The sequence below is a fragment of the Impatiens glandulifera genome, chromosome 3 (genome assembly GCF_907164915.1).
Source record: "Impatiens glandulifera chromosome 3, dImpGla2.1, whole genome shotgun sequence".
Lineage (NCBI taxonomy): Eukaryota > Viridiplantae > Streptophyta > Magnoliopsida > Ericales > Balsaminaceae > Impatiens > Impatiens glandulifera.
The window spans coordinates 11482254-11766712 of NC_061864.1; the positions used below are offsets into that span (position 1 = coordinate 11482254).

General features: G+C 31.3%; 40 protein-coding genes, 1 long non-coding RNA gene, 2 other non-coding genes and 1 pseudogene across 54 annotated transcripts in view; 27 read left to right on the forward strand and 17 right to left on the reverse strand.

Moving 5' to 3' along the window:
* Nucleotides 1-1337: 1337 nt before the first annotated feature.
* LOC124929719 (glycine-rich cell wall structural protein 1-like) lies at nucleotides 1338-2420 on the forward strand. The gene has a single exon (XM_047470113.1). The coding sequence runs from the start codon at nucleotides 1338-1340 to the stop codon at nucleotides 2418-2420; it is 1083 nt and encodes a 360-aa protein (XP_047326069.1).
* An 11586-nt stretch (nucleotides 2421-14006) lies between these two features.
* LOC124929164 (sucrose synthase 2) lies at nucleotides 14007-17905 on the forward strand. The gene is made up of 15 exons (XM_047469455.1): nucleotides 14007-14165; nucleotides 14258-14390; nucleotides 14496-14647; nucleotides 14725-14917; nucleotides 14997-15115; nucleotides 15208-15424; nucleotides 15499-15594; nucleotides 15673-15846; nucleotides 15945-16061; nucleotides 16144-16310; nucleotides 16390-16614; nucleotides 16689-17010; nucleotides 17099-17343; nucleotides 17415-17553; nucleotides 17647-17905. The coding sequence occupies exons 1-15, from the start codon at nucleotides 14068-14070 to the stop codon at nucleotides 17683-17685; spliced, it is 2436 nt and encodes an 811-aa protein (XP_047325411.1). The 5' UTR covers nucleotides 14007-14067; the 3' UTR covers nucleotides 17686-17905.
* An 845-nt stretch (nucleotides 17906-18750) lies between these two features.
* Nucleotides 18751-20985, reverse strand: LOC124931104 (endoglucanase 1-like). Its single transcript, XM_047471493.1, has 6 exons — nucleotides 20699-20985; nucleotides 20409-20615; nucleotides 20141-20341; nucleotides 19980-20072; nucleotides 19745-19906; nucleotides 18751-19670 (listed from the first exon to the last, which is right to left on the reverse strand). Exons 1-6 carry the CDS (start codon nucleotides 20936-20938, stop codon nucleotides 19077-19079), a joined length of 1497 nt encoding a protein of 498 aa, XP_047327449.1. The 5' UTR covers nucleotides 20939-20985; the 3' UTR covers nucleotides 18751-19076.
* Nucleotides 20986-44532: 23547 nt separating this feature from the next.
* LOC124929056 (pectinesterase-like) lies at nucleotides 44533-47484 on the reverse strand. The gene is made up of 2 exons (XM_047469320.1): nucleotides 46435-47484; nucleotides 44533-45334 (listed from the first exon to the last, which is right to left on the reverse strand). Exons 1-2 carry the CDS (start codon nucleotides 47453-47455, stop codon nucleotides 44628-44630), a joined length of 1728 nt encoding a protein of 575 aa, XP_047325276.1. The 5' UTR covers nucleotides 47456-47484; the 3' UTR covers nucleotides 44533-44627.
* A 14674-nt stretch (nucleotides 47485-62158) lies between these two features.
* LOC124929057 (probable pectinesterase/pectinesterase inhibitor 7) lies at nucleotides 62159-64438 on the forward strand. Its single transcript, XM_047469321.1, has 3 exons — nucleotides 62159-63043; nucleotides 63121-63412; nucleotides 63543-64438. The coding sequence occupies exons 1-3, from the start codon at nucleotides 62348-62350 to the stop codon at nucleotides 64229-64231; spliced, it is 1677 nt and encodes a 558-aa protein (XP_047325277.1). The 5' UTR covers nucleotides 62159-62347; the 3' UTR covers nucleotides 64232-64438.
* Nucleotides 64439-73172: 8734 nt separating this feature from the next.
* On the forward strand, nucleotides 73173-74268 carry LOC124930897 (epoxide hydrolase A-like). Its single transcript, XM_047471266.1, has 2 exons — nucleotides 73173-73678; nucleotides 73764-74268. The coding sequence occupies exons 1-2, from the start codon at nucleotides 73211-73213 to the stop codon at nucleotides 74253-74255; spliced, it is 960 nt and encodes a 319-aa protein (XP_047327222.1). The 5' UTR covers nucleotides 73173-73210; the 3' UTR covers nucleotides 74256-74268.
* Nucleotides 74269-77632: 3364 nt separating this feature from the next.
* On the forward strand, nucleotides 77633-80478 carry LOC124928643 (exocyst complex component SEC15B). Its single transcript, XM_047468882.1, has one exon. It carries the CDS (start codon nucleotides 77747-77749, stop codon nucleotides 80189-80191), a length of 2445 nt encoding a protein of 814 aa, XP_047324838.1. The 5' UTR covers nucleotides 77633-77746; the 3' UTR covers nucleotides 80192-80478.
* A 2460-nt stretch (nucleotides 80479-82938) lies between these two features.
* Nucleotides 82939-83445, reverse strand: LOC124932980 (protein SENESCENCE-ASSOCIATED GENE 21, mitochondrial). The gene is made up of 2 exons (XM_047473700.1): nucleotides 83339-83445; nucleotides 82939-83255 (listed from the first exon to the last, which is right to left on the reverse strand). The coding sequence occupies exons 1-2, from the start codon at nucleotides 83404-83406 to the stop codon at nucleotides 83030-83032; spliced, it is 294 nt and encodes a 97-aa protein (XP_047329656.1). The 5' UTR covers nucleotides 83407-83445; the 3' UTR covers nucleotides 82939-83029.
* A 3445-nt stretch (nucleotides 83446-86890) lies between these two features.
* LOC124929720 (histidine kinase CKI1-like) lies at nucleotides 86891-89541 on the forward strand. Its single transcript, XM_047470114.1, has 3 exons — nucleotides 86891-87670; nucleotides 87738-88796; nucleotides 88891-89541. Exons 1-3 carry the CDS (start codon nucleotides 86891-86893, stop codon nucleotides 89539-89541), a joined length of 2490 nt encoding a protein of 829 aa, XP_047326070.1.
* Nucleotides 89542-90537: 996 nt separating this feature from the next.
* LOC124931954 (U1 small nuclear ribonucleoprotein A) lies at nucleotides 90538-91924 on the forward strand. The gene is made up of 5 exons (XM_047472543.1): nucleotides 90538-90701; nucleotides 90790-90962; nucleotides 91045-91138; nucleotides 91330-91412; nucleotides 91499-91924. The coding sequence occupies exons 1-5, from the start codon at nucleotides 90617-90619 to the stop codon at nucleotides 91790-91792; spliced, it is 729 nt and encodes a 242-aa protein (XP_047328499.1). The 5' UTR covers nucleotides 90538-90616; the 3' UTR covers nucleotides 91793-91924.
* Nucleotides 91925-91968: 44 nt separating this feature from the next.
* Nucleotides 91969-93449, reverse strand: LOC124931953 (O-methyltransferase 1, chloroplastic). Its single transcript, XM_047472542.1, has 6 exons — nucleotides 93056-93449; nucleotides 92871-92991; nucleotides 92675-92799; nucleotides 92478-92594; nucleotides 92237-92404; nucleotides 91969-92157 (listed from the first exon to the last, which is right to left on the reverse strand). The coding sequence occupies exons 1-6, from the start codon at nucleotides 93407-93409 to the stop codon at nucleotides 92086-92088; spliced, it is 957 nt and encodes a 318-aa protein (XP_047328498.1). The 5' UTR covers nucleotides 93410-93449; the 3' UTR covers nucleotides 91969-92085.
* Nucleotides 93450-94070: 621 nt separating this feature from the next.
* Nucleotides 94071-96265, forward strand: LOC124932949 (blue-light photoreceptor PHR2). Its single transcript, XM_047473666.1, has 4 exons — nucleotides 94071-95218; nucleotides 95308-95528; nucleotides 95599-95685; nucleotides 95947-96265. The coding sequence occupies exons 1-4, from the start codon at nucleotides 94226-94228 to the stop codon at nucleotides 96023-96025; spliced, it is 1380 nt and encodes a 459-aa protein (XP_047329622.1). The 5' UTR covers nucleotides 94071-94225; the 3' UTR covers nucleotides 96026-96265.
* Nucleotides 96266-96331: 66 nt separating this feature from the next.
* On the reverse strand, nucleotides 96332-99322 carry LOC124932948 (magnesium/proton exchanger). Of its 2 annotated transcripts, none has more exons than XM_047473665.1 (7): nucleotides 98865-99322; nucleotides 98568-98743; nucleotides 97882-98000; nucleotides 97630-97787; nucleotides 97234-97301; nucleotides 96943-97159; nucleotides 96332-96862 (listed from the first exon to the last, which is right to left on the reverse strand). In XM_047473665.1, exons 1-7 carry the CDS (start codon nucleotides 99256-99258, stop codon nucleotides 96435-96437), a joined length of 1560 nt encoding a protein of 519 aa, XP_047329621.1. In that variant the 5' UTR covers nucleotides 99259-99322; the 3' UTR covers nucleotides 96332-96434. The 2 variants fall into 2 exon arrangements, with proteins under 2 accessions (XP_047329621.1, XP_047329620.1); XM_047473664.1 differs by having other exon boundaries at nucleotides 97234-97355.
* A 5894-nt stretch (nucleotides 99323-105216) lies between these two features.
* Nucleotides 105217-106934, forward strand: LOC124930904 (caffeoylshikimate esterase-like). The gene is made up of 7 exons (XM_047471273.1): nucleotides 105217-105385; nucleotides 105470-105560; nucleotides 105651-105683; nucleotides 105764-106044; nucleotides 106140-106277; nucleotides 106348-106446; nucleotides 106527-106934. Exons 1-7 carry the CDS (start codon nucleotides 105362-105364, stop codon nucleotides 106824-106826), a joined length of 966 nt encoding a protein of 321 aa, XP_047327229.1. The 5' UTR covers nucleotides 105217-105361; the 3' UTR covers nucleotides 106827-106934.
* Nucleotides 106935-107241: 307 nt separating this feature from the next.
* LOC124929410 (UDP-glucuronic acid decarboxylase 2-like) lies at nucleotides 107242-110304 on the reverse strand. The gene is made up of 7 exons (XM_047469766.1): nucleotides 109514-110304; nucleotides 109264-109411; nucleotides 108777-108856; nucleotides 108165-108248; nucleotides 108002-108076; nucleotides 107825-107917; nucleotides 107242-107736 (listed from the first exon to the last, which is right to left on the reverse strand). The coding sequence occupies exons 1-7, from the start codon at nucleotides 110144-110146 to the stop codon at nucleotides 107500-107502; spliced, it is 1350 nt and encodes a 449-aa protein (XP_047325722.1). The 5' UTR covers nucleotides 110147-110304; the 3' UTR covers nucleotides 107242-107499.
* An 11565-nt stretch (nucleotides 110305-121869) lies between these two features.
* Nucleotides 121870-126366, forward strand: LOC124929465 (serine/arginine-rich-splicing factor SR34-like). 6 transcript variants are annotated; one of them, XR_007098660.1, is made up of 14 exons: nucleotides 121870-121968; nucleotides 122273-122361; nucleotides 122650-122715; nucleotides 122798-122872; nucleotides 122972-123080; nucleotides 123166-123212; nucleotides 123315-123372; nucleotides 124070-124119; nucleotides 124215-124271; nucleotides 124386-124498; nucleotides 124603-124659; nucleotides 125198-125460; nucleotides 125576-125690; nucleotides 125870-125962. XR_007098660.1 is itself a non-coding variant. In XM_047469832.1 (14 exons), the coding sequence occupies exons 2-14, from the start codon at nucleotides 122278-122280 to the stop codon at nucleotides 126092-126094; spliced, it is 903 nt and encodes a 300-aa protein (XP_047325788.1). In that variant the 5' UTR covers nucleotides 121870-121968; nucleotides 122273-122277; the 3' UTR covers nucleotides 126095-126366. The 6 variants fall into 6 exon arrangements, 1 of the variants encoding a protein (XP_047325788.1); XR_007098659.1 differs by having other exon boundaries at nucleotides 125198-125426; nucleotides 125523-125690; XR_007098661.1 differs by having other exon boundaries at nucleotides 125198-125426.
* Nucleotides 126367-127340: 974 nt separating this feature from the next.
* On the forward strand, nucleotides 127341-132659 carry LOC124932954 (NADH dehydrogenase [ubiquinone] iron-sulfur protein 5-B). Its single transcript, XM_047473671.1, has 2 exons — nucleotides 127341-127568; nucleotides 132313-132659. Exons 1-2 carry the CDS (start codon nucleotides 127419-127421, stop codon nucleotides 132409-132411), a joined length of 249 nt encoding a protein of 82 aa, XP_047329627.1. The 5' UTR covers nucleotides 127341-127418; the 3' UTR covers nucleotides 132412-132659.
* A 2225-nt stretch (nucleotides 132660-134884) lies between these two features.
* LOC124932657 (phytochrome A-associated F-box protein) lies at nucleotides 134885-136259 on the forward strand. Its single transcript, XM_047473319.1, has one exon. The coding sequence runs from the start codon at nucleotides 134986-134988 to the stop codon at nucleotides 136021-136023; it is 1038 nt and encodes a 345-aa protein (XP_047329275.1). The 5' UTR covers nucleotides 134885-134985; the 3' UTR covers nucleotides 136024-136259.
* Nucleotides 136260-137231: 972 nt separating this feature from the next.
* LOC124932734 (E3 ubiquitin-protein ligase RFI2) lies at nucleotides 137232-141144 on the reverse strand. Its single transcript, XM_047473412.1, has 6 exons — nucleotides 140750-141144; nucleotides 138894-139066; nucleotides 138727-138785; nucleotides 138595-138620; nucleotides 138120-138471; nucleotides 137232-138009 (listed from the first exon to the last, which is right to left on the reverse strand). The coding sequence occupies exons 1-6, from the start codon at nucleotides 140901-140903 to the stop codon at nucleotides 137511-137513; spliced, it is 1263 nt and encodes a 420-aa protein (XP_047329368.1). The 5' UTR covers nucleotides 140904-141144; the 3' UTR covers nucleotides 137232-137510.
* Nucleotides 141145-143514: 2370 nt separating this feature from the next.
* On the forward strand, nucleotides 143515-145818 carry LOC124932521 (protein LOW PSII ACCUMULATION 1, chloroplastic). Of its 2 annotated transcripts, XM_047473168.1 has the most exons (9): nucleotides 143518-143812; nucleotides 143872-143975; nucleotides 144100-144235; nucleotides 144345-144576; nucleotides 144650-144807; nucleotides 144960-145151; nucleotides 145238-145338; nucleotides 145428-145524; nucleotides 145595-145818. In XM_047473168.1, the coding sequence occupies exons 1-9, from the start codon at nucleotides 143549-143551 to the stop codon at nucleotides 145667-145669; spliced, it is 1359 nt and encodes a 452-aa protein (XP_047329124.1). In that variant the 5' UTR covers nucleotides 143518-143548; the 3' UTR covers nucleotides 145670-145818. The 2 variants fall into 2 exon arrangements, 1 of the variants encoding a protein (XP_047329124.1); XR_007098749.1 differs by lacking the exon at nucleotides 145595-145818 and having other exon boundaries at nucleotides 143515-143812; nucleotides 145242-145338; nucleotides 145428-145515.
* A 1487-nt stretch (nucleotides 145819-147305) lies between these two features.
* On the forward strand, nucleotides 147306-147656 carry LOC124929721 (protein RALF-like 33). The gene has a single exon (XM_047470116.1). The coding sequence runs from the start codon at nucleotides 147306-147308 to the stop codon at nucleotides 147654-147656; it is 351 nt and encodes a 116-aa protein (XP_047326072.1).
* A 261-nt stretch (nucleotides 147657-147917) lies between these two features.
* Nucleotides 147918-149544, reverse strand: LOC124931708 (heat shock factor-binding protein-like). Its single transcript, XM_047472234.1, has 5 exons — nucleotides 149434-149544; nucleotides 148822-148869; nucleotides 148650-148673; nucleotides 148528-148570; nucleotides 147918-148256 (listed from the first exon to the last, which is right to left on the reverse strand). The coding sequence occupies exons 1-5, from the start codon at nucleotides 149434-149436 to the stop codon at nucleotides 148114-148116; spliced, it is 261 nt and encodes an 86-aa protein (XP_047328190.1). The 5' UTR covers nucleotides 149437-149544; the 3' UTR covers nucleotides 147918-148113.
* A 2691-nt stretch (nucleotides 149545-152235) lies between these two features.
* On the forward strand, nucleotides 152236-154455 carry LOC124931172 (thiamine pyrophosphokinase 1). 2 transcript variants are annotated; one of them, XM_047471567.1, is made up of 6 exons: nucleotides 152236-152438; nucleotides 152541-152637; nucleotides 152734-152806; nucleotides 153666-153767; nucleotides 153842-154091; nucleotides 154178-154455. In XM_047471567.1, exons 1-6 carry the CDS (start codon nucleotides 152300-152302, stop codon nucleotides 154294-154296), a joined length of 780 nt encoding a protein of 259 aa, XP_047327523.1. In that variant the 5' UTR covers nucleotides 152236-152299; the 3' UTR covers nucleotides 154297-154455. The 2 variants fall into 2 exon arrangements, with proteins under 2 accessions (XP_047327523.1, XP_047327524.1); XM_047471568.1 differs by having other exon boundaries at nucleotides 152286-152438; nucleotides 152536-152637; nucleotides 154178-154454.
* A 59-nt stretch (nucleotides 154456-154514) lies between these two features.
* On the reverse strand, nucleotides 154515-156520 carry LOC124931171 (WD repeat-containing protein GTS1). Its single transcript, XM_047471566.1, has 8 exons — nucleotides 156316-156520; nucleotides 156036-156237; nucleotides 155864-155959; nucleotides 155710-155784; nucleotides 155528-155638; nucleotides 155361-155443; nucleotides 155138-155222; nucleotides 154515-155060 (listed from the first exon to the last, which is right to left on the reverse strand). Exons 1-8 carry the CDS (start codon nucleotides 156444-156446, stop codon nucleotides 154692-154694), a joined length of 1152 nt encoding a protein of 383 aa, XP_047327522.1. The 5' UTR covers nucleotides 156447-156520; the 3' UTR covers nucleotides 154515-154691.
* Nucleotides 156521-158232: 1712 nt separating this feature from the next.
* On the reverse strand, nucleotides 158233-158765 carry LOC124932705 (uncharacterized protein OsI_027940-like). Its single transcript, XM_047473370.1, has 2 exons — nucleotides 158555-158765; nucleotides 158233-158441 (listed from the first exon to the last, which is right to left on the reverse strand). Exons 1-2 carry the CDS (start codon nucleotides 158750-158752, stop codon nucleotides 158253-158255), a joined length of 387 nt encoding a protein of 128 aa, XP_047329326.1. The 5' UTR covers nucleotides 158753-158765; the 3' UTR covers nucleotides 158233-158252.
* A 497-nt stretch (nucleotides 158766-159262) lies between these two features.
* On the forward strand, nucleotides 159263-159333 carry TRNAG-CCC. Its single transcript has one exon. It is a non-coding gene; the product is annotated as a tRNA-Gly (tRNA).
* A 231-nt stretch (nucleotides 159334-159564) lies between these two features.
* LOC124931390 (autophagy-related protein 18a-like) lies at nucleotides 159565-162386 on the reverse strand. Its single transcript, XM_047471840.1, has 4 exons — nucleotides 161489-162386; nucleotides 161031-161238; nucleotides 160473-160599; nucleotides 159565-159893 (listed from the first exon to the last, which is right to left on the reverse strand). The coding sequence occupies exons 1-4, from the start codon at nucleotides 162344-162346 to the stop codon at nucleotides 159803-159805; spliced, it is 1284 nt and encodes a 427-aa protein (XP_047327796.1). The 5' UTR covers nucleotides 162347-162386; the 3' UTR covers nucleotides 159565-159802.
* Nucleotides 162387-177912: 15526 nt separating this feature from the next.
* Nucleotides 177913-180194, reverse strand: LOC124932528. The gene is made up of 2 exons (XR_007098750.1): nucleotides 180063-180194; nucleotides 177913-178563 (listed from the first exon to the last, which is right to left on the reverse strand). It is a non-coding gene; the product is annotated as an uncharacterized LOC124932528 (long non-coding RNA).
* On the forward strand, nucleotides 178487-181810 carry LOC124932527 (BTB/POZ domain-containing protein At1g03010-like). 2 transcript variants are annotated; one of them, XM_047473176.1, is made up of 4 exons: nucleotides 178487-178631; nucleotides 179644-179710; nucleotides 179811-181013; nucleotides 181120-181810. In XM_047473176.1, the coding sequence occupies exons 1-4, from the start codon at nucleotides 178540-178542 to the stop codon at nucleotides 181654-181656; spliced, it is 1899 nt and encodes a 632-aa protein (XP_047329132.1). In that variant the 5' UTR covers nucleotides 178487-178539; the 3' UTR covers nucleotides 181657-181810. The 2 variants fall into 2 exon arrangements, with proteins under 2 accessions (XP_047329132.1, XP_047329133.1); XM_047473177.1 differs by lacking the exon at nucleotides 178487-178631 and adding an exon at nucleotides 179470-179536.
* Nucleotides 181811-182658: 848 nt separating this feature from the next.
* On the forward strand, nucleotides 182659-183452 carry LOC124929567. The gene is made up of 2 exons (XM_047469962.1): nucleotides 182659-182805; nucleotides 183147-183452. The coding sequence occupies exons 1-2, from the start codon at nucleotides 182750-182752 to the stop codon at nucleotides 183337-183339; spliced, it is 249 nt and encodes an 82-aa protein (XP_047325918.1). The 5' UTR covers nucleotides 182659-182749; the 3' UTR covers nucleotides 183340-183452.
* A 133-nt stretch (nucleotides 183453-183585) lies between these two features.
* LOC124929565 (glutaredoxin-C11-like) lies at nucleotides 183586-186459 on the forward strand. The gene has a single exon (XM_047469959.1). The coding sequence runs from the start codon at nucleotides 185902-185904 to the stop codon at nucleotides 186205-186207; it is 306 nt and encodes a 101-aa protein (XP_047325915.1). The 5' UTR covers nucleotides 183586-185901; the 3' UTR covers nucleotides 186208-186459.
* Nucleotides 186460-188670: 2211 nt separating this feature from the next.
* LOC124929566 (glutaredoxin-C13-like) lies at nucleotides 188671-189256 on the forward strand. Its single transcript, XM_047469960.1, has one exon. The coding sequence runs from the start codon at nucleotides 188745-188747 to the stop codon at nucleotides 189039-189041; it is 297 nt and encodes a 98-aa protein (XP_047325916.1). The 5' UTR covers nucleotides 188671-188744; the 3' UTR covers nucleotides 189042-189256.
* A 1940-nt stretch (nucleotides 189257-191196) lies between these two features.
* LOC124931266 (stress response protein NST1) lies at nucleotides 191197-193138 on the forward strand. Its single transcript, XM_047471696.1, has 3 exons — nucleotides 191197-191482; nucleotides 192467-192573; nucleotides 192657-193138. The coding sequence occupies exons 1-3, from the start codon at nucleotides 191305-191307 to the stop codon at nucleotides 192966-192968; spliced, it is 597 nt and encodes a 198-aa protein (XP_047327652.1). The 5' UTR covers nucleotides 191197-191304; the 3' UTR covers nucleotides 192969-193138.
* Nucleotides 193139-194119: 981 nt separating this feature from the next.
* Nucleotides 194120-197612, reverse strand: LOC124929381 (protein TRANSPORT INHIBITOR RESPONSE 1-like). Of its 2 annotated transcripts, XR_007098653.1 has the most exons (5): nucleotides 196995-197612; nucleotides 195968-196469; nucleotides 195036-195874; nucleotides 194789-194884; nucleotides 194120-194453 (listed from the first exon to the last, which is right to left on the reverse strand). XR_007098653.1 is itself a non-coding variant. In XM_047469729.1 (4 exons), exons 1-3 carry the CDS (start codon nucleotides 197450-197452, stop codon nucleotides 195065-195067), a joined length of 1770 nt encoding a protein of 589 aa, XP_047325685.1. In that variant the 5' UTR covers nucleotides 197453-197611; the 3' UTR covers nucleotides 194120-194453; nucleotides 195036-195064. The 2 variants fall into 2 exon arrangements, 1 of the variants encoding a protein (XP_047325685.1); XM_047469729.1 differs by lacking the exon at nucleotides 194789-194884 and having other exon boundaries at nucleotides 196995-197611.
* Nucleotides 197613-201992: 4380 nt separating this feature from the next.
* Nucleotides 201993-202065, forward strand: TRNAF-GAA. The gene has a single exon. It is a non-coding gene; the product is annotated as a tRNA-Phe (tRNA).
* A 7813-nt stretch (nucleotides 202066-209878) lies between these two features.
* On the forward strand, nucleotides 209879-210570 carry LOC124932450 (glycine-rich protein 23-like). Its single transcript, XM_047473078.1, has 2 exons — nucleotides 209879-210187; nucleotides 210275-210570. The coding sequence occupies exons 1-2, from the start codon at nucleotides 210018-210020 to the stop codon at nucleotides 210375-210377; spliced, it is 273 nt and encodes a 90-aa protein (XP_047329034.1). The 5' UTR covers nucleotides 209879-210017; the 3' UTR covers nucleotides 210378-210570.
* A 2659-nt stretch (nucleotides 210571-213229) lies between these two features.
* LOC124928600 (sodium/hydrogen exchanger 2-like) lies at nucleotides 213230-218138 on the forward strand. Its single transcript, XM_047468840.1, has 14 exons — nucleotides 213230-213564; nucleotides 213652-213770; nucleotides 213913-214010; nucleotides 214342-214401; nucleotides 215251-215297; nucleotides 215366-215560; nucleotides 216017-216063; nucleotides 216479-216545; nucleotides 216618-216718; nucleotides 216792-216893; nucleotides 217090-217225; nucleotides 217311-217373; nucleotides 217481-217564; nucleotides 217664-218138. The coding sequence occupies exons 1-14, from the start codon at nucleotides 213391-213393 to the stop codon at nucleotides 218009-218011; spliced, it is 1641 nt and encodes a 546-aa protein (XP_047324796.1). The 5' UTR covers nucleotides 213230-213390; the 3' UTR covers nucleotides 218012-218138.
* Nucleotides 218139-218869: 731 nt separating this feature from the next.
* LOC124929722 (auxin response factor 4-like) lies at nucleotides 218870-221674 on the forward strand. Its single transcript, XM_047470117.1, has 14 exons — nucleotides 218870-218894; nucleotides 219002-219073; nucleotides 219149-219267; nucleotides 219342-219440; nucleotides 219530-219598; nucleotides 219678-219857; nucleotides 219934-220018; nucleotides 220106-220196; nucleotides 220285-220443; nucleotides 220527-220664; nucleotides 220748-220823; nucleotides 220920-221210; nucleotides 221276-221472; nucleotides 221590-221674. Exons 1-14 carry the CDS (start codon nucleotides 218870-218872, stop codon nucleotides 221672-221674), a joined length of 1686 nt encoding a protein of 561 aa, XP_047326073.1.
* A 2346-nt stretch (nucleotides 221675-224020) lies between these two features.
* On the forward strand, nucleotides 224021-224865 carry LOC124928602. Its single transcript, XM_047468843.1, has 2 exons — nucleotides 224021-224411; nucleotides 224495-224865. The coding sequence occupies exons 1-2, from the start codon at nucleotides 224121-224123 to the stop codon at nucleotides 224774-224776; spliced, it is 573 nt and encodes a 190-aa protein (XP_047324799.1). The 5' UTR covers nucleotides 224021-224120; the 3' UTR covers nucleotides 224777-224865.
* A 3-nt stretch (nucleotides 224866-224868) lies between these two features.
* LOC124928601 (secoisolariciresinol dehydrogenase) lies at nucleotides 224869-226992 on the reverse strand. 2 transcript variants are annotated; one of them, XM_047468842.1, is made up of 3 exons: nucleotides 226930-226992; nucleotides 226660-226737; nucleotides 224869-225673 (listed from the first exon to the last, which is right to left on the reverse strand). In XM_047468842.1, exons 2-3 carry the CDS (start codon nucleotides 226710-226712, stop codon nucleotides 224869-224871), a joined length of 858 nt encoding a protein of 285 aa, XP_047324798.1. In that variant the 5' UTR covers nucleotides 226713-226737; nucleotides 226930-226992. The 2 variants fall into 2 exon arrangements, with proteins under 2 accessions (XP_047324798.1, XP_047324797.1); XM_047468841.1 differs by lacking the exon at nucleotides 226930-226992 and having other exon boundaries at nucleotides 226660-226769.
* Nucleotides 226993-241869: 14877 nt separating this feature from the next.
* Nucleotides 241870-243162, reverse strand: LOC124929723 (annotated as a pseudogene).
* Nucleotides 243163-275896: 32734 nt separating this feature from the next.
* Nucleotides 275897-277392, reverse strand: LOC124930652 (altered inheritance of mitochondria protein 44-like). Its single transcript, XM_047470982.1, has 2 exons — nucleotides 276822-277392; nucleotides 275897-276734 (listed from the first exon to the last, which is right to left on the reverse strand). The coding sequence occupies exons 1-2, from the start codon at nucleotides 277359-277361 to the stop codon at nucleotides 276072-276074; spliced, it is 1203 nt and encodes a 400-aa protein (XP_047326938.1). The 5' UTR covers nucleotides 277362-277392; the 3' UTR covers nucleotides 275897-276071.
* Nucleotides 277393-279412: 2020 nt separating this feature from the next.
* Nucleotides 279413-280765, reverse strand: LOC124930653. Its single transcript, XM_047470984.1, has 2 exons — nucleotides 280160-280765; nucleotides 279413-280074 (listed from the first exon to the last, which is right to left on the reverse strand). Exons 1-2 carry the CDS (start codon nucleotides 280694-280696, stop codon nucleotides 279526-279528), a joined length of 1086 nt encoding a protein of 361 aa, XP_047326940.1. The 5' UTR covers nucleotides 280697-280765; the 3' UTR covers nucleotides 279413-279525.
* Nucleotides 280766-282948: 2183 nt separating this feature from the next.
* LOC124930651 (RNA-binding protein BRN1) overlaps nucleotides 282949-284459 on the forward strand; it is a 5333-nt gene continuing 3822 nt past the window's right edge. The window contains exons 1-2 of the mRNA XM_047470981.1: nucleotides 282949-283355; nucleotides 283506-283588. Of these exons, the coding sequence (XP_047326937.1) occupies nucleotides 283184-283355; nucleotides 283506-283588 (255 nt within the window). The 5' untranslated portion in view covers nucleotides 282949-283183. The remainder of the gene's footprint in view (nucleotides 283356-283505; nucleotides 283589-284459) is intronic.

Sequence of the window (284459 nt, forward strand, 5' to 3'; positions counted from 1 at the left end):
TTTGAGGTTTATTTCATCAAATTTTGCCAAAGAAAGAATGTAGCTATTAGTAATCCATTAGGCCAAGGTAACTCAAATGGAGAGAATATTGCCTAAGAGACATTTCTCATGCTAGATTCCCACTAAAATTACTCTCAAATTGATGTGATTACAATTGAATTTTCAAACAGGATAAATCGATTAAATCACAAAGTACAAATCGATCTCAATTGCTTAGATGTGCATACTATAATTATTATTTATATCTTAGTTTCAAACTTTTCTTAAAGAAAAAAAAATGTAATCTTTTGTGCAGGGCGAAACATGTATTGGTGCTGCAAATTAGTAACCTATTACTATTTGCATCTCTCCGATTACTGGTAGGTCTAAAATCTGCTCTTCAGGTTTTGAGTCATGAGATTTAGGATATATGTTTATAGATTGCGAGTTGTTAGAGCAATTTTTCAACATTCTTACTTGATTAAATTTCACTTATACCATCTTTTTATACCTTGATCTTCTTATAGATTGACTAACAGAACTTTCTTCTTAAAATAAATAGTAGTTGTGGTTTTTTTAAGCTTATTTGTTAGAAATTTATACAATTAATTTGATTGATACCCATATATAGTTAGTTTATATAAAAACACTCTGGCTCTGAAATAATTTATATTGATATTTAAGGATTTATTCATTTGGTTTAGAAATAAGACATTAACACTCATACATAAATATATATATTGAGAGTTCTGCATGCGACAAGTTTATTTGGTAAAGGCGACAAAAATGGTATAATTGGGTGTGTGAAGAAACTTCTGTAAATGCATGGAATGGAATGGAATGGAAGTATATTATACTATATTATATTATATGTATCATAATTTGTCAAATAGAATGAGGTAAATGACGTGTAGAATTAAAAGCTGGTTGGATAAATTACTTCCTTATAAGTTGAAATAATATTGTCAACAAAATGGAATAGATTAATCGCAATAAGTTGAACCATGTGCATTGCATATATATGTATTAGGAGAGGAGCAGCAGCTATACATGGTTTTGTTAACTCTGATGGAGGCATGTGTCATTAAAAGTTAGTTGAGAGTTGGAGACATGGACAGGAGCATCGAAAGTCAAGAAAGTTGAAATATTTGTTCTTAATCGATCGGCTGTCATTTTGAAAATATATTGCATGACATTAATATATCACCCACTTATTTACTGTTGTTCATTTTCCTCTTTCCTATAAATACCATACAATCCTACTCTTCTAGCATTGCAACTTACATGTGGTGTTGTATGTTTGGTTAACATACACATATTTTATGTGCTTAGATCCACCATTAATGAGAGCAAGAGGTATGGGAAAGCATGCTAAGAGTACTACTGCTTTCTTTGTACTTCTTTTAGTGGTGGTGGTGTTGAACTTAGGCTTGGCTAAGGGACGAAGGCTTGAGGAGAAGGATGGAGGCTTTGGCATTAACGGTGGTTATGGTGGTGGTGTCGGAGGGGGAGGGGGAGGGGGCATAGGATATGGTGCAGGCGGAAAAGGTGGTGGAATAGGTGGAGGTTCCGGGGGTGGTGTTGGAATAGGTGGAGGTTCTGGGGGTGGTTTTGGAGGAGGAGGCGGTGCAGGAGGTGGAATAGGTGGCGGTTCTGGGGGTGGTGTTGGAGGAGGAGGCGGTGCCGGAGGTGGAATAGGTGGAGGTTCCGGGGGAGGTGCTGGAGGTGGAATAGGTGGCGGTTCCGGGGGAGGTATTGGAGGAGGAGGCGGTTCCGGAGGTGGAATAGGTGGCGGTTCCGGGGGAGGTGTTGGAGGAGGAGGCGGTGCCGGTGCTGGAGGTGGAATAGGTGGAGGTTCCGGGGGTGGTGTTGGAGGAGGAGGCGGTGCTGGAGGTGGAGGTGGAATAGGTGGTGGTGCTGGAGGTGGAATAGGCGGCGGTTCCGGAGGTGGAATAGGTGGAGGTTCTGGGGGTGGTATTGGAGGAGGAGGCGGTTCTGGAGGTGGAATAGGTGGCGGTTCCGGGGGAGGTATTGGAGGAGGAGGCGGTGCTGGAGGTGGAATAGGTGGAGGTTCCGGGGGAGGTATTGGAGGAGGAGGCGGTGCTGGAGGTGGAATAGGCGGCGGTTCTGGGGGTGGAATAGGTGGAGGTTCTGGGGGTGGTGTTGGAGGAGGAGGCGGTGCTGGAGGTGGAATAGGCGGCGTTTCTGGGGGTGGAATAGGTGGAGGAGGCGGTGCTGGAGGTGGAATAGGAGGCGGTTCCGGGGGAGGTGTTGGAGGAGGAGGCGGTGCTGGAGGTGGAATAGGTGGCGGTTATGGGGGTGGTGCTGGAGGTGGAATAGGTGGTGGATCAGGGGGAGGTGGTTTTGGTGGAGGAAAAGGCGGTGGATATGGAGGTGGTTTTGGTGGAGGAAAAGGCGGTGGTATCGGTGGAGGGTACTAATTAAGTTATTTTGATTGTGATATCAACTACTACTTATAAGTTAAGAGTGTTACTTTATTATTATGGACATGCTATACGTATGTGCATGGCCATCCATAATAAATTTGGTGGTGGTGAGGAATAAGTTATTTGATTATCAATAATAAAGTTAAGGGTTTCATATACGTGGTGTTGTTGTATTCATGTCTCGAGTGCAAGCAAATTGTTGTATTAGTTAACCCCAATTAAATTGTTTGTTCTTATTATATCTGCCCTTAACATTAAGGCCTTGTTCTCTTTGGTTTTTTAAAAACCTATCCCAAAACAATTTTCCAATCAATTACTTTTTAACAATCACATCACTCATTTCATTAACCAAAATACTAAAATATTCTTTATTTTAAATTATTATTTTTTATTTTATTCATATATATCAATACATTTTAAGTCTTTTTACCAAAAATAATCATTACTTTCTTAAAATCATCACCAATCATTACCTTTTTTCCTCTCTAACTTTTTTTCAAAAACTCAATCCGAAGAAGGCCTAACTCGTATAACACTTCATATACAAATCGAAATTGGAGTGAGAGATTCTTCGTGGGGCCGTCACATCATAATCTCAAAACACTCTTTCTTTGAACAAGCTTTTTTATTTTATTACTTTTTTTATTTTATTTAATCTTGATCTGTTAATTCTTTCTTAAGCCAACTCTATAGTTAAAATTTATTTATTTTATTATAAATTTTATAACTCATTATTAAATATATTCTAAATTTAATTATTTATATTATATATATATATATTTAAATTATTATTTTTATAAAATTTATTATTTATATTTTAATATATCTATCTAAATTATTATTTTTATAAATTTAATTATTTATTTTTTATATATCAATTTAAATTATTATTTGATTATATATATTTTAATATTATTATTTAAATTATTATTTTTATAAATTTAATTATTTATATTATATATATATAGACATTAAATTACTTTTTTTTATAAACTTAATTATTTATATTTTAATATATATATATATATATATTAAAATTATTATTATTTACTTATTAAGGGGAGATGTAGTGAATTAAGATATATCAAACCCACTCAATCACAAAATCAAAGAGATTTATGAAAAAAAATATATATAAAAAAAATTAAGGAAAAATGGTACTAACGAGTCATTTAGCTCGTAAATTTTTGAACAAAACGATTAATTATTTGACAACTCTATTTACTTTCTTGAACGAATTTAAAAAAAACGCCATAATATTACAATTATGAATTATACGCATTGGACTATTATGATTATTGAAAATTCAACAATTTTACTCAAACCAAACCAGATAGTTCACCAAAAAATAATTGGGATTAGGGTTTAGGGTTTCATCATCACACTCTTAAAAAGAATGAATAACGACATAATATATGTGGACATAGTTGACAACATACTCTTAATGAGGATTAACCGATTCATTTCGAGATTATTTTACTTTTTCATCTAGAAAATTTATACTCAATTTTAGTGATAACCGTGTCCCAAAAACCTTGGGTCGTAATTATCACCTAATGTCATACCAAGATATGTTAACGGAATAGCACAAATTCTGAACTATAACTCATTTGTCAACCTCATTATTCAAAATAGAATTTTAAAAAAATATGTTTGACTTATTAAGTTTACCTCGAAAACTGAAATATGCACTGAATAACCAAAGAATATTCCGAAAGTGTTTAAGATTTATTTAGGTAGCCTGAACAATTTAGAATGTGTCATCAGAGAAAAACAAATGTGATATGACAAAAGAATATCTTTTTGACCTACAACTCACTCCACGGATGAGTCCTAAGTAAATATGACAATGGAAACTCGTATGCCTGATACCCGTGGGTACCCGATAATCGGGTTCGGGGTCGGGCATAAGAAGGGGGAGAAGGTACCCACGGGTCAGGTACGAGATCGGGGACGAAGGTACCAAAACTCAATACCCGACTTTATTAATATTAAAATATATATTTATTTTTTTATTAAAACTTAATATAACTTTTAAAATTCTTCATCATTACAAACATCTCATAAATACATCATTAAATAAGTCTTATCCACACTCCATTACTCCAAATATTATCTAAATCTTCATCTTCAATTTACTTTAATATCAAAATTTTCATAGTTCTTTATATTCAATCTTGTAACTTTTTTTTTAACTTTTATTTTATTTTATTTTTCACTTTAGTTTATCTTTTTCAACATCTACCAAATAAGGATATAAGTAAATAATGTTTTTTATTTATATTTTTAATATTTCGATATTACTAATTTTAAAATTATTTATGTTTTTTTTCTTCAAACTTTATAATCTCATAATTAGTTTTTTAATCGGATAATGGGGTACTCGTCGGGGATTGGGTATCCGAAGAATCGGGAATGGGGATAGAAGTGAAGATACTCGTCGGCTTCGGGTTCGGGTTGGATAGTAAAATATAAATCAAGTTCAGTGATGAATACTTAACTACCCGACGAGTAAAGTGCCCAATGGGTAGGGTACCCGTTTCCATCCCTAGTCATGAGTTTTTGGCGAAAGTTATCATTTTTTTTTTATAGAGTTTTCATCAAAAATGACGAACAAATCCTTAAATTAAGGATGATTGTATTCAATTTTATGAATTATTAATTTATTGGTACGATTAAGATGTTTTAAATTTAGTAGTTACTATTAAGATAATGAAGTGAATTTTATTATTATATAAAAATAAGAATTAAAATGTATAAGGTATAATATATATTATATAAATAATTAAATTTACAAAAACAATTTAAATAGTAATATTAAAAATATATATAATCAAATTAAAAATAATAATTTCAATATAAATAATCAAATTTATAAACATAATAATTTAAATAAATATATTAAATACAATTGATTAAATTTATAAAAATAATATAATTAAATTTAAGATATATCTAATAATGAGTTATAAGAGTTAAAATAAAAAAAAATTGAAATAAATAAATAAATTCAGACAGTAAATTAGATTAATTGAGAAACGAAGGAACAAAGTATATATATTACATTCAATTGAATTTCATACAGGTTAGGTAACTCATCCTAAGTACTTTTTCAGTTTCTTACATCTCCCCCGTCCCTAAATATAATAATTTAATAATAAAATATGCGGAATGTTTAGTTATAATTGTGCATGTTATATTAATTATCCTTAATTAAAAAAAAATAACATATTTATTCTCCTTAATTAAACAAAAAAAAATTAACAAATTATCAATAACGTCGTCTTACGTTGATTGAGGTTTTAGCCTATCTCAAAAAACGGACATTGGGGTTCCAATGGTGATTATTATTATATAAACAATCTATTTTAGAGTAATGAAAATTGAGTTTGTGACTTTCTCTTATATCATTGGTTGAACTACACTAAGCCATGGCTTATGTTAAAATATAAAACATTTATAATTAGCTAATGTTTGTCTTTTCCATATTTTTTATTTATTTATTTCCTTTATAACTTAATTTTCGACCTGTGTTTAAAGTTTTATCCCTTACTGAATTAATTTTCACATAATAAATCTGTTTAGTTTTCTGGTGCATGAAAGCAATAGAGAGAGTGGTACTAATTAAGTTAATGGGCTTATTTTATGTATTTGGGCTGATTAGTTGTCTAAAGTAAAACATGGACATAGCCCAACTACAGTATCACACTCCTAAACTTGTCCAACTTTTTATAAGGTTCGGTTCGGATTGGGGTTTTTGAAAAAATTTAGAGAGGGAAAAAAGTGATGATTGATGATTATTTTGGGTAGAAAGACTTAAAGAGTATTGATATATATATATATATATATATGAATAAAATAAAAAATAATAATTTAAAATAGAAGGTATTTTTAGTATTTTGGTTAATGAAATGTGTGATGCAATTGTTGAGGAGTGATTGATTTGAAAATTAATTTTGGATAAATTTTTTAAAAAATCTCAAGAGAACAAGGCCTAACTGTTTTTTCTAATGTTTGCCCCCAAGTTGATTATAAGGTTAAGGTATTCTATCTTGCTAAGGTATTCCATGCTCAACATATGTAAAAAAAAAGGTGGGTCACAATTCACAAAGAGTATTCCATGCTTAACATATATTTAACACACAGTTTACTGTTTTTTTTAATAAAAAAAGGTTTATTATGCTCTTGTTTGGATAAGGATTAGTGTTATAACTTAGGTTATTTGAAAATAATCATCGTGGTCAGGTGATTTTTTAGTTCAAATTTGTTGTTGTTGGGTTTTTAGTTCAAACTATGAATCTTCTTCGAAATCAAACTTGTAACAAATCAGTTTCAAATCGTCTATGACGACAAACAGATTACGAAGACTGAAATAGCACAAAGCAATAAACGACAACACAATATACGTGGTTCGGTCAAAATCGACTTACGTCCACGAGAGGGATAAGTTTTAGTAAATCAAACAAATGTCAATAGTAGAAACTTACATGCCCTGCTCTCAAATGAAAAAAGTAATTACACTAGGAATGATTGGACTACTCCACAATCAAAAGTTCCCCCAATCTTTCTCTCTGGATCAGCCAAAGAACAAGAAGAAGAAGGAAACCAGAAAACCCTAGATCCAAGGTTTTGAAAATCGTTTCGTTCATCAACCCGGTTTTTGTGCTGTACTTCGATCCGACCGGTTCAACCGGTTAAACCACTGGTTGAACCGGATTTTTTTTTATTTTTTTTTAAATAAATTTAAATATATTAATACATAAATTATATATATAAATTAGTTAGACATATAAAAATAATCAAATAAATACTAATTGAACTTAATAATTGTCAATTAAATTTATATTATACCAAATATCCAATAATTCTCTACAATCAAATTAACAAATAAAATAACCATAATTCCCTACAATCAATATAACAATCACACCAAATATGAAATATCTATAATTCCTTACAATCAAAAGATTCAAAACAACAATAACACCAATTAGTCAAAAGATTCTTACCCATATGTTCGAGTAGAATTGCATATTCCCAGGCTGCATCCGACTTAGATCTCACATTTGGAATAGTGCTTGATTGTGTTGTTGGAGTTTCAACTTCTGATTCAGGACGAATAGCTCCCGAGTTTGACATTCCTAATAAGTTAAACAATTAGTCAATTACCTATCAATAATTAAACAAACAAATTAATAAATAATTAACATATATTAAAGACTTGAAAAACAGTTATAAGATAATTAATAATTAATGAATTGAACAACCACACATCTAGATTACTAAACAATACCTAAATTAAAAAACCGTTTATACAATACCTAAATTAAAAACCAGTTTACCCACATCCAACAATCAGTCAACAATACTTAAATTAAAAACCAGTTTACCCACATCCAACAATCAATCAACAATACCTAAATTAAAACCAGTTTACCCACATCCAACAATCAGTCAACAAATTCAATACCAATAACTAAATTGAAGCAATCAACAGTCAGCAAATCCATTAAACAATAAGCAAATTAATAAACCCACACATCACATTGAAGAACCCTAATTACAATACCTAAATTAAAAAACCCTAATTGAAGAATGAATCCTAATTGCATATTCATTGTTTGCTGCTCATTCTCTTCTAAACCCTAATTAAACAATGAATCCTAATTGCATATTCATTGTTTGCTGCTCATCAATGATAAACCAACATATTATCAAAAATACTACAAGAATTCATACTTACTGAAGATCTGAAGAACAACCGAAAATTTGACAAACAAATGTAGATCTGAAGAACAGCCAAAGATCTAAAGTAGATAATCGTCTTTCTCCTTCGTCTTCAACCTTTCTCCTTCGTCTTCAACCTTTCTCCTTCGTCATTTCTTTCTTTCTCTCTGTTTCTGTTTAGTGTTTACTATGATAAGTTAAAGCAAAAGATAAGTTAAAACAAAAGCAAAAACAAAAGCAAAAAGTAATAATAAATATAGACTCACAGGCTCACAGCTAGTAAAGTACTGAGTATAGACAAAAAAAAATTAAATATTATTATAATAATATTATAATAATATTATAATAATAATTATATAAAATTTATATAATTTACCTTTCCAACCGGAAAAAACCGGTTTGTTTTTCAGGTTAAGCCGGCCGGTCGGACCGGATTTTGATCGGTTCGAAAGGTGACCGTTTTGAAGGTAAAACCCGGACCGCTCACCAAACCGTTTCGCGGTCGGACCGGTTGGACCGCCGGTCGGACCGCGTATTTTAAAACCTTGCCTAGATCTGTAATTCACTCTCTCTCAACTTTGTTCTGTTTTGAGAAAAATACCAAAAAAAAGTATTTATACTCTAACCCGTTTTCATAAAAGAAAACCTTGACCCGTTTACCCGGAATTTAAAATCCGCCCGTAATGGCAAGGAACACCTCAACAATTCTCCCCCTTCCGAGCCATGGGAGAATGTTGCTATAAACATTCATCATCGCGACGCTTCTACCAGAACCATTTCGGCTTTGGCACAACATATCTCATGCTTGCCTCTTGGCAAGCCCTTTGTCATCATATCTGACCCGTTCTCATCTGTATGCACTTTTTCTAAGTATAACTCCTTCTGCTCGAGCACTTCACGGATCCAATGGTACCTTCTTTGGATGTGTTTTGAACGTGAATGGAAACTTGGATTCTTGCTCACATGTATAGCACTTTGTGAGTCACTAAACACCACAAACCTGTCTTGTGCAATGCTTATTTCTTTCAACAATTCTTTCATCCATCTCATTTCCTTACAACATTCAGTAATGACAATATATTCAGCTTCTTTAGTAGACAAAGCAACACATTTCTGTAGATGAGACTGCCATGATACAGCTCCTCCTCTAAAGGTAAACAAATACCCTGAAGTTGATCTCATAGTGTCAATATCACCACTCATATCTGAATCAGAAAATCATTCAATATGTGGCTTTCTAGTACCATAACACAGCGTATTTGGAGGTCCTTCGAAGATATCTCATTAGCCACTTAATCGCTTCCTAGTGTATCTTAGCGGGATTTGAAAGGAAACGACTAAGTACTCCAACCGCATGAGCTATATCCGGTCTTGTACAGACCATTGCATACATCAGACTGCCTATTGCTGAAGCATGTGGAACACTGCACATTTTTTGTCTTTCCACTTCATCCTTGGGAGACATTGTCTTGTTTATTTTCAAGTGTGTAGCCAATGGACAAGCAACTGGCTTTGCCTTGTCCATACAGAATCATTTTAGAATCTTCTCAATATATCTCTCTTGAGATAACCATAGCCTTTTCTTCACCCGATCACGAATGACCTGCATTCCAAGAATTTGTCTTGCTTGACCCAAGTCTTTCATCTCAAAAAACTTAGCCAAATCCTTTTTCAACTTGGCAATCTTGAGCTTGTCTCTCCCAACAATCAGCATGTCATCAACATATAGGAGAAGTATAATAAAAATCATTAGAAGCAAACTTTTACACAAAGACACAGTGATCTGTAGACGTTTGCATGTACCCATGGATGGTCATGAACGACTCAAACTTAAGATACCACTGCCTTGGTGCTTGCTTCAAACCGTACAGACTTTTGACAAGTTTGCACACCTTGTTTTCCTCATCTTTCTTATTATAATCTTCAGGTTGCTCCATATAAACATCTTCATCCAAATCACCATGGAGAAATACAGTCTTGACATCAAGCTGTTTAACCTCAAGATCCATACAAGCAGCTAGACTTAACACCACCCGGATAAAAGTCATCTTCACTACCGGTGAGAAAATCTCATCATAATCGATTCCATGCCTCTTGCCAAAACCTTTGACAACTAGCCTAGCCTTATATCTTGTCTTGCAATCATCACCTTCTTGTTTGATCTTGTACACCCATTCATTTTGTAATACTTTTCTGTTCTTTGGTCTTTGAACCAGTTCATATGTGCCATTTTTCAGCAATGACTTCATCTCTTCATCCATGGCAGCTATTCATTCTTCCTTATGAGCATCCTCAAGAGCCTCCTTGTAAAATATAGGCTCCCCAAAATTAGTTAGAAGGACATACTCTGTAGCAGGGTACTTAGAACTTAATCTTTTCTCCTTAGTAGACCTCCTAAGTACCTCCGTTTGTTGATTCTATTGATTTCCATCTTCTTGTTGAACTTCAAAATCAACCTCAACATTATCACCAAGATCAGCTTCAATATTAGTAACATTTTCATGGCCTACAGCTTGACCCTGAGGAACATCATCATCACTATCTGAGTCTGAAGTTACATGTGGCCTTGTCTCCTCAACATCATGAGACAAGTCAAGACCAGAAAGGTCACATATGTATGCATCAAACTTTTCACCATCTTCAAAATTCTCAATAGCCTGATCTTCAAGAAATACACATCTCGGTTTCTCAAAACCTTCTTATCAACTGGGTCATAACACTTGTATCCCCACTTTTCATCACCATACCCCAAAAATATGCATTGTCTGGTTTTGCATCTAGCTTAGACCTCTCATCTTTTGTAACATGCACAAAAGCTCTACAACCAAAAACACGTAAATAGTCATAATTAACATTTTTATTTGACTAGACGATTTCTGCACACTTATTATTCAATAGCTTGGAGGGAGAACAGTTGATCACATACACTGCAGTGCTCATGGCTTCAGCCCAAAAATGCTTAGCCAACCTGACATGGGAGAGCATACTCCTCATCCGTTCCAACATTGTTCTGTTCATCCTCTCTGCCACACCATTTTGTTGTGGAGTCTTGGGCACAGTCTATTCATGTCGAATACTCTACTCTTTGCAATAATCATCAAATGAGCATATGTACTCTCCCCCGTTATCTGACCGCACCCTCATCAGTTTTCTTCTTGTCTCTCTTTCAACCAGCTTGTGAAAGACCTCAAACTTTGCTGCAACCTCATCCTTGGACTTTATAGCATAGGCCCAAACCTTCCTAGATGCATCGTCTATGAAGGTTACAAAATAGGAAGCACCGCCTATGGATTTAATCTTCATAGGACCACAAACATCTGTATGGACCAGTTCAAGGACATTCTTTTTCAGTTCAATTTTTGACTTACTAAAGGAGACTCCATTCTGCTTACCCTTCAAACAATGCTCACAATTTTCAAGATGAGCATCCTTGAGATTCAATAACTCATTCCTCTTGATCAAAACATTCAGCCCCTTTTCACTAATGTGACCTAGTCTCTTGTGCCACAACTCAGAGGATGACTCCATCAAAACAGAATATGCTGCATTATAGACAATTTTCAAATTTGTCTTATATAAGGAACAACATTTCTTACCTCGTGCAACAACCAATGAACCCTTGCTTAGCTTCCATGCTCCACCACTGAAAACATTATGGTAGCCTCCATCATCGAGCTTACCTGCTGAAATCAAATTCATTCTCAAATTAGAAACATGTCTTACATCTCTCAATGTCATGAAGCAGCCCATGTTTGTCTTGATTCTAACATCACCAAGACCAACTATATTGGACACACCACTGTTACCCATGCGAACCTCACCATAATCACCAGCTTTGTAGGACTGGAAGTAACCTTTGTGTGGAGTAATATGGAATGAGGCACCTGTGTCAACAATCCATGCTGTTTCATTTGAAGATGTGCTAAGACAAGAGTCTTGACAGTTAGAAGCATATGTCAGATCACCATCTGAAGCATAAGCAGATGTATCTGCACTCTGTTCTTTCTTTTCTATGGGCTTCACTGTACCCTTCGCTTTATCATTTTAAAATTTCCAGTACTCGTTTTTCCAGTGACCCATTTTGCCACAGTAATGGCAAGTAACATCCTTCTTTGTAGCTCTAGACTTGCTTATAGACTTTCCTCTACTCGAACCACTTCTATTATCCTTTGATCTTCCTCTATCAACCACCAACATATCAGACTTAGAGGGTTTATCCCCCTTTCGATTCTCTTCATCAAATAAAGAACTGGTGACAAATGCCATATTGACTGTACCATTTGGTGCTGAGTTGCTGAGAGTGATAATAAGTGTCTCCCAACTTGCAGGCAAAGATCCAAGGACTAAAAGTGCTTGCACCTCATCATCAAAGTTTATCTTCATACTACTCAATTGATTCAAAATATTTTGAAATTCATTCAAGTGCTCAGCAATTGATTTATTATCAATGTAATTCAGATTCACCAGCCTTCGTACTAGTGCTGCTTTATTCCCTGCTGACCTCCCAACATAGAGAGTTTCAAGTTTGCTCCACACACCATACGCCGTAGTCTCATTCTCAACATGGTGCACAACATTCACACCAACCCAGGAACGAATAAAGCTGCAGGCCTTTCTATCTGTCTTTTTCCAATCAGCCTCTTTTGTAGTCTCATGTCTAACACCCTCATTTTTAATTTTCATTCAAATAATCTGAAACTAACCGATCACTAATCATCAGTTTCCATTGCCTGTAGTTTGTACCATTCAGACTCACCATATCAGGTCTAGATTTCCCCATTATTACTGCCTTAACAACTAACAAAAACCCCAGCAAAGAAACCAGTTGATCTCTTCTATGAATTTCGCCAAATAACTAGTAGAGCACTCTACTCCAATGTTAAAACAGATAACCAATCAATACTGCTCTGATACCACTGTTGGGTTTTGCAACAGCAAAACTATGGATCCTCTTCGAAATCAAACTTGTAACAAATCAATTTCCAAATCGTCTATGACAACAAACAGATTACGAAGACTGAAATAGCACAAAGCAATAAACGACAACACAATATACGTGGTTCGGTCAAAATCGACCTACGTTCACGGGAGGGATACGTTTTACTAAATCAAACAAATGTCAATAGTAGAAACTTACATGCACTGCTCTCAAATGAAAGAAGTGATTACACTAGGAATGATTAAACTACTCCACAATCAAAAGCTCCCCCAATCTTTCTCTCTGGATCAGTCAAAGAACAAGAAGAAAAGAAAACCAGAAAACTCTAGATCTGTAATTCACTCTCTCTCAACTTTGCTCTGTTTTGAGAAAAATACCAAAAAAAAAAGTATTTATACTCTAACTCGTTTTCATAAAACAAAACTCTGACCCGTTTACCTGGAATTTAAAATCTGCCCATAATGGCAAGGAACACCTCAATCATTGTTTCATTTTGTAACACTTTTACACAAATTAGTGATTATATAGAATAAGTTAAAAGTAAAAGAAAAAATGAAAAATGAAAAGTCAATCTATTTTTGTAGAGTGATACAAAATAAAACATAAAATGATAAGAAAAAAAAAAGCTAAGACAAATTCAATTTTGATTTTATTTTGATATGATGATAACGTAATGTGTTTGTAGTCCTTTAGGAGTTTGAATAATACATGAGTCCTTGTCTGTATTATTGACTGACTGACTGACTCACTGACTATTCATCATCATCAGTGAATAATAAATACTTCCCGCCGCGCCTAAACCGTCTGTTTCTAGTTTCTACAATATTCCATTGCCACGTGTCGTCTCTATATTTCATCACCTCCTCCTTCATTTCCCGATGAATGTCCTTGTAGCCTATATTATATAATATCCTTCAATCCTCTGCTCTATTATTATACACACTGGAAACACCACTCATCAATCAAGCTTTGTCCATGGCGTCTCCCGAATTGAAAAGAATTCCTAGCATGAGGGAAAGGGTAGAGGATACCCTTTCCGATCACCGCAACGAGCTCGTCTCTCTTCTTTCCAGGTTCGTTCTTACTTAATTTCCTCTTCATTCTAGCTATCAAGCTAGCTAGCTAGCTAATTTCCCCCCCTACCCTCCTTTTGTCTTTCAATTAGATATGTCGCCCAGGGTAAGGGTTTGCTGCAACCTCACAGCCTCGTCGATGAGCTCGACAACATGGTCGCCGAAGATTCCTCCAAGAAGAAGCTCAGCGAAGGTCCCTTCGGTGAAGTTCTCAAGTCCGCTCAGGTCTCTTTCTTTCTTTCTTTCTTTCTTTCTTTCTTTCTTTCTTTCTTTCTTTCTTTCTTTCTTTGCTGCAACCCACCCATTTAATAATAATTATATATAATATAGGAAGCTATAATCTTGCCGCCTTTTGTGGCCATCGCTCTAAGGCCCAGGCCGGGTGTTTGGGAATATGTTCGTGTTAATGTCTCTGAACTAAACGTCGATCAGTTGACTGTATCTGAGTACTTACAGTTCAAGGAACAGCTTGTAAATGGACAGTAAGTTCCACCTTTTTCAAATAATAATATGCCTCTTCAAATTTGAAATGATTTCTCTCTCTTTCATGATGGACCAGTGACAGCAATCCATTTGTGCTTGAACTTGATTTTGAACCATTCAATGCAACTTTTCCACGTCCATCGAGATCTTCATCCATTGGAAATGGTGTTTTATTCCTCAACCGTCACTTGTCTTCAAAAATGTTCCGAAACAGAGATTGTTTGGCGCCATTGTTGGATTTCCTAAGAGCTCATAGATACAAAGGCCATGTAAGATTCATTATCTGTCATAATAACTAGCTAGGTTGTTGTTAAAGGTTGAAATCATAATCTGTGGAGATATATATAGGTACTGATGTTGAATGATAGGATATCTAGCATAACTAGACTTGAGTCTGCATTGGCAAAAGCAGAGGATTATCTTTCAAAGCTACCAAACGACATGCCCTTTTCTAATTTTGAACATGAGTAAGCTTTCTTTTTTTCTTTACTATATGTGAAATCCAGCTATTCTTTTCTTAATGAGATGAGATGAGATGAGATGATTTGATTGTCATCAGTATGCAAGCACTTGGATTTGAAAAGGGGTGGGGAGACAATGCTAAACGTGTTCTTGAGATGATGCATCTCCTGTCAGACATTCTTCAAGCTCCAGATCCATCCGTCTTGGAAAAGTTTCTTGGAAGAATTCCAATGGTGTTTAATGTCGTGATCCTCTCCATTCATGGCTACTTTGGGCAAGCAAATGTTTTGGGCTTGCCAGACACTGGCGGACAGGTATCAAGATTCCATATATATCATCATTCTCACCAATGAGTGTTTGTTTATTGAATCGAGATCTGATTGTGCAGATTGTTTACATATTGGACCAAGTGCGAGCTCTCGAGAGTGAAATGCTTTCGAGGATTAAGCAGCAGGGACTGGATATTACTCCCAGGATTCTAATTGTAAGTTCATAGGATCGTTTATCTTCAATTGTGCTGTCTTATTTCATACTAATTTAACTTTATTGTCTTATCTTTAAGGTGACACGATTGATTCCTGATGCGAAAGGTACCTCGTGTAACCAAAGGCTTGAAAGAGTTAGTGGAACAGAATATTCGCATATTTTACGAGTACCCTTCAGAACCGAGCATGGTATTCTCCGTAAATGGATCTCCAGATTCGATGTGTGGCCTTATCTCGAGACTTATGCAGAGGTTATAGCTAGGACAATTTCATGATCTGTGGATTTTTGTAATATTCTTTTCTTGGTTCATTGAAATTTGAAACTGCCTGCTTTCAATTGTGGTGTTAGGACGCTTCGAGTGAAATTGCTGCAGAATTACATGGTGTGCCCGATTTGATTATAGGAAATTACAGTGATGGAAATCTTGTGGCATCTCTGATGGCTCATAAGATGGGAGTCACTCAGGTGAAAAGAGTATTTATTTTGATAAAGATTCCTATCCAAATCCAGAAAGTGTTTCTGATTTTTTTTGTTTTCATTTCTGCAGTGCACGATTGCTCATGCTTTGGAGAAAACAAAGTACCCAGAATCCGACACGTATTGGAAGAAATACGAAGAAAAGTATCATTTCTCGTGTCAATTTACTGCTGACCTCTTAGCAATGAACAGTTCTGATTTTATCATCACAAGCACGTATCAAGAGATCGCCGGGTCGTAAGTGTCTTTTTTAAGTCATTAGTTAGATTTTGAGTTTTGTTTATTTAGTCTGTTTCAATCTTTTGTTGTATTACAGGAAACACACAGTTGGTCAGTACGAGAGCCACACAGCATTCACCCTTCCAGGCCTGTATCGGGTTGTTCATGGTATCGATGTTTTTGATCCCAAGTTCAACATTGTGTCGCCCGGAGCTGATATGACTGTTTACTTCCCCTATTCCCAGACTGAAAAAAGACTATCATCCTTGCATGCTTCAATTGAAAAGCTTCTGTTTGATCCAACCCAAAATGAAGAACACATGTGAGTACATGTAATCACTTCTTTTTAATTGTAAGAATTGAAAACTCAAACTTGTCTGTTTGATGCCCATGCAGTGGGAAGTTGAGCGATGAATCGAAGCCTATTATTTTCTCTATGGCGAGGCTTGATCGAGTCAAAAACATAACCGGGCTGGTGGAATGCTATGCAAAGAATGCGAGGCTAAGAGAGTTAGTTAACCTCGTTGTGGTAGCAGGTTATAACGATGTTAGCAAGTCAAGCGATAGAGAAGAGATTGAAGAGATCGAGAAAATGCACGCCCTCATCAAGGAACACAATTTGCAGGGTGAGTTCAGATGGATAGCTTCTCAGACGAACCGCACACAAAATGGTGAGCTTTATCGATACATAGCCGATAAGAAAGGTGTTTTTGTTCAGGTACATACTGATCATTGATCATGAACTTCTTACTTGTCTTCTTTCAAGTTTAAACCCCTTTAATTGTGAATCCTTTTATCTTTTAAAGCCTGCATTTTACGAAGCCTTTGGGCTTACTGTTGTGGAGGCAATGAACTGTGGACTTCCAACTTTTGCAACTTGTCATGGTGGTCCGGCAGAGATTATTGAAGACGGGGTTTCAGGATTTCACATCGATCCTTACCATCCTGAAAAAGTTTCAACACTCTTAGTGAATTTCTTCGAAAGATGCAATGAGGAACCTGCTTATTGGGAAGAAATCTCTAAAGCTGGGCTAGAAAGGATCTATGAGAGGTTTGTTTCAAATTCATTCTTCATTTACTTTCCATATATATATGTTCATATAATCAATTACAATTGTTCAGTTATACATGGAAGATTTACTCGGAAAGGTTAATGACTTTGGCTGGAGTTTATGGGTTCTGGAAACACGTCTCGAAACTGGATAGGCGCGAGACTCAGCGTTATCTGGAGATGTTTTACATTCTCAAGTATCGCGACCTGGTCAGTCATGAATACACATGATGTTTCTGGATCAAATTGCATGCAAAGTATTTTGGATCATTTTACAATAATTTTATGGTTTTAACTTTTCAGGTGAAATCAGTGCCATTGGCTGTGGATGAGGGGCATTAAAATGGAACTTGTTTTAACTTTGTTGTTGTTTTAGCTAATAACTTAAATAAAAAGTTGCTGGAGATATATCTATGCACAACTTACTACTATGCTATGCTATTCTAAGAAGAAGGAAAATACAATGTTGTTTTAAGGGTTTTTTCTTACTGTTATTTGTGTGTGCATTTGAAAATGCTGCTTTGTTTTTCACCTCCTTGAATATCAATCAACATTTTCATCTTGACAATGAAAAATATTTCAATTTGATCATCTTATGTGATATTTCAAAATATTCAACCAAAGTTTAGTTTTTAGTTGAGTCTATACTCCATAGATATATAGTCAGATCAAAATATTTACATTTATTTTACAAATATATATTTATAAGTATATTATTTTATATATAGAAAAAATAATTTAAAAAGCTAGTTTATAATTTAAAATTTATAAGTTATTATATTTAAAATAAATAATTAAAAAAAATAAAAATCAACATTTTAAAACACACAAATATGTCATGTAAAGGGAAATTTGATATGGAATAACCCTAAACTAGAGGGTTATTACCACATATGCATTCCATTTATAATTTTTTTATTTTTAACTTTTTGCCAAGTCAAAGAATCACTTTTGTCCTTTAATTAGTTCTAAATTAATTAATAGTTTATAAAACTATTTTTATTTTTACAAAGTGTGAGACATTCTCAACAAATATTTTCTAATAGACGTGAAGTTTTGATGAATAACAAAAAGTGTATGAAGGATATGTTTTATTTATATAAAATAATTATTTTTTTACTGTCATTAGTTTAGTCAAGAATTTTTTTACAAAAATATGGAATTATCATCATTAACATTTATTTATATTTGTTTCTCAAGTATAATGGACTTACTTGTAACACTATTTTTTAGATCTCATTCATTTGTATTTTTTTATTGTAAATTATTATTTTTAATTAAAAAAAATTAATAATAAGAAAAAAAAATAACAATTTTAGTTAAGAATAATATTATGGTTATAAGGGCAGAGGTTCAGGCAAACGTCAGAACAGAGAAGAATGGCAGAGAAGAATGGCAATCTGAAAAGGCTGAAATATTGTGTACCTTCACAAGATACTGAAATCACAATCAAACTAGAAAACTATGACTAGACTAGACTAGCCCAGCCCAATGGTCAAACATACATTGGGCGCCCTCTTTCACTAAACTAGCCCCTCTTCTTCTGTGTCTCGGTTCACGATTAACATAGAAAAAGGCCTACAATATAACTACTAGGGCTAGCCTACTAGCTAGCTCAATCCTGGGCAGTTGAGACCGACCGACCGATTGATTGATTCAAACCAAAGCTAAATATTTATTTATTAGTAAAGATAAAAACACTTCCATTTGCCCTTCCTTTGATTCAAAGCTAGCTAGTGAAATGAGTGCGCAAGATAAGCCAAAGATCCAACCAGCGGTGCATTGATATAGGTAGCCGGTTCCGAATGTAAGTAGTCAGACCGTTGATCAGGAAACCCATCATTTTGATCTGGCCCACCCACAATAGCCCCCACAAGAACATTAGGGTTAGCAGACTGAGTATTAAAGAAACCAAACCCGGAAGAACAGGGTATCTTCTCCGGATGGGACGACATTGATGGAATAGAAGATGCCCTGTGATGAACCCTTACTGGATACTTCGGACCATACCCGACCATGTACGACATTTTCAATGGATTAGAACCCAATATATAATCCACCTGTTTCTTTGCTATTGAACGGAGTGTTTTCGGAGTAACAACAGTTCCGCCGCAGCTCACTGTCTTATGGGAGGAGGCAAGGTAGTTCGCGTAGGTTAGTAATAGGAACGAGGTTGTAGTTACATACTGCATGTTACTCTCCTTCATCTTGAATAGTAATCCGCCTGGAGTGTATGGAGTTTGAGAACCAGGAATAATTGAACATATGAAATCATCGGATCGTCTTTTATAATCATGTAGAGATTGAACCTTTTGGGTCAAAAATGCCTGAACAAATACAATGTTATAATCTCTGAATGAACATGGGTTAATTGAATTGAATTGAACAAAAGGGTTACCACCTTAGATAGAAGGATTCTTGCTCCGACATGTTTGTTATCCCAACTAAACGTGTTGCCACCTTCGTTCGCCCCAAGAGTTTGGCCATTTGCTTCAATGTAGCTAAGGTATGATGGATCTTTCGTGGCCTCGTGTAGCCAAGCAGCGCCCCATAAAAGTTCATCCTTCAGACCCCCCACAAATTCAACACATTTTAAATCAAGAACACAGCTTTTTAAGTTTTAAAGAAACTAATACCTGAAAACCAGAGTAAGAGCAGTAAAAAGGGCAGACAAGACTCCCCAACTTGTCGCTGTAACTTCCTCTGTATTTGTCAGCAAATTTGAACACCTAAAATGAACACAGATAAGTAAATATAAAAACAATAATAACTGTTTCGGACTGTGGTTTATTATTACCTTGATGGCTCTTCTGATGAGGGTATTGGAGTAAGCAGGATCCACTCTCCGGAAAACCAGGGAAGCGGCGGCCAGAGCGGCGGCGGTCTCGGCCGCCACGTCTGTACCTGGGTTGTTTCTGTCTATCTTCAACACTGTTCTTTCAGTATCCATATCCTCTGGCCTTTCCCAGCAAGCATGGTCCTTGCTAGGATCACCAACCTAAGTAGAAACGAAAACCCATAAGAGTATTTTTTTTGTGAAAACTTTGAAAAAGAGTAATTCAAACCTGAACGTATATAGTGTCTGGTTGAGCTGTTGCTTTAAGAAGATAATCAGTACCCCAACGGATAGCTTGTCTTGAATTCTGCAATTCAGATTTCATTAACCCGCCAAACTCAATCACACTCCATGAAAGCATTGTGATTGTGAACGCCATTGGAAACCCAAATTTCACATTATCCCCTGCATCATAATAACCTCCCACCAAGTCAACCTGTAATTTCGAACAGAGATGGATCATGGATGTTTAGAACGAGAAAGTTAAGAGAATATAGAATGTGGGTAAGGTATGTTTACATTGACGGAGGAGCCATCAGAGAGAGCGGAGTCTTTTCTCCAAGTCATTCTCTGGTTAGAAGGAAGCTTCCCTGATCTCTGACCCTCGAAAAAAAGGATAGATTTGGTGAGAGCATCTTTGTAATTGTGTTGGGCGGAGCTGGTATGGGAATGGGGGTGTTTACCGGGGAAGGCATGGGAGAGGAAGAGAGACGAAGCGAGGAAGATGAAGAGAGAAAACATGAGAAGTGAAGACGCCATTTTCAGACTGCAAAACAGATAGAAAGAAACGAGGAAGGAAGGAGGCTTCCCACTATGGCATAATATTGCTGGCAAATGGTTAATAGCCCATATATATAGGATGGTAACGAGAAGGGTTTTTTTTTCATAAGTTTTATATTTTCTTATAATTATCCTCACAAAAATAGTTCAAATTAAAAATATTGAAAAATAAATGTGATTTTACTTTAATAATTCTTATTTTACCAAATATTTGAAGAAGTGGATAGAAAAAATACATTTTTTACAAACTTTATAGATCTTAATACATAGATTTTGTTCTTTTTATGACACTTTGAAAAATCTAAATACCAAAATAAAAAATTAAAATTTCAAGTCATTTAATAAATTTTTGTCCTAATTCAATCACATTTTTTTAACAACAAATATATACAAAATCAATTTAATATATTCCTTTCATAATTAAATAAAAAACACTTTCATCATATTTTTAGTTTTTAGTGTTATTATATTAGTTCCATGACTAATATTGAGTTTTATATATATTAGCAACATAGGTAATATAAAATTGAAATGTACATATCTATATATATATAATGATGCTTAATTTTTAAAGTGTTCGAATTGTCGGGTCGAGAACTGTGGTTAATTTGGATATATGTGAGAGTAAATGGATACTTTGGTTGGATTGTAGGTTGACCCGCCCATAAACTTAAAACGGTTAAAAATAAAATTAAAAATGCTATAAGTATGGTTCGAACTTGCAACATAACAAAATAAGTACAACCTTTTAACTAACTAGACTAATAACATTTTATATTTTAAAATTCAACCAAAATTTGATAAACACGTGATATTTTAACAATATAAACTCAAATTTTTAACTAACTAATCTGTATATATATAATGATGCTTAATTTTTAAAGTGTCCGGATTGCCGTGTCGAGAGCTGTGGTTAATTTGGATATATGTGAGAGTAAATGGATACTTTGGTCGGATTGTGGGTTGACCCGACCATAAACTTAAAACGGTTAAAAATAAAATTAAAAATGCTATAGGTATGGTTCGATCTTGCAACCTAACAAAACAAGTACAACATTTTAACCAACTAGGCTAATAACACTTTATATTTTAAATTTAACTCAAAATTTGATAAACGCGTGGCATTTTAACAATATAAGTTCAACTTTTTAACTAACTAATCTATATATATATAATGATGCTTAATTTTTAAAGTGTCCGGATTACCAGGTCGAGAGTTGTGGTTAATTTGGATATATGTGAGAGTAAATGGATACTTGGGTCGGATTGTGGGTTGACCCGCCCATAAACTTAAAACGGTTAAAAATAAAATTAAAAATACTATAGATATGGTTTGAACTTGCAAACTAACAAAAATAAGTACAACTTTTCAACCAATAGGCTAATAACATTTTATATTTTAAGTTCAACCCAAAATTTGATAAACGCGTGATATTTTAACAATATAAGTTCAACTTTTTAACTAACTAATATATATATATATATAATGATGCTTAATTTTTAAAGTGTCCGGATTGCCGGGTCGAGAGCTGTGGTTAATTTAGATATATGTGAGAGTAAATGGATATTTGGGTCGGATTGTGGGTTGACCCGCCCATAAAAATTTTACCGTAATATTTTTTTCACAATTTTTTATATTATTACTCGTGCAAATGCACGGGATACAAGCTAGTTCTTCTAATTTTATTTGTTTCACCTCTAAACAATCATATCTTTATTTTCACTAAGTTCATTTTTCTATATATTAGTGTTATTATGAACTTTGATTTTTATTTTAATCTGGATTTTTTCTTTAAATGTGACTGTTATGATTCTTTAACTGTTGTTGTTGCATAAACATAAATTAAGTTTTAGTTTTAAGTACAACTAATATGTGGGTTAATTTTTATTATTTTGATTTATTTATGATTTTTAATGCCCATATTTTGCTCATGTGTATCTCCTCATTAGAATATATATATTTGAAGAGGGCATCTATTTTTTTTATTATTATAAATCAAATTAATTTAAGGAATAGATAAAAAAAATATAAAAAATAAAACATAGAGAAATGTTAAATTATATTTTGTATATTTTTCATATTTAATTAAATACATAATGTGATGTGAGAATGTTAATAATAAATATATGAATCTGATTAATAAGTTTTAATTGTGGAAATCAAATAACATGAATGGTTTATATTTCACTTTGATTTTGTTAATAAGTTATCATAACAGAATTTTATGATTTTTGTAATCACCATCTTTTGCACATTATAAATTAATTAAAACACTTTTATATTTCTAAAATCAAAAGTTATTGTTTGACTTAGGTCTTTGATTTGTTAAATAATTTTGAATAACAAGTCAACTAAAAAAAATTATAATCAAACATATTTTTATATATAAATTCAATTTTCTCTTTACCTCATTATTCATAGTTTAAACTTATAATCTATTATAATTTTAGTGATTTTCTTTTTCATCACTTTTAAATATTTTTATTCATTATTTATTATTTATTTTATTTATTTTATTTATTCTCTTATTTATTTATATATATATATATATATATATATATATATATATATATATATATATATATATATATATATATATATATATAATGATGCTTAATTTTTAAAGTGTCCGGATTGCCGGGTCGAGAGTTGTGGTTAATTTGGATATATGTGAGAGTAAATGGATACTTTGGTCGGATTGTGGGTTGACCCGACCATAAACTTAAAACGGTTAAAAATAAAATTAAAAATGTTATAGGTATGGTTCGAATTTGCAACCTAACAAAACAAGTACAACATTTTAACCAACTAGGCTAATAACACTTTATATTTTAAATTCAACCCAAAATTTGATAAACGCGTGGCATTTTAACAATATAAGTTCAACTTTTTAACTAACTAATCTATCTATATATATATATATATAATGATGCTTAATTTTTAAAGTGTCCGGATTACCAGGTCGAGAGTTGTGGTTAATTTGGATATATGTGAGAGTAAATGGATATTTGGGTCGGATTGTGGGTTGACCCACCCATAAACTTAAAACGGTTAAAAATAAAATTAAAAATGCTACAGGTATGGTTTGAACTTGCAACCTAACAAAAACAAGTACAACTTTTTAACCAACTAGGCTGATAACATTTTATATTTTAAATTCAACCCAAAATTTGATAAACGCGTGACATTTTAACAATATAAGTTCAACTTTTTAACTAACTAATATATATATATATATATATATATATATATATAATGATGCTTAATTTTTAAAGTGTCCGGATTGCCGGGTCGAGAGTTGTGGTTAATTTAGATATATGTGAGAGTAATGAATATTTGGGTCGGATTGTGGGTTGACCCGCCATAAAAATTTTACCGTAATATTTTTTTCACGGTTTTATATTATTACTCGTGCAAATGCACGTGATACAAGCTAGTTTTCTAATTTTATTTGTTTCACCTCTAAACAATCGTATCTTTATTTCACTAAGTTCATTTTTCTATATATTAGTGTTATTATGAACTTTGATTTTTTTTGTTTATCTGGATTTTTTTGTTTAAATGTGACTGTTATGATTCTTTAACTGTTGTTGTTGCATAAACATAAATTAAGTATTAGTTTTAAGTACAACTAATATGTTGGTTAATTTTATTATTTTGATTTATTTATGTTTTTTAATGCCCATATTTTGCTAATGTGTATCTCCTCGTTAGAATATATATATTTGAAGAGGGCATCTATTTTTTTTATTATTATAAATCAAATTAATTTAAGGAATAGATAAAAAAATATAAAAAATAAAACATAGAGAAATGTTAAATTATATTTTGTATATTTTTAATATTTAATTAAATACATAATGTGATGTGAGAATGTTAATAATAAATATATGAATCTGATTAATAAGTTTTAATTGTGGAAATCAAATAACATGAATGGTTTATATTTCACTTTGATTTTGTTAATAAGTTTTCATAACAGAATTTTATGATTTTTGTAATCACCATCTTTTGCACATTATAAATTAATTAAAACACTTTTATATTTCTAAAATCAAAAGTTATTGTTTGACGTAGGTTTTTGATTTGTTAAATAATTTTGAATAACAAGTCATCTAAAAAAAAATTATAATCAAACATATTTTTATATATAAATTCAATTTTCTCTTTACCTCATTATTCATAGTTTAAACTTATAATCTCATTATAATTTTAGTGATTTTCTATTTAATCACTTTTAAATATTTTTATTCATTATTTATTTTATTTATTTTTAATTATTTTATTTATTCTCTTATTTATTTATCTCTTTTAACTCATTTTATTTATTCTCTCTCGTTTTTTCTATTTATTCAATTTATTTTTAATAATTTACATATTTATATAAAATTACTATAATAATAAAACATACATTTAAATACATTTTTATTTATTATTTATAATATATATATTTTGATATTAAGTAAATATGAAATATAAATAAACTGTGATTTTTTTAATTTATAATTATAGTTTTAAAAATTAAAATAATCTTAATTAATTATTTAAAATACCAATTACAATTAAGATAAATCAAACGTGACTTAAATGTTAAATGAATGATCGCAGTAGGAAGATGGTGAGAATTGAAAATGAATTGAGAAGGAAAGTATGGAAGAGTGAAAAAATATATAATAATAATGAATTAAAAAAAAATTAAACGAAATGATGATTTTAAATGAGAGAAAGGGAGAGGAGACTATGAATTTTAAAATATTATAAATATATATATATATATTATATCATATTTATATTAAATATATTTAAAATTGTAAAAAAATTATATATATATATATAAATTAATATATTCAAATTGTTTTATTTTAAAATATATTATTTTTTAATTTAAGTCATTTTTTTATATTTAAAATTATATTAACAAAAATTTATAAAAATTAATATATATTATTTTTTAATTTAAATAATTTATTAATATTTTAAATTAAATTAATATATATAACTTTATATATATATATAATATTAATTATTAAATAAAATTATAAATATAAAAAATGAATAAACTTGACAAATAAATTAAATCAAACATAATTAAACTTAACGGATTAAATAAATTTAAATTATATCTAACATACTTGCGAATAAACTTAGGTTGATAATAAGGTGAACCAAACTTACCCTTAGAAAATTATGTGAGCATGCTAGTTTTTAAAATAAAAATTAAGCTTACATGTATTAGTGTTAAATATAAATTATAAATGTATTCTCTAAAATTGTTTAAAATGTCTTCAACAAAAATGGGTCACGACTTTAGAGGATAATAATAACTTTTTTTAAATTTTACAAACTAAACAAAAATAATTTTTTAAAGTTTAATAATATAATCAGTTGGGAAAATCAGGAAGAAGATCAAACACAATGACTATTTAAAATTGAATAAGACACAAAGTTGTTAATTATACACATAATATTTTTAGATTAGCATAAAATGGGATACTTCAAAAAGGATGATAATTAAGTCAATTTTGGTGCATAAAAACTAATTTTTAGTTTATTTTTAAAAAATATAACTAATAATAATTTATGTTTATTTACACCATTGGTTTTATTTTTTTTATTTAAGGTCATTAATTCTCGATTTTTTTTTTCAAATTTAAAATGTAGTATTTCTTTTATTAAATATGTAATTGATAAAAGAGGTGTAATTTTTTTTTATTAAACATGTGTTATTAATACTGTAGTTTTACTTTTCACATTCTCTTTTCTTTTATGTGTATTATTTTTCCAACATAATCCATGAAATATTCTAAATATCTACTCCATGAAATCCATGAAATTTTATTAACTTTAATGCAGAGTTTGACTATAGTAATAATTAATTATACTGGCTAAGATGTAAAATGCATTAAGAGCTATAAATTATAATTTTTTAATATTTGATTAAAAATAAATTTATTAATTATATAAATTTCGTGTTTAGATGGTGTATAAAATTTGATATAAAAAAGATTATAATTTAAATTTGTAAAATATATAAGCAAATAATTAAGAAACCAAATTAACAAATTTAAAAATTTATCATGTAATATTCTAAATATCTACTCCATGAAATCCATGAAATTTTATTAACTTTTACAGCAAAGTTTGACTGTAGTAATAATTAATTATATTGCCTAAAATGTAAAATGTATTAAGAGCTATAAATTATAATTTTTTAATATTTGATTAAAAATAACTTTAATAATTATATAAACTAGAAAATTTTCCTTATAATACACACGGATATAATAAAAATATAATAATATTTATTCAATTTTTAAAATTATTAAAATTAAAAATATAACGCCCTCGTTCCACATTTTATTCACTTCGATAAAACAACTTATTTTCTCACATGTTTCATCACATATATTTTCCGAATGAATCTCTCATTTCGTGACTTTACACTTTCACTTTATCAATCAAATATTTGATTCATATTTTTTAATAATTAGCATCGTGACCTCACACTTTGGTCAATTAAATGTTTTATTCATATTTCTTTAACCACTTTCAAATGATACCGGTCTATTATCCCTCGATAAACCACATCTCAATCACATTTGGTTAAATGTTGTACTTATTTTTTTAGATTGCAAATTCGAAACCTACAAATAACATTTTAAAATTTATTTTTAACCGTTTTAAGTTTATGAGCGGGTCAACCCACAATTCGACCCAAATATCCATTTACTCTCATATAAATATTCAAATTAATCACAGCTCTCGACCCATCAATCCGGACACTTAAAAAATTAAGCATCATTATATATATATATAGATTTCGTGTTTAAATGGTGTATAAAATTTGATATAAAAAAAATTATAATTTAAATTTGTAAAATATATAAGCAAATAATTAAGACAACAAATTAACAAATTTAAAAATTTTTGTAAAAAATTTGAATCACATTCTATAATATATCAATTACGGCTATATTCAATAATTTAAAAAACTAAATCAAATAAAATAAATATAATTTTTCACCTTAATTAAACTAAGAAAATCAAAATAAATTAAAAAAATTATAATAATATCTATTCAATATTTAAAATTCTTAATAAATCACGAATAATGTATTAAAATAAAAATATAACGTTCTCATTCCACATTTTATTCACTTCGATAAAATAACTTATTTTCTCACATGTTATATAACATATTTTTTCCGAATTAATCTCTTATCTCTTGACTTTACACTTTTACTTTTGTCAATCAAATATTTGTTTCATATTTTTTAATAATTAGCATTGTGACCTCATATTTTGGTCAATCAAATATTTAATTCATATTTGTTTAACCACTTTCAAATGATACCGGTCTATTATCTCTCGGCAAACCACATCTCAATCACACTTGGTTAAAGATTGTACTTGTTTGGTTAGGTTGCAAGTTCGAAACATACAAATAATATTTTTAATTTTATTTTTAACCGTTTTAAGTTTATGGACTGGTCAACCCACAATCCAACCCAAATATCCATTTACTCTCACATAAATATCCAAATTAACCACAACTCTCGACCCGGCAATCCGAACACTTTAAAAATTAAGCATCATTATATATATATATATATATATATATATATATAGATTGGTTAATTAAAAAGTTGAACTTTTATTGTTAAAATGTTTTGTGTTCATCAAATTTGGTGTTGAATTTTAAATATAAAGTGTTGTTAGCTTAGTTGGTTAAAGGGTTGTATTTGTTTTATTAGGTTGCAAATCGAAACATACAAATAACATTTTTTATTTTATTTTTAACCGTTTTAAGTTTATGGGCGGGTCAACCCACAATCCGACCCAAGTATCCATTTACTCTCACATAAATATCCAAATTAACCACAACTCTCGACCTGGAAATCCGGACATTTTAAAAAATTAATCATCATTATATATATATAGATTAGTTAGTTAAAAAGTTGAACTTTTATTGTTAAAATGTCTCGCGTTCATCAAATTTGGTGTTGAATTTTAAATATAAATTGTTGTTAGCCTAGTTGGTTAAAAGGTTGTACTTGTTTGGTTATGTTGCAAGTTCGAAACATACAAATAACTTTTTTAAATTTATTTTTAACCATTTTAAGTTTATGGGTGGGTCAACCCACAATCCTTCTTAAGTATCCATTTACTCTCACATAAATATCCAAATTAACCCCAGTTCTCGATCCGGTAATCCAGACACTTTAAAAATTAATCATCATTATATATATATATATTAGTTAGTTAAAAAGTTGAACTTGTTAAAATATCTCGCGTTCATCAAATTTGGTGTTGAATTTTAAATATAAAGTGTTGTTAGCCTAGTTGGTTAAAAAGTTGTACTTGTTTGGTTAAGTTGCAAGTTTGAAACATGAAAATAACTTTTTTAATTTTATTTTTAACCGTTTTAAGTTTATGGGCGGGTCAACCCACAATCCGACCCAAGTATCAATTTACTATCACATATATATTCAAATTAACCACAACTCTCGACCCGGCAATTTGGACACTTTCAAAATTAAACATCATTATATATATATATATATAGATTAACCTAGTTGGTTAAAGAGTTATACTTGTTTTGTTAGGTTGCGAGTTCAAACCATACCTATATCATTTTTAATTTTATTTTTAACCGTTTTAAATTTATGGGCGGGTGAACCCACAATCCGACACAAGTATTCATTTACTCTCACATATATATCCAAATTAACCACAACTTTCGACCCGGTAATCAGGACACTTTCAAAATTAAGCATCATTATATATATATATAGATAACCGTTTCTCTCTCTTTTGTCATAATTACCTATTCATTATTATTAATTTATCTCTAATACCATAATTATTAAGAGGAGTGATATGGGGAATGAATTTGAGGAAGAGAATGAGGAAGAGAAGGATGTGTCACTACATCACACTTGTTGGAAAAATGATAAAATGTGAGGAGAGAGAGAAAAGAAAAATTTTGTTATTTTTTTATTAATCAAATTGTCTCACATCATTCTCTCTCTTAATCATTTCTCAATTATTAATTTATCTTTTCTAATTAATTTTTATTTTATTTTACTAATTTTTCTTTCCTAATTATATATATTATTTTTCTTCATTAATTTTATATAAATTTATATTTAATATTATATATATATATTTATAATATACATAATAATACTATCCATAATATATAATAACGTTTAAATAATTTAATAAACTTAAAATAAAATTACAAATTTCTCTTTTATATTTATTTATCTCTCATATTTATAATATATCTTTCCTAATTAATTTTTGTTTTGTAACACTAATAATTAATTTATTTTTTATTTTCTTTTTTCTCATATATATATATATATATTTCATATTTTCTTACACATAATTTTTATATTTTTTAATAAAATAAAAATTATAAATATTTTAATTTATTTAAAATTTATTATTAAGCGCTCTCCTAAAATATGTATAGTATATTTTATCATTAATTTTATATAAATATATATTTTTTTCATATTATCCTTCTATGCATATTTATTATTTATATGATTATTTTTTTTATTCATTATATATTTTATCTATTATTAATTAACAAGGATTAAATATTTATACATACATAAAATTTTAAACTAAATTCAAAAAACACAAGTGGTCTAATGGTTAAATTGTTCATATTTCATAGTAGAGATTAGAGTTCGAGTCTTAATTTATGCGAATTTATAATTGTGCATGTGGGTATGAGTGGGTGAATTGGTGGTCGATGTGGATGCCATGTATGAGTGGGTAATATGACATATGTGAGTCCTTACATTAATGCGTGTGTGAATTTGTGATTGATGGGGAAGGACATAACTAAAAGTAAGGGTAATATATGTACAAATTGCTCGAACAGAGATAATATATATAAGTAATATATGTACAAATTGCTCGAACAGAGATAATATATATAATGATGTTTAAAACTAAAAATTTATTGTGATATCTACCAAATTTTTACACATTTTATATGAATTTATCATCAAATTCTCGCGGTACAATCGTCTCTCTTTTTTCCTTAGGTCTAAGTCTTTATTCAATCAACTCTCATTTCTTCTTAGTTATAGTTAACACGAGAATAGGAGGTGGGCGTCGACAACGGAAGAGAGATCAGAGGAAAATATTCAATCTTGATTTGAAGAAAAATGGAAAGCGAATGAATACGAGGATTCGAAATTACAAGGAAGCCGAAGATTCTCTACCTTTGTGGATTTTGAAAAGTTTTTTTTTTAAATTTAAAATTAATTAATTTTTTAATTTTACACATTTTATATGAATTTCTAATCAAAATCTCACGGTTTATCAAATTCTCGCGTTACAATCGTCTCTCATTTCTACTTAGGTCTAGGTCTTTCTTAAATTGACTCACATTTCTTCTTAGATATAAGTAGCACGAAAAGAAGAGGTGGGCGACGGCGACGCGACGAAGGTGGGCGATGACAACGTAAGAGAGACATAGAGGAAAAAATTCGATCTTGATTTGAAAAAAAATAGAAAATAAAAGAAGACGATGATTTAAATTCAAGAGAAACCTGATAATTCAATGCCTCTAAAAATTTAAAATATTTAAAAAAATATATATTATCAATTTTTTTCTATAACAAAACCTAATAAGATATTTTATAATAAAATTATAAATAAAATTGTATTTTAATGAATAATATTAATATTTTAATTATATATATATACATAATACAAAAATATAATAAATAAATTATATATATATATAAATAATTCATATTTTGATATATTTTAAATAATTGATAAATATTTATTAATTTAATTTATAATATTATTATAAATTTATATATTTTTATACAAAATATTATAAAATTGAATTATTATTTTTTTAATAAAAATAATAATTAATGTTATTGTTTAACCAAAATAAAATATTTATATATATATATATATATATATATATATATATATATATATATATATATATATATATATATATATATATAGTTTTGAAACAAGTGTTTTATGATATTGACATAAAAAAGATGGTTCAATATTATTTTTAATAGATATTTTACATATATTTTAATTAATATTTTGACTTTTAATGTATAATAAATTATTTTCGAAATTTTTGAAAGGATATAATAGAAACTGAAATAATTATGTACAAAAGAGAAAAAAAATACAAACATATTTTCTTCTAATATTATTTTCGCCAATTTAAGATAGTGTGATAATTCACGTTAAAAAAAATAAAATTTAAATTAAATTAATAGAACGAAAAACCTAAAATTTTGAATAAATGACCATATTTGTATTATTTTATTTTACTTGTATTTAAAAAAAGTTTCTATAAAGAAAACTTATAATAAATTTGAAATTAGATAACTTCACAAAATATTAATAAAAATGAAAATGTGAAAGAATATATACGCAATATTAAAATTTCTCAAAATTATATATTTAATATATATAGTGTCTAACAATTATAATACTATAAATTAATGTCATACACAATTTAATGGTATAATTTATATAATAAAATTTAAATGATTATTATTTTTTTATAATACACGTGTAAAAATGTAAATAAAAAAAATGGAACTTAAATGGGTCAATTTTTATATAACAAAATTTAATTAAAGTAAAAATTTATGTTTATTCTATTTGATTAAATATTTTTAAATTATTGAATATAACAACCGTTAATATATTATATAGTGTGATTCAATTTTTTTATATAAAAATTTTGATTTTTTTTATATATTTGTCCGTTTACATCGCACGGAAATCATGCTAGTATATATAATGATGCTTAATTTTTAAAGTGTTTGGATTGTCGGGTCGAGAGTTGTGGTTCATTTGGATATATACATTTGAGAGTAAATGAATATTTGGGTCGGATTGTGAGTTGACTCACCCATAAAATTAAAACGATTAAAAATAAAAATGTTATATGTATGTTTTGAACTTGCAACCTAACAAAAAAAAAGTTCAACCTTTACCAACTAAGCTAATAAGACTTTATATTTTAAATTCAATACAAAATTTGATGAACGTGAAATATTTTACCAATATAAATTTAATTTTTTTAACTAACTAATATATATATATATATATATATATATATATATATATATATATATATATATATATATATATATATATATATATATAATGTTCCTTAATTTTTTAATTGTCTACATTACCGGGTTGAGAGTTGTGGTTATTTAGATATATGTGAGAGTAAATAGATATTTGGGTCGGATTGTGAGTTGACCCGCCCATAAACTTAAAACATTTAAAAGTAAAATTAAAAATGTTATATGTATATATATTTCAAACTTGCAACCTAACAAAATAAGTACAACACCAAATTTGATGAACGTGGGATGTTTTAACAATATAAGTTTAACTTTTTAACTAACTAATCTATATATAAAAAATTAAAAAATAAATTAAAAATGATATCACATTTTCATCTTAATTTTTTTTCGATTTTTATATCATTTTAGACGAGATACATGCTAGTTTAGAGAAATAATGGTGTATATAATAAATATAAAGAAAATAAATATATATTCTAGCCCTAAAAAGTTATTTTATAATCAATTTAAGACGTAGGTAGACTAATAATCTAAAAAAAATTTGTCACCTCCTTTAATTAAATTTTTTAGTTTGTGTCTTCATTCATATTATTTGGTAACATGTTTGAATGATTTGCGGGTTAACAAATTTTGTAACCTGATTCAGTTTATCTTAGAAGGTGGTCGTGCTGATTTAGAGCTTTTCAAATTTAAGCGATATTATATATACATAATTAATTAACCAGGTGTAATATTTCCTTATTAAACATGTGTTATTAATACTAGTTTGGCTATTACCTTTCATACTCTCTTTTCTTTTATGTGTATTATTTTTTCAACTTAATTTTATTTATTGTATAATATTCTAAATATCTACTCCATGAAATATTATTAATTTTATTGCAAAGTTTGATTGTAGTACTAATTAATTATACAGTCTAAGATGTAAAATGTATTAAGAGCTATAAGTTATATTTTATTATTTGATTAAAAATAAAAAATAAAAAGACTTTATTAATTGAATAAATTTTGTGATTAGATTGTGGTATAAAATTGATATAAAAAAATTGTAATTTAAATTTGTACTCAAAAAAATTAATTATATTTTTAAAAAATAAGATATTTTTTTAATTGATTCTCTATACCCCTAAAGATTACATTCATAGAAAAATAAATTCATTAACCAAATACAAATAAATTTATTTAATGTTATCACAAAAGTTAATTAACAATATTATTACATCAACAAATAGAGATCATGCAAAAAAAACTAAAATATTAAAAGAAAAAATTAGACGAATTATAACCTAATTAGTTAGTTATAAGTATGTATATATAAATGCGGTTTTAGTTTTCTGTATAGAGTTTTAATACTTTCTATATTTTTAAATATAGTTAGTTATATTGTTTTTTTTCGATTTAACTAACTTTTTTGTTTTATTTCAACTTGTAATAAGATCATTAAGCATTTTTTTCACTTCTTCTTAATCTTCTTGGAGGTCTATAAATTTATCATCAATATTCTCTTTCAGAGACTAACTAGGGTGATTGAAGTTGTATCCACTTCTTCTTCATTGAGACTATAAAGTTAAATGAAGAACATATATTACTGAGATGAATTGTCGGGAAAATCTATTTGTCAAAATCATATTAAATCCTGAATATGATGAAGCAAGGAATTCAAAAAAAAAATTATATAGGTTAAGAGAGTATTTGACTTGACTTATTCATTAGTTCATAAGATATACGGTCTTTATATAAAAAAAAAACAATGAAAAACATTTATTCCCACTTTAAACTGTCGTTTTATTGAAAATATATATACTTTTTAAAATAAAAATATTCTACTCCATTCAACATGCATGACATTAATTTACAAATAAGATAATATTTAATTTATTTCTCATGTAATTCTTTATAAAATTTATAATAAAAAATCTTTGAAAAATATTGTAGTTTTTCCATGCTTCATGAAACTAATTTTGATGGTTCATTATATATTAATGTTAGAAGAAAAAAAAATTATCATAATTCAATTTTATAAATACTTTATATATTTATTGAAATAATGTAAAATTTTGTTCATTATATTTTTTTATAAAATAATTAATTATAATCAGTCTACATTCACTCATAAATTATAATATTTATTTCATTACTCAAAATATTAAATATTATTTTTTTAAAAAATATAATTTTATCATTATATATTAATAGTATTTTAACCAAAAAGAACCCACAAGGCTTATGAATTATTAAAAAATATTGTTTGATCTTAATTTTAAGAAAGTAGAATTTTATTTTAATAAAAAAATGTTAATATGTAATAATATATAGTGATACAAAAAATTTATGTATATTTTAAATAAATTAAATTTTAGTATTTATTTTAACAAAATGAATAAATTAATATTAATTATATTAAAATACTATTTAAAATTTCAACTTACAAAACAATATATATATATATCAACATCTTAACATTTATATAGAAGTACCCAATTGAATGATTAGTGCATATCAATCACCCTTGTAGCTAGGTCAAGAAAAATTGATTCATCCCATCCTCATTCAATATATATATATGACCAAAGGCAAAGGATCGATCATTCCTATCCTCATTCATTATGATCAAAATTCAGATTTTATTTTCTAGCACAATCCAGAATCATGCATGCCCCTGTTTTGTTTAATTATTTTTCTAAGGTTAATTGTCGTATGTTATTGCCTAATACCAATGTTAATGAGATCTTTTAGATTAGATTATCGAGTGAGAGTGATAGCTAGAGAAAGAGATGTTTTCTTGTATATATATATACCCCCATGCCTTTATCAATTAATGTCTCAACCCAACCGCTATAAATATTTGCACAGTGAAATAGGACCATTCTAAGTGGAAAGAATATCAAATAAGACCCCAAACTCTGTAAATTCTAGATCAAAATAAGTCATAATTGTACTAACATTGGTTTTCATTCCATTTATCAAGGGAGAGACCATTAGGATGATTAATGTTTAATCTTTTTCTCAATTGTGTTAATTTATTGATCATTGTATGTAACTGTACGTACGTAATTTTAGTGGGTTTCTTTTTTGCTTGTGACAAAAATATAGATTTTGAGTTGATAATGTGTCGACCAAAACAATTGGTTTCTTTTGAAGACAGAGATTAGCTTTAAATTACCAATAAAATATAGTTTCAGTATATACAATTGATCAAATCTAACATAAATATATTTTTAAAGAAATTTATTGACTAAATATGTATCCAGATTAATGGCCCGTTGTGGTAAATGTAATGACTTATATTAGATTATGATTTAGGAAATACTTAGACTTTATGTTTGCATTTTTTCCATGCTTTTAATTTTCATAACAAGAATAATAATAGCGAGAATAGTTAAAATCTCTCAAATGGACAATTCTTCCCTATATTTTTTTTTAGTCAACATCTTTTGAAATGTGAAATCTCAAAATGTAAGTAATCTGGCCAATGTTCTTGAGGCTTTTAATGTATTTTCTAAGTCAAATGGTTAATGAATCTAAAGCATGTATATATTATAATTTTTTTGATAAAACTAATGGAAAATCATTTTTAATTTTTTTTTCTCAGGAATAATTATAAGTCTCCATCATTTGTCCTGTGCATGATTACAAATTTCTCACTTAAAAAATTAAAAAAAATCATATAAAAAATAAAATATTCATATATAACCCTAGGCCCTAGCCCTCCGATTACTTCTTTAGCATGGTAGGTCTCTCATTTATCTCTCGGCCACCAAAATCGAGGTTGTTTACATGGATACTTTGTATGTTGTGTCATCCTATTTAGACATATAAAATAAAAAACTTTTTTCTGGAATTTTTTTCATTCAATTAATATTTTCAATTACTCTTTTTCTTGCACATATTATATGGTTATATCTCTAGTTTTTACTTGGTCATTTTTTCTTGGACAACAAGTTATATATATATATATATATATATATATATATATATATATATATATATATGAGTTTTGTTAACTAACAAAATTAATTATAGTAAATTTGTTAGAATAGTTCAAGTTATAAGAATCGGTGTCTAAAAATCAAATATTCACGAGTTCGATTTATACTTACAACGTTTAAAGTTATTTATTTATTTAATAATTTGTGAAATATATTGGGTGATGGTCAAGGAATAAGACTTGACGAAATAACAACAACGTGAAGATTTGCCCATGTTTTCTATTTTACACTTCAAAGACATGTCTTCTTCCATTTGTTGCATGCACCAAGATTGGCTTGTTAATTTGACCTGAAATATTTGAGTTACAAAATATTCTAACTATTTATTTTTGAAAAGGTAAATCTATTTTAATTTAATAAAATTTATTTAAATTATTAATTAAATAATATTAAAAACACATTAACCCTCAAAACTATTAACTAAATTAAGATCATACTCATTTAAGTTTATAAGGAAGAAAAATAAATATTTAAATGGTCTGAATTTTAATTTTCATTAAAAACGTATTAGGTTGAAACTAAAAATAACGAAATAGTGTTAGCTTTTTAAAATAATAATTATTATTATTAATTGCATGTTTTAACAAAATGTAGATGGTATTATAAAAGTTGAAGGAAAAAATTGGATGAAGACGAAAACCGAATAAAATCTGACAAGAAAAGTAATTAATATGAAGTCAGAAAATGAACATGGACTAAGCCAAAGACACTCTTTTATTAATGCTGCTTCATTCATTGATTCATCAAAAAATGGTCAAAATAAACCCATTATTATTATTATTATTACTATTACAGAAATTCTAAAGATCATCATCATGCATGCATGTTGTCACGTCCCATTTTTATGGGGTGCAAACATCGAGCCACGAGGTGTTCTTCCATGATATTCCAGAATGCAAGTCTATGTAATCTGTGCTCAAGGGACTTGTGCACAGATACGAGGGACCGTGTGGGGAATGTTTCAAGGAAGAGGTTGAAGAGTATTATGCCAAGGTCGAACCGAGGACGGCCACGACTAAAGTGGGGGAGTATGTCACGGCCCATTAGAGTCACGACCCAATCCGGGGGATGTCGAGGCTCATTAAAGTCTTGGCCTGATAGTGCGCTAATCTTCTTAGCCAAGGAGAGGCCCAGTTACCTACGTGGGCCCAGCGAATCTTCTAATCAAGGAAGAGATTGGAAGATAATCTAATTAAGGAAGGGATTGGAAGATATATTCTAATCAAGGAAAGGATTATAATATATATTCTAATTAAGGAAGAGATTACAAGAGATATTCTAAATTAGGTAGGGATATTCTTGTTATGGAAGGAATATCTTAAATTAGTGTAATTAAATTGTAATTAGACGTAATTCCTAATTTAATGCGTGTAAGTCCTATAAATACCCTGAAGGTATTCCATTGTAATTATCAAGCATTCTTTCAATATATTCTTATTCTCAAGAGTTTTCTCTCTCTAAGTTCTTTCTTGCGTTTGAGTTCTTCTTGCATTGTGTTTAGAAAGGCTTTCTAAGCTAGAATCAGGGTCGATTTAGCTTAGTGCCGCACGGGTCAAATTTTAGCCCGTGACAAGTGGTATTAGAGCAAGGTTGAATTTCCGCATTCAAGCTGCAAGAAATGGATTCACGAACTACCGTCACTAAGGTTCCGACCGGCCAACATAAGGACAAGGGATCCAAGAGGGATAAGTCTGTCGAGAGAGGTGCTGCCATGGAAGCGCGGGTGACCCGGCTTGAAGAAGGCATGAGCGATCACCAAGAAGCTCTCGAAGTGTTTAGCGCGGTGGCCGAGAAGGTGACGATGTTGGACGAGGGTGCTGAAAAGTTGGAGAATGAGTTAATGGGGATCATTAACGGTTCGAATCGTAGCATTCGGGACGAAGTGCTAGGATTGGTTCGAGGGGAGGTTAATGACATCTGCCAGAAGGTGCTTGATCCAATCCGGGGAGAAGTCCATGCGATGGTCGAGACCCTCAAGAGGGAGATCTTGGGGAGGCTAGAATCGATGGAAAGGCGGATTGCGAGGAATGGAGGGGAACATAGAGGTGCGACACCTCAACGGATGGATGTTCCTAAGCCAACTCCATTCAAAGGCTCGAGGAGTGCAAGGGAAGTGGAGGACTTCCTTTGGAACATGGAGAGGTACTTTCGGGCATCAAGCATACTTGATGATCGTGACAAGTTGGAGACGGCACCTTTCTTCCTACAAGAGATGGCGTTGCTGTGGTGGAGGAGGCGAGAAGGAGATATTGAACGAGGGACCTTGAGGATGGAAACGTGGGAAGACTTCAAGACCGAGTTCAAACGCCAATTCTTCCCAGAGAATGCCGAGTACGAGGCAAGGAAAAGGTTGAGTCAACTTGTGCACAAAGGGACCATCAAGGAGTATGTGAAGGAATTCCAGGAGTTGATGCTCGAGTTACCTAGTCTAACGGAACAGGAGGCACTGTTCGCATTTGTTAACGGCCTAAAGACTTGGGCACAGTTGGAGCTGCAAAGGGCCAAGGTGCGGGACGTTTCCGAGGCAATAACGGTTGCAGAAAGACTGATAGAGCTCAAAGTGTCTGTGGACAGGCCAAAGTTCATCAGGTATGATGAGGAAGAAGGTGGGGGAGACCGCCCACAAGACCAAGAGAAAGGTGGGGGAGACCGCCCATCTAAGAAGGGGCATGCACATAAAAACTCAGGGAGGCAAGCCGATGACTCGGGTAAGCCAATAACCTGTTATATTTGTGGTGCTCATAATCACATAAAGTTTATGTGCCCGTTTAAGGGGGAAAAGGTTGCAGCAGTTAAAGGAACTGAGTCATCTGATGAGGAAGAAGAGACTCAAATAGGATCCTTAAGACTGCTCAATGCTGTGAAGACTAGTGTTGTGAAGTCGGACAAGAGGACAAGGAGGGGCTCTTTGTTTGTGGAAGTTTGGATCGGGGAAAAACGCATCAAGGCACTAGTAGACACAGGGGCTACGCACAACTTCATGCGAGAAGGAGTAGCCAATGCGTTGGGTCTGCGGATCAGCCCAACAAGAGGGACGGTGAAGTCCTTCGATGTAGCCAAGCCGGTAAATGGGGAGGCTAGGAGAGTGCACACCAGGATCGGAGGCTGGAATGGGACAGTCTCATTTACCTTGGTCCCAATGGAAGACTACGACGTAGTGTTGGGACTAGAATGGTGCGATCAGGTACGCGCTTGCATAATGCCTTATTCCGATTCTTTAATCATTTTGGATCACGGGAAGACTAGCGTGATTCCAACAAGGAGAGAATCAGAGGGAATAAGCAGGTTCTCAGCGATGCGATTCGTTCGAGGTCGCAAACGTGGTAAAGAGACATTTGCCACTTTTGCCAAGATGGATGATGGGGACGGGTCCAAGGGAAAAGAGGAAGTACCCGAGGAAGTCCAGATAGCGTGTGTCGAAGCCTTCGAGGGGCTCAAGGCCAAAGACAACGCACAACCATTAGAACCACAAGGTTTGGCCACAGGCAACGTGGGCCAAAGTCAGTCTGCCTTCACTCGCACCAAGTCTGTGGGAAAAGAAGCAGATCGTGCTCAGGCATATTCAGAGGGAGACACCAAGAATATGAAGAGAAGGGCAAATCTAAGAGGGTGTGCAGTTAAGGAAGGGGACGATGGAAAGAGGGAAGTTTCCCCCGCAACTGTTGAAGTCTATGCGGTATGTGCTCAAGGGGCTTGTGCGCAGATTCAAGAGACTGTGTTAAATCGAGAGATGTGTGGGAAACATCTTATATCGGTTAAGTCTGGCGACCATAAGTGCACCCAATGTCGTGACGTGCAAAGGGGGAGGAAGAGCGCTCAGGGGACGCCAGAAAGAAGATCACCATGCACCGGTCTAGGGTCGTGCCGAGGACGGCCACGACTTAGGTGGGGGAGTATGTCACGTCCCATTTTTATGGGGTGCAAACATCGAGCCACGAGGTGTTCTTCCATGATATTCCAGAATGCAAGTCTATGTAATCTGTGCTCAAGGGACTTGTGCACAGATACGAGGGACCGTGTGGGGAATGTTTCAAGGAAGAGGTTGAAGAGTATTATGCCAAGGTCGAACCGAGGACGGCCACGACTAAAGTGGGGGAGTATGTCACGGCCCATTAGAGTCACGACCCAATCCGGGGGATGTCGAGGCTCATTAAAGTCTTGGCCTGATAGTGCGCTAATCTTCTTAGCCAAGGAGAGGCCCAGTTACCTACGTGGGCCCAGCGAATCTTCTAATCAAGGAAGAGATTGGAAGATAATCTAATTAAGGAAGGGATTGGAAGATATATTCTAATCAAGGAAAGGATTATAATATATATTCTAATTAAGGAAGAGATTACAAGAGATATTCTAAATTAGGTAGGGATATTCTTGTTATGGAAGGAATATCTTAAATTAGTGTAATTAAATTGTAATTAGACGTAATTCCTAATTTAATGCATGTAAGTCCTATAAATACCCTGAAGGTATTCCATTGTAATTATCAAGCATTCTTTCAATATATTCTTATTCTCAAGAGTTTTCTCTCTCTAAGTTCTTTCTTGCGTTTGAGTTCTTCTTGCATTGTGTTTAGAAAGGCTTTCTAAGCTAGAATCAGGGTCGATTTAGCTTAGTGCCGCACGGGTCAAATTTTAGCCCGTGACAATGTGGTCTTCATTTGACAAACTATATATCCTTTAAATGGATAACTATCCTAAGCAGGTCACAACATTTGTAACAATTTTCAACTCATTCAAATGGAATAATTAATAAATCAAATTAAGAGAAACAAAAACCTAAAAACAGATCGATACCCATATATATATATTGTCAAAATAAAATAAGTTTAATTTAGTTTTGTGTTGATTCAAATAGAGTGCAAAAGAAGAGTCTAAACAACTTCATTAAATGAAATTTGTGTTCAAATAATGAGTATTAGATCATGATCAAATGATATTCATGGCATAGGTAGTTTAACAATTTAGTTGACGAGAGGCTAGTTTAATAATTTTATATTTAAGTGATAAATTTTATTATGTATATTTTTTTTATTTTTAAAAATGAGTGCTGAGATTGTATAGTTTCATTTAAAATTTTGTGAATATTTTTATTATTAATATAATATTTTCTCATTTACAAAAATTCACAAAATAATCCATGGATTTTTATTTAATTCCCATCTTATAACATCAACTATTTCCCAACCTCTTAAGTATTCTATTCCATGAGAGTTGCATTGTGCATGGTACTCTTAGGCCTTGTTTTCTTTGGGTTTTTAAAAAATTCATTCAAAATCAGTTTTCCAATCAATCACTTCTCAACAATCACATCACACATTTCATTAACCAAAATACTAAAATACCTTCTATTTTAAATTATTATTTTTTATTTTATTCATATATATCAATACCTTTTAAGTCTTTTTACCAAAAATAATCATCACCTCCTCAAAATCATCACCAATCATTACTTTTTTCTCTCTTTAGGTTTTTTCAAAAACCCCAATCCGAACAAGGCCTTATTTATATTATGGTTATGATAAGTTTATTGAAAAAAATAATATTTATAAATAAAAATTATTTTAATAGTTTGATTAATCTTTTGGGATATAAAAACAAAAATATTAAAATAATAATAAATAAATAAATTTAATAAAATTTTCAAATAACCCAGTATAAAAGAAGAATAAATGAGTCACGTTATCCAACCTCCCACCAAAACATACTGAATCAAAGTTATGAGGATAACATCACAAAAGACAATGGATCATAAACTAATGTTTGATTAATACTATGAACTCTCTCTCAAAATCACATGTAAAAAGAAACTTATTATTAATAAGGCTTCAAATTATATTTTTCTTTTACATATATACACTAACTTTTTTAATAAAAATCTTTATATATTTATTTTTTATTTGATTTTTATTCTTCATCAATAATATATTTACTTTATTTTAAAAAAAATTAATTAAAATTTTAAATAATTTTACAATAAAAATCCTAAATAACCCAACTTGCTCCAAACAGAGCTTGGCTAATTGTTTGTTTCAACTTTGACAGAGATTACTGTTTCGTTTTTTTTTTGTTTTGTTTGGGCTTAAGAGTAAATATAGTGTGAAATACAAAAGGAAAAAGTTAAAATTGTCTTGAATTTAAGAATAACTATAGGGTAAATCAATAAAGAGAAGCCACTAGAAAGGCACGGTCAAAAATTGTCTTTCCTAGGGTTGGTCAAAATCTCGACCTTCCAATACCCATATACGTACATGCTGAGTATTAGCAGTAGTACTTTAGCTAAAGAAAGTTATATATGATATATCGCTCCAGAAAAACCGATGTCAGACGAAACAAAAGAAGAAGAAAATGGCTCTTTGATGTGATTGGACAAGTGTCAATGGTCCGTGACCTTCTTCATCTCCTATATCCTTTAGCTTGTTTGTTTGATAAACGGATTATTGAAAAAAATTAAACTTTCAAATCATCGATCTAATCAATTTATTTATCTTTTCAAATATCAAAATTATTTTTTACATTTTTATATGAATTAATTATTAAATAAACATATAGAGATAAAAGATAATTTGATCAAAAATAAAAAAAAAAAACATTTTTTTCTTACTTTTAATCAAACAAAGATTTTCTTAGAAAAAACTCGAACAAAACTCAAAAACCACCCCTTCAAACAAGCTCTCATTAAATGAAGAGTGATACGAGAGAAATAACAAAAGGGAAAATGTGTGATATCAACCTATTTGTTAGAAAAAGAAAAAAAAATATGAAAAATGAGAGAAGAAATAAATTTTTTTTTTTTTCAGTCATTTTCTCTCTTATTCCCTTCCTCTCAATTATTTCAGATGTATAAATCTGTTTCAAATAAATATACTAGTGAGGTATATATATATATAATATCTTTTGGAACACTTTTTGCAATGACAGGCTTTTAGTAGCAAAACTCTTATACCCAAATGAGTGTATGTCCCAAATCTCAATCTCTGTTAATACATTATAGTGTTGCTTATCTATTCTAGATATCTCAAGAAAGATTAGAGGGTTGGGCTTTTAAGTTTTAGAATTTGTTAAAAGACTGATTTATGCTGGGCTAGCGCCTGATCCATTTCACTGGCCCAAACCCACCATTCCAAGTCCCAACCCAACTCTTTCTATAAATAACACCACAAACTATTTTCGGTTTTTGACATTAAACCTTTTTTTATATATATATAATTTGAAAGCTTTCTAAATCTTCGGAATTTTAATTATAGTTGATGGTTTTTAAAATATTGCAGTTCACTATTAAACCGATTAGTCTATCTAATTTCAAAATATATTCCTCCCCCAAATACTCGTTGAATCCTAGAAGTTTAGGTGAGCCATTTAATAATACAAACTAATATTTTAGTCCTCATGCATAATAATGATAACAATTTTAATTTATTCCACGCGGTTTCTCCGTATTAACAAAAAAACGTGAAAAAGAAAAAAGGAAAAATGATAGGAAATCATTTATTATTAAAATAAATGGGCACATGCATCAGGAAATAAATGAAAGTGACAAGAAATGGTTTGGCTAATGATGAATTTGTCTTAGGCCCCAGAAGCAGTCAAGTTAGGATAAAAGGAAATATTATAAGCCGGTAGCCAAACTCCTCCTTCAATAAAATTCCCGACCGTATACTGATTCGCCTCACTAACATTCGTGATCACCTTAAACCCATCCCACTTAACCCTACTTGTCGTGTTCGAACCAACACCACGGTTCTTATACTCCCTATAAACCAACGTATTCAAAGCAAAGTCCCCCGACCACTCAAGCCACCCAGCCGGTTCAATCAAATCTCCTATATTCGACAAAAGAACCGCCGTATGCGAATACAATTTCCACGGCCGACCCAAATACGACTTGAACGTCGACTGAACCGGGATCAAATCAGACCCGGCAGCGATCTTACAATTCAGTATCGAGATACCCGTGTTCTGGTTCGGATCTTCACGACCCTGGGCCGTGAATATGTTCTTCTGGTTGTCGTTGGGGCGACGGGCGTAAAGGTTGCTGTTTTGGAATACAACCGCTGCGTTTCCGAAAATGAAGTCTACGGTACCGTAGATATCGCAATCGCGATAGAACTGACGGAGAGAATGGACGTAGAGAGTGTCTTGATAAGCCACGAAACTACATTGGTAAAACGCCGAAAAATCGGACCCACTTCGTAGGGCTACAGCCTGGTGCTTACTGGGTCCCGCGTAGTTCTCGAATGTGATTCCTTTTGCTACGAACCCATTTCCCACCACAGCTAAAAAAAAGACAAAAAAAAAATAATTAACACTTTATTATTATTAAAGATTGAAAAGGAAGACGTGGTCCCCGGTGGAAATTTGTCGCATTTACTACTATAGGAAAGGAAAAAGCGGACTCCCCGATAATTGTCTTTCATTTAAAACAATTCCTTTTTAATCATTCATTTAAATTTTAAAAAAAAATTATAAAACTACAACTAATTAAAATTGCTCAAATAATCAAACAATCTCCCTGAAGCTGTTGCTTGTTGATTATTAAATTCAGAGGCAAACAATATCTAATTAATATATGATTGAGGTGGTTATATAAATTGAGGATTCTAAATATATCTAAACATGATTAAAACCATATAATATAAATTAAGAATATGAAGTCAGCCAGTTTGGTTTTAACTTTTAAGTACACACCGACAAATACAAAATATGACTCATCCCTAGTTTGATGTTAGATTTTCTAATTTCTCTATCAAAAATCTTTCTCATATCTAATTTAAATATTTAAATTACTAATTAAAACTCAAATAACATTTTATTTTTTATAAAATAAAAAAAATAAAGATGTTTGCCGCTAGTTTCATCGGGGACAAAGACATGGATTCGCGGATCAATGGTCCCACTGCCAGCCCACGTCCTTATTTGAAAATCACTTTCTTTCATGTGATCATTATTATTATTTTTTACTTGTTATTATTATTTCTAAGACATGTCAATTCATTATTATTCAAATTGAATAGAGATATATAAAAGTTGAAATATCTACCAAATAAAAAATAAATAATAAATAAAAAATATGCCTGTATTCAGTTAGATATTTAATAGTTTCAATCCTCAATTAAATGATGTGAGAAATAAGATGGATGAATGAATAATTGAAAAATAAATTATTTTGGAATTTAATATAAAAAATAAGGACTTCTGAAAACGATGAATTGTTTAATATGGGGTTATTTAAAAATGATGAAATTAAATTAATTTTGGAAGTTTTTGGCGCTATTTTTGTCTTCTACTTATGATTAAAGAAACAAATTAAGCATGCAAATCAACAAGTGTTTATAGTTAACGGTAAAATTAAGTAGAGAATAGAGAAAGTGCCTACCGACAGTCGCCGATCGAAAAGTAGTCCAACCGTCGACGACACTCCGGTTACCCTTAATAAGCGTTTTCCCAATGCCGTCGCCGACGAACATTATCATCGTCTTCTTCTTATCCACCTCAACATTTTCAAAGTACGCCCCTGCTTTTATATATATCACGAATCTAATCGTACTCGAATTCGGCGCCGCCGCCACCGCCGCACCCACCGTCGTAAAATTCCCACTACCGTCCTTCGCCACCACTAGATCCGCCTTCGTCTCATTCGCACTGGCAATCTGCAGTAATCTCCGATCTTTCTTCGTTACCCACGTCGGAAATCCATGGTCTAGTTTTCCATACTCAGGGAACGGCTCACCGCCGTTGGCCGGAGAAGATACGTTGAACTTTTTCGGGGTAATCTTCTTCAGCATTGCAAGCGAGTTGCTGACGTGTTTGGAGATCTTACGAAGTCTTCCCTGTACGTATTTGCGTAAATTGGCTTTGCTGAATGCGAATCCATCTAGACAGGTCTGTTGATTGGTCATGGCGCCGCTGAGAAGAGTCTGGAGATCTCCGTAGTGTTTGGAAGCGGTTTTTCTGGTGGATAGATCGGAGATGGCGGAACGGAGTTCGTCAATGGTGTCGTCGAGGAGTTCGAGGCAGTCTTCGAGGGCGCGACGGTCGTAAGGGGTGAGTTTGCGGCTGAACTTGCGGCGGATGCTGGAGCAGTTGTATTCGGAGGAACGGACCTCGGAGACGGTGACATTGATGGTGGCGGAGATGATTTCTGGGATGGATTTTGTGTGGAGATTGGGGATTGAGGCGAGAGTTGAAACGCAGAGGTCTGTGTAGAGTGTTTGATCGCAGGCTGAGTGATGATGATGAGCGATCTGGAGATGGGAGTGGGTGTGTGGCGGTGGGAGATTTATATTGCTACTATTGTTATTAGGGTTTAGGAATAGAAATAGAAAAACGGAAATGGAGAAGAAGAGAGTTATCAGTAGTAATGGTGCTCTGTTTCTCATGTGTTTGTAAAACAACATTTTGACAGACAGAAAGAGACATATGAAGGAGATGAAGGCGGATGATACATATATAGGAGTAGGAGGAGAAGATATTAAAACTTTTTTCATTGAAGTTGTATTTTAAAAAATGATATTATTATTTTTATAAAATTAATTATTTAAGGGTTTTTTTTAATAATTTTGTGTGTTGAGTTGTTTGCAAAATAATATATTACAATTATAAACAAATATATTTTGCGTTTAAATATAATTTTTTTTCACTAAAATAAAATGAAGTGAACAAGTTATTATGAATAAACGCTGGATTATGGTTTAAAAGTAAAATTATTTACAAAGTTTGCATATCATATTTTATTCTGTTTTGGTTCAGCGGCATCTATGCACCTAACCTACTATTATAACCTGAACTTAGATTAAGATACTGCTACATTTGATTTCTCACTCACGTGTATTGAGCAATGATACAAATTTCTATTTTTTTTATAATAATTAGACCACAATATTAATATTGTATTAAATAAATACATCATATTCAATTCACAATATTAATATCACATTAATATATATGTATAGACCTAACTTTATGTGGACTTTATAGATATTTGGGTTTATATTATATATAATGTGAGGGACTATAAAGAGATAGATTAAAACAAAAATAGATTCAAAGGTTTGAGATAGCAGTTGGAGAATATTTTTGTTTGTCGGAATTTGCACTGTTTGATCGACTTCAAATGTTGGCAGTTGTTGGTTATTTCTGAAGCTACATTCTAAACGGTAAAGATCTGTTTTTTGGCTCTTCAAAATCAGTTTGGCTCTTCAAAATAAGTTGAAATGAAATCAGAATTACATAATTGATAAGGTTGGTTAATCTTACTCTTTCTGCTATTTGTTGGTATTTGTCAAGATTGTTGTGTAATCTTTCTGTTATATCTAGAATGAACCCATGTTTGTAACATTGTTGATGATAGTGGAGTGTTAAGTAGTCTGACTAGTCCCGTAATTTTTACACTTAATTTGAAGAGAGATTTTCCAAGCTAAAACTGTTGGTTTTTTTTCCCTTAGTCCGTGAGGAAAAGCCCAGCAAATAGGCTCATTTTGGGCCCCACTTAATTCACTTATTTGGGAGCAATATAAAAGGGGAGAAAACTTATTTTGCAAAAATAAGAACAAAAGAAAGAGAGAGAAAATCAAGAAAGAAAATAGGGAAAAACTTCACAACTTATTTGAGAGCAGCCTTAGTGTTTTGATGATCGCCGGAGTTTGCACCGTTGGATCGTCCTAATTTTTGGACAGCAGCTTCACAACTTCTGGGCCAACATTCTGGACGGTGTAAATCGGATTCTGAGGTTTGGAGGTTGGGGTTTCGTTGCCGGAACAGTAGTAGTTGTTTTTGGTGATATTCTTCCTTTCTTGTTTTTTGATTGTTTCTATATCTTTGATGTGCATGTTTCCAAGGGTATTATGAACCTGTATACCTCTAGTATTGTCTAGAGAAGACTTTTTTGTATTGCTCTCTTGCTGGTGATAGTGGATTGTAAGCGGCACTAGGTGTCTTGTGGTTTTACCCATTGAGGGGTTTTCCACGCTAAAATTCTGTGTTATTTGTGTGTGTGTTTGCTTGGTGTGTTACTCATTGTTTTAGGGGCTGTGTTGATTGCATTTGTGAATACCTATTTGTTATCTTCCTCACAGGTTTAAACAGTTTGGGAAAGTGTTGTCAAACGAAAGATAAATTCCGCATTTGTTGTTTACAGTTGTGGTGCATTTTCATCAAAAATTTGTTTTGCATTATCATTTTGATTTCATTATATTTTGTTTATCTCTTATACTTAATTAATTTAGAAAACGTTTTGTTTTAAAAAATAAAATTTTCCATTAGGTACATCATATTCAATTCACATATTGATAATCCTCTAAATACTCTAATCTTCAATTGATACCTTAAATATATGATATTATGACATTTTTCTCTTTAATTTTGTATTTATTAACATGAAATAAAATGAGAAAATGATAAAAAAAATGTTAAACTTAGAATTAGAGAAGATGTATTTAGAAGAGTAGAAATTTTTTAAATATTTAATAGTATAATTTTAATATATATATATATATATTGTTTGTATGTATATGTCGTTTATTTGTTTTGGGGTTGGTTGTCAATCACTCGATCACTATATACCATTTTCGAATACGATAGATATTTAAATTTTACACTTTATATATCTCTAACTGAGTTATTGATGCGGTGCGAGTCGAAGAGGCGTTTATGCGAAAGTTGCAGCATCCAAAAATATCTCGCAAGTGTCAGATTTCGACGATTGCCTAGTGTTTTTCGGGCGGAAACGTGGTGCTGTGAAGAAGTCATGGCTTTGCCATGAGGTATGATGGTTTAAGGCCATCTGACGACGTTTAGGGGCTCAAAATCGCATTTTTATTAGTTTCGGGTGTTTTTTTGCAATTTATTAAAAGTTGTTTATTTCTTTTGCAAGCTAGGGTTTGAGTATTTAAAGAATCTTAAAACACTTTGTTATGGGGAGATTATTAATCAGAAAACGAGGTTTCCTCAATATCTATCAACTTTCGGTATTCGTAAGAATCAACGAATCTTGATAAAGGTTCATCTTAGCCACGCACGCTGCATCAGTTGGTATCAGTTTCCAGTCGACCCTGAGGTATGCCGCCCCGAAGACAGCCGCGCAACCCTACCCCTGGTGCTGATGATGGTGACCTTGTTGAGTTGCGACGTGAAAACGCTGAGTTTCGCCGTGATAACGACGATTTGAGGCGGCAGGTTGAATGGTTGACGCAACGGATGGATGCATCTATGCACATGCACCACCCTGAAGATGATGTTACGGTGACAGATGAAAACCCTCTCGGTGGTCTTCGGAATCGATCCCCTGAACGCCCCAATCATCGCTGGGAGCAGGCTTTCAGGGTGGACATCCCTAAGTTCGATGGTAGTCTACCACTGGAAGAGTTTATTGATTGGCTTTCTCAGGTTGAAGAGATTCTGGATTTCAAGGAAGTTCCTGCAGATCGTCGTGTACCCCTTGTTACGATCCGCTTACATGATCGTGCACAAGTATGGTGGCAGCAGTTGAAACAGACACGTGTTCGTCATGGTAAGGCAAAGCTCACGAATTGGGACAAATTCAAGAAGCATATTAAGGCTGCGTTTCTACCATATAATTACGAACGTAACATGTACCAGCGGTTCCAGAATCTTCGTCAGGGTTCTCGTTCCGTGGATGACTATTCCACTGAGTTTTACACCTTTGTGGCTCGTGTTGACCTGTCTGAGTCCCCTCTCCAGTTGGTTTCTCGCTATATTGGTGGTCTTCGCCTCCAGTTGCAGGATATTTTGAATATGTTTGATCCCTTGACTGTTTCTGAGGCACATCAGCGTGCTTCACAGACTGAGAAACAGCTAGCCAGGCGCAGTTCAGGTAGCTTTGGAAAACAGGTTGTCCCCACTAGTGGCATTGGTTCTTCTTCCCAGCCGGCCCATCCCACCCCAGCCCCCCCTCGCGGCACTACAGCCCCCCCGTAGGGACGTCCCGGTGGCTTGCGTTGTTTCAATTGTGGTGAAGTTGGCCATCGCCAAGCAGAGTGTCGCAACCCAAAGTCCACCAATCGTGGTCTTTTTACTGAGGTGGATGATCCTGACTCTGCTCTTCCTTCAGATTCAGCCCCAGTGTATGATGTTTATGATGATGAGGCAGCGGAGGAGTATGTTTCTGGTGATGTTGGCCCCCTTTTGGTGATTCGTCGATCATGTTTAACCCCTCGTGCTCCTGACAACGAGTGATTACGCAATAATCTGTTCCATTCCACTTGTACCATCGGTGGCAAAGTTTGCACCTTCATCATTGATGCTGGGAGTTGTGAGAATGTGATTTCTGAGGTTGCAGTTTCGAAGCTGGGTCTGTCCACTGAACCTCACCCCAAGCCTTATCGCCTGTCCTGGCTGAGTCAAGGTACGGATGTTACAGTTTCCAAGCGCGTACTTGTTAATTTTTCCATTGGTTCCCATTATCGTGATGTTGTATATTGTGATGTGGTTCCTATGGATGCTTGTCACCTTTTACTTGGTCGCCCTTGGCAGTTTGATCATTCTGTTATACATGATGGGCGTGCTAATACCTACACGTTCTTATTTCATGGTACCAAGATTGTGTTGATGCCAAATCAGCCCAAGAAGGGTGCTGCCCCCACTCATCATGCGTCCCCCCCCGCCACCTTGTTGTCTCGGGGTCCTTTTCAGACCGCCATGGTCGAATCTGGCATGGTGTTTGCTCTATTTTGTTCGCTGATTACCTATGGTGCTAGTTCTGAGGTGCATATTCCAGTGCAGCCGCTGTTACAGGAGTTTGCAGATGTTTTTCCTGAGAATCTGCCTTGTGCCTTGCCTCCTTTGCGTGATATCCAGCATCACATTGACTTGGTTCCAGGTGCTGCCCTACCCAACCGTCCTCATTACCGCATGAGTCCCAAAGAACATGAAGAGTTGTGTAGGCAGGTGGAGGACTTGCTGGCTAAGGGACACATTCGAGAGAGCCTTAGTCCCTGTGCTGTCCCGGCCCTTCTTACCCCAAAAAAGGATGGGTCTTGGCGTATGTGCATTGATAGTCGTGCTATCAACAAGATTACAGTGCGTTATTGGTTTTCTATTCCCCGGTTGGATGACTTGTTGGATCAGTTGGGTGGTGCTTCTGTGTTTAGCAAACTGGATCTCAAGAGTGGATACCATCAGATTCGTATTCGCATGGGTGATGAGTGGAAGACTGCCTTTAAGACTCGTGATGGCTTATATGAGTGGCTGGTTATGCCGTTTGGTCTGTCGAATGCTCCTAGCACCTTTATGTGTGTGATGAACCAGGCTCTTCGCCCTTTCATTGGGAAGTTTGTAGCCGTTTACTTCGACGACATCTTGATTTACAGTGACAGCGAGGTAGCACACCTCTCCCATCTTCGTGAGGTGTTATCTGTTCTCCGGCGTGACAAGTTCTATGCTGCTTCCTCGAAGTGCACATTTCTTACTGATTCTACCCAGTTCCTCGGTTATGTGGTGTCTCGGGAGGGCCTGAAAGTGGACCCGAGTAAGGTACTGGCTGTCAATCAGTGGCCCCGCCCCTCTTCGATCACTGAAGTTCGCAGTTTTCATGGCTTGGCTTCCTTCTATCGGTGTTTTATTCCTCACTTCAGCAGTGTTACAGCTCCTATCACTGATTGTATGAAGGGGGTTAAGTTCTTCTGGACGGATGATGCCGAGGCTGCCTTTGTTGAGATCAAGCACCGACTCACTTCAGCCCCTATTTTGGTTCTTCCTGATTTTTCTCAGCCATTTGAACTACATTCTGATGCTTCGAAATTGGGTATTGGGGCTGTACTTAGCCAATCTGGGCGTCCTGTTGCTTATTTTAGTGAGAAACTGTCTAGCGCTAAACTTCGTTTCAGTACCTATGATATTGAGTTCTATACTATTGTCTAGGCAGTCAAACACTGGCGTCATTATTTATTTCAGCGGGAGTTTGTCTTATATACGGATCATGATTCCCTCAAGCATCTTGGTGGTCAGGACAAGATTTCTCATCGTCATGCTTCGTGGGTCTCTTATTTACAGCAGTTTACTTTTGTGATTAAACACAAGACTGGTGTGTCTAATCGCGTGGCTGATGCTTTGAGTCGTCGTCATGGGCTGTTGACGGAGATGCGTGTCCATGTACCCGGCTTTGATTCGTTTGTGGACCTCTATCGTGATGATCCTTTCTTTTCTCAGGTCCTCATTCGCATCCAATAGGGGGATTCGAGGGACTTTGTCTTGGAGGATGGGTTCCTTTTCCGCGGTGTGCAACTGTGCATTCCAGATTGCAGCCTGCGTTTGAGGATGATTTAGGAACTCCACAAAGAAGGCCATGTTGGGCGTGATCGTACCTTCCAGCTTCTTGCAGCTTCTTATTTCTGGCCTTCGATGCGCAAAGAGGTGGGGCGTTTTGTTGCTCGCTGTCGTGTTTGTCAGTTGGCTAAGGGCGCTTCGACTAATGCCGGGTTATACTTGCCTCTGCCTATTCCCACTCAACCATGGTCTGATGTCAGTATGGATTTTGTCCTTGGGCTGCCACGTACCCAGCGTGGTTCTGATTCGATTTTTGTGGTGGTTGACCGATTCTCAAAGATGGTTCATTTCATTCCCTGCAAGAAAACCTCTGATGCTGTGGCTGTTGCACAGCTTTATTTCAGGGATGTGTATCGCCTTCATGGACTTCCTGCCTCCATAGTTTCTGATCGGGACACTCGCTTTGTGAGTCACTTTTGGAGGAGTCTTTGGCGTTTGGTTAATACTCAGCTGAATTTTAGCAGTGCCTATCACCCGCAAACTGATGGCCAAACTGAAGTTGTTAATAGGTCTTTGGGGAACCTTCTGCGCAGTTTAGTTGGGGATCATCCTAAGGCTTGGGATCTGAAGCTGCCTCAGGCCGAGTTTGCTCACAATCATGTTGTTAATCGCTCCACTGGTTTCAGTCCTTTCCATGTGATTTACGGGCTGTCTCCGCGTGCTCCTCTTGATTTGTTAGCGCTGCCCAGCAAGGTGCGTCCTCATTCCACTGCTACGGATTTTGTTGGTCAGTTGGCTCAGGTTCATCAGACCACTCATGACCGCTTGGTTGCTGCTACTGCCAAGTACAAGGAGAAGGCTGATTCGAGAAGGCGTGCTGTTGATTTTGAAGTTGGTGACTTTGTGTGGGCTATTCTGACTAAGGATCGTTTTCCAGCTCATGAATATAGCAAGCTTGCTGCTAAGAAGATTGGTCCTGTTGAGATTGTGGAGAAGATCAACCCCAATGCTTATCGTTTACGCCTTCCCAGCCATGTGCGTACCTCTGATGTGTTCAATGTGAAGCATCTTGTTCCTTTTGTGGGTGAGTCTTCTTCTGATGAGAATGATGCGGTTCCAGATTCGAGGACGAATCTTTTCTACCCTGGGGGGAATGATGCGGTGCGAGTCGAAGAGGCGTTTATGCGAAAGTTGCAGCATCCGAAAATATCTCGCAAGTGTCAGATTTCGACGATTGCCTAGTGTTTTTCGGGCGGAAACGTGGTGCTGTGAAGAAATCATGGCTTTGCCATGAGGTATGATGGTTTAAGGCCATCTGACGACGTTTAGGGGCTCAAAATCGCATTTTTATTAGTTTCGGGTGTTTTTTGCAATTTATTAAAAGTTGTTTATTTCTTTTGCAAGCTAGGGTTTGAGTATTTAAAGAATCTTAAAACACTTTGTTATGGGAGATTATTAATCAGAAAACAAGGTTTCCTCAATATCTATCAACTTTCGGTATTCGTAAAAATCAACGAATCTTGATAAAGGTTCATCTTAGCCACGCACGCTGCATCAGTTATCCATATGAGAACCCATCTTAGAATATACGCGTTATCATATTTTCGGGGACCATTCACCTCCATAATTGCATATTTTGAACATGGTTTGGTATAGTATATCTAATTAATTGATGTTGAGAAGCGTTACTATTTTATTTTTTATTTTTGTAAAATAAAGTAGATTTAGAAAGGATGAAGCTAGGTCTAGCTAGATGTAACTACATATGATGATGGGCATGTTTGATAGTGTGTTTTTTCTATTGAAAAAAATATATATTTTAACACGCATCATTATAATCTAGTAAGTAGGTAACGTACAGTAATAATAATAAATTAAACAAACGTTAAACCGAATTTGAAATTGAATGCGAGAGGTATGGAGAGTTCATCATGAGGGATGGATAATTTATAAGGCTACCATAATAAATTAAGTGTTACTCAGATAGTTGTAATTAATTGCATTTATTTATTATTACTTTATTTTTAAACATTTCGACCGACTTTTACATACACAGGAATCTAGTACACCCGTTAATAACATATATATTTACAACATTCAAGCCGACACTTTCACATTTTTTTTTATATTTCTTAATTTGAATTAGTGAATACGACAGCCATTAGATGTATCTTACTGTTTTTCATAATTAAGAAAATCGATCAAAGTATAAAAATAAATTTAACTTTAGAAATTATTATTGGAGGATCCATAAATTTAGACCTTTTGTTCTATTTGTTGTCTCTCAATGGACAAATCTAAATTTGAAAACCTATATATATATGATATCTTGAAAAAGTATTCAAATTTGTTATGATTTTTATTTTATTTTTGCATCATGGAGTCCAAAAATTACATTTTCCACTCAAAACCCTTTGTCTGCCAACTAAATTGATTATTATGATCTCGATCTAACCACTATGCCAATGTAGAAGAATCACTATCCTTATTAATTGGTATATTTACTTTGATAAAATAAATGAATAGGGGGAAATGATTCTGGAGTTAATAAAGATAGACTGTGTTTCTTTACCATTCTGTTTTTTATTTCATTTAATACCCCTCCCTCTTTAATGTCTTTGACATTGTTTTTTTTTTTGGTTATTGAAATAATTTATATAGAAAAAATAATAATAATTAGAGATAATTTTGAAGAAATAAGATATTTTTTTTTATAAAATTTTTAAAGAATGTTGATATATATAAATAAAAAAATAGTAATTTAAAATAAAAAATATCTTAATATTTTAATTAATGAATGAATTAATTTAATAAAAATTAATAAGTAAAATAATGTTTCTTTTGTTACGAGTATAACTCAAAATCAAACAAAAGGTTGTTTAATAGGTTTGGTCCTTGTTTTTGAATTTTCTTTTAATTCAATTATAATCTTAAAAAAAATCACTCTAATCAATTACTTTTAAATATTTTTATAAAAAAAATATATATATATAATCCTCAAAATTAATACTTATCAATATTTTCAAAATAAGAAGCCATAGGTAGAGAAATTGAAAAAAAAAATGTGTGTCTTAACGTGATTGGCTGAAAAAAAAATTGTGTCAAGAGAATTTTTTTTTTTTTTATTTAGATCAATCAAATTGTGCCACTCGCCTCTTTCAAATTCACTCTCAATGTTAAATTTATTTAAAAAAATCTTTTTAAACAAACACTTGATTTAATTTTTCTTTTTCCTTTCAAGGAAAGTAGTAGATGATAAGCCCATTATTGGCCTGTAATCTAAACTGTCATTCATGCTTTAATTGAACACACTAATGGGCCTGTATTTCCGTTTCTCCATTTTTGTTTGTTAATATTATAATATATATATATATTTACTTGTTTATGTGTAAAGAGAATGAATAACTCAATATCTTCATAGTAACGTTATATCAAAACTAGTAGGTAGTTCGTTTATTTATACGAGTAATGATATAAAAAAATTGAAAAAAAAATCGATTAAAATGTAATAGTATTTTTTATTTACTCTCACATGTATATCTAAATTAAACACAAATCTCGAACCAACGAATCTGAACATTTTGAAAATTAAGCATAGTTATATATATATATATATTAGTTAGTTAAAAAATTGAACTTATATTATTAAAACGTTCCGCATTCATCAAATTTGATGTTAAATTTAAAATATAAAGTCTTATTAACCTAGTTGGTTAAAGAGTTGTACTTATTTTTATTATATTGTAAATTCAAAATATACTTATAACATTTTTAATTTTATTTTTAACCGTTTTTTTTTTCAGATTAATAACTTAATTCTTGAATATTTTTTTTTATGAATATCAATATATTTATGGGCGGGTCAACCCAAATATCCATTTATTCTCACATATATATCCAAATTAACCACCGCTCGCTCTCGAAACGGCAATCCGAACACTTTAAAAATTAAACAATATTATATATATATATATATATATATATATATATATATATATATATATATATATATATAAATACAAAATTAAATTATAAGTGGTATAATAATTAAAATCTTTCAAATAAATATATACAATTTATTATAAATATCATAATTCACACTTTTTCACATAATTTAAACAATTATCTCTTTCAATAAAAATTTGACAAGTTTACCCATGCCAAGTTGCAAATATTAGCTAGCTATTTATTATTTGACTACATGTTAAAAAATAAATTCTAAAATTAACTTATCTTTTTATGATTTAAACTTTATGATTTCATGTCTTTACATTAATATTTATAAAAACTAACTGAATTTATATTTATAAAATTTAAAATAAGTCATCATCTATTCAAAAAAAAAGAAAACTCTTTTATATATATATATATATATATATATATATATTTTAATTTTAATTTATTTAAAGAAAAAACTTATTTACATAGTTCAAATGATAATAGTTTAGGAAGACTAAATAACTAGTATTTGAATTATACTAACTTATTAAATTAAAAATAAATAATTAAAGTTCGGTATAGTTTATTTATAATAATTTATGGATTATTTAAAAATTAGTATTTGAAACTGTATTAATTAGGTAAAACGTGGATATTAATAATAAAAAAAGAGTAAAACATTAATACGATGTTAAAAATTTGTCAAGTGGCAATATATATATATGATAAATTAAATGCATGTGGCTGTTGTGGGTGTCAGCTAGCGATGTGATTGTGTATAGTATAAAATAGTTTTGTGGTAATTAAAATAGGTTATATTTAATTACTATATATATCTGTAATTATTTATTAGGTTAATGCTCTGACTTAATTATTTTGGTCTTTTGGATTTATGAAGTCAATATCGTCGGTTACGTTTATAAGGAGTCTATCTAGTCTAGTCGGTGTACACAAGCTTGCTAGTATTTACATACACACGTCAATATCAAGAATTATTATCTTTGTAACGTTTAGCTACATTTATTTATTTATTTATTTATTTATTTTTTTGTGATGGTGATATTTACAAGTTAATTATATACATTTCATTTTAGTGTTTTCTTTTTGGAAATTAATTTTTTAACACCAACAACAATTGTTTATAATTAATGTCATTTCCTACATTTACATTTAGATGCAGGTTCAAGTCATATATTTCTATAATATAATATTATTGTGAATTTATATGTCTAGATATAATGATGAAGGTTGTGGACATTAAAAATAATAATAATAGAGAGGTTGTAAAAGAAAATGTACAAACCGTTCAAACCATACCCACGTGATTGAATAATTTCAAGAATAAAGAAGATGCAAGAGAAAGCCGAATATACAATTCCAACCTAAGCCTTTACTCCCTTTTGGTTTTTAAAAAATTAATAAAAAATAATTTTTTCAATTAATTATTTTTCAACAATTATATTACTCATTTCATTAACCAAAATACATTTAATTAACAAAAATACTAAAATACCATATATTTTAAATTATTATTTATTTTATTTTATTTATATATTAATACATTTTAAGTTTTTTTACTAAAAATAATCACATCTTTATCAAAATTATTACCAATCATTATTTTTTCTCACTTTAAGTTTTAAGAATACCTCAATCCGAACTAGGGATAGTTTCCCAAAGTAACATGATTTGGCGTTCAACTTTCCAAACTAACCTACTTTTTTCATTCATAAACTAACCTAGTTTACTATTTAAACTCAGTTTTTTTATTATATTTAAAATTTATTATATATATATATATATATTTCAATTATTATTTTTATAAATGTAATATATTTTATATTACTATTCGTATAAATTAAATTATTTATATTTTGATATATGATTTAAATTATTTTTCTGTTATTAATTTGATTATTTATATTTATAAATTATTATTTATATTTTAATCTAAAATTATCCATTTCGGTTCGAATACGCTGACTTTAACATAGTTGGTTTCTTCTTTAGTATATTAAAATATAAATAATTAAATTTATAAAAATAATAATTTAAATTATATATCAAAATATAAATAATTAAATTTATAAAAATAATAATTTAAAGTATATATCAAATATAAATAATTTAGTTTATACAAATAATAATTTAAATATATCAAATTTATAAAAATAATAATTTAAAAAAATATATATCTATATATATATATAATGAATTTTAAATGTAATAAAAAAAAATGAGTTTGAACAGTAAACTAAATTAGTTTGGAAATAAAGAAAAAAGTAGTTTAGTTTGAGAAGTTGAACATCAAATCAAGTTAAGAATATTTATCCCCAAACGAACAAGGCCCTAGTCTTTCACATCTTTGCGAGAACATTGTAACAGTTTCTGTAATTGTGGATTGACCGCGGAATTGCTCATTTAGGTTGTCCACCGATGAACAAGATGTCTCCCTTTCGACCTTTGTAATGTTAAGAATATTCAGTTTATTATAATTTTGAATATCTATTTTTATTCATGAAATGTACACATATCTCTTTTCTCTTAATAATACACTACACAACATAAGAATGTTAAATCATTTTTTTGTTTAATCGTATTTGTAGCCCCATACAAATCCCTACTCATGTCTCGAGATATTATACCGGCATCACCAATTGATGCTTGTTGTGTTCTAAATCGTTAAATATGATTTTGATCAGTATGTCTAAATTATGCATTAGAATGGATATGAGAGTTTATTTTGTTAGGCAATACAACTTTGGAATTTAGTAGGTCAATATGAGTTTGGATTGTAAGGATCGATATCTTCCTAGCTAGACAAATAAGTCATCACTAAAATAAGAAATACAATAGAAAACAAAAAGAACGCGCAAATGGAATGGAATGAATTCAAACATGAAATTTGGCAGCTAACTTTAAAGAAATTATAAAAGACTTTGCTTACCTCAAATATATATATATATATATAAAATATAAAAATTCATGAAGTCTCTCTGTCCCGTTCTATATATGCTTTTTGGCCAATAATAATACTACAATGCTTATCTCACCACCTTCCAATCAATTATCTTCACTTTGCAGAAAAATAGGATCAAATTAAACTATACTATAATAATAATAAAGTTTTGAGCAAGTTTTTGAAATTGAACAAATCTGGGTACATCATGGGTTAGGTTTGGACTTGTTATGAGAAAGGAATTTAGGCGTAGCCCATGTTATAATACTTAAATTTAATTAAAGTCCAGGGAGTTAGGTTTGGACTTGATATATATATATATCCTAGCTAGTCAGTCAACTACAAAGTTTCAAATATAATAAATATGTATTTCTGGCACAGTATTTGACAAACAAGTTTTGAATATCAATTGATCCGACGTCCACTTCTCTACACATCTGATTAATACCGTATTTTTGGCGATGAATTAACTATTTAATTACTTTCGAGACAGATTAAATATTATAGTAATATTTAAACGTACACAAAGCATACATTGACCAAAATATCTGAGTTTTAATATATAGTCATCTTGGGAAGGCAAAAACACACTGCACCGTATGTATAAATTTCATTAGACTATTGTGCTTCCTCCCCTTAATTTTTGTAACATATATTCACCTACTATTTAATTAATTTGTACATATTTTTTTTTTAATTTAAAAAATGCACTATAAAATAATACAAGTTATAAATTATAAATAATAAGTACAACAACAAATTAATAACACATCCTTAGAACAGGATCCTCCCCCATTATAAAATTTAAAAACATTTTTATTCATGATTTAGAGGATGACTTAATAAAATAACAAATTTGAAACACAATTACAAATACTTAGTGATTGTATTGTAGTTGTCCTTCTAAGTCTCCGTATTTTGTTTTTGTTTATTTTGTAATTTTGTAGGTTTCTCGTATTTTTTTAAATGGTTCCCGTCTAAAAATAATTAAAAAAAATTGCCATAGATTCTTTTTACTAAAAACATTGTGACAAAAGAAAATTAATTGATTAGACATTAACAAATTAATTAATTAAACTTCTAATTGTTTGTTTAATACAAGTGGTCTTTGTTTTATAAATTAAGAATGGAACTAATTAAATAATTTTTCCAAAAACAAATTAATGATGATACAAAATAATACTTAAAAACAATTTACACTACTATATATTTGGTTTTCAGTGGAAAGGCCCCATATATATTAATTCTATCAATAAAATTATAAACCTGCTAACTCTATCTATCTTCTACTTGTTGTCTCATTTAAATTTTAGAACCAATGCAAGGCGTCATATATATTATAAATGAAGAGTTAAACAATAAATTGATAATTATAATTTATTAATTAATACTTCATTAAACAATAATTAAGGTCAGTCCGTCCCACTATTAATTGCCCTTAACAAAGTCTACATCAGTCCCCCCTTACTGTAATTTAATTAAAGATATAATATCAAATTGCCCATAAAGTTATAGTCAAAGATCATTCAAGTCTTTAAACATTTACACATCCAAAAAAATAAACCAAAATTGTTGAACTTAATAGGCACGTCAGTCTGCATATATAACTATGTATAACCCAAATGACACGTACAAAAATTTAATTAAAACAAAATCATGTTTTATTTTCTTTGAAAATGACGACAAGATGCCAACATATAAAAACTTAGTTAGGTGTTACTAACATGTATAACTAAACTAGATCACTTTTGTTATTTTAACTATAAAACCCTAAACCCTAAATCTTAAAATCTAACTCGATCTTAATGTTATAAAGATATAGTGTTTAGAATGACATTAACAATAATTTGAATGGCTATTTCAATAATATTTGGTTATTCATATTTCTTATTCTGCAATTTGCATGATGACCAGGAAATTCAGGATCGACGCGCTTTTATTTAGATGGAACATGCATGTTGACTTTCAAAAACATATAATTGCGTAAAAACACGACCTTGTACTATCAAACAGACAGAAAGACAACTAGCCTCCTCCGGCCTAAATTCACCAAATAAATAAATTTATATATCTTCTTCTTCTTCTTCACCGGCGCCGCTATATATACACTTACATGTCATCTCTTTCATTTCACTCCAAACCAAATCAATTCCATAATTAATTAACAATCATGGTTTTCTCCCTCTCCCTCTCCTCATTCCTCTCTCTTCTACTAATAATTATGATCTCCTTCTTCTCCATTAATCTCTCTTCAGCTGAAGACTCAACCACCATCTGTAAATCCACTCCCGACCCTTCATTCTGCCGCACCGTCCTCCCAAACAACAACAGCTCCGCCAATGTCTATGACTACGGCCGTTTCTCCGTCAAAAAATCCATTTCCTCAGCTCGCAAGTTTCAATCTTTAATTGAAATGTACCTTCGCAACCCATCCGCCTTAACCCCCGCCGCCATCGCCGCCTTACTCGACTGTCGCCTCCTCGCCGGACTCAACATAGATTATCTCAACACCGCATTCGCCACCGTCGGTTATACTTCTAAGACCCTGCCCGTAGTTCAAGCCGATAACGTCCAGACTTTTCTAAGCGCTATTTTGACCAACGTTCAGACTTGTTTGGATGGGATTCAATCGACGGCTCAATCGTGGAGATCCAAGAATGGAGTTGTTTCGCCGCTCGCCGCCGATGCTAAGCTTTTTAGCGTCTCGCTTGCTCTTATTACTAAGGGTTGGGTTCCTAAGATTAAGAAAGGACCGTCCAAACCGAGAAAGAAACATTTGACTTTCCAAAATGGTAAACTTAATGTGAAAATGAATAGTCAACAGAAAGCCATTTTTGAGGCCGCAAGCAGAAGGAATCTCCAACAGGTATACTTTAACGACATAAAGTTTTAACCGTAGTTAAAAACAATTTACTTATTAATTATATGACAATCAATCTGCAGACGAATACTACTTCTGATATGGTTCTTGTTAACGACATCGTCGTGGTTAGTCAAGACGGCAGCGGGAACTTCACTGCCATAAACGACGCTATCGCCGCCGCTCCAAACAACACCGCCGCGAGCGACGGCTACTTCTTGATTTATGTCACCGCCGGAGTCTACCAGGAGTACGTATCCATCGCGAAGAACAAGAAATACTTGATGATGGTCGGAGATGGGATTAATCAAACGATTATCACCGGTAATCATAGCGTTGTTGATGGTTGGACCACCTTCAATTCTGCAACTTTTGGTAAGATCATATTCAATAGTGTAAAAATATTAACCTAATAAAAGAATAAAGATTACTTCTCACTTAAAACCGTTTAAGTTTACTGTTACACGAAATCCGCACTAAACTTAATATTGTAAATATATTTCAGCTGTGGTGGGACTAGGTTTCGTGGGAATGAATCTAACAATTAGAAACACCGCCGGGGCAATAAAGCATCAAGCGGTGGCACTCCGAAACGGCGCCGATCTCTCAACGTTCTACGGTTGTAGCTTCGAAGCATACCAAGACACCCTATACGTCCACTCCCTCCGACAATTCTACACTGAATGCGATGTCTACGGAACAGTAGATTTCATCTTCGGAAACGCAGCAGTTGTCTTACAAAACTGCAACATGTATCCAAGAATGCCCATGTCGGGGCAATTCAACGCGATCACAGCTCAGGGTCGAACCGATCCGAACCAGAACACGGGTATATCGATCCAAAAGTGCACGATTAAGGCTGCGGATGATTTAGCACCGAATGTCGGAACAGTTAATACGTATTTAGGACGACCGTGGAAGTTGTATTCGAGAACGGTTTATATGGACAGTTTTATGGATAGTTTGATAAAGCCGTTGGGTTGGCGAGAGTGGGATGGGGATTTTGCTTTGAACACGTCATATTATGCTGAGTATAATAATAGGGGTCCGGGATCTGACACGTCAGGAAGGGTGACGTGGACGGGATACCATATTATTAATGCGACGGACGCCGGGAACTTTACGGTGGCCAATTTTCTTTTGGGGAATGATTGGTTGCCTCAAGTTGGAGTGCCATACACTGATGGGCTGTGAATTTATTTATTTTTCTTTCTTTTTCTTTGTGTTAATTATTATGTTCTTTGATTCTTGCAATTGTTTGGTCAAAAGTATAGGTAAGTTAGCTAGAAGGATTCGGAGTTAATAATGAATGTTGTAGTACTGATCGAATCATCATGTGAAGTAAAACATGATGAAATTTGGCTTTGAGCAAACATATATAATTGTTGTTGGGATAATTCACATGTATGTGTTTTTTAGTTTTTACATTATTGTGTTTTTATGTCAATTTAATTATTACTTTTTATTTATGGGCTGTTAATATGGGCCCAGTGTAAGGTAGATAATTCTGGTAGTGGTAGGGGCCCTAGGGGGATTGTGATTTGAAATTGGGATTCTTTTTTAGAATGTATCGTTTCAAAGTGGGCCCTTGGTGCCATTTCAATTGTCTTTCATCACAATTTTAGGATGTTATGTGAAAAAATACATATAGGTTAGTATTTTATCATTTAAAAGAAAAAAAATGGGTAGCTCTCAGGTTTTAGAATATTTGAGTAAAAGTTTGGTAAATACCGGTTTAGGGTAACACAAATTTGATCATGAAAACGATTTTTATATTGAGACTTATTGACCAATAAATATTATTTCATATATATTTTATATAAGCAATCCATTTTTTTTATCAATCGAACTTATGATCACCCTTTTATATATATTTAGTATAGTTTGAACTTTGAACATTATTTTTCATGAAAGATTTAAAATTTAAAACAATTTAAGATTAAGATTGTTAATTTGTATTTATAATTGTATGTATAGATATATTAATTCAACCATTTGACTTATATTAATCAAAGTCACTCGTATTCTTTTATATAGGCAGCAACATGGACGAAATAGTAATTAGAGTTTGTCGGTGGTGGGATTCATTTGAAAAAATAAATGTTATGAATAAAATAAGTAAATTAGTGTATTTTTATTTTTTTAGAATTATGAAAACAAATAATGTATTAAAATAATTAGAAAATTATGGGCAATGTAACTTTTTTTTAATTTTTTTTATTTGGATTGGTTTGAGCCCAGCTCAGACCTAAGTCGCCACATAGAACTGGGGAACGGGTTGAATCAACACGAATCGACACGATTTAACACGATATAATATTATATTACTCGGTTCGTGGGTTGACACGATACAAATACAACACAATATAATCACGACACGATTATGAGTTAATACGATCGTATCACGGTTACGAGTCGACACAAACACAACACGAATATAGACATAACACAAACATAGACATGACACGAGCACAAATATATATACAAAAACAACATAAACACAATTAGTTATATGACTTAAACTGCTCACATATACGTTAACATTCTTTAAATTTATTATATCCTTATTCAATTAATAAATATAATATTTATAATTAAAATTAAACCTACTAAAATATAATATTAAAATAAAATATTAACTTAAACAATATAAATTAAAATAAAATATAAATATAAAATAAATAAATTATAAGAAAAAAATGTGAGTCTATATTAATAATTCTCTTAAATATTAATTTTATTAATTACTTATTAAATTTTAAAATTTTAAATTATTTGTAATTTCAATTATTATTAATACATTAAATAATAAATATATAATAATAATTTTAATTTTAATAATATAATAATATATAATTTCTAATTTCTACATCTCATTTTTTTATTAAAACTATTCTTATTTATATTAACATTATCAAATTATCACGTTTCTCTAAATTTATTTATATTTTTATTCAATTTATAAATATAATATATATAATTAAAATTAAACATACTAAAATATTAAAAATAAAATAAAACATTATATGAAAATATGAATCTCTTAATAATTCTCTCACATATTACTTTTATTAATTTACTTAATTATTTTAAAAATTTTAATTATTATTAATACTTTGAATTTCAATTATTTAAAATGTGTTAAAATTTATGCACGATGCCCAACTCCACCGCCTACTAAATTTTTTTGTTATATAATATATATTTCAAAACCTTATATTTAATTCTGTGAATTATTTTTCTAATAGATATAATCATTATGAGTTTATGATCATATGACTTTTGCTACCTACTTACCAAATTCTTCTCATTAATTTGTTTATAGATGTTGATGGTTTACCAATTAATATTCCAAGAGTGGAAAATAAAATATGCATTCATTGCAAAGCTAGTCAGTCTCTAATTACGGTACCAAATAATGTGACATGTGTGAGGATTTTATTTTAACTTTTTTTGGAAGATACGAAGTGGAGATTTGTGAATTATGTGAATTTTAATGTATATTTTTAAATATAATAATAATAATAATAATAATTTTAGTTTAAAATTAAATGAATATAAATATTAAAATGAAGTTTGACACTAAACAAAAATATTGAATCCATATTTTCATAAAAATGATTTTGGATTAATGTATAATGTAAAGAATTAATTATTTAATATTATATATGGCAAATTACAGGCCCTCAAATTATTTACATCGCTTAGTTTTAGTCCTTAAACTATTTTTAAAAATAAATCGCCTCTCAAACTTTCAGAAATGGTCACTAATGGCTCATTCTGTCAATTTTTTCGTTGAATATAACGGTGTTTTAACTAAAAATCCTCCAACAATTATGATAGTTTACTTTTGGTCTTCCAACTATTTTGATAATTGATTTTTAACCCTTAAATTATTTCTCCCCAAGACTATTAATATATTCAATCTTAACTATTTTTTTATATTTTTTTTATGATCAAATTTAAAGATAATTTGTTCTATATTAATCTATTAATATTTTTTTTTACAATTACAATATAGTTGTAAACAATTGTAAATTAATATTTTATTTTTTTGCTTTATACAATAAGATAAAAAAAAATGTGAATGTAATTAAACAATTGCAAAATCAATATCAGAAAAATAAGATTCATTAAAAAGTACTAAAAACATCAATAATCAGCTTTTACATACTGCAGTTAGAAATGAAAAAAATTATAGTTAAAAACATAAAAAAATAGTAACATTACAATTGAGAAGACAAAACATTGCATTTAAAAAAAAATATGCTCTTGTAGTTTATAATATTCATATACTAAGTCCTAAAATATTGATTTTCCCATCATCATCTGCTTTTAGCTAGTCACTGCAGTGAAAAAGAAAAAAATTGTAGTTAAAAAGACAAAAGATCTACCATATAATGTAAATACATTCAATAAATCAAACAAATTTACTTACATATTGGTTCTCTACCTTTTTAATACTCATCATTCCTCCTTGTACATCTTACAAGTTTTAACATTGTGGCCTGAGTTTCCACACTTCTTACCGTGGATGGATGACCACATACCTCCTCAACTTTTTTCTAAAGTCTTTTTTCTCGTCTGGTTCTTTTCTTCTTGCTTTCTTGGGTCTAACTGGATGAACCACACAACACACAAACGGGAGGATCCAACTGCAATCCTAATGATGAAGTTGGCCATATATCTTTACCATTGATTGGGTATAAGACGTGATGGTAAATAATGATGAATAGTTCTTTTCTGTAACACTTGTCAACACATTCATACACTTTTAGGCCATGTTGCTTTAAAGCAACTATATCATGACAGCATGGTAATATTCCTGATAGCTCCTACAATCCACAATTACATTTTTTTTTCTAACATCAACTACAGACTGATGTCCATTAGGCCCCCTAACCTAACCTGGTAGCCGTCCACACCATTATAAATTGACCTTCACTTAAAAGATTCTTTTATCATTTCTTCTATAATTTTCCTAATTAATGGTCCAATATGATGAGGATACCTAGACATGCTATCTTTTCTTCTATGCATTCTTTCCAATAAAAAATTTCTAATACCTTCCATTAAAGAAAGGATCGGTTTATCCCTCATCTCTGAAGTATATGGAAATTGAAAGACTCACATAAATTGTTTTTCAGTATATCACATTTAGTATCGGGTTTAAAGAAAGTCTTACACCAATGAGATGGATAAGGGGCATTAGTCACCCACTTGAATGCTGATTCATCATAATGTTTAAGAGATTCCATTGCCTTGTTGTGCACATCCACATTCGCACTTCCAACAATTGTCCATAACATTTGTTTTAACACCTTCCCTAGATGTTTTTTTAAAAAAAATTTCTATATAAATGTTGAACACAAAATCTATGTCCAGCATTTGGTAATACCTCGGACAGGGCTCTGCTGAGTCCCTAATTTCATTTTCAAGTGTATTAGTATATTTACATAATATGTACATAAAATAATAATATAACCTTAAACATATTAGTTTCTTACCTTTTGTTGATCTGATATGAATGTATACTGGAAAGAGTTAATTATTTGTAGATCCTTTGCTAGAAGCTCCATAAACCATTTCCATTAAACGGTTGTCTCTCGTTCCACAACTACCCAAGTTATTGGCCACCATCCATTGTTAGGATCAACCCCAATTGCAGTCAACAATTGTCCTGGATATGGACCCTTTATATGACATCCATCCAATCCTATGATGGGACGACAATATCTAAATCCCTCCTTCAATGGGCCTAAACAACAATATATGCGCATGAATCACAATTTCTAGGTCTAATCATCCAAGCCATTACTCTGATACTATGAACTTTATCTTTTGTCTCTCTTTATCTCTCTAGCAGACCATTCTCAACTTAGTGCTTCTCTACTTCTCTAGGAGACCCTTCTCTTTACAAATCTATGGAAAAGAAGAAAGACGATATTAGGTAGGTAGGTGGTCGTAGAGAAGATGTATAGTCGAGAATGATGGTTGAAAATGAAGAGTCGTTATAATGATTGAAAATGAGGGTTTTAATTAGAGATGTTATGTTGTAACGGAAAAATTGAAAGAAGGATCTTTAGTGACCCTTTCTGATAGTTTGAGGGCCATTTGTGACCTTTTAGAAAGTTTAAAGGGTAATTTGTTTTAAAAAATAATTTGAGGGCTAAAGATAAGCGATGAAAATAATTTGAGGGTCACTAAGTAATTTGTCCTATTATATATATATATATATTGTGAATTATTCATGATTAAATTAGTGACACTGTGACACTTATTTTGCTTATTTACAAATTAGGAAATGATTTTTCTTTTGCTATATCACCATTTGCTTAAAAAAGCATGCAAGGAGTCAACTACAAATTCCAATTATTCAAAAGAAAAAATAATATATATCGGACAAAACGGTTCATCTATAATAATAACAAATAATGATATTCTAAAGTGTAAAATTTTTAAATCTCCATGAACTGTCTATTCAAAGCTAGTCTATTACGGTACCAATCAAAAGAGGAAAGAAGTTATAGCAAAAGAAAAATGAAAGAATTTCATAAACATGCACCATTCAACTTGTAATAAGTTTAATTTGAAAAAATGGGTGAAATATTTTCAAAAATGAATTTCAATATTTCACATCTATTCATAATAAAATATGATGGAAAAATGTTATCAACTCACTAAATATCAATCCAAAATGAATGGATGCCCCATCATAACCTTGAAAACCATATTCATAATAAATTGTTTCTACAAACCATAAGAATTTTTTATTTTTTTTAATTTGGTAATTTCAGATTATATTTCTTAAGGATATGGTTGGTTTATACTTTTTATAATGTTTAATTAGCTAAAATTGATTTTTAAGGTTTTGGATACAAAAAATAGTATATTAAAATATTCTTGATAAATTTTATTGTATCATTCCAAATAATTTATTGTCTTGAGATGAAAACACTTAAAAAGGTTGTAAGTTGTAACACACTCTTCCAAATAATTTATTGTCTTGAATCTAAAAAAAATCATATAAAGACACCAGTCCATATAATATATGAAGTATGAACTAATTATTCCATGATGTGTTTACTTTACTCTATTGTTAAGCAATTGAGACAGATACGTAAATCATTTGTCCATTCTAAATTAATTATTTGTATGTTAGTAGTGATCACTCGATAACATCAATTATTGAAATCGTTCTTTTGTTAATTGAATGGTCATTATTAATTACTTCAAATGCATGCATATTATTCTAAAAAAGTATGTTCCTTTTTATAATTATTTGTATACATTTTTAGGAGAGAAGTAATTGATGGCCATAGTGTACTATTTGATGGATGGCTTTGTAAGGAGATATTGGATTGTGATGGCCTGTTGATCATATCTCAAATTAATTGATAGGTAATTTTATGTTGTATAAGAAAACATGATTAGTTCTTTTTTTAATTTAAAGAGTTTTTAGTTAGTAAATTTGAAACTTATTAGTTTTAAATTTTTAAGTAATTTTTTTTTTATTAATCTATCATATTGAGTTATTAATTGATAACGTCATTCACATCGACAACCATCTCTTCTTCTTGTTCACAGCTACCTCGCCATACTCAAACTATTTGGCTATGGGCAATAGAGGGTTCTTTCTTGTGCTTTTTTCAGGCTAAGACTGACTTATTCCTTATAAGCTTTCGGCCCACGGAGCGGTATATTTTTTGATATTCTCTTTAGTTGCGCAGTCGTGAAAGCTGTTCACATTTTCAAATCTCTGGGTAAACAGAAGCCAAAACCAAGATCGACATTAGCAGCACTTAGACCTTCCACGGCTGATTCTTATTAAAATGCTTGCAAAGCATAGGCTACACAAGCGCCTTTTGATATGATAGAGCGGTACACTTCTTACCAACCAAATCTCGACTCCATGATTAACTGTAATCTTTAATATTTTAAGAATCACACTTATCACTTAGTAATTTTAGTATGTTAATATTAATAATACAATAAAAATCTATATAAATTTATAACATTTTAAAAGTTTAAATTGAGTATCTCGTCTATTTCCTCTTGACTAAAAATAAAAAGAGATTGATATCTCGAGCTTTCTTCAAATTCTGAATCACATCTAACCTTTTTATCAATAAGGAGTTGCGATATCTAACTTTTCTAAAAAAATATAAATAAATAAAATCTTGTGTATAACATCATCATCTTCAATATTCATAATGTGTTATCTAAGTGCAAAAGAGGATGTTTCTCACCACTTTCTTAGAGAGTTATTTCCTTTGAATTAGAATTTTATTTGTAGTAATTAATAAATCTTAGTTGTCAATTAAGTGAATTTTTATTTTTTATTCTATACCTAACAATTTTTATTTTTTATTTTTTATTCTATACTTAACAATTGTGATTTTCACCTCGACTTAAAGTATTATTATTTGAACAGAACCTTATATTTTATTATTTTAATCATAAATTTTGTTACTTACACTATTGAGTTATTAAATTAAGTAAACTTCCATATCATATCATTGATTGTTGATTTAAAATGTGAAAACATGTTGTATTTGTTTATGAGTGACAATGAGCAAATCTCGACGCGTGTGAATTTATCATCCTAATTATGTTCTATTTTGATTTATTATTATAATTAATGTCCTATTCGATTTCTAAATTTGTTTTTGTGAATAATCATTTATATTATATTCTTAAACAAGGAAAATATGTTTTATATACTATAATATATTAAAACTTGATATTATTATAATTTTTAAATATTAAAAATAAATATATTTATCATATTATATATATTTATTAGTGCCGTACTTATATTTTTTGTTTAGATCGTTTTTCTATATAAAGAAAGTTCGTGTTTGAAAAAAGAAATGGAAGAGAGATGCAAATTTGGTTTCCATTACTCAAAAGTCATAAGAGCTTGTTTGAGTCCTACTATATCAAACTAGTTTTATTTTTTTGTTTATAAAAGTGTTATGATAAAAAAAATAAAAAATTAAAGTTACATAAGGCTTATTTGAAAACATTTTTAGACATTCTTGAATCTAAGTTTGGATCTAAATAAATTTATATGGGACTAAGTTATATTTTCAAATGTTATCTTAAGAAGTTATTAAAAAAAATGTTTCCAAACAGGCATTATAATTTATTGACTTAAATAAATTTTCCGTAATAAATAATATTTGTTATGTTATAAATATTTTTCTTACATAATGCTTGACTTTAACAGGTTTGAATATAAATAAAAAGAAAAATCAGATAGTATAATTGTTGTGATCCTATTCTGTCAATTTAGGAAAAACTTCTGAAAGTGGGAGTTAGACGACAAAACGTTGTAATACTTTTGTTTTTGTTTTTTTGTTAATAATGTAATAAATTAAATATATATTCAGAAATATAATAATATATCTCTTAGTACTATTATTGACGAGTATACCCTGGCATTTCACAAATTTGAATATTGTTAAGAAGGCGTAGTTTACAATCATCCATTTGTAATTTAGTGGTGAATATAGTCCGGCATTATAATTTATAGATAAGATATAGAGTGATTTTGAATAATTATATTATTTAATTAATTTATTATAATACTTTTTATTTAAAATTTATAAAAATAATGTATTTTTTTTAAATATAATGAAAATATTTAAGACCTGATATTAAAAATAAAGAAGAGGCCATATTTTAAGTAATAAAAACAAATAAAAATAGAAGTAGTTATTTTGATCTTGCATTAATTTGGTTTTTTACAATTTATTTAGATTATATTTTGAACGAAATATTGCAGACCAAAAGCTATGGGAATTAGGTATGGGTCTTTTTTGTCCTATTCCAAACATTTATTGTCTTTTTTTTTAAACATTTTTAAATAAGAATTTCAACTCTATGAATATGCTGGAACTCTCTTTCTGGTGTTTCCACCATGTTCTATCAAATTAACATTAAAAAATTGTTATGGAAAGAAAAGAAAAGAAAGAACAAATAATTTTATTTTACTTTTGTCAAATCAAAATAGAGTCTATTTAGGAGTTGTAATTTGTTTAGATTATTATTTTAAATATCAAATTATTTAATTTATTAGTAAAAATATTATACTAATAATCTAAATAGCCTTATAAATTACCTATCATTCATTCATGATTCACTCATTGAGAAAAAAGAGAGAAAGAGATGGATAAGATCGAGCACAGAATCGTAAGCACAAACGGCATAAACCTACACGTAGCAGAGATAGGGTCCGGACCACCGGTCCTCCTCCTGCATGGATTCCCCGAGCTCTGGTACTCGTGGCGGCACCAAATGGTATCCCTGGCATCATCAGGATACCGAGCCATCGCACCGGATCTTCGTGGCTATGGAGACTCAGACTCGCCGCCTTCAGTCGACAGTTACACCGTCCATCACATCGTAGGAGACCTCGTGGGCCTCCTAAGCGCATTGAAAGTGGACCAGCCGGTTTTCCTTGTTGGCCATGACTGGGGAGCCATAGTGGCTTGGATCTTTACCCTGTTTCGACCGGACCTGATTAAGGCCTTGGTCAACATCAGCGTCCCTTTCGTCCCTAGGGATCCTTCCATTAAACCCGTGACCGCCTTAAGGGATATATTTGGTGATCAATTTTACATTTGCACATTCCAGGTAATTAATTATTATACATATTTATTTACTTAAATTTGTATATAAAATATACTTAATCTGGGTGGGTATATATATATATATATAGGAGGCTGGAGCCACTGAAGAACTGTTTGCAAAAGTACCAACTGATAAATTCATAAAATCAATCCTCTTGTCTCGAAACCCTAAACCACCTCGCTTTACAAAAGATCGGATTCAGGCGTTACTCGATGCACCAAACCAGACCCAGATGCCATCTTGGCTGACGGAGGAAGACGTTCAATACTTCGCCGGGAAATTTGACAAGAGTGGGTTCACCGGAGGACTGAACTATTATCGGGCCATTGATAAGAGCTGGGAGCTGTTTGCGCCGTGGGGAGGAGCAAAAGTAAAGGTGCCTACGAAATTCATAGTGGGGGATTTGGATCTAACATACAACATGCCTGGCGCAAAAGAATACATTAATGGCGATGGTTTTAAGGAACATGTTCCTTATATGCAAGAGGTGATTGTACTCGAAGATGCAGGTCATTTTGTTAACCAGGAGAAGCACCAAGAGATTACTGCTCACATTCTTGATTTCATTGCCAAGTTCTAATCTTTTCGTACTACTTAATTGTTGCAAATGAATAAATGAACGTGATCAATGTAATGTCATTCACTAAGGTTGTCGGTTATGAGGAAGATCGGTTTTAATGAATAACTCGTAGAATAAGTTCTAAGTTAATTCCATTAGAAGTAGGATCATGACTATAGGGTGCTATTATAAAAAAAAAAATAATAATAATAATAATAAGTCATAGGCTAATTAATTGCACATGGAAACCGAATAAAGCAGGTCCACTAAATTCCAATTGTTTGAGGGACAACGACATATATGTATGTATATATATCATCCAAGTTTTATATTTATTCTTTACCAACCTAATTTTCAAAATATTGAATTGTAGGTGTGAAACATATTTGATTATTTCCTTAAATATTAATTTGAAATCAATTTATATTCTATGAAAATCAAATATTTATAATATAAATATTAGATATTAAATATGAAATTAAAATTGAGTAGACATAATTGGTTTTTAAAAGACACTTAGAATATTTTAAATGAAAATAAAAGCCTTGATGATAAGATAAGCTTTATACTTTTCTACTTGGATATTATTTATGTTTTTTTTTAAATAAAACTCAACCATAATTCAAACATCAATCTAAATGGATCAATAATATCACTTAAATTATTAAATAAAATATAAATAACTTACACACTATAAAATATATATATATTAATATTATATATGAATATTTTAAGTCTTTTTTTTTTATCAAAAATAAATAATAAAAATGCACATCTTATATATATATATATATTCCTAGATAGTAAGAACATGATAGACTTATTTAGAATCAAGGAGTATAGTTGTAAATAATCATGGTTCAAGCCTCTACGACAACGAAATAAACAGTTTTGTATGATTTTGAAGCTCACTACAAAATCTCTCTCTTTTTTTTTTTTTTTTTTTGTGGAGCTTTTTAATCTGGGCTAGTAATATTTTAGGTTTTTTTTTTAAAAATTACTATAATGTTCTTTTATATTTAAAATTATTTTAATATTAAACAAATGTCTCTCAATAATTGTAAACAATATTATGTCTAAATTTTCTTTTATTAATGTGTGACGTACTTTTTTATATATATATATATATATATATATTAAGTTCATGTATATTAAAATAAAATAAAAAATTATTTAAGCACGAACAGCAATAAAGCATGACAGGAAAGAAAAAAACAAACGTTACTCAACAAATTATCGATAAAAATAATTTAACTCCCTGACAGACTTTATTGGTTTCCTGAACAAATCTCATAAATCGTTATTTTAATAACATTATGAATGATACAATCCGACCACTAAGATAATTGAAAGTTCTACCGTTTCTCTCCAACCAAATATTCCACCAAATATTAATTGAGATGGTACCAAAATTAGGGTCGGTCCTTGAGTAAGCCCAGTAAACCTTCGGTTAAGTAGCCCGTCTAATAAAAATATATATAGTTACTTAAAGTTATTAGGTATATTTAAACATAAAATGATGAAGTATAATTATTTAAGATAAAAACTTATTATTTTGATTTGGTTATGGGTTCAAATTTTATTAAAAACAAATTTTTTTTATCAATTTTTTAAACTACATTTATGGTAAAAATAAAAATCCATTTTTTTTACTGGGCTCGATAACCCGAAACTCATGGCTAATTCTGACCAAAATATGTATGAATGTCATATATACTCGTAATTACCCAATAAATCTCAATAATAAAAATAAAATAAAAATTAAATACTTGTCACTTCTGACAAAAATAAATAAATAAATAAATAAAATTAAAAATAAGTGACATGCTTATTGTTATTATAAGTTAAATATTAATAAATATTTAATTAAAAACATAAATAAATGTTAAGTGTTTTATAGTATATGCAAAATAATAAATAAATTTGTTCATCCGTTTATATATTTTGAACTCAACTCATTCTAACGGTTAAATTGTTTCCCTAACTAGTTTATATCTACTTAAACATTTTAAATTATTTACTATAATTATTAACGGTCAAATCGTTTTTTAATAATTCTTCCCATCTTCAAATGTTTTATAATTATACATTTCATCATTATACTTATTATATCATAAATTATTGTAATGTTTTTCATTTAAATAAAAAGTGATATAATGATGAAAATATAATTATAAAACATTGTTTATTTTAATATATATCTTTATTAATAATAATTAATATCACATATAATAGAGTGATAGATACAGTAATTTATTTTAAATTTCACTTAAATAAATAGTATAGTTTGTATACTTTATATTAAGAATATTTTAATTATAATTATTGTATTATACAACTATTTAATAGTGCAATTAATAATTACTATTACAACATGTCAATTTGAAGAAAAAATTATATAATGAAATTACACAATATTAAAAATATTAAAAGAATTTTTACCGTATTTGTTTAAAGGGAAAATGAAAATATAACTTATGATGATGATATTTTTCCATATTTGATTTTGTTTGGAAACATTTTTTCTTTCACTTTCACACAAAAACTAAAATAAATAGTTTGACGTATTTTAATTTTTTTAAATTTTATTTTTCAATTAAAAGTTTCATTAAGTTTTCTTTATCAAATATAAATAACATACTTCTTCTTTAATTGAATTTGTGATTATAGTAAGTTTGAATTTTGTTTATACGAATCATCGATAAGTTTGTCCATAACTCATCTTCCAAACTAATGAGGCAAAGTTGATATGGCTTAATCATATTATTTATATTATTTCACATTTATTATTCTTTCCAATAGCGTAATTCACTCTTTTTTTTTGTCCGGTATGGCCTCCAAAGTGTCGAATTAGGAATGTTGAATAAATAAAAAGAGCTTAATTAATGTCGTAACGCAGGCGGTGCATTTTTGTTAGTGGTGAGTCTGGTGACTCTACTAGCCAAACAAATCTTAACTCGTTCTTTACATTTACATTGTTTCAATCTTATTTTGAACTAAAAGATTCAATTTTCGTTGTTTTCGTCTTCTAAAGCATAAACTTTTGAACGTCGTTCAATGAGCTTATTTTTTCCTTTCTTTATTTGATTTTATGTCATTTTCTTGCAATAAAAAGTTAGTGCAATTTTTATTAACAAGAAAAAGGGGGTTAAAAATGAAAGTAATAGCGCCATTAAATTATAATTGAGCACAAAATAAAGAGAAGAAGATTATGAGGACCTTTGATTCAAAGCCGGGTCATTTTGGCTGTCATGGGCCTACCACCTTCCCGGTCCGGTAAGCAACTGCTACCTAAGATGACTAAACTACCCTCCCCAATCCCAATTCAGATAAATTTTCTATAGCCATTTCAGACTATTTCCGGTGGTATTTCAGTCATAAGACCCACGTCAAAGCCCACTTTTCCCAATTCTTTCTTGTACTGGAAATTGGAAAACCCCTTTTCCCCATTATATTTCTCGCCTAAATCTACTCCGCCTGTAACGGCCCCGGTCACGCTCCCGCCACCTTCGATGTCACCAATCGCCGATTCACCCGCTTTGAACTCCGTCAAATCTCGCCGGAGAATCACTCCCGCTGCGGCGGCTGACGGCGATTCAGCTGACAAACTCGAACAGCTCCTACTTTCATCCGCTATCTGTAACGGCGAGGATCTCGGACCTTTCATCCGCAAAGCCTTCGTCTCTGGTCATCCGGAGACTCTTTTACATCATCTCCGTCACTTCGCTCGATCTAAGGAATCGGAGATCGAGGATGTCTGCAAGTCTCATTATCAAGACTTCATTATGGCCGTCGATGATCTTCGATCTCTCCTCTCAGACGTCGATTCGCTTAAGTCTTCTCTCTCTAGCTCTAACGGCCAACTGCAGCACGTTGCTGCTCCTCTTTTATCCTCTCTTGATTCATTCGTCGAGTCTCGAAATGTTTGCAATAACGTGTCTCTTGCTCTTGATTCGGTTCAGATATCAATCCAATTGGTTGAGCTTTGTTCGCGAGCGAATCGTCATCTCTCTGCGAATAACTTCTACATGGCGTTGAAGTGCGTTGATTCGATGGAGAGAGATTTCCTTGGGAAGACGCCGTCGTCGACAATCCGGAAGATGCTTGAGAAGCAGATCCCGGCGATTAGGTCGCACATTGAGCGGCGAATCAACAAGGAATTCGGTGATTGGCTAGTCGAGATCCGTGTTGTTATTCGTAATTTAGGACAAATTGCTATCGGTCAAGCTTCTGCAGCAAGACAGAGAGAGGAGGAGCTACGTGTTAAACAAAGGCAGGCTGAGGAACAAAGTCGGCTAAGTCTGAGAGACACGGTTTATGCTCTTGAAGAGGAAGACGACGATGGGATGGGAGGAATCAGGAACGAAGGTAACGATGCTTTTGGCAATGGTGCGCCTGATTCATTGGGATTCGATTTGACTCCGCTCTATAGAGCTTATCATATACACCAAACTCTGGGATTAGAAGATAGATTCAGGAAATACTATTTTGAGAATCGGAAACTTCAGTTGACATCGGACTTTCAGGTATCATCCATGACACCTTTTCTTGAATCTCACCAGACTTTTTTCGCACAAATTGCTGGTTTCTTCATAGTTGAAGACAGAATTTTGAGGACTGGAGGTAAGCTGATTACAAAGATGGATGTAGACAATCTTTGGGATACTGCTGTGAGTAAGATGTGTTCAGTTCTAGAAGATCAGTTTTCTAGAATGCAAACAGCCAACCATTTGTTATTGATAAAGGACTACGTGAGTTTGCTTGGAGTAACCCTGCGTCGGTATGGATACCCTATCGAAGCTCTCCTCGATGTATTAAGCAAGCACAGGGACAAGTATCACGAGTTATTATTATCCGACTGTCGCAAACAAATAGCTGAGGCTCTTGCAGCTGACAAATTTGAACAGATGTTGATGAAGAAAGAGTATGAGTATGGGATGAATGTGCTATCATTTCAGCTGCAGACTTCTGATATAGTGCCTGCATTTCCATTCGTTGCGCCATTTTCTTCCACAGTCCCGGATTGTTGCAGGATAGTTAGATCCTTTATTGAGGATTCTGTGAGTTTCATGTCATACGGAGGACAGCTTGATTTCTATGACGTTGTGAAGAAATATTTGGACAGACTTCTCACTGAGGTTTTGGATGGAGCCTTGCTGAAGCTGATTAGTACATCTATCCATGGAGTCGCTCAAGCAATGCAAGTGGCTGCAAATATGGCTGCTATGGAGCGAGCCTGTGATTTCTTCTTCCGACATGCTGCTCAACTTTCTGGGGTCCCCCTGAGAATGGTGGAAAGGAGTAGGAAGCAATTCTCGCTGAGTAAAGCTCGTGACGCTGCTGAAGAAATTTTGTGCAAGTTACTTAAGCAAAAGGTTGACGGTTTCATGATGCTGATCGAGAATGTTAACTGGATGGCTGATGATCCGCCACCGAACGGAAATGAGTACGTGAACGAGGTAATTATTTATTTGGAAACCCTGGTTTCGACTGCACAACAGATTCTGCCTGTTCAAGTTCTGAAGAGAGTTATGCACGACGTTCTTCGGCACATATCGGAGATGATTGTGGGTGATTTGCTTGGGGAATCAGTTAAAAGATTCAACATAAATGCGATAATGGGGGTTGATATTGATGTTCGTTTGCTGGAATCGTTTGCGGAAAACCAAGCTAATCTTTTACCAGAAGCAGACGTGAATCAGTTGAAATCTTCCCTTGTTGAGTCGAGGCAGTTGATTAATTTGCTGTTGAGCAATCATCCAGAGAATTTCTTGAATCCAGTAATTCGGGAGAGAAGCTATTACGCTTTGGATTACAGGAAAGTGGTGAGTATTTCAGAAAAGCTAAGAGATCAATCTGACCGTCTGTTTGGGACATTTGGGACAAGGGGATCAAAGACAAACACGAAGAAGAAGTCGTTGGATACACTAATAAAGAGACTCAAAGATGCCAACTGATGATCATGTTCTTCTTCCTAATTGTAAGTGAACTCCAACTTCTTCCATTTCTCTCTGTTGATTCTCATTAGAATTCCCTCCTCCTCTCCCCCACTGTGAATCATCATCATCATCTCAAGTCTATCTTAATTACATCTAGTTTGTAATTTTTGGAATTCATTAGCTGCTTTGAACAGGCCAGTTGTGATTCTGTGTGTATCATATATCTCTCTCTCAGTAATTGTTGTGTTGGATTCTTTTTTTGATTTATATAATTTCAGTTTCAAGGACATAATTGATGATCTGAATGCTTGGTTATTGTTATTGTTATTGAGCCTTGTTAGTGGTTGTGTTATTTAGAAGTTCAAGTTCATTTTATGTCTTTTATTAGAACATTGTATCCAATGATTAAAAATATGGTAACTAGACAAAGCCAATAAAATAAAAGGGTGGTTAGTACATGTCAATTTGGGTGTTCATGTCTTCCAAATTCCCCACTTTAATCATGTGTTTTCAATGAGAATGAACAAGAACTTATTGTGATAGACACTATTAATCCAAGTTTCTTGATTTTAGGGTAAATAAGATGATATCACTTGGGCTGGCTATGTTTGGCTATGATGGAATTGTATTTAGAGTATTAGAATTTATGGGTTGAATTCAGTTCCATTTAGCAACTTCATGTTGTTTACCAATTTTCGGATTGTTCGGCATTTGAGACCAAAAGGCGATTGGCGATTCTCAACATATCTACACATTCATTCATTGTTCTGGAACTTTGAGGGGTTTTGTTGGAGTTGTAATATATCATTTACTAGATAAGTTTAGAATATTTATCTCTTTTTTATTTAACTAAACAGTCCAGGCCAAGATATCCCATCTCTTTTTAAAGGCTAGTATGGAATTAACAATACCTTCATAATAAAAGAAAAGATGCCCTAAAGAATCAGAGTAGGCTTCATCGACTTAATAGTTTGATTGACATACCAATGCCTTTTGTTATTCTTGTTTTCGAAATGTCACTCAATACTGAATAGGCTACAAATGAGTCAATCTTTGTGAGTCGTTTGGTTAAAAATCGACTTGAGTTTGATTTTGATTAAGTTCGAGCCGGCTCATTTAATATTTGAGTCAAGCTCGAGCCGGTTCGTTTAATATTTGAGTAGAGCTCGAACTCATAATGAGATGATCTGAATTCTCCTCTTTCGACTCCAGAACGAAAGCGGAAAGACAGCAAGCGGTCACAGACGATTCAACGAAACTTGCTATGGTCAATCAATAGGTGAAGAATAAAGTCGTTTGATGTGGAAGCACCATCAGCTCTAAAAATTAGGTATACTCCGAACAGACCGGACTAAGCAGCTCCCGCTGCCGTTGTGTACAATTGGGATGGGAGGGATAAGAAAGAAAGATGTCAGTGACGATCTTACTACCCAAAAACGAAACGACGGAAGAGGCGTTTAACGTCTGCTAATACTTGTTAACTTTTTCAAACCTGGAAATAAATAATTTTATTTATTTATTTAATATTAAAACATAATATTTAAAATAAATATTTGAAAATTTAATTGTAATTCAAGTTTTTCGTGTCGAGTTGAACTTGTAAGTAAACAGTCGAATTCGAGTCGAGCTAATAAATATTTAATCGAGTCTGGCTTGAGCTCGGCTTATCTCGTTTGCAGCCCTAATACTATATCTTTACATATTCATCAAACTTTAGCTTAATTTAAGGTTGTATAATATTGTTGAAAGTTTTAAGTGAAATATTGACTTCATTTATAAATATCATTTTTATAAATTTTTACATCACATGATTTAAATTTAGAAGCTAAATGTATTTTATAAATTTATTGAAATTTTAGCAGATATCATCCAAATTCAGTGTTTTGGAAATAGGTAGTAAAGTAGTAGTGTGGCTGATGGTATACTATTGTTTTTTTATCAGTACTTTTGATTTAGTTAATTTTTGGCTAATAAATCTTCTTAAGTGTGATACATTACCTCGAGCGAATAAGTATTTGCTAATATATTGAATAATAACAGGAGTGAATATGATATATTCTATCATACTTACCTAATTGACTAATAAATAAACGATTTGAATCATAATACAATGTTCTCTAGATTTAAGTTTTGTATGTTATGTATTTTCATATATCATTCTAAATTCAAAGTTTTATATTTTTCATATATCAATTATTTGCTCATAGCTATTTTTGAATTGACACACTTATTCTATTGGCAGTTTTTAAATATACTTTCACTTGAAATGTGTAATGTTGTAAATTTCACTTTTACATAGATAAATAATTATTATCTCTACAACATTTCAGTCATTCAAAACTAATACTTTGTTATAATCAATTTAACATGGGTCAAAGTAAAATATAAAAGTGATCTTTATTTTTATTTAGTATGAAAGATGTTTGAATTAGATTAAACTTCTTGTAAATGAAAAACAACTCCTTTTTAGGGTACGATTAATCTCCACGAAATAATTCCCACTTGGCCACTCTCCTCTCCCGGACTGCCCTTTTGTAACAAAAATAAAATAAAATTTGTATCAACTTTTCTAAGCAATATGATTGACAAAATCAAAATTTTGTTATAGCAACTAAGTTTTGATGTTATTATAAACTTGCAATGTTTACTCAGATATATAAAACTGTCTAGTAAATAATTAATAATAAAGCATATCATCCAAATTAGCAAAATAACAACCAAAAAAAACATCATCCCTCAAAAAAAAAAAAAAAAACTCAAATAATGTAATCCCATAAAACAGAGTATTCCCTCCTAGAAAATAACAAAACTGAAACGGCGGTGCCCATGAAATAATTCCTTTCTCCTTTTATTATTTTAATTCTGTCTTGCACTGTTCTTCAAAACCATCTCCCGGAGCACGGCGGCGTCCATTTCCTCCGGGTGGTTTTCCGGTCTATAGAAACCAGTTTTCGGGTCCGGCACCCATGGAGATTTAATCAACGATTCTTCCGACCCTTTCGTCGGAATTAAGTTTATGCCGCCACTTCTGACAGACCCTGTCACCGCCGGAGCTTGCGATGAAGCCGCCGAGTATCCCCGCCTGCGCCATTTCAAACATAAAGATTCAGTTTTTTTAAGATTCAAGAATCGAAATATAAATCAAAACGTTAAACGCGTACATACCTGCTGACGGAGATGGCGTCGGCGATTAGAACAGAGAAAACCTTAGCGTTTGCGATAGAACGAGCCATTCTTGCTTATTAAGCAGCGGCAATGGTTTTTAGGTTTTGTGAAGAAGATGGGAGTGAAGGAGGCTTTTATTATATAGAGATGGAAGTTAAAACCGCCTCTTTAAAAATAAATAAATAATATATATTTTGGAAATTAAATTTATAGTAATTTTTCATTATAATTTGGAAAGAATATTTTAATGCATTTACTATGTTTAATAAAGTTTTATTTAAACTAAAATAAGACAATTTTAACTTTTAATTAAAGGTCTCCTATATATATTACACACAAAATCTTTAATGATATTTTTTTCCAAATAAAATTATCAACATCTAAAAAGTTTCCTTTTTTCAATTAATTTGAGATTTTGTTGACTATAATATTGGAAATCACTGAAAATTGGATGTTCTCAATTACTAGTCTTATACATTATATTACAATTTATGGAGTGAGTTATCAATTATTGAAATAAAAAAATTATAAAAAAAATTGGGTATTTCTCAAAAGTTTTGAAATATTATCATTTAATAATAATAATAATAATAATAATAATAATAATAAAAGGAAATGATGGGAAGGAAAATTTTAAAAATAAAAAATAAATTGTGCAAAGAGATAAGTAGAGAAATTTTGTAATGTTATAAAGGGAATGTCTATATAAAATTAGGTCCAATTATGTAATTTAGAAGTTTTTATTATTTATCAATAAAGTTGTTTTAAAAAAAATGGATTATCTCTAAGATAATATAAGGTATATATATATATATATATATTAAATGTTGTGGTGAATGCATGTGAGAGCATAATGAAATGTAAGATAATAAAATATTCTCCTTATAAAACATAATTTACTGAATCATGTTTATAATTATGACTCATAATATTCTTCTTAATTATTGAAATGAATACTATATATTATTCGATAAAAACATATGTTTGACTATGATAAAAATAAAAATAAATCAAGTTTCAAGTAAGACAGCCCATGCGTAATTCAGAGAAATTTCGTAGTCCCAAGAAGAGTCAATTTTGATCATACCAGCCCCAGCCAATCAGATCTTATTTTCTAATTTAATTCACATCAGCAAAAAAAAAGGTTCAAGTCAAAGCTTCTTTGATGTACATTTTTAAATTCGATTTTGGGAAGAATTTTGTTTATTTATTAATGTTTATTTGGGATCATATATATGTTATTACAGTTTTATTATTATTATTATTATATTCAATTTAAACGGACATAGTAATAGTTTTGTAATTACATGAACATATCTAATCAAATATTCATTGATTCCTGATATATCTCTAATATATATTCCTTTTAAGCCTTTTTTAATTATGATTTCATTTTATCACTTTTTTTGGGTCAAATTATCACTTTCAATTTGCAAACTCACTTGTACATGTTATATGATTACAATTATATCATCTCAATTTCAAACCTAATGAATGTGTGAAATATATTTTTATTAAATTTGATCCAATCACTCATATTCATTTATTGACACGTATGTTAATTTTCTCGAAGGCTATTTTTCTGTATATATATATAGTAAAGATAAATTGTTTATCCATTAAATTAATTAGTTGAAGTTTTCAAATTTACCTATAAACTCAAAATATGTTGATTGATTCATTAAGTTGATGTTAATGACACAAACTGAAATTAACTTTTTGTGAAGCTGTCAACCACTTAGTTTCTAAGTCATTTTATTTATTTATTAATTATAACTTAAATTTGTTTAATAAAAAAGTTATATATATATTTAATTAAAAATATATATGTTTGATAAAATAATTTAAATAATTCTTGTAAAAAAAATCAAAATGATGTAAAAGGAACCTGTTTAACAATGTGAAGAAAAAGTTATCAGTATTTGTGAGTTATTTATATAAATCTTGAGATCTTTCACAATATATTTTTAGTTTACAAAAGGATTGTATAAGTGATCAAAATTTTTGTGGACTTTTAATAAAATATTTTAAATTAAAATGAGATCAAAATTATAATTATTGTTAATTTACTAAATTAAAAATTAATCATTATTTTTTTAATATATATAAAAATAAACTAATAAATTAAAAATAAGTGAAAGAAAACAAATTATAAAAAGGAATTTAAATAATAAAAATACTAAATTTGTATTTTGAAAACTAATGAGAAAAAAAGTTAAATTAGAATTTAGGGTGAGTAAGTTATGTTTTACTTGCTAAGATAGATATTATATTTTTTTAAGAAAACAAAAATATAGATTTTATATTATTTTATATATATTATTATTATTTTATGTTTAAGTGTGTAATTTTATAGTATATATATTATATTATATTTGAGTATTTATTTATTTTAGTATATATATATATATATATTATTTTATGTTTAAAAATGAGAATATTATTATATACATTAATTATACATCTCTCTATCTATTTAATTATATATAAATAGAAATTTAATAAAATGTTTGATTTTTTAGTTTAACAATATTAAAATAAAAAAGTTTATATAAATATTAAATTGTTAAGAGAGAGAGAGTGTTAAATGAATAAAATAAAAATATGCATGTTTATTTATATATATATTTTTACTTATAACAAGTGATTTTTTTTTTATTTTTTTTTAATTACGAGTTGAAAGTTCTCGTCACATTTCATAGTCAATATATGACCTCCTTCAACTTATTTCTTATATATATTATTATTTTATGTCTGAAATATATATATATATATATATATATATATATATTTTTGTTATTAAATATGAGTTAAAAATGAGAATGTGAATAGAAAAAATAATTAATTATATATATATATATATATATTTAATCAGAGATTAATAAGAGATTAACAAATGTAATTCAATTTATGTTTAGTAGTATTATATATACTATACATCTTTATATGGATATATTTTGTTATATATAGAGAGAATAAATAAAAATTAAATAGGAGTTAGAATAAAATTTCTTTTAATTCAAAAATGTTAAAAAAAAGAAGTTGTGTAAACATGCTAAATTAACATATAAAAAAATGTTAAATGAATAATTTATATATATATATATATATATAAGAAAAAGAATTAAGGAAAAGGATATTTTTATTAGTTGTTAATTACAAAATTAATAAAAAGATGTATATATTTATATTTTTTTTAAATAAATAAATATATTGAAACGATAAAGATAAATAATTAAATTACTTACTTTTGTAAGTAGTTGAGCATTATAATAATGCATATAATAATATAATAGATTATTAGAAAGAAAAAAAAAAGATTATTATAGTAGTTCATAACTTCATACTTCATAGTTGATAGCAAATATTTTGAAAAACATGTTTCCTTATTCTTTGTTATCTCCTTCCTTAAATCAATCCTCCCTTCCTTAAATCAATCCTTTCTATAACCCTCTGAACTGAAGATACAGGAAATCAAGGGATTGAAGAAAAAAACTCAGAGGAGGAAGAGGAGGAAAGCATGTTCTTAGTTATTTGAAGAAGAAGAAGAAAATGGTTAAACCAGGAAGAAGAAAAATGTCTTTACGTGCATCTCTTATAAAGCAAATGGAAGCAACCCAACAAGCAGAAAGAAAGAGTAAGAACATGAGCCTCGCCTTCACTAGCGCCATCCACGACATACGTGCCTCCTTAGCCGGATTCACCGGTTTGATAGAATTGGGTCGTGAGATTGCCCCGCTAAGTTCCGAATCAGAGACCAATTTCCTTCAAATGGAGACTTGCGTTAATGATCTTCTCAAAATCCTCAACCCTATTATGAATATAAGCAAGATTGAAGCAGGAAAGATCGAGCTAGAAGAAGAAGTTTTCAACATGGCTAATTTGCTAGAAGAAGTTGTCGATTTGTATCACCCCACTGGTATGAAGAAAGGAGTCGATGTTATTTTGGATCCATGCGATGGTTCAATCTCGAGATTAGATCATCTTGTTAGAGGGGATCGAACTAAGCTAAAACAGATCTTATGGAATTTGTTGAATAATGCTGTTAAATTTACTAGTGAAGGCCATATAGTGGTTCGAGCTTGGGCTAAAAGTCCTGGAATTCAGGAACCCGACGTTCCATTCTCTCCATGCACACGAAGAAACTCCTTTTGTTGCTTTCTGGTAAACAACAAAAGCAATAACCTTGATGACGATGCCGGTTTACAGGATTCATTCAGGCGTACTCGTCGTTCTGATCCTAAATGTTTGGAGTTCTTCTTTGAAGTTGAAGACACCGGCCAAGGAATTCCAAAGGAGAAGCAGAAATTTGTTTTCGAGAATTACGTTCAGGTTTTCTTTACATTCAATGATTTGTTTATGATCTGTTGTAGAGCCATTAATTTATTATCTTTAACAGGTCAGAGAGACGGCTCTTGCCCATCAAGGGACCGGTCTAGGACTCGGCATTGTTCAATCGTTTGTAAGAATAATGGGAGGAGATATAACTATAGTCGACAAGAACATCGTCAATGAAAAAGGGACATGTTTCAGGTTCAACACTTTGATGACGGCGGTCCAAAATGAAGATTCTTGTCAGCCAAATAGCCCGAAACATGATCAAAACTCTGTTGTGGTCTTGTTCATCCAAAGCAGCCAAAGACAACTTGTGATTGAGAGGTTTATCAGAAGCTTGGGAATCAAAGTGCATTCAGTTAAACAATGGGAAAAGTTTCATCATGTCTTGAAAAAGGTCAAGCAGAAATTAATCACTCATTTCCAAAGCAATTCTTCTGGAAGATCTGAAGTCAGCTCCAGGATGGACTGCATAAGTAGCCTTAGCAGGGCTGCATCAAAAGCCTCCACCAGCACAAGGATGAAGGAAATATTGGCCATGAATTCAATGGACGGACAACATGATCTACATTCAATACCCAATTTCGTACTCTTAGTAATCGACGCAAATGGAGGGCCATTTCGTGATCTGAGCAGAGCTGTGGCAGAGTTCAGAAGAGACATTCACGAGTCTCGTTGCTGCACAAGAATCGTTTGGATCGATAAGCCAGGTCAAAGCAGCATACACTCCAAGGGACTAGATGAAGACAAACTCCCTCCAACCGATTTGATCGTGTACAAACCTCTTCATGGGTCCACACTCAATGACATTGTCTCCCTTCTACCCGAGTTCGGGGGCAGTAGTAGTGTTTTTTCGAGGAGGAGGAACAATGAACATGAACAGAATCAAGGTTTCAAGAGTGACCATAATATATCATCGGGTCCATTGAAGGGTAAGAGAGTCTTGATTGCGGAGGACAATGTATTGTTGAGAAATATCGCAATTAAACACTTGTCTCGTCTTGGGGGAACCGTGGAGGCGTGCGAGAATGGGATAGAAGTTGTTGGATTAGTTTGCACGGGGCTAAGGGATCGCAACCGGGGAAGCGTTTTTCCATACGACTACATTATCATGGATTGTGAGGTCAGTCAGGGTCGAACCAATCTAAACTTTATATTAATTTAAACATTTGATTAACCAACCAACCAATTATTGCTGTTGTTTATGAGTAATGCAGATGCCAATAATGGATGGATTTGAAGCAACTAAGAAAATAAGGGATGAAGAGGTTAATCACTATGGTGTTCACATACCAATCATGGCATTAACTGCTCATACAAAAGATGAACAAGGAGACAGGGGATTTGATTTCCATTTGACAAAACCATTGACAAGTGAACAACTCCTAACTGCCATTGATTCTCTTCAAAGTATGATACTTCAATCACTAGGTAGTTATTTCCAAGGATTGAAGATGGAGGAATCCGAGTCGATATCAGAATATTGTTGGAGAGTCAAGGCAGTTGTTAACCAGATGAAGATATATGGAGAGAATTTTGAAGATGTATGTGTCATCGAAAAGATACTAAGATCTTTGACTCCGGAATTCGATTATGTTGTGTATGTTATTGAGGAATTAAAAGATCTTGATTCTATGACCATTGAAGAATTGGAGGATTCACTTCAAGTTCATGAAATAAATATTACTATGAGACATGAGGAGCAATTAGAACAAGCTTTGAAAGATAAAGCCACTTTACAAGATGTCCAAGGTAAAAGACATCGGGGAAGTGGACAAAGAAAACCAAGATATGATCGAGAACAAGGAAGAAGTGGAAGGAGCAATAATTTTGAAAATTATGGATCATCAAGTGTTGGAAGAGAATGACCTAGATAGATAGAAGATGTGATTAAAATTATTACAAGGTTCAATTCTAAGTTAATTAGATGTAACAAGCTATAAGGTAAAACTTGTTGAAAAATGTTACAATCAATAATATTATGAGATAGATTGACTACAATTATAGTTATTTCTCATTTTATTGGTGGCTAAAAGGAGGTAAAATGTATTTTCTCTTGATCCTATTTTTTTCATACCTTCATCATTAAAAAATTTATAGTTTTTCATTTTCAAATAAATTTATTAGCTATGATCATTTACCACACGTTTGTTAAAAATTATGCAATAGAGATTCTGAAACTGCATCTGCATCGATCGATTGATATGAATCTTCGTCCATCTAGTGAATTATTGGCTCAAGTGAATGAGTGTCCTTCAATGTTTCGAACTTGCCTTCCATGTTCTTGAAGTTCCATAGTATTCTTCATATAGGTTATATATATATTTTTTTTTTATGAAAATAAGATTATATCTTAATCACAATCTTACTATGAAAACCATCAATTAATGTTGGACCACTCACATTATCACATATGGTATACACTAAGGTAGGTTTGGACTTTGGATACAAACCTAGAAAATGTGTTGACATTTAAATGTCTTATGTTAATGATCTAGGTCATTTTGTTTTAGAGATATTCAAAACAAATCTTTCAAACAATTGAATCTATTTATATTTGACGTCAAGAAAGTTTCGTAATGGTTGATGGAATATGTTCAGATTTGGTTGAACTAGAGATGAACATTTAAATTGATATGCATGAACTTAAAAATATTTGATTTGATAATAATGTAATTGGGTATATATATATATATATATGATTGAATTTGCATATATTGGTTATATTTTGGGTCAAAATCATAACTCACAAAAGTATATGTATTTGGGCCTAAACTAGGGCCCGTAAAAAGTTTCTTTCGACCGAAGCTCCAACGATGAAAATTTTCATATACGACGTCGTCTACAATCTCCCACCCAGATTGATTCCTTCTGCCTGAGCCTGTTCGGTGCTGTGAAGAAGGGTTTAGAGATTTGAGAGAAAGATAAACAGAAGCAAGAACAATGTCTGAACCGGCGGCCGGAGGCGACATTTCTCCGAATCAGACAATATACATCAACAATCTCAACGAGAAGATCAAGCTCGAAGGTACTTTGATCATCATCTCTTATCTCTTTCTCTGTTTATTCTTATACATTCTGCATCTAAATGAATATAATTGCCCAACTGTATGAAGAGTTGAAGACGTCTTTGCACGCTGTCTTCTCTCAATTCGGTAAGATACTCGAGGTTTTGGCTTTTAAGACGCTAAAACACAAAGGTCAGGCATGGCTGGTGTTTGATGAAGTATCTTCCGCAACTAACGCGATCCGCCAAATGCAGGGTTTCCCTTTCTACGACAAGCCAATGGTGCGCATCTTCCTCATTTATATTCTTGTTGTATCATCGAAATTATCTTCATTTTTATTGAATGTGATCTTTGTTGTTGCAGAGGATACAATATGCAAAGGTCAAATCGGATGTAGTAGCCAAAGCTGATGGCACCTTCGTACCTAGAGAAAAGAAAAAGAGGCATGAGGAGAAAGGTACTAATTTATCTTCTTAGTATTAATTGCTTGTATAATGTATTTGTATATTGCTTGATGAAATGAATTTATACATGGAAGGTTGTGATCTTGAATCTTTGATGATTGAGCTTCACTATTGATAATATCTTTAATATGATTCAAAAACCAACCTTCGCTAGCTTGAATTCCATTCTGACTTTGTTTTCCAGCTGGGAGGAGACGAAAGGAGCAGCATAACATGAATCAAGCTGCAATTGGCATGAATGCCTATGCCTATGGTGCAACTCCTCCAGTAAGCACACACTTTCTTTATCTTCTCCTATAGATTTAGCTTTCTTGAATAAGTCGTAATGGTCAATTTCCTGCGAATATATGTAGCTATCTCAGTTGCCACATATGGGTGGTGCAAAGTCTAATCTTCCCGACACTCCAGCTCCACCGAATAGTATTCTGTTTGTACAGAATCTCCCACATCAGACCACAGAGTTGATGCTGCGCATGCTTTTCGGACAGTATGCAGGTTTTAAAGAAGTTAGAATGATTGAAGCAAAACCAGGCATTGCCTTTGTTGAATACGAGAATGAGATGCAATCAACTGCTGCAATGCAAGTCCTTCAAGGTTTCAAAATTTCCTCAGATAATCCTATGGTCATAACCTATGCGAAGAAGTAAGTAGATGTTTTGTATTGACTTATCTTTATCAAAAGATAATTTTAGGTTTGTGGAAATATAATACTGTTGAGACTCTATTTTGTATTCTGGTGTAGTTGATTGAATCATTACTTCATACATTTTATTTGAAAATGGAGTTCTTAACAACAAACTTATCTTCTTTATACGCTTTAAGATGATATTTATAAAGAACTAGAAATCACTCTTTTCATCTGTATTCAATGAAATTCATTCTTTATTACAAACAGCCAGAAACAAATAAGAAATCCATAAAGAAACAAATGCAATACGGTTTAGAGCTCCTCAAACCCTTCTTCATCGCCATCTCCATCAATCCTCTGAAACTCTCTGCTCCAATATTCCATCTGACCAGACAAACCGAAACATTTCGTATTATTGAGATTTACATTCTTAACCGAGTACCCAAGAATCACATTCTCTAACCTGATCATCAGAGAATCGCAAGTGTTGTGCGACAAAATGTATGTAGTCGTATTCTACCCAAGCTGGCTCTTCTCTGCCAAGGCTTCTAGCGAACTCGTTAAGGTTAATCATGTCAACACTAAAACTGTTTCCCATGAAAACCTTCTCCATCCATCTGGTGGTACTCGACTGCAATAGAAGATGATTGGAAGCTAGAACCAATTTATAATCATCCTTAATATGAAAAAATAAGTCACGAAACCTCTGTTTTCGTCAACCAGACTGGCAATTCTCCTAAAAAGAGAGATCCCTTTGTCGCTAAGTGGCCAACAACAGACAAAATGTCGGCAAAGTTCACCAAATTCACGAATGGTAAACCCTAAGAATGAGGAAACGAGAATCGTTTAACAGTGAACTGATATATATTGTTTCAATAGAAATCAAAACACCGATTCTGACCTGTAATACCCACACACTTGGTTGGCTGCCATTGAATCCTTTGTTGTGCAAGGATGTGACCAAATTAGGTGATTCAAGAGGGACATGATAGAACAAGGAGCCTCTTGGAACTTTAGCTCCAACTTCTGGTAGAAGAAGATAAAAGGCATATCAAGTTTAGATGAAAATAAGCGAAACCCAATTGAAATTGATGAACCTTGAAGCTTTCGAGCTGCTTTGGAGTAAATGCTATCTGGGGAAATGTCATAAATTATTGAGGAAGATGGCCAGTTGAGCCTATAAGGCCTAGTGTCAATTCCGTCTGTTAATAGAACAATCTGAATAACATAAAGTAGAGTATATATTTCTATCAATGACTTAATCCAACGCTTGACTGTATACCTGCTTAACTCCATCGATTTTGCTCACTGTTGTAAGCAACTTATCGTCAATGAATTTTGTTGCGAGGCGATAATTGCATGATTGATGGAGATGGATCTCTTTATCTGATTCTGGAGAAACAAAGCAACCAGCGTATGGGTCCAAAAAGAGAGGATCTGGACGATGGGTTTCTTGTAGACGGAGAGAGGCGCGAAGTGCGGCGAGTCTGAAAACTGAGTCGTCGTCTCCTTCCTGATTGAGTTGAGCTCTAAAGCGATGAACTTGCCGCCTGTTATTGGATCCGGTGTAAACTGGTTGCCGCCGGCGAGAAATACAAGTCACCGCCGTTGGGGAGATTCCCTGCGCACATGCCATACTCCAAGGCTTTGAATCAAATTCAGAAATACTGATTTTTGATAATTTATATATATATATATATATATATATATATATATATATAAATATTTCTTAGTGAGTGATAACAAGAGAATGAGAATTTGGTAATGAATCACTGCTTGTTGAATATATTAAATTTTAAAAATAATTTTTATATATATATATATAAATAATTCTTAGTGAGTGATAACAGAATGAGAATTTGGTAATGAATTATGTCTTTTCGAGCTGGTTAGACAGGAAGTCCTAGTCTAGTTAAATTAGTTGAGTAGATTTGCGGATAATGTGTATTTTAAGGGAGAAATGAAACTTAGCCTTCTCAAAAAATAAAAAAATAAATTACACTATTAACAAATTATTTTCAATACCCTTCGTGACACAAAAATTCCGGGTGAAAATTATACTTAGGGATAAAAATGGTATCTTATCCTATACATTTTTAGAAGAAATTATTTGATGAATAATAAAACTTATCATATATATATATATATATATATATATATATATATATATATATATATATATATATATCACTTTTTAATAAATAAATTTTCAATTTTATTTATTTTAATGTTTTTAAAGAGGTGAAAAAAAAAAAGAATTGTTGTTCCTTACCAACCCCAAAGTTAGGTGCAGGTCTCTTCTGTAGGATGAGAAAGAGATAGAGAGTCAGAGGAAGATACAACAACCACTACGGTCTAAGCCGCTTTGCTTTGCTTTATCCTCAACCAGAAAGAAAGAAAGAGAAGAGCTTTATCATCGACGCTGTAGAGTTCAGTCTCAATTCAACCGATAATGGATCCTAAGAGCTTGATTCAAGACAACCCAGAAGCCAATTCCACCTCAGAAGACAACCAGAAAGAGGTTGTCATTTCCATCTCACCCCTTCTCGCCGCCGCATCAATCTCCCTTTCCCTATCAAGGATCCTCCCATCCAATCTCCTTCTCTCCCCACCATCCAAAATCTCGCATCTTTTCGCTCCATCTCAACCCAACAAGGTTAAAGTCATCCCTTCTCAAATCTCTTCTCTTTCTCACCTTTCCCTTTCCTCATCTCCTTCCTGCCCTCCCAAACTCTTCTTCAAGTCCACTATCTCCGCCAACCCTCTCCAGAGCCCACTTTCTCTAAACCCTCGTCGACCCACTGACCCCTCCAATGCCGCTGGCCTCCGCCGCGCATCCGTCGTCTGGTTCCGTAACGATCTCCGCGTCCACGACAATGAATGTCTCACCAGTGCCAACAACGAATCCATGTCCGTTCTACCTGTATACTGCTTCGACCCGAGAGATTACGGGAAATCGTCATCCGGGTTTGATAAAACAGGTCCCTATCGAGCTACGTTCGTGATCGAGTCGGTAGCCGATCTTAGGAAGAATCTTCGATCGAGAGGCTCCGATTTGGTTGTCAGAATCGGCAAACCGGAAACCGTTTTGGTTGAGCTAGCGAGAGAAATAGGCGCTGAAGCTATTTATACGCACAGAGAGGTTTCCAACGAGGAGATTAAGACGGAGGACAAGATTGAGGCTGCAATGAAGGAAGAAGGAGTGGAGATTAAGTATTGTTGGGGAAGCACATTGTTTCATGTGGATGATTTGCCCTTTAAGCTCGAAGAAATGCCAACCAACTATGGAGGATTCAAGGAGAAAGTGAAAGGGTTGAAGATTAGGGAAACGATTGCTGCTCTGGATCAGTTAAAGGGTTTTCCTTCTCGTGGAGATGTTGAGCCTGGAGAAGTTCCATCATTGGTTGATCTTGGTCTTAACCCAGTTTCAACCATGAGCCAGCAGGTATGAACAAGAAATGAGTAGAATTATTAACACCTTTTGTTTTTATGTGTCTTTTGTAACTCTTACCTTTTGATTGTTGTGTATAATAGAATGGAAAAGGAGCTGCCAATGGTTCTCTAAATGGAGGAGAGACAGAGGCATTGCAGAAGCTCACTAAGTTTGCTGCTGAATGCCGAGCACAACCACCAAAGGGATCGAAAAATGACAGTATATATGGTGCAAACTTTTCCTGCAAAATCTCCCCTTGGCTCACAATGGGATGCCTCTCGCCCCGTTCTATGTTCGATGAGCTAAAGAAGAACATGTCAAGGTAAACATTCAAAGTATCTTCTTCCTTCTTCTTACAAATCTAAAATACTTCTTTTAAACTATGTTGACAGGACAATCTCGGCTGCTTCAAGTGAAAACGATGACAGCGTTGGAACAAACTGGCTCATGTATGAGTTGATGTGGAGGGACTTCTTTAGGTAAGTAAGAAGTAACTTAACATTGTCATTATCAAAAAAAATGATCTCTTATAGCAAATGCGCTCCAATATGAATCATGATCTAGAAAATGGTTTGTATAGCAAATGAAACAACAAAACTTGCAGTATAAAGATTCAGAAAATATCTTATACCAAATGGAAAAAGAATCACATTGTGACAAAATACTTAATTATGTTTAAATTGGATCAACAAAACATGTAAGAGGAGGATCATCTAATGCTGATGTTTTTGTTTGGACAGATTCATAACGAAGAAGTATAGTAGTGCAAAACAAGTGAGTGGTGCACCAGTTGTGACCGCATGCACTGCAACAGCTTGAAGACTCGGAAAATGGCAAATTTCTCTCCATGGAAGAAGAGCAAGCTTGGTTGTTTTGTAGTTGGTGCAAAAACAATTAAAAGGAACATTTTATTCATTGTGAACATTTTGGTGCTCAAGAAGAGCCTTGCTGGTTTGTTAATGAATAAGCAGCTCTTAGAGCTTTTATTATTAAAAGGATTTGTTACCATCCTTTTCTTTGTAAACTAATCACATAGTTAAATATTTCCTTTCATATCCTCTTCAAACTCTTAATTTGAGAGACTTTAATTGGGAATCAGACTTATTAAGCAATGCACATAATAACTTCTCTTCAAATACCTCTTTTACAAGGGAAGGTTTCATTATCAATAAAAATTGGTTTTACATAACAAATTCCTAAACTTTGATATTTTGTATATAAGTGTATATCATATGATTCCTGAAACTTTGAGGGATGACAGCACAACGAAAACTAGCCAAAGCAACATTAGGTAGACGGAAGTTAACCAAGCCCATAATCGTGGACCTCCGAGCTCGGCTCCCAGTGTGATGCGTCGAAGTACCATAACAGATATGCATCCAACAGAAGTCAAGAAGAAAATGAGCAATGAGAAGCTGAGCCCTCCAGCATTTTCTATTCTCAATGGTTCCTTGAATACAATGAAGTTGTATAGTGTATTAATAAGCCAGGGCACTCCAATCCCCACATAAATATTCACCGAATTGCTGCAAGTAATATTAGCTATGGCTGAGTCAGCTGTTAACTGACGTTCAGCAGCAATCTTGCTAGCAACTAAGTCTGGCCAAGAGGTTCCAGCTGCTAGTGCTGTAAAAGCTATGACATACGCATTTATACCTGCAAAGAATAAATAAATAAATAAATAAATAAATCAATAACTATTTGATAAGGAAACATGTGATAGAGATAGTGGAAACCTGTGACACAGCTAATTAAATCTGTGATTAGAGTCACAATGTATGCAATTCCACTGATGAAAATCAGAGAGCCAATAAATGCAATCCATCCATGAGCTATATGATAAGGAGGAATAAAGGCAAACAAAACTCTCCATGGAATGAGAAGTAACTGCCACAGCAATTTCGCCAGCCTCACGTAAGTGTTGTTCAGTTTTCTTGATTCCGCACTTTCCAACTGTAAAAAATTATATCATTTCCAAATGGCCAATAGACAACAACCACACATATGCGAATGAAAAAAATTATTACCATGAAAGCATCTACAAATTGTTGCTTCCACATTGAGAGCACATTATATTCTGCATCTATCTTTCTACCTGAGGATTCACAATCAGAAGAAGGAATAGAAGGAATAGGCTGATATTGAGAACCTGAAAATTACAGATCCAACATGAACAATTACATCAAAACAGTATCCTAGAGCTGCAGTAAACCCAAAAAATTTCGACCATCCTGTTTATGCTTCTAATGATGACTTCATTTGTCTCTTTATATTACTGCAGCTAATGGGTTTTGATCCAAAATTTATCATCATCACATATAGACTGATCCCAGATCCCCCTTCTCCCCAAACCAAATGACTAAATGTTCCCATGCAGTCTGAAGTTAGAATAATAATATGCCTCAAGTGGTTAGAAGCCGAACCTGCTCCATTTACTGAATGGATTGAGAAGATATCTACAATACTTCTTGTGTCTCCTCCATCTTCAAGAATTTCAGAGCAATCCTGAAACGTATCATTCTCTTGCTTGCAAGAAACATCCTCTGCTGGAACCCAGTCTTCTGGCCTCTCAGATCTTTCCCTGAACAATGGTAATTAGAGGTGTTCAACCCACAATGACATTCACCAAAAAAATAATTAACATACAGAAACCAAAAGTAGAGGTATGACCATACATAGGTAGAGATATATAAGGCAAACGCTTATCTTGAGCATAAGCGTGCAGCAATAGTAAACCATATTGTACTACCGTCAAGAGTGCCTCCCATAGGGTAATAACATTTGGGGTCCATACCTGCAAAATTAATCATAACAAACATTTATTTCTTTATTATCATCATATTCATGCATAACAACATGTTAGTAAAATGTCTGCACTTCCATACAGTAGTTCACATTTTAAATGGAAATCACAAATGGATGGCATTTGTTTGGTATATATTTCTGATATGAAATAGAGATCAGGGTTCAAAGAGCCAATCGCGGGATGACACGTGCTTGGTTAATTAGAAGTGTTAGATAATTAGTATTATAATGGTCCTAATAATCATGTTATTCTTGTTTATTAGTATTTGATCAGGATTAAGTTTTAGTTCTTCTATAAATAGGGTCATAGTCCATTGACAGCATAATCCTTGGTTTACTAATATGAAAGAATCATTTATTTTAGTCTCATCTCTTAAATTCTCAGTCTTTCTCTTTTCTCAAATCAAATCAACAAACTCAATTTAGGGTTCCTAACAGTTTCTTTAAGAACTTTTTTGGAGTTCATTAATATGGGAGTCCAGTCTTAGTTTGGGGGAAAAGAACTAGAATGAAAAAAAAGGCACACATGTGGAATGGAGAGTTAAGAATTAATTACCTCCAGGATTATGTATAACCATACATAGGCCCAAAATGACCAAAATAGCTCCACCAGCCAAACTCCTAAATCAGCTATTTTTTTCAATTCACCGGCTTTAGGAACAACAACACAAACAGCATGGATAGGAAACAAGTCAAAAGCAGCAGAACCGACGAGCGTTCCAGGTCCAAGTCCTGTAAAGTAAAAATAAATTCAAAATAAGTTGAATAGAAATTTTATCATAAGGTTCTCTGTTAACTAAATTTACACAAAGTTCACAAACATCTTTGTCTAGCCATAGAAGTGTGTACAAACCTCCAGCATACAAATTCCCAATGCTCCGAATGGCATCAATTGTAGCTAATGAAATTTGTGGAAAGCTAGTTCCAAAAGCCAGGAGACTGATGTCTGCAATTGCATAATTCCACACCTTTTCATGTCTAACAACCTCAGTGTTTGTATATTGATCAATCTCCACCACTTCCCGTGTTTGCTTAACAATATTCTCCATAGACCGGAAGAATCGAGCTGTTATGGCGGTCAATCCAATAAAACAATAAGCCAGTCCAAGAAAATATAGAAAGGCCCGCATTCCATTGTCTAAAGCAGTTTCTCCCCTAAAAATCAAGTAGTTCTCACACTTGTGGGCAAGTAATTTGGGAATGCTGGGTGTGCCCCCATCAGAAAGGTTAAATATAGCAGCAGCCATAGAAGCTGCTAAAGTAGTGAAGATTAACTACACTTCAATCAGACTGATCAGAACATCAAGCATCCTGAGAACACATAGATTGAACAATTATATAAACATCAAATATTAGTGACTGCTTTCAGATGGTTTTAGAATTCACATTCCCATCCAACACCCACCCACTAAACCCTAAACGAAACAAACAGTCCTTCAAGTGTCAATTTTTAACTAAAAATCCCCAAAGTTAGCAGCTTTAGTAACAAATGAAGACAATTATTCAGCTAATTACAATGATGTTTCATTAAAAGCATTTGGATTATCTTGTGAGTGATGAATAGCGATCAATTACTTGAAATTAAAACGAAAACAAAAGCAGCATTACCTTGGGAAGGGAGAAACCAACTACTAATAGAATTCTATTGTAAAAAACAGAAATGATTGACGACTACTTACTTACAAAGGAATGGAAGGTATTGAACTGGAGAGGTTCCGCGAAGTTTCTGAGACTGTGAATACATCCAATTGGGATGGAATCGTCAATGCTAAGAGATGAGCGAGGACACCGACGAGCCCAAGCGCTGCATCTGATGATTATGATTTTCGTTAATCTTAGTAAATTAAGAGTCTTTATTTTCTTTCATTCCTCACTTATTTCAAGTAGACTTTGACTGAGTAATTGCTTATAAATAATATCAAATATAAATAACATATCTTGAACATTTAGAGAATAAGTTGAAATAAATAAGTTTAATTAAACTTATCTCTTTTATACTTATTTTTTAATACATTATATATTTTTAATAAGTAATAAGGGTGTCAAATATCCAAATTTATGAACAAAGAAATGATAGCTATTGGCCAAAACCACCTAATAATATGGTAGTGTTGGCTAAAAATAGACCTATTATAATGTAGTAGTACTGGCTACAATTAGATAGGATGGAACAAAATATTAAAGTTATGATAGGTTTAGATGAGGACCCTTTAGATGAGTATAATTAAAATTGAAATTTAATTTTAATTATAATTTCCTTATAATAAATGGGATTTAAATTATATCGGGATAATTTTTTTTTGAACAAAAACCAATATAAAAATTGGATGAAATAACCCTGATAACAAGGTTATTCAAAAAAAATAACATGGGAAATAAATTTTGCAAAATTGACTTTTTATTCTGGGCAAAAAACCAATATTCTCTTCTTCTTTTTTCCTTTCTTTTCGGCCACTCTACTTTCTCTCTTATTCTCGCTCAGCGCAGACAATGAGTCGTTCAATCAAACGCCGAACTTAGCCCCCGACGAGATGTCTGCTTCTTCTACTTTCCTTCCCGACGTCTGATATCCCCATCTACGCCGAACTATAGCCTCCGACGACTTCTACTTCCCCAACTTATTTGTTTCCTAGGGACAAAAGGTTAATTTTATAAAATTTAATTTTCCTGGATTTTTTTGTTATTTTTTAAAATAATCCTGTTATCAGGATTATTTCGTCAAATTTCTTATAATAATGACTCTATTTATATAAATAGATTGAATAAGATAACGCATAATTATCCATTCTTTGTTTAAATAAATGATGGAATATTATTTTTTATTCTAACTCTCAATTTGATATTAAAAAAATGGTTGAATTTTAATATTCTCAGCATGTAAATAAGATATACTAAAAATTACTAGATATTTTAGTTAAGCTGAATAAATTATATAGCTTAATAGATTGTTTAATTAGAAAGGAATAAATTGGGGTTGTTTAATTTAGGTTATTTTATTTTAACAAAAACTAATATAACACAACTATTGATTGTATTTTTTTCGATCGGATTAAATAATAAAGGATTGCCGATTCTTGATTTAAAATAAAGATATAATATTATTTATTTATTTTTTATGAATTGATATTATTAAAGTTGTTGAATTTAAAAAATTTCAACTCATAAATATTAGATAATAAAAATAAAATAATTCACACATTCATATATTTCAATATAGCAGGGGTAGAGAGTAGGTATGGCTAATAAAAAAAATCATTTTTTGAAGGACGACTTCTTAAATACGGTGAATATTGAATAAATTAGGGACTAGGCTGTATATATAGAGATAGAGTGGTGGCCACCGGGATAGTTAATTAGAAAAAAATAAATTAGGGTGTTATTTAATTAGTTAATTAGGGATGAATATATTATATGGTATGTAAGTGTCTACAGTCTGAGCCTAAATTAGTATTAAATTATAATTTATGTTTTTTTTAATTAATTAAAAATTAACATTATTTTACCGTCCATCATTTTTCATTCAAAACGATTTCAGTTAGAAATGAATCGGTGACATTTCGATATTTTATGTCGACTATTTATACCGAACCACTTTAGTGAGATAAATTACAATTTATTTCTTATATTAGAAAAACTATAAAATTTTAATTTTTATGTTTGAAAAAAATATAATAAAAATAATTTTAATATATATTATTTGAATTATTAAAATATTAATTTGACACAACCTATTAAAATATTAACATATTTTGATATGTATTTTGGTGTTAAATTGCGATCCAAGGTCTCTTGGACCCGATTATCACTAAAATAGAATATAAATTGTCTAGATGAAAAAATAAACAATCTCGAAAGGGGGTTGATTAATCATCATTAAGAGTGTGTTGTCACTTATGCCCATATATATGATGTGGTTATTCATTCTTTCAAGAGTGTGGCGGTTAAAATAGAGAGAATAATGTGTAATTTCTATGGGGATCTTCTAACTCATTATTTTGTCATCTAGTTAGTTAGAATAAAGTTAAATGTTTTAAAAATCGAGGAGATCTAGATATTCGAGATATTATTTCTTTTAATAAAGCTCTTCTATCAAAATGGTGTAGTAGATTTGCAATGAAGCTAAATAATCTTTGGGCATCGATAATCAGATGTAAATATGGTAATGATTGGTCTGGCTGGTTCACCAAAATGTCTAACTATCAAGCGGGGTATATCATTTGAAGGGAAATTTATCCTATGTGGAAAAAAATTCGTGAGCATTCTAGATTCATTATGGTGGATGGTTCTTCGATTAGATTTTGGGACGACATTTGGAGTAGGGTCAAAAGTCTAGCTACGACGTATCATGAGCTTGGTTCCTTTGATATATGTATGTCACAGTTAAGAACATGTTTGATCCTCGGTCTACTAGCTTCGTTAGCCGAATTGTATATAAAAGGAGATTAAACATTATGGAGACTTCGTCCCATAATTGGGTTTTACTTTTGGTAAAACGTAAATAAGTGTCATAGTCTGAACATGATATTATGCAATGAAAATATATGAATAGTTTTCATGTGGGACATTGCTACAAGTTGTTCGCTAAGATGATTCCATATAATTTTTATTGGAAAAACATTGGGAGTCAAAGATTTCATCCAAGTTTCGTTCTTTGGATGGAGTGTTATTCATGGTGAAATTCTAGCAGATGATATGTGCATGAAAAAATGTTGTATGGTTAGTCATATGTATCAAGAAGAGCTTAAATCGGCAACTCACTTATTTTTGCATTGTCGAGGGGTGACTAGTATTTAAAGTCTTTTGTGGAGTATTACTGGGATTCATTGGGTGATGCCAAGTCTTTAGGTAGTTGCTGAGAAGTTTGAATTAATGCGACTAATATGATTGACCTACATATTTGTGTTACCATCCCAATTATTCTTTGATGGACTATATGGTTGGAGAGAAATCGTCGAACTTTTAATGATCGTAGTCGTTCGATGCGTATCATTTATAATACTATTATTATGATGCTTTCTGAGATTCAGTAGGAAAATCAGTAGAGTCTGTTGGGAAGTTAATCATTCTTCTCGGGGATTTACGAGTTCGATAACTTTTTAAGTATTATTTTTTCTTATTTTTTATTTTAATGTCATGTTTTATCGCTGTGTGCTTAGACGATTTTTTCAATTTTAATATACATGGATCTTTTTTTAAAAAAAACAACCTATTAGAACATCTCATGTACCAATAGTTTTGTTTAGAAACAAATATCGGTTTAAATATTAACTTCATAAATTTTAAAAACAAAATATTGGTTTGAAATTTTAACTTTCTAAATTAAAAGTATATTACAGTTTAACATCATAAATTAAAAAAATAAAAATAAATTGTTGAACACGTTAATCGTGTGGTAAATAATAAAATAATAAGATATTTTATTTAAAAAATATATAAAATAATACTGAAGTTTCAATTTCGATCTAAAAAGAATAGAGTTGAGAATTATAAAATTATATTGATTTAAATCTATTTTAATTATAATTTTTAATCTTGAATGTGTACTAAGTTTAAAAATTAAAATTAGATATCTCAATCTCAATTCAAATTTCATGATTAAAAAACATACCATTGGGAACTTAAACTTAGTAAGTGATTTTTAAAAGTCTCGTTATTTTATTATTTTGTGACATTTAGGGTTTATTCAGAAAAAGTTATTTAAAATAACACAACATAATCAAACATTATTTTCCTATTCTCCTTCCCTATATCACTTATTAATGAACTTAAATACTAAAATATTATTTATTCTCCGCATTATCATGCATTTATTAATTTTTTAAAATAATATTGGTAATTAAAAAAAATTGAATCTGAACCTGTCTTAATTGTCAAATAAATAAATAAATAAAATAGAATTGTGCTAATTTTCTTGGGTTGAGCCTATAACAGCATAATTGTTTGGGTCAACACTACTCTATGATTTTTTTGGATCTGATTGAAATTATAAAGTATTTATTTTTGTTCAATACTTAGCTCAGATACAGCATGTATGTATCTAAACTCTTAATAAAATATCATTGTGCCAAAGACTTCAGATTATTGAAAATATATTCAAATGCAAAAATAATATTACTGTGTTTGTATTTTCTTATTATCATGTCGTGTTTATCCAGTACTTAGAAAAGTCTCATAATTTTCTACTATACATGGATCATCATATAAAAAAGTAATTATAATTTTAATATTCTATAAATATTTTAAAAAATTAAATTTATATAATTAAATTAGTCTTTCTAATGGGCCTTCTAAAAATACCATATTCTTCTATTTTTATTGTTCATAATATTTAAATTATCTTCGTTTTGTTTCTGAAAGTTACTCATAATCTTTTTATTTAATAATATATAGGCAAACCATGCTGACTCAACAAGATTGATCTGAAAAAAAAAAATACAAATCATAAAGCTAATTTAAAAATAGTTAAATAATACTTTAATTTGGTATATATAATGGGAAATTAAAATGTGGGTACGAGTAAGCGATGAGAGGATAAGATAAAGAGAGGTGGGATGAAATGTATAACAATTTTTGGGAAAAGAGCCAAATTATTATATATATATATATATATATATATATATATATATATATATATATTGTTAAACACTTTTTTGTACTCTATAAATTTTGTATTATATTACACTAATTTAATTGCAGTTGTTATTTTAATATAAAGTTGGATATGGAGTGGGTAAAAATTTTAATATTAGATTAATTAGTTATAAATCCTAAAATTAATATATAATTTTTAAAAACAAATATAAGATTATTTATAATTGTGTGTACAAATAACTCAAGAAATTCTTTATCCTTTTTACATTAAATTTATTACTTAAAGTTTCAAATTAGTTTTATTTTATTAGTTATGAATATTAAGTAAATCAAATCAATTTTTTTTTTTTTAATTATCTGAATTTTATTCAAATAATCCATTCATAGTGGTTGACCATTAACTTAATTAATTGTGTGAAGAATATTAAAAGGAGATAGAAAAAGTCTCTACGTAAAGCAATAAAATCAATATATATAGGATTAGGATTTGTATGAAGAATATTATTATTATTTGTTAAATAAATGTCCTTGAAATTCGCTATGTTTAGAGTTGTGGGGAATCTATTTTTAGAAATTATAGTCGTCTTCCATATACCGCTTCCATCTTTTATGTTAATCATTTCTCTTGGGAACAGGAACAAGAACAGGAACAGAGCTCTGGTTCTGTCTCTGGCAGACATCATCGTCCCCCCGACCTGTCCTTCTTCTCTTTAAAGAGACCTAGTAGTGAACCCACCAACCCACTGGTTTTCTTTAAACATGGAGCTGGTTCACTATCAAGAGGTTAGTTTTCTTTTTATATCTCCTCTTTATCTTAAGAAGAGTAAATCATTAATGGTGGGATTCTCTTGTAAATGTCATTATTAGGGGTTTATCTTGAACACCAGAGGCGTCAAACTCTTAACATGCAGATGGATGCCTCTTTCTTCTCCAAAAGCTCTGGTTTTCCTCTGCCATGGTCTCTCCTGCATATCTCTCTCTATTTCTCTCTGCTTCATGCTTCTGTTTTCTTCATTCCCTTGACCATGGATCCATTATTTTCTTTCAGGATATGGCGTGGAATGCAGTAATTTCATGAAAGGTAAAAACAAAAACAAAAAAACATGGCTTATATACCTTGCTAGCTAATTATTAATGCAATGGTTGGTGGGGATGATGCAGATTGTGGGACGAAACTAGCAAAACATGGTTATGGTGTAATCGGGATAGACTATGAAGGGCACGGACGATCGGCAGGGATTCGTTGCTACGTGAAGAGCTTTCAATCGATTGTGAACGATTGTTATAACTTTTTCAAGTCTGTTTGTGATGAGAAAGAAGAGTACAGAGACAAGAAGAGATTCTTGTATGGGGAATCCATGGGAGGAGCTGTAGCTTTGTTGCTTCATAAGAAGGATCCTTCTTTCTGGCATGGTGCTGTTCTTGTTGCACCCATGTGTAAGGTAAATAATATTCATTCATTCATTCATTTTTAATATGTTTATCATGCATATATTTGAATTTGATGTTTGAACTGATGATGATGATGATGATGAAGATTTCTGAGAAGGTTAAACCACCCAAAATTGTGGTTAACATATTGACAAAAGTCGAAGATTTGATTCCCAAATGGAAAATTGTTCCTACCAAGGATGTCATTGATTTTGCCTTCAAGGATCCTGTAAAGAGAGAACAGGTGATTTTGATCTTCAAAGTGCTTTATTTAGTTTAAAGTCTAATTATATGTGTCGGGTTTTTTATGTAAGGTTCGCAGCAACAAGATGATATACCAAGACAAGCCTAGGCTAAAGACTGCCCTGGAGTTGCTTAGAACTAGCATGAATCTTGAGGCCACTCTACATGAGGTTTTCTTTTGCGTTTTTTTTTTTCTATCAAGAGGAGGGATCTGAGCTGATCTGATTTGGTGTTTGTTGTTATTGTATAGATAATACTTCCATTCCTAGTCTTGCACGGAGAGGAAGACAAGGTAACTGATCCAGAAGTTAGCAGAGCCTTGTACGAAAAAGCGAAAAGTGAGGACAAGACAATGAAATTGTACCCGGGAATGTGGCACGGTCTAACTTTTGGGGAGACTGAGGACAACGTCGAGATTGTCTTCTCCGACATAGTAGCGTGGCTTGACAAGAGATCATCCCAAGATATGGGCCACGGTGCTCATCACAATAAAGCAGCAACATCAGCATCTCCTCAAAGGTGGAACATTTATCATAAGTCTGCATTGTAAAGTTTTTATCCTTAGGGATAAATCTAAAGCTTGTTTCCAACCTATTGTATAACTCATTTTTGTAAAAAATGAATTGAAATATATTATTATCTTTAAGAAACATTTTAAGATTCAGTCATGTGAACATGTTGCTGTTGAGAATTAGATGTTGCCAATAACCGGATTCAAACAACAATAACTGAAAAAAACTTCCTATTTATTATTTAACCAAAAAAAGTATTGTAATTTTGTTGTTACTACATTAATATTTAAAGGAATATAATATATGTATATATAGTAAGAAATAAATCCAAAATCAAACAAGCTAAAAGAATCAAATCCAAAAGTGCAACAAATTTTTAAAACAAATTCTGATAGATCTTCATCACCACCCAAAGCCTTATAAGTAAACAAACAACACTTGAGAAAGAGCTGCTATAAGTAATCCTGTTTTTTATAAAGAAACAAGGAACAAACGTATGTGGATGAATCTAGCTAGTAAATTACAATTACGATAGAAATTAATACATATAATAATATTATATGCTCGGATCGTCCTTGTTCAAACTTCAAAAAACTATAGAAGAAAAAAAAACATGTTTGGACCACTAAACAGCAATAGTAATTAACAATTAATACTACTGTTATGTGGTGTAATATTTGATTGTTTTGTTTGTTTGATTGATTGCTTACATCAAGCAGAAACTCCATTGTTGTTGTTGGTATTGATATCCTTGTGGTCCTGGTCCCCGAAGATTCGTTGCCTGAAATCTTGAACCATAAGAGGAAGTCCTTTTTGAAGTGCCACCTTAGGTTCCCAACCAAGCAGGTCTTTCGCCTTTGTGATGTCAGGTTTCCTCTTGTGAGGATCATCCTCTGTATTTGGCCTGAACTCAATCCTCGCATTTGAGTCTATTGTCTCTTGAACCACCTACCCAGTTAAACACCACCACCACCATATTTATCTTTGTGTCTTCTTTTTTCTTTCAAAAATAGTACATTATTAGTTCATAGAATACCTTAGCAAGTTCAAGCATGGTGAATTCCCCAGGATTTCCGAGGTTGAATGGCCCAACGTGTTCCCCTTCCATAAGACGCATTAGTCCCTCAACCTTTTAAAATAAACCATCCATTTCACAAATCTAGACATTCACAATACGTAACAAACCAATATAAACAAGTGCTGCTTAGCTTACCAAGTCTGAAACAAACTGGAAACTCCTGGTCTGCTTCCCGTCACCATAAACAGTCAATGGCTCTTTTCTTAAAGCCTGTATTTTAAATCATCAAATACAACAACTGTTACTTTCTTTTTTCTGATATAATAAGTGTGTACTGGGAAGTGAGAACAACAAATACCTGAGCGACAAAGTTGCTAACAACACGGCCATCATCAATGCACATCCTAGGACCATAGGTGTTGAAAATCCTAGCAATTCTCACCTGCAGTGCAGACCAGCATACATAACCAACACAAACATATGGAAACTCCATCATATCCATACCCAATAAAATTAAGAATCCAATTCCCAGCAAAAAAGTATCTTTTGTTTGGTTGAGATTTGGGATTATGAGTTATTAAATTTGAAGACAATACTAAAATTTTGAACCAACAAAACTAGTAAGAAGTAACAGTAGCACCTAAACTTTAAAAGAAATGTACTTTAAAAAGTGTTATTAACAATATGAATATGTTTAATTGTATGATTTTGGCATAGGATGATTATAATTGGAATCAAGTTCAGGTTGAATAGTATGATTTTTGTATGGGTGTTCCATGGTCCTGAAGATTGTTACCACAAATAATTGACTATTTTCCACTTTTGTCTTGGGCTCGTTTGATTTGAGTTATTTGAAGTGTAAAAAAAGAAAAAATACACAAGACAAGTCCGTCCATAAGCAGTCAAAAAAAACTAATCCCGTTTTGAACAGAGACAAAGAAAGAATGAGAGAGAAAAGAAAAGGACCCACCTCGACGCCAGCACCCCTGTGGTAGTCCATTGTCAATGTCTCGGCTGTGCGCTTTCCTTCATCGTAGCAACTACGGACACCTGTCAGTCAATGATCCAACACCCATATGAAATGAAGCTCGAAAATCATTTGAATATTTCTCAAATAATCGAACAAGTCCAAATTTTGTGGGGGCCTACCCACCAAATTCCAACATTTTTTTCCGTAGATTCAGTTTTTATTTGAAAAGTCTGCTGAAATTGACAGCTATGGCTGCCCCACAAATATTAAAGAATCACAAATTAAGAGACACCAATTTTGATTACCTAACGAGATATACGACACCAAACTTGATGATAACACCGTTGAATACCATATAGTTTAGTCGGTGTTAAACCGAATTCGATTAATTAAAATTCATAAAAGAATCGAACTAAACTGGAATCAATCGATGTTGTATTATCTATATATCTATCTATCAAACACCATGAGAGATAGAAGTACTGACCGATTGGATTGACGTTGCCCCAGTAGGTCTCAACCTGAGGGTGCTGCAATGGATCGCCGTAAACCTCACTGGTGCTCGTTAGCAAGAACCGCGCACCAACCCTCTTTGCCAAACCAAGCATGTTCAACGTCCCCACAACATTGGTCTTGTGTCAGCCAGAATCAGATTCAGAATCAAGGATTTACATTATACTGTGATACTATTCATAAATCAATCAATCAAATCAAAAGTAAAAATTAAAAAAGGATATAATCGTCTTGACAGGGTTGAACTTGTAATGGACCGGCGATGCAGGACAGGCAAGGTGGTAGATCTGATCCACTTCAAGGAGAAGTGGCTCAACCACATCGTGACGGATCAGCTCGAACCTAGGGTTTCCAAAATGATGCGCCACGTTTTCCTTTCGACCTGTGAAGAAGTTGTCAACAACGATCACGCTATCTCCTCTAGCAATCAACCGATCCACAAGATGACTACCAACGAAACCAGCGCCGCCAGTCACAACGATCCTCAACCCTTTCCTCTTCAATCCAAGCGGCACCTTCGCGCCAGAACTGAACGAACCGAGCTGATTCTGCTGGTAGAAGACTCGATTCGAAATCTGATTTGGATCGGACGGAAGATACGATCCAGATGACGAAAAATCGTATCGACCACCACCGACGTTCCCGACTGCGCCATACGATGATGAAGAGGAAGAAGGAGCGAAGCTGAAGAATAGGGTTGCGATGGCAATGCCGACGAGGACAAATACCAATCGCTGTTCTCGGAGCATATAACGAACCGGCCTAGTGACGGATAGCCATGGCTTAGGCGGTTTGGGCGAGTATGAGTCGGACAATGGCTGCGCCTCGTGTCCTCTAAAGATCAACTCCGAGCCCATTAGCACCAGTTCGTATGTGCGGGCTTATAATTACTATATCAGAATTGACTTTACGCCGGTAAATCGCACCCTAATTCTCTGCTCTGGTTTTCTTCTCCGTCTCTATTTCCGGCGAGAGGACTATTCAGAGAGAGAAAGAATACGAGCAATGGATCTGCGAGAACGAAGACATTATTATTATACTATATATATTTATATTAACACATTTTGCCCTATAATAAGTATTTTACAATTTTACCCTCACCGGCTCTGGTATGAAAAGTAAACGGCTGCTGCAAAGCTAAGTCCCCAACAGACTGCTCAGATCTAACGAATTTAAGGCCCTGTTTGTTTAAACAAAATAAATTCATATAATTATTTTTTTATAATCAATTAAATAAATAATATTAAATACAGGAAGGCCAATATATATAAAAAAGAAAAAAAAGTTATTTAAATGTATAAACTAAAAAAAAATTATTTAAACGTACATATTATTAAAAATTAACTCATCTAACCTCTTTAATAACCATAATTAATTGTTTTTAATAATTAAATTTTTTTCTTCTCTCAAAATTTCTTCTTTTCTTTTCTCTGTTTTTTTTTATTAATTAATTAATATATTTATTAATTTTTACTAATTTTTTTTATGATTTAATTATTATTTTTATTTTTTTATTATTTTGTTTTTTTATATTAACATAAATTATTTTAAAACTAGTTAGTCTCTTTTTAGAGACTAATACTTAAATATTGTAATGTATAAAATAGTTTAAAACATGTTTTTGATGCTCTAATATTTTTAATATCTTATTCAAATATTTTTATTAAATAATTATTTGACTAATTTTGTTAAAAGAATTTTATTTGCTGTTATTCATCCCAAAGTTGAAAAAGTAAAAATAACAGAAGACACGGATAAATACATTGATCTATAAATTAGTTAATTAAATATTATAAAAATATTAAACTAATTTTAAAAAAAAATTATGTTAATATATTAAAAACAAAATAATAGAAAAAAATAATAATATAACAAAAAATAAAATAATAAAAGGAGATAAATAACTTAATTAACTAATAAAAAAATAATAAAAAAATAATAAAAGGAGATAAATTAATTAAATAAATAATAAAAAAAATAAAGGAGAGAGAAAAAATAAATATTAAATTAATAAATATTAATTTTTTTGAAAACAATTAACAATTTTAGTAGTTATATCGTTTAACCAGACTTTTTTTTATATATAAAAGAATATAAACATTTTAATAAGGTATTGATATAAAAGGATGAGATATTTATTAATAACATTTTAATTAAAAAAATCATAATATTAAGGAATGCATAAATTCAATTGACTTTTAATTAATTCAATGAATGTGTCATCTTTCAATAACTAACCCTCCCTAGTAGTAGATAATGCCTAACATTGATGCATTAAATAATTTATGTATTATTTTACTAATTAAATTATTAAAATTTCTTCTATATTTTTTGTTATATTTTTTAAATAACTAAATAAGATTTTTTTTTTATTATTTAATAATGTAATATTATCAATTCAATATAATAAAATATAATGACCTTATTTGAAAGTAATTTTAAAAAATAAGAAATTACAGAGAAATTAGATTATTATTTAAACAACATATTAAAATGAGAAATTATAGATACGAGTTAATAAAGTAGACTTTTACATGAATTAGTTTAGTTGAGCAAAAATAAAGAAAAATAAAATTTGATTGTGACACCTAATTAAAAAAATATATTAATTTGAAGCACTAGCATATAAATTTATTAATTTAGTTTCCAAAAAAAATTAATTCTTTTAGGGATGTGTCATTAGTCAAAGACTGAAAAGTCTTATGTTTATCACTTTGTGGTTAACCATATCCATTCCCTTAAGAGGAAATAAATGTTAAATTTGAAGAAATTAAACTTTATAAATCAAAATCATATAGGATATAGTCAATTGTATAATAAGTTTGATATAAAATGATAGTGATTTAATGTGTTTAATTTATTTTATAAGCATTGTAAATCTAAATATTAAAAATAAATATTTCAAAAGTTTAAATTTATATTAATAGAGTTGTCGTTGAAACAAATTATAATAAAATAATAAAAATGTGAAACATGAATTGTTAGTGTTTGTAAGTAATTGTTAGTTTTTTTTTTAATATTTAAAATGAAATATCATATTACATATGTTTATTTATTTTTATTCAATATAAGATTAAGTATTTAAATTTTATTGTTAACTTGCTCACAAACAATTAATATCAATATTGAGAGATAACAATTATAGCTAATCTTATATAATTAAGATCTTTTAGTTAATTTTTTTCAGGAATATTAAAAAAATCATTCAAACTTACATATATTGAAATCATGATTCCCCAACTACACATTTTAACCCAAATGCACTATAAATTTTGATAATTTCACATATAAATTTAAATATATACATATTTTCCTTTTTCTTTTTAAAAAGGCATAATTTTGTATTAGTGATGCCAGAAAAATATTTTATATTCAACTTATCTTCATAATATATAATATAGTAACAATCATATATCCTCTTTCATTTCATTCTGAATTTCTGTCTAACAAAAATAAATATATATAAAAAGACTAAGTTCTAACCGAAGCACAAACACAGTGCAACATTAAACTTAATGTTAGATTTAGTCAAGTTGCAACATTAAACTTAATGTTAGATTTAGTCAAGTTTAAACGAATAGAGCATAATCTGACTTCCCTAATGTTTTTGAATATAGAAACTACATTTATTTAGAATTTGTTTATATATATAAATATATAAATAACTACATTTGATTGCATTGTTCTTATTATGTGTTTATTTTTTATGGGTCTAGACATTGTGTTCTACCGTGCACACTTCTTACAACAAGATACATTTTTATAGATTTACAAACAAAAATTACATAATAAAAATATGATGTTTTAATTGAGTTATTGTACTGCAAATCAAACATACTCTTTGTTATTAATAAAAAAAGGATAATTGATAATTTTTCACACATTTCAGGTGTTCGATTTAAAATACATCTAGCTAGTATGATTCTACTTAAAATAACTAATAAGTCATAAATACATTCAATACTAGTTTAAAATTTAACATAGATAGTTAAATATATTTTATTTTTTAATTTAAATATTTCGTACTGTACTATTTAAAATATGATAAAATATAATGTTAAGTAGATTCATTATATATATATAAATATTTATTATATTGTACAGTTTATTTATATATATAATAATAATAATAATAATAATTAAAAGTTTTAAAACAACAAAATATATATATATATATATATATAAGTGAGAGAAATATTGTATTAAATATATTTTTTATTTAAATATTAATCAATCTTAAATGAAAGTTAAACTCATAACTTCCTATTTACAAAACAAAATAAAAAATTAATATTAGTTAAACAAAAATTATTAAATTACTATTTAAAAAACTTTAGTATATAATATAAAGTATATTTTAAAATAATTCATCATATTTTAATTAGTTGATAAATAATTTTATTAAATTATAATTTTATTATTTAACAAAAAAACACATTTATATATATATTTTTTTTAAATTGTTATTAAATTTAATATTTAATACAGAAATAAAATTAAATAAAAAAAATTAAAAAACTGTAAAAAAATATATTTAACTAATTGTCTTAGTAAATGATTTATTAAGTTATATTTTAAACTTAAAGTATTAATAAAGACAAGTCAGACCATATAATTAAAGGTTTATGAAAAAATGTAAGATATCAACTATCCCAAAATTAAAGAAGCAATTTATTTGTCTAAGCAATTAAATAAATGAAAATGACACCCCAACCAACCGCATAACGCCTCCATTTGGTAGTATGATCTTAGAGCATGATTAATTATTTATTACTACATGCATCTAATAATAAAACAAAGCATCTCATTTGGTACTCTCTTATGTTCTCCCTCCAACTAACTTCCACGATCATTTCCTATAAATAATTATATATATTATCTTTATTTAAAAATTTAAAAATTAATATTTTATGTACATCATCATAATTATAATTATTTTTTAAAATTATTAAAGTAAGAAGTGATAAAAAAAAAAGTGAGTTAATTAAAAGACTTTTTAAGAAAAAAAATTAATACAAAATTTTTTTTTAATCGATTTTTAAATTAAGTTATAAAAAATAAAAATAAAAATAATTGATTTTTATTTTTATTTTTTTTAACAACTAAGTTTTATTTGAAAATGGGTGTAGCACACTTGATATATAGATTTAAAACCTCTTAAGTTATGGTTGGGGCAATTTGCCCAGCTCAAGGCTCTTTATTTTATTTTTTAACTTATTTATCAAAATACCAAAAAAAAAATTGTTAGTTGAGACTTATATCTTAAACTTAGAAATATTGTTTTATGTTACTTAAAATTTATATCTTATGTAGAATTCTAGCTCTTCCAGAGTGGTATCTCACTGATGGCTCGAACCCCCGGAAGGGGGCCTTCTTCGCCTTCCACCTAAGTTGCGCAGGAAAAGCCCAAAGCCAATCCCAGGGAACAATTATATCTTATGTTTAAAAATACAAATAATGGTATTTATAAAAAAAAATTAATCATGTCTAATAATTTTTATATTATAGCAATTATTTGTTTACATAATTTTGTGAGACATCATGTTATTAATAAATATGACTATGACGATAGTACAATGAAACATGCTAAAATGAAGTAATTTGGTTGATAATTAATTAATATTAAGAATTATAAATTAAAAAATCATTTCTAACTGTATTTGCATGTATACGAAAATTAAGAAACCATTATATCAAACAACATAATCAAAGCAACAAGTGTTGTGAATCTTTTTATATGCACACTAAATAATTAACATAACCTATTGTCTATTTTATATAAGTTAAATTATAAAAAAAATTGATATAATATTATAATAATATTTTCACAAATTATAATATATATTAACATAATTAACTAATATTTGTATTCCATTTTAAAAAACAAATACTTTATTGATTTTTAATTGCATATATTGTAATAAAATATTCACTTCAAGACTTAGTTTCAACAAAATGACAAGAAAGTATAATTGAAAATAAAGTTTGAAGTTTAAGGAGTAAGATGGTATTTTGAACCATCGATAAAAAAGAATTAAATAAAAAACAATATTCGCCACTTACAGTTTAATTTTATTTTGGGTTATTTAAAAAAAATATAAATTATGAATTGTTACACTGAAAACATAAATTATATAAGTTAAAAAAATTGAAATAATTTCATATTTTAATTGATAAATTTATTTATTTATTTATTAAAATAATATATAATATAATAATAATTATTTAAAAATAATTCAGTAACTAAATATAAAACAAGCTCTAAAGCAATTTATCAAGTTCATTAAAAGCTGACCATTTTAGTAAATCTTATTTAAAGTTTGGGTATTACGAAAAATAGTCAAAACTTTTTAAAATTTGTATAAAATATTAATAATTTTGCTGTAAGATTATATTATAAATTTAGTAAAAATATGGTTGTTTTATTTCATATATTTAAGTTACTCCAACAACATCAATTATTATGATTGTCAGTTTACAAAATAATGCCTTATTCACTATTCCTTAATTAATATATTGACCAACATAAATTTTGGAGGGTAACATTCATCCTAATTTATGGAAATTACCAAAAACAAGTGATTCATATTTATAATTTATCATAATTGTATTCATATGTGAACTTTCAAAATTCTCCTTCCCATTTATAAGTATTTACAGGTATGTCATTATTAGCCTTTATTGTTTGGTCTATATTATTCAACCTATTTTTGTTGTACTTTTTGGAATTTTTTTTACAAATTAGTTGGTTTGTTTTGTTTCTAAAAGAAAATGATTTAGTTCCATAAAAAATGTTTTTTACAGTTTTTTTTTTTAAAGTTTTTTAACTACTAAGTTTGAGTTTCATAATAAGTCCTTAAATTAAAGTGTAAGTTATGTTCTAAAAATTAAAAAGTTATATCATTTCAATATAACCTCTATGTTGAAAAACCTTAATAAAATCTCTTAGGCCACTGAAAATCAATCAACATATATAAGATTGGAATCACATCTCTTAGATCTTGAAAAATACAAGTTGAAGATAAAATGGTAGTCATAACTAAATAAAAAAAGAGAAAATTGGGATGCTCTCTTAGGCAGGGAATTTTATAAGGATCAATAATTAACCTATTGTTTCAGTAAGTTTCCTTGATATCTTCTTTAGTATGAGCTGGTTTGATTTGCGATTTTTTACTTTACTTTTAATTTTATTTTTTTAATTTTTATCTTTATTACATCATTATAACTATCAAATTACACGTTTTATAAACTAAAATATTTACTTTATTTTTAAATAAAAAAATATTTTAATAATTAAACCAATTAAAAACTCAAATAATTATTGGTTTTATGATATTTCTTTTTTAAATTCAAAAAATCCCAAGATCAAACAAGTTGGATGGGTTTCTCAGTAATTAGTTGCTTCTCCCTTGCTGACTTTCTCTATTTGTATTTTGATGATCACTGATAGGAGAAACCTTTAATTTGATCTTAATCAAATTTATGAATTATGAATTCTTTGTTAGTTGAATTTGTATTTTTTTTTTATGCATTCATCATACCTACAAACTAGTGCTTTCATGATCGATGTTTATCTTGAGATCTAATATGTTTACAGCCCATTTGGAAACAGGCCAGATATACAAATAGATAGCCTTTCTTATTCCTTTATGTTCCTTATGTTCTTTTTTCTATTATTATTTTAATCACATGTTAAGTTTCCATGGCCATTTGTTTATATCCATTCATTCCTATAAGGAATAACAAGGATCCAAAGTTTATTCATTGAAATACACATTTAAATTGTTTTTATGTCGATTTTTTTATAACTATTACTTACAATTTATTAATCGATTTAGCTTGGTAAAGTTAGAAAATTGATTTAATCTGTTAAGACAAAAATATGTAATTCAATAAAAAAAAATGCTGATATATCCGATCCCCTTACCGACAACGGAACATCACATCCTTGATAGTGGGAACCTTTACCTTAGTTGTTTTTCAAACACAATTACTAAGTCCAATGTTTTTATTTATTTAACTCTTGGTTCATGTGATGTATATGTTATTTTATAATTAATAATTCACAATTGTATAACCTAAATCCAAATTGAATGATGTAAGAAAATAACATCATACAAGGATAACAAAATCCAAAAGTCAATTCTCTTTCTATCAATAATATTAATATAGTGATGAGCTTAATGAAGCCAAACTAATGCAACTATAATTATCAAATTGTTATTTAATAACAACAAGTAGTCTAATTTTAAAAGAAAACTAAATATTAAAATGATGCAACTTTTCTTCTACAAATATAAAATCAGAACCGGACCCAATTACATTGAAGTACCTTATACGTATCCTTAAAGTCCACAACAAAGATTCTTATTAAAAAGAGATAATCAGGATTCTGGTTATTCAAGAAAATCACAAGGTAAAAAAAAGAGAAGGAAGTAACAGAATGCGATAGATACATTCGTCGATGTCAGATGACCCAAACGCATTCGTAGATGTCAGATAATCCAAATGTACTCGTTAGTGTCGGATGATCCAGATGCAATCGCTTGTGTAAGATGGCCAAAATGCACTCGTCGGTATTGGATGACCCAAATGCATTCTTCAATGTCAGATGATCCAGATGCATTAGTCAATGCCCAAATTTTCTATCTTCTCTATCTCTTTCTTCTAATGTTGTCTTAGGAAACTTAACAATTTATAGCGTTAAGCAAGTCAAAACAATATTGAAACTTGTTATGAGCAACCGACTTGGTGAACATATCATTAGGATTGTCACCAGTTCCTACATCTTTCACTTTTATCCTCTTCTCAACAACTTGTAGTGAATAACTAACCTCCAATCCTTCGATCGACCTTCAGCTACACTCTCATTAATAGCTTTAGACAATTTAGAATCTAATTATTATAAATTTAGAATTAAAAAATATCGATGTTATGGTTGATAATGAGGATATTGCCTTAACTCTGTTAGTATCTTTGCCTCCATCATATGAAACTTTGTTCAGTCTTTCATTGTTAAGAAAAATACAGTCTGGAAGATGTTAGGCATGCCCTTCATTCAAGTGATCTACACCATATGGCGGCTGGTACAATTACATATAGTCAAACTTCAGGATTGTTTACCAATAGAGATAACGGGCGAGGGAAAGAGAATAAATGCGACAAGTCATTTATTTCAAAGGGTCTTAAGCCGACTAATATCTGTAATTACTGCAAAGAAAAAAGTACAATTGTTAGGATCTAGGTAGCCGCTAGAGGACCGGGGGTTGGACCGTTTAGCGGTTCTCACTCGTAGGGTGGTGGTTAATCCGGTTAGAGATTAACACCGGGGTTTCAATACTACACAACCTGTCACAAATCCTTGAACTAGGTTCAAGCGCGGAAGAGATTTGCTTTCAGGTTGAAGCAGCACACTTGTTTTATAGACAAAGCCGATTTCGGATGATGGAGATTTGAGAATGGTGGGTCGGTTTCGGTAATCTGGAAATTCGGTATGGTTAGTATAGAGTCGGTTTAGAGCGGTGTGGTTAAGTTAGTCGGTTAGATAATGAAGCCGGCAGAAAGTAAATAACAAGACAAATTTTATGGATGTTCGGAGATAAAGCTCCTACGTCACCCCTTCCTCTCGAAACCGCGAGAAGGATATTCACTAAGGAATACAAGTACAATCCGATCGAGACTTATTTCCTGCTCGATAATACTCTTACAATTCACACCGAAATTGTAATACACACTTTGACTTTACCACTTAGGCTTTTCTTAGAATAACACAATTTTATCACTTGTCGTAAATGCTCTTAACGCTTCACTTGTCTCACTGAGTGTTCTGCATTTACTCTTCTGCAACTGCCTCCTTTTATAGGTGAAATATGCCAACGGTCATATTTCATTTCCTTGAATCTGATTGGCTGAGCAGAGGTGCAGTGATTCAGACCTGCGGTCATTTCCTCAGACCTGATGGTCAACCTTAGACCTGGTATTGTCTCAGACCTCCCGGTCTGTTCTTCCGGTTTGTAAGACAAACCTGCCGGGTTTGTCTTTTACTTGATGTAGGCACTGTCCGACAGTTGTCTGTACTTGGAAGATTTCCTTTCTGGCTTATCCCGAAGTGGAAGGATCCGGTAGTACTGTTTTTCTGCAGCCTACAGTCTTTCCTCAGACTTGCATGGATATGGAAGTATTCAGTTTGTTCCTTTGGTATCATTCTCAACAGATACCCAGATTGTCTTCTTGTACTGGTCGGCCGCTTGACTTAGCCGAGTGGCTTTTGGTATGAGTAATGTAGCCGGACTTCTTCCGGTTATTCCTCTGCCTTGTGGATGATCGGCTGTTTGATGATTCCGGTTTTAGGCTTTGGCTGATCCTTTCTTTGTGCGGTCACGTTCCAAGTATTCTTGATCGGTTTGGTAGCTTGACCGGTTAGTTTTATTTAGCCGGTTCCGGTTCGGTTCCTTGTTCCTGCATGGAAAGTTTGTTTAAGTTAGGTATGTTTGAACCGGTCTGATTTATCTAACAACAATGAAATAATGAATATCCTTTAATTAAAAATCTACAGAAATTTGATTCTAGTTTTGCAACTATTACAGAAGATAATACATTATCTGATAATGTTATTTCTCTAGTGGTACATGGACACACTCATCAAGTTGATGCATGGGTTCTTAATTCTGAAGCTTCGTATCATATTTGTCTTCGAAAAAAGTGATTCAAATCTTACGAACAAGTAAATGGTGGTAGTATTTCTATGGCTAATAGTTCTTCCTATAAGGCAGTTGGGATTAACTCAATCAAGATGATTATGACACACAATGGTAGATTATGTACATTGAATAAAATCATACATATTACACTTATTACTAAAAAAATAATATCTTTGGGTATGCTATATATTAAGAGATTTTGGTTCAATGGTGAAAATGAAATTCTAAATGCCTATAAGGGTTCTGATATTATTTTGAAAAGTGTAAAAATGACTCTTTGTATTTCTCATAGGGTTCTATTCTCTTATTTTTGTTTAGTCATATCATCCTTGTGAATCTCTGAGTATGCAACGTAAACAAAACACGAGGCAGTAGAACCCTATAATAAATATAGAGTGTCATTTTTGACACATTTCAGAATAACATCAAAATCCTTACAAACATTCAGAGCTCCATTTTCACCGTTTAACCAAAATCCTTAATATATAGAATACCCAGAGATATCAAATTCTTAATAATAAGTGAAACATGTCTGATCTCGTACAAAATCTACTATTGTTTGTCCTAATCTTGATTGAGTCAATCTCAACTACCTTACAAACATAATTATTGACCATAGGAACACTACCACCATCTACCTTTTTGTAAGATTCAAACCACTCCCTTCGAAGACAAATATGATACGAAGATTCAGAATCAAAAACCAATGCATCAACTTGATGAATGTGTCTATCTATTACTAGAGCAATATCATCATTAAATAATGTTTAATCTTTTGCAACAACTGTAGAACCAGAATCAGATTTCTGTGGATTTTTTCTTCAAAAGATATTCATTATTCCAATGTTTTATCTCTTTGCAGTAATTACAGATACCAGTTGACTTATGATCCTTTGAAATAAATGACTTGTCGCGTTTTCTTCTTTTTCTGTCGCCTGTTACCTCTGCTGGTAAGCAACCTTGAAGTTTGACTATTTGTAATTGTACCAGCCGCCATATGACACAGATCCCTTGAATCAAGGACATACCTGACATCTTCCAAACTTGCTGTATCTTTCTCAATGAAAGACTGGACAAAGTTTTCATATGATGAAGACAAAGATACTAACAAAATTAAGGCAACATACTCATCATCAACCTTAACATCGATATTTCTTAATTCTAACATAATAGAATTTAATCGATCTAGGTATTCTATAATTTGCAAATCTTTCATCATTCGCAAGGTGAACTATCGTTGTTTCAGAAGCAACTTGTTGGTGAGCGACTTGGTCATATAGAGACTCTCCAATTTCAACCATAACCCAGTGACCTTCTCCTCCTCTTAGACCTCGATGATTACATCATCTACAAGATACAACATTATTGTTGAATGTGCATTCTCCTTCAAAATGACCATCTCAACGGTTCTGAAGACACTTTCAGAGTATTGACCTGCAATAAGTTAAAACTGTTTCTCCTCGTGAACTTGTTAATTTTAATGATTCCTGATGTAATCACAATTGAAGACAAAACAAACAACCGTTTTAACCTTATTCTGATACTAATTTGTTCTAACGGAATAAAACTTAGAAAAAATAAACTATTATTGAGAAGATTGATAAAATAAACTAGAGTTATAACTTATAACATGGTTTCTGAAACTCTAAAATAGAAATCGAATTTGGGCTGAGCCATTAAGAAAGCCCAATTATTAAGTCTATTTAACAAATAAAAAACCTTAAAATATAATTAAAAACATTAAATAGTGTTAATAATTAAAATGTATTTTTAATGAATTGGCTATATTGAATTATAAAATTAGATAGGTAAAAGTATATGTGAATTTGGACACACTAACTAATAGTCGTTGGATTGAGTCATATAGATCCAACGGTGAAGCACGTTTTGTTAAGACATCACCCTCCCAGCCTCCACTCCACCGTCGCATTTTCTCTCGCCGTCTCAACTCGTTCTCTCTCTAGGATTTGAAGTCGAAGGTAACGCCTGCTTTGAATCTTATGTATTCTCTTTCTAAATTTATTTAAATTTCTGTAAGCTCGACCATACATCATCTACACGTTCTATTCACGACTTCTTTTGCACTCAGGTTCGGGTAAATTCTTTCTTTTGGCTTTGAAATTAGGGTTTCGAATGCCGGATTATTATTCTCCTTGAATTCTTTTTTTAGACGGTTAGGGTTTTGAATGCGTGCTGGATTTCATTCTCTATCTCGATTTAGATTATACTTTCCAAGTTTCATCGTTAGTCGTTTTCTTTATTCAGATTTGTTGTTCGTTTCAGGAACAATGACTCGCTCAAGCAAAACAATTTATGTCGGAAATCTTCCTGGTGATATTCGCGAGAGGGAAGTTGAAGATCTGTTTTACAAGGTTATACTTAACTTTATGTTATTAGGATGTGAAAACCTACTATTTTTTGGTGGCATAGCTATGAATTTGTCAAAGTACATGCTTTTCTTAGATGTTTAAAGCTATTGGTCTTTCCAGTGCACATGATATCCAAAATGCTAAGCTTCTAGTGTATCTGCTTACATGATCTTTATCGTATTGTATTGATACATTACATCATCATGGATCTAAATTTTGATTCTTTTGGTGTTTAAGCACAGTGATATCTGTTTGGTTATTTCTAAATTGACATCTTTAATGAACGTGCAGTATGGTCCAATTGCTCATATTGATTTGAAAATCCCACCAAGACCACCTGGTTATGCATTTGTTGAGGTATGTTTCTGTTTTTTCAAGTGAGAGTGAAGTGAATCTTAATTTTCTTACTTCTATTAGATAATATTGTAAAATTCATCAGTTTGAAGAGATGCGTGATGCTGAAGATGCTATCCGAGGTCGTGATGGCTACGACTTTGATGGATCCCGTCTGCGGGTTTGTGAAATATGCTAGTTTTTCCCCTCTTTTGCCAATTGTCGTGTCTTTGACATTTTAATAGATTGTGTGTTTAATTATTTAATGCTTTGTATTAAGGTTGAACTTGCACATGGAGGTCGTGGAAATTCATCATCAACAGATCGACATAGCTTTAGTAACAGTGGACGTTCCAGCCGAGGAATTTCAAGACGCACAGAGTTTCGTGGTTAGTTATATGTATTTTACATGCATCATGTTTCTAACTTCAGTGTTTAATTTGACACATTTGATCTAATAATCTACTTTTGCAGTTCAAGTCACTGGATTGCCTTCCTCTGCTTCATGGCAGGATTTAAAAGTATGCCTCTGTCCCAAGAGTCTTATACTAATCTGGTTTCTCAAGCACACTTGTGTAATTAAAATCTATAAAACTTCCCTAAGTCTTCTCCTTTACATATAGGATCATATGCGTAAAGCAGGGGATGTATGTTTCTCCCAAGTCTTCCGTGATGGAAGAGGTACTATTAATTGGTATTTTTGTGTTGTTCAGATTTAATACCGCTTTTCTGGTGTTCAAGGAACATTTCGTGTTTTATTGTCACTGCTATGTTGTATTCCATGAATTTATTTAATTACCTAGGTTTTTATAGTAGTTGACGATTGAATCTTTAGATCATCTATGCTCTGTGAGTAGATTTAGGTTCCCTGTTTTTCTTCCTTCTGCGTAAAGAAGGGATGTATGTTTCTCCCAAGTCTTCCGTGATGGAAATGGTACTATTAATTGGTACTTTTGTGTTGTTCAGATTTAAACGCGAAGGATACTGCTTTTCTGGTTGTTGAATGAACTTTTTGTGTTTTATTGTGATTGCTATATTGTATGTCATGAATTTATTTAATTACCTAGATTTATATAGTAGTTAAAGATTCTATCTTTAGATCATCTGTGCCCTGTTAGTAGATTTAGGTTCTCCCTATTTTTCTTCCTTCTGCTACAATATTTCTTAGTATAGTTGTAGTATCTCTGACACACTGTTTGGGCTAAGCGTAATGAAATCTTTTCTGACCCTGTAATTTCCCTTGGTGTCTGGTTCATTAATTTATATTTATTATCATGACGAATTTGTTTGAACTGGTGCAAAGTGACCGAAATTGTGGCCAAACTGGTTATCTTCAATTTATTAGTTTCACAAATTCCATATGTATAATTTTTCGCAGGCACTACAGGAGTTGCTGATTACACTAATATTGATGACATGAAATATGCTGTGAGTTATAAACTACAACTTTGGATGACCTGTTTTCTCTTATTTAATTTGGTTTGCACTTATTTGACTAATCTAGAAATTTGGTCTTCTTACAGATTAGGAAACTGGATGACACTGAGTTTAAAAATGCATTTTCTCGTTCAATTGTTCGTGTATGGCTCTAACCTTCAGTTATTTGTTGCAGCCTTACTGATACACTCTGTTTATATCTATTTTAATTTTACCCATAAAACAATTCATCAATGTTTTGTGTATGTATTTCATAGGTGAGAAAATATAGAAGTGAGAGTAGAAGCCGCTCCAGGAGCCGCAGCCGGAGTCGCTCCAACTCTAGAGGTAGGAGCAATAGTCGCAGCCGAAGTCCAAGTAAAAGCAGGAGGTATATTTATAGACATCTTTCTTCTTTCAATATATTTGTTAACTATTTGCATCTATTTCCTTTTGTTTATTGTTATATGCTGTTATTTGTTGATTGTGGTGCAGCAAGTCTCCAAAAGCTAAATCAACACGTAGGTCCCGCTCGAGATCAAGTGTGTCAAGGTTACCTTCTTTTCGACTTGTTTTCTTTGCCTCGTCTACTTTCCATTTTCAATTTTTATCTTTTGCTCTTTATGGGTTAGTAGTGGTGTTTGCCAAGTTATTGTTTAATTATCCTCCCGAGTCCTTCAACCCATGAGCTTATTTAATTCCACTTTAATAGGGTGTCAGCTTTGTTTTCTTCATACATTTATGATTACGATGTTGAATATTGCCACTTCTTATTCCACATTTGTTTGTTAATGTTCCAATAATTTTGTTTGCATTGGTATTATGCCTTTTTTTAAATTGATTTTTTGTTTGGTGGGGTGGTGGGTTGGTGTTTAGAATGATCTCGAGTTATAAGACTCAGTAGCATTGGAAGTTTATATAGTTAGTTTGCAATCTTCCTCTACACAGCCTAGTAAACTTCAATGGGAAATTATAAGGACTCTTTCTGTTTTGCATGCTTGGCCATCTTATGTCATAGCTCAAATATAGTGGATTCTGGAATTATAATTTTGTCCTTTTATATATATGTGAGTCCCTTTTTGTTTCTTAGATATGGATATATCCAGCATTCTGGGGATTGCGATGTTAGGATCTTGATGGAATATGGTTCAAAATGCCCCACAACTCTTGTGGTTGTTTTCTGGATGGGCAGCTTGTGTCTGTTAAGTGGGACTGTGAACAAAGATCATGGATTGCATGGAAGTCGTGCTAACTTAGCGTAATTGGAACTGGGAGCAAACCATTTTCAAAATCTGCTTGGCCAGCTAATAGAGCATGCGGTTTGTGATTGTATATAATATACAAAGTTCGCAGGTCTTCTAGCTAGATGGATTTATACCCTTTTTTTCTAAACCTTTCTGTTATTTCTTCTGAAGCTTTGCACTGTTTTGTCTTGTCTATCCTCGTACTGTTATCTATGATACGGAAGAGGCGTCAAGGCTCTTGGATCAAATCGTTAACTGGACTTGTGGTTGGGTATTAAATTCGGTTATTTCTGGAACTTTTGCAGATCTCCATCAAGATCAAAATCTCCTGTACCATCTGTAAGTGAAAATCTTGTACAAAAACCTTGGGAGTAACATATGAATTATTTTGTTTGGCTTCTTTATTCTTAAGCTATATTAAATTTCTGAAACTTTTTTGAGTAAGGGCTTAATAAGATCCAAATCTCCTGTCAATTGCTCCTGTATATTGGGTTTGTTTCAATTTATCTTCTGTGTAGAAACGCCTGAGTAAGAGCCCGAAAAAACTGAGGAGCAAGAGTCCAAGCTTGAGCCCCAAAAAACTGAGGAGCAAGAGTAGAAGCCCAAGCCCCCCCAAAAAACTGAGGAGCAAAAGTCTAAGTCGGAGCCCTAGCAGAAGTGCCTCCAGGTGCTGCCCCACTCCTATTTGGTTATAAAATATTTGAACTTACCACTAAATGCAAGTGTCTGTGATTGACAGGTAACTATTTTCCCATGACGGAACTTTGAATGATGTCTGATGCTGAAATGACTCAGTTTGCTCATTATATTACTATGGTTTAGAACTAGTTAATGCTTGCTCTATGTTGCTTGAGTCTAGTTGAACTATATGAATATGGACCTAAAACTAGTTGGCATTGCTTTGTTTCTTCTTAAAACAACAATCTGAGTAGTGTAGTAGATGCCTTATTTGTGAGATTGACAGATTTTTGTACTCATGAATGTTTCTTCATATTTGGTATTCCTTTTTATGACATTTTATCTGCTACAAATCTAGACAATGGGTTTGGTGGTCTGACAAAGTTTAAGTATATGACAAATTAAATGTTATTGAAAAATAAATGAATGCCTTAATGAAGACAAATATTTTACTAGTTCTTGAAGGTCATTTTATATTTTGGATCATTCTTTTAAACATTTGTAAAATGAGGTTTTGTTTTAATTGTTTACATTGTCTACCAGTCGTTGGTAGGTATCTCACTTCTTTTCAGTAGTTAGCGTATTAAAGCAGGAAATTTGGCATTTCAAAACGATATATTTATAAATAAAATATTAATTCATTAATTTAATTATTGAATTAGAAATTTTAAAATCTTTTAATTGTTATAACCTTCCATTCATATAATTTAAAATTTAATTTAATTTTAAGTGCTTATAAATAAGTAATAAATGAAACTAATTAAAAATTTATTTGAATAAAGATAATTGAAACGTTGAACGATAATTTTAACTAGGGATGGATAATAATGTAATGGGTATATTATTTTTATATTTAAAATATAAAAATAATAAATTAAATTTATTTATTTAACAAGTTAAATGTCAATAAATAATAATTAAAAAACAAATATACATACTTTAAAATTGATTTATATCAATATAAATTATTCATCAATTACAATATTAATAAATTTTGTTCAATTTATACTTTAATTTTATATTTACCGGCTGGAGTAGGGTTACATTATCACCTCTCTTAATATCTAATTAATTAAATTATTTTGGTTTTGTTTGATATTGAGTTAAGACTTTATAAATATACAATATATATTTATATATATATGTAAACTAGAAAGTAATTTATTGATTTGTTTTGTTTTGTGATAAATGAAATGATTTTTATATTATTGAAAGCGAGTTAAATTAAAATAACCCACGTCAAACAAGGCCTTAGGGCTATTTTGTTAATGTGAATGAAACCCAAAAATCTGTACTTGTTGCCATTATACGCCGCGCTGTTGAGGTTCTAAATCTTACAGAGAGAGAGAGAAGGAAGGAAGGAAGTCTTTGAGGTGGGAGAGAAAGAGAATGGCGTCGGGATGGGGGATAACAGGGAACAAAGGTAGGTGCTACGATTTCTGGATGGACTTCAGCGAGTGTATGTCTAACTGCAGGCAGCCAAAGGATTGTGTTCTTCTTAGAGAAGATTATCTCGAGTGCCTCCACCACTCCAAAGAGGTTTTTTCATCAATTCCCTCATCTGTTTCGTTTCTTTACATTAATCGATTAATCACTCTGTGTATATCAAGCATCGGTTTCATTGGATTTAACGTAATTCCAGGCCAGATATTTTTAGGGGTTTTTGAATCATTTCTCCCATTGTTCTATTTCTATTCGATCTGGGTTCAAATAAAATATTAAACATTGATGAGGAATTTCTAATTAGTAATAGAAAGTAGGGATCTTTTTCTCCTTTGCTCAATAAAATCGCAGACCTGAACTATTACGCTTTTGGGTAATTGAGATGCTATTGTTTCATTTCAAGCTCCAATGTCTCTTGTACTTTGTGGGTTTGTGAGTATTCGGAGGAGGATGCATAATTGGTTACCCTCTTATTATGTAGTCATTGTTATGTACTCAGCCCGTCTTTCTAGGTAGACTATGGAATTATTTAGAATCCAAAGGCTTTTTAAAAGACCAGAAAGTGGAGATTTGTAATAAACATGTTGTGGAAGACATATCCCTATTTGGACTTTTCCCGAACCAAACACTAGTTGACTCAGATGTGTATGGCAACACTGTTATCTCACTATAGGGGAATGAGAAGTAGTGGTGATATAGATCTTTGAGAACATATGTTATCCATTGGAGTTCACATAAAGTAGTTTGATGGACCTGTATTGAGCTTCAGCTAAGGACTTTGAGAATGTAGTTTCTTCTTGATCTTCCAAGAAATTAAGGTTGAACAAGTAGCACACAAGGCCTCGTATAATTGAGATATAAGAGTTTCCTAACCTACCTACTATAATGCTTATGAAATTTGAATTGTGAAATGCGGAAAGTAAGAGCAATACAATTGTGGTAATTTTATTCCATGGGTCGTGACCTTTAAATATGTATACACAAGTAATTATAGGATAGGGTTTTTTCCTAAAATAATGAAATAATTGTTTTAGGTTAATTATAGTTGAACCTCTTATAAATATATGATTAAAAAAATAATTATCCTCAACACTTATCTACCAAACTAATACTCGACACTCGACAGACTAATGCGTGTGTGACCAAGTAAGACTGAAGAGGAGAAGTATCCATGATATTGTTTGGTTTAAGATTTGAATTGATGTTTAGAAATGAGTTTTAAATCATTTAATGAAAGTTTGAAGATAGTAACAATATGAACCTTTTTTAATAAGATATATAGCTAAGATACAAAGTACAAACAACTTGGCCCCTGAAGATGTTTTAGTTATGGAGGTTCCTACACATCACTTTGAATTAAGGAGAAGGGCTGTGTGGGTAAGAAGGAACCTTTAGATAAATAGTTTGTGTATATTTAGTCATTTCACACTTTGCAATGAAATAAATTAAATCTTTATTACAAAATAAAACATCTTGACTAAGTACAAGGAACTAGGAGCTTATTTTTTTTTTTCACAAAAAGTTTGTTTGATGTAGAAAATAGTTAATTCACATTATTTGGTAAAAGGATTCAATATCTTAAATTATTATAAATAATAAAAAGGTGTATTTTGGTTGTTGATTTGATAGAAGTGATTGATGATGTGATATTGAACTACTTCAATAAGCCCTAGGATGGCCAAGTGGTAATGCCAAGTTAAAATACCACTAATAACTGACAAATTAGTAGAGTTGGTAAGCAATTTGTTAAGAGGTAGTTTTGTGTATGGCTTTTGGTGATGATGATGTATAGACCAACCACTAGTTCAACATTGCCAATCTTCCCCCCATTCAATATCCTGAAATTTACTCCAGGAATGATTGAACTTAGCAATACATTTGTATTCGAAGCACAACCTTCTAACCGACAAGAGAATTTCAAATAGTAAGACCTTTTAAGGGTGGAATTCTTTGTTATTTTAGTTGTTCCTTCTCCAAAAACTATAGATAATGTTCCATGAGCAATTCTAACTAACATTTTAGTCTTAGCAATTTGATAATTTTGTATAAGTTTGGGATTATCAGTCATGTAATCAGATGCTCCTTAGTTTATAACCCAATTTCTGTTTTGATCTTGGCTAGTATACAAGGGTGTAGATAGGTTACCTTGTTGAGCCACCATTCCTGTGCATGTTGAATTAGTTTCTATAGACAATTGTTCTTTGCTAAAACCTCCTTAAATTTTCTCTTCAGAGGTAGAGTTAGCATTTTCTAGTTTGAATATTGATAGAAAACCTAGTAGGTTTTTTCAAGAGGCTAGGAGAAGAATTTCCAAAATCTCCATATTTTCCTCACAATCAACACTTCTAATACCATGTGAAAAGTAAGAGAATAAACTTGTGGTAATTTTATTTCATGGCCATGCCCTTTAAATACATAATACACAAGTAATTCTAGGATATGGTTAGTTTCTAGTTTCTACAATATTGGTATAATAATTGTAGGATAATTGTCTTTTAAACAACTTATAGATAATGATTAATACGATAACTATCCTTAGCACTTATCTACCCAACTAACAAGAGGTTTCCAATCTAGCCTTGTGTTTACTTTTTTAATCATGTGGGAGTTAGAGTTTTTGATGGATCCCTCTTGTTCCTGTTTGATCCCACTCGAATTTCCCACTATTCTGAATATTCTATTTAATCTGAATTTACTTCTACATGGATCATCATAAGCAAAGAGTTTAACACCTTTAGGCTTTAGACTTAGGGATATTGGCAATAAGCCAGCATCATTATAATGTCCAAGATTCATTTCCTCAGATTTTTGTATTACCTTCTTTAGTGCCAGCAATTTCAAACCTCAAGAAATACCTTGCCTCACCTAGATCCTTTATAGTAAATCTTGTCCAAGAAGGCCTTGGCATTGTAAGCAAGAACATTTCCAGCTAGCAAGATGTCATCAACATATATGAAATACAATGAAATTATGAAGCTCAACTTTAGTGAATAATCAGCTATGATGTGAAGATAGAGTAAAATCACATTGAACGAGCTTGTTTGTAGATTCATTATTTCATTGTTTAGAAGCTTGTTTTAAGCTATATAAACTCTTTTGAAGCTTATAAACCTTGCTTCATCTTGCAAGTTATTCACAACTGGTGTAGAAACTAGTTGTTGACTGCATACGGTCACTGTTTTGGAAACACGGGAACTGACTTGGAAGCCTAAACCATCCTTTTGATGAAACCTTTTCGCAGCCAAACGAGCTTTGAGACTATCAGGTTAATAATGTCATTTTAATTTGGTCTTCTATACCCATCTGCTGCTGATAGCTTTCTTACCAAGAAGTAAATTAGTAAGTACCCAAGTTGCATTCTGCTCCAGATCCAAAACTTATGTGTTCATGGCATGAATTCATACTTCCTCTTTTCAAGCTTGTGAATAAGCCAAGTGATTCTCCAGAATATACATCTTGGCCAAGAAAGCAGTATATGTTTTTGTCTTAATATAATGAGCAAAAAGGATATGTATGAAGTGTTTACTTCAAAGTAAGAGGTGTTAGACTTCAAGTGTCACTCAAATTGAAGTTGTAGTCTTGGAACTAGGTTGTCCTAGACTTAATTCTTCTGTTTTACAACGATCAGAATTTCCATCAACATTCTTATTAGGAATTCGATAAGAACTGGAGGAATGACTAAAAGAGTAGGAACATGATGAAGGACTCTAAAGAATAGTTTAACGTGTAAGGTTGGGAATTGTCATCATCAGGAATGAATTTGGAACAACAAGCAATGGAATAAAGATTCGAGGTAGCTGTTTTGAACGGAAAGACGTGATTTATATTTACTAGTGAAAGGCTGAAAGCATGATGATTCTCAACATCAAATACCCTATAACCTTTTTGTCCTGGACTGTATACTATAAAGATACATTTGTAAGCCCCTGTATTAAAATTGGATTTGTTAGGATGTGTATTTGAAGCATAATCAGGTTCAAATAGATGTCTTGATTGTGGTGTAATGAGGTTCTCTCTTATGTAGGATCTTGAATGGACTTTTCCACTCTAAGATAGATGTGGGTAAATGGTTAATTAAGTCAGTGGACATCAAAATTGAGTATGGACAGAATTTAATTGGTAAATTGGCTTGGAACATAGAGCCTTTGTCATTTGAAACAGACAATGATGATTGCGTTCAACCACACTATTTTGTTGTGGTGAATAGACACATGATCTAAGGTGAACATTACAAAAGTCTTTGACAATTTGAACCACTGTCAGTACGAATTGTCTTGATAATTTTACCAAATTGTGTTTACATTTCGAACAAATTTCACTATGCAACAATTCGATTTCTTTGACAAAAGAAAAATGTTTCAAAACAGAATTTGAAGGATGGCCAAATCTACTGTTTCAGAGTCAGAAATAAAGATTTCCTATCCATCAGCCAATAGCTTAATAAATTGTTATTTCTCAGGCCCTTCTTAGGTAAACTTATTGTTTGCTGTTTTGGGTAGTTTTGAACTGATTGCAAATCCTATTGGAATTTTTATGACACTAACTAATTGAAGCTTGGTGTTCAGCTTCACTTTTCCAAAAAAATTCAACAATATTTACTGACCCATCTGGTAGATAAATAGTTATGGTGGGGAATGATGGTGCTCATCATATTCAAAATAGAACATAAATGAGTTATGGAGGGGTTATTCTGAGTGTTGGACAATTTTGAGGGTGAAAATTGGTTGAGGAAGGCATGAATTTTGTTGTCTGTTTGATCTGCTGGTGTTTGATGTTTCTACTTTATTATTAGTATTGAATTCATGATATAATCTGAAAAGCAAATGGATTTATTGTGCAGTTCCAACGTAGGAATCGGATTTATAAGGAGGAGCAACGTCAAATTAGAGCAGCAGAAAGGAAGGGCAATGAAGATGCTGGTGGTGGGCATGGTCATTGACAAGACGAATCATGATAATTTTTAATCAAGTTTTTCATGAATAAATGTGTGGACTTTGTTAGTTTACTTTATATTTGGGTGAAACAGACGGATGTATCTCTTTATTAATGTACGTACTCAAGGATTTCTTGGTACATGGCTGGGTAATTTCAACATCCCAAGGAGCCTGCCTGATTGATTGGCAGAATCTGCTATTGCAAGGCGGCACTGTCCTTATTTTTTCCAATAAAAATGAAAACTTGGTATCAGTTTGGTTCCAATTGCTTATGAAGTTAGGCTTTAATGTGAAGCAAACACCCATTAATGTGAAGCAACTAAATGGGTGCTTCCTGAAATGTCTATTTGTGTATTGATTATACTTGAAACAGGTCCTATCAAGATAAAGAGGTCACATGGTGGAAGGAATGACAAGAAAGAAAGAGGCTAATAGTGGTGTATGTACTGTTAATGTGAGCTCTCTCTTTCTCTCTTTGTTTGGAACATAAATAAAGTAGATGGTCCAAAAAGTCATATGGCCAAAGACAAATGAAATGGTATTATTATTATTATTATTCCCCCCACAATAATAATGTGTGGCTGTAGTGCTAACAAGTTTCCACCCTTTGGAAAGCAGGGAGGGCTGTACTGTCCAGTCCAATCAATTCAAATGTTAGGCACCGTTTCTGACTGTCCTATCAAGTATTTCAGGTTTTATACTATTTTCTTAAATACTTCTTCCTGTTTATCTACTTTTCTTTTTGTTGCAATTGTTTACTTTTAATATAAATAAAATATTGAATGATTCTTGGGTCATCTTTGGTTTCTATTTCTGCTCACCCAGACAAGTTGTTTTCAAATGGGGTCGAAATGGTCTCGTTAGAGTAGATAGCCATAAGCCCATATTATTTCTTAACATTTTAGTTTTAAATGATTGTTTGAAAGTAGCAATGTTCATGATTTTGTATTTGTAATTGTAATTAATATTGTTGTTTGTAGTTTCAATAATCTGGAGTTGCTTTGGAAGAATATAAATGCTATGGAGTGAGTGGAATGGGAAACTAATCATGGTAAGTGGGAATCTTCCTTTGAAACTCACTCTAAATTGGGGTTTCCTTCTTTCAAGAATCTTTATTTCTTTCTGTCATTTAAATAATAGTAATAATAACCATAATAATAATAATAATAATCTCACAACAGACCAGACCCACTGCATATATAGGGTTGATTACTCCACCATTATTGGAACTAGTGTACATTAGAAAATATCCCTCCTAATTTATCTTTAATTATTTCTTTATACACTTATTTAGAGTTTGTTTGATGTTGGGTTATTTGGAATTTTTGTTGTTTTTCTTTAGGAAAATCTTGTTTATTAAACATGTAAAATACGAGTATTTTAGTATTTTGATTTAAAAATAAAGGAGAAATAAGACATAGTTGATATGTGAGTTTTGATACAAGTTATTGGGTATAGAGTTTGTTTAATGTTGGGTTATTTGAGAATTTTATTGGGCTTTTTGGAAAAAATTATTATTTTTTTTTTTATAGAAGTAAGTAGGTTAGTTGAGTTTTTAGTTGATTAAATTATTAAAATATATTTTTTATATTTAATATTTTTTAAAGATAAAATAAATATATTTTGATTAATGAATTAAAATTTAACCAACTAAAATCAGCCCTTAATATTGTTTATATATTTGGTTTCTAAGACTTATTTGTCCCACTTAATATTGTTTGTTTATATATTTGGTTTCTAAGACATATTTGGTCCCACTAATCTTATTACATTAGTCCATACCTATTTTACTTATGTCAAAATTTATTTAACAAATCTCAACCATTATAAAAATCATAAATAGATTCATTTCACATTAGTTATGATTTATATTTCTCAATTAAAAAACATATTTAGTTTAGATTTTCTTTCTAATTGTATATGATAGTCAAAAAGGTCATTTGGGTTGTTTTTAATTAAGAAAATAATTAAGGTTTCATCAAATATATTATTAAATTATTTCCAATGATTTATGTGTTATAGGTTGAATGATATGAATGCAAGCATCAAACATATTTATGCATGCACGTGGAAGTTTTTTGAATGGGTTAAAATTAGTGGATGAAATAATTTTAACCATTCAAATAAATTAATAAAAATATGAAATGAGAGGTTGAGAATCAACCATGCATGGTCCTGTCTATTATTTCAGAATATAATATATTTTATTCTTAATAGTTTACTTGTATCTCAATTGTGGTAATATCTGATCAAATCTTTATTTGTAGTGAATATAATTAAAAGAAGAATATATTTTGAGAAAAGAAAAGGGCAATAATATGTTTAAAAAAAAGAAAAGAAAATAGAAAAATTCTCAACCATAAACCCCAACCAACGGGCAAGAAATGAATGGCTGGATAGAGATCTAAAAATGTCATTTTCACCGCTTCATATTCTCGACCGCCTTCTTCTCTCTCGTCGCTTCATATTCTTGATCTTATCTCTTTATTCGGCGCATCTTTATCTTTCTGATTCTCAGCTCAATCACTAGTATATCTTCAAACCCTTTTCTCGTTAGCTCTCAGATCGTTCGTTCGACAATGGAGCAAGAGGAGGAAGAGACCGCGTTTCTGAAGTTGTCTGATGACTTGGTTCTCAACATCTTCTTTAAACTTGAGGACGACCCACGTCATTTTTCCAGACTTGCTTCCGTTTGCACTAAGTTTTCATCTCTTATTCGTAATGTTTGCTGGAAAACTAAGTGTTCTCAAAACTTTCCATTACTTATCTCTGATTTGACGGCTGGATCTTCTCTCCCGCCGCCTGATGGTTGGGCTTCTCTTTATAAGCTAGGTGTATGCTGTCCTGGCCTACATCTCTCAGGAGTCCTTCTGGAAAGTTCGGATTTTGGACTGGAAAGGGAGCTAGGTCCAGATGAGAATTACCTTATTCACAACAAACCCACTGAAGAAGAAGGAGGAGAAGAAGTGGACAGGACTATGATTCCTTCCTCATCCCCTATGGAGAGCCACAATAATAACAACAACGTAGAATCTGCTATTCCAGAACCTGAACCTGACTGTTCTTGGTCATTGTATGATGATCTCTACTTTGATACACTTTACGACCCATCTGAATACCAAGAGCAGTCAGGAATGGAGGAGGATCAACCTGAAATTGATGCTACAGAGATCACGGTGGGCTGTGAAGTTCCTGCTTGTAAGAAGAGGAGGGTTTGCAGGTCTCTTATGGCTCATCTAGCATCCTCTTACTGGAATTTATGCCGGGAACAAGGCAATAAGCTGTTGGCAAGTCGGTTCAGAGGTGATTGTCTGTACATCTGCGATTGGCCTGGGTGCATTCACATGGAAGAGAAGAGGAATTACATGCTGTTTAGAGGAATCTTCAAGGATTTCAAAAGGTCAACTGTTTGGAGGACTATAAATGATGGGAAAAGGGACACTATCGATCTGAATTGTGCGTTTTGCCCGTGTAAGCAGACTTGGGATCTTCATTCGGCCTTCTGTTTGAAAAGGGTGTTTGGTTTTCACGATGATGGTGAGCCGGTTGTTCGAGCTTATGTGTGTGAGAATGGGCATGTTTCTGGAGCTTGGACTGACTGGCCTTTGTATACATGATGGATGAACCAACCAACCAGCCATACATACTAATGGATGGGTATCTCTTATTACTTCTTATCTCTTTCTCTTATCTATGGAGTTTATGAAACTGGTTTTAATCTAATATGTATTATTAGTATTCTGGAAATGAGACTACTCATGAACGATTCTGCCTTGTACTCTTCTTCTTCTTGATGATGATGACTTTCACAACTATTTTATATATTTGCAAATTATGCTTTTGATGATAATTATTTGATTTCTTTTTATAGAATTGCCTGTGAATCATATCCAAATTCAATCTTTGAGATATGCAATGTTTTCTTTGGTTTTTAGATTTGTTTCTAGGGCCATGTCCTTATATTGGATTATCTGGTTATAGGTTATATTTCCAGTTAACATTGTTAGGTACTTTGGTACAACTTATTAAAATATTGTAAAAGATATTTTGATTAATGATTTAAAGGATGAGGAATATATTTCTCATGAAATTATTTGGATAACCTAGCCTAGGGTTATGAATATTCAAGTGATTATTTTAAAATAAACTTGTGATGCAAGTAGGGTTTTGTGGAATTTTAAAATAAGCTTAATTCCTTATTTAAGAAGCTTCCCATATTTAGCAAATTTGCTAAATATGTTTAGTGGAATTTCTTTCACCTTCATTTATGAGTTTTCTTTTATTGTCTTATCGTTTAGGGTCCTTTTTATACATTTTTGTTTTTGTCTTTAATTGTCAATTGATTAGTATTTCTCTCTCTTCTCATCTTTATTGAAATTGAATTCTTTATTCTTATCTAGGGTTCTGTCTTTTCATTTTCATTCTTAAATTGGTATTTAGCTTGTTAAGAGCTTTTCTTTTTCTCATCTAAACCTAATTCTAGTTCAATGCTTACATGTGAGATGTCTGACTTCAAAATCGATCTAACATTGAATTCGACTGAGATCAATTCATGAAGAAAACAAATTGGAAATGAGGATCCAGTGAAGAAGAATCAACATAGATTGAAATTTATTTCTTCTGTGGAATAAAGAATTTGATTGAATTACAAATTGGAAGCATGTACATTTTCAAAAATAACTTGTAATTGGAAAGTGAGAATAAAAGTGCTAATGATAGGAAGATAAGGTTTAGGGTTTAAATGATAAGTAAACTATTTAAAATTAAACTCAAATACCCATATCTAACCAAAACCCATAACCTGAGAAATATAAGGAAAAGAATATGAGGAAATAATGAAGTTTATATAGATATTAGATCTTCTTCTATCTCCCAATAAAAGAGTTTAAATATGTATGTATATAGCACAAATGGGTGTTGCCAGCCTTCACCATGATCACCAAAAAAAAAAAAGAGTTTCTGTTTTCTAGGGTTGCAAATGAACAAGATTAGTCTCATCGTCACAATTTACAAACATTACATTTTCAGTTTTAAAACTTTTTTAGATAAACCCAACTTTTAATTCAAACAGGCTGGACATTTCCAATTATAAAGGTGAATCCTTTCAAGGCCAATGCCTTTGCCAAAAACCACCACCACCTCCCCCGCCTGTCCTACTCCCAGAAACAAAACCACCACCGCGATGAAAGGAGCCCCTAACAGCAGGATCCCTCTCAAATGAAATAACAGGCATTCTAGAAAAACTGTCCCTGTCCCATGGATGATGATGATGGTGGATATGATGATGGTGGAGTGATGGATTATTACTATTATTATTATTCTCAGTTTCATGACTGACCGGCGACGGAACCAAGAAGAAGCCTCTTCCATGGTTGTCAGGCTGAGCGGCGGCTGCAGCCATCACCAAGGGCATACTTCCGCCGCCCCTTTGGCTGTTGTTCAGTCTCCTCAAAGGGGGGTTATTTGGTTGCTGCTGATGATGATTAATGGAAGCATGTGAAACATACTGCCTTCTTTCATGGGCTGCGCCACGTCCATGAATGGTCGGATGAACAAACGATGAAAACAAAGAAGCCCCACTTCCTCCTACACCTGGGGCAGTCCTGGAAAATTAATCATGGCAGACACTGAATAAAATATTTTTACTTTTTGAACATAAGACAGTCATTTGTTATTTAAATTAATAAAAGGTTGGCTCATTCGTGACTCTCACCCATGGCCATAAGGGAAGGGGTGTCGGAATTCTCCCCTGGCGGTTCTTCTAACCTCGGCGGCCTGATCACTGTTACTTGTGGATGATAAAGGAATTGTAGGGGGTAGTTGATCCCAACTTTGATATTGGATATCAACAATAGGAAATAATGGGTGGTGGGGATTGAATATCTCGTTGCGTTCAGATAAACCCGACCATGAATTGTTCAGATTTGGATCCTCGCGAATCTCGTTCGTGTTTGAGGAAGCCAGAGGAGGAGGAGGGGGAGGCAGAGGTCCAAAGTAAGCAACATATGAATGAGCTACAGATGATGCTGGGTCATGTTCAGCCCGGTACCTCTGCAAATCATGGTCTGAACAAAAACCGTCCTTTAATCAAGGGTGTTCTTAGTTTAGTAGTTCAAGACTCTTTCCATTTCCATTTGAGCTTCCATAGGTGTTCTAAGAAAATATAAAGAAAAGAAGGGAGCACTTACATGCTGCTGATGGAGAATCAATGTCCCTGAAACCAAATGCAACAATTCATTAACAGCCATGAAAAAAAATTCTTTCTTAAAGTAGACTTTATTTAAAAAGTTACAAGAAAATAAAATAAAATAAATTCTTACTCGAAAGAAGAATGAACTTGAGTAAATCCACTGAATGGACACCAGTGAACTCTAAACGGCTGCCAATAGAAACATAGATTAATTTTTACAAAATACTTTCCAGTTTTGATTCAACCAGCAAATGTTCTTTAACTAAAAGAAGAAATAAAAGTATCCAGTATACTTACCATTTCAGTATAACTTAGCTCATATGGATCTTCATCAACAGTCCAGTCTTCAATGTGAAATTCAGGAAGAGATCGCGCAGGACCAGTAGCATATAACCATCTGCCTCTCTCAATTTTTCGGCAATTAGGGCATTGCATTGCACCCTTCACATTGAACGCTGACCCAATACAATCTATGAAATTGCAAAGATGATAAGTTTATGCAGGGTCTAGGGAAATATATGAAGATAGTCAACTTACCAAATAAAGTAATAGAAGAACAAAATAAACATGATGAAAAAAATACATAGAGTCTATTATTCTTCCTAGCTCTGGTTTACATTATGTTGCTAAATGTACAATTACCAACTGAGAAAACCAGCAACATAATTTTAGGAAATATGGGCCCAATCTCGGTTATCTACCTTAAATAGCGGTATAGGAAGGTCACGAACAATGTAATACATGTAATGTAATGCCTAGAAAGATCTGACCTAAAATTCCCATTAGTCGAAGAATATAATTAGTAAGGTGTTGTTAGCTTAGAAGTAGATTATGAATGTTGAAAGACAAGTCTATTTCTCATCTATAATATTCTCTTGTTTTATCCTCTCTGGCTTGGCTTTTCCTTTCTCAAATTAAATTCTTTACTATTCTCGCTAAACCCTAGATTATAATCTAGGTCTGTTATATTGGTACTAGCTTCTTGACAAACGATTATCGATATCAATCACAATCATTTGCTATTTTCAAGAAACCAGTCATGAATATCTCAATGGGACATGTTGTATCATCCTATTTACAACTATTTATTCAAGCTTTTCTACTAATTATATTGTAGATTGGACCATATCTAACAAAGAACTAAAGAGCACTTGGAAAGTGAAAATTTCTCAATGTTGTATCATACAATGTTAGTTTGTTAACAAGATTATTATGATGGTACCGATTACATTTGGTATTCAAGCTTCTGCTTTAACTTTTTGGTGATGGGGATTCCATGCAAGCCAATTGAAAAATAGGTCTTGTTTAATGTAGGTTATTTGGATTAAATCCAACATCCCCTCATCACACATTTTCCATCAAATCATTCAAATCTTAACTAAAACACGTTAATTCATCGTTTTAACATTTAAAAATAAAAAATACTTGAAGATGTTTTGGTCATTTAGAGCCTACAAAAAAATAGCAATTATAGTTTATTATAAACATGCACATTAAACTAGATAACTTACTTAAACATACATAAATTGAATCTTCCAAAACTAGTAGAGCATTGCATCTTTCAAAATCCACTCTCACCATATGACATAGAGCATACACTACTACTAAGAATTGCACATAATTAGCTTAGATTACTTCAATAGTACCATCTTATAACCATATGGTCCTATATTCAAAAAAAATTATCTTCTAGGGTTACTGATCCATGAACAAATTAAGATTACAATGATATCAGAGATTATGAAGCCTCACTAACATCAAATTGCGTACTTATTCTCTTGGTAACAAGGCAAACAGAAAACCTAAACAATCATCCTCCTACTTTAAGTAGAACCAGAAACCAATGCCCTCCTCCTCCTTCCTTATACGAGGAAAGTAAGTTATTAGGAATCATCATTCCTAATTTTGTTAAAGTATTCATTCATATCTAATGCCGAAATCAAGGTCATCCAAAACATACCCACTAAAAGAAAAGGTTCTTCTTCTTCTCTAAACCCATCAATTCCATTGGACAACACAAAAGCACCAAAGTCAACCATTAAGCATGGATCGGCATTTATAAAAAATGATCATGAATGCAAAAGAGTCAAAATGGTTAGCAATTTATGAAGGAAAGAAGAACACAGAAAGGTTGTTGGGATTGTTAGAATCACCGAGATGAAATTCGTGGCCGCACTGTAGCTTGGCTGTAGACCTGTCACCATTATCTGTGACAGCATCAAGGCAAATAGAGCAGGAAATAGAAGAGGAATTGTGGCCGCCAGGATCATCAAGAAGTTTGTTCTCAACGGAGGAGGAGCCTAGCATGGTTTGATCTTGTTGGAATGAAAAGTGTAGAAATTGAAAGAAAGAGATGAAGTTGGGGAAAATATCCTAGAAGCAACACAACCCAACATATAAGATTTTATTTTTTCCCGGATTCGCGAGAAATTTCAGACAAGAAAGCTCAGAAAGAGGGCAATGGAGAATATCTCTCTCCTCTCCACTCTCTTCCAATCCTTTCTATCTGTATTCTCTCTCTCCTCTCTCCCCCTCTCTCTCTCTCATTCCTACCTGTCGGGTTACGTGGTTTGGAAACCGGGGCTTTTCGTGGTCAATAAAATACCATCACATGATCAAAATTGGACGGTGGGGACTCTTTTTTCAAAAAAAAAAATTATTACCATTTTATATTTTTAATCCACCATTAAATTATTAGTTTAACTACATTTAGTCAATTTAAATTCAAATTTTGGTGTTAACCGACTAAGATAATTCAAGTGACAATAAGTTAAAATCAAAATCAAAATGACGAGAAATGTTATAACAATTTCTCCAAATAGAATACTCAATCTCTTCTAGCACAAATTTTATAAAAGAAAAAATCTATGTTTAAGGGAGGAAGAATGGTGAAAGAAAAGGAAATTAAAATTGATAAGAAAAAAAATGGGCATAATAGTTATAGTGGCAGACAAGTTCATTTTAATAAAGAAAAGATTCTTTCATAAGGCATATGCAACATAAAATTGCAATAATGTTTAATTATGGGACCCAAAATTTAATTACAAGTCTTTACTCTTAATCCATGAAAATCCAAATTGAGTCAAACATACACATCTAATTATTTATTAGAAAATACAATAAAATTACATAGAGATCCTTATGATGGTACTTAATATATATCCATTATTTTTGCTTATAGGTAAGCAGACAATGACCTAAAGTTGACCACAATATACTGTAAATAAATAAATGCGGATTTCTTTTCTCCCCCTCTTCAATTGGAATAAAAATAAATAAATACTTGTATTTGTGTTAATTTAGATTAACCCATACTTTTTTTTTCTTTGACCTAATCTTGAGAATGACTGGCTTCTTTTATAAGTGCCTTTGCAGATTCATATAACTAATATTTATACAGTAATCAAGTATTGTAGATTTGAATATAATTTGGTTTGTTAATTTAAAAGGATAAGCTTTCAAGTGTGAATATTGCCTAAGCAAACCCTAAACAATGGGTCAAATGAATGAACAATTGTTAAAAGTTTTTTAATAAAGCAAAAATATGTCTCTATAAGAACTCTTTGATGTTGGGTTTTTAAAATTTTATTGGAATATGTATAAGTATAAGATTGGCCTAAGATGATTAACCTAAAAATAGAATATAATATATTAATATAATATACACTAACCGATAGGGGCGGAGCCAGGTACAAGTCGGCCCGGGCTACAGCCCTAAGTATCTTGTATGTATTTATTAGTAACGATACCGTCGTTATTGATTATTTCCTGTCGCTAAAAGACACTGTTGACAGTAAACTTAGTTTGTTTTGTTTGTTTATTTGATATTATTATAAAACTAGCCCGGATAGATTTTTTTAATAAAAAATTAGCTCGGATAGATTTTTTTGATAAAAAAATTAGCCCGGATAGGTTTCAAATCCTGACTCCGCCCCTGCTAGTCGAACCAATACAAAAGATTATTAAGAAAAAAATAAATAAAGTTTGAATTCATTCTCACTAAATTTATAAAAAAAAATATAATTAATTAAATTAATTGTTTTATTAATTTTAACATTAAAATGTTATATATCTCTTTAAAATTTATTAACAAAATAAAAATTACATAAGAATCATTCTTAGAGCATATAATACTCATATCAAATTTTATTTATTTTTAATCATTTAATTATTTGATTTATCAATTAAAAAATATATATATTTTTTATTTTTATAAAATTTAAATATAAGGTAATGTTTAGTAATTCAACTAATTATTTTAAATAATCTATTTTTTATTGAAATTTTTTTTCTTTCAAAAATTCAAACTAAAATTTCAAATAACCCAACATCAAACAAGTTTTGTATTTTATTTTTGTTATATAGGTTTTTTTTTTTTAAAAAGAAATTGTTTGATAATTTAAAATATAAAAAATTCAATTTTTTATTTTATTGACTAAAATACCTTTATTTTACATTGAATAATAAATTAATTTTAAATAATTAAATAAAGATTAATTTTAATAGATAAAAAAATTGTAATTAGATAAATGAAATGATTCCTTAGTTTCAGATAAAAAAATCTCTTAAAAAATCTCAAAAAGTTATAGATCAAACAAGGTCTTAAGTCTCTTTATTAGAATTAAGTTTCCTTATTAGAAATTCTAATTTATTTAAGACTTGAATAAATTAAATAAACACTTTATTCAATATGTAATTTAAGAATTAAAAGTTTTAATCAAAAGAATAAATATCTTATGATTAATTTTCACTAAAAGTGCTAAATTAATGTGGGATTATAATTATGTTAAATCGGATTAGGTTTACAGTAGTTAAAAATAAAAACATAGAATAAAATTCAGTCGATTATTTGAAACATGTCTAAAATGGTGTTGGATATTTTATAAAATGGATAAACAAACAGATAGAAGATAAACTGTTTTTATTTTCTTCCTTCTTTTGCATCTTCTTCAATGGCTGTGGCTACAATCTCTCCAAATCAACGACTGTTGTTTTACCAGTCATCTTCTTCGACTTCTTTTGCGACTGCAAATCCATGGTTTTCAATCAGAAGAAAGAACCATTTTAGCCTCTATGAGAAGACCCATTTCCATTCTCTCATAGTATGTTCTTCTTCCGCTTCCCCCCAACCGTCGTCTTCGCCAGAAGTTGATGCGCCAGTGGAGACGGCCGAGTCTTGCGTTAACCTCGGCCTTTCACTTTTCTCCAAAGGACGGGTATATAGTTCGATTGTTTGCTTAAATTTTATTACTTTCCAATTGGGTTCCTTTTGCAGGTGAAGGATGCTCTTGTTCAGTTCGATACTGCACTCACTTTAAATCCAAATCCTATAGAGTCACAAGCTGCACTCTATAACAAAGCATGTTGTCATGCTTACAGGTAACTACTTCCATTCTAGTACATGATTAGACAAAAACATAGGATGAGAGAATGCTTTGAAGTTGAATCAAACTTTAATCGAACCCGAATTCTGATTCTTTTGTTTTTCTTTTCTTGGAGAAAGAGGGGAAGGAAAGAAAGCGGGTGATTGTCTGAGAAAGGCTTTGAAAGAATATAACCTTAAATTTGGGACAATCCTTAATGATCCAGATTTAGCATCCTTCAGAGCTTTGCCTGAATTCAAGGAATTACAGGAAGAGGTTTTACGCTTAATCATGTGTTCTTTCTATCTATGATATTATAAGTAGTGTATCATCTGTTTCTATTGTTGGAAAATTGGAGGCTGATAATAATACATTATGGGTTCAGGCTAGCCTTGGAGGGGAAGATATTGGGTACAGTTATCGAAGAGACCTAAAACTCATTAGCGAAGTTCAAGCACCATTTCGAGGAGTTAGAAGATTCTTCTATGTGGCATTTTGTGCAGCCGCAGGGATTTCCACTTTTTTTACAATTCCTAGACTTTTTCGTGCCATAGTTGGCGGCGATGGTGCTCCTGATCTTCTGGAAACTGCTGGAAATGCTGGTATTAATATCACAGGTAAATTTACACTTTAAATGTGTGACATTTCTATTTTTTGTTAAACTAAACTTTTTCAGTCAGTGTTGTACAGGTATAGTCATATTCGTTGCATTATTCATCTGGGATAACAAAAAAGAGGAGGAGCAAATTGCTCAAATAACTCGCGATGAAACTCTATCAAGGTTACCTTTGCGGCTTTCAACCAATCGGGTTGTTGAGCTTGTACAATTGCGGGACACTGTTAGACCAGTTAGTTCAATAACATACTCTCAAGCTAACAATTAGTCATGCATATTATTGTTCATGTTTCCTATTTCTACTCTTCATTTTAAAGGTTATAATTTGGAACAATAAGTGTTTCCATTTGGGGCAATAAGATTCCTAAATGGTTCTTGTTTCAGGTTATTCTGGCTGGGAGCAAAGAATTTGTAACATCAGCACTACAGAAGGCTGATAGATTCAGAAACGATCTTGTTCGCCGTGGAGTTCTTTTGGTTCCTGTTATATTGGGTGAAGGTGGTAAGCAAAAAATTGAAAAGAAAGGCTTTGGAACTACTTCCACTAAGACAGCTTCTACATTACCCTCAATAGGGGTAAGATTTGGGACTATGCTTAGTTTAAAAATCAAAATAAAAAATCAAACTGAACTGAGAATATGTTGATTGTGGCTCGATGTTAGGAAGATTTTGAGAAACGGACTCAATCAATAACTGCAGCATCAAAATTAAAATCTGAGATTCGGTTTAGAGCTGAGGTAATAGCTCCTGCAGAATGGGAAAGGTCAGTTTTTAGTTTTTACAGATAAGTAATTTTCTCTTTTCGGTTTAATAAGCTTTTATAAACATGTTTTGAGGTCTTTCTTTATTCAGATGGATAAAGGATCAACAAAAATCTGAAGGAGTGACGGCTGGCGAAGATGTCTACATTGTCTTACGTCTAGATGGTCGTGTTCGAAGATCTGGGAAGGTAAGGACTCAGTCCTTTCATATAATTTCCCTATCTTTTGACTTAAAACTAAACCAACCGCTATTTTCAGGGTATTCCGGACTGGGCACAAATTGTAAAGGAGCTGCCACCAATGGATGCGTTGCTAAGCAAGCTCGAAAGATAAAGGCTTAAATTTGGGGAAGAACGAATATCTACTTTTCATGTATAATTGTTTATGCTCAACAAATGTTGTATGCTGAAATTTGATAATTTTTTACAAATACAAAAGAAATGGATGGGGTTCCTGATTTTAGGCTCCAATGCAAGCCTGAACCATCATCTTCTTGGTTTTATTTATTTAGTTTTCTTCTTGGATCTTGATGCATTCTGTTTAGAAACATGGTAATTAATCATTTGTTTGAAGATCTAGAGGACACTCACTCTCTTTTTACTACAAAAATCAACTTCTTTTTATACATCAATTTAACATTACTTTTAATGGTTGAATTGACAATATATAGTTTTTGTATTATTAGAAAAGGATGTAAGTGGTTGGTGGTGGAATTGGATTTTAAAATTTCAAATGTTTTTATTCTAATCAAATGATAGTCTTTTCTTACTTAATTGTGTTTAAAAATGGAGTGAAAGTGCATACAGAATTACATTATAAACGATTCGACTTTATCATTTTGTACACTTGAAAAATCATCTCAAACATCTCGGTTTTTCAAAATCTCCCACTATCTTTTTGCGGTTGAACGAAGATTTGATTTGCTCAATAATAGTCAGTTTTTTTTTTTTTTTTTTTTGTCTATTGTTCAGTTTCAATGGTTCAAACCATAAATTTAATTAGAATTCTTCATTATCATCTATATTTGAATTATCAACTATTTTATTAAAAGAAGTTGGAGTATATTTTGCAATAAAGAAGGAAAGCAGGGACTACCAAACAAATCAAAAGAAAATAAACTCCATTGATGGTCAATGAATGAATGATTGTTAGTTTGGTATGAAAACAACATTCAATCTTCTCCATCTAAATTTCTAAAGGGTTATGAAAGGAAGGATTGAACTTTTCAAAATTAGAAAGGACATCTTATTATTAAAAATATATAATTAACCTAATATGTTTTTATTTTCTTTGGCCAAATTAGAGTTATTCAAGAAAATATATAGTTAACCTACACAAGATGGAGACAGCCAACTGCCCCAAATTCTTCATGTTTTTCATTAGTATTACTTTAATACAAGACAATTGCTTCAAGGGATTAGAATTAGGATTAGGATTAGGATTAGGGTTAGGACAGAAAAATAATGATTTTCATGGTTGGTCATTATAAGATAATAATGTCAAATGTTCATCGTATAAAACTTTCTTAAAAAATAATTAAATGATACATTTGTGCCCTATAATATTAGTACCATATAATCCAAATTACTTTGCTAATTAAACTGATTAAATAACTCTTTTGATCTTTACTTAAAAACACCTTAAAAATGAATAAGAGTAATTCGAGACTTTCTAATCCATTATAATATTTGAGAATTCATAAAATAGATACTTAATTGTGTCAAATATGTTTATTTATTTATAAATCAATAATTGGTTTTTGTAGTTGACTCCTTGCATGCTTCTTAATCAAATGGTATGGCTAATGTGTAAATAACAAGAAAAGAAGTGTCACTAATTTAATGGCTAAGAAAACTGGTCTATTCCCTGAATACACAAGGAGGGCTATATATTTAAGTTCATGAAGCGCTCTAAATGAACTTGAATGAGAGATAGAAAAAGAAGAGAGATTTGAAATTTGAAAATGAAAATGCAGAGTACCTGGATGATGATGATCTTCTCTGTAGTGATCGTTGTGTTGTTGATGACGACTGATATTGGAGTTGATGCACACCTGCACCGTGATCAATTGCCATGGGAGGCTGCGAGATCGGGCTGCAGTGGAACGATAGACGAGTGCATTAATTCTGCAGGAGGCGAGTTGGATGAGGAAATTAACCGGAGGATACTGGCGACGACCAACTACATCAGCTACGGAGCGCTGCAGAGGAACACGGTTCCGTGTTCACATAGAGGTGCTTCATACTATAACTGCAAGACCGGAGCCGAAGCCAATCCTTACACCCGAGGCTGCAGCGCTATCACTCGTTGCAGAAGTTAATAATTTACATCCATCTAATGATTTCTGCATACAAACATTAATAATAATCACCTCTTTAATTCACTGCTTACCTTCAATATCAATTTAACATTTTTGTTCAGTTTCAAACTTAATTTATATGCATATAAGAAACCCTTAATTTAAAGTGCTTCATTATGCCATCTTCAAATTCAAACAAAAATATGTCATGTAGTTGTTAAACTGCAACAAAATACCCAGTGTTGATTATATAAGGAATCAAAATTTCATCAAACAAAGATAAAAGAGAATAATGAAGCAAATTTCATTCAGACTGACAACAATAGTTAGATATTTAGAGACAATCTAAAATCAAACAGTAACAGAAGAGAACCCATAGACAAACCACCAACTATTAAATGATTATAGATTTGCCAACAATATGCATCGAGTTCTAAAGAAGAAAAAAAAACATGACACTCAATGGCTTTGATAAGCTCTAAGAAGAACCATCCTCTCCCTGCTTGCCTTCATCCGTCTTTCCAGGTGCAAGAGGTGAAGGGGAAGCCTCCGCTCCCATTTCTGTCCTTAGGTCATTGATGCTCTGCTCCAACTCATTTATCCTGGCTCCCATCTCATCTAGTGCAACGGAATTAAGGAAACTGCCTTACTTAGAACATTTATAGCATAAGCAACTGTAGATAACAGATTATTAACCCTAGATAGAAAATAAATGCTAAATCAGATTATAGATGAAAGTGGCCTAAGTGACTGAATGTCAATATTTTGACAAATGTAGTGTGGCCAGTTTTCAGGAAGCTTTAGTGTCAGCAATGTTACTACCCATAGAAAAACTAATGAAATGATAAAGAATGCCAAAACAACTAATGTAACAGGAAGAAGAAAAGGATATTCTTTGTAACAATAGACTCGGACATGGTTTGGAACCTTGCTTGCTGCATAAAAAGAAGATTTTTAAGTGAGTAAGAGCGAGCAATATGTTCTTGTGCAATATAGAATGTCATTAGAGCTTACCATTTGCTGGAGAAGATTTTGTACCTGGAAGTAAAAAGCTAATATGTGAGTTATATTATCCACATGTTTAAGGGTACAAATTTAACATCTTAGCTCAATTTAACTGACATTGATCATATCTCAGTCCCATATTGTTCTTCAAAAGAGAAGAGAAGAGCTGAGGATAACTTACAAAAGCAGTCATATCTGCAGTACTTTGCTTAGGATCATCTGGTCCATCCTGAAACACAAATGCAGTCAAATACAAATCACATGTAATATCATAGAGAGCTAAACATACACTAATTTGAGAGGAAACATATATAATCATTCTACTTCAATTGAGATCTAATAAACCATCATACAAAAGGTATGTTTCCCTTGTTATTCTCAAATAGATCATTTAGACCTCTCATTGAGAAGTTTTTAGTGCAAACTTTGTTGGATGTCCAAGCACATTGTTTCCTTTTTGAATTAGTTAATACATGACATAAATCAAATGAATCTCAACTTTTTTATGATTGATACAGAACAATGTTTACATGAGAAGGAAATTAATCGTATCGTCAAGTCGTGAATCCCTAATTGATCTTATAAACAATATAAAATAAGCACGTCTATATTTCACATCTTAATTCTAAAATGTTGTATACCTACATCGTACGATTCATCAGAGAAAGCGAGAAAGAGAGATTTCTAGGAACAAATGGAATGAATAAGCATATTATTCAAAGGAAAGACGATCAGATCTTCATGGAAACAAGCAAAAACAAAAACATTTGAATCGGTTCGTCGAAAATCTTACCATTGTTTCGCTAGACGCTTAGACCTTTGTCGCAATCTCGTTCTGCAATCTCCTTTCGCCTTCTCCTTCGCTCGTCTTGCCCTATTCAGACCGCCAAATTTAAGTGGTGTGAGAGAAAATGTGACCTCACCTCACTTTGCCCCGTCTAGATTTAATTTTCTTAAGTAAATTACTCAATTACCCATGACCTAATTACAAAATTACTTTATTATTTTATTTAAAATCTTATAATATTTATTCTCATGTGTTATATATTTTTTTCTAATATTAATAACGTTTTTGTATGTTTTTCACAGGGTCCAACCCGGCCCGACCTGGACTTGTGATAAGCCCAAGCCCATTCTAGAAATTCCATGAGTTTTGAAAAATTAAAAATTATATTTTTTTACTAAAGTTTAATTTTTTGGGAAATTAATAAATATTGATGTACAATTAAGTTTATAAAGAGGGGACTGAGTCAACCCAAAGACTAGGACAGGACCAGCATGAGCTCTCGCACTCTCTGATTCTCCCAATGCTTATGTTACCTATAGTTATTAATAATTATATTTCAAAAACTGTTGCAATTAATTTAATGAAAAATATAATTATAAATTTTGAAACTTTTAAAATAAAACACTAATATTTAATTTTAATTTAGAAATTTAAGTGGATTTTAATTTAATACAAGATTAATTAAATAATAAAAGGAGATGAGCCTGTTTTTTTTAGCTAAAAAGAGATAAAAACAAGTGCATTTTAGTCATTACAACACATGAGCCTGCTCATTGCCTTTAAATTTTCATTAAAAAATACAAATAAGTACCTAAACTATTTTTTTATTAATATATAAGCCCTTAAGCTTTATTTATATTTATTTTAATCTTTTTGTGTAATAAATCACTGCCCTCAAGCGTGTTGTGCTGGCACACGATAGGTATCGGTGTGTCGTGACCTCACCGACAATTTAACATGGTAATAATCTATTATCATTGAAAATCAAACTTATTTATTTTATTTTATTTTGACAAATTTGAATATAAATTTATATTTACTTTAAAGATTCTTGAAAACATAACTATGCCTTTTATTTTTATGAATTTTTTACGAAAAAAAAATCATTGGTGTGATTAATTTTACACAAACTCTAGTTTATTGAAACTCAATAAAATTAATTTTTAATTTTTACATCACTAATCAAGTAATAGATGAGATTATAATTAATAATTGAATATTTATATTTGAATGGTTTAGTTAGAATAAGGAGTTGAAAGATCACCAAAAATTGTAAATTTTGGTTGATACTTAATCTTTATGTTTGATGTTGTTTAGATTGTTTTCATTTTATTACATATTTATTTAAATAATTCAAGAATTTATTTTTATTAATTAAAATATCAAAAGTATTGAATAATAATTGCAGTATAACTTCTATAATTTCATTTTTTTTATCTCAATTTAACATTTTAAATTAGTGGAGATTTTATAAAAATTCAAATAAAATTAGGTTTGAATCCTCTCATTCTCCTCTCAACCAAGTATGTTTCATCAATTAAAATAAATTAATTAGTTAACAGAATATATAATTTCAATTACTACTTTGATGAAGTGGTTTTCTTTTATATATTTTGTAATTTGAAATTCATAATAAAATATTATGTTAAGAATTTTTTCAAAATACATAAAGTAATTTTGGCGTGAGAATATATAAAAATTGTATAAAATTATCATATTTATTTTAAAGATTAATTAAGTATTGTATTATCAATACTCGTAACAAATCAAACATCACCTATCGATATTCATAAATACGTCCAATTTATCTATCAAATAAATTGAATGATAACATAATTTATATATATATATATATATATATATATATATATATATATATATATATATATATATATATAATAAATTTATATAATAAGTTAACTTAACCTGTAACGTCATTACTTTGATTTGAATGCTATAATTAAAATGAGAATGAGTTTTGATAATAAACTAGAATGAGAATGAATTTATTTATTTTAATATTAAAAAAAATAATAATAATTTAGTGTTATTTTATTAAAACTATGAGATAAAATAAAGTTTGAAATGAAAAACAACAATAAAAAATTACAAATTTATGACATATTACAATAAATTAATCAAATCAATGAGACGGGAGAACTAAGTATCCACATCTCCTTTGAATATATTCAGAAACATTTATTTTATTATTAACAATTCTTTTAGTACCAAATATAATTATAAACAGATTAAAAATTATTTAATTTATTAAAAAAAAATTATTATAATATAATTTTTATGAAGGAGTTAGTCCAATCTTCATTCTGAACTTAATCTTGGTAACATTTTCCCTTCTTAAGAAGAGAACCTTATTTTAAATAACATAATTTATTTATTTATTTTTATAAAAATGACTTATTATGACAAAGTTAGATTTTTTTATATATATCTCTTAAATTTAAAAAAATATAAATTATTATGATAATAAAAACTCTGTTATGTCATTTTTGAAATAAAGATATGTAATTTTTTTTATCATTATATTTTATTTTTTTGATATTATTACAAATTATTATCTATTTTATAAGATGTGATTTTATTAACATTATTAAATTAAATCAGTTTTATTTTTTATTTTAATAAATTTAAAAATTAATTATGATTATAACAATAATTGTAATAAATTAAACTTAAAATTCTCATTAATAATATAATTTAATTATTAAGTGATGAACAGATTTGTTAGTTGACTTTTCCAATAAAATATGTAACTTGCGCGCTATTACATCCTTTTCTTTTGGACCAAAATCAAATTATCTCTTTTCAGAAACAAAAAGTGAATCTCTCAGATCTCTCTCTTCAGCATCAACTAATGGAAGTTATGATTCACTCCTCCACTTTTCTCTCGCCGTCGATCCCCGCCGCCGCCGACGACCTTCCGACTTCATCCTACGCCCTCGTTATTCTTAACCAGCGCCTTCCTCGATTCGCTCCTCTTCTATGGAAGCACGGTACGGGAACCGCGGTGTTACAATTTATCATCTCCTTAGTCTATTACTTATTCATGACCGAATTTCCTTGACGAAATCTTACTCCTATTGTTTGTAGAGCAGCACAATTTCGTGTATGTGCCGACGGTGGAGCTAATCGTCTCTTTGATGAACTTCCTCTTCTGTTGCCGAATGAAGACGCACCTAGTGTGAGGAACAGGTGTTGAATCTTTCCAATAACCTGACTGACTCCTTCAATTGACCGATATTCTTTTCCGTTATATGGATGCACTACTATTCTTTCTTTTTATTTTAGGTATGTGCCTGATGCAATCAAAGGAGACATGGATTCAATCAGAAGTGATGTGCTAGGTTTCTACAAGGACCTTGTAAGTATGCACTTTCTTGTTTGTAGAAACGTGTAATCAAATCTGATTCAATGTATTTTTTACATCAATAACTTTGTTACTTGAATCTACTTTTACTTTATTGATCAGTCAGCACAATTTTGAATTCAGATTCCGCTGTTTAACAAATATACAATCAATTTTTGTCAATATTTACCAGACTCAATGAACTCGAATAAAGTAGACAATCTATAGAGAGCTATAATAGTTGATTTCCTCAAGTTCTTTTTCCAGTTTGCATAAACTCTTGACAAATGTACTCTCATATCTAAAAAATTAATTTCTAAATAGGATTTGACTTGTTTTTAATCAAAACATATAACGAGTAAGTTGTAGTTCATTTTTTCATGTTTTTCTTCTTCAAGTTTTGTGAACCATAAGCTGATATTAATCACTTTTATGCAAATGTATAATCTTTTGTAAGCTCATTCACTCATTTGTATACGCCTCGAACTTCAAATTGACTCAAATAACCTCAAAATCAACTTTGGTATTAGTACAGTAATGCATTTTGTAAAATCTGCTTATATTATAAACATTGCTAAGTTGTATGCATGGAGCTGACAAAGCCTTAAGTTGATGTTGTGTCAAAAACAGCAAAAAGGGCAATTATTCCCTTGAGTGAAATCAACATCATGTTAGGATTCAAAATCTTAAATGGGGAGAATTAGGGATAGAACTGGAATATCAAAACATAGGATTTCCTACAGTCATAAATAAGTCTAATACCGTTTATTTACTCATTATTAATCAAGAATAACATGTGTACCCTATTTAGAACTAGAGAGAACTGAACTGGAATACATATGTGGTTTAAGGATACATTATTTCATTTGCACAGGGGACCGAGATCATAGATGAAAGCCAAGATCAAGACACAACAGATCTGCATAAATGCGTGGCATTTATTAAGGACTCCTCTCCAATTGCAGACAAGTCTAATGTAAGTCACTAAATCAATCATCTTGTACAACACCATTATGTGAGATATACTTATGAGTTATATAATATTTACAGTTGTGCATTCTTGTTACTGGATCACTTGGTGGGCGTTTCGACCATGAGGTTGGGAACATCAATGTTATACATCGATTCTCATCGCTGCGAATAATTCTTTTATCGGATGATTCCCTGATCCATCTTTTGCCTCGTACTCACCATCATGAAATTCGTATTCAGTCATCTATTGAAGGTCCACACTGTGGACTTATTCCTATTGGGGAACCATCTTTAAGCACCACAACTACTGGGCTTAAGTGGAATCTGAGTAAGTAGTAGTATTCCTAAACATTCACATTCACTATTAATCAGTTGGCATTATGTTCTCAATATTGATCAAGCCCCCTTTTGCAGCTGATACTGAAATGAGATTCGGCGGCCTGGTTAGTACCTCGAACATTGTCAAGGAAGATAGAGTAACTGTGAAATCAGACAAAGATCTACTTTGGACAATATCCATCAAGAAGCATTGATCCACATTTAAGGTTTTATCGATGTGAATTTACTGGCATTTATTTAACTCACTTGTGTTCCTTGTCCCAAATCAGGCACTAAATATTATGTAGAACAAGATTAATATTTTATTCTAGCAGATTAATAAAGAGATGGTGAAAAATATATAGATGAAAAACCACATCTATTTGGTAATAATGTTAGTGGAAGTTAGATTAATTGAAGGAAAATGTATCAATGTTGAAATAATAAACAAATATTGTATTTCACCCTAACAAAAAGTAAACAAACTAATAGTATTGCAATTTTATAAAAGAAAAAAATTGAAATATTTTATGAATGCATTAATAATAAATAATCCATAATAATATAAGCATAACAAAATATATGTTAACAGTAGTAGTAACAAGTATGACTAATACGGCTGATGTCTTTTTATCCTGCGATCCTTTGAACTCTTGATTGGCAACCCACTTGATATCCAAGAAGAAGTAATACTATCAGATGATTTATCAGACAACCAACAACACAACCGACCATCCTCACCGCCAGTCCAGCCCAAAATGCTGCCATTGTCGATTTGGGATGCACTTCTTCCACTCATGGGCAGTATGGTCCTAACTACACCTGTGTGCCCACCTTGAAGAACAGCTTCTGGAGACCCTATTGCACCGGATCCTCCATAACTCACAGGAAAGTAACCCAACGTGCCTCCATTCGTACCGCCAATTGCCCATAAACAATCATCTTCTTTCGAGTAGTGACAATCCACAAAATAGTCCACCTACATCGTTCAGAACGTACAAAATCATTTATTTGGAACACATAAAAACTAAAACATATTTAATATAAGAAACATACCTGATCTAATGACCACTTATTAGATGCCAATGATCGAGCATCCTCAAAAAGAACCACATTACTTCCATCCTTCCAATCCCAAACACTAATTAAGCATCCCAAGAAAGAAAACCATAAGAACCAGGTTGCCCAATTTTTCAATCCAGAAATTGTTTCCAAATGGGCAACATGATGACAATCCAAATTCAAAGGAAACAAAACAAAACAAAATGCAATTTTTTACCTTAAAGTTTCAATATGTGTCAGACACCAAAGCTTCTCACCAAGAAATCCCACTCTAGCTATTGAGGTTCCAATATTAATCACCTTTCATTGGTAGAGAATGAGCACAACCAAGATTATATATGCTTAAGTAGTAATATAATTGGAGCATTATTAACCTTTACTTACCGACTCTAAATGATCTTCATCATTTATATTCCCACTAGTATCAAAGTTACAAATCAACCCATCCATTGAAGCAGAGACAAGCCTGTTGTCTACGCCAGGTATAAAGTGAACCTACAGAAAAATCGCAACTCAAACTACAATGAAAAACATAACCAAAATCGAATTACTCATTACAAACTTACCTGGGTAACATCATCGATATGAGAATCCTCCAAGCATGCAACCTGTTTCCTGGTCCTCCAATCCCAGAAGAATATCTACATAAAGCTTCTTCTTTCTATCAGTTATACTTATTACATCAAATCAAATTTTACATATCTATGAACAAATAATAACCTCGGATTTGGTTCCAGCAGCTACAAGATTTCCACTTGTTCCCCCAAAAGAAAAACTGAAAATTTCTTGAGAAGGACCTGTATTCAAGCAAGACACCTGCCCTTTGCAAAAGGTAAACTAATAAGCACAAAATTATGGTGGGAGTTGGAAGAAGAAGAAGAAGAAAAAGAACCTGCTGGAATGATCTAGTGTCCCAGGATCTGAGGGAGCCATCAGAAGAGCAAGAATGCAGGATATTCGAATTATCAGAAAAGGAGATATCATTGACATTGGATGTATGACCTTTACATTCTCCTAAGTAGTGACCTGTTGTAGGCGAGTATAGTTTTAGGTAATTCGTAGATAGAGACACCGCCATAAGAGACCAATCATCCCTACCAAATCAGTTTGATTGTGAGGTTAGCCTCTTCAATTTACAGATCGGGAAAGAGAGAAAGAGAAGATATACATACTTGGAGGTGATTTGGAAAACATAATCGTCTCCAAAGTTGGTCTGGATTGTGCTCTTGAGTCCGCATCGTTTGAAAGAGTCGGGCTTTGGAATTGTTACAGCTTCTTCTACATCCATCTCCATTGATTCCATCTCTCAACAGAATATTTCTCCTTCTTAGGGTTTAAGCCTTACCCTAACTAGGTTAAGAAGAAGAAGGAGGGTAATCCAACCGAACGCCTCCCAAGAATTACTAAACTTTTCTTTTAGGTCCTCAATTAAAAAAAACAATAATTAATTAATTGCCATTAACTTTGTATGATTGTTCAATATGTATCATGTACTTTTATTTGGACCATTTATGTTACTAAGCTTTTTTATACACTCAACTTTATTGAAACGTTAAATAATAATTATAGTCTATTCAAAATTACATAGAAAGAAAGAAATTTTAACATAAACAAAGAAATCATGATGAGTAAGTTTGATAATGTGTTGAACAATTTTATATATCTAAAAATTAGCATTAAACATATTTGTAAAATAATTAATTAAAATAAATCAAATACAAATGCCAACAAAATTTGTCCAAAGGATTACATATATTTTCTAATTCTGGCAGGTTAATCACACTTACACATCAACATTTTTTTTTCACAATTAAGGTGTTGTTTAATTTTGGATTATTTAAATAATAAAAATAAAAATAAATATTATTTTACTTTCTTTTTATTTATTAAATCACTTGATTCATTAAATAAAATATTTTTTATTTAAAATTATAATTTTATTATATATAAATAATCTTTTAAGTCTTTTTATACCAAAAAAAAAAAAAAAAAAAAAAAATCTTCTCAAATTATCACAAATCAACTTAAATTATTTGATGATATGTTACAAATGGATATTTGAATAGTATTTTTAAAACTATATTTTTAAGTTCATTAACATTTATTAACTGATTAATATATTTTTACTCTAAACATGTTTTTTACCGATAAATATAATCTTGATCAATTTAACAAAATTTTGATCTTTTAAGTTAATTTAAATCATTAAATGATACATAACAAATTATAATCAATGTATTAAAAATTATTTAATAATTTTTTTTATAAGATATTATATTAATTAATGGAAATCAATCAGCCCTGACTATATTATATTAAAAATAATAAAATAAATAATAATTTTTATTAAAAATAAAAATCTCCCATTTATCCTTTCTCTCCCCACCCACCCACCCACCAACAATTCAGACCAGAAGATTAAATAATCAATAATCGGTTCGGTTCCGACCAGTGGGGTTAACGGACTAGTTTCATAAAAAGTGTAAAATATAGAAAGTGAGCACTACTTACTAAAACCACCAAAGAAAAAAACAGCAGCTTCAGATACAATATTTTCTTAAAAACATATTTAGAATTATCAAATTTTGATGGCATTCATAGGAAAAATAAGTTTTGTTGTATTCATGCATCCCAGAAAGAATATGTCATGCAGAATGAAATCATTAAAGTTCACTAAATTAAACCTCCAACACCATTGTGGTACTCTTTCAGCTCATGACCTCCTTAACAACCTCGTGTTGATCTGTCTTTGCTTCTGTTCCAACTTCATCATCATCTACAACGGCTAACAAGAAATTAACACAACACAACCGAAGTTGGTAAAGATATATCTCTCTATAGTCTATGCTATACCTTCATCACTATCATCATCATCATCATCCATGCCTCCTTCCATATCACCAAAATTCTGTTATAAACACAACATTATTAAGAGGGCGCGCACTTCCAATTCAATTTCCCAAAACTGATTAATCAAATCAGTCTATATATGTGGTCTTACCGAGAAATCCATGCCTCCCATGTCTAAATCGGCTGTGCCTAGTGATCAGTATATTTCAAATGTTACATATATAGCTAGCTAGTTCAAATTCATTCAAAACAAATTAGATTAATTAATATTGGCAAGTACGTACGTACCTGTATCCTGATCATCATCTTCATCCACCCATTTGTCCCAATCTACTTTCACATTGTGAGGCGTCTTTCCATCTCCTCGCAGAAGTTTCTTCCACCATTTTATTTCGACTTTCTCCAATACACAAAATATACCCCTCACACCAACACTAATTTTGCTTTTCTGTGGGGAGATAGATCAAATGCAATGATGGTTCTTCATGAGAATACATATATGTATATAACCATCTAAAAGAGATATCGCGTTGCTTCAATGATCAAAGTATTGTTAATTACCTCGACATTAACCTCATCAAAAAGATCCAATGTTAATTCATAATTCAGGCTTTCAGGTCCAGCAGTACCAGAGAATGTAAAAAGTCCTTGAGGATCAAGATTAATATTGGCATTTTTAGAATCTGGCAATTCCACAGTCATATAAACCTTATCCTGCCTTTGAGCCCACTTCACCTCAGGGTGTCGACTGAAACACATTGAATAAATTTCAGAAACAAATAATTCAATTGCATGCTTGGACAGTACTAATCATCGCCGGGCCGGGTTATCTATATATATATATATCTCCTTCATCAACTATGAAAAGCAAGCATATATATGATTATGTAGCATCATGTGTTCTCATGATCAGGTGTTTTAAAATTTAAAGAACGTAAAGGATGCATTGCATAAAAACACATGTGATATAAAAGAGACGAAGATGTGCACTCAATTTGAAACTTAATAAAATGACGAACCGTATACATGAGGGAGGATACTTAGATTAATTAATACAGACCAAACCTCATCGTCTGTCTTCCTTAGATGATGATGATTATGATTATGTACGAACAACAAATGATGCCCTCAAAAAAACCCTAAAGATCACACCCTTCCTACCACCTGCAAACTCAGATCTTAGAATAAACACTAATAATAGAATCATGCAACTTATTGCAAGTCTACAGATCTTAGTCATATTTTAATAATTTTTTTATCAAAACATAAGCGCATCTGGTGTAGTGGTATCATAGTACCCTCCCACGGTACTGACCGGGGTTCGATTCCCCGGATGCGCATTCTCTTTTTTGAAAAAATCTCTGATTGTCGTTATTGCTTTCACTCTAAGTTAATTATTGCGTGCAAATCAAACAAACAGCTCTTCTTCATTCCATTTAAGTTTGGCTCACAATTTTAATATACAAAAATGAAAATAATTTCTTTATTTTTTGTTATGCTTTGCTGATATATACCCGAATTCAAATCCTATAACAAAACCAAAAGAAATCTAGAAGACAGAACTTAAAAAGAAAGAAATCATTAAAGGTTTGGTTTATGTATTCACATCATCATCAATATTCCATAGAGTATTTAGAGTAGTTGTCCCCGTGTTGCTTCATAATGTTATTATTAAACATGAGCGGAAGGAAGCAGAGTAGTAAATCATTGATTTGGCCAACACTATGGTCAAATATTTACAACATTTCATTAAGAAAGAACATTGACAATAACAACATAAGTATCATCATCAGAGAAGCAAGCACCGCGCTAGAAGGCTTCGTCGGGTTTGAGGAAGTTGTGATATTCCAACTGAGTCATCTCTCCCCCATTTGTTGGATCGTACTGGCACCGGTAGAAGCTGTTGCATGCATTTCATACATTAATTCATTTCTCATTGTTTCACGTGACACATATCAAATAACTAACTATTCAATCAACTTTACCAAATCATCAAACCAACTCTCTAATGTCTTCTTTCAAATAACCTTGAATATTTTGAAAAATAACCCCAAGATCAAACAAGGTGAATATGTAATTACAGACACCCTGCTAACCCCATTTGGGCTGACATAAAATATTAAACTCATACTCTTTTATGCTTAACTTGAAGAAGACTGATAGAAAGAGAAGATCACAAGGAATTCATAGTGAAACCAGCATAGGAAATGCAAGGTATAAAAAGAACCCAATATTTGAAACAACCTTGTTTGATCTAGGGTTATTTGAATAACCAAGTGGTTATTTTCAAACAACCTTGTTTGATGTAGATTATGAAAAATCATGTTATTTGGGGTTATTTGAGTATACATATATAATCAGTAATAAATTCAAAACTGTTGATGATTTGAAATTAGGTTATTTGGAGATAATCCACATCAAACAATCTCTTGGTCAAATTAGGCAATTACTAGGCACACATAACTAATTACCCACTCACCTTCCGTCCAGGCCCAGAATTACAACAGTGTTTCTTTGGTGACCAAAAGCAACAATATATTGAGAACCTTCAGGTAAGCGAAACTGAGCAACAGACCATTCAGAGCTGAAATACTTGGGCAATACACCTGGAGAAGGAATATATACATAAACCACAACTTTCAAATTCTTAACCAATAAAAAACAGTGTTTTCGAATCAAAAGAAAAACCAAGATACAGGTCAATGAAAATAAATTACAAAGAAGTCATTGAGCTAACAAGTCAGGAAACTCAATCTCTTCTAGAGGATGTCACTAAAACAAACAAGATGAAGTTTCCTTTTTTTTTTAAAAAAAATGGAAACAAAATGAAGTTTCTTTATAACTATATAAAGTAAAATGATAGTGAACAAAGGAATCAACAAATCTTGGCTAAGTGGATATAAGTAGAAAGGAAATTATCATCTTAACCAACCAAGCTGCCAAATCAATAAGACTTCAAGCAATGTGTATATTAGGCAGTGACTAAATGAAAACAAGGGACTTCTCATGAACTCTTTGTAGGGTTGTAGCACCTTACCCTTAATGAAAGAAAGTGATGAAATGGGTGATGAAACAGTCTGAACAGTGTCAGACACTCCTTGAGGCCTTTCAGTTCTTAAGTTTCCCATATCAATTTTAAGGTTGAAAACATGGACAGTGCCTTTATCGCTTGATACAGCCAGCCATTGAGCAGTTGAAGAAAATGCAAGACTATATATTTCTGCTCTATCTGCACCGCGTCTAACCTGAATTGCATAATCACATGATGTCAATAACACTAGTGATCCTAGAGACTTACTTAACCCTAACTAACCAGGAAACCAATTATTGATCAAGTGAAACAAGAACTAGTCCATCTTTTAAACTTGGATTTGTCCTTAATTAGTCCATCTTTAAATGAGTGTGATCAATCTATCCATAACTATCCCAAGATAGTACCACTTTACACAATAATGCTTCATTATGATGGAGCATATGGAATGCAAGTCAACTTACCTCTTGCAACAATGATCCATCGGACGTATTGAAAATCCTCACAAGAGTTCCCTTTGTGCTAGCTGTGGCAAGCATGCTTCCATCCTGAGTCAGAGCAAAACAAGCAATTCTTGAATCATGAGCCATAATGAACCTTGTCCGCCTGGAGGTATAATGCTCAACTCTCACTTGCCCCTTCTGTAAACCCGGGCAAACCAGCACAAAGGTTCCGGCAGCTTGAGATACCGAGCATAGACCTTTAGGATTCACAGTCGTCTCAATTTGATGCAACATTCTCAAGTCGGCAAAATTGTATACAAAGATTTTCTGCTCAAGAACAACCATAATCCGATCCCTCCTAAGCCGAACTCCTCGAACCTCCGACCGGAATGACAACTCCCCGATGCACCGACTCTGATGATCATCCCAAATCATAACCTTATTCAACGGATAGCGCGGATCCGGCCCTCCACCGACCAATGCGAGTATATTGCAGCGAAAAAGCATCTCCACTGTACCGACACCGCCTCCATGGTCAAAATCTCTACGGAATATCTCACGTAAGGGATCGCAATTGTAAATCCTGAATCCTCGATCGGTGCCGGTGGCGAAACAACCGTGATCTTGATTGAAAGAGACGTGAAGAAGCGAGAGAGAAGGAAGGCAAGACCGATCTTGGAGATCGTGAGTAGGGCTTGAACATAGAACGGGAGTAGCTTGAGGATAAGGGTCCTGTGAGGGCGCCTCGTTCCCATCCTCCTGGACGGCGGCGGTAGGTTCCGGTTGCATCATCGCCGGAGAGAGATTGGAATGGTTTGGAGAAAGATCGGATTCGGGGTGCTCGCTCCGTGGAGAGGACAGGGTAGAGACAGTAGCCATGGTATGTATTCCTTTAGCAAGAAGGAAGGAAAGAAGAAAGGAAAGGATTTTCTTAGCTTCTCTTTCTTTTGTAGGACGATTTTGTCCTTTTTTTCTATGAAGTTTCCTCTACTTGTATTATATTATGATACAAGTAAGATCAAAGTTTTCCAAATCTCATAAAATAACTATACTATTCATTATATAGAAAACAATTAATTATACATTTATTTGACAACCTAAAATGGTGAACCATCTCCTGTATATATTAAACTATGGAACGATTAAATTTATGTTCGAATTTTGTAATTACAATTTAGATATTTTATTGTTAAAGTTATAAAAATAAGTCTTATTATTATGACTTAAAGTTATAAAAATCGGACTTGTTATTGTTAAAGTTTTGTCTTAACATTCGTAAACATTATCAACTTTATTATCTACGTGTTATAAATAAATAAAATATATATCACTAATTAACTACCGAATTTCAGCGAAACGATAGTTTTAACTACCAACTTCTGAAATTTAATAGTCATTTAATTCGTTGAAATTCGATTGATATTAATTTTTTATTTATTTATAAATGTTACGTATATAATAAATTATTCATGCTTTAAAATAAAATTTAGTTTGGTATAAGTTTAATAATAAATAGCTCCATTTTTTATAAATATTTAATTTAATTGAAAAAGATCTTAACAATTACAGTGAAACCCTTCTTATTCTCATTATATGAGGATAAAAGGAATCCAAAATCTTAATTAATCCTAATAAACGATAAAGAGTCTCAACTCTCAATCTAACATATTTTAAATATAACATTAAACAATTATATATTTATATATTATTTTTAAAAAATATTAATAAATAGAAATTACATTAGTCTCTAATCGATATTCAGACTTGGACATGATCAAAGCATCGCCCTTCTACTTTGTTTTTAAATCAATTTTGTTTATTTAGTATTAAATATTTAATTTGTTGAATTATATTTTTGTAATATTTCATTAGGCTTAACCTATTCAACAATAAACTTTCATTCAATTATTAACAATGACTTTGTTATAAAAAAGTCACATTCTTAATTAAGAATACATGTGTTTTATCATAAAAATTGGAACACATTATTAGTATTGTTTACTCATTTGCAGATTAAATTTATTGGGGGTGGATTCCACTAATACCATAAATATTTAATAATTTTATATTAGGTAAGTATAAATGTTGACTAGAGTTAATAATAATTCATGTAAATGGACATTTTATGTATTGTTATAATATGTTAATTCAAATGTAATTATATATCCACAATATTAAAACAAATAATTGACTCTGACTAGTTTAATTACATGTATATTCGTCTTGTTTTATAAGAATATATATAATTTATGTACAATACATATAAAACTTTTTTTTTTGCACAGCAAGTAACAATTATAATTTTAAATATAGTAAATTATTGAAATTTGAATACATTATCTATAAATAGAACTTGATGTTTTCATAAATCCTTTTCATTGCACAATTGTTGGTACTTTTGAAAATTTTATTATTTCTTATGTATTTTCCTAATAATATATTTTTTTTTTTCATTTTAAAATGTTTATTAAAAAATATTACTTTCATTATGAATTTCTCAGGGATTGTTTGATGTGAGGTTATTTAAAAATAATTAGATTATTTTGAAAATTATATTGTTTATTAAAAAGAGTAATTTTGAGCTAAAATACTAAAATAAGAATAATTTGATAATTAATATGATTTAATGAAATAATTGAAATCTTGATACTTGTCCTTTATCGATTTTAGTTATTTTATTTTCAATAATCTCAATCAATTGAGTTGTATTTTAAAATTTTGGTAATTGAATATCTTTTTATTTCTATTTATTCAACAATTAGACAATATAATGGTAATATAATAGTAATTGTACTAAATTCTATCCATTATGTGTAATATTCTGAATCATCTAAGATTATGGAGATCATAAATATTAATTTGTTATGAGTATAAGAATACTCACTCATTCATAAAATATTAAAATAAATCTAGCTAGTTAAGAACATTCGAGAAATTCATTCGCACCCACTCATGGAAGTATAGATGATGTCTGATCTTCTTCTAATTGCTTTCATTGCCACACTTCTTGTGAAAGTAGTATTCTTTATTTTTGTTCAATTTCTGGTAATCCCAAAACACATTAATAATGGTGTAGAAGAAGAAAGCAATTCCATTGATATTGGAGATCTAGATCCAGAACAAGATCAACATTTCAACCGCAATAAACTTACCCTCAATTATATACACAATAATGAACAGAGAGACAACAAAGAATCAATGTCTCCAAAAGAGAAAGATGATTGTATAATGGCTACTACATGTCACCAACCATTGGAAGAGGATAACAAATTAATTTTAGTTTGTGTTTAAGATGGTGTTGTACTGAGTATTGAGAGTGTAAGAATTTTTATTTATGTATTTTTTAGATTAATTTGGACATTTGAATTTTGGGATAAATTTGGTAGTTATGTATATATATATATTATTTTATAAAAACAATGATTTTGCATTTTCTTCGAAATTTGACTAATCATTGCAAGTTAAGTACATAATCAGCTAAAAAACTCAACGATTTCGCATTTTCTTCGAAATTCGATTAATCTATGCCAGTTAAGTACCTAATTAGCTAAAAAAACCCAACTAATTTAGCCAGACGTGTAACATGACAATGACATGTTCAAATTCAAGACTTCAGAAAACCGGAGATATATTAATATTGACTTGAAATATCTATGTAATATTATAAAATATAAAACTCAATAAAGTAGTTGAGATAAAAGAATGGTTGTATAAGACAACAAATGTTAAAGAATTCGATTCTCACATAAAACATATTAAATTAAAGTGAAGTTCATATAATATTGGAGTCATGCTAGTTTTTTTTTTTTTTTTTTTTTTTTTTTAAAAAAAACTTGTAAAATATAGTATTAGAGTGTAATATTTCATCCTACTAAACAAATAATGAGCAAATGTGGATTAATTGAATGTATATTTAGTAAAAAAATTAATTATATTCAACTGATTTAATATCACATATATATATTAAAAACAATATATTTATCAACAATATATATAAAACTTATTTATTTGCACAACTAATATAGTATTTTTATTTTTTTTAGATCGATGTTAGTATAACTAAATTTTTTAAAATCTTATGATTTTATGATTTCAAAAAGATTAACGAGTCGATTTAACTCTTAAATAGATAATAAGATTTTACACTTTTAAATTTACAATAATAAGATTTTACGATTTTATACAATTTTATATTTTAAAAAAATCAATTTTATATTTATAAATAACAAAATGTTATTATTTATTCAAATAAATAAATAAATATAATTAATTTTATAAATATAATTTTTTATAGTGTTATTTATTTATTATTTTTTAATATATAAATTTTTAAAATTAGTTAGATATAAAATATTTAATTATATATATATATATTATAATAATATGAGAATGATTAATATTTTTTTTTAAAAATTAAATTTGTATAATTTAAAATAAACTCTAAATTTGAGAAGCTTATACCTTAGTAATAATTTTATGTAAATTTTCAATTTTAAAAGTATTAAGCATAAATAATCAGCATGAAGTTTAATTAGTTCTACATTTGTGAATTCTAGCCCATTATTTTAAGTATATGGGCTCAAGGATACAAATATTATAGTGTAGTATATTACTCAATAACTGGGCTGTCTTATTTTAGCAGCAAACTGTAATAAGAAAAAAATATATAAAATAGTTAATTAATCAAAATTCTCAAATTCCTACTAAAACTTGTTTCTTCCTAGTCCAATATGTGTTTTTCGAATTTCTTCATTTTTGTGTAAAAACAAAATTTCCAAATTGTTGATCAACTTTTTACAACAAACTTGGTAATTGTATTATTTTCTAAGAAATTCTTTTTTTCCACCTCTCATAACTAACTTCGGGTCATGACTAGAGCCGGATCACTTAGGCCGTGCTGACACAAGACACAGCACGCCATGGTGGATGGTCAATGTTACGTTGTGTTGGGTTTTGAGCTCATATTTTATTAAAATTTATATATTGTAATTGGACTTTAAGTCTTTATTAGGTTTAAAAGTAGTGGTTTAGTCTTTTGGTTTTAATGTACACTTATAAACATAGAGACATTGTAACTTAGGGTTACTTGGACCATTATTCCATGAAAAATCAATAGAATGGACGACTCCCCGAGGATGTAGGCATTGTAGCCGAACTTCGTTATATCTTGTGTTCTTTATTATTTTTTACCACTTTATCTCTATATCTTCTTTATCGTGTGTTTAGATTAATTTTTTTCTCAATAAGTGGTATCAGATCATGTTTTAAGAATATTTATCTAATCTATTTGTGAAGATATGATAGAAACCCTAACCACCATTGAAGAAGTTGTTGCGAATTTGTGTTTTTGTTGAAGATTGTTGGCTATTTGAGAAAATGACATTGGTTGCAAAAAAATTAGTCACTGTGAAGATTTGAGTCGAAATCTTCAATTGCTAAGGAGATGTCAACGGTCGTTAAAATATTTCTTAGTTTTGGGTGACGTTGTTTTTGAGAAGAAGACAATGAGTCTTTTATTCTTCTCGAAGGTGCCAATGGGTACAAGTGACGAAAAGTCATCATGTAGGCAGCGACACCAGAATGAAGAAGATGAAGTATATTCTTTTGACTTATTTTAATTTGAGACAAATGATTTATTAAAATATAAAAAGGAAAAAATATATATCTTCATATATATTCCATATATATATCTCCATATATATTTTATATAAATAGATATTATATTATGATATAATATAATATATAGAGAGAAGTCAAGAATCTTTGAAGCGGTTAACAACTAAGACTTTTTATTTAAGTCTCGTTTAATTTCATAAAATAGGTTTAAGAACTATTTGATTCCAATTTTCACAAGTAAAACCTAGTTTGATTTTAATCAAACTCTCAAAGCTTTGATCTTGAATTTGTATTGAGGCTTGTTTGACTTGAATTTTTCAAAGATGGAGATTTGAGATTTATCTGCTAAGAGATTTGATATTCGTCAATATGGAGATTGAAAATTGGAGTTGAAAAAGAATGTGGAGTGTTTATTCGATGTTGCAGATTATGGAAGACAATTGATGCAACTTGTAAATGGTTTTCTAATTAAAGCGGGTGGATTTAATGTTTCTTTGCAAGAGTGTAGTTTGATATGTGTGTATAAGGGACGGATTTGGATTTGCATCAAACATTGTGAATAGGTTTTGGTTGACAATCCCGGTAAATACTGGTGCGAAGTTGTCAAGTAAGTGTTGATGCCTCAAGGGTTCTACCAAGAATGATAATTTCTAAGGTATGAGTTGAGGGTGCACTAATCATATAAATGGTTTGTTAGATTATTTCTATGTAGGGTTTGACTAGAAGAATGTGGAGAACAAGCGATACATCTTCATGCTTGTTGAAAATTAGTTGAAAGTTTTATTATAACCGATTGTTGTCTTGGCATACATGAGTGACATTATTCCACTATGTCGAGGGCTTTGACTTGAAGAAATTCTCAGCTAAAATATGTTTGGAGAGATTTTTCTTTGGAAAACGGTTATTGAAGAAGTCAAAATTAAAAGAGAGGTAGAGAGAAAATTTAGCAGTAGATTTTCACCTATAGCCGCGCAGAGTTCATCAAACTGACGATAGGAGATTCAAACGAAGTCTGATTGCGCTGAGATTTTGTCGAGAAGATTGGTAACTCATTCCTCTACATTTTCAACGATCGGATCAAAGTTTGGACGTCTCAAAATTTTTTTTGGGGGGGCTTAAAGTGTCTGCAATTTTAGTTTTATTTGACTTGTTTGAGATTAAAAAATTTGTATCTTTTTAGTTATGATCTTTTATCTTATTGGAAGAGCTAATCAAGATGAAGACAGTGGTGAGATTATGTGTGCTTTACACTTGACAAAAATATGATCGAGTATGATAGTTGTTATCAAAATGGTGTTTACCGATGATAACATTGTCGATATGTTGACAGGGCAATCCTTCAGGCCAAATTGCAAGATTGTATTGAGTTGGCGGGTGATTAAGGATTGACACAATCCAATTAACACACAATAGGAATGAAAGACCAATGAGGGAAATACTAATGAAAGACACTTATAAGTTGATGTGGAGACATTTTGAGAGAAACTCTCAAACGAACCAAGAAAAAATCATTGCATTATCTTCTAATGCGAGAAAATAAATAAAAATCTTGAGTGAGATTCTTAGTCATGAAATAGGGCTAGATGGGAGACTTGGTTAATTCGAAGGTGATGATTTTGTTACTTTTTTTGTTCTATCTTAATTGTCTATACATTGTGGATCATAGATTAAATGAATGTGATGATTGAGACCTTGAATGAGATTTCTAGTAATGAAAAAGGGCTAGATGAAAGGTTCGATCAATTCAAATGGAAGGATATTCGATTTCTTTCAAAGAAACTAGATGATCATTTGAAGCATTGGTGAAGACAATTGAAGAGAGATAGTGAATTTTGAAATAATATTTTTGGATTTTTGGGCGTTTTTGGGTTCAAGAAACTAGAAGATTGCAAACTAATTTGTTAAAGGAGAAGTATGAAGTTCAAGTTGGTTGAGTATGCAACGTTCAAGGCAAGATGGGTGACATACTTTGTCAGATCTTGAGCTAGAGAAAAGAGATGTCGTGGTAGTCTAATTTATTTGTTATGAAGTAGACAATAATCGTTCGTCTTGGGTCTTCTCGCTTTCAATCAATATCTTATTTTGAGGAAGTAGACGGTGAAAGTTCGTTTTTGGGTGTCCTCAATTTTTTATAGATATCTGATTTTGAAAAAGTAGACGATGAAAGTACGTCTTTGGGTCTATTCGGTATTTTGGTTTCAGTCGATTGTTGGATTTGAAAAAATAAGACACTCAGTTTGTGACAAACAATGTAAAGATTATTTTGACATAATAAAGAATTGTTAATTCTAGTTTCCGCATATGTCAATGGGTATGAACAAAGATTGGGAAGAGTTGTTAAATGTCTCTCGTCGTTGAAATAACGTGGTTAACCAAATTTATTTGGTATTATAAACTCTATGATTTTATCTTCTAAGGGGTTTTTGAGCGGAAGTGGAGGTATAATGATTTATCTTGGGAATGACTCGAGTAGTGAAGATTGATGTGTGGCTCATAACATTTTGATGGTGCGATATACATGATGGTGGAGATTGTTATTCTTCTAAGGGCTCTTGAGTGGAAGTGGAGGTACGAAAAGTTATTTGATAATGGCTCGAGCAAAGGTGAAGATTGAAGTGTTGAACTCACTTATTTTTTGATGGCTTGACTTTTGTCATGGTGGAGATTGATGAGTACGTCTCGTGTATTTCTCAAGGGAAATGAAATTCGTCAATGTGGAGATTTGTAATTTATTCATCACATCTCAATAAGCACGGTATTCTCCCAATGTGGAGATTGTTGGGTTTTGAACTCATATTTTATTAGAGTTTATATATTATAATTGGGCTTTAAACTTTTATTAGACTTAGGAGTAATAATTTAGTCTTTTGACTTTTAATGTACTCCTATAAATAGAGACATTGTAACCTATGGTTACTTGGACAATTATTTCATAGAAAATCAAAAGAATGGACGACTCCCCAAGGATGTAGGCATTATTGGTCGAACCTCGTTATATCTTATGTTCTTTATTATTTTTTACCACTTTATCTCTGTTGAAATTGAGTTGATGGGTCAGGCCCAAATTTAATAGGCCCAACTAACTAAAGTGTCAAAGGCTTAAGTTTGTTAAGTTAGTTAGGACAAGTTGTTTATATATATATATATGAGTAATTCACACAAGAGTGTAAGAGATTTTAGAGGTGTGAGTGATATATATAAAGAACGAGGTGTAACTGAAACGTTTAATTGTGATAGTGGAATCGAGTTCGTAACAGAGCTCGACGGAGACGTATACCATCTTTTTTGGGTCGAACTCCGATATCAAATCTTGTGTTGTTTTATTGGTTTCTTGCTGCTATATTTCTTAAGTTCTTTGATTGATTAGGAGGGAAATTCCCTACAGTGGTATCAGAGCTCGGTTTGGGCAAGATTAGAATCAATCTTGAAGAATCTTGAGGAATCTTGGAAAGGTCTTTAATGCTGGCTAGTGATACGGATAAGGAAGATTCCGGCTCAGGCGCATAAAGAGACAAAGTGGACAAGGTTCAATATTATACAAGAAAGAGATCAACACAGAAAACAGTACCTTGGGAATTCCAGTGGCAGTCCATCTCAAGCATGAAGACTGACATTGACAAATTCGATGGCAATGGAGATTTTCGCATTTGGCAGCGGAAAATCAGGGCTCTCTTGACACAGCAGCATCTTCTGCGAACTCTAGAAGAACCAGTCTCATGGCCACTAGAGATGAATAAAGATCAAAAGATCGAGATGACAGAGACAGCGATTGGTACAATCATTTTCCATCTCTCAGATTCTGTAATCCGGTTGATAGACAATGAGAAGACTCCGACATCGATGTGGAGGCGCCTAGACGAGCTGTTCCAATCCAAATCTTTGATCAACAAGATTTACTTGAAGGAAAGGTTGTTCAGTTACAAGATGATGCAAGAAAAGACTCTTACTCAAAATCTTGATGAGTTCTTGAAACTCAATATCGAGTTGGCAAACTCAAGCGAGAACGAAACAATGAGCAATGAAAACCAGGCAATAATAATCCTCAACTCTCTTCCCGAATCCTACAAAGAAGTCCGTAATGCAATCAAATATGGACGAACAAGTATCACTCTTGAAGAGGTGATTTCGGCATTGAAGTCGAGAGAGCTGGAATTAAGAACAGAAAAGAAAGCGAGTTCGAATGGTGAGAATTATATGGCCAAAGGGAAAAACTTCTTCAAAGGGCAACCTCGCACCAATAACAAATCGAAAGACAATAAAAGCAAAACATCACAATCAGAATCTACGGAAACAAGAAAATGCTATCATTGTGGAAAGGTTGGTCATCTTCGAAACCACTGCTATAGTTGGCTAAAAGATAACAAGAAAAAGCAAGTGAAGACTAAAGAATCAGCGAATTATGGTGATGGCTATGATAGTGGAGAGGTCTTAATGGCGTCAATGGAAGATACTAGGAGGGACTGGGTTCTTGATTCCGGTTGTACTTTCCACATGACGTACAGAAAAGATTGGATCTCTAATTTCCAGAAACTGAGTGGTTGCAAGGTGCTGATGGGAAATAGTAATGCATGTCAAGTAGAAGGTATTGGAGATGTCAGCATAAAAATGTTCGATGGTGTTGTAAGGGTTCTGAAACAAGTCAGGTTCGTGCCTCAGCTGTCACGAAACCTCGTCTCTCTCGGGATTCTTGATGACTTGGGATACACAAATCAGATAGTGTCGGGGAAGATGAAGATAATGAAGGAAAACAGGTTAATGATGCAAGGTATCAAGCAAGAAGGTTTGTATCAGCTGATTGGTGAAACTGTGTCGAGACAGTCTGCACTTATAGTTTCAGATGAAGACAGGAAGGCCACGATATGGCATTGGAGGCTCGGTCACATCAGTGAGAAGGGTTTGCAGATTCTCAGCGACAAGAATATATTAGGCTCAGATAGAGTCAATGGTCTAAACTTTTGCGAGCATTGCGTGTTAGGCAAGTAGCATCGGCAGAAATTTAAGACCGGGGTTCATAAGTCCAAGGGCGTGTTGGAGTATGTCCATTCAGACTTATGGGGTCCTGAGAAAACATCGACGCATGGAGGTAACTCGTATTTCTTGTCAATCGTAGATGATTATTCTCGTAAAGTATGAGTTTATCTATTGAAACACAAAAGTGATGCTTTTGAGAAGTTCAAAACATGGCAGACTTTGGTTGAGAATCTGACAGGTAGAAAATTAAAGATCCTAAGAACAGATAATGGGTTAGAGTTTTGCAACGAAGTGTTTGATAGTCATTGTCGTGAGCTAGGGGTTCAAAGACATAGAACAGTTCGATCCACACCCCAGCAAAACGGCGTTGCTGAGCGAATGAATCGGACTTTGTTAGATAAGTCTCGATGCATGCTTTTCGGGGCAGGTTTGTCCAAGTCTTTCTGGGGAGAAGCTGTAATGACAGCAGCATATTTGGTGAATCGATGTCCGTCGACAGCAATTGAGTTCAAAACTCCTGAAGAAATGTGGACAGGTAAACCTCCAGATTTGTCTCATCTTAGACAATTTGGATGTACAGCCTTCGCTCATCAAAAAGAAGGCAAATTAGAGCCAAGAAGTGTGAAGTGTGTGTTTCTTGGGTATCCTCAAGGAGTGAAAGGTTATAGGTTGTGGTTAAAACAGTCTGGTGGTTTTAAAACCATAAACAGCAGGGACGTAGTATTCAATGAAGAGGAGTTTGTGTGTCTCTCTCAGAATCAATCTAATCAAGGTGACTTGGGTAAAAGCGAGCAGGGGACTGGTCAAGTGGAGATTAATGCAGGGGATCATGGTCAGGTGGAGCCATTGATTTCAGATCAAAACACTGAAATGGTTGCTGATAATCAGGAGGAATTTACTGGTACAGATGTTGAACCTGTTGTGGCACAAGACGAGGAAATTACAGCTCAGTCGGAAGCTAGTTATCAACTCGCAAGGGACAGGGAAAGGAGGCAACCAAAACCCATCCAGAGGTATGGGTTCTCAGCTTATACCGATATGTTGGCATATGCGTTTATGACAGCAGTTGAGTTAGACAAAACTGAGCCGGAAGATTTCAAAGAGGCTTTAAGTTCTAGTGATAGATCCAAGTGGATGGAAGCTATGAAGGAAGAAATGAATTCACTTTATAAGAATTCAACTTGGGAGAATGTTCCAAGGCCTGTCAAACAATCTGTAATCAAGTGCAGGTGGATCTATAAGATCAAGGAAGGTATTTCGATTCAGGAGGGGGTCAAGTACAAAACAAGATTAGTTGCTAAAGGGTTCTCTCAAAAGGAAGGAGTGGACTATAATGAGATCTTCTCACCAGTTGTTAAGTACAAAACAATTCGGATAATGCTCTCGCTGGTAACTCAGTTCGATCTTGAGTTAAGACAGATGGATGTTAAGACTGCGTTTCTTCATGGAAATTTAGAGGAAACCATCTACATGGAGCAGCCAGAAGGGTTCAAAGTTCAGCAAGAAAAGAACATGGTGTGTTTGCTTAGGAAGTCGTTGTATGGACTCAAACAATCACCAAGGCAGTGGTATTTACGGTTTGATGCGTTTATTACTCAACAAGGCTTTATGAGGAGTAGCTATGATACTTGTTTATACTTTAGAGGGAAGAATATACTTGAAGCTGATTATCTTCTGCTATATGTAGATGATATGCTACTAATCAGCAAAGAAGCTTCAAGTGTGAAGAAGTTGAAAATTGTTCTAAGTTCTGAGTTCGATATGAAGGACTTAGGCAAAGCTGCTAAGATTCTTGGGATAAGGATTAAGAGAGACATGAAGAATGGTGTAATGACTCTCAGCCAGCAAGGGTATCTCAAGAAGGTGATTGACAAGTTCGAAATTCGAGGAGCCAAGCCAGCAAAGTTGCCGATCACGAATCAGTATCTGATGTCGTCTGTGAACTCGGCAAAAACCAGGTCAGATCAGACTTACATGGAAAAGATTCTGTATTCAAGTGCAGTTGGGTCTGTGATGTACTCAATGGTCTGTACCAGGCCAGACTTGGCACATGCGATTAGTGTCTTGAGCAGGTTTATGGCAAGTCCAGGCCGTGAACATTGGCTTGCAATGAAGTGGTTACTAAGATACATAGCCTCGACTACTAATGTGGGGATATGTTACAAGAAAAGAAGTGGAGCAGATGTTAGTGTAATTGGTTACGTGGACTCAGACTATGCAGGAGATAAAGACTCAAGGAAATCAACTTCGGCTTTCTATTTTTTGGTGAACGGTAACTGTATCAGTTGGAAGAGCCAGTTGCAATCAGTAGTGGCCTTATCAACAACAGAAGCCGAATATATCGCAGCAACTGAAGCTGTAAAGGAAGCAATGTGGATTCAGGGTCTGCTGCAAGAACTGAAGGTGTTCGAAGGACCTGCGACGGTGTTCACAGATAGCCAAAGTGCACTACACTTGTGCAAGAATCCCGTGTTCCATGACAGAACAAAACACGTGGATATCAAGCACCGTTTCATTCGAGAAAAGATAGCAAAAGGGGTGGTTTCAATCAACAAGGTTGGAACAGAAGATAACCCGGCTGATGTTGGAACCAAGGTACTACCTCTAAGTAAATTCAGACATTGTTTGGATTTGCTTAGAGTTCAAGAGATTTAGTGCAATGAAGGCTTCGAGCAATGAAGTGATGAACATATTCGATTTCACTAGAACAAGAGAAGGACCCTTCAACTCAAGGTGGAGATTGTTGAAATTGAGTTGATGGGTCAGGCCCAAATTTAATAGGCCCAACTAACTAAAGTGTCAAAGGCTTAAGTTTGTTAAGTTAGTTAGGACAAGTTGTTTATATATATATATATATGAGTAATTCACACAAGAGTGTAAGAAATTTTAGAGGTGTGAGTGATATATATAAAGAACGAGGTGTAACTGAAACATTTAATTGTGATAGTGGAATCGAGTTCGTAACAGAGCTCGACGGAGACGTAGACCATCTTTTTTGGGTCGAACTCCGATATCAAATCTTGTGTTGTTTTATTGGTTTCTTGCTGCTATATTTCTTAAGTTCTTTGATTGATTAGGAGGGAAATTCCCTACAATCTCTATATCTTCTTTATCGTGTGTTTAGATTAGATCTTTTTTCAACATGTTGTTCTTATTGTTACGAAGACGGTCAAATTTATTTCATTCTAGATGCTAACTAAATATGTGTATCTAAAAATACAAAAGAGAGATGCATACATTGATGATTATAGCTCCACTAATGATGAGAGATCATATGTTTTAGCATAAGAGAACCAATATTTTTCTTTTCAGTTTATATCCAATCATAATAATCAACAAAATCATAATTCCTAGAGCACAACATTGAATACAAATATCTCATATTGTTTTCCTTAATCAGGAAACCATGTCATCTTCCATTTCAAATATCTGAAACCATGACAAGAAACATTAATATCCCAACTTGACAAGGAATAAGTGTGCACCTTGGTGCCAAGGATCGAGCCAAAAGTAAGTATCAACCACATACCATATCTTGTAACTAACCATGCTCCTAGTAGAAGGTCCAGTCCTTAGAATCTTCTTAAGTGATGTCTAAGAAATGTTGATTTTGTGAGTGAAGGAACAAAAGATGTTACCCTATGAAGTTTAAATTGATCCATTTAACCCATTACGAGTCATGGTTTCTAGAGACGAACCAAATGTGCTTCATAAGTAGGATTTGTTTGTTCTATTTGGAAGAAAAATTATCTTGTTCCATTATGTGTTATTTATGAGCCCAAGTTAACCTTCTTTCTTTGTCAGCATACTACTTTCCTTCTTTCCTCCACTTTCAGCATTGCATATAATGATGAACTGTGAAGCATGCATTTACCACTATGATGAACTTCAACAATCCACTTAGTTGTGATCCAATTCATTCGATTTTTGGCGTAAAGTGAAAATATGTAAACAAAAACCTTTAGATATGTGGAGCTGAATGACTGCTTTGGTCGACAATGTTTGCCCTCCGATGTGTGCTTTTTCGGTCTCCTCTCGAGACATATTTAATTTGGATATTTTGTGTTAATCTATTATTAGCCTTCCATATTAAGGCTCCCTTAATGCAGAGGGTTGATTGACCCAGACTCAGAAAAAAAAAAACAAAAGATAACATTAGAAGTTTCTTTGTGAAACCCATCCAGATCAAGCATAAACTAACGTGTTTTCAAACAATAAATTTAAGTAATCAATTTATGAAATAAGCTCAACGACCCTTAATTTATTCAAAATCCTAAATAAAGATAGATTGCATTTAAAAATAATTTATGTTGTAGATGCGGCTGCTTTAAGTTTAAAACTGTCACATGGATTCTGATTTCTGATACTCATTTGGTAGATAAAGAATTAATCTGAGTCAATTTCCAAATGAACTTTTTACCTTTTTTTTCACATTGTTCTTCAGAAATTGGAAAGTTACCAGTACAATTGATTGGCGTGATTTATTGACCCGTAAACAGTTTTCAATCTGGTACCTTAATTAGTAAAAAAGGGGAAGAAATATAAAAGGATTCATAAAAGTGAAATGGAAATATAAAAGGATTCATAAAAGTGCAATGGGTAATAAAAAGGATCATAAAAGTGGAAGATGGGGTAAAAAGGATAATGATTGCCTCCCCATAGGGCATAGATGTTAATTTAAGGCCATTCATGATTAAGCCCACATTAATTAGTAAAGCAAAAGTATTATCTAATTCATTTGATCATACCAAATTATTATCTGCTGCTGTTGCTGTCCAAGATTGTACTTAATAATAAAATTAGGTTGTGGTCCAATTCTATTCTATGAATAGCAAGCCAGCCAGCAAACACAGGTACAATTATATATCATACCTCTTCGATCCTTCCCTATCTTGTTTGTTTTATGGTACCTGTAATAATATGCAAGTATATAGAATGAAATGTTTAGTTTAACAATTGTGGCAGTAAACAGTAAACAGTAAACACCCTTGGTAAATAAATCTCTTGCCTTATCATTAGCTCGGGTAGTCGCCGCTTCTGTGTTTTAGTCACCTTTCTTCAAACTCATCTAACCAAAACAAACAGGGAGAAGACAAATCAATTGCCAATTCCTTTAATTAAACTCAAGTTCAATTAGTTTGTTTTGTTTTAGAATAAGCTAGGCGTGCAAGTTAGTATGGCCCATTATTTGCCTAAAATATGCATTCATTAAAAAATATATATATATATATACCCCACCAACTTACTTTTTTTTTTCAAATAAGAATTTTGACATTGGATCCAAGCTAGCTAGTTATGATAAAGTGATAATGACACACCACCACCTAGAAGCCTAGGTTAATAATTAGATATATGATGCCTAAATGAATTAAATTAAATCTCCCCCCCTCATTCAGGGACATGGGTGGGAACACTACTCAAATGTTTCTTGACCCAATCAAACAAGCCACACAGCTAGCTTCATCATGAAACAGTTAACACTTTCTTTTTTATTTTTCAGCTATTTTTGTAACTATATATATATATATAGAGAGATATAATAATTAATTGCCACAATTAATTTAGATACATGATAGTAAGAACCCTAATGGATGTGTAAATTTATGATTTATTTCAAGAGCTTGTCATGAAATGAATCCAGATCTGTACTAAAAGAATCAAACCCTATAGAGGTTGATCCACTATACTCTACTATATATACACAATCTTATAAAGAAGCAAATAACATTCAAGTGAAAACTTTTTGCTATTCAAAATTTACTGCTCAATTAAAAAGTTTTAACTAGAAAACTTTCCATGTCTAGAGTGATCATATCATAAGGAAAAGAGGATGTGATTGAGAGAGGGACACAACACAGGGGAAAAAGGAAACAAGCCTGTTATTCAAACTGTGAGTACACAGGGACAGTTTTGGACGTGTAATTTCCTAGTCATTCTGTTAGTTAACATATGCATCTATCTCTATTTTAAACTAATAATACAAATATTTAGGCTATTTATTAATTAGCTGTGTTTAATTCCTTAGCAATGGTTAATCATGATAGCATGCAATTGCAGGCTATACAGCTCAGCTTCTTAATTGTCCCCCCAAACTTTAAGTTAGCTTTACACATAATTTTAGGGATTTTTATAAGGTAGACTTTTTGGGTTGCTTTGACGAGAGTCATCATGATTACAGACCCCTAAAGCATTGCAACATGACGGAATCCTGCAATCTCTCCCACAAAAACAAAAACATGTCATCTCACACTTTATATCATCAATCTATCCCCTCAGCCTCAGGGAGTTAAATTATGTATGAAAAGTTAGATTTCTGTTGAACCAGCCTGCCCATTAAATTTTAAGCTTTCTGCATTTTCCATTCCATGCACGTCTGTGTTTCCCCCACACTCAAAAAGAGGAGAGAGATAGAGAGAGAGTTGGGTTGCTTGAAACTCTCTCTCTCTGCGTGTGTGTGTGTGTGAAGATTTTGTGTTTTGAAGAAGATGGGTGTTGCCATAGTTGCTGACCTGAAGCCAAGCATTTCAGGAAAGAGATCGTTTAGACCAAGTTCAAGCACAAGGCATATCACTGAATGGTAAAAATATTCTATTCTAGCACTGTTTGCTGCAGTAAAATAGTAAATTTAGAATAAAGACACTAATCATGTGAAGAAGAATAAAATTGTATGGCCACCCATTGATGGAACACAAGTTCGTCTTTTTCTCCTTAAAAAGACATGGGCACGAGGCCAGATTCTGAATGTTCTCAAATTCAATCTACATCACAAACCTTCTTAACTGGCATCAGTACCTGTTGATGACTATTATTATGATGTTTCTTCCATTTTAAAGGCCACCTTAAGCACAGGTAGGAGAAATGTCATGTTTATTGGTGTTACATTTTTTTAATATGACAAAACTTGGGAGTCTTGCCTTTGAATCAGCAACCATAGGCATCTTTCTAATCTAGAACAAAGGGTCCCTTTGGCTTTGGGTCCCATTCTGTTTTTTTTTTTCCATTTTATTAACATATCTTAACAATTTTACTGCTTAAAATGGTAAAAAAAAAAAAAAGTGAATTCTACTACAATAAACCTACCTACTGTTGGTTTATAATAAAGAAAAACATGTCATATATATGCCGACTTAAGTGTTCTCCAAGCATGCAGTAATCAGTTTTTTAATGTGTTAGTTATGGCGTGAATATTATTCCAAATCAAGATGTTTTCATGTTAATCAGAACATTACTAATGGTAATCCATACAAATTGAGCTATATCATTCACTCCCAAACCCATAAGACTAGACTAACTATATGTCATTTCAGCACAAATAGTAGGTCAAGGAAAACTCAGCCTAATTTGAACACAGCTTCAGTAGACCCACTCAACTCTATTATTGTTCAGAATCTTTTTCCACAATTGGTTTCATTCATGTCAAATATTATTTAAAACTTGGGCTCACCAACATCCATGAATGACCAAGCACAAAGCAATGAGAATGTACAATTAACATTCTTTCTTCGCGTCATTTACCCTTTTTTCCTTTTGTTTGGCCTTAAATGATCCAGCTCAACTTCTTATATTTATGTTTTTGTTTGAATTTGCAGGCCGATATCGGATGTGTCTAGTGATCTCACCGTTGAAGTTGGGACAGCAAGTTTTGCACTTCACAAGGTATGAATCATTTTGTGGGGGGTTTTGTTTGGTTGTGCTAGAAATCTCACCAAAATCTTGTAAGCTGATTAATGGTTTCTTAAATGTTTTTGTCTTGCAGTTCCCTCTTGTTTCTAGAATTGGAAGGATAAGAAAACTCTTAATAGATGCTAAAGATTCGAAGATTTCAAGGATAAATCTTTCATCTGTTCCGGGAGGAGCACAGACATTCGAGATAGCAGCCAAGTTTTGCTATGGAATGAACCTTGAAATTACACAATCAAATGTTGCTAATCTACGTTGTGCAGCAAGTTTCCTAGAAATGACAGAAGAATATGCAGAAAAGAATCTAGAAGCTCGAACAGAAGCTTACCTGAAGGAGAATGTTCTTCCCAGCATATCAAACTCCATATCTGTTCTCCATTGTTGCGAATCTCTCCTGCCCATTGCTGAAGAGATCAACCTGGTTAATAGAATCATCAGTTCCATAGCCAATAATGCATGCAAAGAGCAACTCACCTCTGGATTGTCAAAACTGGAGCGTAATTTCTCTACCAAAACAGTGCCTATTGTGGAACCAGAAACACCGTCCGACTGGTGGGGGAAATCACTAACTGTTCTGAGCCTCGACTTCTTCCAACGAGTTATTTCAACAGTCAAAACAAAGGGCCTCAAGCAGGAGATGATTGGACGGATTTTGATCAATTATGCCCAAAATTCCCTCCAAGGGTTGGTTATTAGGGAACCCCAGTTGGGAAAAGGAGGTTTTTTCGAAATGGAGCAGCAAAAGAAACAAAGAACCATAATCGAAACCATAGTTAACTTACTCCCTACAATGTCAAGAAAAGGAACAATTCCAATTGCTTTTCTATCCAGCTTGTTGAAATCAGCAATCACTGCATCGGTGTCCACTGCTTGCCGGTCTGATCTAGAGAGAAGGATTGGGCTGCAGCTGGACCAGGCCATTCTTGAAGACATCCTCATTCCTGCAAATTCAAACGGAAACAATCACAGCTCAATATACGACATGGATTCAATTCAGAGGATTTTCTCCATGTTCTTGAATTTGGATGAGGACGATGACGATCATGATAACAACCGCTTGAGGGATGAAAGCGATATGATTTACGACTTTGACAGCCCAGGATCTCCCAAACAGAGATCAATCCTTAAGGTATCAAAGTTGATGGACAGCTATCTAACTGAAGTTGCTCTTGATTCCAACTTGACGCCATCGAAGTTCACAGCACTCGCTGAATTGCTTCCTGACCATGCTCGGGTAGTGGGTGATGGACTGTATCGTGCTGTAGATATCTTCCTTAAGGTAAATGATTCCCTAAATGAATTCAATCAAACTCAAAGACAACCGGAAAAGCATTCTCTTAGGCTTTGATGGCTTTTAACATCAATATTTATACTTCGGTTTGTAGGTCCATCCTAACATAAAAGACTCGGAGCGATACAGGCTATGCAAAACAATTGACAGCCAGAAACTATCTCAAGAGGCTTGCAGCCATGCTGCTCAGAACGAGAGGCTTCCAGTTCAGATGGCAGTCCAAGTTCTATACTTTGAGCAAATCAGGCTCCGGAATGCCATGAATGGGAGCAGCAGCCATAACCAGTTCTTCTTCGGGTCCACAAACGGGCAATTCCCTCAACGTTCAGGAAGTGGGGCAGGAAGTGGATGTATCTCACCAAAAGATAACTACGCATGTGTTAGGAGAGAGAATCGAGAACTGAAGCTGGAAGTTGCAAGGATGAGAATGAGACTAACAGATTTGGAAAAAGACCATGTCTCCATGAAACAGGAGCTGGTAAAGACACACCCAGCAAACAGATTATTCAAGTCATTCACAAAGAAGCTAAGCAAACTTAATGCCCTGTTTAGGCTAAGGCCCTTTGGCGGCAAAACCAATTCAGAATCAAGACTTATGTTACCAAAGCGAAGGCGTCATTCAGTGTCTTGACCATGGAGAAGAGATGCCACAAATCTCAATGAGCAAGAAAAGGAAGAGTGTATAGTTTTATGTTTTGTCATATGATTTGTGTTAAAAGAATGACTGACTGTGTGAAGGTATTGAAAGTTGGTTAATTAGTTTTTTTTTTCTTCTCTTTTCTGTATATTTCTACTCTCATTCCTTATGTGTCCTTCCTTAACCATAAATTGAAGCTTGAACCAGTTTATATCAAGTTGATATGCTAAGCATCATAAGACACCTGATACTGTAACTATGCCATTCTGATTTCAACAAATAAAACCAAATAGCACATCATATCTCATGGATTAATCTACAATACAATATGAGTTTATCCCTGAAAAAAATTACAACAGAAAAATGGACCAAATTCCCCCCAAACGACTCAAAACTAGGGCTTTGCTCCTTATAAGCTGCAGCCCCTCGTGCTTGTTGGGGTTAGATGCCTTGATCAACTCTATATGATCCTTTTGCATAAAGACTCTAAACTTCCAGACAAGGTAGAAATTCTTACTTCATAACTCTATTATTAGTATAGGCAGGACTGATAACTCTTGTTTGGCAATAAAATTGGTCTAACCCAGCAAAACACCCTATATGCAACCTATCAATGGTAATATTGACACTAGAGAGGAACATCCGCAAAAATAATTAAAAAATCAACCCATTCCAGTCTCAATTCATCGATCTCTATAAAAATGAAGCAGGTAACATGGAATGGGTACCTCACGAAGAACAGAGATTAGAATCTTTGGGTCTCTGATTAACAAATGTGATTCACACTATATAGAGAGAAAGAAAAGTGAGTAAAGTAAACCGAGAAAGATAGATTTTTTCTTCGTATTCAAATGGTGGAGAAATAGGCTTAGCTCCTTTCCTTGATCTGAACAATATTAAACTAACGGACCGACCGGACCCGGATCGAAATTTACCTACGACCCGAGAGATGACGTGGAGACCCGGTTTGCTGACGAAAGCTTCTGCGTTTGAGGCCCACCGCCAAACCACGAAATCGCGCGGTGGCCGCTTAAACAATGTAGCCCAAAATGTTAAATTTTTTTTGGCAGTTGTTTCAGAGAAGAAAATGGGTTCGTCTATGGAGAGACTCCGCAGATCCCTGCCCTTCTCTCGTTTGTTCAGGTGCACCTTTCTTTCACTATTATAATATCTATCTTCTTTCATATGTAAAGTGTTGTGCTACATTTGTTAATGAATTTTGTGTCTAGTAAAAGTTTGAGCTCCTAGTGTTTTTTCTGATAAACTTGTTGATTTAACTGAGAATGATAGTATTTGCGATCTTTTGTTTCTGACTTTAAAGGTTTACAGAGGTAATCTTAGTGGGTATATGCTGGATCGGGAAATAACCGATCTTACAGAGCGAACACCCAATATTGATTCTTCCCCCTTTACTTTTCTTTCTATGTTCATCGACTCCTTGTTTTTCAGAAACTCAACAGAACTAGTATGATGTGCATTTTCAGACAATTAGAGAATGAGGTGGAGACTGTTATAAACGTACTACAACCTGGACCATTGGGAATTGTTGAACACAAGTTCACTGAACAGGAGATACAGCAGGCAAAGATTACAGTTAAGAGAGCAGTGAAGAACTGGAATATGAATGCTAAACTTGAGGGGAATGGTGGCATCTTGGAAGGCTATATTCACAAATGATGGAATAGATTCAGAAGGGTTGTGTTGTATTTCACTTTATTTGAATTCATTGACATTCTACTAAGAAGTTAGAACTATGCATGTTTGAATAAATTACATCCAGTTTTCTATCATGGTGTATATAGATGAGAGTTCCCAGGGTAGCTGCTATTTTGGCTTCATTCTCACAAGCTGTATCACATACTTTATTAGAATACAATTTTTCTTGAACATCATAAAGATAACTACAGTAGAATCCAATTGTCTATCACCCTATTTGAAATTTACATGTGGTGCTATGAATAAGTTTTTATTCTACATAAAACTCTTAACAGGTGCAGGGGAAAAACTCCTCAATATCAGTTTTCAACATGTTACTACTTGTTATGTGAAGGATAACCAAGGATATTTTGCATCTTGTTGTTATCTGAAGATCGCTAGCTTACTTTGCTCTGTTAAGGTTTACAACATACCTAGTGTTTGTCTGTTTGATTTGTAGAGTTGCTGATTGCTATAAAGCTATGATCATGACCAAGAAATTCAAAAGTAAGACTTGTTTTGTTTCAGATGGGGTGGGGAAGTCATTGATCTGTAAAGATCAATGTCCTTAATGGAATTACATCAACTTGGCTCGTGAAGCTGTTGGCTTATTAAACAATAGTTTCTGTTTTGTCTGCTTGTTAAGGTCTCAAGTTCCTTTGTATATGTATAACTAATTTCATTTGGGAAAATTACTAATTTCTTGAATACTAGGGCAAGCTATGCTGACGTTTCTTATTATGTACCTTATTTTTATGTTTTTTGAGTTTGCACAAATCCAATTAACAGATTTCAAAATGAATTGATATGTTTATTAGCCAAAAAAGGATGACAACAGAACTCTGTTCTCGTTGGCTATCTTTCACAAGCAGTTGTTCACCTTCCTCTCTTTAACTACTATCAGGAAAGAGTGAAATTTTATGATCTTTATCATCTTCCCACCTTTGTCAAGAAATTTTATGATGGGTAATCTAATCTGCTACAAGGTAAAGAAGTCCATAGCTCAGAGGCGTCAGTGTATGGGTATTTTGTTGTCCTAATTTATTATCTTTCAATACCCACATGTAGATCTGTTTCAGTAATTGCTCTACGTTCATTCTAACACTAATAATTGCTCCTTATACTTTTTTAGTCAATGATAATCGGGGAGACAACAAATGATCGTTATGAAAATTGTAGTGTTTTTACTCTGATGAAGAAATGGAAGGGCGTTTCCATCCTTTATGTTAATTAAGGATATATCAGTTTTTTTAATATTTCTTTATTGAATGTAACAGATGATCAAGGGTCATGATAATTCACACATATTGAATTCTCTTTAAAATAACATAGCTATCTCTTTATGGGTATCCATGAGGAGGAGGTACAGGATTCTTGCATATCAAAAACACATCAGCTGACATCAGATTTGCATTTTTAGATTCCTTTAGAGTATTGCATTCTCTCCCATCCTTTTATCTCTTATATGCTATTAAGCTATTGAACTATTAATAGTATGACCTCTTTTCTTAAATATTCAATTTTATTAACCTGGGTCCTGATAAAAAAATTATTTGTAAACTGACACCAAAACAAAATGATTGTATTGTTGATGCTCATATTACAATTTAACTGCTTCTACTATAATAACATTCTAATCCTTATACTTTCACAAGACTAATCCATGATAAGTTTATGTGCATTCAGTGCTTTCATTTGTTCATGCACTTTCTCTAGATTCTTGTAATTATTTTCATTCTGACAGGTACTATCCATGTCAAGTGGAATAAAATAGATAAACTCTTTGTCTTGTTTTTCACCTCAATTAATTGCTATGGCAACTAAATTCATCAATCAGTGAAGGAGAAGGAACAAAATTGGAGAAAAGAAGAGAACATAGAATAATGTGTGTATCAAACTTTTTTCACCTTTAATTTGTTTTTCATATCGAGATTGTCTTGAGCTCTTCGATAGAGGAAAGGGACAAGATCTTTGATGTGATATCAATATTATGCAATAGACAAAGCCAAGAATATTGTCATGAGGTTGACTCTACAAGATTCTGATCAATCATGTGCACGTATCATGACTGGTGCATGCATGTTTAGCTTACTCTTTCCAAATTAATATTAATATTTCTTTCCGAAAGTTGTCTTCTAGGCTGATGTGTTTACACAAGATTAGAAGAGAATATATCCTTCCTAGCACCTATCCACACTCTTAATTATATTAGTTATAAAGTCAAGACTGTTCAGGTGTACGGAAACAACAGCAAATATGGATAATTGATTGTAGACTACGCGCCTACTTGTTTAAAACATGATGAGTCACCATAAAGCAAATCATTAGGCCAGTTTTTCTTATCCAAAGAAATATCTTTATGAGGTTCACTTTTTCTGGTTTTCATTCAAACAAATCCATCCCACACTTCTTCCAACTGCACCTATAAATATGGGGTGATGAAAGGCTAGAGTCACCAAAGACAGACCAACACAATATTTTACTTTGTGCTTTTATTACTTGTATTAATTTTCAAGTAGTTATTGTAATCTATAAGCTTATAGCATGGATAAGATTAAAGAGTTGGCATCAAGGAAGGCTGCAGTGATCATTACCAAGAGCTCTTGTTTTATGTGCTATAGTATTAAGACACTGTTTTATGAAATGGGTGCAAGTCCTGAAATCTATGAACTTGACAAAGAGGAAGGTGGGAGGGAAATAGAACGAGCCCTAAGGATGCTAGGATGTACCTCTGTCCCAGCTGTGTTTATTGGTGGTAAATTTATTGGGTCAGCTAAGGATGTCATCTCTCACCATGTTGACACCTCTCTCAAGCAAATGCTTATTGATGCCAAAGCTATTTGGTTCTAGTTGTAGTTAAACCTTTTGGTTCACTTGTAATTAGATTCCATCTAGGTTAGCATGAAACAATATCCGGTACCATGTTAAAATAACACGGTATCAAACGGGTTGTTCTTTCTTCCAAGTTTAGTGACTGGGTTTGTTGAAGAGGTCATTTTGGGGAAGGACAACCATGTAATAACTGTTTTTTTCTTTCTTGTACCATGTATTTTGGAAACTGAAAAGTAAAAAGGGAAATACAAAAATGTATATCTTTTTTTACATGTTTTGCCATCTTACAAATTTTCTGTTCATTTTATTTGTCTTTGGTGAATTGGGAAAAAAAAAGGGATTTTCTAGCTTTTTCTGTTTTCGTTTTTACTCATCCTGCGTTTCAACAGAAAAGAGTTGATGTATTTTGAAGTTCTTTGTAGTGTTAATTTTCTTAAGAATTTACTATATGAAAAATACCTCCCTTACTTTTTTATTGAAAAATACTTAGAATTAACTCTATTGAACACCCCTGCAGCAAGCTAAACTCAGGAGGCAAGGCGAAGAAAGAAAAGAAAAATATGATTTCCTTTGGAGAGAAAGATAACTGCTTGATTTATAATACATTAGGTGCCAAATGAGTCAGTTTGTAAAGTGCATATAATTAATTTCCATTTGAAATATCTCCTTGACTAGAAAAACCTCAATTTGTGTAACTTTCTTGTTGTCAGGCTTGAGTTCTCAACAAGTGAATATAGTCCAGAACTCCATTTGGTTTCATCCTAGTCATGGATAATTCACCAGATATCGGGTCCCTAAGCAGTGAAGATATACTACTGTCTAGTTACAATGGAATGCTACATCTGGATCATTGTGTAATTGCCACTACTTATCAGTATTTTACCAGAAGAAAGGTTTTTTGTTTTTCCTACGTTCACTTGCTACAGCCACATGTTATTGAATATTAAAGGAACAAAAGGTGACCATCATGCATGTCATGGAAAGCTGTTCCAATTGCTGAGTAGACTTATCGGGGCTATGATAATAACGGAAAGGAGATGCGAGAAACTTCTTGTTTCTTCGACCCAATTATTCCTCCATATAAAAAGAGAAGCAGTTTTTGGTCCACAAGGGTTCCCATGAAGCCACTATGAGGTAAGTAGGACATTATTGTTTATGTAGAATTTGGCTATAAGGGGATAGGTCCTACTTATTATATGTGATATGAAATAACAGCTTATTCCAATCTCCAATGATGTCTTGATTCTTCAAGTTGCATCATAATTATTGATTGGTTTGTTGAAATTATGATTTAGCTTGTGAAATTTGAAAACAATTATTTCATCTTTATATTTAATATATGTATATATATTATATGGCTACTCAAATTCAAATCTTATTCATGGATGGCTTTAACATGCAACATATGCATAAGGATAGGAATGTGATAGGTTCATTGACAATAGGTATCAATGACATGGTGTTACATATTCTTATGGGAAAAATGGCATAAAAAAATCTTTCTCAAAAGGGGTAAATATAAAACGACAAATATACCCATGAACTTCATTGTATTAATTGCAAAATTGCCCAATTTCATTAACAGAAAGAAGGAAGAAGAGAAATTGTAATAGTTGGGCAATGTTTAACAAGGAAGAAGGGTATATTTGTCCATTTTTTAGAAAGCTCGTGTATAAACTAAAAGTACCCTTTTGTGGATTTTATAATTGGGGAAGATTGTTTCCAATATGTTTTATGGTTATAGATTTCATCTTGAAGTTTAGACACATGCAAATTCTTGATTCATGTATTCAATAAAAGATTATATCTTTTATATTTTTGAAAATGTAAAATTTTGCAATGGGCCTGCAATAGCATCTTCTATCATAACTGTTTTTACAATTCAGATCAGAGCTGTCATATATATATATATATATATATATATATATATATATATATATATATATATATATATATATATTATATATAATGCCTCCTATGCTCAGTCATGGGAAGGAATATAGTAAAGTTTGTGGGGCTCAGCAAGAGAGATAATGAAAATCACCGAAAGCATTACAACTTTGGGATCTCTCTTGCACAGAATATTTATGTTGGTGATCAGAGAATCCATCTGTCAATCTCACCTTTGGCAGAGTTTTCTTGAAGACTCACAAAATAACAATAAACCCTGACAATTGAACGAACAGAACAAATGGTGCCACCCTACACTCTGTGCTTACGCGTGTTCCCTGGACTGTGTTGGACCATCGGATCTCTTTGTTGGTCAAGCTATGAAGAAGATTATGAGAGGATTGAATGAATGCAGTCCGTAGATCAAAGGTGTTGAGAGATCTGTCTGGAATACTTATCTTGGAATTTGTTCAGTGTTTTGTGGAACAAACTCACCCGTCATGCAAAAGTGGCATCTAAATAAAGTTCAGCCAGTTTTATAAATAGAGTAGGAAAACGCAAGCTGATTTTCAAATAACAATTGACTTGTTATTTTTTCCTTAAGCAGAGTCCTCCTTATCATCATCATCATCATCCTCCTCCCCAATCCCCTTGGACTAAGCTTGATGGAAAAGATAAAGAGTCTGGCATCAGAAAAAGGGGTGGTGATCTTCAGTAAGAGTAGCTGTTGTATGTGTTATTCAGTTGCTGTCCTGTTTAATGACCTTGGAGTGAGGCCTGCAGTCCACGAGATAGACCATGACCCTGAAGGAAGGGAGATGGAGAGGGCCCTGGTGAAGCTCGGTTGCAGTGGGGCCGTGCCAGCAGTTTTCATAGACGGAAAGTTTGTGGGCTCGACTCAGGAAATCTTGTCCCTTCATCTCAGTGGCTCTCTCATGCCACTATTGAAGCTATATGTTTGAATTTTAACTAGCAAATAATTATTAGGGGACTGAGAATAAGCTTTATATATATCTATATATGTATGTATTATCAGACTCTCCACTTCTTCTTATGCTTAGTGTTTATTACCACCATCACCACCCTGATTAAGACAAAAGAATCTGTGTCTTATTATTGCCTATGTGTTAATGAAATCAGGTTTATTATATAATATACTATGGTTGGTTACCTTGTACTTGTGTATTTTTCTTCCTTTTTTTTCAATTTGTTTTCAGCTTTATTGTATACTTATTTTACCCATATCGGAATTGCTTAGGGAACTACTCATTTATCCGATATCCACGCGTAGTATGTTGTATTGTATTATGTTGAGTGGTTGTCTCTTTTACTCTATTTGGTATTTATGTGTATGTTGTTACAAAATAGATTCATACTTTGAGGATCTTGATTTTAATTATTGTTAAATATCTTGTATATGTTATTTTTAGATTCAATCTAATCTAGGCTTAGTCAAAATTTAAATATATTTAAGTATCAACTAATATTGTAATATTCTTATTCAGTAGTTATTCTAATCAACTATGTATATGGAGAAATAAACTTACTCAAAATAAGAAATTTAATTAATTTGTTTGGGACAACATTGTAATAGTGTTCTTTCTTCATCAACAAATGGAGATTTTTGAATGTAAAAGAGTCGGGCAGGGATAGTGGCTACCTTTGAAGAAAGTTGAATAAAAAGTGTTACAAATTATTCTGCATTCATGGATTCCTCCTCTCCTTTTATTATTCCATGTATAGACAGAGAGAGAGGTATCATATTCCTCTCCTTTTATTTCTTTATATAATATACGTGAAGATATATTTATTTTTATAAAAAGAAAATAAACTTTCAATAGATATTTTTTTTTGGTTGTGGTTGTTTCAATTAAAGTATATCATTTCTCTCTTCACCTTTTATATTTGAGTTTGTGTTCATTCAGTTTTGCATATTGTTTAGCGGTTAACTCGTTATTTATATTTGAGTTGATGTTATATTTTATTCGATGCAACATTCTATGTAACTTAATTATATTGGTTAGGGTGTTCATCGATTCGATTTTCGGGTTATTCAAGTTCTTTAGTTCGGGTTCTTCAATTCATTTTAGTCAATTTAAAAATCGAACCAAATTCAAATCAATTTTAATAAATTCGAACCGAATTCTAATTTAATTTTCGCTTTTTAATATATTATATAATATAATAAAATATATAATTAAAATAAATAATAATAATAAATTAATTTTTAATTTGGTTTTCGAGTTGAAACTCAATTAAAAAACAAACTAAAAATTGTATTTAAATTCGAATTGGTTTAAATTTTGATTCGAAAACTGAAAATAAAATTCGAACTTGGTGAATATAATTTTAATTGAATATTCGGTTTAAACTAAATATTGAACAATACCTTAGTATTTGTCCGTAAAATTTTCGTGGTGTACTACTATAGTCTATATACGTGTTTTTTTATTATATACACTATTTTTTCTTAGTTATAAAAGGATAATAATTTTATATTTGAAGTTTTTTATTTTATTTTCAAATTATTTTTTTCAGATATTCTCTTATAAGTATGTATCTTTCTAATAATTGCATGAATTTCTCATTAGTTGGTCATAGGTCTAATATAGTTATTAATCCTTTCTATGATATTTTTTTATGTTGCAATAATAGATAATTTCATTATTGTTCCTAATATTTGATAGAAAATTTACTCATACAATTTAATTTATTTGTTCTGTCTTCTCATTATTCTAGTCATAGAATTCAAATGATTTTGTTTGTAGAATGATATTCAATAAATTATACGAATGCTTTGATTCTCAATTATTATTTTAAATTTTATAAATTTAGCTATATTTCAGTTGTTTTAATTATTTTTATTTAAACAAGTGAGAATTAATTTCTTATTAAAAAGTAATAATAATAAATTAATAGAATTTATATTTATAAATTTATTTAAAACTTAAATTTTGTAACTAGAGATTTGAGTCATTTAGGGCCTATGAAATGAGCCCATTCATTATTTTTAATACATGGGCTGATCTGTTTAAAATATCACTCGGCCTTAATAGATAAATAAAATTATTATTATTATTATTATTATTATTATTATTATTATTTTAATCTGATTTGATCTCTCTATCTGTGTGCAATTTTCAGTCACCATAAACAGTTCACTTCCAAGATTAGGGTTTGAATATCTTTGCGACGATTGATTTTTCTTTGTTATTAGTATTCGTTATGAAGCGCCATCTCACCGAAGATAATGCTACTGGAAACAGACAGACAAACAAGCATCCTGGAACGATGAATCAGAAGATGAAGAAAAACCTAAAGAGGATGGGAGGAGGAGGTCTCTCTCTTGAAGCCTTCGTCAATGCCAAATCCAGGAATGATCAATACAACCCTTCTCTAATCAGTGAGTTTCAAAGCTTTATAATCTCTTGAATTTGATCGTAACTCTACTGTGGCAAGACTTGGTTACCCTGTGCATTAATTTAACTGCTTGTACGCCTCCATGCATATTATGATCAAGCTGTATCTTTCTGAAATTGATCAATTTATAAGGTGAATCCCAGAAGCTTTTGTTCAAGTAAATAATGGACTTCAAGATTATTCTATTCATGATTCTATACTTTAGCTTGATTAGGAGCTTATTAACAATTTGAATTCTAACTTTTTAGTAGAATGAGACTACAAGGTGAGTATGGGTGGAATTTTTCACTATAAAATCCGGGTGCTAAACTAATTAAGGCTGCATTATCTGGCTGTTACCGGACTATGTAGTCTTGGCAAGCTTTAAATGCATTGTGTTACACAATTAAAATGTTTGAAAATCACTTGGCTTACAGCTACCATGACATATCATTACTCATTACTAGTGTTACATTCCTTTCATTCGGTTTTAGGCACATAATTTTTTTAAGCAGTAGCTTTGTTCAGGCATAAAAAAGAAGATATTAATAGTACAAAAGCATTTACATGTAGTAAGCACTTCTTCATTATGTAGCTTTCTTTTCTCCATATTAACTTGATTCTGTGATTATTAGTTAAAAGTTAAAACATTGTCTAATCTAAGAGTAGAGCAAAATTTAAGATTCTGAAAAAAAAAAATGGTTGTTGTTAGATCAGTCCTCAATTTTATCCAGACAGCCCTATTTGTCTGAAATGATTTTTCTTTTCAAAAAAATCTTTAGTTTTATGTCAAACCAACAAGTAGTTTGAAGTACTGATGTTGAATATGTCACCCAATAATGTCCAAAGACAGGAGAGAAAGAAGATAGATGTTGTAAAAACATGATAGTTTGTTCTTATAAGTACTTTTGCCCAACAAATCATTTCTTGATCAGTTAATTTATCTCATTTTATATTTGCCCTTCCATTTTTGTTTTTTTTAAACCAGAGAAGCAAAGAGAATTCTATAAAAATGCGAAATGTATACGCAAATATAAGAAACTGAAGCAACAAGACCCGCAGAATGATCCATCTGCATCTATATCAAAAATGGAGGTAAGGATTCTTTCAACCCCTTGGACCAACCAACTGTTACCATCTGTTCATAGCTTTCCTTTGTTTGATGTTGATGTCCTTAGAACTTGGTTATACCACACGAACAACATGAAGAAAAATTGGAGGAAGCTAGTAAACCTTACCAGAAGAACAGGAAGAACAGAAAGAGCGAAAGGAGCTTGAATGAATTGTATGAGAGGAAGCGTGAGGAAGATGAAAAGGCCAAAGCTGAAATGGAGGCAATTGTTAAAGCAAAGAGGGAAGGAAGGGAAAGAGCTGAGTCCCGTAGAAAAGATTTGAAAGAGAAAATGCTGAAGAAAACAAAGTCCGGGCAGCCAGTGATGAAGTATAGAATTGAGCATATGTTAGAATCGATCAAAGCATCAACTAGTTAGGAAGCTATATTATTATTATTATTATTATTGTAACTCTTAAGTTCTTATACAATGCAAATTATAATTTGTTTGGTCCCCAGAAAGACAGAGCTGCAGAGAAGCTAACTTTGTATTGATATAAATTAAATTTGTTTGTGTTTTAAGTTAAGAGAGCAGTACAAATTGTTTCAGTCATGCCACAACAACACAAAAACAAGAATCCTTTGATGGGGTCAGCACTCAGGTGCCATATATATGTTGTTGAAGCTTTTGCAGGTTCATAATTGCTTTGGGTTCTTTCTTTACATAAAATTTTAGTGGAAACTAACTAAAGTAAAAATATTCTGCTGCCATTGGGAGCCAGTCTTTTAACATTTACCCAAGTGTTTTTTTTCTTGTTTTTAAGCTTTAGTCCTATCTGTTTTCCATCAATTCATAGAGAATGCATTCCTTTCACATATTCATAACTAAATGGCTTCGAGCTTGTTTGATATCGTTTATTTGAGTGTTTAAGGGCATTTCACTAAAACTTTTCTTTAATGAAGAAAATAGGCTGTTTGAGTTTTAGTTGGTTGAATATACGTTATTTGAAAATTAATATTTTGTTATTAATCACGATAGAAAAAGTAATTTTTTATCAAACTAAACAAAATTTTGATCAATTTTATCTATGAGTTTAATTGATTTTCACTTTTGACATAGCAAATAAGTGTCTTTCTGTTAATCATTTGATAGTTGATAAAAAAACACATGAAACGAGCTCTTGGGTTTTTCTTTTACATGAACAAGAAGTAATTACAAGGGCACAAGCACAAAAAAGATTATTATTATTTTGTGACTTTCTATAAGTTATAAGTTTTCTTTTGACTGAAATTATTATAAATAGTTATACATTGAACATTTTTATTGCACAATTAACTCCTTGTTTGATTTTAGACAACCAATAGATTATCTTAAAATAACTTCATTCATTATATATTTCTGAAAGATATGATTATAAGAGCATAGAAAGTTGAATTAATAAAGAAGTTGAAACACAAAGCTGAAAGAAAGTAGAAAAAAAACTATTTGGAAGAAAGTATTATCTTAGTCCATGGAATCTTCTTATCATTGAAAGAACCAAAGGAAGGAAGAACAAAGATGAACATGATCCACAAACAAACAAACACAAATAGAGGAAAATACAGCACATTTGAATTATTGTACTAGAACCAAATTCCATCTGCAAATGCAAAGGAATGGAGGAGGGCATCAATAGAGTACTACTACTTACTTAGACATGAATAATGAAAGCTGATATGAGTACAAACACACACTTCACTAGGTGCTGCTACTGCTTCAGGCAAAGGAAAATTCAAATTTTGCTCCACTTTTCCATATAAGTTAAACTCAGTCAAAAAAGTATTCACTAGTTTCAAACAGCATCCCATTTCCCTTGGTTATTCAGATTAATGCATTGATTTCCTTGAAATGTGATAGTCTTTTCTTCCTTCATTCCCCTTTTCCCTGTTTACACACAGACAGAGACAGATTATACTTCAGTTTTACAATATCATATCATCAAACACATAATTAATTATTGCTAGAGTTCAAACAGGCCCTTATAGATCAATTTTGGAGGGACCCATATTAATAGGTAAAGCAGCAGATGCTGCAATTGTACTTATAAGCAGTGTCTGCTAAAGCAACTTTATGAACCTAAGGAGAAAAGGTTGAAAAGTAAAAACCAAGATAATAATGAATAAAGAAACAATGAGGAGCATCATATGCATTATTAATAAGTATAGCAAACGTGTGGCCATTATCAACCAATGAAAAAGGACTTTGATGATATTTTATACCATCCATCAATAATAGACTCATTTCAGCTGGAATTGCTTGCAATATGCACATGCTTTGTTATTTGTTAAGGAAGTTCTAGCAAAATTCCTTAATACCTGCTAAAGATAAGATATCAGACTATTTTCAAAATAACATACTAAAATAAGTACAAAGATCTATTTATCCAAAACAGAAAGGGTAGCATGCATGCTCATAGTCATTGTAGGCAGGAAAAAAAGTAGACCTTTATACAAAAATTACAAGTACCTGCTTTATTTGATTTTTGGTAGATCATCTCAAGACAGCTTCGATGTTAATTGTTCATTCTTACAATGATCCATCAACCACACAGATTCCAGCATGTCGAACCTTGGACCTGCAACCGTCCTGTATATGTAGAGCTTCTCTACATGACAGCTTTCAGGTCTTGAAGTTGGAGGCCCTCTCTCGTCCATAACCTCGACATTAAGCCTAGGCATCTTCTGACCGAGTAGCTTACAAGTTGCAAAACTCACCGGGCAAGAAGACATCCAAAGGGATCGCATTGTTTCCAGCTTTCCAGCATTTGCCAAGAGGGCCTTATCCCCAAAAGGGCAGTCTCTAATTTCGAGTTTCCTTAGGCTTTCACATCCTGAAAGTAAATAATGGAGACCAAGATCACTATCCCCAGCAAAAGCGACTGAAAGCATCTCCAATTTCTTCGCATGAGCACCAATGTGCATGAAAACACGATCAGTAAGGAGGCCAGAGAGTGAGAGCCGTCTGAGCGATTTGCAGTGCCTAACAATTGATCCAAAACCGTCATCCAATGGTTCAAGGGTTAGGTAATCGGGAGTGCGTGGCTGGAGAATGCAGAGACGGAAATGGGTCAAGTTCGGGCGGTTGTTGGAAATTGTTACTAAGGCTGCATTTGTCATTTGGCGGCAGAAGTATAGAACTGACCGAAGATTCGGGCAGCCCTCTGATACTGAGACTAAGCCTCGTTCTGTTAAGGATGCATTTGGTTCTCGAAGATACGGTTCTGAAGGGAATACTCTCAGCTCTTGCAGATTCTTGCAACATTCAGCAATCATTTCCAGACCACTGTCTTCAATATAATCAAGTACCTGCAGATAAGTTTCTCGATGAATAATTTTGCAAGTGTGATAATGTTAACACATTACCAGAATTAAAACAAGTAAATAAAATGTGTAGCATACCCATAAACGATGCAAATTACGACACTGGCCAACAAGCTTCCCGAGATCAGGGCCTTGGATCCTAGCGGAGCTTAAGTTTAGTGAAGTAAGCTGAGAGCAGATAGAATAAACAGCAGGAAGGAACATTGGAACTACATCCCAAAACCCTGAAAGGGCTTTAAGTTCCTTGCAGCCCGAGAAAGCTTTTTCGAGGCCTGACAAAATATCAGCTCGAACTTCATCTGGAAATGCACCAGTTCCCAACTCAATTAGATGAGGAGCTTGTCGGATTATGGTAGTGAGTCTCTCAATTGGCACAGCACGGTTGAGCAGCAAACTTTTCAAGTTAGGACTCCTAGCCACAAGACGCTCCAAGAGATCTAGATCGGATAATTTCCACTGAGAGCTGAGGCAAGAAATGTTAAGAGTGACAAGTGATGTGCAGTTATTTGGGAATTTGCTGAGCCATCGTCCACCATAGTCATCCACATCACATTCACGCAACTCTAGAACTTCCAATTTCCTGTAAAAAAATGGATTGTCAATTTTGTTCTAAAAGGATCTACAGTGCTGTACAGTGCTAAAATATTGGTATCTACTGCAAAATTTAGTAATACCCACTTTCAGCAACTAATATTAGGGTTTCCATGTTATTTCACAATGGCTAGGAAACCTTTACCTGATGAAAAAGGAAATGAGATACTGCTCTATACACATCCATTATCCAACTTCCAAAATCTACTAAAGGCCACAAATTGGAACAACAACTTCGTCAAGGGTATAAAATCCATTTTTCAAAAGAAATGATACACAAGGCACACATGGACTTGGAACATCTTCCCAAAATCATCCAGAACTACTAAAAAACTTTCTTTACAAAGTTGCATAAATAAATCCTAGTATTGTGCTGTTCTTGACAGGATTTCACAAAGAACACCTTGATTTGTCAAGTAAATAAAGCAAATATGGAAAGATATTTAAACGCCATCCATTTGATGGGAATTTGAAAAACCAAATTTTAAGCAAGTAGCAAAGTCAAGCCATCTACCTGCAACTTGTAGCAAGTGAAGCGAGTCCAAAATTTGAAAACCCCTCACAAGTATGCAAGACCAAAACTTTGAAGTTCTTGAAAGACCCAGAGATCAATTCCAACGCCTCGTCAGTCACAACCATTCTCTTCAACCTAATCTCCTCCAACCATGGATAAGCTTTCGCCATTGCTTCAACCCAAGGAAAAACATAGCCTCCCCATCCATCAGGCACCAAATTGAAATCAGCAAAATGTGGTTTACCCTTTAGCTCAACGGATCTGACCTTCGGAAATCGTTTAATGACGATAGAAGGACTGACAGCATAACAGTTCCCCACAAAAACCCGCCTCCTACTCCAACGTTCGATCTCGTACCAAGATTTGCAGACCAAAGACACCGCATTTCGGTCTCTATCAGAGTTAATGAACGAGAATACATGCTCCCAGACCTCTTCCGGGAAGGAATAGAACGTCATTGGTGAAATAGAGTGAGAATCGTCCTCTTGTAAGAAGAAAGTTCAGATCTGAGACGCCATTAACGAACTTAGATCCAAGCTCAGAAGGAGAGAGAGGAAGACGAGACTGGTTGCCAGAGGATAAGGAGCCATTATATACTTCTTAGACTCCATGGTGACTGGTGAGTGACCTTTGGCTTTTTACAAGCTCCCGAGTACATAGATGATTAATTGATCATCAAGACTCCTGTTCATATGACACGTGTCTCACCTCATCTCACACCATCTCAGCCGTTGGATTTATAGATTACACCGTAGGGCACAAAGAAAATCTTATCCGTCCACGAACAAGGGCAGCCGTAGAATATATCTGCCCCCATTAAGATTATTATAAATAACTAACAAAAAATAGTGCTTTTTTATTGTTAATAACTAATATAAGTATATTTTTAAAGTAATTATATTATTTAAATATTAGATATAAATAGTTAAATAAATTGAAAATGTTTATTTGATTATACTATTTTTATTTATAAGTAGTAAAAAATAAATTTAAAAATTGTTCATTATTTGTTTTTATAGAAAATTATTTATTTATTTATTGTAAAAAAAATTATGAATCATGAATATTTTTTGTATTTGATGTATAATCTATTTTTATCATTATCTATATTATCAATACTTTTAAAGTATTAACACATAAAGTTTAATTCATTTTAAATGAAATTTGAATTTGTAATTTGTCTTATGCATTAAATATATAATGTGAATATATAATTATTTAATTAAAAAATCAAACATATGAAACTATATTTTGATGGTATAATTGTAAATAAATTTTACAGTAAAAAAATGATAAATAAATTTTAAAGTAAAAAAAGTGAGATGAAATCTAAAATTAAAACATAAAAAGTATAAAATAAATAAGAATTTAAGACAATTCCAATTATTATACATGTAATTGAAAATATGTGTGAATGTAGCAAGGTTAGTTTGGTTATACTGTTTTTCGATGGTAATATGAATTGATTTTTTAAGAATATAAAATTCAGTGTTTTAATAATTTAGGAATCATTTATTAAACTTTGTTTTATAAACTAAATATCGCGAATTCAACTCTTCATTTGTTAATCTTACTTAAAAAATAGTTATAATTTTTAATTTTCTATAGAATTTGAGGGTGAATAAAATAAAGAAACAAGCAAGACCTAAATATAGTATTATATTTAAGTTAATCCGACGGACATAATTCAGCAGGGTCCACCATCTGCCAAGTACAGTATAGAAGATGGGTTGATTTATGCGATGATTAAAAAATCAGATCAATTTCAACAAAATAAAAATAACAAAGAACATGTGATCAATTATCATGATCTCATGGTGCCCATCCAATATGTAAAATGACATAATTATCCTTGCCCAGGTGAATCTCATTTGAAAAATACAAGGGTGTTTTGGGTTGGGTCAAATATATTGAAGTTCCATTAGGTATGTAATGCTCAATTATGATTTTATTTATTCACACTGATTAATTCTATATTTTTTTTGGTAACAATTGAGCTTATTACACAATTAAATTTGTTTTTAAATATTTAAAATTAATCCAACATATACATTTGAATGTAAGATTTTTTTAAGAGAAACTAGAACCCATAAATTTTGGTTTATTATGAATGACTATTTCAATTTGAATTAAATTTTACTTATAAATTGAATCAAATTATTACTAAATATATATATAATTTTTTTTAATATAAACATATATGATGAAAATTTTGTTTATATTGATTATTTAAAATTATTCTAAATATGTTAAGAATAGAAACAAAATAATTTGACTTTCTTTGTAATAATCTAAATGAAGTGAATGCTTAAATAAAATGAATTTTGTTGTTATAATAAATTGTATTGTGGGTTAATTTGATTCATATTATTTATAGATAGTCAGTTCACACCTGAGTGTGTTTGTTTGGTATATACTAAATGGATCTTATTTAGAATTCTTTTAATATATTCACAGAAAAATATTATATATGAAATATTTATGTGTGAATATATGTGTAAATGTTGTAGGATTTTATTTTTATACAGTTAATAAAAATAAATCTACAATATAATTAAGAATACATTGTTTACTATTTTAAAAAATATGTTTGTTATTGATATTAATTTGTCAATGTTTATTTTATAACTATTATATGTTTATTATTAATATAGTAGTAAAAACAAATTATGATTAATGCACTGATAATTTTTTAACTAAGAGGGCCAAAGTCTCATGATATATTATTTCCATTTAAAATGAATATAAATAAGCATGTAAAAATAATTTTTGATGGTGTCTTAAGAATCAAATTAAATATTATATTAATATATTTAGTAGCATATAATTAAATTGAAGTGAACCTATTAGCTAGTAGCCAAATGTTATATAATGAATTAATTATAAACAAACAAGTAGTGCATTCTAAACCTAGATATGTCAATAAATTACTTTATTTATTGACACAATTACAAATAATACTAATTTAAACATAATAGTAAATATTGAATGAAGAAATCGGATTTGTCTACTAAATTAATTAGCATTGTATGTTCAATGAAGTGTTACAATAATTCATATACACCACTTAGTCTCTACCACTAAAATGATACTAAAAATATTTTTGAGTTGATTATTTTCTTTCAATTTTTCACACACTTTTACTTTAAATTCGATAATAACTCATAAATTTGTCAAGTTCGCTAATGGAGTGGTTTTTATGTTAATTTATTTACTGTACACTGAAAATAGTTATAAAAAAATTGTTTTAAAAAAATGTGGTAAACACATCCATCGAATCATACTTATTCTTTCGGAGATTTCGTATTATAGTTTGTTTGTAACATTATATTTATACAAACTTTTATATGTTTAATAGACAAGATTTCTAATCGCTTCATTGTTTCTATAATAGTACTCATAAAATTTTAAGATCAAACTCAATACTCTTATTTTTTTTTTTTTTTGATAAGATAAATTCTTAAAGACTATATGTTAAAAATAAATGAAATTAATCAGGAAGGGTAACATCATGTGTTCACCTTCTAATTGACCAAAAAATTGATTGCAGAGCTGGTCATTCATTTTCACTCTTAGTTTGTGAGATTTTAAACTTAATGTGTATAATGTCTTTGCAACCATTGGGTATGCCTAATTCCACTTGGTTTTGGGGATGGTTGAGTTAGGTCATGGGTGGGGAACAAAACTATGCTTGGGAAATAGTGGGTACCCTATATTTATCATTATCTACTATTAATTTATGATTAAAGGAAAATAAGGATTTTTTTATAAGAACAAGGCTAGTTCTATGAGAAACTAAAGCTCTCTACATACCACTATTGCGTTATCAATTTCTTCAATATGAGTCATTGTTGATTTTATTAAGAGTAAGGAAGGGCACACCGATTTTACTTTTATCTCATTCAATACATCATAAAATTGATTACGTTATTATTAGAGTTTTTCGTTCTTCAACTATTTTGATCGAACTTTTGCTTTCTCCTATTTGTTTTGTTAAACACATTAATTTATTAGTATTTTATGAAATCTCATTAATTTCGTTTTTTTTCTTCAAACACTTATTTATGTTTGTTGCGAGTTTTCGATGCATTAATATATGTATTATTGAAAATTATTATATGTATATATTTTACAAATAAATATGTTATAATATTGAACTTCATGCCCAACCTACCGAGTGCATTATTGACAGAGCAAACTTAGTATAACACAATATCATGGGAAATGGTCAATGTCAGCATGGGACTCCCCATGGACCTGTTTCCATTTTCATATGGGATGATTTGATTGAGTTGTTTATAATTTTTAATAATTTTATATCTCAAATAATTACAATTATTATATACCTTCAATTTTTAAATTCCAAAACTTCTTAAACAACATTAAAACAGACAACAAAATCTCAATCATTGCATTGCATTGCATAACCAGCTGAAATTTAGTTACATATATATACAAGTAAAATATATATGATTAATTTATTTATGTTAAAGAAAAAATAATGGTAAGTTAATAATTCTCAAAGTTGGAGGAATGGAAGCTTGTCAAAAGATTTTACTTTAGAAAAGTACTCTTAAATCATAATTAGTAAGTAATAATGACCACATAAATACACAATATTACTTTATCATGCATGGGATCCCACCTTATTATTGTTCCAACTTTGGCTCAATTATACGCTTTTGAAGTACAAAAATTTCAAACCTTCTTTTGAATGAAACTATTAAGTCAACTTTTATCATGAGCCTATTACAAATTAGGTCTAAAAGGGAAAACAAATTGAGTGTGACTATTTACTTCGTTTTCGAAGGTCATTTTTACATGTACCTAAATTTATAGGAAGCACTTGGAGATTGATCCAAATTGTTTCTTTATTTCTCTTATCCCTTGTGAAAATGTCACGTTTTTTTTTATGTCTTTTATTGTATGGGTTATATTTTCATCCATTTTATTTTTCTGAAGTAATCAGATTATTTAATATTTTAGAATTAACAAATTGCGGGGATAGCTCAGTTGGGAGAGCGTCAGACTGAAGATCTGAAGGTCAGGTGTTCGATCCACCTTCACCGCATAGTTTTATTTTATTTTTATTTTTTTTTCTAATGATTTTATTCAAAACTTAACTATCATATAATATATGTTTTTAAATATGAAATCACTCAATTCATTAATTAAAATACATTTATTTTACTTTTGTTTATCAAATAATATTTTATTTATATATTTGTGATTTTTTATGATTTTTATTCAAAACACAACCATCATATTTTCAATAGCAAAATCATTTAATTCATTAACCATCATATTTTCATTAGTAAAAACATTTAATTCTTACTAACTATATGCATGCAAAATATTGTATTATGGTAATTTGTTATATGTGTCACGACGATGTGAAATCGTTAACTCACTTAGTTTTCTATTGTGGAATGATAATTACTAGGTGATGTCGGAGTATTTAATAGTTGATGAGAAGTTTGAATTAAGACTACTAATATGAAAAAGCTACATATTTGAGTTGCTATCTTAATTATTTTATAGTGAACTATCTAGTTTGAGAGAAATCATTGAAACTTCAATGATCATAGTTGTCTGATCCGTATAATTCATAATAATATTATTATAACGTTTTTTTAGATTAGTTTCAAAATGTCAGTGGAGTCGATCAGGAATTAATCGTTTTTAAGAATTTACGAGCTCAATAACTTATTTGCAATGTGGTTGTATTTTTTTTCAATGATTTTTCGTTGTGCATAATTGGGACTGTAACCCAAATATGTAAGTCTACTATATTAGGCACATCAATCCAAACTTTCTAGCAATTACGTAAAGATTCGGGCATTATCAAATGAATCATAGTAATACTCTACAAAAGACTTCAAATACTAGTTACCCTTCGATAATACAAAAGTAAGTGAGTTATGATTTAACTTCTTCTTGACAAATACGACTAGCCATAATACAACATTTTTCATGCACATATCATATGTTAAAATTTCAACATGAATAACGCTTCATTCAAAGAACAAGATCTCGGATGGAGTCTTTGACTCCCAAAATTTTTCTCAATAAAATTAAATGGAATCATCTTAGCAGCAACTTGAACAATGCCCCACATGAAAACTATCCAAAACTTATCAACGCATAATGTCTAGTTCAGACGTTGACACTTGTTTGCGTCCTACCAAAAGTAAAACTCTATTATGGGATGAAGTCTCCATAATGTTTAATCTCCTTCTATATCTAATTTGGCTTGAGAAACCATTAGACCGATGATCAAACATGTCCTTAACTGTGGCATTTCTACATATAACAATGGAAGCAAACTGAGAATACGTCGTAACTAGACTTTTGACACTACACCAAATGTCGTTCCAAAATCTAATAGAAGAATCACCCCACAATGAATCTAGATTGTTCGCGAAAACTTTTCTATATAGAATAAATTCCCCTCCAAATGCTACACTAAATGGATAATTAGACATTTTGGTGAACCAGCTACACCAATCATTACCATATTTACATCTGATTATCGATGCCCAAAAACTATTCGGATTCATAACAAATCTACTACACAATTTTGATAGAAGAGCTTTATTGAAAGAAATAAGATCTCGAATATCTAGACATTCTTGATCTTTAAAACATGCATTTAACCTTATCTCAACTAACTAGATGACAAAACAATAAGTTAGAAGATCCTTATAAATTTTAACTTTAACATAAAATAATTTTTATTGAAAATCAAACTTGACACTTTTATTCTGCTGAAGGAATAATTATTATTATTATTTGTAATGTACATCTCAAACTTATGTGAAGCCATCAACCAAGATCTGGCTTCAAAGAGTATGGTGTAAAATAAAATAATATATTTTGAGTGTTTTTGGTGACAAATTTAAACATCCTTTTATTGGTGAAAGTTGCAATCAATTATTGGTGGTAAGAGCTATATTCTGTAATGGCTTTTAATTTTAATCTTAGCTAAAAAAAAACATAGTGTGAATTTGTTGTGGTGATCAAAATGGAAATAATATTAATAATTAATTGGCGAATTGATATCATAAAACAAGTCTTAATTATGTTAAACCTTGTATTAGAATTTAGAACCATTAATAATGTTCAATAAATGGGGATTTAATTAGGCATGAAAACCGTTTATATATATAGGTGGTCACATGTGTTATACCTTTCAAACAGGGAACCCATAACGGGGGAGGGGGGTCCCTACAAATACAGTCACAATTAATTAAATAAAAGAATTAGTCAATGAGAGATGATGACGTGTCATGCAAAGTGGGTCCCAGTTCAATCGGGTCAAATTATATAGGCCGGCCATGAACCATCAAATCAAGACGTGATTGAAGCATGCTCTCTTCGTCCTTTTCGTTTCACTAAATATTTTTTTAATATATTTATTTAATTTGTTTTCTAACTAATTCAGTATAAAATTTAATTTATATTTTAAGTAAGATAATTTAAATATTAAGAATTTTAAAAGAGAAACTGTAAAATAAAAATTAAAAAAATTATAAGGTTTAATTTCGGTCCAAACTTTAATGATGTTCAATAGATTAGACCAATCTCATTCCTTGAAAGATTTTTTTTTTTTTTTTTAAATGTGTATCGTGTTGGTGCTTATACAAATTTTAAAGGATATATCGAAATACAATTTATCAAATATTTGATGTTATTTTTAATAACCGACATTAAATGTAAAATGATTCATATTTGATGTCTTTATATAATTAATTAACAAACTTATAACTTTAACAGTGAAAAGTAATTTAAATAAATTTAAATTATTAAAAATATTTTAGAATTTTGTTTAACAAATTTAGTGATTTGATTGATAAAAAGAGATATATTTACATTGATGTTTAATTATGATTGGATTAAAAAAAATAATCTAACAAAATTTAAATACAAAATTGATATTAATATATAATAATAAAATCATTTTAAAAAGAAATAAAAGACATTTTAACTAATAAATTAAGTTATTTGATTGAGGATGTCAATTAAATAATGTGTGAATATGTAAGAATTAAAATAAAATAAAATAACAGTCATAATATCCAATTACAAAACACACAAATATTGACATTAATTTCAAGCTAGTAAAAATAAAATCCACATGGATAATAATTATTTAAAATATTTGTTTATAACTAGATAAATGTGAACATAAATAATCAATAATTATAAAAAATTACTTTCGGCTAAATAAAAATAATTAATTTACTTAACTAATATAACCATCAACAACTTAAACAAGATATTTTTTGTATTCATATACATAATTTCTCTTATATTTAAAATAAAAGAAATATTATTATAATACAAAAATTAATATACAATTAGTTAAATATCTTATTAAATAAAAACAAAACTTACAAAGTTGATATATAATATATATATAATTTATCTGTTCATCACAAAATTAATACATTTTAAATAATTAATTTATTTTTGTTATTTATCATTTTTATTATATTAAATTTTTTGATTGAAGAAACAATTATTTTTCTATTCAGATAAAATCTGTATAGCAGATTCATCAGTAAAAATAATTTGAATGTTCTCACATGAATTAATTAAAGTGTGAATAAATTGATTGTGAATTGCACTTGATAGCAAAAAACAAAATAAAAAACTTGTCTGAATTGCTTTATTTGAATTTAGACCGTTTGTAACATATAATAAAAGAGATATTACAGATAAAAACAAGAAAAGAAATATAATAGAAATTAAGGTGGATGCATATAAAAGAAGATATCACTTCATGACCAAAATTTTAAATCTACTACACCCCACGCAATAATGAAGGGATCTATTGACCATTGCCTCACTATACTAAGCCTTGACTATGAATAATTTCAAAAATATAATATCATAATTCATATTGTTATATAAGTACAAATAAAGTTGTTAGATAATTAATTTTTAATGAATAAAAGATTGTGAATTACGAGTTTTATTGTTAAACAAATTAAATGATATTTTATTTTTTAACTTAAAAAGATAAAATGACATCTCATAGTAACGAGTAATGACCTTAACTTTAATTTATATAAATGTTTTAAACAAGAAATCGAACAATAGACTAGATCACATTAGAAAAAGAACTTAATGAAATATAAATTAAAAAGATTTTATAATTTAAATTCATAACCAAGTATAAATAGATAACTTTTGAATAAACCCATATATGTAACAAAATGGAATTAATAAGAAATCAGTTTATAAACACGAATAAATCACCATTGTATAATAAAGTGTTTCAATAATTTTAGTGAATAGTCTACCACATATAAATAAAATCAAACATACCTGATCAATTATAAAAAAGTTAGATAATTTAGAACAAATAAAAAAGATAAATTTAGTGATGAAACATATCAAAATTCAAAACATATCCAAGGTTAACGATTAAAATAAACAAAATATTATCAAACATACAAGTTTTTAACAAATAAGTTAGAACGAATAAACCAAATCAAACTGAAAAATACTAAAAGAGTAACATAATTTGACCATAAATCTCTTTTTTGGGCAATGATTTGGTACTTCATTCTAAATTTTGAGTTTGTTATATTAATTAACCACGTTTTGAATACGAAAAGTCATGTCCAAATTTAACTTCATATTCATATTGAAAATTGAACTAGTGGGTTGAGTTGAAATAGATTTCTCTTTAAAAACAAAATAAGAACATTTAGCTTTAAAATTATAAAGCTGTGTTTTATTTAATTTTATAAAACTAATAAGTGCTGCAATTGTGACGCTATGCTTGTGTTTGAATTTACAGATCGAGAACAGAATTATATTCCATGACTGTACACTTGTCTAAATAAAACTGATGCATGAACAAAAATGGCCATTCTATATTGTCTCTATATTGCATGCAATTAACGGAAGATGAGGAAACATGTTATTCTCTTTGCCTTTGGTCCACCCTAGACTTGGACCGGTTTGTTTGACCATATCAGTTCTAGGTTTTGGGGTTTTTTGTTTTGTCTCATCATCTATCTTCTTCCTTCACTCATGCATACCCATCATATATAGTCACTATATTATATAAACATTCAAATTGGTTAAATTATTATTATTATATATTACTCTTTACTATGTTAAAAGTTAAAAAAAAAAACAAATGGGGACCAAAACTTTATTACAGGCCTAGAAAATGTGTCACAAAACCATCACCGAGAGAGGCCTAGCTATGTATGGATTTTAATTATATTATTGATTTAAATAGTAGTTTATTTGAATTTATAACTGGTTAAAATATTATATATATATTGTTTTTTTGTGTTAATTTTTTTTTTTTTGAGAAAACACACTTAACCAGGCGCAGAACTTGCTGCCTGACTAGTTCAATCCCAGGACCTCATGGAGTATCCACATTTTGTTGCCGTTAGGCTAGAAGAGGGAATGTGTTTAAAATTTAAAAGTTTATAAATGTAGTAAAAGATGTTTTAATTGAAAGATTAATGGTTGAATGTTTTAAAAAAAGGAATAAGATCAAACCAGTTTCTTTGTTTTTGATGGGTTCTGATGTCGTTGTCTCTCTTTTTGATTTTGTTTGGATTGATCATTGATTGGTGTGCCAATTTGCGAGAACAGAAGAAGAGTCTAGATTGATTGTTTGTATGATGAAAATGTGGGTGCAAATTGTTTGATAGGCGGCCTGGTCTGGACTGCCCCCCTCTGTTTTAATCTTTTGACGTCATGACTGCTCAAATTCCTTTCCTTCTTACTTTCATTATATATATACTCTTCATGGACCACCACAAACACACCTTCATACTCATCCCTAGCTTGTACCATATTTCATCACTTTTCTCCCTGTCTCTATAGATTATTCACCATTTTGTCTTTCCTTTTCAGCAATGCTATAGTTACTTCCATCAATTGTCTCTTAGATCTTGTTTTATGTTGTTTTATTCTTTGTCAAAAAAACTTAAATGATGAAAAAAAATGGAAAGTTAAATGACAAAATTGATTCCTTTCATTAAATATTAAGAGTCCACTATTTAAAACATCTTAAATCAAAATGGAAGTCATCTGATTTATGTAATGTCACGACAGCTTCATATTTAAATAAATTAAGTTGTTTAATTAATAAAATGTCATTTTATATTTAATAAAAGTTTAAGTTATTTTGATAGTTAAAATATAATGATGCGATATATATAATTTATAAATATAGTGATAAAAATTCAAAAAATAAATAAAAAATCATTCGTGTCGGTAACCATATCTCGAATATGAAGGTATTTATTTATTTTTTTTTGACCATATCTCGAGTATGTAGGTATTCATTTATTTTTTTGCAGCAAATTAGATGATGTTCCTGTGTAGAGTAGCTCTCATTTATTACTCATTGTTATTAAATTCAAATGAGTTAATAATTGAAGTTACCATCAAGAATTCACATCATTAATGAATTAGTTTAATTAGAATCTTAATATTTGCAAATTTATATTATGTAATATCTAAATTTGATTTTTTTTGACATTATTATATTTTATTTGTAAATTAATGTCCTATATGTAACTATTTATTTGATTTAATGAAATTAATTTCTTATAAAAAAAATAGGTCTTAGATCTTGTTTAGGCAAAGTTTTTTTTTAATATTATAAAAAAAATCACAATAATTTAAACAATCCTCTATTTACAGTCACTCAATTCATTAATTAAATATTTTTTTTATATATATATATTTATATTAACTATTAATACTCTCTATAAGGAAAAAAAAATATATACTTTTGACCTATCTAGTTTATAAAAAACAATATACAAAATTAGATCGAAAGAAATGAAAAGACAGTTTGTTAAACAATCTTACTCACAATGAGTTTTATTATATGGAATTGGATCCTATCTAGTTGTATTATATATATTTCAGTTTTCATGCACTTCAAGTGGGCTTCTTCTAGTGGACCACAATATTAAAGCCCAACACAGTTTTGTATATCACAGCCCAACTAGATGGAATCCACGAACTCGTGATTGTTCACTCTACAGATAATTTACTTCTCCATCTTCAATTTCTCGCTCAAGCTTTATGCAAACCCTAATTCCAGCAATTGCGATTATCCTTGTAATGTTTGAATTGTAGGCTTAAAAGAAAGATGCAAGTTTCTAAATTAGTGATTAATCTATCAAATTCGTAAACTTTTCTTCTTCTTCCTGAACTTTTGAAACGAGAGAATTTAGATGCCGGTGAGGACATTTTGTGCATGAGCCGCAACAATAATCTTTGCGCATCCCATGGTTATAACCTTGGGGTTGTTGTTGCAATGACGAATGTGCCAAAATGCTAATCTGAGGCCTCTTCATTTCTGATAATTGAAGCTTGTTATTTATTGACTGTATTTGGGAGAATTTGTTTTAAGCTGTATATATATATTATATGCTAATCAAACTTGTATGATAGAAAATTAGGATTGGGTCCAATAAACAAAATCTTAGAGCATAATTGATGATATAAGTTAATGAGATCCTAAATCACAGAAACCCTAAGTTAACTTGATTGTGGTTTATCATTGGAAAGGCAAGAAACTATTAAAGTTTCTAAATTTGTTTATTATTCACCATTTGCCAGTTCATAAGTTTGTCCCGTCTAGATTGTTTATAATTCAGTAATCAATGAATTTGTATATTTAAAGCTTGTCTACTAGTCAATGACCTAGATTAGATCATTATGAATATGATGACAGTTAGTTAGGGGGAGGGGAATAGTAAGTAATATGCACATGTTTTCTCATTTGAATGGTAGGTTTTAATTAATAACTTGTAGACAGATGTACCATGAATCTCGTGCCCCGTACGTTGGGATTCAAATATTATAGATATGTAGGTGAAACTTCTTGGTATAGTTTATATGAGTAAATCAAGCATATAAGGGGATTTTCCTAACACATTATTGTAGACTTTATCTATCTTCTCTCAAGATTGCAAAGCTTAAACCGTGGTTGTTCCAGAGATCTATTTAGCTAGCCATTAATTTATGGGTCCCGGAGGACCAGGAGGTTGGGGTGGTGGTGGTGGTGGCGGCCCTGGTGGTTGGGGCGGTGGTGGAGGAGGCGGCCCTGGTGGTTGGGGTGGTGGTGGCCCTGGAGGCCCCGGAGGTTTGTTTGGTGGATTTGTTAATGGCATATGTAACTTAGTCGGATCATGGTAGGTAACAAACATTTTAGATCACTTATTTAATGTGATTTTGATTCATTTCAGTTGAATAATAATAACAATCTTTTGTAATTGTAGCTTGTCTTGCATATGCTGTTGCTGGCTGCTGCAAGATTGCTTTGGCGGTGGCCCGGGGCCAGGTTTTGGCCCTCCTGGTGGTGGTGGTGGCCGTCCATTCTAATCCGGCTGCAATGGATGGAGAAAGAGATCTTATTCTTATCATCATTATCATTTGTTGTTGAATAATTTCTTGTTGTGTTTGTTTACATGACTATGTACACTATGTAGTCATGCTCTCTTATCCCTATTGAAAAACACCCTCAGTTTGTTGTTATGTGTTTTTATTGTCCTTTGTTGGCTATCTTTGTGATTTACCTCTGTCAATTAATAATAATAATAATAATAATAATAATAATAATAATATTGTTTACAACCTTAATGTTTGGTAGTACACTTTCTATAACTTTGTATTTCATGAGTTAATAATGTTTACAATAAGTTACAATTTTTGATTTTACATTATTTTTTTTTTTTGTTAAATTGAACTCCAGTCACAGTTCCTTCTTGTGCAAAACTGGCTCCATTAATGATTTTGCACTTGAAACCTAATTCTGAAGAATGAACTCGGCCAGGCTAAACTCCAAAAATTTATTGAGTAAAGAAGGTTTATCTAGATCATAATTGAATTTAAGATGGATTAAAAATGGTGTCAATTGTTTGAACAAAAAAAAATACCTTTACGCTACAATCACATTATAGGGTCGGTCCTATTTCTTAGCATTTAATAATTCAATCAGCATGTTTCCATTGTTATAATCATGAACTTTGGGCTTTAATAGTGAGCTAAAACAAGCTTCAATGAAATCAAAATTGAAGGCTAACCATTCTCTTTTTTAGTTGAAAAAATCCTTAACCCCAAAAGACAATTGAAGTCGGTTTTGTTTCTGTTTATACTATTCAGATATTTTAGTTGGTTATGTATTTTGTCAACAATATTTTGTTTAGTTGAATTAAATTTATTTATCTTGTATTTTTATAATCTGAATAATATTTTCAACAGTTGAGATATAGTTTGATGATATACCTTCCGATTATTTTGGTAATCATACCTTGAATCCTTGTCCCTACCATTTTAATAGCAAAATAGGCTTAGTAATCAATTTTTGTTGATCTTTCACATGAATACCCTATTACATGTATCATCCCATTATATAAAAATGGGTTATATAAAAATGGGTTATTGTTTGACCTAACTTTTTAAGGGAGCTGATTTATTGATTCTTTCCCTACTCTTCTTTATTTACTTTATTACTAATCGGTTTGAAATCAAATGAGTTCCTTATTAGAATCACTGACAATTTGATCCCTGCATTGTTTGATATTCTTTAGTAAAATTTTTATTTTTATAAATTCCTTCTCTAGTTTGACATATAAATTCATTTTATTATTTTCATTTTATAAATATTATTTTATATTATTTATTAATTATTAAGAAAAAAACTTATTTAGATTACTTATTTAAATGTATAAACTATTAAAAATTTATATAAACTCGTATTTACTATTAAAAAATATTGTTTGTATTTAAGCTCTTATTTAATTAGAGTTATTCATTTATAATATATTTATATATCTTTAGTAAAATCTTATTTTTCAAGATTTCAAAATCTTTGAATGGCCGGTTATAAATCAATTAAAAAATTAATTAAATATATGATTAAAAATGTGTAATCATATACTTATAAATGATTTAAAAATTAAATATTATTTTATTTAATATTATACAATATTTTAATAAATTATTAACAACTTATTATTCTTATTCCAATAACAACTAATCACAATTCAAATAATATTTTTGTAATACACTAATTATTAAATTTAAATTTATTTTATTATATTCTCTTATTAGTTAATTATTTTTTATTAATTAACTTTTCAAATATTTTATTATTAATTAGTTTTTGAGTTATATAAATAACTTAAAATTATAAAAATTATTATTAAATATACACACACAATTTATATAATTTAAAAATATATTTATTAATTTATAATTTACAAAATTTAATAATTAGTAGAAAAATATTATATTACCATATGTGAATTTATATAATTTAAAAAATATTTATTATTTATGCATTTTTTTTTTAATTTCAAATATATATTTATACTTATATATCTCAGTTTTGTAAACTAATTTTTAAATTTCTAAATATATAATATAATTTTAAATATATTTAATATTTTAGTTTATTGAATAAAATAATATTTGAAATATAAATTTATTTAAATTTAAATAATTTAAGAATATTTTTTATATTAAAAAATAAAAATTATATATTATAAACTCATTCTATTAAAAGTTATGACTTGGTACGAAAAAGAGAAAAAAAAAGATGAATTAAAATAATATATATATATATATATAAATAAATAAAGTTAACATCATAATAATATTTTTTTTTAGATGACATAAGATTTATTCTTATTTTTTTATATAATTTATTATTTAAATTAGACGAGAATTAACCTTATAAAATAAATAAATAAATAACCCGTTTTAATAGTACATAAGATTTATTCTTATTTTTTTATATAATTTATTATTTAAATTAGATGAAAATTAATACTTGTAAAAATAAATAAATTAATCAAAGGCTGACCTAATATAGTTTCTTACTTACTTTTTCTTATTTTATACCTATTTCTTCTCTATAGAATTCTACGTAGCAAAGCCTTTTTTATCTGTATTTTTTTTTTATATATATTTATAATTTATAGTTAGACCAAAAGTGAATTTCAAATGACTCCTTATAGCATAGAAAAGAAAAGAAAGGGATGCAAACCAAACCGTCGATGAGGAATAAGGAATTGGCAGCAACCTTTTCAACGTGTCTTTCCGTTATGTTCACTCTTTTGACTCTTTATATTTTATTTCTCTCTCTCCTAAAACCTCTTTGCATTTATTTGGCCGCATCGGTAAGCTACCTTATATATCTGTCATTCTCTGCCCGCCCTTTTTTGTTCTATATTTCCAAACTGTATTGCCTTCCTTAATCGCCAAGCAAAATATTCATCTTCAACTCCCAAAACCCACCAGAAAAGAAACCCTATTTCTTCATCTGCAGCCTGGGTGGAGTTCTTCTTCATCGGATGATGATTCCGGATACATAGAGGCTAAAATTATCAACATGGGCCTAGGCGAAGTAGTTGTCATCAAATTGGGCGGCATAATGTCTGCCTCCACCGAAGTTACTGTCAATTCGATGACCTTGTTTGTTGCCCTCCTTTGCGCTTGCATTGTCATCGGTCATCTTCTCGAAGAAAATCGTTGGTTGAACGAATCAATCACTGCCATTGTCATTGTAAGTCTCTTTCTTTCTTTTCTGTTCTCCAACGCAACCGAGACTCTCGATTTCATTGTTGTTTCTTGTGATGATGATGAATGACAGGGTTTATGCACTGGTGTCGTTATTTTACTAACTAGTCAGGGAACCACCTCAAGGATTCTACAGTTTGATGAAGAAATTTTCTTCATTTATCTTCTTCCTCCTATTATATTCAATGCCGGGTACTTATTCATTCTTTCTTTTCTATCTTCTTGATTTTCAGCTAGCTAGTCCTTACTTTTGTACTTGATGATGAAGACATCACCATTGTGATATTCATGTTCATGTCATGTAATGCTAATGCTCCTGTTCTTATTCCCATAGGTTTCAGGTGAAAAAGAAGCACTTCTTTCGAAATTTCATGACTATCATGTTGTTTGGTGCTGTTGGAACTTTGATATCCTTTGGAATCATTTCAATAGGTACAATGAACAACTGTTCTTTTCTTTGCAATTCATATTTGTTGCAGTGCAATTTTTTAGTCTAGTTTAAGCGAATGTTGCATATGTTTGTTGTTTCTGAATCAATTATTTTATGTTCGTGATCCATCTGATTTTCCTCGCAACATGCTTCATTGTAAATGTCCCAATTGTTTCATTGTCCCAAACTCTAGGTCTAGATTAAACTAATTGCTAAATTAGACAACAATGTTACACCTACATCAAATAGACAAGATTTATCACATTTGAGCTTCAATGTCTATTCAAAATTGTTTTTATCTGTCTTGGTCTTGACATGGGTCTCCTGATTCAGGTGCATCATGCTTATTTGATAAGCTGGACGTTGGTTTTCTTGGAACACAGGACTTTCTCGGTATGTCTTTTCGTACCTTCCATTACATATATCATAGTCAGTGCTGGCCCCGAAGTTTGGGGTGCCCTATGCGAAATTTTTTTTCTTATTTTTTATTGAATTTGTTATATTTTATCTTATAATGAAAAGATGTAATAGTTTTATATAGATTTTAACAAAAATAATCTAGTCTAACTGGTTCAATGGTGTATACTGTTTATTATGGTCTCAGGTTCAAGCCTTGGTAGAGTAGGTTTTTAAAAACTTTTTTTCTGTAGGGTGTCGGGGAAGGGGTGACCCTAGACGGCTGCCTAGCTGACCTCACCCCAGCTGTGCTTGTCCATTCCTTTCCAGCACCATTCTTGATTTTCATGTACAAAATCAGCAGAATAACTCAAGCATACAATCAAATAACAAGAATTAAGGTGAGAAGGAGATGAGAACGTAGGATAAAATTAGATGTGACTGGGATTGAAAAAGGTTTGAGAATACAGAGATTGTTTCCACAAAATACATCATACCCATACACATTTCACTACCTATTCCTGATCTTTATGAAACACAATATTAATTTTTCCATATCCTAGCAGCCTTTGACCATAACTATTGTCCTAATAGACCTATTTCCCATGTTAACTTAGCGGTGTTCATATATTTTCTTGAGAAGGATTTATTGGATGATAATAAGAGAGCTCAAATGTTCTAACTTTGTGGCCTATGCAAGGACCCTTGTGTATTTAAATTCTTTTTCTACTGCTAACTACATATGTTACTTCTTTTCTAAAAGGGTCAACATTTTACTTTATCTGATATCCTTGCAAGCTTCTCAAATTGTTGAAACTTACTTATTTTTAAATTTCAATGTTGCAGCAATTGGGGCAATCTTGTCAGCAACAGATTCTGTTTGCACTTTGCAGGTATAGAAGTCATACATCTCTAAACAGATTGGGATATTTTCTGATTGACGTTTCTGTTAATTATATAGGTGCTTAATCAAGATGAAACACCTTTTCTATATAGTCTAGTCTTTGGGGAAGGAGTTGTCAATGATGCTACATCAATAGTCCTCTTCAATGCAATTAAAAAGCTTGACATTTCCCACGTTGACTCATTCGTTGCCTTTCAATTTTTTGGCAACTTTGCTGTTTTGTTTACCACAAGCACTTTTCTGGGTATTGCAGTAAGTAGTCTTTCAACAACTTTTGTCTCCAAAACAATTTATTTTGGTTCCGTTTGCTAGATTTAGTAATTATTCACTTCTTATTTTTCTTTCAAATTAGGGTAGTTATCAAGTGTCTTTTTTGAGTATAAAATATAATTAATATTATGGAAGACAAAAAAAAAATAGAGTTAGATGATTAAGAATATACTCTCATATCTGCTGTCAATTAAAATTAAACTCAATATTCATGTAGAAAGATTAGTTTGGAAGATACTCTCATATGTGTTGTCAAGTTATTACCGCTTTATGTAGCATTGTCAGTTAGGACTCTTTGTTTACTTTCTCTACTCCAGTTGAGGTATCCTTTGACTTTATTTGGAATGGATTGTTAACAATCCATGCACTTGCACCTTTTAGTTCCTATTCACTTTGGTAGACACGTCCTATGACACCTGTTTTATTTCTTCTTTGCAGATTGGTTTGATTAGTGCTTACATCATTAAAAAGCTGTACTTTGGCCGGTATGTGATCATTTAGATTGTAAATTCATGTTATTCTTGGCATCATTGGAAAGTTGGGCCTTGTATGATGAAGGGTTATTTGAATATAATCTAAATAACCCCTTATCCTATCATCTATCACTTCATCATGTACTTTATTTTTTGTAACATTTAAATTACAACGGATATTTTAATCCATTAACCCAAATGATCCACTTTTTCATCAAACAAGGTTTTTTCCAAAATAAAATCGGTTTATTTAAAAAGACTGCATCAATCAAACTCCTGGTGTTCTAACAAATTTCGTATGAATATATTATGACCTTACAATCATGTCCAACTCTTCTCAAGTTTAATGCATATGCTTGTATAGTTGGGTGTATAGATATACTTTACAACTTACAAGTTTAACGTTCTTCTTATGCTTCAATTTCAGGCATTCAACTGATCGTGAAGTTGCTCTCATGATTCTTATGGCCTATCTTTCATATGTTATGGCTGAGGTAAGTTGCAGCCTTTGAAGTTTGTACTTATACCAAAGTTTTTTATTTAACAACTTCCCTTTGTTTTTTCAGCTCTTTGATTTGAGTGGGATTCTAACTGTGTTCTTTTGCGGCATTGTCATGTCCCACTACACCTGGCATAATGTGACTGAGAGTTCAAGGGTAACTACCAGGTATATGACCAGTATTTCTTTATGCTGGACTATTTATTTTTACCTTATCTGTTTTACATTGCTGTTTCCACAGGCATGCATTTGCAACCTTGTCATTTATTTCTGAAATTTTCATCTTCCTCTATGTTGGCATGGATGCTTTGGATATGGAGAAGTGGAATATTGTTAGTAGAAGGTAGGTACTACAAGCCGCAAATGAAAGTTTACTTTTGAAACAATGTGCTTGATCATATTTTCGTTTGCATGGCTTTCCAAGATTATCTCATACCCATTATACTTTATTTTTTTCTTTGGTTTTTGTTTCTCTTCAGTTTATTTTATTTTAAATTTCTTTCAGTTTCTAATGATGAAAATTTAATTTTGACTATAAGGCCGTGGCAATCCATTGGAGTGAGTTCGGTGCTACTTGGCCTTGTTCTATTAGGGAGGGCAGCTTTTGTGTTTCCACTCTCCTTCTTGTGTAACCTAGGCATGAAGTCCCATGATAAAATGGAATTTAAGCAACAGGTGATTAGTCTTGTCCTTTCTTTTTCTTTTTTCCGAATAATTTGTTTTAATCCTCAACGCATAAAAATATAAAACGACTAAGCAGGTTACTATTTGGTGGGCTGGTCTCATGCGAGGAGCTGTCTCAATGGCACTTGCTTACAATCAGGTAACAACAACTAAAAAAACTGTTCTTATGTTTGATTGGCTTTTTAGATAAAAAAACAAAACAAAAAACTGTTCTTATCTTTTTGTCCTTTATATCTTTTGCTGCAGTTTACAAGTTCTGGCCATACAAGAATACCAGTTCATGCGATCATGATTACCAGCACCATCACAGTTGTTCTTTTCAGTACAATGGTAAGAAGTTATATGTATTCTGATTATTTTTAGTCCTCCTGGATTAGAGTTTCTAAGGGCGATTAGTAGATAATTATAATTTTTTTTTAAAATTTTCAGGTTCTTGGGTTGATGACAAAACCTCTTGTAAGGTTCTTGCAGCCTCCATCATTGTCAAGAACATTAAGCAACCATTCATCACAAAATAATCTTAAGAGCATCTCAGTTCCACTCCTGAGCGATTGGAATAGTCCGGAAGCAGATGATGATACACCAACCCATCACCACAATATAACTCGGCCCACAAGCATACGAATGCTCTTAAGCGCCCCAACAAGTACTGTACACTATTATTGGAGAAAGTTTGACAATGCCTGCATGCGTCCAGTTTTTGGAGGAAGGGGATTCGTCCCTCAAATCCCTGCCACGCCCTTGGATAGGAGCACCGCTCATATCCTTATTTCATAATCCACCCTTTATTTATTGATAACAGAGATGCTGTTGTTTAATCTCTTATAAGCTAGCCTACTCTGTTATATGTAAACATTATGGAGGATTAGTTATAAAATGGATAATATATTACAAATTACAATGATTTGAGATTTTTTTTGTATACACTTAGTGAACTACTTTTATTTGTTATTTTTTATTTTCGATGTTCAATCCTAGTTGAAAGCGCCCAAATTTAGTAAATTATTTGAGCTTTATTCTTTAGAGGCTATGTTTGGATCACAACAAGCAAACACGTGGACCAAAATCTATTCCTTCTGCGATATCATAAAATCATTTTTTTTTTTATCGTTTAGTACCTTTTATCATTACAACAAAAGTATTTTCCAAACATATCCGAAATAAAGATAATGATCAACAAATGAAAGTGAAATTCATTAACACATTCTTAATTAATCTCTCATGTAAAAAGAAGAAAACTTTTATAATTTGTATAATCTGAATCTATTCTATTAGATTATATTAGATTTAGATTAGAAGAGACTTTTTACCGAAAGTGAAAGCGCTGGATAAGCATAAAAGATTTAAAGTTATATCAATATCTATCAAAAATATATAAACGTAAATGTAGTGTAATTCAGTAGTAGATATTTATCAAAATAATAAACATAAATGCTGTGTAATTCATTAGTAGATAGAATTGTTCATATTTGTAAAAGTAAAAAGTTTTCTAAAAGAGAAAGTGTTCCCAAAGCAGTACAAATTAGAACAGAGGACATGAGAAGGTGTCTACTATAAATAAAAAACTGCAGAGTGTGACATAGAGATAGATAAAAGCCTCAGCTTTCCTTCCTTCATTCCTTCTTCCTTGGGAAGATGCAGATTCAGCCACCACCAAAAAGTGAGCTTTTTCCATTCACCTTTGTTTGTTTTGCTTACATTCACTTGATAGCTCTGTTAGAACACACCATTATAATTATTTATTTTACTCATTCTCTTAATTTCCAGAGAAAAGAATGAATCTTTTCGAGGATCCAGGAGAAGGGTCATGGAGAAAAGGAAACTTCAATGATGAAAAAGGTGACACCATTAGAATTTTGTAGTTTTGGTGATTGTATGAATGCAGAAACTTAATTAAATCCTAATTAATTACAGATGATTTGAATGGGCACTTAACATATGCTCCATTGTGGCTGGCCTGTGCTGGTTCCCAAGCTTCCATTCCATGTGAAAATGACCAAGTTTTCTACTTCCCTCAAGGTCATCTACAACAGGTAATTTCTTTCTTTTACAACCTTAGATTCATGAAGAGATCTCATCATGGGTATCATTTTATTTGCAAAAATAGATTGAAGAAGCTTGTAAAGAGATTGATGATCATATGGTGATGCCGATCTATAATATTCCAAGCAAAATTCCTTGCAGAGTAGTCAATGTTCTGTTAAAGGTATTACTTACTTTATTAGTTAGTTATAATAGTAGGTAAGTAAGAACAATTTTATTTAAGTTTAATTAGTACAAATATGATTAAAACAGGCTGAAGTGAATGATGAGGTTGTTGCACACATTAATTTGTTTCCTCTTAAAGCTTATGATGAAATAAAGGTTAGTATAATTTCTTTTGAAAAAATGATTGATCTGAAGAATATAAATTCTCATCATGTTCTAATTCATTTGTTGCTAGCTGCAGCAGCAACAAGGAGCTGGTGGTTCAAGTTTTGAAGATGAAGACTTGAATAATAATAATAAGAAGAAGAATGCTGATTTCAGCTATTCTTTCTGCAAGAAGCTCACCCCATCTGATAGTAGCACTCATGGTGGATTCTCGATTCCAAAGCGACATGTTCAATGTTTCCCGCCTTTGGTTTGTATCTAGAAATTATAAAAATAAAACTTGCTAATTCAAATCTTGAAACTTACTTCTCCTCTGGTTCATGCAGGACATGAAACAAGATCCCCCATCAATGGAACTGGTGGTGAAGGATTTGCATGGAGTGGAATGGAATTTTAATCATATTTATCGTGGTATATAAACATTAATTTTTACAAAAAAATAATAAATAATCTATCTTCTTTACCTTTATAAAATGACAATGAATATATATATTGCAGGGACACCAAAGAGGCACTTACTTACTGGCGGTTGGAGTTCTTTTGCCAGCACTAAGAAGCTTGTTGCTGGTGACACTTGCATATTCATCAGGTAAAATTTCCGATATCCATTTCATTTCTTTGATAAGTAAATGAACTACAATTCATGTGATTAATTTTTTGTTTTTGTTTCTATGAAGAGGGGCAAATGGGGAATTACATGTTGGAATTCGCCCAACACTAAGAAATCCGTATACAGATCGTTCAGTAACCATGCAGAACATTAAACATGGCCTTTTATCAAATCTAACCTCTGCCTTTTCTTCCTCGTCAATATTTACTGTCTATTACCGTCCCTGGTAAGAAAAAAACATCAACAACTACACAATTATGATTATTCTGTTGTTAATGTTATTGTTGTATGTCTTGTCTTATTAAACAGGTATAGTCCTGGCGAGTTTATGATACCATGTGACCGTTTTATGAATTCAACCGCTCTTAACTATTCAATCGGAACAAGATTCAAAATGCAAATTGAAAACCGACAATGTCTTGTTGGAGCAGTAGGAAGAAGCTCAAAGTATATATATTTTGTCCATTTTCTTGTCAAATTTGAATGTTAAATTTGTATTTATTTTGTTTGTTTCTCTTGTCATACATTAGAGTTACAGGTACTATAGTTGGCGCCAAAGTAATTGATCCTGTCCGTTGGCCTGATTCAGAATGGAATTGCCTAAAAGTAAACTAATCTCATTCAAAAAAGAATGAACTCTTCTAAAGTCTAAATGTGTGTAAGACTATTATACTAATATTTTCTGTAAATTAAACAATTTAGGTGCAATGGGATGACTCTTTACCTTTCGAGACACCTCCTCTTCCTCTACCCCAAAGGGTTTCTCCATGGTGGATTGAACCTGAGAATGATCAGAAGGTTAATCCATCTATCTGTTTCCCCCCCAAAACTAGAGGCTGCAAACTATTTGGAGTTGACATTAGTGTTAACAATTATCAAGACCAGTTTTTTCCAGCTCCAGTTCCACCACCAGCAGCAGCAGCAGCTTTCGAGATGTGTATTAATAATAATCAGAGCAATCCCCGGGTCAAGAGTAGAAGAACTTGCACAAAGGTTGTGATAAATTAAAAGATTTGGAGACTTAGATGAAGAATATTAAATTGTGTCTTTGTTTTTAGGTAAGGAAACATGGAACAACTATTGGGAGATCGGTTGATTTGTCGCGCTTTGAGAACTACATTCAACTCACTTGGGAGCTTGATCGTATGTTTAATTTGAAAGGAATATTGATACTTAACTTGGGATGGCGAGTGATGTACGATTATATGGATGGTGAAAGGATTGTAAGGAGGATTATTGGAAATTGTCCATGGCAGTTAAGTATAGAATTTTTATTAAGGAACAAGAGTTCATGATCAAGTTCAAATCTGTTGTCTTAATTAATTTTACTTTCAAATGAACTAACATCTCAACTTGTGTTTGTTCTTGGCAGAGAATTTACATCCAAAGTGCAGACAATTTTGATTATTCCTTTCAAGAGGGGAGAAGCATCTCCGTCTTGGGCAATTGGATGCTGATTATATTTTATAATTCAACAATAAATTCAACAAATTATTTGGTTGTTTCTCCTTCCAAATAAAAACAAACTTAAGTATTTTGTTTCCTTTTCTTTGATGGATTCAGAATTCTCAGTTAACTGCATAAACATTATTATTATTATCATGGACAAGAATTTGGGTTTAAGTTTTTGTGTTTGTTTCAGATTTTAGTTTTATACTTTTATAATGTTTTTTTAGCTAACTTGATAGAATGATGTTTATATTTGAGAAATTTGACAAAACAGGGTTATTTCTAAAAATAACAGGTGCAAACTAATTTTTGCAAAACTAACCTTTTGTCTCTGACAAAAGACCAATATACCCCTTTAATAAATTTTCTCTTCTCTCTCCGTTTCATTTCTTTTCTTTCTCTCTTCTTCCCCACAACCAACAAGTCGATCGACGAAGCAACTTCTCGATCAACGCAGACAGCAACTCCCATCATTTCAGGTGAGTTTTTCCGTTGTTTATCTCTAATATGCATGCTGAGTTGAAATGATTTTAAGGTTTAGGTTGTAGGGGGAAATTGTTTTGTGAATGGTTTGAAACTATCCGCGCAAATGCATTTTCGGAGGCGAAATTGATAAGAGTTTTGAACTTTGTAAATCTGAAGACCTTGATTTTAGTTAGCTGTGAGGGGTTCACAACTAATGGTCTTGCTGTCATTGTTTCTAATTGCAGGTATATGGTTCTATAAACTTGATTTGTTTCTTTTTTTTGTTATTTTATATAAATTGTGATGTAATTGTTGTTTCAGATTTCTGAGAGAGTTAAAGAACAGAGATGTGAAATGTGAATGGATTTAGCTTGGAAACAGAGATGTGAAATGTAATTGTTGTTTCAGATTTTTGAGAGAGTTAGAGAAAAAATGTATCTTTTTGTATAAATATATGAATGAATTTAGCTTGGAAATAGAGATGGTCTCATGGTTCCCTTTTATTATAATTATTGTTTCAGTTCGGAAAATATGGTTGTTTTAAATTTGATTGGTTCAATTGATTAAGTTATTTTTACATTAACCATTACATAAGTTAATTTGAAAACAACACCATTTCAAACCAAATTGTCCTAAGAAAAAGGCATTTGATGGTTTAGGGTTAGTTGCATAATTATATCTCAATCAATAATTGCTCAAAGCACCTCAATCCATTTGGTTGTACAATTGTGCTAGAAATAAAACTCTAATGACGAAAAAAATAATCATAATCATGTAAGTTATAACAACCCAAAATGAGTAAAATTGTGTTTCTTTAGTAACTAGTTGTAACAAAAACTTTAACCAAAACACATACAAAAAGTCTAAACACAACACAAACAGAAAAAAGATCTAACTTCTCAGAAAAATGGATTTTCATCTCAAAGTCCTAAGCAAAGGAGAACAACCGATTTTCTAGCACTTCATTTTGCTTCCTTTAGCACCACGAGACTTTGATGGGGTCACAATCAGGTATACAAATAAACCCACAAAAACATATCAACGAAATAAAAGACCCATACTTAACCAACAATCTCTGCAAGATTAACCAAGTGAAACAATGTTAAGAAAGTTAAATGTCCTCACAGGCGAAAATGCATTTTTCGCAGACGAAAAATGCATCTGTCGCAGGCGAAAATGCATTTGTCGCAGACGAATAATGCATTTTCATCTGCGACAGATGCATATTCCACCGTAAAACCATTCAGCCACTCCCTAAAACCATTCAGGCACCTCCTAAAACCCTAAACCTAAACTCTAAACGCTAAAACCCTAAACCTAAACTCTAAACGCTAAAACCCTAAATCAATCTTCCATTTCAGCATGCATGCAAAGAAATCGACGAAAAAATAAAAAAAAAAACTTACATGAAATGATAAAGACGTTCCGGCGTTGCCTCGGGAAGTTAATCGATCGGCTTCCGAGAGAAAGAGAAAATGAAAAGAGCAGAGGGAAGGAAAACAGGAAATAACCTCATATTTTTTATTTGAGGGTATAAATGTCTTTTGTCCCTGACAAAAGATTACTTTTGTAAAACTTACTTCCCATTCCATATGTTATTTTTTTTTTAAATAACCCTATTTCAAATTTCCCTTAAATTTCCACTCAAATGTCTTGAGATTTATAAAATTTATAACTTTTCTTAGATAAAGAATAAGAAGTTAAAATGATAGACGAGAATAACAATAAAAAAAATTAAAATTACTTAAAATGATTGAAAATGATTAATTTTCAATATTTATGATTGAAAATTATTTTCTTATCCCAAAAATAATTAAAATTTTAGGGATAGTTCTAAATAATTCTTGAAACGACATCGTAAGTCACATCTTATCTTCTCGGTCTGTCTGTCTGTGTTTGTCCGTCCATTTTATGTCATCAAAATCTTGACAAAAGTGTTTGGAATTCTCAAAGGGAGAAGAACCCTAATATTTCTTTGGATCTAATTCTATGGGGTTTTCTTCATCATTATTCATCTTACCTAATATAGCTGCTGCCCCTGTCCGTAATTCTCTTCTTTCATTTGCACCGCCGTCATTCGTCTTCTTTCCTGTTTCCATTCGCCCTTCTTCACTAGGGCACCTTGCCGCCGCCGCCGATCAAATCCAGAGACAGAGACAATATTCTCCTTCCGACCAAGAAAATGTTCCTCAAGACGGACATGAATATGAATATGAACACTCTCAAGTTGAATCTCTCAAGGTCCCGGATTACTGGTCTCAACCATCCAAAGCTATGGAGGTGTTAGTTAATTACTTTTTCTTTTCTTTTCTGTTCTTTTCTTTTTTCCTATTTCTTAGTGTAGAGATCAATTTTCTTGACAGGAGTCAGAATGGCTGAGGGTAAACCTGCAGAAATGGTTAGACGAAGAATACTGCCCGGAGGAAACCAACGTCCTGATCAGCAAAGTCGCCGCCGGCTCGTTTTACAACTCATTACTCAACAAACAATCCGACCTGGGAGAGATTCTATTAAAATTAGCCACTGATTTGGAATCGTCTGTCTCCTATCAAGAAAGCTTTCACGGTGCCTTTTCATCGGCAAACGCAGCCGTCAATCTAATCATCCATCGTATGAACATTCAACAGACTACAGAGTCTCAATAAATAAATAGACACATATTGTTTCAAACATGATTAACTAGATTGAAAAAAAGCAAACATGGGGAATTCAAATTTCAAATTATTACTGTCTACCATTAATTCAATTGATCAGGTGTTGGAAGATTCAGACTCTTAGTAGAAGTAAACCCACCATCCACCACTAGATTATGCCCACTGATATACTTGGCTTCATCCGACGCTAGAAACAGGGCGGCGTTCGCGATATCCGACGCTTCACAGTACGCACCTTCTAACTGGCCTATTTTGTGAATCATATCAGTAATCTTTTCAGAATCCAGACCTGGGTAATAACCAGTGATCTCCTCCATCACGAATCTTGTCGGGATCGCAAACGGCGATATGCAGTTAATCCTGATCCCATTACGACAAAGCTCGGCCGTCAACGATTTCACAATTCCCACAATTGAGAACTTTGAAATCGAGTAAGTATGCTGCGCTAGACCGCCCATGATACCCGTAATACTTGAAGTGCAGAGGATTGATCCTGATCGTTGAGGGATCATTACCCTCGAAGCGTGTTTGATCCCGGCAACTACGCCTCGGACGTTGATGGCCATTACACGGTCGTAATTTGCGAGGTCGAGATCGACTATCGACGGAGAAGTACGGCAGGCGATGCCGGCGTTGTTGAACATTATATCGAGCCGGCCGAAGTGGGAAACGGCATGATCGACGGCTGCAGATACGGCGGATTCGTCTTTGACGTCACAGCCGATGAAAGAGGCGTTCTTGCCAAGTTGGGTGGCTAAAGATTTACCTTGGTCGTGATCTATGTCGGCGATTACTAGCTTTGCGCCGTTTTCCACGAACTTTATGGCGGTTTCCCTGCCGATGCCGCTGGCGGCGCCGGTGATCAGTGCAACCTTGCCTTCTAATTTCCTGCTTTCAATTGTAAATTCAATATCGAAATCATCTTAATTTTTAAATAAATAAAAAATGATTATTTAACATGTTAAAATTTGTATTAATAAATTTTGTCAATAACAAGTTTTTGAATAATAGAGGAATCTCAGAAGACTTCGACCCTGCCCATAGGTGAGACTCCCATCTAAAAACTCTATATGAGAATCTTAGTTCCTATATTTCAAGCAAAATAACACTCCACTATTAATTCTAATGGATATGGAACTTCAAATTGGATGTTCGACTCGGGTCTATACGACATGTCCGATCAATGCTAATTATGATTACAATATTTTTATAAATTTTACAATTTGAGACTCCATATTATTAAAGTTATATAAGACAATGTTTTGAATGAAGTTAGTTGATGAGTTTTGACTACCAAATTTTAGAGAATAAATAATTGAAATCTTCAACCCGCCTTTTAAATTAGTAACATAAATATTTTATTTATAAATGTTACTTAATTTTTTTTTTTATAATTTTAACAAATGGTAAATTTTGAAAAAAAATTGTCTGAAATCTTGTTTCGTCTCAAATCATATTCTAAATTTGAAAATTGAAATTGTAAATATTATATTAGAATATAATAGGTAATGTTTTTTTATACATTAAAATATTTAACTAAAAGGTAACAAAAGAGGATGTGATGAGAGTAACTTTAAAAGCTTAGAGGAGGAAAAGTGGAGAGGAATTTATATATAATGAATTGAAATAATAATAATAATAAAAAAAGAAGAAGAAACCCTAAAGGGGAAACATGACAAAGTTATAATAGAGAAACGAGAAAGTGTAAGTTGAAAGGGGAACATAGGGCGGCACCAAATGCCAATTTGACAGCCTTTAATTACTTAAAAAAATCACCATTACCTAATCCTAATCTAATCTAATCAGATGCTTTTTCATTAATAATTAAACATAAATCATTCATAGATCATGAACATGAACAAGAACAAGAGAACCTGAAAACATGTGCAGCAGCAGCAGCACTGTAAGTGCACAAATTCCTCTTCATCTTCTGCCTTTCACCAATTAGAACTCTACAAATTGACGACGACAACATTCCTCTGTCAAAACTAAAACAAACAAACAAACAACAATTCATTCATTCATTAAGGAGATGAACCAAATGCGCGACCGAACGCAGATCGCCGATGATCAAGTAGAAGAAATTGCTGTTTCAAATGATTAATGATATTGAAACTCACCAATTCTATAAGTAAATTACAAACCTCGAAATGTTTTGTTGCTCTGAATAAAACGACCGATCAAATGCGCGTAGATAATAGCTCTGACCTGAGAGACGATTGAGAGAGAAGTAAAACCAGTCCACAATTAGTATGTATATATATAGCACTTTCCGCATACATGTTCACACTAATAAATTTATATATAATATATTTTCTAATTTTTAAAAAGTGTATATGAGTCAAATCAATGCATGCTTAAAGAGACTAATTATATCTTATAAAACATCCTAATCTTTTATATTATTAATAGTTTAAGAAAGGATCTTCTAGATTTTATAATTTATATTAATTTATGTATACTTTAAATACAAAAAGTACATTTTTTAATATTATCTTTATTGTTATTACTATTAAGTTAAAGTGTTATTAATGAGAAAAATAATTTAAAACAATATATATATATATATATGTGTGGTTTATGAGTTGATAAGATTATAAATTAATTTATTTTGAATATGATGACCACTCAGATAATTTGGACCACCCACCAAATTATATTATAATGTAAGAACAACTTACTATTCAACTAATGATATTATGAAAATTATTATTGTTTTCCTATAATCATGGTTACAATTTACAATAATTTTTTTTTGTGAGTAATTGTGAGCCACTTATTGAATTTAATTTAAAAAATTAAACTAAATATAAATTATTAACACTCCATTACTACATCAATTAAATAATTCTCATGTTGTGAATTTTAATAATAGTTCTCAATGAGTGTATTTGGTTAGGAGAATACGATGAAATTAAAAAACGTTGATTGTCTAAGCGAAAATAGAAACCCTAACACAAAACAGAATTAACCTCACGAGACTATGTTCTTTGATAGTTTAAAAAACCAAGAAGGGCAACGACATCTTATTACTAAATGCTTAAAAATTATTTGCTTTATCGTATCATTTAGTGTAGTAACGGAAGAATTTGAGGACAAAACCGTAAAAGAAAGAAGATATAAAATAGTGTGTACGATTATAAAAATAAAATTACAATTAAGACCTAGTTTAGAAAGAATTCAAACATTAACCACTATGCTATTCACAATTCCATCCCAAATTTAAATTTCAAATCTAATTCTTATATTTAAATCACCTAACAAACATTCAAATTTTGAATAAGTAATTGGCAATTTAAATTTCAAATATAATTCTTATATTTAAATCATCTAACAAACATTTGAATTGATCCCAATTCCAATGTCAATTCCATCGAACATGTACCTGGATTTAATGTCAATTCCATCGAACACATACCTGGATTCAATGTCAATTCCATCGTCACCTAACATATACCTGGATTCAATATTTTTTCCAGATTTGCAGGACAAATGAGTATAACAACAATCTCTGCATATGAAGACATAATAGTGATCGAACACTCGAAATTAGAATCAAGAAAACCTAAAACCTCCATTCATTAAGAATGAGAAATCCTCCAATATCTCGTACGTACGTATCAATTTCAACCATTATAGAACACTGAAAAGAAATTGACAATACTAAGAAGAGGAAAAAACATAAAATTTGATGGAAACTAACTAATCAAGGCACGAACAATCTGGGTTGAATCCATATTGCTCGTCGTAGACCCATGCAATTACACATCCTTCTTACCTGGTCAACATTGGACTCATTAGACAACACAACTTCATTTCCACGAGGATCACGCCTAAACCGGGTTCCCCACACAAACACAGGTGCCAATGTTTGATCATCCATCGAAAGAGACCTCCTCACATCATTGTTCGATTCCAAATAATTCTCCATCGCCACAAACGTTTTCCGATCATTATACACGTTCCAAACCTCCTCATTATTAATGGGGTCGTTAATCGGTTCTTCTCCTAGTTCTAGTCTAGGAATGATCTCCAATCTGTCAATTTCAAAGTCATACATCACAGCCTTAGTCTTATCCTTGTAATTATACAAAATCAAGTTCCCATCTTGTTGGAATGTGCCGCCCGTTAAAGCTTCCAACGTATCACTGTTGCAATAAGCATGTACATTATCCCATGTTTGTGCACCAGATCGAAGAATGTAGATGTCGACGTAGAGATAGCTCGCACGGGCGATGACGCAAATGGTGCGGTGATCCAATACTGCGATGGAATCGAAACGCATAATGCATTGGCGTCCTATATCCGGGAGATTGATTTGTTGGCGTGAGAAGGGGCAGAGGAAGAATATTTTTCCACCTACGGGATTGAAGAGAAGTAACCAGCCTTGGAATGAACCGAGAATATTGGTTCCTATCAATTGGGGGATATTGATCTTGTATTTGTTTTTGGTGGTAAAGTTGTGAACAATGCATTTTTCCGTGTCGTCTGATTCTTGATACAGAAGCCAGGGTATCTGGTCGAACGATGACTCTTTTAGTTTAGCCCTGGCATTGGTGGAGGCCAGTTGCCAACTGCGGCAGGTTGCTCGAAAGGCAAGAAGCTCGACCGGGTCTTTTATTTTATTCGAAATAATGGATAAGAGATCGGGAAGGAGATCCGACCATGATCTCCTGTAAGTTTCAGACATCGTCGTCGGTCGTCGATCTTCTTGTAATTGGGAAGAACAGAGACAGAGAATGAAGATGATGATGAAGAAGAGCAAGAACAATTCAAGAACAGAGCATCTCTTCATTTACACGGTTATACGGATTAGCTTGTTCACACCTGTCTGTCATTTCGTTACTCAAAACAACTTTATTTACTTTTTTTAAGAATCGTACACAAAAAGATGTTTTATTTTCAAACCTGAAATTTGAAAATGAGTACTACTCAAAATAAAATTTGAACTAATTAATTGGGGCGTTCTTAATAAGATATAATGGTTTATAATACATTTATTTATCATAATATAAATATGATTTATACAATACGGTTAGGCTGTTTTTTTCTAGTAAATTAAGGGTTCATTTATTTAATTTTAATAATAGGTTAACACAATTCTAATTATCATTACTCTTCAATTTTAAGCGATAATCAAATTTAAGATCTTCATTTTCTCAATAAGACAGGCTCTTTATTAGATTTATGACGGCGATAAATTAATTAATTATAATGTATTTATTTAAAATAAATAGATAAATAATTGTTTTTTAAAAGGAAACATCTTTATAAAACAAAGAAACTTACTCTATTTTTTTTTGTTTAATTTCCATTGTTCAAAATTGAATGCAAATAAAGAAATGAACATATTAATACTTACTAATAAGAGAAAAACTTAAAATTTGATGGATATTGATGACGGATCAGATGATTCATTAGGATTAGTATCAAGGCCTAAATAATCTAGGATGAAGCCATATTCCTCGATGTCGTTGTCGTCGGATGAAATCCAATGTAGCTATAGGGTCGTTAAGTTTCTTGTCATTGTGCTCTTCAATGTTTAAGTTATTAAACAACCATAGTTCATTGTCACGAGACTCTTCAACGTAGGACTCTTTGAACAACATAAGTTCCTTGCCATGACAGTCATGCCACCCGGTTCCAAATACATATGCACATGCCAAATCATCCATTGAAAAAGTCTCTTTCACAATATCTTTCGACTCCAAACAATTCTTGATCGCTTCGAAGACTCTCTTTAATAATTTTCGTTCACTATAAGAAAATTTGTTGTAGGCCTCCTCATTTAGGTGAATAACTACTCCTTCGTTAATAATTGTATCTAATATGTTGTTTTCATCAATTTCATCAATGTTTTCATCAATGTTGATCATCATATACTTCGTCATATCCTTGTGATTAAATAAAATTAAGTTTTGATCATCTTGCAATACGCCCATTACATGCTCTATTTCGAGCATGTTATCGAATGTCGCCTGTGATGTTTTAATTAAACATAACATTAATAAGGATTTGAACAAATGGTGCGACATTTTATACTAGTTACCTCATCCCATGATTGTGCCCCAGGTCGAAGAATGTAGATGACCGGGAGCCATTCACATTCACGCGTGATCACGCAAATGGTGCGGTCTGATATTGATGTTGGAGAAGAATTACACACGGCCATGGAATTGGAACATATATGGGATTCCGGTAAATCTGGGAGATACATTTTGTGGCGTGAGAAGGGGCAGAAGAAGAATATTTTTCCACCTAATTGGGAATTGAAGAGAAGTAACCAGCCTTGGAATGAGCCGAGAATGTTGCTTCCTACCAATTCGGGGAGATTCATGTTGTATTTTGCGTTGGTACTAAAGTTGTGCACAATACATTCTTCCTTATTGCCTGATTCTTGACGGAGCAGCCACGGTGTCTGCTGGAGCAGTGACTTTTGTAGTTTGGCTGCGGCATTAGAGGAGGCCAGTTTCCAACTGCGGCACGTACCTCGAAAGGCAAGAAGGTCGATTGGGTCTAGGACTTTATTCAAAATAATGGATATAAGATCGGGAAGTAGTTCGGACCATGATCTTGTGTCTGTTTCAGACATCCTCGTCGTCGTGGATCTTGAACTTGTCGGCTAGCTAGTTAGGAGTCTTATAAATTTGTAATTTGGTTGGGTAACATAAACTGAAAGAAGAAGATGAAGAACAAGAACAATTCAAGAATAGATCAGCTCTTCATTTATACTAGCTTTTTCAGAATGTCATTTCATTACTCTAACCGTCTAACAACTTTATTTTTTTAATATATATATTTGTGTTTTTTAAGAATATCAGTTATAACTGAAATCAGAATCAAGAAAACCATAAACCTCCACTAACATCGGGAAGGAGCTGGTCCGGTCCGGTCCGGTCCGACCATGGTCTCGGATATCAGATTGATTTCAATTACATGATCATTGGTTAGACTATTTCAATTAAGCCAAATATTTTTTTTGGAAAAAGGAAGACATTATTTTTCCATTAATATCCTCTATTTAAATTAATATTAATCCGGTGAATATTCACAAAAGGAAATCAAATATATTATCCTATTAAGATAATGCAAGAGTTGTTTTTTTTTTTAAGAGAACAAAATTTTCATTTATTATTCTTATTTAGAACGTTATAACTGTTTAAATTAAAAAAAATATATAAAGCTAATAAAATTTCTATTCATAACCAACTAAGGAAGTTCCGAATATATTTATAGTTAAGCAAGTTTCAATAATAAATTAAAAATATTTCTGATTTAACTATTTATTAACTTAAAATATAACCATGAAACACAAAATGTGATTATAATAATATATAGCTAGCCTTTATTTTTTAAATTTTATAATGTCCACTAACATATATATATATATATATATATATTTTATATTTTACTTCGAATTTGTGACATTTTATTTCTTAAAATTTTTTATTAAATTTTATTTTTATTATATTATTTTTAATAATAAAATAAATATCTTTTTAAAAGTAATAATAAAACATATAAAGAGATAAAAAAATGACTTATTTTGAAATTTGAAACAAAGTTGCTTAAGTTTTTTCACTCATTTTTTTTAAAATCCAAAAATTATTCTTTTTGATAAGCTATCATGATTTTAATTGTTGTGATTTCTAACATTGTTATATGATTCTTAATATAATCAAATCTAACCCATTAAGTATATTACTCAAATAGGTTACAACTTTTATTATATTTTATTTTAGAAAAAAGTTCATTTAAACTTATATACTTATAACTTTTTTTTATTTTTTTAAATTTTTTTTATGTAATGCTTTTATTGTTATGCTTACACGGTTTTTTATTAAATGAATCATTTTAAAAATAAAATAAAAATCATTTAACTATTTTAAAAAATAAAAATTAATTTTTTAAATCTATATATTTATTAATTAAATATTCATTTTTTTTTCTTTCCTTCTTTCTTTTAATTAATTAATTTCTCACTATTATTAATATTTTATTAATTATTTAATTAATTTATCTATTTTTGTTCATTGTCTATGTTAATGTTAGTATTAGATATTTGATTTTAATTTTATTTATTTTTATTACTTTTATATTCTTTTTATATCAACATTGATCTCTTTAAGTATTAAAATGACTCATCCCTTTAATAAACAAAAGATAATTGAATTGTGATAATTATATATATTAATTCATTCAACACAAAAATAATAATAATTAAGATTATTAAAAAATAGCAACTCAATAATTTTGTTTATAATTATTATATACTTAAATAAAAAATTAAATAGAAAGATTATTAATTTTATTTTTGTTTATATTAAAGAAAATAAAATTAACAAAATTATTATAAAGAAAATAAAAATAAAAAAATTAATTAATAAATAAATAAACAAAAAGAGAAATTAATTAATTAATAAAAAGAATGAACGGTAAAGAAAAAATAAATATAATAAAATTTTGTTAGGTACAATACAAATAAAAAGAAGAACAATTCAAGAACAGAGCATCTCTTCATTTTATACGGTTATACGGATTAGCGTGTTCACACCTGTCCTGTCAGTTCGTTACTCAAAACAACTTTATTTACTTTTTTTAAGAATCATACACAAAAAGATGTTTTATTTTCAAACCTGAAATTTGATAATGAGTACTACTTAACTAATTAATTGAGGCGTTCTTAATCAGACTAATTAATTGTAGAATGGTTTATAATACATTTATTTATTTAATGTGTTTTAATTCAATATGAGATAAATAATGATAGTTATTTAAGTATAACAAAAAAAATAAATAAAAAAAATACAAAAGTACAAATGTTTAACCCAACAAGATTAATAATGCAAACAAACATAATATAAACTAGAACTTTAACGTGATCAGAAAATTTCAAAAAATCAATAAATTCACTTACCCTTTTTATCAAATTCATAAAAAAGATCTTCTCAGTCTTTATACTGTTTTTCCTCTTAAGTTAAGAGTTTATTTATTTAATTTTAATAATAGATTTAACACAATTCTAGTTATTAGTACTCCTCAATTATTATTTTTTTTTTAATGATAATCGAATTTAAGATCTTTATTTTCTTAATAAGGTAAGACTAATTTATGATAGTGACAAATTAATTGATTATAATCCATTTATTAAAAACAAATATATAAATTTTTTTTTTAAAAGGAAACATCATTCTAAAACAAAGAAACTTACACTTTTTTTTTTGTTTCATTTCCATTGTTCAAAATTAAATGCAAATACAATAAAAGTTGATTGTTACTTAAAAAGAAATGACCATACTGATACTGATACTGATACTAATACTAATACTAATACTAATAAGAGAAAAATTTAATATTTGATGGAAGTTGATGACGAATTAATGATTCATTAGGATTAGTATCAAAGTCTAAATAATCTAGGATGAAGCCATATTCCTCTTTGTTGTCGATGTCGATGCATGAAATCCATTGTAGCTATAGACTCGTTAAGTATCCTGTCATCGTACTCTTCAACGTTGAAGTAATTCAACAAGAATGACAACATAAGTACATTTTCATAAGTATCTTTATTGTAGGATTCATTGAATAACATAAGTTCTTTGCCATGACAGTCATGCCACCAGGTTCCAAATACATACTCACATGCCAAATCATCCATCGAAAAAGACTCTTTCACAATATCGTTCGACTCAAAACAACTCTCCATCGCTTCGAATGCTCTCCTTAATACTTTTCGTTCACTATAAGAAAAATTGTTGGAGGCCTCCTCATTAAGGTGAATAACTACTCCTTGTTTGATAATTCTATTCAATATGTTGTTTTCATCAATGTTGATCATCACTAGCTTTGTCTTATCCTTGTGATTAAACAAAATTAAGTTTTGATCTTCTTGCAAAGCTGCTGTTACATCTTCTATTTTCAACATGTGACAATAGTACGATACCTATGAATTTTGAATTAAACTTAGCATTAATAAATATTTGAACAATATATAGCGCAACAGTTTATATTAGTTACCTCATCCCATGCTTGTGCCCCAGGTCGAAGAATGCTGATGTCCAAGAGCCATTCGTATACAAGCGTGATCACGCAAATGGTGCGGTCTGTTACTGATGTTGGAGAAGAATTACACACGGCTATGGAATTGGAACATATTTGGGATGCCTGTAAATCCGGGAGATGTATTTGTTGGCGTGAGAAGGGGCAAAAGAAGAATATTTTTGATCCAGTACCTAATTGGGGATTGAAGAGAAGTAGCCAGCCTTGGAAAGAGCCTAGAATATTGGTTCCTACCAATTCGGGGAGATTCATGTTGTAATTTGCTTTGGTACTAAAGTTGTGCACAATGCATTCTTGCTTATCTCTTGATTCTTGACAGAGCAGCCACGGTATCTCGTGGAGCAATGACTCTTTTAGTTTGGCTGCGGCGTTGGAGGAGGCCAGTCGCCAATTGCGACACGTACCTCGAAAGGCAAGAAGGTCGATTGGGTCTAGTACTTTATTCGAAATAACGGATATAAGATCGGGAAGGAGTTCAGACCATGATCTTGTGTCTGTTTCAGACATCTTCGTCGTCGATCTTGAACTTGTTGGGCTAGCTAGTTAGGACTCTTATAAATTTGTAATTTGGTTGGGTAATTCACCAATTAAGTTAACAGAAACTGAAAGAAGATGATGAAGAACAAGAACAATTCAAGAATGATCCAGCTCTTCATTTATACTATCTTTTTCACACCTGTCATTTTGTTACTCTAACCGTTTATCCAACTTTATTTTTTAATAAATATTTGTGATTTTTAAGAAATTAAATCAGTTGATAACTGAAATCAGAATCAAGAAAATCTAAAACCTCCACTAAGATTCCAACCATAGTCTCGGAGATTAGGTTGATTTCAATTACATGATCATTATTCAGTTAAACCAAATATTTTTTTTTTTTTTAAAAAGGAAGACATTTTCCCTTTATTATCCTCAATTTAAATTAATATTAACCCGGTGAATATTCACATGTAGAAATCAAATATATTATCTTAATAAGATAATGCATAAGAACAAATTTACATTTCTGTTACTATTTAAAACGTTTTAAATTAGAATGAAAATGAAATTATAGTTGTGAAATTTAATGTTAATTTTTTAAATTCTAAAAAAACAAATATATTAAGTTAATAAAATTTATATTCATAACCAACAAAGAAAGTTTTAAATATCTCTCTATATAATGATGCTTAATTTTTAAAGTGTCCGGATTGTCGGGTCGAGAACTGTGGTTAATTTGGATATATATGTGAGAGTAAATGGATACTTGAGTCGGATTGTGAGTTGACCCGCCCATAAACTTAAAACGGTTAAAAATAAAATTAAAAATGTTATAAGTATGGTTTGAACTTGCAACCTAACAAAACAAATACAACCCTTTAACCAACTAGGCTAATAACATTTTATATTTTAAAATCAACACCAAATTTGATGAATGCGCTGACTCATCAATAATTTTTAATCAGCCATAATTCTCTTTTGACTCTGCGCTATAGATTTCACTATTATTAGTGAGAAATAATGGAATAATTCCGTCATATTTATAGAGATAGGGGATATAATTCATATGAATATAGTAAGTCTCGTCTGGGCTACTTTAATGGTAGTTTTTACATTTCCCTTTCACTCGTAGCATGGGGAAGAAGTGGACTCTAAATGCCAAATTAATTGAGTTGATGAATCAAACTATATCAATTATTTTAGAAATCGTTCTGCAATGTGAAAGTAAATAAATATTTGAGTCGGATTGTGGGTTGACCCGCCCATAAACTTAAAACGGTTAAAAATAAAATTAAAAATGCAATAACATTTTTATCGTAATACTTTTTTCACGGTTTTTTATATTATTACTCGTGCATTTGCACGTCATAAATGTTAATATTTATAATTAAGTAAGTTTCAATAATAAATTCTAAATTAAAGATATTTATTTGATTTAATTATTTATTAACCTAAATATAATAATAATCACAAAATGTGATTATAATAATATATAGCCTTTATTTTTAAAATTTTGTAATGTCCATTAACATATTTTTTTTTTTATTTTACTACAAGAAATTTTAAGTGAGAATTAAATTTGAGCTATTTATTTTCTTTAAAATTATTTGAACTATCTTATTGTGTTTCATTAAAATCTAGTTTTATTATATCATTGTAATTATAAAATATACCTATCTTTAGAAGTGAAACATGTAAAGAGATAAATAAAAGACATTTTTATTTTGAAATTTGAAACAAAGTTGCTTAGGATTTTCCCTCAATTTTTTCTTTTAAAAATAAAAAATTATACCTTTTTGATAAGCTATCATGATTTTAATTGTCTACATGGTCGTTATTAATGATAATCAAATCTAACACATTTAGTCAATTAATCAAATCATTTTTCAAATTTTATTTAAATATATTTATATTAAAAATGATAAAAATATTTAAACAAAAATAATAAAACATGAAATTAGAAAATAAAAATAAAAAGTCACAAAAAAATTAAAAGAAATCAAACATGTTTTTATTTTAGAACGCTGGGTTCCGTTGCTTCTATGAAGTGCGACTAATCCCCACGGGTTAAATATATAGTTGTAAACACACTTAACTAGTCGCAGAACTTGTCACCTGACGAACTTGAACCCAAGACCTTAGGGGAGACCTGTGGGATAGACCTCAGGGGAGACCTGAAGGATATCCACCTCTTGTTGTCGCTAGACTAGAAGAGATAATGAAATCAAATATGTTACCCAATAGATTATGTAGCTTGTAAATTCTCGAGAAGAACGATTAACTTCCGACTGACTCCATCGATTTTTCGTAATGAATATAAAAAAATGTTAAAATAATAATATTATAAATGATACGCATCAGACAACTACTGTTATTGAAAATGACGGTTTTTCTCAAATCAGATTGTCCAAAATAAAATAATATGAATAATAACTCAAATATGTAGGTATTTCATTTTAACCAGATACACATCAGACTATGGTAATTAAAACTTAAATTTTGACAATTTCTATCGATCCAGATATTCAATAAAAAAGATTAAAGAGAGCAACTCAGTAATTCTTCCATTTCCGCCTCATCAAATTTCTTAACAACTTCTCAAGGTAAGTTATGATGTCCAACTAGTTAATTGTAAAATTGTTTATAATACATTTATATATTTAATATAAACTGTTAAAACAAATATGTTAATAAAGAACAAAAATCAAATCAAATAAAACATAAGATTTCAAATATATCTTTTAGTGATAGGAAAAACTTCAACATTGTTTCAAATATTTTTTGGTATTGTACTTGAAAATTAATGACATATTTAATTAACCAAGTAGCAGTAGTATAACGGGTTTAGTTTTTTTGTTCATTATTATTTACTATTATTATCACTATGTAACCAAATAAATAGCCATATATTAACAAGTTTGTATAAAATGAAAAAAAAAACTTGAATACACCTTGCATGTATTACTGGATCATCTTACAAATATAAGAAGTTATGCTAAACATTTTTATTTTTGAGAAAAAAAATATAAGCCATCTCAAATACTTTTTTTTTTTATCACAATATAAATATTCTTTCTGCTATTACCACTAGGCTATTTTTTCATTTTTTCCCTATAAATTTAGAGATTTATTTTTTTCTATACTAAGCAATTTCTAATTGTCATTATTCTTCTGTTCTTAGTAATAATCGAACTTAAGATTTTTATTCGCTTAGTCAGATAAAACTCTTTTTATTTGAGTTATGATAGCTACAAAGTTGAATATAATACTTTTATTTAGCATAACATAAAATATAACCCAAACGAGCTCGGAAATTATAAGATGATCAATGAGTTCATCAACCACCGATTTTACAAAAGAATCTCCACTATTATTGTCTCACGATTCTGTTCGAGTCAAATAATCAATAAAAAAAATAATTGATATAAACAATTAAAAAAATATATGTTTATAAAACCAAAAAACTTCAAATAAAACAAAGAAAATTCAAATTATCAACTCTTGTTGATAAAAAAACTTCACATTGTTTCAAATACTTTTGATATTGCAGGGACTTGAAAATTCGTGAATATATTAAATGAGAAAGACCAAATTAGAAGTATAGCAGATTACTATGTAACAACATAAATAGGCATATATTAAACAAGTTTGTATAAAATGAAAAAATAGTTAAAATTTTGTATTACTGATCATCTTACAAATATAAAAAATAAGTCATCCTTTTTATTTTGAGAAAAATAATATATACCACCTAAAATATTTTTTTTTTATAATAATAAAAATATTATTTGTACAATATAAATGATTAGGTCTAATTTTTCCTCCAAATTTAAGGGTTTATTTTTTTTTTTAATAGTAAGTTCACATAATTCTAATTATCATTATTTTTAGTTTTTTTTTCTAGTGATAATCGAATTTAATAGTGACAAATTAATTAATCATGGAAGACTCTTTATTGGAGTCATGATAGTGACAAATTAATTGATTATAATGCATTTATTAAAAATAAATAGATAAATAAAAAAGTTATAAGGAAACATGTTTATAAAAAAAAAAAGAAATTACCACTAGTAAAAAAAAGCTCAATAATGACGGTAGAGGTCGTCGGTATTGAAATATAAACCGTCGCTATAAATAATTTGGGACGGCGAAAAAGCAGTCGTCAATCGTCGGCATTTCTCTTGTCGTTATTGCCCAAAAAAGCATACACCGACCATTTTAGTACCGTCGCCATAAAGCCCCCTATGCCGACGACTTTCACCGTCGCTATAGAATAATCTATAACGACCACTCTAACCGTCGTCATAGATGACTCTATGACGACCACTCTTACCGTCGCCATATAATACTTTATAACGACCACTCTAATCGTCGCCATAGAGGTCTCTATGACGACCACTCTAACCGTCGTCATAGAGGACTCTATGACGACCACTCTTATCGTTGCCATATAATACTTTATAACGACCACTCTAACCGTCGCCATAAAGGTCTCTATGACAACCACTCTTACCGTCGTCATAAAATGTTTTGTGATGAACCAAACAAATTAAATAATATTCTTAAAACATAAAATATTATAAAATATTTAATTTCAAGGTTTTAATAAACCATTTCTTGACTTACAATTGAATAGGTCACAGCTATTTCCTTACTAAAAAAGAAAATCAAAATTCTTTATAATTTTAACTAAATGACAAATTTCAAGTGAGAAAATTTCAGGAGAAAATTCATCATCTCCACTTTACACTAATCCTCCTTTAAGAACACAAATATTTGACCCTACCGATCACTTGAGACTGACATGTAAACACCATAGACAATGCTAGTAGCTAATACACGAACATTCTCCACTGCTTCTTAAGACTTATTAACCGTCGTCTTTATATTAATTAACACATTTGTAATCATCGTCCAAACCTACATAACAATTAAGTATTATATCATATACATGTCAAATAAAATTTCATTTAAAATCAAGTGCCAAATTTCATTCTTACTAGCAATGTTGGAGTGTCAACTAGAAAGAGCTATAACCAGTTGTGCTGGCTAAAAGAAAAACCATCATTATTAAATCAAATTTCACAAATCTCAATGAAAACCAATAGCATTAGTAACAATCCTTACCATTATAGCACGAATCCTTTGTAAAAATAGTAAAATGTTCCAACTAGAACAATATGTTAGGATTGATTAATTTAATATTGACAAAATATAAAATTTATTCTCAAAGAAAAAACTCATATAAGACATACATCAATAACCTGGAATACATTATCAGGGCAATTGTGGAAGAACTTGATCATAACTCCAACTGATAGAGCAAGAGATGGTCTTAAAGACGCAGTTGAAGAAGGAAAATAACAATCATGAAATCTACAATAATAGATTATATATACTACATACATCTTTGGTTTTAGGTATCGATGGTATACATTTTCTGCAATAAAATATCTTGATTTATATAACTACAAGTACAACATTCAATTAGAAGAGATATTGACTCTTTTGGATGTTTAGTAAATTTCAACCTATTCCTCTACTAAACTGTATCATTAGGGATATATTTAGTTCTATCACCATGATGAGATTTTTAACCAAGATACAATACTTCTTAATCAACTTAAGACAAAGTTAAACCGAAGATGGTAAAGAGAACATCAGATTCATGATTTTGTTTTGAAGAAAGACAAGAGCAGGTTTCAGAAGGATGGAGGAAGAAGAAATCCCAAGATCTTACCAATTCAACAACTCAAGGCCTCCGTTATTTGTTCGGTTGGATGTCTCTACCTTAAGAAAGAAAACAAATAATTAATTTAAGATGAAAAAACACTGAAATTCAGCCAATTGGAGGAAGAAATGATCGTAGAGTAATAATCACAACAAAAAGAAGCCACTATGATTAACATCATGAATCATACCATGGTCTACTAAAGCTTGATATATATGTCAAGTGAAGTAACGATCAAAACAAAAATCAAGATGACTAAACCTTGTAAACTCGAAACTAGTTAAGTCCTCCATTGTCCTGGATCGTGATCAGCATCACGGGTTCTTTTAGCAAGATCTTCTTCTACAGTTTTAATAACATATTTTGCTGATTGAGCAAATGATTCCAACAGTTGGTTCTGTAATCTGATTAGTAGTAATATAGAAAGTCCAATGAATAAAACAATATTTACAAATCATCCAATAAATATTGTTACCATCTCCTCATCGTAGTTGTCCTCATTATCCAAAATGTGTACAATCTCTTTTTTTATCTTTGCTTACTTTCTTAACTTAATTGTATATAATAACATCAACAAGATATAGTTACCGAAATTGGTTGGTTGATTTGGGAGTGATTTATAACTTTATCGGATAGATTTACTCTCTTGGAACGGCATGGAGAAGATGAATCATCATCATCTGCCATTAGAGAAAAACGTCAATGAAAATTAACTGTGTGTTTGAGAAGCGGTCATTTACCATCACTCTCTAGGTTGTCCTTTAATCATGTACCTTGAAATCAATCAAGCTTACCACAATACGAATAGTTATAGATACATTATATATCTGCAAGATTAGAAGCAAACACAAAATCAGTCAGGGTGAAGCATTCAAAGAATAATTAACTAGAGAAGAAGAGTGGTACTGAACTGTATAATTTTTAATCCTTTGAAAAATATCACGGCTAGTCAAAACAGCACGAACAATAACACTTAGGTCTGGCTCGGTCAATACGATATTTGTAACTCCCCTTGCAGCGTCTGTAGCATCTGAAACTGTTATTCCAATATCAGGTTTCTTCAGAGCAGGTGTATGTAATCTCCTGTCATTCTCACTATGTGTTTATTCTCTTGAAGAATCTTCATAATCTCGTACTTGTGTTCTATCTGCACAACAAGATATAAATAATTAGAAACCATTCAAACCCCATCTACTTTCTCTATGAGTTTATCCACTTGAATAACTTCATTGTCATCTGTGTGACGGCCCCTAAGGAAGATGGGTACATATTTGTTCTCATGCCAAGTCTTCGGCCTGTCTCCTTTGTAATTGCCAACTGATCACCTATCTAGCACATACAAAAAAAAATAATTTACTCTCTTCCATTTGTCTTCTAATTTAACAGATGTTGTTTCAACTGCAGGCACCATAAGAAATAATTTTAGATACAATTTCACAAGAAATGAAAAAAAGATGAATCATTACCTGTGATCATTTTGACATTAATACCAAGGTTAAGTGATTTATGGATAGTCCCACAAAATCTCCAAAGACCTCCAGGGCTGTCCTTAGATTTCTCGGGAACTTCCTGAAAAGAAATTATAGCAGATATGGTGCTAATTAGCATGCTAATTAAAAAAAAGATGAAAAAACATATATATATTTCTGAATTTACTACCTGAATAGCAACGACAAGAAACCGCAAACCTCTCTCAGCATACTTTTCAATAATGGCATGCACTTTTTCAGCAATAACCTGCCATAAATAAGAAAACATGTCCTCTTTGTGTTAGTTACATAAACTCAGTTTCTTCCAAAATTTTAGAACCAAGGCTGAATTTCCATCACCTGCTTACAGGCTTTTCTTCGAGTTTGTTAGGGACAAAGATCTACAATTGAGCTTCCGCTTCTTCAGATGAAAGCCCTACTGGTGATGTTCTCAGCTGTTCAAATACTTCATCCAATGGTAACTGCTCCTGCTGAACCAAATCAGCTGACAATGTTAATTATCACATTTATATTATCACTTTTGTTTGCCCTGGACTTGTCAATCATTTTACAAGGTCAATCCCATCACGGTTAAAACTCTCAGGATCCAACAATGGCTTCTCCAGCTCCATAGCCATCCTTTTAGTCCCGCAAACTATGAAGTTATATTGTCAAGCTTTTCTCATTACAAATTAATAACAGGGAACACGATCTAGTCATCATGATGACCAAATGACCAAATTACGTTCATTACTCGAAATGTTAACTACATTAAACAATGTCAATTCAAAACTAAACGTAAAGAACAAGATATAAAACCTGGAAACGTGAGTTAGCAGTCGTCACTTACTCGAGTGTGAGAAAACATCCGAACGGATGAATGGAGAGTTATATGAGTCAAATCCTAGCATTCATGGAGATGAGGACGAGTAATTTGAGGTTTATCTAGTGGAAAGGAATAAATATATAAGAAAGGAAGAGTGTAAGAGTGAGGGTTTACATGGCGGCAATACAGATGACGATGATGATTAGGCTGTTGATTAAGTAGCTGACAATGACCTAATTGACGAATCAAAGATCTTAAACTCTCCATCTTCTTCGGAGGAGGGACAACTGAACATGGAAGCGGAAACGGAAATAGCTAAGGCTGAAAGAGGACATATATTCATGTTGACGACCGGACATGTGGTCGCCATTTGAGTTTAGGCCCTTCAGGGTATAATTTAATTACACACCTTAGTTTATATTTTATAATTTATATATTATTATATAATATAAATTCAATTAATTTATAACATATAAAATAATTTATTTTTTTAATTTGAATCATATAAATACAAAATTATGTATATTTCATTCCTTGTCCCTTCTTCTACTTTTCTTCCTTCTTGACAATATCATCAATGAAGGCTAACAAGTTAGGGTCCAAGCTACCTGTAGATGTATATGGATACGGGTAGGCATTGACCCTGTGTTAGGATAGGGGGTGGCCTTGCCCCCAGGGTAGTTGACCCTTGAATTATGGGGAACGTTATACACTGGTGATTGCAGGCTGTGGCACATTTAGGTTTTGATCTTCGGCCATCCTGGTCCGATGGACCCAACACAATATTCTTCTTATCTTTTTCCTTTTAAATATGCAAAAGGTTTCAGAACTCGGGCTAATTCCAGTCTGATTAGCAGAAAGATAAATGGATTGCTTTGGAGGGTTCATGCAACAAGTAAGCACTATGCTTCTTCAAAGCCCTTCCTTCTGAACTATCAGGCATCACAGCCTATTCTATACTCTCACTTCTGAAAGAAGATCGGATTGGTGAACAGGATGCTAGTGAATCAGCTCTTAGGTAGCTAGAGATAGAAGAAGTATCAAATTTATATATATATATAATTAATAAATAAACTAATTTAATTATAAGTTAAAAATAAATAATTTTATTATATAAATTATTTACTTTTAAATGACTTTTCAATCTTAAAATAAAAATATTTGATAGTGTATTTTTGTCCAACAAAATAACTAGAGTAAAAATTATTATTGGTAACGAGGAGGTTATTCTAATTGATTTTTTTTATAAATTAAATAATTTAAAATTAGAAATATTTTTATTTAATTTAAATAATATTTAAAATAAGTAATAATAATATAAATAAGTTATATATAATTAGGCTAAAGATTATATACAAACCCTTTCATGATAATTTTAATAAATTAATATTAGTATTTTAATTTGACAAAATCTTATATACTTAAATATAAACACTTTATCAATATATGTATACCGATGGCACTAAAATCATCTGTATAGAGGTACTAATACCGACCATTTTGTATGTGGTCGGTAATAATAGCCCATATGCCAACGGTTTTTTGTTCTAGTCGGCATTGACATACTAAATAACGACGGGTTTTGTTATGGTCGGCATATATAGTCGGTATTGAATCTTTTTTTTTTCATTGTTCAAAATTGGATACAAATTCAATAAAAGTTGATTGTTACTTAAAAAGAAATGACAATACTAATACTAATAAGAGAAAACACATAAAATTTGATGGATATTAATGACGACCCGGTGATTCATTAGGAGTAGTTTCAAAGCCTAAATAATCTAGGATGAAACCATATTCCTCGTTGTAGATGCATAGAATCCAATATAGCTAGAGGCTCATTAAGTTTCTCGTGAACATACTCATGAATGTTGAAGTCATTCAAAAACAATAACAACCTAAGTTGTTCGTCATAAGACTCTTCAATGTAGGACTCATTGAATAACATAAGTTCCTTGCCATGACAGTCACGCCACCAGGTTCCAAATACATACGCACACGCCAAATCATCTATCGAAAAAGACTCTTTCACAATATCGTTCGACTCTAAACAACTCTCTATCGCTTCAAAGGCTCTACTTAATAATTTTCGTACATTGTAAGAAAAATTGTTGGAGGAGGCTTCCTCATCGAGGTGAATAACTACTCCTTGTTTAATAATTCTATTCAATATGTTGTTTTCATCTATGTTGATCATCACTAGCTTTGTCTTATCCTTGTGATTAAACAAAATTATGTTTTGATCTTCTTGAAAAGCTGCGGTTACATCTTCTATTTCCAACATGTTACAATAGTATGTTACCTATGATTTTTGAATTAAACTTAACATTAATAAATATTTGAACAATATATAGTGACAGTTTATACTAGTTACCTCATCCCATGCTTGTGCCCCAGGTCGAAGAATGTTGATGTCCAAGAGCCATACGTATACAAGCGTGATCACGCAAATGGTGCGATCTGATATTGATGTTGGAGAAGAATTACACACGGCTATGGAATTGGAACATATATGGGATTCCGGTAAATCTGGGAGATACATTTTGTGGCGTGAGAAGGGGCAGAAGAAGAATATTTTTCCTCCTAATTGGGGATTGAAGAGAAGTAACCAGCCTTGGAATGAGCCGAGAATATTGGTTCCTACCAATTCGGGGAGATTCATGTTGTATTTTCCTTTGGTACTAAAGTTGTGCACAATGCATTCTTCCTTATTGCCTGATTCTTGACAAAGTAGCCATGGTATCTCGTGGAGCAATGACTCTTTTAGTTTGGCTGCAGCATTGGAGGAGGCCTGTCGCCATCTGCAGCAGGTACCTCGAAAGGCTAGAAGGTCAATTGGGTCTAGTACTTTATTCGAAATCATGGATACAAGATCTGGAAGGAGTTCAGACCATGATCTTGTGTCTGTTTCAGACATCGTCTTGGATCTTCAAGTTCTCGGGCTAGCTAGCTATGACTTATAAATTTGTAATTTGGTTGGGTAATTCACCAAGTTAACAGAGAAAAAGACATAAAGAAAACAGAGGTTGAAAGAAGAAGATGAAGAACAAGAGAATTCAAGAACAGAGCTCTTCATTTATACTTATAGGATTAGCTTTTTTTCACACATGTGATTTGGTTACTCTAACCGTCTAACGAACTTTATGTTTTTAATATATATATTTGTGTTTTTTAAGAATATCAGAATCAAGAAAACCTAAATCTCCACTAACGTCGGGAAGGAGGTCCGGTCCGGTCCGACCATGGTCTCCGAGATCAGATTTATTTCAGTTAAACCAAATATATAATTTTTTTGTAAAAGGAAGACATTTTTTCATTATTATCCTCTTTAAATTAACAATAATTCAATAACTCGGTGAATATTCACAAATAGAAACCAAATATATTAACACCACTTAAAATATTTTAAATGAAACTGAAAATTATTATTGTATATCAAGCCAGTTTCTTAAATTAATAATTATATATTAAATTAATAATTATATATTAAATTAATAAAATTTCAGTTCAAAACTCCCTAAAATAGTTAAGTGTTAAAAAAGATTAATAAGTTTATCGACATAATATTAACCTTTATAGAATAGATTTATAGCTACCCAAGTTCAAAAAATAAATTCTAAAGTAATGATATTTATTTATCTACTTGTTTAATTAACCTAAAATATAACATTGAATCACAAAAGATAAAACTAGTTCTACAAGATCACGAGTAATCAGGGACGGACCCAGAATTTCGAACTAGGGTAGGCTTGAAAAAAAATTTAGAGTGGGCTTAAAATAATAACGAAAAAATTTTGAAAAAAACAAGTATATAAAAGTAAAGTTTTATCATTTTTTTAATAATTAAATAAAAAAATAATAAATTATATTAATTTTTTTTTAAGAAATTAAGGGTAATGTCATACTTCTACCGTAAAAAAAAAATTTGGGCTTCAGCACACACGAACCCCTACATAGATTCGTCCCTGATATTAATATATGACTTTTATCTTTAAAATGTTTATCTAGGGATCAATATTAACATCTATTTTAGTTTTTAATATGCTATTTCAATTTTAAGTGTTTTAATAAAAAAATAGAACTGGTAATATTTATTCTTTTAAAATTACTTGAGTTAACCTATTCGTTTTATTAACATCCATTTTTATAATTTTTTAATAATAAAATAAATACATCTTTCAAAGTCGCAATAAAATAAAACAGAGAAGGAGATGAAAAAGAAAATATTTTTATTTTGAAATTTAAAAATGAGTATACTGATTAAAATAAAATTTGTAATAAGGTTGCTTAGGTTTTTCTTTCATTCTTTTTTAAAAAATCGAGAAATTATTAAGTTAACATGATTTAAATTATTGTGATTCCTAACTTTATTAACATTCTTAAGATTAATCAAATCTAACACATTTGAGTATATTAATCAAAACCTGTTAAAACTCTTTTTAGTTTTTATTCCATTTGAAATGGGTATGCATATTAAGAAATGCTAAAAAATCATTTAAATAAAATGAAAAAACATGACAGAAGTAAATTTTTTTTAAAAAAAATCATAAAACATAATATGAAAATATTATAAACACGTTAATTCATAAGTTATCGAACTTATAAGTTCTCGAGAAAAACGATTAACTCTCCTACCGACTCCACCGACTTTTGTTATGTAATAATAATAATATTATAAATGATATGCGGACAGCTATTTTCGTTAAAAGTTCGACGATTTTTTTTAAACTATAAAAATTCATTTCTAGTCCTCGTCCATCCCTGTTCGGTTTCGGAAAAAACCCGTTTCAAACGGATAATTCAATTCACTTTTCGCGGGGCGATTTCAAATTACTCTTTAGAGTTAAGAGAGGATTTGAACATGTCCCAATAGTACTTGGAATGATGATCGCATCATGGAAGAAACATGTGATTTGTTTGGATGAATAGAGTGATCCTGGATTGATATTACTTTCCAGATTTGCAGGACAAATGGGTAAAACAATGATGTCTGCATATGAAGACATAATAGTGATCGAACACTAAGAAATTATAATCAAGAAAAACCTAAAACCTCCATTAAGAATGAGAAGTCCTCCAATATACGTATCAGTTTCTTTCATTCACTGTAGAACATTGAAAAGAAATTGACAAAAAACATAAAATTTGATGGAAAGTAATTAAAGATGGAAAGTAATTAAAGATGGAACAATCTGGGTTGAATCCATATTCCTCGTCGTAGACCCATGTGATACAACTTTCTTATAGTAGTCTGGTCCACGTTGTGCTCATTAGAAAGCATAGCTTCATTTCCACGACCATGACGCCAAAACCGGGTTCCCCATACATGAACAGGTGCCAATGTTTGATCATCCATCGAAAGAAAATCTCTCACAACAGCTGCTAACTCCAAATAATTCTCCATCACTATGAACGTTTTCCGATCATTATTTCTGTTCCAGACCTTCTCAATATTGGGGTTAATCGGTTCTTCTCCTAGTCTAGGAATCATCTCCAATCTCTCGTTTTCAAAGATGAACATCACTGCCTTGGTCTTATCCTTGTAGTTAAACAAAATTAAGTTCCCATCTTGGTTAAATGTGCCGCCCGTTACAACATCCATCATGCTTCTGCTGCAATAAACATCCACCTATATATATATATATATATATATAATTGTTTAATGTTAATAAAGATTGATTGATCATATGAATAAGTGAAGAAGTGAATAATTACTTTATCCCATGCTTGTGCACCGGGTCGAAGAATGTAGATGTTCAAGTAGAGATAATTTGCACGGGTAATGATACAAATGGTGCGGTGGTTCGATATTGTTGTTGGAGAAGAGTTATTACTTAAGACTGCGATGGTATTGAAACGCATTCTGAAATGGCGTCCTAAATCTGGGAGATGTATTTGTTGGTGTGACAAGGGGCAGAAGAAGAATATTTTTCCAGCACCTAATTGGGGATTGAAGAGAAGTATCCAGCCATGGAATGAGCCGAGAATATTGGTTCCTATCAATTCGGGGAGTTTGATGTTGTAACTGCCTTTGGTAGTGAAGTTGTGTAGAATGCATTCTTCTTTATCTTCTGATTCTTGATACAGAAGCCAGGGTATCTGGTGGAGTGATGACTCTTTTAGTTTCGACGTGGCTATGAAGGAGGCCCGTCGCCATTTGCGGCAGGTAGCTCGAAAGGCAAGAAGCTCGACCGGGTCTTGTAGTTTCTTGGCAATAAGGGATACAATATCGGGAAGGAGTTCCGACCATGGTCTCCTCTCAGTTTCAGACATTGTCGTCGTCGATGAAAGAAAACAGAGATTGAAAGAAGAAGAACAAGAACAGTTCAAGAACAGAGCAGCTCTTCATTTATACGGTTATACCTTTGGATTGAATAGCTTGTTCAAAACAACTTTATTTACTTTTTTAAGAATCAAGAAAACTTAAAACCTCCATGGTTTAGGAGATCAGATTGTTTTCAATTACAACAAATGATATTTTGTTTTATAACATAAATTTAACATTTTAGTTTTATTTTGAATGATTCACTTCAATTTAAAATATTTTAAGTATATATTGAACGGAGGAGTAGGGGTGGTGTTCATCGGTTTGGTTTTTGAGTTATTCGAGTTTTCGGTTCGAGTTTTTCGATTTTTTTTTAAATAAAATTCGAAAACCAAATTAATTTGAATAAATTTGAATTCGGTCGGATATTCGGTTCAGACCAAATATTGAACACCACCTATCTATAAGATGAAATAAAAAGTTGTTAGAGATATCTTATCTACTTAAATTATAAAAAAAATATAAATAACGCAAACTAAACTTAGTGACTCAATGTCAATATTCGACGATTGAACGACGGAAGTAAAGTTATAGATAGTAATGGTGAAATAACTAGATAAGTGAAAATTTTAGATATTCTTAAAGTTATAGATATGTGAACAACTAGAAAAAATAAGGGATTATGGATTTACTGAATTATTAGGTTATATTAAGAATTTAGTAAGAGGCTCATGCTAATTTAATATATAATATATAATAAAAATAAATAATATAAAATGAATTTGATTTTCGGTTTGATTTTCGAGTTGAAACATAAACTCGAAAACTAAACCGAAAACCGTATTTGAATTCGAATCGATTTAGAATTCGATTCGAAAATCGGAAATGTAATTTAAATTCGGTGAATTTGAATTCGAGACCAAATATTGAACACCTGCAACCCATAAAATTTGATCTATTAAAAATTGGTTAAGTTAGATATAATATTGAATAACAGAACTCGTTATATATATTATCACAATGAGCATATTAATATATAGCCTTTATTTTTAAAATGTTTATTGGAGTTTTCATTAGCATCCACTTTCTTCTCCTATATATCTCTACATTAATTAGAATAAATATATCAGTGTAAAAAGTCACAGCTAAATATGTAATGAGATACACACAAAAAAAATTATGAAAAAATATTTCAAATTTATAAACTTTAACGCCTGGAGTTTGCGTTTATTTTCAAAACCACTTAACCAACTCAAATTTAATATAAAATATTTTATTATATATATTTAATATTTTAACTTAATTAATTATTTAATTCTAAAATAAAATGTAATAAAATAATTTGACATTCTATTTTTTTTTAATGAGATTAATAATTTAAATTTGTATACAAATATTAGTTTTAATTTTTTGTAATTTAAATTATTAATATATTAAACAGAAAACAAAAGTAGAAGTATAGCGGATTTAGTTTGTTTTATCTTCTAATTATTATTTATTATTCCCCTATATCACTATGTAACACCATATAGATACCATATATTTAACAAGTTGGTATCAAATTGAAAAAAAGTTACAAATCTTGTATTACTAGATCATCTTACAAACATAAAAAGTCATCCTACACTTTTTTTTTTATTTTGAGAAAACTAATATAAACCATTTCAAATACTTTTTTTTAATCATAATATAAAGATTCTTTGTAATATAAGTTAAACTATTTTTTCTCGAAATTTAAGGGTTAAATTTTTGTTATAGTAAATTAACACAATTCTAAATAACATTATTTTTCAAAAAATTTAGTTATAATCGAATTTAACATCTTTATTTTCTTAATAAGGTAAGACTCTTTATTAGATTTATGATAGTGACAAATTAATTGATTATAGTTAATGCATTTATTAAAAATAAATAGATAAATAAAATATTAAAAGAAAACATCTTTATAAAAACAAAGAAATTTACTCTAGTTTTTGTTTCATTTCCATGGATCAAATTGAATGTAAATACATAAAAGTTGATTGTTGCTTAAAAAGAGATGACTATACTAATACTAATATTAATACTAATAAGAGAAAAACTTAAAATTTGATGAATATTGACGGCAATCCAATGATTCATTAGGAGTAGTATCAAGGCCTAAATAACCTAGGATGAAGCCATATTCCTCGTTGTTGTTGTCGTCTATGCATGGAATCCAATGTAGCTATAGGCTCGTTAAGTTTCCTGCCATTGAACTCTTCAATGTTGAAGTCATTAAACAACCATGACAACATAAGTTCATTGTCATCAGACTCATCAATGTAGGACTCTTTGAACAACATAAGTTCCTTGCCATGAAAGTCATGCCACCCGGTTCCAAATACATACGCACATGCCAAATCATGAAAAGACTCTTTCACAATATCGTTCGACTCCAAACAACTCTCCATCGCTTCGAAGGCCCTCCTTAATAATTTTCCTACGTTATAAGAAAATTTGTTGGAGAACTCCTCATTGAAGTAAATAACCACTCCTTCTTTAATACTTGTATCCAATACGCTGTTTTCATCAATGTTGATCATCACTAACATCGATTTATACTTGTGATTAAATAAAATTAAGTTTTGATCTTCTTGCAATGCGCCTGTTACATCTTCTATTTCGAACATGTTACAATCGTATGTCACCTGTGATTTTTGAATTAAACTTAAGATTAATAAATATTTGAACAATATATAGACATTTTATACTAGTTACCTTATCCCATGCTTGTGCCCCGGGTCGAAGAATGTAGATGTCCAAGAGCCACATGTATCCACGCGTGATCACGCAAATGGTGCGGTCTGATATTGATGTTGGAGAAGAATTACACACGGCTATGGAATAGGAACATATTTGGGATTCCGGTAAATCTGGGAGATACATTTTGTGGCGTGAGAAAGGGCAGAAGAAGAATATTTTTCCTCCTAATTGGGGATTGAAGAGAAGTAACCAGCCTTGGAATGAGCCGAGAATATTGGTTCCTACCAATTCGGGGAGATTCATGTTGTATTTTGCTTTGGTACTAAAGTTGTGCACAATGCATTCTTCCTTATTGCTTGATTCTTGACAGAGCAGCCACGGTATCTGCTGGAGCAGTGACTTTTGTAGTTTGGCTGCGGCATTGGAGGAGGCCAGTTGCCAACTGCGGCACGTACCTCGAAAGGCAAGAAGGTCGATTGGGTCTAGAACTTTATTCGAAATAACAGATACAAGATCGGGAAGGAGTTCGGACCATGATCTTGTTTCAGTTTCAGACATAGTTGTCAATCTTGAATTTGTCGGGCTAGCTAGTTAGGACTCTTATAAATTTGTAATTTGGTTGGGTAACCGAAACTGAAAGAAGATGATGAAGAACAAGAGAACAATTCAAGAATAATCCAGCTCTTCATTTATACTAGCTTTTTCACACCTGTCATTTTGTTACTCTAACCGTTTATCCAACTATATTTTTAACAATATATTTGTGTTTTTAAAGAAATTAAATCAGTTGATAACTGAAATCAGAATCAAGAAAATCTAAAACCTTCACTAAGATCGGGAAAGAGGTCAGTTCCGGTCCATCCATGGTCTCGGAGATCAGATTGATTTCAATTAAACCAAATACATATTATTTTTTAAAAGGAAGACATTTTTCCATTGATATCCTCTCTTTAAATTAATAATAACCCCAAAAATAAATTCTAAATTAATGATATTTATTTGATCTATTTTTTTTCATTAACATGAGATATAACATTGAATCACAAAAGGTGATTATATTATTATATAACCTTTATTTTTTAAATTTTATCATGTTGACTAACATCATTTTTTATATTTTATTTCAATTTTTAGACTTTTCTAGGTAAGGATTGAACTAATAAAATTTGTTCTTTTAAAATCTATTTGAGTTATAATTACCTTAGTGTTTCATTAACTTTTTTAATAATAAAAGTCATAGTAAAACGTGTAAAGAGATAAAAAAAATATTTTTATTTTGAAATTTGAAAACAAGAAATTTGAAACAAAGTTATTGCTAAGTTTTTCTCCCATTTTTTTTATTTAAAAATCTAAAAATTATTCATTATGATAAGCTAACATGCTTTTAATTATGGTGATTCTTAATGTTGTTACAACGTTCTTAATGATTATCGCTAACCCATTTAATTTATTAATCAAATTAGTTAAAACTCTTTTCATTTTTATTTCATTTTAAATAGGTACGTATATTAAAAATGACAAATATCGTTTAAACAAAACGACAAAACATGAAATTAGAAAATAAAATTAAAATAAAAAATTCACAAAATATGAAAAAAAAAATACAAACACGTTATTCAATAGGTTATCGAGTTCGTAAATTTTTAAGAAAAACGATTAACTTCAAACTCTCTACCGATTTTCCGTAACAAATATCAGAAAACGTCATAATCATTATGAATGATATGCATCAGACAACTATTATCATTAATAATCATTATGAATGATATGCATCAGACAACTATTATCATTAAAAGTTCGATAATTTCTCTCAAACTAAATAGTTCAATAGAAAATAATGAGGAATAACTCAAATATGTAAATCTTTCATTTTAACCGTATATTATTATTATTGAATGTTTGAAGAATATTTATATAAATACTATTTTTTTTTATCATAATATAAATATTTCTTGTACTATTACCAGTAGGCTGTTTTCCATTTGTTTTCTAGAAATTAGGGTTTATTTGTTTCTATACTAAGAAATTCTAATTGGCATTAACTCTTCAATTATTAGTGATAATTGAATTTAAGATATTTATTCTATTAATCAAATAAAACTATTTTCATTTGAGTTATGATAGTTAGGAAAGTTGATTATAATGCAATTATTTAAAATAAATAGATAAATAAAGAAGTTTAAAAAAAAACATGTTTATAAAAACAAAACAAAAAAAACTTACTCTATTTTTTGTTTAATTTTCATTCTTCAAAATTGAATGTAAATACAATAAAAGTTGACTATTACTTAAAATGAAATGACAATACTAATACTAATAAGAGAAAAAAACTTAAAATTTGATGGGTATCGATGATTCATTAGTAGAAGTAGAATTAAGGCCTAAATAATCTAGGATGAAGCCATATTCCTCTTGGTAGATACATGCAACCCAACATATCTTTAAATTTCTTTTCAAGGAGCTCTTCAATGGTAAACTCTTCAATGATGAACTCATTGAACATAAATTCATAGTCATGAGATTCTTCGATGTACGACTCATTGAACAACATATATTCCTTGCCATGACAGTCATGCCACCAAGTTCCACATACATATGCACATGTCAAATCATACTCATTCACAATGTCATTTGACTCCAAACAACTCTCCATCGTTTCGAATGTTCTCCTTAATAATTTTCGTGCATTTGAAGAAAATTTGTGCGGAGCCTCCTCATTGAGATGAATCTCCACTCCTTGTTTACGAATGATCTCCAATTCTTGGATTTCAATGTTAATCATTATTAGCTTCGTCTTATCCTTGTGATTAAATAAAATTAAATTCTCATCTTCTTGCAATGCACCCGTTACATCTTCTATTTCGAAGATGCTACAATAATATGTTACCTATGATTTTTTAATTAAACTTAACATTAATAAATATTTGAACAATATATAGAGACGGTATTTTATACTAGTTACCTTATCCCATGTTTCTGACCTAGGTCGAAGAATGTAGATGACCAAGGACAATATGTCTTCACGCATGATCACGTAAATGGTGCGGTCTGATATTGATGTTGGAGAAGAATTACACACGGCCACGGAATTGGTACATATTTGAGATTGCGGTAATTTTGGGAGATATATTTTGTTGAGGGAGAAGGGACAGAAGAAAAATATTCCTCCTCCTCGGGAATTTAAGAGAAGAAGCCAGCCTTGGAATGATCCGAGAAAAATGGTTCCTATCAATTCGGGGATATTCATTTTGTATTTGCTTTTGGTAGTGAAGTTGTGCACAATGCATTCTTCCTTGTCGCGTGATTCTTGACACAAAAGCCACGGTACCTGGTGGAGCAATGCCTCTTTTTGTTTTGCCGAGGCATTGGAGGAAGCCCGACGCCAACTTTGGCATGTACCTCGAAAGGCAAGAAGGTCGATCACACCTAGTTTATTCGAAATAATGGATACAAGACCGGGAAGGAGGTCGGACCATGGTCTCGTGTCAGTTTCAGCCATCGTCTAGAATGAAAGAAGAAGATGAAGAACAAGAAGAATTCAAGAATGAAGCTAGCTCTTGATTTTATTTATACGTTTCGGAGTAAATATTTAAAAAGGGAAATTGTTTTTTATCATTATTAATTTCTTTTTAAAAGGATCAACATTGGATCGTAGAAAATTATTTAAGCATAAACAACAAATGATTTGGATGTGCTATTGTAGTATGATAAGTAATGACGAGACTTTTTATTATTTTAAAACCTATTGTAACAGAAAAGATATTTGAATTAATTGATATTAAAAAATGTGTTACTATTTAAAATTAAATTTGAAATAAATTGTTAACTCCACTCTCATTTTTGTAATGTAATATATATTAAGTTTTTTTCTCATATTTTTCTTTAAAATTTGAAGATTTTTTTTTTAATAAATTAACATAATTCCTCAGTTTTTTTACAATCGTTCTTAATAATTATTGGACTTGAAATATTTGGTCTTTATAATTTATAAAACACTGGTGAATGTAAACCAATTGATTAGTTATAATGAATTTATTTAATATATCAATAAACATTTAAAAACAAACTTATTTATAAAACCATAAAAACTACATACATTTTTTATTGATGGAAAAAACTACAATATAATAAAACTATTTCAAATACAGATAATATTGTAGGTGGAACTTGGTGAATATATTAAATGAATTATGAACTCTTTTTATTTGGGATTATGATATTGACAGTAGTAAAAAAAAAAGGAAATATATATTTTTAAAAACATAGAAACTTAAAATTGAATAGAAATGCTAGTTAAGATGATCCTTATTGAAAAAAATTGTCACACTAATAAGAAGAAAATATTAAAAATAATAATAAGTCTCGAATACTCTGGGATGAAGCCATATTTCTCGTCGTAGAGGAATGTCATAGAACAAAGTATTTTCGATGTTGGTCTCATTGCATAACATAGATTCATTGTCACAATGGTCGACAGGCCAGAACCGGGTTCCCCATACATAAATAGGTTCCAAATTTCGATCATCCATTGAAAGAGCCTCTCTAACAATATTATTCAATCCCAAATAAGAAAACAGAACAAGATGAAGAAGAACAAGAACAAGTCAAGAATACAACTCTTCCATTGGATTAACAAAGATATGTATTAACCTATCTTCCATCACAATTAATAAATATAATATAATATAATATATTTTAACATTTTCAAAATTTACAATACATTCCTTAAATCATTCTTTGTCAAATTTCTTGTGAAATTATTCCCGCTCATCAATTATTTCTAGTTATTTAATATTAGTTGATTTTGACTTAATTTAATAGGGATTTCTTTATTTTTTTTACTTTTATTCAAATGATGGATATATATTAAATTATCGACGTCAAACATCACATTAAAAAAAATTATAAAAAAAATTAAGTACAATGAAAATAAGAAAATGATATTAACATGTTATCGAGCTTGTAGATCCTAAAAAAACGATTAAACACCGATTCACCGATTTTTAGTACGATGAATGATACACATTGACTATGATCATTGAAGATTTGTCGATTTCTCTCCAACTATATAGTCCACTAGAAAATAATTGGGATGGTAATCCAAATATGTAAGTCTTTCATATTAGTCTTCTCAATTCGATTTTCTTAATAACTATCCAAAGACTTGGGCATCTCTTAGTGAATCACAATCATACTTCACAAAAGACTCGAAATATTAATCATCATTGACAATTTAAAAGTATGTGAGTCGATTTCGCATCCTTATGACACATACGATTTACCATAATGCAACATTTTTTTTTCACATATCATCTATAAGAATTCTAATGTGAATAGCGCTTCATCAAAAAAAAAATGAGAATTTGGATGGAATTTTTTACTCTCAAAACTTCTCCCAACAAAAATCATATGTAATCATCTTAACGAATACATTATAACAATGCTCCGTCTAAACGACCGATATATCTTCATCATCATCCGACGTTGCATCAAGATTGGTTGACGATGATCCGAACAACTCAATGGGAGGAATTTTTTAAATATATTAGAAACCCTTAGAAATTCTTCGAAACCGAATCATTTTAGTAAGTTTATACTATCTTAGTTGTTCTGATTTTTCATTTTATTAACTTACACTTCAACATAAATCGTTTTAAGTGAAAGTCGATCTCTTAAAAACCACTCTTGTTAAGGATAACAATTATAATTCGCCTCGTGATACTCGATCCGAATTGCCCTATTTTGAATAGTTTTTTCCCTGTTTGGTCGGGATATGATGGTGATGTTATTTGTGTATTTCGTTCCGAACACTAATAAACACAAACAAATATAAAAAAACATAACCACTTTATTTACTATTCATATTTTATATGAATTTTAAGTTTATTTCTTAAAATAATATGAAATTTTAATATATTACAAGATCATGACATAAATAGTAACAGTGGGAATTCTTTAAAACTGAATGAACAAGGATGGTAGAAGAAAAAAAAATCCAAAGGAATGCATTCCTCGATCTGTCACAATTGTCATTCTTAATTCTTGTCATTTAACAACCTTATCGAGTTCTTATAATGTATTCATTTAATATATTATATATATCCAAAAAAAAGTATATAAAACATACCACCTTAAAATTGAAATTCATATATATACTAGTAAAATTAATCCATAGTTGAAAAGAAATTACCATTCTCTAGATTAATCTAGATTGAAACCATATTCCTCGTCTTAGTAGAGGTATGTTATACAACATTCTTACAGTCTGTTCAATATTTGACACATTGGATAATAATAAAACTTCATTGCCACGACGGTGGTCACGCCAAAAGCGGGTTCCCCATATATACACAGGTGCCAAAGTTTGATCATCCCTTAAAAGAGACTTTCTCACAATATTGTCCGTTCCCAAACAATTCTCGCTCGACCTTGTCTAGGAATTATGTCCAACATCTGGTTTTCAAAATCGAACACAACCGCCTTCTTATTATCCTTGTAATTAAATAAAATTAACTCCCCATTTTGTGTGAATAGACCGCCCGTTACAACTTCTAACATGATTATGCTGCAATGAACATTCGCCTTAACCCATGCTTGTGCCCCGGGTCGTCGAAGAATGTAGATGTCCAAGATCTCATGGTTTCTGCGCGTGATGACTGACGCAAATGGTGCAGTCTAATACTGATGTTGTTGATGAAGAATTACTTAACACCCCTGTGGAATCGAAACGCAAATGGGATTGCCTTACTAAATTTGGGAGATATAATTTGTGGCGTGAGAAGGGGCAGAAGAATAATATTTGTCCTCCTAATTGGGAATTGAAGAGAAGTAACTGTTGGAATTTTTAAGGTCACTTGTATAATAAATAATTGTGCATGTGTCATATTTAATATAAGCCAAAATAATGTGATCTAATGTGAAATTAAGTTTATGGCTTATGGGTGTATTTGTCATGAAAATAAAGTGAGGATACCTAAGTGACATTTCTAATTTTATGAAGGGGCTAAATTAGAAATTGTTAACTAACTTATTGTTGGTTATATGTAACGGTAATGGTCCCCATTTGAAGTAACGTCAATTCTCCTTTGCGTCCCCATCAACAGAGAGAGAAATCCATTGACTTACTCATCAAATGGAAGAACCATTCCATATAAGGAAAGTTTAAGGAAAGAATCATTCAATCCATGCAAAGTTTAAGGAAAGAGAAGATTCAATATTCATGCGATTAATTAAGGTATGCTTCCGCCGGATTCAAGATTTTAATTTCTCACATATTAACTTATTAAATTATGATCTAATTAGGATAATTCTAACAATTGGTATCAGAGCCATCCTAACTAATTTAATTATGTGAGAAAATTTACAATTTATATGCATGCAATTCATATTCAAAGCATGTTATTAGGAATATATATATATATATATATATATATATATATATATATATATATATATTAATTTGTGATAATTTAAAATAAATTTGTTATAAAGATATAAAGATTTATCATAAATTTATGAATATTAAGTTCCTATATGGATATTTAAGATTCTCTTGGTAAGTCTCGTTAAAGAGGAACGATTATATATCAATTAAAGATTAATTTAGATTGACGATAGATTTAAGATATATTATAATTATCTATTTTGACTAGTTATTATATTATTAAGATAAGATCCCTAGATTTAGGGATATTTGGATTCTTTGGAAGGATATATGCATTCATTTATGAATTTGAATTTGTAGATAATTTAAAAGCATGTATGTTAGTCGGATTATACATATATACGATAAATTAAGGGATATTTGAATTTTTCTCATGATTTCGGAATATATAGATAATTGAATTTTTGATAATACGGAATAATTGAGTACGAAATATAAAGATTTATCCTAAATTTATGGATATTTAGAAAATTTATGGATCTAGGTTAAGTTCTATATATATATATATATATATATATATATAGAACTTAAAGGGGTTAGATTCTATCAGTTAAATGGTTTAGATTTTCTCGTTAAAGGGGTTAAAGGGAGAAATTTTCTGTTTTAAATTGACCGTGTTTAGATTTTCTTGTTAAACGATTTAGATTTTATCGTTAAAGGGGTTAAAGGGAGAAATTCTCTGTTTTAAATTGACCGTGTTTTAAATTGACGGTTGATATTTGTTGTTAAGGAATTAAATAATATATAATATATATTATAAATGAGAAGAGAATTAAGGAATAATGTTTAAGGTTATATATATATATATAATAAAATTTTAATTATATCCTTTATTTTAGGATTAAAAGATTAAGGTTAATGATTATTAATAAATTAATTAATAATTGGATTTAGGCTAATATTTGAAATTTGGTCAAATAAATCTTAAAGATTTATTATTTAATTTAATTAATATGAGACATTATAAATTTCAAAATCAAGTAAGATTTGGCCTATAGTATAATTTTATTTTTTATAATAAAATAAATTATATGTTATTTGGAAAATTATATATTATTGATTTGGGTTATATACAATAATATAACATTTAAATTTAAATTAATGATATTATTGTTCATTATTTGGATTGTATTGATTGATACAAATAATCACCAAAGTGACAATGTTTGTTGAAATTAATTCAAGACAATTTTGAATGGTTGTATTGTGTAATTCATGTGATTATATTATTTGGCCCAAAGGCTAATAATTAATTGACAGAATTGCATTAATACTTGTGATGATAAATATGTAATAATTATAAAGTCTTATTTATGTGAATAATTAATCCATCCAAAGATAGATTGATTATTTGACATATCTTATTATTAATGTTTGATCATTACACCAAAATACTATTAGCAATTAATATTACTGTCCAAAGACTTGATATTAATGTTGCATTAAGTATTTTGAGATGGGATAAATCATTATTTGAATTTAGTTGTTACTTAAGTTTATAAATGTGAGCAACTAATTTATTGAATATCCTAAATAATTAAGGGCTATAATTTTTTTTATGATGTCAAGTTAAAGATATTTTTTTTAGATGAGACTGCAATATTTGTTTTGAGGATATTGAGTTTGAGGGGAGAAATGATTGTGTCTTTAAAAAATGATTTAGATCAATAATTCCTATTGTGGAAGATTTGATTTATATCTCAAGTGTTCTTGACATTGATAAGAATTTATTGATATTGAGGATAATGTTCAAAAATCAAGAGTAACAAGACAATATGATCAAACTCATTAAGTACAAACTCAACAACCTCAAAATCAAGTGTCTTTATGACAATCCAATTTAATTGAATTACTCTTTAAGAACAATTTATGGTACCCATTACATATTTTGATATGGAGCTTCACCAAAGTAGATGTTAAGGGGTTTTTCCAATAGAGACATTGAAAAACAATTTTGTGCAATGAGAATACTTTGTGTCGAGAGACCAAATTAATATGGTTTGCAAATTAAAGAAATTCATCTATAGACTTAAAGAAGCGTCTCGTTAGTGATACCACAAATTTTACAAAATAACAATTCTCTCTTTTGGTTTGAGGTGAATTTAATTGATTATTTGTGTATCACATGTTCAGTGGGAGTAAAACGTCTATTTTTGGTTTTATATGTGGGTGACATTTTGTTTGTCACAAATTTTTCTTGACATTAAGTAGCCAATACTTACGAGATATTTGAAAAGATCTAAGAATTAAATGCTCACATATAGGAAGTCGGAAAGTCTTGAGATCATTGAGTATTCTGACTTCGATCTTACGGAATGCCAAAATAGTATGAAATCCAATACGGGTTATATTTTTCGCTAGCTGGTTTTGTCGTTTTTGAAGAAGTGTCAAACAAACACTTATGACATCATCCACTATTGCAGCGGAATTTATGACATGTTACTAGGCATCAAATTAAGTGATATTGACATCAAGTTTATTGTTATGAAAGAAATAATACAAAGTGAATAGATTTCTATAAAATATTTATGTACAAACTCTATGGTTATGAACCTCTTGGCAATAGGTTTATCACCTAATGTCTTTCATGAGAATATGACTCGTATGAATGTCGTAGAGATCGATAATCTCTAACTTCAGTGGGAGTTTGTAGTTTGGTTGTCTTTCAATTTAATTATTTTATAGATATTATAAAGTTTTTATTCTGATCAGAACTTAAGTATTATTCAGTTCATTATACTTTGTATAATTATGTTTAAAGTATGATCTCACTAAAGTTAAGTAGGACCAGTTGAAAATTGACATGAAAAGATCACCTTGCATGAAATTTTCATTCCTCACATTCATGATATGATTTGTCAATTAATTGTATTGATTTATGTGATCATTGTTGGGTCTAGTTGTGCTTAAATACAACGACGAGCTCTTTGGTCCTATATTGATATAATTAATTGATAAAATTGTTTATACAACATATGATTAAGATGACATAAAACTTCAGGCGCATTATGGTTGATACATTTATTTTTGTACATATGTGACCCAGTGGGAGATTGTTGGAATTTTTAGGGTCACTTGTATAATAAATAATTGTGCATGTGTCATATTTAATATAAGCCAAAATAATGTGATCTAATGTGAAATTAAGTTTATGGCTTATGGGTGTATTTGTCATGAAAATAAAGTGAGGATACCTAAGTGACATTTCTAATTTTATGAAGGGGCTAAATTAGAAATTGTCAAACTATAATAACTAACTTATTGTTGGTTATATGTAACGGTAATGGTCCCCATTTGAAGTAACGTCAATTCTCCTTTGCGTCCCCATCAACAGAGAGAGAAATCCATTGACTTACTCATCAAATGGAAGAACCATTCCATATAAGGAAAGTTTAAGGAAAGAATCATTCAATCCATGCAAAGTTTAAGGAAAGAGAAGATTCAATATTCATGCGATTAATTAAGGTATGCTTCCGCCGGATTCAAGATTTTAATTTCTCACATATTAAATTATGATCTAATTAGGATAATTCTAACAGTAACCAGCCTTGTATGAACCGAGAATGTTGCTTCCTACCAATTCGGGGAGATTCATGTTGTATTTTCCTTTGATACTAAAGTTGTGCACAATGCATTCTTGCCTATTCGCTTGATTCTTGACAGAGCAGTCATGGTATCTCGTAGAGCAATGACTCTTTTAGTTTGGCTGCGGCGTTGGAGGAGGCCAGTCGCCAACTGAGAACACGTACCTCGAAAGGCAAGAAGGTCGATTGGGTCTAGAACTTTATTTGAAATAACGGATATAAGATCAGGAAGGAGTTCGGACCATGATCTTGTGTCAGTTTCAGACATCATCCTCGTCGATCTTGAATTTGTCGGGCTAGCTAGTTAGGAGTTAGGACTCTTATAAATTTGTAATTTGGTTGGGTAACAGAGAAACTGAAAGAAGATGATGAAGAACAAGAATAATTCAAGAATAATCTAGCTCTTCATTTACACTAGCTTTTTCACACCTGTCATTTTGTTACTCTAACCGTTTATCCAACTTTATTTTTTAACAATATATTTGTGTTTTTTAAGAAATTAAATCAGTTGATAACTGGAATCAGAATCAAGAAAATCTAAAACCTCCACTAAGATCGGGAAGGAGGTCCGGTCCGGTCCAACCATGGTCTCGGAGATCAGATTGATTTCAATTAAACCATATATATTTAAATTTTAAAAAAGAAGACATTTTTTTAATTGATATCCTCTCTTTAAATTAATAATAACTCTGGTGAATTTCATAAATAGAAACCAAAATAAAAGTTAAAGTTATAGTTATGGAATGTAATCAAGGCGGAGTCAGAATGAAAAATTACATGAGGTTGAATCCAATTTGCAACTCAGATTTAACTTTCTATGCTCCGCTTTTTTTTTTCCTGTAATTGATACAATAAATTAATTAATTCTAACATATAAAATAAAAGATGTATGAACAATTACTTTATGAAATTATGAAACAAAATCGTACATTCAAAACATTTAGCATGCACATTATTGAAGTTGTGCCCTTCTATTCTTCTTAGAATAAAATTCTTTAATTATTGTATCATTATCAATGTTTTCAGACAGCTCTCGTTCAATATAGACGATCATAAAATCTGTTAAAAACTCTTCTTCCATCTTGTTACGAAGAGTTGTTTTCACGAGCTTCATAGCTGAAAATGTTCGTTCCGTTGTTGCTGTAGAAACGGGAAGAGTTAAAACAAGACGAATCAACTTGCCAATTAAATAAATATATTAGTATAAGTAAACAATATAGCTATATTTCATATATTATAACAAATGATAAAATTACCTATCAATCAAATTGTAGGTTTTTGACTTATTTGTCTCAACTAATCTTCGGCATAATTCTGAAATAGTTGATAAATTCTGAAATTTTTCATTGACGGGCATGTCAAACTCATAGTGAGCAAATTGTGTTCTCAAGTGGTGCAAATATTGTGCATCAAAATCTAGATGATAGAATTTCTCAGCAAGTTAATAGATGTGATCAACATTAAGAAGTTTAAAGTTGTCTTTAGGTTCCAAAGCATCACTGAGCTTAGGAAGTTCGACTGCATCGTCCTTGAATCTACTATTGATCTTTTCAATTTGAAAATCTATTGCAACAACAAATACATCAAATTGATAGTGGAAGATTTGATGGATGAAAGAAGTTTGATCATTCAATCAAATCGATAAATGTGTAAAAGGAAGAGAGATTTGTTTATTCATTAATTTGCCCTATTTTTTTTTTAATTTACTTGGGCTAAACTTATTTCGATCAAATGGATAAATGTGTAAAAGAAAGAAAGATTTGTTTATTCATTAATTTGCCTTATTCTTTTTAATTTAATTGAGCTGGAGCCCATCCTAATCCAATTATCCAAACATTATTTTAAATTATGGGGACTGGAGCCCATCCTAGTCCATGCGTGGCTCCGCCCTGTAATGTAAATTTTCTAAATTTTTTAAAATAAAATTAAATATATTAAACTGATAATATTTCTATTCATAACCAAACTAAGGTAGTTCTGAATATAGTTATAGTTAAGCAAGTTCCAAAAATTAATTTTAAACTAATGATATTTATTTGATCTAATTGTTTTATTAACATAAAATATAACATTTGAATCACAAAAGGTGATTATATTAATATATAACCTTTATTTTTAAAACTTTATAATTCTCATTTTTTTATTTCAACTTTTAAGCATTCTTAGTAACAATTGGACTTTTAACATTTATTCTTTCAAAAACTGTTTAACCTCTATTTATTTTATCTTCTTTAATAATAAAATAAATAATATATCTTTAAAAGTCACCGTAGATAATAAAAAAAAAAAAAAAAAAAACATTTTTGTTTTGAAAATTGAATATGAGGTTTACTCAAAATAAAATTTGGAACGAAGTTGCTCAAGTTTTTTCTCACATTTTTTCTTTTAAAAATCCAGAAATTATTCATTATGATAAGCTAATGTGATTTTAATTCTTAACTTCATTATATCGTTCTTAATGATAATAATATCTAACTCATTTAGTGATCTATTAATCAAATCGGTTAAAACTCTTTACACTTTTTTTTTAAAATAGGTATGTATATTAAAAATGACAAATACCATTAAGTAAAATGACAATACATGAAATTATAAAATAAAATAAAAATAAAAAAAGTCACAAAATCATGAAAATAATACAAACACGTTGTTTAATAGTTTATCGAGCTCGTAGGTTGAACGATTAACTTCTAATTGACTTCACTGATTTTTCGTAACGAATATCAAAAAAACGTTATAATAATAACATTATTAATATATGTACCAGACAATTACTATTATTCAAAGTTCGATAATTTTTATCTGGTTAGTCCAACATAAAATAACATCAGACAACTACTGTCATTAATAGTGTGACTTCAACTAGATAATACACTAAAATATTAAAAATAGTAACTTAAATATGTAGTGTTCCAATTCAGACGCCTCAACTCAACTTTCTCAAGATCTAAGTTATGATGATGTCTAATTAATTGTATAATGCATCTATAATACATTTATATATTTATTATATGCATTTATATATTTATTATATACAGTTAAAAACAAATATTTTTATAAAGAATAAAACAAAATCAAATAAAACAAAAAGATTCAAATTGAGATCCAAAATAGCAATTGGGTATATATGATAAGTAATTATAAGATTTTTTATTTTAAAACCTATAGTAAAGAAAAAGATATTTGAATTGAGATTAAAACGTCATTCTTGAAACAATATATTTTTAATTTTAAGAAACTAGCCTAACTTAAAATCAGTCTTTCACTTTCATTTAAGACGTTTGAAAATAGAATCAAACTTGTAACATTTAGTATTTTAAAAACCAGTCTCATTTATTATTTAAGATCCTCTGCTACCAAATGAGCCTGCAACATCAAGTTTTTATACCTTTTTTTCATTTTAGTAAATTATTAAAGAATTATTCATTTTAGTAAATTAACAAAGTACTCTCAATTATCATGATTTTTCACTTTATTAGAACGGTCTTAAAAATAATTAGATTTATAAAAATATAATCTCTAAATCTGATAATTAAAACACTAAGTTAGAATGTAAACCAATTAATTGATTATAATGAATTTATTTAATATATATCAATAAACAATAAAAAACAATCGTATTTATAAAAAAAATACAAAAAAACTTAAAAACTGAATGCAAATGCTAGTAAAGATAATTGTTATTGAAAAAATATATCATACTAATAAGAAGAAAAGGTTAAGTCTCGAATAATCTGGGTTGAAGCCATATTCCTCGTCGTAGAGGCATGTCATATAGAGAAGTATGATCGATGTTGGTTTCATTGCATAACATAGATACATTGCCACGATGGTCACGCCAGAACCGGGTTCCCCATACATAAATATGTTCCAAAGTTTGATCATCCATTGAAAGAGCATTTCTCACAAGATTACTCAACCCCAAATAATTATCCATGACTATGAAGGATTTTCCTTCATTATAAACCTCCTCATTGGGTCGAATAAGTACTTCTACTTCATTAGAAATTATCTCTGATCTTTCGATTTCAAATTTGAACAATAATACCTCTGACTTATCCTCGCAATTAAATAAAATTAATTTCCCATCTTGTTGTAATGTGGCGCCGGATATAAATTGTAACATGTAACGGGGGCAATAAACAGACACCTATATATATAGTAGTTGAATTAAACATAACATTAATGAATATTGATTGATTGATCAAACTTATAAGTACTATTAATTTGAAAAATACTAATTACATTATTCCATGCTCGTGCCTCACGTTGAAGAATGTAGATGTTTATGAAAAGATAATTTGAACGCGTGACGACGCAAATGAAAGAATGTCTTATCACGGCGGTGGAATCGTAACGAATTCTGAATCGGCTTCTTAAATCCGGGAGACGTATTTGTTGACGTGAGAAGGGGCAGAAGAAGAATATTTTTCCACCTAATTGGGGATTGAAGAGAAGTAACCAGCCTTGGAATGAGCCGAGAATATTGGTTCCTACCAATTCGGGGAGATTCATGTTGTATTTGCCTTTGGTAGTAAAATTGTGCACAATGCATTCTTGCATATCGATTGATTCTTGATAAAGAAGCCACGGTAACTCTTTGAGCAATGATTCTTTTAGTTTGGCCGTCGCATCGGAGGCGGCCAATCGCCAGCTGCGGCAGGTTGCTCGAAAGGCAAGAAGATCGACCGGGTCTAGTACTTTATTTGAAATAATGGATAAAAGATCGGGAAGGAGTTCGGACCATGGTGTCTTGTTAATTTCAGCCATCCTATAAGAAAACAGAACAAGATGTCAAGAACAATTCAAGAATAAAGCTCTTTCATTGGATTAACTTATATTCTCTGAAGGGTCCGGTCCATGTCCATGTCCAGCCAAAATCCTTTTAAGCACAAACAACAACAACAAAAAAATATAACAGAGCATGCAAAAGTAACACAATGATAATCAATTATGAGATTCTACACAAAAACAAATATATGTATCCATCTCTCTTCCATGATAACTAATAAATAAATATATATAGACACATTATCGTTCTTTCTCTCGTTCAAGATTACGAAATGTCCATCGAGAGTTCAAATAATTTTAAAATATTAGGTATAATCTGTCTATTAACTAATAAAAATAGAGTGAAATTAAAAGTAGTATATAAACTATATAAATTTTATAATTATTAGCTTTCTTTAACTCAATTTGAAACCCTTGGATTAAAGACAATCTCATGAGTCATGACCATAATTTAACACCATAACTAGAATATGCAACCCACTAAATAGCTAAAAAAATTATATCAATATTATAATGTTAGGATCCATGATTTGAAGTTACGGTGTACTTAATCAAATTTGAAGTGGACTTTAATTATTTTGGAAAATTTATAATTAAAACAGGTAAATTAATGTAGATTTTTACATATTTTTGATAACTATAAAAATAAATGATTAAGAAAATTAGAGGGTTATTTCATCTTTCTAAATCTTCAACAAAAACAAAATTCTTGAACATGAATAGATAGATAGATAGATAATAAGCTAGTCTAATATTTACTATATATGAAAGTCATGAGTCCAAACAACACTTGAAGTTATGGATATAAATTGGCAACGTGTGGTTTAATTAATTACCCATACATAGAAAGCTAATAATATTTCAATTGAGTTCAACATAGCTATAGGTGTATTAATTATTATTATTAATAAACAATCTGGGAAGAATCCATATTCCTCTTTGTCCTAGATATTTTTCAGAAAGATTCGGGAAGATTGTTTGTTCCAAGTTGGACTCATTGAAAAAGTAAACTGATATGTTGCTGCGGTGACGCCAATGAGTTCCCCATACATACACTTCATCTTCATCATCTTCATCATCATCCATGGCAAAACATTCTGTAACATTTTCAAGCTCCAAATAACCCCTATTCAACAAGGAGAATCTAAATGTATTGGAAGATTTCTTCTCCTCCTTATTAATAATGAATGGTTCAAGCACTAGATTACGAGCATCCACCATCCGATCACTTTCAATGCTGAACTTCACCTTCTTCCCTATATCCCTGTTAAATAACATGAATTTCTTCCCATCATCATTTCCCACTGCCCCTGTTGCCACTTTCATTATGTCTACGTTGCATGAAACTTCCCCCTGTATATATATATATGATTCAAAATCAAATAATAATAATAATTTCATATGGGCGTGGACTAATTAATAATTAACCTTTTTCCAGGACTCTGCTCCAGGTTGAAGAATGTAGTGGAACAAGATGAATGGGTTTTGTTCGCGCCAGATGAGGCAGATGGTGCGGTCTGTAATTGATGTTGGAGAAGAAGTTAACACGGATTTGGTGTGAAAACATATTTCGGATTGGGGCAAATCCGGGAGACTTATCTTTTCCTTTGTGAAAGGGCAGAAGAAGAAGATTTTTCCACCGGTATTGAAGAGAAGCAGCCAGCCTTGGAAGGAACCCAGAATTTTGGTTCCTATCAATTGGGGGACTTTCATTCTGTATTTGATTTTGCCTTGGTTGAAATTGTAAGCAATACATTCTTCATTATCGTATGATTTTTGACAGAGAAGCCATGGCGGCATCTCATGGAGCATTGACTGTTTTAGTTTCGCCGTCGCCCAGAAAGAGGCCAGCCGCCAATTGGGGCACGTGCCTCGAAAGGCGAGAAGATCGATCAAACCTAGCTTTTCTGCAATGGCGGATACAAGTTCTGGAAGGAGGTCGGACCATATTCTCGTCTCAGTTTCGGCCATAGTCGACGGCGACAAGAAAACACGTACAGGAACTCCAAGAAGAAAAAGAAAGACCTTTCTTTAGACGAAATTAATTTCAATCTCATGAATCCCTTATATTTGTTAGGTTATATATTACTCTATATTATATTATATCAATCATATAATATAATATTTTTCAAAATTTACAATACATTCCTTAAATCATTCTTCGTCATATTTCTTGTGAAATTATTCCCGCTCATCAATTATTTCTAGTTATTTAATATGAGTTGATTTTGACTATAATTTAAACGGATTTTGTTTATTTTTTAAATGATGCAGGTAACCAAACATGATATGAAAAAACAAAATAGTTAAATAAAAATAAGAAAATGATAAAAACGTATTACCCAACAAGATATCTTGAGTTCATAGATTTAAAAAAGTACGATTAATTTTTTTTATTGACTCTACCTATTGTCCGTAAAATGAATAATTTGGATTATAATTCAAATATGTAAATTCTTCGTATTAATCGTTTCAATTCAACTTTCCTAATACCTAATTACCCAATGACTTGGGCATCACTTAGAATTATACTTTATAAAAGACTCAATATACTAATCACAATCGACAATACAAAAATATGTGAGTCATTGATTCCAATTCCTTATTTGTTATGACTTACCATAATGCAATGTTTTTCATTCACATATTATTATAAGAATTCTACGATAAATAGCGCTCCATTCAAAAAACGAAATATCGGATTGAACTTTTGACTCTCAAATTTCTCCCAACAAAAAATAATATGGAAACAATTTAGCGAATAAATTATAACAATGCCCCATCTAAATGGTCGGCATATCTTCGTCATAATCCGACGTTGCATCAAGATTGGTCGATGGTTCGAACAACTCAATGAAAAGACCTTTTGAAATATATCAGAAACCATTCGAAAAATTGATTCACTCATAAAAAAATATATTGATACGGGAATGAATGTCACTTCGTTGTCATTACCTCTTCTAAAGGCAAACTGGTCACTTTCTAAAGCTAAGTCGATATGTTCAGTATCTTCAATTATTTCTGAGAACTCACGAAATAGGCTACTATGCCTACTGGTTCATTTTCTTTCAAACGATTATCTAACTTCGTTCAATTGGTAAGTCTCAAAACTAGTCACGTTCTTCTCTCATTGTAGAATTTTACTTTAAACTCTAAAAGAACTAGCTCATTATCATCGAAATTATCCAACGAAAATTGTCTTCTCAATTTCTTAACTGAACGTTAACCGAGTATATATTTACTCGGTTAACATCATTTTTATCATACATGTCTTTGTTTCATGCCACAGGAATCCCACCAATCCCACCAGATGTCTTCCAACCCTACTGCAAACTGGGTTTGCAGTAGCCCATTCTCCTCCAACCAGCCTCCAAATCCTCCGCCAAAATGAAGTTCTGGCATATCTAGAGGAAGAAGACGCCATATATGGCGGAAGACTGTTCATGCCTGCAATTATCCAAAATATGTGAAAAGGTCCTTGTACTTTTTTATTTTAATTAAAATTTTCTTTAAGTTTTCTTTTATATTAAACATTTATTTAATTATATACATTTATAATCTTTTTGTATTTATTTATAATTTATTTAAGTATTTAATAATTTTATTTATTTATATTATAAATTTATAATTATAAATAATATTGATAAAAAAATTAACAATTTTCAAAAAATATAAATATAAAATTTAAAAAACACACCTAAATTACTAAAATAATACTTAAAAATAAAAATTACAATAATTAAAATTACAACATAAATAATACAATAATTAAAATTACAACATAAATAATACAATAATTAATAATACAATAATATCATTTTTATTATTTGTACTTTTGTAAGTTCTTTTTTAATAATATTTAATTTAATATAATTTTTATTTTATAATTTTTGTTTGTTTAAAATATTATTAAATTATATTTATATGTATGAATTATTAATTTATAAAAAAAATTCATAAACAAATGAGAAAAGATTGGGGTTAAATTTATAAAGTTGATAAATATATAGATAATATTAGTAAATTTAAAAAGTTGGTGTAAAAAAGAATATTCTGAGAATATTCTTTTGAGTTTGGAAATGGGTTTTTGGGTTGGAGATGAATTACTGTTTGATGTGACGTTTACTGCATTTTGGAGATGAAAATAGGGGTGAGGGTTGGAGATGGTCTTATAGAATCAAGAGACTTCCAACCATACAACCGACAATTACATATATCTTTACAATCCACTAAACAATATATGCCCCCAACAACTGAGGGTTCCCAATAGTGACGACTTAATGCCGTATTTCTTTCAAAATGATATGACTTAAACAATCGGACAAAAATGAACCTGTACATCTCCAATGTTTCAGGACAACTAAGAACAACTATGATGCAAGATGGAGTCAACAACTAAGAACAAATATGACTTGGATGTTGGTATTGTATTATAAGTAATCATGATATTTACTCTCTCTTTTTTTCAAACATAGTATCATAAAAGATATTTAAATTGAGATTCAAAAATATGTTACAGCTTAAAATGAAATTTTCCTGATATTTTGTTTGTAAAGTATTATAAATTAGATATTTTCTCACATTTTAAAAACAAATTGAAGAATTATTCATTTGAATAAGTTAATACTATCTTAGTTGTCATGATTTCTCATTTTATTAACTATACTTCAACTTACCGCGTTTTAAGTAAAAATCGAATTTATGATATAAAAAAAATTAAAGATTATGATATACACAATGTTCATCGGGGATTCTCCGAAAATCGAATTGTGCGGGAATGATAGTAACAAAAATCACCAAGTATAACGGGTAGGAATGATAAGTGCACTCCTCGCCCCTAATCTACTAGATTGTTGTCCCTAGTTCTACATTGTCGAACCTAGTTCTTGTCACTTGAACTAATCTATTTTGAACTGCTTTAGTGAATTGTTATAATGTTATTTAATATATAAATAGATTAACAAAAAAAGGTTTTATAAAAACATATTTATAAAACATATAAACTTAAAATTGAAATGCACTAGTAAAATTAATCCATACTTGAAAAGAAATTATCATACTAAGAGACATGAGTAGTCTGGAGAATGAGTAAAACTAAGGCTCGAACAATCTAGGTTGAAGCCATATTCCTCGTCGTAGAGGTTTGTTATACAGCCTTCTTAAAGTCTGTTCGATATTTGACTCATTGGATAATATAACTTCATTCCCAGCACGGTCACACCAAAACTGGGTTCCCCATACATACACGGGTGCCAAAGTTTGATCATCCATTAAAAGAGACTTTCTGACATTATTGTTCGATTCCAAATAATTCTCCATCGCTATGAATGTTCTTTCCTTCCCATTGGCGTGAATCAGTACTGCTCCTTGTCTAGGAATTATGTCCAACATCTGGTTTTCAAAATCGAACATAACCACCTTCCTATTATCCTTGTAATTAAATAAAATTAACTCCCCATTTTTTGTGAATACACCGCCCGTTACAACTTCTAACATGATTATGCTGCAATAAGCATTCACCTCAATCCATGCTTGTGCCCCGGGTCGAAGAATGTAGATGTCCAAGATCACATGGTTTTCACGCGTGATGACGCAAATGGTGCGGTCTAATACTGATGTTGGTGAAGAATTACTTAACACCGCTGTGGAATCGAAACGCAATTGGGATTGCCTTACTAAATTTGGGAGATATATTTTGTGGCGTGAGAAGGGGCAGAAGAAGAATATTTTTCCTCCTAATTTGAAATTGAAGAGAAGTAACCAGCCTTGGAATGAGCCGAGAATATTGGTTCCTACCAATTCGGGGAGTTTAATGTTGTATTTTCCTTTAGTACTAAAGTTGTGCACAATGCAATCTTCCTTATTGCTTGATTCTTGACAGAGCAGCCACGGTATCTGGCGGGGCAATGACTTTTTTAGTTTGGCTGCAGCATTGGAGGAGGCCAGTCGCCAATTGTGGCACGTACCTCGAAAGGCAAGAAGCTCGACCGGGTCTTGTATTTTATTCGAAATAATGGATACAAGATCGGGAAGGAGATCCGACCATGGTCTCATGTAAGTTTCAGACATTGTCGTCGTTGATCTTCGAGTTGTTACTCTTCTTGTAATTGGGATTTGAACTTTGTTGGGTAATTCACCAAGTTCAGAACAGAGACAGAGAATTGATGAAGAAGAACAAGAACAAGAACAATTCAAGAACAGAGCTTTTCATTTATAGGATTAGCATTTTTTACACCTGTCATTTCGTTACTATCTAAAGAACTTATATTTGTGTTTTAGTGGAAACAGATTTTATATAATACTTTTGTCAACTTTGAACTCATCTAGTGTCAATTATCTTAAATCTTAATAACATGGATAATATTTAATAAATAAAAAAAATTCTCAAACATAATAATTGTAATTATATATGATTCAATTACAGCTTTTATGATATTGAAATTAGAGTTTTAATACCTTTCAATTCTGGTTATTAAAAGGCAACTTCTATCTTCTTTAATAATAAAAGAGTCTAGAACCTAAATTTCTCGTACCACTAATCAATTTGAATAAATAAATAATTTTAAATTGCCACTTGAATTTTAATTTCGCCCTCTTCTGAAACCTCTTCAAATTAATTAAAATAAATATATCTTTTTAAAAGTATAGAGAAACATGCAAGGATATACCCACACAAAAAAAACTTTTTTTCAAACTTATAAATTTTAGAATGAGTATATATTATTCAAAATGAAATTTGTAATAAATTTGTTTAAATATTAAAATTGGAATTGAAATTGAAATTAAGAGTTTAATTTAAATTTTTAGGTTAGGTAAACTATATAAGATTAACAGTTAAATTTGGAATTATAATTAGAATTTCATTTCAATTGTAATTTTATAATTCTCAATTTAATATTTTTTAGCTTTGAATCTTAATTTAAATATTTATTTTTTCAAATTTTTTAAACAAAATATCTTATTATTTTTATCATTTATTGAACTAATAATATTTTTTATTTTAAATTAAAATGTTGAACTCAATTTATTTATTTTAAAATTTATTAGGTTAAAATGTAGAATCGAAATTTTTAAAAAATTAACATATGGAATCGAAATTTAAATTTTGAATTTAGAATGTTATCATGTGAAACCAATATATTTTGTTTTTCAAATTTTGGAAAATAACATTTCAAACAAAAAAAAAATATTTATAATAAAATCAAGCTAGCAAAACTCTATACATATGAGTACTTATTATTATAATTTGTGTAAAACAAATGTCTTATATAATATAGATAATATATTTAAATTATTTTTATAATTTTTGTTTTTGTAATTAAAAATTGAAATTAATTATAATTCTATAATTTTTTTAAATATAAAAATTGAATTATAATTAAAGTAACTATAGATAGTTGGGATAGATAGCTGGAATTTAGTGTCTTTGTAAAATTATAAATTAGGTTAACATGGAATGCTTAGGTATAGAGTTGTAATAATATTATATATTAAAATTTTGATGTATACTTTCAATAGTTAAAATAATAAAAAGGGGAATCACCCAACAAAAAAAAACTTATTCTTGTTTTAATCTTCTTAACCTATTTTTTCTAACCTCTCCAAAGATCTTCAACCCCTAATTTCAAGAGTCATTAATGATCGAAAATGATATATCAATCAATCATATCAAATGACAATCATTTCTAACCTCATTTATAACACCAAACTTTAAAGTTAATACCAAAGTTATGCAACATGATCGATCTTCAAATAAAATTCACTTGCATATATGAAAGTCATGAGTATCCAAACAACCCTAAATTGACCTGACCCACAAGTATTATCTATATCAATGGCAACATGTGATTTAATAACCCATGCATAGAAAACCCAATACTATTTCATGCAATAGAGAGTTTCAACCTCTAGGACTAGTAGTACTCATTAAGTTGTGTGAATAATCTCGGATGAATCCATATTCCTCTTCGTCCTAGATTCTTTTCAGAAATGTTCGGGAAGATTCTTTGATTGAAATTGGACTCATTGAAAAAACAAACCAAGATGCGGCTGCGATTATGCCAATGAGTTCCCCATACATACACACGTGTTGCAGTTTGATCCTCATCATCTTCTTCTTCTCCATAGAAATCATCATCAAATTCATCATCTTCTTCTTCGTTGTCGTCGTCATCATCTTCTTCTTCGTTGTCGCCGTCATCTTCTTCTTCTTCGTTGTCGTCGTCATCTTCTTCTTCGTAGTCGTCCTCATCTTCTTCTTCGTAGTCTTCGTCGTCATCATCATCATATTCTTCGTAGTCGTCATCATCATCCTCATCACTTTCCTCCATGGAAAGACATTGTTTAACATATGGAAGCTTCAAATAACTCCTATCCAATATGGAAAATTTAATATTGGAAAGATTCTTCTCCTGATTAAATGGGTCAAGCATCAGATTACAAATATCCGCTCCCTGACTTTCAATGCTGAACGTCACCTCCTTCCCCATAACCCTGTTCAATAAAATGAATTCCCCATCATAGTACACTGCGCCTGTTTCCACTTTCATTATGTCTATGTTGCAAGAAACTTTCCCCTGTATATATTTATATGAGTCAAAATCAAATAATAATAATAAGAAGAAGAAACTTAATAATTTGATCTGGGCGTGGCCTTAATTAACCTTATTCCAGGACTCTGCCCCAGGTTGAAGAATGTAGTAGAACAAGATGAATGGGTTTTGTTCGCGCCAGATGAGGCAGATGGTGCGGTCTGTAATTGATGTTGGAGAAGAAGTTAATACGGATTTGGTGTGCAAACATATTTCGGATTGGGGCAAATCAGGGAGACTTATCTTTTCCTTTGTGAAGGGGCAGAAGAAGAAGATTTTTCCACCGGTATTGAAGAGAAGCAGCCAGCCTTGGAAACAACCCAGAATTTTGGTTCCTATCAATTGGGGGAGTTTCATTCTGTATTTGATTTTGGTCTTCAAATCGTGGGCAATACATTCTTCATTATCGTACGAGTCTTGACAGAGAAGCCACGGCGGCATCTGATGGAGTATTGAGTCTTTTAGTTTCGCCGTCACCGAGAAAGATGCCAGCCGCCAACTGCGGCACGTGCCACGTAAGGCGAGAAGATCGATCAAACCTAGCTTTTCTGCAATGGCGGATACAAGTTCTGGGAGGAGGTCGGACCATATTCTCGTCTCACTTTCGGCCATAGAAGAACTCAAAGAAGAAGAAGAAAGAAGAAAGAATCCAAGAAGAAAGAGCGTGCAGAGAGGAAATTATTTTTGTAATTTGTTAGGTTAGGGTAGTATATTCTATTGAATCGTAATTGTTTTATATTACCTGCTTCTTGTTTTGTTTTTTAAAAACGAAAAACAAAAATCAAATTTTGAATCAATCAATTTTCAATAATTATCGCCCACCATTTTTGTTAAACAAAATATTAAAATACATCTTATTTTAAATTATTATTTTTTAATTTATTTATATATATTAATATTTTTTAAATTTTTTTTATTAAAAATAATCATTACCTCCTCAAAATAATCACCAATCATTTTTTTTTCTCCCTATAATTTTTAGAAAAATCCCAATCCTAACAAGTTCTTGGTTTGTTTTGAGAATAATTTAATAAATATGGATCTTTATTTTTAATTTTAATTTTTTTTAAATGGTTCATTATATTAGAAATGATAAAAATCAATTAAGATTAACCATAAATCATGATATGAGAAAATAAAATAAATTTTTAAAAAATGAAAATAAGAAAATGATACACTTCACAAAAGATCTTATAGATCCTAAAAAATCAATTAACTTTCTCCATTTTTTTTTATGAATAATAGGCATCAAACATTATGATAATTCAATATTCGACGATTTTCTCCAACTAGATTATCCATCAGAAAATGATCGGGATAATAATCCAAATATATAAAAAAAAAATATTAGTCGTTTTCAATCCAAATTTCATAGCAATTACCTAAAGATTCTAACATCACCAAGTGAATCATACTCATGCTCCACATAAGACTTGAGGTATTAGTCACCATTAACAATACAAAAGTAAGTAAACAAGTCTCCGTTTTCACCTCATTATGACAAATACAATAATAACTTAGTATAATACAACATTTTTTCATTCACATATCCATAAGAAAATTTCATTATAAACAATGTTTCATCCAGAAAACGAGATTTGGATGGAAATTTTTACTCTCAAAGTTCTCCCAACAAAAATAATATGAAATCATCTTAGTGAACAAATTATAACAATGTCTCATCTAAATGGCCGACATGTCTTCACTATCACTCGGCGTTCAATAAAGATTGGTCGATAATCTGAACAACTCAATGAGAGGACCTTTTGAAATATATTATAAACCTCTCGAAAAATTGATTCACTAATTAAAAATATGTTAATAAAAGAATGAATCTGACCCTGTTTTCGTTACATCTCTTAAAGGTGAACTCATCATCTTCTAAAGGAAAATCGATAAGTTAAATGTCATTAATGTTTATAAGAACTCGCGCATTATGCTACTAGATCTATTGGTCTCTTTTTTTCATACGAGGATCTAACTTCGTTCAAATTGGTAAGTCTCAAAAGACTAGCCACATTTTTCATCTCATTATAGATTTTGTTTTATATTGTGAAAAAAAACTAATCTATCATAAATTGTTTTATCAATTTTTTAACTAAACGTTAACCAAGTATCTACCTAAACTAACATCCATTTTATATTACGTGTCTTCGTTCCATGCCACAAAAATCTCATCAAATACCTTTATATAATCAAAAGTCTATCAAACATATAACCGTCAATTATATAATTTTAATAAATAATATTTTCATTGATAAAATTTAATTGGAATAATTCTTTATTGGGCTTTGATACCAACTTTTCTTCTCACATATAACTCTCTTGTAAATCATTTATTTTGTTTAATCTTGTATTTTATTTTAATACTATGCACTAAAAAAATGTATTGATTTTTATTTTGTGTTTCCTTTAAACAATATTTTTTTTATTTCTTTAACTCATAAACAAATTATTTGAGATAAAAATCTAAAAAATTTATTTGTTTTAAATGTCCATAAAATATTATATGAATTATAGTATTTTAAGTATAACTATAAAAACAATATTGTTTACCTAGTCGCCTAATATACTCAAAATACAACTATATTAACCATTCAAAAGCAGAAAAAAAATCTTCAAGAACCAAGTTACATATGAATGAAGTATCCAAACAACCCTAACACACAAGTATTATACTATTATCTATATCAATGGCAACATGTGATCTAATTATCCATGCATAGAAAAGCTAATAATATTTCAATAGAGTTTCAACCTCTAGCCTCTAGAAGTACTACTTAAGTTGTGCGAATAATCTGGGATGAATCCATATTCCTCTTCGTAGATTCTTTTTAGAAATTCTTTGTTTGAAATTGGACTCATTGAAAAAATGAACTAAGTTCCAACTGCGGTGATGCCAATGAGTTCCCCATATATACATACTCTTTGCCTTTCGATCCTCATGAATGTTGCCGAAGAAAGGGTTGTAATCCTCCTCCTCCTCCTCTTCCACCTCGTCGTCTTCTTCGTAGTAATTATCATCATCTTCATCATCGTAGTAATCATTATTATCCTCATCGTCATCAATTTCATCCGATAAAAGACATGCGTTAACACTTGCAAACTTGAAATAACTCTTACGCGATACGGAAAATCTAATACTGGAAACTTTGTTCTCCGGACCATATGGTTCAACCATCAGATTAGAAATATCCGCCTCCCGACTTTCAATGCTGAACTCCACCTCCTTCCCCATAGCCATGTTCATTAAAATGAATTTCCCATCATGGTACGCTGCCCCTGTTGCCACTTTCATTATGTCCATGCTGCAAGAAATTTCCCCCTGTATATATGATTCAAAATCAAATAATAATAAGAAGAAGAAACTTAATAATTTCATCTGGGTGTGGCCTAATTAATTAACTAACCTTTATCCATGATTCTGCCCCAGGTTGAAGAATGTAATGGAACAAGATGAATGGGTCTTGTTCGCGCCAGATGAGGCAGATGGTGCGGTCTGTAATTGACGTTGGAGAAGAAGTTAATACGGATTTGGTGTGCAAACAGATTTCGGATTGGGGCAAATCTGGGAGACATATCTTCTCCAGTGTGAAGGGGCAGAAGAAGGAGATTTTGCCACCGGTATTGAAGAGAAGCAGCCAGCCTTGGAAAGAACCCAGAATTTTGGTTCCGATCAATTGGGGGAGTTTCATTCTGTATTGGAAATCGGTGTTCAAATCGACTGCAATACATTCTTCCTTGTAGTATGAGTATTGACAGAGAAACCACGGTAACTTATGGGGTATTTCCTCTTTTAGTTTCGCCGTCGCCGAGGAAGAGGCTAGCCGCCAACTGCGGCACGTGCTACGTAAGGCAAGAAGATCGCTCAAACCTAGCTTTTTTGCAATGAGGGATACAATATTGGGAAACAGCTCGGACCATTTTCTCTTCTCAGTTTTGGCCATAGTCGACGGCCACAAGAAAACACAGGAGTAACTCAAAGAAAAAGAAGAAGAAGAAAGAATCCAAGAAGAAAGAACTTGAGAGAGAGGAAATTAATTCAATCTTAGGTTAGGTTATATAGATTTATTTATTTATTTATAGATAATATATATATATAAAAAAAAAAAGGTATTCACTTAAGAGATCTTTCGGGTTCAATATTTTATCTGTATTAAGTATTTAGAGGTGAGATATATTTAAAAAATAAATAAATATACCACTATAAAGTATAAACTGTATTAATTTATTTAAAAATATTTTTATTTTTATTTTTTTAAAATAGGTCATATAAAATCATACCCCAAAAAGGAAAGTATATAAAATTCATATTGGAGTGAATTATTAAAAAAAAAAAATATGCATGTTGATTAAATCTATAAGGTGCAAATCTATGTTACAGAGTTCTTCTTCACTCCGGTGGTAAGGATACAATCTAAAATTGTCACGCAAAAATTTAACCGCATTTTCCCGTTTAGGATTGTTTATCCTCGGAACCGAACGGGGATGGAGCGAGGATAATATTTGTGTCCCCCGTCCCGATCCGTCCCGATTTCATTCTGATTCTGCCCCAAACACCATTAACATAATTAAATATATTAAATTACCAATATATTTATTTATTCAATATATTTTATAAGAGTAGTAAGATTATTTCTTTATAATAATATACTTTCTTTCCAGGTTCAGACCCTAAATGCCATTGCTGAAGGCGATTCACAAGAGAATCATCGGGGCTTTCCCTTCGGGGTATTTACACGTCTGGTCCAAAGCTGAAACTCAAGAAAGTTAAGATAAGCAATCAGCAACCCTCTGACGAGAGGAAAAAGAGATGAACAAGTTTACCACTCCGTGAGGGAAGTTACTTCTTGACCATTAATTCTTCATTATTTTACTAAAAAATAGAACGAAATGATCTTGTTTTATTTCTTGGTTGAAAAGAGATGTCTTGAGCAATCAGACGAATTTCCACGGGAGATCGTGATCGAAGGAAGACAAAGGTTTCCACCTTTGTAAACTTCATTCATCATGAAGATGCATTAATTGCTATGAATTAATTGCTATGAATATGATAAATTTTATGAAATTCTAATATCTTACAATATATATTATATTAAAAATTTTGTTTATATAATTTTATTGTATAATTTTAATTTATTTTCTAAATAAAAAAATTAGCAACGGTGCCCTCGGGATTCTCTAAAACCGAAAAAAATCGAACGGGGCGGAGATGGTATTAAAAAAATCCCCGAAATTAAAACAGGGCGGGGATGATAAATGCATTTTCTGCCCCGAACCGCCACATTACCATCCTACCTGGTGGAGTTTTGGCTGAACGACTCCACTAGTTACCGGAGTTGCATCCTAACTGTACACCTAAATTGGGATTTTGGTGACGGATGACAATAGACTCGAAACTACTTGACCGTGGTTGATAGATAGATGTTCATTTTCTTTAATTTCGAGTTTTCCAATTTTTTCTTTTCTTTGGGGTATATATGTAACTCATTCTTTTTTTCTTTAATTTAACATTCATTTATATTCTCATAGTAAAAATTAAATATAAAATTTTTAATCTAGTTGAGTTATTTTAATGGATTAATATATTGTTAAAGTTATTGAAGTAACTCCTTAATAATTTGACAAATATTATTGTTCTTTAACTAGAACATTGTAAGGAATAGTTTAATAATAATAACTTTTAATAAGTTATTATTAGTTCAAAGTTCAAACCAAACACGCTAACATAGCAAAGACTTTTTAATAAGGTAAAACAAACATGTCTTTAATTAAGTACCTCTCACCTGTCTGTCATCTATCTCGTCATCACAGCCATGTAAGCCAGCCAGCACTAATCTATATCTACGCGTAAAAAATAATACTCTTGGGCCCCCCTTCCTTTCATTGGATTATGCTTGGCGGGACAGTCTGTCATCATTTATCTTTAACCTCATTTTCTTCACTAAACTACACTTTTGCCATTACAACTTCTTAATGACATTTGTGCCCTTTTTGACATTTATTAATATAGAAATTTATTAATTAAACTGAATAAATGTGTTTATTTAATTAATTTAGAAAATAAGAAATGATATATTAAAGGTAATTTAATTATATCCTTAAGTTGGTTCTATTTATAGACAAACATGAGTCAAGTTCAGAAGTTGCAATCTAGGAACTGTGTCTTGTGTCTGTTCAATGATGGCATTTCCGTAGATGTACGGTGATAAACGGGTATTTGTATTGATATTAATTATATTAAATTTTGTAGATCAAATCCCATCCTTCCTTCCTTCTTTGCCATCCTGGAAGGAAGACCTTAATTTCTCCCAAAATCAGCGAGAGTGACTCGAAGAGGAAGAACCAGACAAGGGAGGGAGGGAGGAGGAAGAAATTAACCAGAGATCAACTCAGAAGGGTTGTAAGAGGAAGGAAGGAAGGAACCGGCATTAATGGCGGAGGACGAAAGACAAACGATAAATCTCAGCGAAGAGAGCGTCAAGTTGTTCGTAGGTCAAGTGCCGAAACATATGACCGAGGAACAACTTCTGGAAATGTTCCAGGAGTTGGCTATTGTCGACGAAGTCAACATAATTAAGGACAAGAATACGCGAGCCTCTAGAGGTTGGGATTTACTCATTCTCGCTCTCAACTTGTGTTTATTCAATGCAATTGACGGATCACATTGTGTTAATTGACTAGTTTTGGTCGAGATTCGTGTCTTGGTGTTGATGTTTGAAGCCCTAATTTGTTGTGTGTTCTTTCTTTCTACAGGTTGTTGTTTTATATTATGTCCTTCCAGAGAAGAAGCGGACAAGGCGGTTAACGCTTGTCATAATAAGAAGACTTTACCTGGGGTTAGTGATCTTTATCAGTTTATTGCTAATTTAGGCTATTATCACTTCTTTTAATGTCCTTCCCTTCCATAAAAACATAAACTTTCTTCTAATGGTAAATGGGTGTTATCATTGACTTTTAATCGAAGGAAAAAAATAGATCTTTTGTACGGCCCTTGTATGGAAAAACTGTGCCTTTAGTGCTGTGTTACTTATTTGGACATTTTATTCCCAACTATGATTTACCATCATTTCTTCACTTGATGTTCAATTAGATATCTGACCTAACATGAGACAGTAACCAGGAAAAAACAAACTCCGATTATGTGATTCAGTCTATAAAACGAAGTCTGAGTTTGCCATTAGTATCACACTTTGTTACTAGTTACAAGTTTGGTCGCCACTTAGCTGGAGATCCGAATTATAGGATAATCCTCAACATCTTACTAACACAAACTATAGTGTAATTCTGGAACCTTGTCTATTGTGACTTATTGCTCTTACAGAAGCAAGCTTCCAAGCTCCAGTGTGCCTGAATGCCTTCTGGATCATGTTTCTCTAGATGTTAGTATCAATTCTCATTGTAGTTTGGTTTTATCTCTTCATTTATGTGTGTGTAGACACCCTACCACTTCTTTCCATGAGCTTTTACTCTATTTGAAAGAATCTTTCACTTACAGTTTTGAATGGTAAATAATTAGATCTTCAAACTTTAGAGACAATATTTCAGTCTATCGATGGAAGGCAGATTAAACAATTATGTATACGTTAAGTGTGCATTATCTTTGACAGACTTAGGAAGTTAAGGTGAAAGTAATTATCCATTTCCTTAATGGATAAATATTATAGATGGAAATTTCCATTTCATTTGAAGTAACTGAGAAGATTTGGA

Bases quoted from the DNA above. Each gene is read 5' to 3' on its own strand.
- LOC124929381 (XM_047469729.1), bottom strand. From the start codon at position 197,452: ATGACGTTCTATTCCTTCCCGGAAGAGGTCTGGGAGCATGTATTCTCG. The intron at 196,470-196,994 runs GTAGATGGCTTG...ATTTTTTTACAG, and splicing joins TCACTTGCTACAAGTTGCAG to GAAATTGGAAGTTCTAGAGT. The intron at 195,875-195,967 runs GTATGCTACACA...ACTTATCTGCAG, and splicing joins GTAATTTGCATCGTTTATGG to GTACTTGATTATATTGAAGA.
- LOC124932949 (XM_047473666.1), top strand. From the start codon at position 94,226: ATGGATCCTAAGAGCTTGATTCAAGACAACCCAGAAGCCAATTCCACC. The intron at 95,529-95,598 runs GTAAACATTCAA...CTATGTTGACAG, and splicing joins CTAAAGAAGAACATGTCAAG to GACAATCTCGGCTGCTTCAA. The intron at 95,686-95,946 runs GTAAGTAAGAAG...TTGTTTGGACAG, and splicing joins ATGTGGAGGGACTTCTTTAG to ATTCATAACGAAGAAGTATA.
- LOC124929722 (XM_047470117.1), top strand. From the start codon at position 218,870: ATGCAGATTCAGCCACCACCAAAAA. The intron at 220,019-220,105 runs GTATATAAACAT...TATATATTGCAG, and splicing joins TTTTAATCATATTTATCGTG to GGACACCAAAGAGGCACTTA. The intron at 220,444-220,526 runs GTAAGAAAAAAA...CTTATTAAACAG, and splicing joins ACTGTCTATTACCGTCCCTG to GTATAGTCCTGGCGAGTTTA.
- LOC124931390 (XM_047471840.1), bottom strand. From the start codon at position 162,346: ATGGCTACTGTCTCTACCCTGTCCTCTCCACGGAGCGAGCACCCCGAA. The intron at 161,239-161,488 runs GTAAGTTGACTT...TATGCAATTCAG, and splicing joins ATGGATCATTGTTGCAAGAG to GTTAGACGCGGTGCAGATAG. The intron at 159,894-160,472 runs GTGAGTGGGTAA...TGCATGCAACAG, and splicing joins ATTCTGGGCCTGGACGGAAG to CTTCTACCGGTGCCAGTACG.
- LOC124930653 (XM_047470984.1), bottom strand. From the start codon at position 280,696: ATGGCCAAAACTGAGAAGAGAAAATGGTCCGAGCTGTTTCCCAATATT. The intron at 280,075-280,159 runs GTTAGTTAATTA...TCATATATACAG, and splicing joins GGGCAGAATCATGGATAAAG to GGGGAAATTTCTTGCAGCAT.
- LOC124931266 (XM_047471696.1), top strand. From the start codon at position 191,305: ATGAAGCGCCATCTCACCGAAGATAATGCTACTGGAAACAGACAGACA. The intron at 191,483-192,466 runs GTGAGTTTCAAA...TTTTTAAACCAG, and splicing joins ATACAACCCTTCTCTAATCA to AGAAGCAAAGAGAATTCTAT. The intron at 192,574-192,656 runs GTAAGGATTCTT...TGATGTCCTTAG, and splicing joins CATCTATATCAAAAATGGAG to AACTTGGTTATACCACACGA.
- LOC124930652 (XM_047470982.1), bottom strand. From the start codon at position 277,361: ATGGCCGAAAGTGAGACGAGAATATGGTCCGACCTCCTCCCAGAACTT. The intron at 276,735-276,821 runs GTTAATTAAGGC...AAATATATACAG, and splicing joins GGGCAGAGTCCTGGAATAAG to GGGAAAGTTTCTTGCAACAT.
- LOC124932527 (XM_047473176.1), top strand. From the start codon at position 178,540: ATGGGTGTTGCCATAGTTGCTGACCTGAAGCCAAGCATTTCAGGAAAG. The intron at 179,711-179,810 runs GTATGAATCATT...TTTGTCTTGCAG, and splicing joins CAAGTTTTGCACTTCACAAG to TTCCCTCTTGTTTCTAGAAT. The intron at 181,014-181,119 runs GTAAATGATTCC...TTCGGTTTGTAG, and splicing joins CTGTAGATATCTTCCTTAAG to GTCCATCCTAACATAAAAGA.
- LOC124929566 (XM_047469960.1), top strand. From the start codon at position 188,745: ATGGAAAAGATAAAGAGTCTGGCATCAGAAAAAGGGGTGGTGATCTTC.
- LOC124932657 (XM_047473319.1), top strand. From the start codon at position 134,986: ATGGAGCAAGAGGAGGAAGAGACCGCGTTTCTGAAGTTGTCTGATGAC.
- LOC124931104 (XM_047471493.1), bottom strand. From the start codon at position 20,938: ATGGCGTCTTCACTTCTCATGTTTTCTCTCTTCATCTTCCTCGCTTCG. The intron at 20,342-20,408 runs GTTTGAATTACT...GTTTCTACTTAG, and splicing joins CAGACACTATATACGTTCAG to GTTGGTGATCCTAGCAAGGA. The intron at 19,907-19,979 runs GTATTAGTTTCT...GGGGGTCTGAAG, and splicing joins GCTCTTACTCTGGTTTTCAG to GATGAACTTTTATGGGGCGC.
- LOC124932980 (XM_047473700.1), bottom strand. From the start codon at position 83,406: ATGGCTCGTTCTATCGCAAACGCTAAGGTTTTCTCTGTTCTAATCGCC. The intron at 83,256-83,338 runs GTATGTACGCGT...GAAATGGCGCAG, and splicing joins GACGCCATCTCCGTCAGCAG to GCGGGGATACTCGGCGGCTT.
- LOC124929056 (XM_047469320.1), bottom strand. From the start codon at position 47,455: ATGTTGTTTTACAAACACATGAGAAACAGAGCACCATTACTACTGATA. The intron at 45,335-46,434 runs GTAGGCACTTTC...TCTTTTTTTTAG, and splicing joins TTTTCGATCGGCGACTGTCG to CTGTGGTGGGAAATGGGTTC.
- LOC124931954 (XM_047472543.1), top strand. From the start codon at position 90,617: ATGTCTGAACCGGCGGCCGGAGGCGACATTTCTCCGAATCAGACAATA. The intron at 90,702-90,789 runs GTACTTTGATCA...AACTGTATGAAG, and splicing joins CGAGAAGATCAAGCTCGAAG to AGTTGAAGACGTCTTTGCAC. The intron at 91,413-91,498 runs GTAAGCACACAC...GAATATATGTAG, and splicing joins CCTATGGTGCAACTCCTCCA to CTATCTCAGTTGCCACATAT.
- LOC124929057 (XM_047469321.1), top strand. From the start codon at position 62,348: ATGGTTTTCTCCCTCTCCCTCTCCTCATTCCTCTCTCTTCTACTAATA. The intron at 63,044-63,120 runs GTATACTTTAAC...ATCAATCTGCAG, and splicing joins GCAGAAGGAATCTCCAACAG to ACGAATACTACTTCTGATAT. The intron at 63,413-63,542 runs GTAAGATCATAT...AATATATTTCAG, and splicing joins CTTCAATTCTGCAACTTTTG to CTGTGGTGGGACTAGGTTTC.
- LOC124932521 (XM_047473168.1), top strand. From the start codon at position 143,549: ATGGCTGTGGCTACAATCTCTCCAAATCAACGACTGTTGTTTTACCAG. The intron at 144,577-144,649 runs GTAAATTTACAC...AGTGTTGTACAG, and splicing joins TGCTGGTATTAATATCACAG to GTATAGTCATATTCGTTGCA. The intron at 145,339-145,427 runs GTCAGTTTTTAG...TTCTTTATTCAG, and splicing joins GCTCCTGCAGAATGGGAAAG to ATGGATAAAGGATCAACAAA.
- LOC124932948 (XM_047473664.1), bottom strand. From the start codon at position 99,258: ATGGCTGCTGCTATATTTAACCTTTCTGATGGGGGCACACCCAGCATT. The intron at 98,744-98,864 runs GTTTGTACACAC...TTTACTTTACAG, and splicing joins TGGGAATTTGTATGCTGGAG to GACTTGGACCTGGAACGCTC. The intron at 97,160-97,233 runs GTAATAATTTTT...AATTTTTTACAG, and splicing joins AATTTGTAGATGCTTTCATG to TTGGAAAGTGCGGAATCAAG.
- LOC124931708 (XM_047472234.1), bottom strand. The intron at 148,571-148,649 runs GTAAGCTCTAAT...CTTTTTATGCAG, and splicing joins AAAATCTTCTCCAGCAAATG to CAAGCAAGGTTCCAAACCAT. The intron at 148,257-148,527 runs ATATCCTTTTCT...ATTCCGTTGCAC, and splicing joins CGAGTCTATTGTTACAAAGA to TAGATGAGATGGGAGCCAGG.
- LOC124929410 (XM_047469766.1), bottom strand. From the start codon at position 110,146: ATGGGCTCGGAGTTGATCTTTAGAGGACACGAGGCGCAGCCATTGTCC. The intron at 108,249-108,776 runs GTGGGTCCTTTT...TCTGCACTGCAG, and splicing joins ACAGGGGTGCTGGCGTCGAG to GTGAGAATTGCTAGGATTTT. The intron at 107,737-107,824 runs GTATTCTATGAA...TTAACTGGGTAG, and splicing joins CCATGCTTGAACTTGCTAAG to GTGGTTCAAGAGACAATAGA.
- LOC124928643 (XM_047468882.1), top strand. From the start codon at position 77,747: ATGTCACCAATCGCCGATTCACCCGCTTTGAACTCCGTCAAATCTCGC.
- LOC124928601 (XM_047468841.1), bottom strand. From the start codon at position 226,760: ATGTTGTCGTCGTCAATTTGTAGAGTTCTAATTGGTGAAAGGCAGAAG. The intron at 225,674-226,659 runs GTTCTCTTGTTC...AATTGAAAGCAG, and splicing joins GCTGCTGCACATGTTTTCAG to GAAATTAGAAGGCAAGGTTG.
- LOC124929567 (XM_047469962.1), top strand. From the start codon at position 182,750: ATGGGTTCGTCTATGGAGAGACTCCGCAGATCCCTGCCCTTCTCTCGT. The intron at 182,806-183,146 runs GTGCACCTTTCT...GTGCATTTTCAG, and splicing joins CCCTTCTCTCGTTTGTTCAG to ACAATTAGAGAATGAGGTGG.
- LOC124930904 (XM_047471273.1), top strand. From the start codon at position 105,362: ATGGAGCTGGTTCACTATCAAGAG. The intron at 105,561-105,650 runs GTCTCTCCTGCA...ATTTTCTTTCAG, and splicing joins TCTGGTTTTCCTCTGCCATG to GATATGGCGTGGAATGCAGT. The intron at 106,278-106,347 runs GTGATTTTGATC...TTTTTATGTAAG, and splicing joins ATCCTGTAAAGAGAGAACAG to GTTCGCAGCAACAAGATGAT.
- LOC124929719 (XM_047470113.1), top strand. From the start codon at position 1,338: ATGGGAAAGCATGCTAAGAGTACTACTGCTTTCTTTGTACTTCTTTTA.
- LOC124929720 (XM_047470114.1), top strand. From the start codon at position 86,891: ATGGTTAAACCAGGAAGAAGAAAAATGTCTTTACGTGCATCTCTTATA. The intron at 87,671-87,737 runs GTTTTCTTTACA...TATCTTTAACAG, and splicing joins TTTTCGAGAATTACGTTCAG to GTCAGAGAGACGGCTCTTGC. The intron at 88,797-88,890 runs GTCAGTCAGGGT...TGAGTAATGCAG, and splicing joins ACATTATCATGGATTGTGAG to ATGCCAATAATGGATGGATT.
- LOC124928602 (XM_047468843.1), top strand. From the start codon at position 224,121: ATGGGGTTTTCTTCATCATTATTCATCTTACCTAATATAGCTGCTGCC. The intron at 224,412-224,494 runs GTGTTAGTTAAT...TTTTCTTGACAG, and splicing joins AACCATCCAAAGCTATGGAG to GAGTCAGAATGGCTGAGGGT.
- LOC124932450 (XM_047473078.1), top strand. From the start codon at position 210,018: ATGGGTCCCGGAGGACCAGGAGGTTGGGGTGGTGGTGGTGGTGGCGGC. The intron at 210,188-210,274 runs GTAGGTAACAAA...TTGTAATTGTAG, and splicing joins TGTAACTTAGTCGGATCATG to CTTGTCTTGCATATGCTGTT.
- LOC124929565 (XM_047469959.1), top strand. From the start codon at position 185,902: ATGGATAAGATTAAAGAGTTGGCATCAAGGAAGGCTGCAGTGATCATT.
- LOC124932705 (XM_047473370.1), bottom strand. From the start codon at position 158,752: ATGTGTTTCAGTCGACACCCTGAGGTGAAGTGGGCTCAAAGGCAGGAT. The intron at 158,442-158,554 runs GTAATTAACAAT...ATCTCCCCACAG, and splicing joins TTGATGAGGTTAATGTCGAG to AAAAGCAAAATTAGTGTTGG.
- LOC124932954 (XM_047473671.1), top strand. From the start codon at position 127,419: ATGGCGTCGGGATGGGGGATAACAGGGAACAAAGGTAGGTGCTACGAT. The intron at 127,569-132,312 runs GTTTTTTCATCA...TTTATTGTGCAG, and splicing joins GCCTCCACCACTCCAAAGAG to TTCCAACGTAGGAATCGGAT.
- LOC124928600 (XM_047468840.1), top strand. From the start codon at position 213,391: ATGGGCCTAGGCGAAGTAGTTGTCATCAAATTGGGCGGCATAATGTCT. The intron at 215,561-216,016 runs GTAAGTAGTCTT...TCTTCTTTGCAG, and splicing joins GCACTTTTCTGGGTATTGCA to ATTGGTTTGATTAGTGCTTA. The intron at 216,064-216,478 runs GTATGTGATCAT...CTTCAATTTCAG, and splicing joins AAAAAGCTGTACTTTGGCCG to GCATTCAACTGATCGTGAAG.
- LOC124931171 (XM_047471566.1), bottom strand. From the start codon at position 156,446: ATGGAATCAATGGAGATGGATGTAGAAGAAGCTGTAACAATTCCAAAG. The intron at 156,238-156,315 runs GTATGTATATCT...CTGATTTGGTAG, and splicing joins GTTTTCCAAATCACCTCCAA to GGATGATTGGTCTCTTATGG. The intron at 155,444-155,527 runs GTAAGTAAAGGT...TACCAATGAAAG, and splicing joins ATGAAGATCATTTAGAGTCG to GTGATTAATATTGGAACCTC.
- LOC124932734 (XM_047473412.1), bottom strand. From the start codon at position 140,903: ATGCTAGGCTCCTCCTCCGTTGAGAACAAACTTCTTGATGATCCTGGC. The intron at 138,786-138,893 runs GTAAGTATACTG...TTCTATTGGCAG, and splicing joins AGCTAAGTTATACTGAAATG to CCGTTTAGAGTTCACTGGTG. The intron at 138,010-138,119 runs GTGAGAGTCACG...TTAATTTTCCAG, and splicing joins CCCTTCCCTTATGGCCATGG to GACTGCCCCAGGTGTAGGAG.
- LOC124931953 (XM_047472542.1), bottom strand. From the start codon at position 93,409: ATGGCATGTGCGCAGGGAATCTCCCCAACGGCGGTGACTTGTATTTCT. The intron at 92,992-93,055 runs GTATACAGTCAA...TATGTTATTCAG, and splicing joins AAATCGATGGAGTTAAGCAG to ATTGTTCTATTAACAGACGG. The intron at 92,158-92,236 runs GTTAGAGAATGT...TTGTCTGGTCAG, and splicing joins TGCGATTCTCTGATGATCAG to ATGGAATATTGGAGCAGAGA.
- LOC124929164 (XM_047469455.1), top strand. From the start codon at position 14,068: ATGGCGTCTCCCGAATTGAAAAGAATTCCTAGCATGAGGGAAAGGGTA. The intron at 15,116-15,207 runs GTAAGCTTTCTT...GATTGTCATCAG, and splicing joins TTTTCTAATTTTGAACATGA to TATGCAAGCACTTGGATTTG. The intron at 15,847-15,944 runs GTTATAGCTAGG...TTGTGGTGTTAG, and splicing joins ATCTCGAGACTTATGCAGAG to GACGCTTCGAGTGAAATTGC.
- LOC124930897 (XM_047471266.1), top strand. From the start codon at position 73,211: ATGGATAAGATCGAGCACAGAATCGTAAGCACAAACGGCATAAACCTA. The intron at 73,679-73,763 runs GTAATTAATTAT...ATATATATATAG, and splicing joins TTTACATTTGCACATTCCAG to GAGGCTGGAGCCACTGAAGA.
- LOC124929465 (XM_047469832.1), top strand. From the start codon at position 122,278: ATGACTCGCTCAAGCAAAACAATTTATGTCGGAAATCTTCCTGGTGAT. The intron at 123,213-123,314 runs GTATGCCTCTGT...CTTTACATATAG, and splicing joins CTTCATGGCAGGATTTAAAA to GATCATATGCGTAAAGCAGG. The intron at 125,691-125,869 runs GTAAGTGAAAAT...TCTTCTGTGTAG, and splicing joins CAAAATCTCCTGTACCATCT to AAACGCCTGAGTAAGAGCCC.
- LOC124929721 (XM_047470116.1), top strand. From the start codon at position 147,306: ATGCAGAGTACCTGGATGATGATGATCTTCTCTGTAGTGATCGTTGTG.
- LOC124931172 (XM_047471567.1), top strand. From the start codon at position 152,300: ATGGAAGTTATGATTCACTCCTCCACTTTTCTCTCGCCGTCGATCCCC. The intron at 152,807-153,665 runs GTAAGTATGCAC...TCATTTGCACAG, and splicing joins TAGGTTTCTACAAGGACCTT to GGGACCGAGATCATAGATGA. The intron at 153,768-153,841 runs GTAAGTCACTAA...TAATATTTACAG, and splicing joins CAATTGCAGACAAGTCTAAT to TTGTGCATTCTTGTTACTGG.